Source organism: Diceros bicornis, chromosome 4 (genome assembly GCF_020826845.1).
Source record: "Diceros bicornis minor isolate mBicDic1 chromosome 4, mDicBic1.mat.cur, whole genome shotgun sequence".
Classification (NCBI taxonomy): domain Eukaryota; kingdom Metazoa; phylum Chordata; class Mammalia; order Perissodactyla; family Rhinocerotidae; genus Diceros; species Diceros bicornis.
The window spans coordinates 80,812,094-81,100,451 of NC_080743.1; the positions used below are offsets into that span (position 1 = coordinate 80,812,094).

At 37.0% G+C, this 288,358-nt stretch overlaps 1 protein-coding gene across 1 annotated transcript; it reads right to left on the reverse strand.

The window, feature by feature from the left end:
- Nucleotides 1-34,155: 34,155 nt before the first annotated feature.
- Nucleotides 34,156-181,606, reverse strand: PLA2G4A (phospholipase A2 group IVA). Its single transcript, XM_058539851.1, has 18 exons — nucleotides 181,530-181,606; nucleotides 154,971-155,073; nucleotides 141,907-141,988; nucleotides 115,417-115,565; nucleotides 114,369-114,482; nucleotides 103,248-103,285; nucleotides 99,164-99,305; nucleotides 85,662-85,798; nucleotides 78,457-78,679; nucleotides 77,346-77,460; nucleotides 71,094-71,231; nucleotides 70,913-71,005; nucleotides 67,288-67,359; nucleotides 62,484-62,726; nucleotides 54,223-54,407; nucleotides 45,348-45,543; nucleotides 43,737-43,894; nucleotides 34,156-36,227 (listed from the first exon to the last, which is right to left on the reverse strand). The coding sequence occupies exons 2-18, from the start codon at nucleotides 155,001-155,003 to the stop codon at nucleotides 36,096-36,098; spliced, it is 2,250 nt and encodes a 749-aa protein (XP_058395834.1). The 5' UTR covers nucleotides 155,004-155,073; nucleotides 181,530-181,606; the 3' UTR covers nucleotides 34,156-36,095.
- Between the last annotated feature and the right edge of the window lie 106,752 nt (nucleotides 181,607-288,358).

The window sequence follows — 288,358 nt, forward strand, 5'->3', positions numbered from 1 at the left end:
GTCCCAAGGGACATAGTCAAAGAAAGAGGATCATGGGTACTAAATTCTTTGTAACCTCCACTAAACTTAGTAGACTGCCTGGTACCCAAAAGATGCAAATTATTCTGCTGGGTGTATCGGAAACCGATTTTGCTCAAAGCTGTCCATTCTATCAGTGGGTGAATTAAGTGGGGAATCAAGACAACTTATTTATAGTTTTTCAAGTACCCTATGGGGAACTATAGTTTTATAGATTTATGCCACGCTGTTATATTTTCTTTAAAGACTTTCATTTATCTTCAAATTTCTGGCTTAGTTGGTGTCCCTAGTATGAGACCTCTAGCAAAGAGTAAATAAAGCAGTCTACTCACATAAGATTAATGGCTCAAAACGCCTCTTTAAAGCAGAAATTGAGAAGTACCACGTCATTGAGAAAGGTGATAATGAACAGCTCTCTTAACAGCTCTCACATTTTCAGAAATATCTGTCCTCAGTCATAGCAAAAGTTGGAAGACAAACCTGGATTCCAGAAATAAAGAAATTATCGTGTCAGATCAAATCTGACAAGAATTATTTTCGTACTTGTCATGTGCCAAGCACAGTTTTAGAGCTTTCAAATGCATTACTTTAATTTTCACAAAAATATTTTGAGTGTTGTTCTCAGTTCATAAATGAGGAAGCAGGTTATAAAAATATTCTTTGGGGGAACAAAAGCACCACAAAGCTAGAATAGTGTCTTCTAATTTTACAGATGTGGGTACCAAAATACAGAGTTTGTTACTTCAAGTCACATATCAAATCCAAATATGAAGCTGATTTTCCACTCCATTTCTATTCTTATTTCACTACACTATGTCTATTATTTTATGACTTTAAAAACATTATTTTGAGAAGTTTCACCAGGCTGTCAGAGTGGTCCATAGCACAAAAAAAAGATGAATAACCCCTAATTAGATGCTAAGAACATTATGATAAACAAGACATTGGAGCTTCCATTTGAAATGATACAGACAAAAGCAACTTTTTAAAACTTCGACAATTATGAAAATAAGTAAAAAAGGTATTAAGACAAAGATTTGGGAAGAGACATTAGATTGGGTATAGTGGCCAAAGAAGATCTATCTGGGCAAATGATCTACAGTCTAAGGATGGGAAGGAGCTGATCAAAGGCACTGTGGCGGAAGAGTGCCTGAAACAGGAGGAGGAGTAAATACAAAGGCATGGAAGAGATCAGCTCCAAGAAACTGAAGGAGACTCCCCCGGCTGGAGTGCAGTGTGCATGAGATGGAGTTGGAAGCATAGACAAGTTCTGGATCAGACGGAGACCTGTAGGACAGAAGCCCACCTCTAAATGTCACTCTAATTAGAAAAGGAAGTCACAAAAGAGTTTTAAGCAAGAGAGTACTATGATCTCAATTATAATGATTGGAAACAATATCTTCCTTTTTGATTCCCCCACAGTACATTGCGCCCTCCAGAAATTTGCGGCACTCAACACATGCCATGTTAGTCTTTCTGCTAAAATAACTTTCTACCGCTTCCACTAAATAATTTCTTTAAGATTCAGGTCAAATGACTCATCCTCTCGCAAGCCTTCTTTTCTTCCTTTTTTTTTTTTTCATTGAGGTCACATTGGTTTTAACATTATATAAATTTCAGGTGTACATCATTATAGTTCAACTTCCGTATAGGCTACATCGTGTTCACCACCAAAAATCTGGTTGCCATCCATCACCGTACACATGTGCCCATTTACCCTTTTTGCCCTCCCCTCACCCTATCTTCCACTCTGATAACCACCAATCTGTTCTCTGTATCTATGCATTTGTTTATCTTCCACATATGGGTAAAATCATACAGTATTTTTCTTTCCCCATCTGACTTATTTTCTTAGCATAATACCTTCAAGTTTCATCCATGTTGTTGCAAATGGCAAGATTTTGTCTTTTTGTGGCTTAGTAGTATTCCATTGTGTATATATACCACATCTTCTTTATCCATTCACCCCTTGATGTGCACTTACGTTGATTCCAAGTCTTGGCTATTGTGAACAATGCAGCAATGAACACAGGGGTGCATATATTTTTCAAATTAGTTTTCATGTTCTTTGGATGAATACACAGAAGTGGAATAGCTGGATCATATGGTAATTCTATTTTTAATTTTTTGAGGTATCTCCATACTGTTTTCCATAGTAGCTACACCAATTTACATTCCCACCAGCAGTGAACAAGAGTTGCCTTTTCTCCACATCCTCTCCGACACTTATTTCTTGTTTTTTTAATAATAGCCATTCTGATGGGCATGAGGTGATGTCTCATTGTGGTTTTGATTTGCATTTCTGTAATAATTAGCCATGATGAACATCTTTTCAAATGCCTGTTGGCCATCTGTATGTCTTCTTTAGAAAAATGTTTGTTCAGATCCTCTGCCCCTTTTTTGAATGGGTTGTTTGCTTTTTGTTGTTGAATTGTATGAGTTCTATACATATTTTGGATATTAACTCCTCATAGGATATATGATTTGCAAATATCTTCTCCCAATTGTTAGGTTGTCTTTTCATTTTGTTGATCATTTCCTTTGCTGTGCAGAAGCTTTTCAGTTTGATGTAATTCCACTTGTTTATTTTGTTTGTTTGTTTCCCTTGTCTGAGGAGTCATGCTCAAAAAGATACTGCTAAGACTGATGTCAAAGAGTATAATGCCTATGTTTTCTTCTAAGAGTTTTATGGTTTCAGGTCTTATGTTCAAGTCTTTAGTCCATTTTGAGTTAATTTTTGTTTATGGTGTAAGATAATAGTCTACTTTCATTCTTTTGCATGAGGCTGTCCAGTTTTCCCACCACCATTTATTGAAGAGATTTTCCTTTCTCCGTTGTATGTTCTTGGCTCCTTTGTCAAAAATTAGCTATCCATAAACGTGTGGATTTATTTCCGGGCTCTCAATTCTGTTTCATTGATCTTTGTGTCTATTTTTCTGCCAGTACCATGCTGTTTTAATTACTGTAGCTTTGTACTATATTTTGAAATCAGGGAGTGTGATACCTCCAAGCTTTGTTCTTTTTTCTCAGGATTCCTTTGTCTATTTGGGGTCTTTTGTTGTTCCATATAAATTTTAGGAGTCTTTGTTCTATTTCTGTGAAAAATGTCCTTGGGATTCTGATAGGGATTGCATTGAATCTGTAGATTGCTTTAGGTAATATGGACATTTTAACTATGTTAATTCTTCCAATCCATAAGCACAGATTGTCTTTCCATTTCTTTGTGTCTTCTTTGATTTCTTTCTATAATGTCATGGTTTTTACTGTACAAGTCTTTCACCTCCTTGGTTAAATTTATTCCTTGGTATTTTATTCTTCATGTTGTGATTGTAAATAGGATTGTATTCTTGATTTCTCTTTCTGCTATTTCATTGTTAGTGTAGAAATGCAACTGCTTTTTTTTTTTTTTTACTTATGAAATATTCTGTCATCTTTGTTTTATTTCACTAATCATTTCATGTGTCTATGAATTACAGAAATAAAGAACAACAATAATATTATGATTAAATATCATCCTAAATTTTGGGCAGATGGAAGTTATCAATGTGCAACTGCTTTTTGTATGTTAATTTTGTACCCTGCAACTTTAGCGTATTTGTTAATTATTTCTAGTAGTTTTTTGGTGGATTCTTTAGGATGTTCTATATACAAAATAATGTCATCCACAAATAGTGACAATTTTACTTCTTTCTTTCCAATTTGGATCCCTTTAATTTCTTTTTCTTGCCTGATTGTTCTGACTAGGACTCCCAATACTATGTTGAATAAAGTTGGTGAGAGTGGGCATCCTTATCTTGTTCCTTTTCTTAGAAGGATAGCTTTCAATTTTTCATCATTGAGTATGATGTTAGCTGTAGGTTTGTCATAGATGGCCTTGATTATGTTGAGGTACTTTCCTTTTTTTTTTTTTTTTGTGAGGAAGATCAGCCAATCCTCTTCTTTTTGCTGAGGAAGACCGGCCCTGAACTAACATCTATTGCCAATCCTCCTTCTTTTTTCCCTTTTTCTCCCCAAAGCCCCAATAGATAGTTGTATGTCATAGTTGCACATCCTTCTAGTTGTTGTATGTAGAATGCCGCCTCAGCATGGCCGGACAAGTGGTGCGTTGGTGCGCGCCCGGGATCCGAACCTGGGCTGCCAGTAGCAGAGCATGCGCACTTAACTGCTAAGCCACGGGGTCAGCCCAGGTACTTTCCTTCTATATCAATTTTATTCAGAGTTTTTATCATAAATGGATGCTGAATCTTGTCAAATGCTTTCGCTGCATCGACTGAGATAATCAAGTGCTTTTTATTCTTTATTTTGTTAATATAGTATATCACATTGATTGATTTGTGGATATTGAACCATCCTTGCATTCCTAGAATAAATCCCACTTGATCGTGGTGTGTGATCCTTTTAATGTATTGTTGTATTCAATTTGATAGTATATTGTTGAGGATTTTTGCACTATATTCATCAGTAATATTGGTCTGTAATTTTCCTTTTTTATGTTGTCCTTGTATGGTTTTGGTATCAGGGTAATGTTGACCCCATAAAATGAGTTCAGAAGTGTTCTTTCCTCTTCAGGTTTTGGAAAAATTTGAGAAGGATATTTATTAAATCTTCTTTGAATGTTCAGTAGAATTTACCAGAGAAACCATCTGGTCCTGGACTTTTGTTTTTTGGGAGGTTTTTTATTACTCTTTCAATCTCTTTACTAGTGATTGGTCTATTCAGAGTCTCTATTTCTTCTTGATTCAGTTTTGGGAGGTTGTATGATTCTAAGAATTTATCTGTTTCTTCTAGGTTATCCAATTTGTTGGCAGATAGCTTTTCATAGTATTCTCCTACAATCCTTAGTATTTCTATGGTATCCATTGTAATTTCTCCTCTTTCATTTCTGATTTTATTTATTTGAGCCTTATCTCTTTTTTTCTTAGTGAGTCTAGCTAAAGGTTTGTCCCAAGCCTTCTTTTATACTCTTGGGAATTTAATTACTTCTCCCTCTATGCTCTTATTAATAGTATATATTTTTTTATCTTTCATTTTTTAATTAATTTTTTTATTATTGTATTTTTATTTTAATTATTAGTTTACTTTTTGTTATCTCCCAGTAACTTATCAACTCCTCAAGGCCAGGAATACATATATTATTTTATATTCCTAGTAGATTACATAATGCCTAACTCACATTAGGTCCTTAATAAATATATAGACCAAAAAAAAAAAAACAAACCAAGTAGGAGGAGACATGAGTTTCATACAAGTAATGTGTAACTACTGACTCTGAAACACTGTAAAAGAAAAGGACCTATGGTCATAGAGGACCCCTTTCTGGATAAATCATTCATATACTGCAATACTATTTTAAAAGTTAGATAAATGATGGAGTTAAGAGGAGTCAATCAGCTAATAGCATCCCATATTGCCAGTTCATTTGCATGCAAAATCTCACCTATTTTTCTGTGATTGGATTATCTCACATTTTTTTTAAAAACTGTATATTGAGAGGTTTTTCCAGAATAACATTTGTCCTGACCTATACTTGAAAAATAAGATTTTCTTAAATAAAGCAGAAAAAGCAGGTTATGTGCTTTTCTTTCCACTGAGCAAACTTTTTAAAAATTATTTAAATTTTAGTTTAAGACATAAAGACTACCCTCGTAATGAGTTGTTTTGTTCCATCTACTGAAACTGGCAATTACAGAAGAAACTCTGAAGGCTTTTTCAAAGTTAAATATTAATGCCTCTGATCTAAAGAGATAAAATAGAGATTTGCTGAGAACTTCATAACCTCCGTAATAGATGGTTATGGGCTCCTTACTCCAAGTCAAAATTAAAATATTAAGAAATGAGTCCTGTGCTCTTAACAATGCCTTATGGTTCTACACTAGATTCTTGTTCTTTGAGGGTAGTTGTCACATCGTTTCATTTTTGTACCCAGTGCCTGAAGGTAGGAAGTCCTCAAAAAATGTTTTCAAATTTGAATTATATTCAGCTGTTACTTTATGTTTTTTTTAAATTAACAATGGCTTATTGTATGCTTGACACCTTGCCAAGTCCTATGGGTAAATATTTTTAAAATATTAACGCTGGTGTCTGATTCCACAGAATTTGAAATCTGGTTGAAAAGAGAACAGTAACAATATACAATACTGATTAAATGAGACAAAAAGAATGATCTTCAACTTACTAATGGTTGTTTTTAGAATGTGATTATTAGTTGACTATTTTGAGTTCTAAACGCGTTTCTCCTCAACCCCCTCCCCCGCCACCACCGCAGCAAAACACACAGAGACACTTTAACAAATGGAGAGTAGGTTTCACGATAATCTGTCAAAAATTATTTGATCCACAATATCAAACTAAGTGTTGATTGCCAATGGCAGTGGAGTATTTCGGATGGAGAGAGAGCAGAAGAATTGCATTTCTTTACCCTTTCCTGATTCAGAGATAAATATTTTAAGAGGTGAAGTTTTTGTCTGGCATTTTCTCATCTCTTCTCTAAACCTCCAAATGCGCATTGTTCTGGTTAACAGTGAAATCCTCTGGCCCAAATTCCTTTCATCGCCCATTCCTCTCCAAAATCCAAAATATTCTTGATATCTCCGCTCCCAGTCAAAACCCCCGTACAATTAATCTCCAAGATAGCCTGAAGGAAAGTAATCTGATTAAGCGTGCTAATAATGAGCAAAAACTCACAGTTCCTTAAGCCTTCTAAAAGGTTTGCATTTTTAGAAGTGATAAATCTTCTATTGCATTTTTGGGGAAGATTAAATTAGCTAGCACATGTGAAATACTTAGAACAGTGCTTGGCATAGGATAAGCACTCAGTAAATGTTATTAGCTGTTACTATTATTAATATTATTGCCAGAGTTTTAGCTCCTAACAAAATGAAAACATTTGGGGATGGAAGAAAAGATATTTGGGACAAGAGGTCAAACAAATGTTCAAGATAATAGAGTTTAGAATTTGACCCTGAGATGAGCCCTTAAGACAACTCTATTTTTCTATTCAATCAAACAGTATTTATTGAGCACCTACCTGAAGTACTGCACTGTGTCAGGCACTGTTGGGAAAGTAGAGATGAATGACACAGTCATTATAGAATAAGGCATAAAGAGACATGGACTTCAAGAATGTGAAAATAATTTATTACCACAGCAATAAAGAACAGATTGCTTCCAAATAAGGCTGTGAGCAAGAGGAGGCATCTGATGCAGATAATGAAAAAAGAAGGTATTCAAAGAAAATGGACCTCTTAAACATAGGGACAGTATGAGCAAAGGCATGGAATCAGAAAAGGACAGGATTCATTCATCAATCCATTCACTCATTCACCAAAATATAATCCAGACACTGAGGTGTGGGGGATACAGAGATGAATTAAAAAAAAAAAAATTCCCTGTACTTAAGGGCTATATCATCAATTGGGAGAATATGGGGTAATGTATAAATGTCATAAATTATTAGAGATACTATGAAAATAAGTACAGTAGGGACCATAAGTTACGAATATTTGATTAATTCTGAAACAAGCTTAGGGAGAAATTTCAAAGACAACTTCATATAAAAAGTGTCTGACTAGTAGGCAGTGGCATGTGGCAAAGAAAAGGAAACAATTGGTGAAAACAAATGAGAAATGATATGTCATAGAGATAAGAATTCTATTTATTTATCTAAAGAATATCTGATAATCTCTGGTAGACTAGAGCCTGGGATAACCACAAACACACAGGGGCATGGAAATTAAAATGAGACTGCTACATAAAGCTGGTATACCCAAAGATATTCTACACTCATTGGAAGATCCAGGTAAAACCCATCACCAAAGGTGACTTTCTGGTACCAGATTTGGCTCTGGGCATACTGAGAGTAAAAAAGAAAAAGTCTTCCTTAAGAGTCATAAACCATTAGGTGGCACTCACGTGGCACAGATTTTATGAATGTGGTCTAAAAAATGCAAATTAAAAGTTTAGTCTGAAGTGGATTCAATTTGATAATCCTCCCAGGTTGGTAGTAGATCTTAAAAATGCCAAGAAATAAATATAGAAGAAACATGAGCTCACAATTTGGAAATTCACTAAACCCTCTAGAAACAAGATACGATATGCAAGATTCAGCAGAAAAATCAAACTGCAAAGTCAGACAAACAAAAATCATAGGTATAAGAATTATCAGGTACAAAATATAAAGTAAATATATTTAGGAGAGAAAAAAATGGGATTTCAAGTATGATGAAGGTATAAAAGGATATCAAAATTAACCAAGCAAATATCAAAAAAGAGTACTTCTAATAATAAATTTGAAAATTTTAAAAATTCATTAAGTATATTAAGTTGAAGATTAGACAAAACCAAAGAGAAAATTAGTAAACTAGAGAATTAATCTGAAGATATTACACAGAATGAAGTATAGAGAGATAAAAATGAAACATATGAGAGAGAGATTGAGAGAAATGAAGGTTGAAGGAAAAAGAGACAGTATTCTGAACAGAAGAAAATAGAAAATGGGGAAAAGGCACTATATGAAGAAATAATGGCTGAGATTTTTCCAGAATTAAGAAAAGCATTGCTATTTAGATTCAGGAACCCAAATGAATTAGAGACTAAGAAAAAAGAAATCTATATGTAGGTTATCTGTAGTAAAAATGAGAACATGAAAGATGAAAAGAAAATATTAAAAGTAGCAAAGAAATAGAAAAGTAGAAAAGAAATTTTGAGGGCTGCTGTGTACCTTTATGCAAGCTATGCACTATACCAGCTGTTACTATTCACTTGTGGTCTATGTTAATGTGAATGGTGCCCTTGGGAACTGAGCAATGCTCATTCTGGTCAGGCTTGTGCAGTATACCAGTGCCTAAAAATAGTGATGAATAATCTCATAGCTGACTTCTTATTGGCAACAATGAAAGCCAGAAATATATTAAAATATATATTAAAATATATTATTCAAAATGCTAAGATAAAATAACTTTCCATGTAGAAATTTATATCCAAAGAAACTATCTTCCAATATCACGTCTGAAATAAAGAGGTTTCAAAATATCGGTAAATAAAAACTAAGATTACCTCAAATATGCCTTACTAAGAATCTTCAAAGGATGAAGAAGTGAAGGAGAATGATCCAAGAAGTAAGGGTAAATGTTTTATGAATAATATAAGCAAAAGAAAATGCTAACCTTGAGTAAATTAAACAGTAGACCATATAAAGCAATAATAAAAAATGTCTAGTGTGTGGGACACAAATTTCAGATAAGAGAATCATGAATTGAGAGAAGCATGATTTAGAGTACAGAATTCTGAGTTCTTTTTATTGATTGAAAGGATGATTAAAAATATTAGTTAACTTTAGAACATGTTAAAGACATTAGTAAAGACAAAAAGAATAGAAACAGAAAAATTATAACTTCCAAATAGTAGAAAAAATAGAATCGAGGAAAAAGAATTTTAAAAATATAGGAAGGGACAAATAGAAAGCACTAACTAAAATTGAAGAAATAAATCCAAATACATCAGTAATCATAATCAATATGAGTAGACTAAGTTCTCCAGAGAAAAGACAATTGTGAAACTAGACTTTTTAAAAAATCAAGACATGTTCTTTTTATAAGATATATGCCTGAAACATAAGGATATAGAAAAGTTTTCAGTAAGAAGATAAAAATATATACAATGCTAACCAAAGAAAGTTGGTGTGACTGTATTACTAAGAGACAATGGAGATTATAACTCAAAAAGCATTGTTAAAAGTTTATTTTATAAGTAACTATTTATTGAGAAAATGTTAAATTCCCTAGTTATATATATGAGATCTAAATTGAAATGCACCTAGTAACTTCAAAATATATAAAGGAAAAACTCCTGAACTACAATAAAAATTTGACAAATTTTTATATCACAGCAGGAGAAATAACACATCTCTCTCAGTAAGCGATAAATCAATCATCAAAAAGGATAGAGATCTAAACCCCTTATTTAAAAGTTTTCTCTAATAGGTATATGTAGAACTCTATCCCCAGAGAGAACACCCACTTTCCACAAACACGTTCATGAAAATTTACCTCATTTTAAGCTATAAAACAAATTTGAAAGTATATGTATTATAGACATGATATTTTTCTGACCAAATAAAAAGTAAATTATTATTAAATCACAAAAGAAAGTATTAAAAAACATTTATTTGGAAAACAAAAATGCATTAATAAGAACCTAATGGTCAGAAATGCATCACAACGGAATTTAGGAAACACTAAAATGATTTTTAAATTGTACATACACACACTTGTGCAATACAGGTAAAGTGGTAGATATTTATATACTTATATGCTTGTGTTAGAAAAGAAAAAATGCTGAAAATTAATGAGTTAAGCATCCAACTTAACAAGTTAGAACAATAAGTCCAAAAAAAGAAGAAGAAAAAAATAGTAAAGGCATTAGAAAGGATAAACGAAGCCCAAAATCGTTTCTTTGAAGACTAAAACCGTGGACACACTTGTGGAAAGACTAATCTAGAAAAAAAGAGAAAAGTCACAATATTAGGAATGAAAATTATGCATGCAACAAAGATTTATAAGATGGGAGATTATTAACCACTTTATGCCAACAAATTTGAAAATTTAAGTGAAGTACACAAATTCCTAGAAAAAGATTATAGAATGAACTAACAAAAAGATGAAAAAATCTGAATGGATCTATAGACATGAAATAAATTTAAACAATGTTTCATAAATATCCCCACTGGAAGAAGAGATATAAAACTCTAGAGGCTGAATCTTCGAGAGAAAGTAGGACTTGAAATGAATGGACAAACTGGATATAGATGGAAAGAAATAAGGAAGAATATCCTTTGAGAAAAGGAAAGAACTAGAAGAGGAAATGAGTACAATATACTTATTTTTATGACAGTAAGAAAATGGACTGACTAGCATAGAGAATATATTTTGGAAGGTAGACCTAAATAACGATGAAAAGATAGAATAGGGCCAGATCATGAAAGTACATAAAACTCCAAAAAAAGAATTTAGAAAAGATACCAGAAAAAAAGTGAACCATTTAATATTTTTAGTAGAAGCTGATCATGGAGGGGGAGAGGATGAGAGGAGACTTAATTTAGTCAGGCCAATGTGGTAGATGGATGGAGTAATATTAAATAATTAGGCATTAGGTATTGTAGAGGAAGAGGGAGAATCCCTCTCTGCCCTTTCCCTTAAGGTTCTTCTGGCTGGCCAAATAATCAACAAAACAAGTTAGCAGGAGAAAATAATACCAAGTTTAATAACATGTATACATGGGAGAAACTCAGAAATGAGCAGCTCGTCCCTCCGTCTAAGCTCCTTGCTTAAGTGTTGCAGCTAAAGGTGAGGAAGGTGTTGGGGGTGGGTAGTAGTCTGGGATTTCAGAGGGGAAGAAGATAATTCACATAGAGATAGAAATGCAAATGTTTATCTGACAACTCTTTTCAGGGCCATCTATAGAGAATGTGGCTGAGGAGAGACAGAGATTTGATAAGAGGGGCTTGGTGCCTTTCCTATTGTAACATCTATTTTACATTATCATTACAGCCATCATGATAATAACTCCTTCCTGAAACAGATCTTTTGTTTTAAATTCTTTAGGCAGTTTGGGAGGGGAAACTCAAATGTTCTTCCTGAGCTTTCTGAGTCTTTATTGTCTTCAGCTCGAAATAATCCACATACCAGAGTGGTGCTTCCTGGGGTAACTTTCCCTGAGCACCATCAGTATGAAATCTAGTCTCCTCCTTCCAACCCATTTGAAGTTGAAGATATCCATTTCTTAGTTATGGTAACATTTATTTAAATGTGTGTGTATGTGTGTTATTACATGCCAGAAACTACTCTAAGTATTCACATGGTTATTTTATTTAATTCTCACATGATACTGTGGTGGTAGGTCTTATTATCATCCTGATTTCACAAGTTAAGAAAGGTTAAGTAACTTGCCCAAGACTTCTTATCTAGTAAGAAGTAGAATCTGAATTTGCACCTACAGATTCTGACTCCAAAGGCTAAGTTCTTAATTGGTAACATGGCGACACTTTCCACTAGGACAGTCCACCATAACGACCCCTTTAGTTGTATCTTTTCTTCTCCCCCTTAGGTTATTTTAAACATATAAGAATGAAAGCTTGAGGATGAGACATACCTATAGTTTCTAGTATACATCACTTTTATTAAGAAATGTTTTATCAATAAGTTTACCAACATATATTCTTTCATGAGCCTAGTGTAAAAACAATAATGTATCTAATCATCTTTTATTCTATTATTCAAATGTATTTAGAAACGTTTTTTGAACTCCAATATTAATGAAAAGTCCTATGTTCAAATACTGTTACTGTGTAAGTCCAGCAGGAAAATGTTAGCAATGCCTCTATTTATTCTTTCCTCTGCCAGTATAGTTCATACGTCACCTCTTCACTCGGGCAAAATCTATGTGAAAAAGATGTACTTGTGTTGATTATATAAACACTTCTCTTTTGCCTGGTCATTACAGAGTTAGAACCATATACACTAGTAAAAGAAATCCCCCGTCAATTTACTGATCCATAAAAACTAATCCCTACTGACTATACCACCAACCTAGAGGTCTTCACCCAAGGGTGATTCTGCTCCCTAAAGGGCAACTGGCAATGTCTTGAGACATTTCAGTTGTCACAACTAGGGGGTGCTACTGGCATCTAGTGGATGGAGGCCAAGGATGCTGCTAACCTCCAACAATGCACAGGACAGTCCCTCACAAGAATGATTCAACCCGAAATGTCAACAGTGCCGAAGTTGAGAATCCCTGTACCAAGTTCTCATACTGTTCACTGAAAGTTGTTTTGCTCAGGAAGGAGTTAAACACAAATCCAGGGACAGAGTAGAAGTCGGGTGCAAAGGTAGTATTCTAAAATCTAGACGTAGAACCAAAAGCTAGGTCAGATGTTGTGGAATAATCACATCTTGCTTATAAACTGATTTGTGAATGCTAATTTTTTTGTATTTATGACATATTTATGCAAGAGTGCAGGCTCAAGAGCTGGACTCCCTCGGATTGACTCCAAGCTCTGCTCCTTACCAGCCTTGTAATTTTGAGCAACTTATTTTCTACGCATCTGTTTCCATATCTGCAAAATGGAAATAATAATATATCTACCTCTCCAGGTGGTTGTGAGGATAGGAGTTAATGCTTGCAAAGTAATTAAAACAGTATCAAGTATATACTTAAGTGTTAGGTACGTGATAGCTGATATCACTTGTATGAGTCATCTTTCTAGAAACTAGAACATGAAAGTCTACAAAGCAGGACCACCTTCCTGGTATCAGAGTTTGCAAGAAAAAACTAAATTCCTGGGTAAAAGTAAATTATATATAAGTAAGAAATATTCAGTCTGCAGTAGCCTGATAAGCTATCCTTTTACTTTCCGTATTTCATCATTTATAAGGCATACTTTTTCCAAATTTTAACATCTCTAAAATTGGCGTCTTATAATCACTGGTGTCTCACCATCACTGTCAACCATGTTGCAATCATGACATAGTTATCATTGACTGTGAATGCACAAATGTGGTTCTTCTGGTGATATGATTGAATAACTGCAACCCCTTGATGTTTCAATCAATAAACCAGTTGAGGACCTTTTGAGGAAGGAATACAAACCCTGATTAGCATCTAGAAGTCTTCCTTTGACACCTTCTGGTAAGATCAAGAAAGCTCCGCATCAATATTTGCAGCAGCTGCTTGGAAGAAAATCCTAGTGACAACAGTGGAATAACTATTTTGAGGGGCCGGCCCCGTGGCTTAGCGGTTAAGTGAGTGCACTCCGCTACTGGCGGCCCGGGTTCAGTCCCGGGTGAGCACCGACGCACCGCTTCTCCGGCCATGCTGAGGCCACGTCCCACATACAGCAACTAGAAGGATGTGCAACTATGACATACAACTATCTACTGGGGCTTTGGGGGGAAAAAAAAAAAGGAGGAGGATTGGCAATAGATGTTAGCTCAGAGCCGGTCTTCCTCAGCAAAAAGAGGAAGATTAGCATGGATGTTAGCTCAGGGCTGATCTTCCTCACAAAAAAAAAAAAAAAAACTATTTTGAGAAGTATGTATATCACCAAGTCTTCATGGGATGATCTTGTATGAAAAATACAGATCTCATTAATTTTGAGACAAAACATTGTAAAAACAGACTCAAAACATGGTAGAAATGGACTCTAAAAATAGTTTTAGGAATGCCTTAACCAATCATTTTACTTACATTTTTCTCCTTACATGTGTACAAGAGTGACACAATAAAAATCCACATTTAAATGTTTAAAAGACCTCTTTTCATGAGTAAAAAATAAAATTCTATTTGAAAAAGCATTTATTTGCAGTGCTTTCCTAGTGCAAAAAAATATCAGCATATCTTACAGATGATGACATCTTAGAGTTGATGAATTACTGTAATTAGAGCCACGAACCTCCTCAGTACCTGCAATAAGTGCGCCCACCAAATTCAATGGCCCGCTTAATGGTCAGTGTCAGATAATCAAAGAGAAAATTTACTCCTAACACCTTCTAAAAATGAGTTACCAGAAACATCAATTACATATTTAGTAGAATTGACACTATAATTAAGAATATTAATTCTAAAGAATATTCTGAGGATCTAATGTGCAACGCGGTCCCTATAGCTAATAATACTGTATTGAATATCTGAAATTTGCTGAGAGAGTAGATCTTAAGAGTTCTCAACAAAAAAAAATCTAACTATGCGAGGTGATGGATGTGTTAATTAATTTGATTGTGGTAATCATTTCAGATCGTGTGCATACATCAAATTTTCACATTGTACACTTTAAATATACTACAATTTTATTTGTTAATTATACCTCAATAAAGCTGTGGGGAAAAAAGTTCTAATTTAAACTGCGACTGCCTTCGTGATCTGATGTCTGATCCTAGGTCTGAGCTGCATCCCGTGTCCCTCTCTCCGGCCAATATGCACCTTATATTCTTTACCTCAAACGCCCTGAACACATTTCAGCCTCAGGCCGTGATACTGGTTGTTCACTCTGCTTAGAATTTTATCCCCACAACTTCCTGCAACTGGCTCCTCTACTCCTCAAGTTCTCACTTGAAATTATGTTTCCTCTGAGAACATATCCGTGAACAGATGATCCAAAATAACCCTCATCCCTCTTCTCTATATCAGATTGTCTTCATGTTTCTATGTCACTTGCTTCTGTTTGAATTTATTTGTAAAACGTCTGCTCCCTCCCCCCATATATGTACTCAAATTGGGTATAACTCCAAGGGGGTATGGTTCTTACCCAACTTTGCAGCTATAACTTAGTTTTAAACTTGTTCCCAGTATCCAACGGGGCCTTTTATTTGAATAAATGAATGCTCACAGCCACTTCATGAGGTGGGTGATGGCGTACCTGTTTTACAGTTGGAAATTCAGGCTTAGAACTCTCGGCTTAAACACTCAACTATTAAATAAACAGAATTTCAAATCCAAGTTTGTTGTCCATAAAAGTGAACTCTCCTCCTAGTTCGGGAAATGGATCTCTTTAAGCAACAGTAAATTGAGAGGACATACCACTCACGTGCATAGTGTCTGTTATGGCGTTTTCAACTCTAGACCCTTGGTTAGTAGTAAAAATAAATAATTGTTAAAAGATTCTATTTTTTCACGTGATTTCAGTTTGAAATTACTTGCCTATATACACGTGTGCAATATTCTCCCTCTCCTCTTTGCTCGGTTCACTTCTACTTGTCCTTCACATCTCAGCTTTGATGCCATCTCCTCTTGGCTTTGTATTCTGATTCCTTATACCTGGGCTAGGTGCCTGTCTGATGTTCACCTAGAGAACCTGCACAGTAATCACCTGTTTACTTGACTGAAGTCCTTGATCACTGCTGTTGGGCCAGCACGTCCTACTGTGTCTAGCATATACAGTAAGTGCTCAAAGCTTGTGTAACTGAATACACCGTGGTCCTTTAATGGAAATGTGAAAAAAACTGTCCACACTGTTAATAAAATAATCACAATCATTCCATCAACAAATATTTATTATTCTGGGCACTGAGGTTACAAAAGTGGCCTGGGCGAGCAAACTCTCTGCCATCTCAGAACGTCCCGATAATCAAAACAAATACACAGATGATACATAGTGCGTTGGGTTAGATGGTGATAAGTTTTTTGGAGAAAAATAAAGTAGTCTAAGAGGGGGCAGGCAGGAGCGTGTGGTTGTTACTTTCACAGGGTGGTCCCCTCACTGATGAGTGTCACCTGAACAGTGACCTGAAGAGAGAGGGGAGACTAGCCCTGCAAGTGTCTGAATGAGGAGCACACCAGGCAGAGAGAAAGGCATGATGTGGGAGAGGACTTGATAGATTTCCAGATTGTGTGGCTGGAGCAGAACATTCAAGGGGCAAAATGGTAGGAAACGAGATTAAAGAAGTAGCCTGGTCATGTGATGCCTTTAAGTCATTGGCTGTTATTCAGAATGGGATAGAAACCACTGGAAAAGCATATTTTTGGGTGAATAATTTCTGCTGAAGTTGGTCTCATCTATTGCATTGACTTCTTGCCTTCCTAAAGCTCTACTGGCTTTGTTATCTGACCCTGAAGACCATGTTTTGTGGACTCCATTGCTCTAGTCAAGCATAGAGACATTAACAACATACTATAGAATTGAAATACTTAGAGAATGAATGAATTATTGGGTGTGGCCCAACACATGAGGCCTGGGTCAGTCCTAGTCTATTCTTAATTACTACTAATGATCAGAAGAAAGTGTGGCCAACTGTATTGTTCATTGTGTATTACTCATATTGCTTCTTCTGTCTGGAATGTGCTTGCCCTATCTGTGTCCCTTTCTCCTACCACTGGAGTCAGAAGTAATCAGTTTATTCAATGATTCTTTTGTCCTTCGGGTTGTGAAGACATCACTGGAGTTGGAGTCAAAATGCCTGGAACTGTAGTTTCAAAGCATGAGTTTTGGAATCAGACAGACCTCAGTTTGCGACAGATCAATCCATCTTACTTTCTAACTTGTAAAAAAGGGATAAAAATATCTACCCTTCAGGAGTTTGTTAAGAATTAGGATTATTTGTATAAAGAATTTATCATGACACCTAGCATGTGGCAAATACTAAATAACATGATTTTAGAATTTATAATATGTGCTTAGGCATCTGATGAAATAAATTCACAATAAGCAGGTATTTGTTATGCTCTGTTAAGGAACTTTCCACAGTTGGGTTTACATTAAGATTATTTGTGCCTGTGTCTTTTCTCACACTAGTGTGTGTATTTCTTGAGATTAGAACTACAAGCACGTAATTTTTATGCCCAGTACCTGACATCCTGTGTCTGAAAAGGTAGATGCTCCATAAATGTGTGTTGAGAGCATGAGCGACTGGATCTTACAGATTTCTGCAGGTTGCTCCAGAGCCAGACAAATGCAGACGGTCCTCCACCACCCACAGGGGACCGCTTCACCTTCTCTACCCCACTGGGGTATCTCTAGGTTAGATTTCCCAGGAAAGCTGAGTCTTTCCACTGCTTCACCCTCTAGCAAGCCCGTATGTCTTCCTGTCCAGAATGTTTTAGGTATTCCCAGTACCACTGTCTAGGCTTCTTGCATGTAATTCATTGAAAGTCTCTGGTGGTAAAAAACTTGAACTATTTCTAAGCAACATCTCATCGATGGGGACTTGTGAGTCACATTTGGATTTAATAGATTCCAATAATTTGAATATAATAAGGTCCCCAATAAATATTATTTCTTGCTTGGATCCATCCCTTCTCAGTTGAGGCTATCATCTTGTCTCTGTTCCTGATAAGTCATACATTCAATATCTCGAGTTATAGCATATTAGGGCAATGCACCTCTGGGAAGAAGTCAGCTGGTTGATATTCTAGGTTTTGTGGGAAGTGTTACTTAAGGAGTTTGCTGGAGTCTTCGTGATTTTGCATTTTCATTACTAAGTTGCTTTGTGCACACATGTGCACACACTATCCTACATGATCAAAATCAAGAAGCGCACTGTTCTCTGAATTTGATGTTACAATGTTAAGATGATAATTTCTTTTCCTTTTCAATTGTTTGGGATTGCTATGTTAATCTTTATGAAACTTTGTAGTAAATGAATAAGATGCTAGGAATATGTAAGCAAACACAATGAATTCCCTAGGAATAATACGGTGTTACATTTTATAAAGGACAATTTACTGAGAAAATTGCAAATGAAAAGTCTTAAGTAAGTAAGGAGCGCCACAGTGTGGTGATAGTAGCTAATTTCACACAAACTTTTGTCCAAAGATTTTTTTTTAAAGCTAAAATAGGCTTAGTTTGTTACTATTAAAACATCTTCTATATACTACAAATTAAAATGTTTTTAAAATCTGTGAATTATTTAACTTAAAGGTTTCCTTAATATAGACACATATGGTAATTAATATTATTATTAATAGGCCAAAAGTCACACTACTGGTAAATGGCTAAGCAGTATTAATTTGGTTTTATCTGATTTCAGGTCCTATGCTTTTAACAATCTATAATCTAAGCTAAGGCCTCTACAACCTAAAAGAAAGTCCCCCTCTCCCAATAATTAATGATCCTGGCTTCACTACAGGATCAATTATATTGTACACATATATTTTCGAAAGATCACATTAATACCTCAAACAGGACTTATCAGTTTTGATGTACTTCACAGCAATCTTGTCTCATAGAAGAGACAGATATTAATATCCTCATTTTTCAAACAAGGAAATAAAACTCAAAATATTTAGGTGTAATGTTTATATGGCACTTAAGTGACAGAAATAAGACTAAACCCCTCAGCCTCTGGTTCCAGGTCAGGACATCTGAGATTACGAGAACGTGTGGGGTTGGAGTTCAGGAGACCAGGGCTGCATGAGCTCTCTTATATGATTAGTCGTAGAATGTTAAGCAAGTCACCTAACCCATGAGTTTCTAGTTCCTATTTGGTAAATAAAGAAATTATATTCACCTTGCCTGTCTTTGGAGACTGTTGTATCAGTCAAATGAAATATAGCACATAAAAGAGCTTTTACAGACTGTGCAGTACTGTAAATGTTAGTTGTTTTTATTATTTTTTGCTACCACAATATAAAAATGCTTCAATGCTTCAAAAGCTTAGCAAAGCTTAAATATTGTTTTAAAAATCCAATAAACACTGTAATTGTAAAGTAAACTAAAGTGTCTACTTAAATTGTTCATTCAAAATTAGGATTTTTATGCCAGTCTGAAAAATGTATAATCATCAAATCCTTATCAGTATCTTCTCACTTAGGGATGCAATATTCTTGGCCTAGTAAAAACTCTCCACTATATATGTGTTATAAGCAGTAAAACAGAATTGGTAGTTATAGGAGGTAAGTTTTAAGTATAATTTTATAGTAATTCTGATAATGGATAAACTTTCAAAAAACCAAATGCTGTATACAAATGAGATTAAGATAGCTCACTTCTCACAGGACCCACCGTTATAACAAATTTAGATGTTTGCTTTTTAAAACTGGCTAGAAGAGAAGAAGCCCATCTCCTTGAGAAGCAGGTGACATTAATTTCATAAAATGTTCTTAAAAGTATTGCGAAGGAGGGGCTGGCCCGGTGGTGTAGTGGTTAAGTTCACGCACTTCACTTCTGCGGCCCGGGATTCGCAGGTTCGGATCCAGGGCACAGACCCATGCACCGCTTGTCAAACCATACTGTGGCAGGTGTCCCACATAAAGTAGAGGAAGATGGGCACAGATGTTAGCCCAGGGCCAATCTTCCTCAGGAAAAAGTGGAAGGATTGGAAACGGATGTTAGCTCAGGGCTAATCTTCCTCACCAAAAAAAAGAAAAAAAAAAAAACAGGAAGGATTGCTAAGGAGAATATTTCCTATACATTGTTCAGATCTTCTTCAAGTTCCATGACTTGTAGTATCTGATTTTATTGATATCATTAGTTATTAAGCATAAAATGAGTTCAAGTTCTGAAATAAGATTATCTACATCTTCTTACATTACATTATTGCCAGAAAATTAACATAATGACTTCAAGGAAGTTTTTCACATTCACAAAAAATATAAGAAATTCTGGGAGTTTAAAACTCTGACATTAAGTTTTGCTTCAGCACTTGAATCTGTATGGGTGTGGCCAATATTGGAAATGTGTGCAGAGGGTAAAGAAGACAATTTGATTTGATGAATTTTGGCTAAATAACGTCTTGGTACAATAAATAGCAGAGTTTACGCCTAGTTAGGTAAGTTTAGGGTTCATTCAGCAATCATTGGTTCCCTGCATGTAACAGGCACCTCTGTCAGGCTAACGTCCTAGTCCCTACACTCAGAACTTCACAGCGAGGTGGAGAGGTGGATAAATAAATAAACCATTGCACAGTGGGGTGGTGCTATAATGGAATACACACAGGGAGTGTAGATGCAGGAAAGAAACACAGAGGGGAGACAGGCTTCTTTGCCCTTATGATGAAGAGGATGATGAAAGTGTGAGAGGAGGTAACAACCAAAAAAGCTAGGATTTTGAAGGAATTTCAAGCCCAAAGACAACATGCATAAAAGCATGGTTGAAAAAATGTTAGAAATCGGGAGGTGATTCTCTCTAGTGCGTTGGGTAGATCATTCGCTTCTAGGTTTTCATTATGTCTTGCTCATTACACCATCTTATTCCCATGTCTCTTTAAATTGTTTCGCCGCAGAAAACAAAATGAAGAATGGTTGAATCATTTTTTTAAAAGTATGTTACATTATTGTAATCTAATTACATAATATTATGTGTGTGTTCCTAATTGCAAGACATGTCCTGAAGCTCTCATTGGAGAAACACTGTATTTGCATTAAGACCAACTAAGTGCTGATGTAGAACAATTTTTGGAAGAATGCTTCCATCTAGTGGTCAAATTGAGAAATTCACTTACTTATGAATATATTCAGCATATTTCTGTAAAATCTGTTAATGAGTTTTATACACTGTAAATATTTTCTTATTCACTAATACTTGATAAATTCTTATTTACTTTCAGTTATGGGAGGCTCTAACAATTAAGTCTTACATCTGTCCTCTTGATTCTCAAGGAGGTAACTTCTATAAAGAAAAATAAAATCCCTCAAAGAAGGCCTTGTATTTGTTAAAGCTTTCATATACCCTATATCATTTGACATTCGTAGCCATCTTATGAGAAAATAAAAACATTTAACATTATCCTCTTTTTACAGGTGAAGAAAGAGAAGCATAACAGAGTAAGTAATTCACCCAAGGCCACCATGCAGAGAGTCAGGACAACTTCAGTTCGAGAGTTCTTTTCTCTTGATGCATTAGAGACTTGTTTTATCGTTAACTCTCGTGGTAAAGTTATGAATCCTTTATGTGATATGTATAACATCTACTTTGTAATTTTGGAATTTGGAACGTATAAGGTTTTCATAATGTAGATGTATTAGTCAGCGTAGCCTACTTAAAGCTGAGGTAACAAACAATTCCTAAATCCCAGAGATTTCACACAATAAAGTTGTATTTCTCATCTTGGCTCAGCAGTAACTCACATCACACCCACTTGCATTTCACTGGGCTAGCTGTTGGGGGATGGAAAATGAAGGGGAGCAAATTAAAGGTTTGGGGAAGATTACTCTCTGCTACGGAAGATATATTCTGTTTCTTCCATTTATTAATGGGTATACAAAGTAAGGCTTTTGGATCATATAAGTTTGCAAAGCATGACTGTGCTTTTATTTTTGTGTTTTTTTCTATAAAGAACCTCAAGACCACAAAATTGTATTAACTTAATCCTTAGTTCATGACACTCTTGTGGATAGTCCATGCATGGCCCTCTTCTATGCATGTATATGTCTGTATTGTGTATTTGATAATGTAATAGGCACCTGTGGACCTAACAGCCAACATGAAACCTCAGACTTGGACAGTAAGTTACATCTAGCTGTGTGGTCCCCACTCTATCCGTCTGCTGCCCCTTCTCAAGGTAACCATGTTCCTAAACACTGTGTGCATTTTCTCTCACTCTCCTTCTAATAGTTTTATCTGATTATATATATTGCTTAAAGATATATGCTTTTATTTTAGTTGTTTTTTATCTTAATATTATGTTAAGATTCATTCATATTACTGCATGTCATCCTAGTTCACTTGTTGACTATTGCGTAATAATCTTTTGTACAACTACAGCAGTTTATTCATCCACTCTCCCTGGGGATGTGCATTTGCAATTCTCCCCAATTTTTGCTGTTGTAAACAGTGCTAGACAAGCTCCCCATGTACGAACGGGGCTTTATCTCCCAACAATTCTTCTTTTCTGGTCAAGCTTACATCTTCACTGGTCTCTTAAAAATACCATTCTATTTCCTGACCCTGTGCCTCACACATCCTATTATCTCTGTCAGTATGCCTCTACACTTCTTTCTGGACTCCTAATTCTATATATTGTACAAGGCCAAAGTGAAGTTTCACCTTCTCTGGGAAATTTTCCATTACCACTATAATTATAGTATTATTTCTTGCCTCTGAACGTTTAAATTGTATTTTATCCCAAACAGTGTTTTGGTAAATATGATAACTATCATTCCTTAACCACTTACAAAATGCCAGGCATGGACCCAAGCTCTTTACATAGATTGTTTCAACTAATTCCCAATATAACATTATAATGTGGGGATTATTATCATTAATATTTTTCAGTGCATTAATTACACATTAATTATCTTAAGTTTGGGATCCCTGAAAAGACTCACAAGACTCAGTTTATCCTCCTGCAAAGGATACAAGGCAACAACAGCAGGAAAAAGTATGCATTCAAAGGGGTCCCAGAGTTTCAAGTACTGGCTGCCTTGTCGTCTCACCACTGAGTGGGGTCGCACAGGATGTGCTTTGTTTCCGGGTATCAAACCACCATCAGCATTTGTGCAAAGCACCTGCATACCAGGTAGCCCAAAGTCTGTTCTTGGGGAGGAATCTCTTACCATGAGCTGGTCACTAGGCACATCCCAGCTATGGGACCAGCCTCAACCGTTGAAACATCCCCCTCCCCCAAACTCCACAAAACCAGATGCAAATCGTAAATCCAGTTATTATACTAAACAGTGCAGACAGGCTGATACAGCCTGCTCTGAAACAACACACAGACCCATACAGAATAGCATTTATCCTTAGTTCATAAGTCACAGCATTGGCCAAGGGTGTGCAGTCAATCCAGCACAGCTGAGATTCACCCAGGCTGTGCACTGGTAAGGAAATCAGGCTTAGAGAATTAAAGTCTCTTCCCCCGGGTCACACAGCTACAGTGATGGAGCTGGTCTGATGGACTTCAAGCCCTGGGCTAGACTGCCTTCTTATGCAGTTATTCTGAGTCATGGCTTGCCCCATCCACAAGATAGTATGTGTTAAGAACAAAACCTGTTTGCATACATCTTTGTATTTCTCACACTATCTAGTATAGTGCTACATGTAAGGAATATGCATCAATAAACAGCCGGCCAGAATGATTAACACACACTCCCTTAGTCAGCGGTGACTTACCTCACAGCTTACAAATGAGCCAAGTTCAGTCTCATCTCCGCATCTGTGTTCATGCAGTTACTCCAACTTAGAGTGTTCTCCTAACTCTGCTCTCATAGCTCCATGAACCTCCCCTCTAAATTTTTAAGGCCATACTCATCTCCCCCTTTCCAAAACCTACATGATCGCTAGCACATAACTCAGAAATCCTGAAGGTATTTCATGCCTATTCCTTTTTTTCACTCCACAAAAATATTATAAATTCCTTAATGACAAGGATCTTCACTTCATATGTGCCTTCAAAAAATAAATTTATCCTTTTAACTGTCCATGCATTACCCCACACCAACAATATTGTGCCAATCTCTAACATGTGCTCCTGGGTACATGGTCACCAGAGAAAATATGTGGTATGATGACTCTTTAAAAAAAATGTAGCTTTTGAACACCTCTGATCATCAGGGAAATGCAAACCAAAACCACAGTGAGATCCCATCCCATACCTATTAGGATGACTACTGTCAAAAAAACCCAGAAAACAACAAGTATTGGGGAGAAAGTGGAGAAACTGGAACCGTGTGCACTATTGGCATGAATGTAAAATGATGCAGCTGCTATGGAAAACTGTATGGCAGTTCCCTAAAAAACTAAAAATAGAATTTCTATATGATGCAGCAATTACAGTTCTGAGCACATACCCAAAAGGATTAAAAGCAGGGTCAAAAAATACTTGTACACAACGTTCATAGCAGCGTTATTCACAATAGCTAAAAGGTGGAAGCAACCCAAGTGTTCATCAACAGATGAATGGATAAACAAAATGTGCTATCTACATACAATGCAATATTATTCAGCCTTGAAAAGGAAGGAAATTCTGTCACATGCTACAATATGGATGCATCTTGAAGACATGCTGAGTTTAATAAGCCAGTCACAAAAGAACAAATACTATATGATTCCTCTTAATTGAGCTTCCTAGAGTAGTCAAATTCAGAGAGACAGAAAGTAGAACGGTGGTTGCCAAGGGCTAAGAAGAGAGGAGAATGGTGTGTTGTTGTTTAACGGGTATAGAGTTTCAGTTTTGCAAGATGAAGAGTTCTGGAAATTGGTTGCACAACAATGTGAATGTACTTACAACTACTGAACTGCGTAGTTAAAAATGGTTAAAACGGTAAATTTTATGTTATGCATATTAAAATAAATTAAAAAAAATTTTTTATGTGACCTATTTCCCATTGACTACCAATGTCACGGAAAAAGAAATCCAGGGCAAGAGAGTTAAGTGCACTCCTACTGGTATTACTGGGGCTCCTATTCCTTGAGACCTAGGTGGTGACAAGATCTAGTTGGTGTTTATTCAGATATGTGTACCCAGCAAATGGAGAAATCCTCAGGTCTCCTTTCCTTCTCTGTGTGTGTCCAAGGAACCCACCCTGAATTGCTGCTGAGAAATTCCAACTTCTCTGGAAAAAGTTACAGTTCTTTATGCCCAAGGTCAAGGGGACTTTTCATCATAGTAATACAGGATTTTCAGCTGAATTTAGATGACTGAACACCTAGAGGATGTCCTTACTCATTTAAGCATACTGCTTCCTCTAGCTGTAACAGGACCAAGTTCTCCAGGGGCCAGGCATTAATGTGCTCTTCTTGTTGGTCCACAATGTTTGACCTCCTTTCCCTAGAAGAGAGGCTCGCTGGGGGTAGGCAGGGGGAGGGTGCTTCATGGCTGATGTAGTGAAATCTAATGGTTGTCTTCAGCAAGTGATGCTTGAGGGCAAATATTAAGACTGTGTCCCAGTGAGAATACTGAAATTGAGGTACAATCATATGTTCAAAGTCATATGCACTTGAAATGCATTTCAGGAGGCAGGGAATTAAGCCATCCCTAGGCCAGAGAAAAATAGTAGCCCTGTTACTGAGGACTAGTGAATTAGTGGTGTATGTCTGCAAATAATCTGAAGCTAGGAGGAAAATGCCCACAGGGAGACTTGGGTGAATCCAGTTCCAATGTTAACGTGCGTAGAAGAGCTATGGGACTGGTTTAGGCTGAACAATGAAGAAAGATATTTACTCTCAACACTCCTCTATGTTGAGGTAAATTTCTCATTTAATCCAGGTTATCTATGATTATAAACGATGGATTATTCACTTATTCATTAAATCATTCATTCAGAAAAAATATATTTACTCCTTCTACGCGTCAGGATCTATGCTAGGAATGAAGGATATGTCAGTAAACAAGATAAAGGAGATCCCTGTCCTCACTGAGTCTAGATTTTAATGGGGGAGACAGGCAGTAAACAAATCAAGTAGTTATTAGTGAAATAAGAAAATGGAAAGGAGGATAGAATTGTAAAGTGCTCTTTTAAATCAGGGATATCTCCTTCAGGAAGTAACGTGAGCAGGTGAGCTTCAGATCCACTTCTTTATAAAAGAGTTCAGTCACTCATTCAATCAACAAATATTTATTACACATCTGCTATGTGATAAGCCTTGGGGAGCTTAGAGACAAAAAAGTGAGACAAATATAAAAACAAAAGAATTATGTAAATAACTAAACAAATATAAAGTTTAATAAATTTTATGAAGGTAAGTTAAAAAGTGCATTCAATATTTAAATTAGGGAGTTAGAGGAGGAGGTAAAATGTTAACCGAAAAATTGTTTAAGCTGGTGTGAGAGGAAGAGAGGAGCAGAGAGAGCTCCAGGCAAAGGAAACAATGTGAATGAAGATTCTAAGATCAAAAATTGTTGATACTTTCAAGGATTTGAGAAACAGCTAGTGTGGCTAGAGGGTAAAAGTGGGAGAGAGAGACAAATTGAGACATGGGCAGGAACCAGATCATGCAAGACCTTATAAAGGAATGTTAGGTATTTTCTTCTCTAAGTACAGGAAGAAGCCATTGTTTTTGCCGGTGGATTCTAACTGAAAAGACAGCGGCTGAAGAGGGAGGTGAATAACCTTGACTTGAAGGCCAAAAGAGGAGTGTTTCAAAGCAAAAAGAAAAGGAACTGTTTAGCCATGTCAATTAAAACTTTTTAAATGAATCGCTTTAATTATGTATTTTTCTGATTACAAAAGTAGCACATGCAAATTCCACAGATATATGACTTAAAGAAATCCTCCTATGATTGTATCCCTTTCTCTTCATTCAAACATTACCAAGATGCTAATACTTGGTAATACTTACTAATACTTACTATAACTTCAGACAGATTTTTTTCCTAGTACAGATGATATACATACATTTTCATCATAAATACATGATTTTTAAGCAATTGGATCTTTTATAGATACTGTTATTATTACCAACATTTTTTTTTTGCTTAATAAGAAAAAAATCCTAACCAACTTCCCATTTCAAAACACATAAATGCTTATTCTTTTTAATGGTGGTAGAATATATCCAAGGGTCTTCATCTTTGTATCTTTAAGTTTATAGCAATCTAAATGATTTTGTCACCAATAGGAATCACAGATATTTTCATATCACATCAAGGTTGTTGAAGATATCTGGAAATAATGTGTATATTCATCACTACTTGGAAATTGCTATAGTTATTGGACCACTGCTAGATCTTTTTATTAAACGTGTTTGTAAGGAAACACATATTTGCTTCATAAATTTGTTTCCTTAACATTTTTTTTTTTTTTGTGAGGAGGGCTAGCCCTGAGCTAACATCCTATGCCAATCCTCCCCTTTTTTCTTGAGGAAGAGTGGCCCTGAGCTAACATCCATGCTCATCTTCCTCTACTCTATATGGGACACTGCCACAGCATGACTTACCAAGTGGTGCGTTGGTGCATGCCCAGGATCCAAACCTGCGAACCCCAGGCTGCCCAAGCATAGCGCGTGCACTTAATCGCTTGCGCCACCGTGCCGCCCCGTCCTTAACATTTTGATAACTTGTTTCAATATAATTGGTTCCTCTGTAATACTATGTATTTCTTTTTATCATTTAGAGTCATTATTCTGAAAACGCGTCCATAGGCATGATTAAACTGCCAAAGGGGTCCGTGAACATTTAAACCCCTGGAATGGAGATGTGGGGGTCTTTGGGCAATACACATGGAGGTGTTCAAAGTAGATAGGATGTGGCATCTGAGTTCCAGGTGCGTTCAACCAAAATGAACTCAGTTAGTAGCTGGAATAACCGATGGGTCCACTTAAGAAAAGGTTAAGCCGACTACGAGGTACTAGCTAAATGGGCCAAAATTTAGGAAAGTGCCCCAGCAGAGGCAGAGAGGTGGAATGCAGCCGGTTGACTAGCCAGAAGTCTAATTTTACTAACTGGGTAGTTTCGGCAGGAATTAGGGGGATGCCGAACTTGGAAGCATGCAGGTTTCCCAGGGCTAACTGGGGTAAAATAATAGTTCCAGAAACAACTTGTCATGGATGGTGACTCTCCTAAGAGTCGTCATTCAACAAATGTTTTCTGAGTAGCTATAAGATACAGACATGGGGAAGATGAACCCCTTGACCTTTCAGCATATTGAGTATGACAGATAAGAAAATCAAAGTTTATTTTATAAAGTTTATGGTTGAGGCTTTTCCAGGATGTTTTGTGAATACAGAAGAGGAGCATATAATAAACTTGATGGATTAAGGCGGAAGGAATGTCCTACAAGAGATATAATTTTTCCACTGTACAGAGCACTCTCTTCTCTTGGCTTTAATGACTACCGACTTCCTGCGGGAACCTGGCCTAACCACCTGCATAGCCTCCAGGGTGGCGGGAACCTACCCCCCAATATAGTTGAATACTGGGGCTACAAAGAAAATACCCACCCTAGAAAGCAGTCCAGTGACCTGGAGCTCTGCATTCAGTGGGAACATTGCTCCTTGGGTATTTTAGGGCTTGCGATTTGGCATAGGCCTTGTCCCCAAAGTTCTGTCCTGTGACCCAGCCTCTCCAGAGCCTTGCCCAGTTCCAGATTCTTAGCCCCCTCCACAGCTTGGCATGGGCGTGCGCAGTACATAACCCCTCAGCAGACCTGCGGAAGGTATCCTGCAGCTATCTGCAGGCCTGTGGAGTTGGTGCCAGGCCTTAACCACTTGCATAATCTCCAGTGAGGAGGGGCCCACTCCTTGAGTATCACAATGAAGGGGCATCTATAAATTGGTGATAGTCAGTCCCCATTTGGACTTGATGCCTGACCAGGTCCAGGCTTCTCCAGCAACCGGGGGTCCCAGGTGTCTCTTATTAGATGAAACCCCAATCAGCCTGCCCACCCTGCCCTGCCCTGGCAAGGCAACTTCTATCCTCCAGCTCTACCTTCAGGGAGAATATGCACATTTGTGTAGTTTAGGGCTCGGAAATAGGCAGATGCCTTGTGTTTCTAAGACGGTGCTCCTGTGATCTGGCCTCTCCCGACCCATGCCCCGTCCCAGATCCCTGGCTATCCTGCGCTGTGTTGCTCTTGCATGCGCAGATAGCACTTCAGTAGGCTTTGGGTAGCCGGGGCCTCTAGGCCTGTGGAGCTGGGGCCTAGCCCCAACCACTTGCATACTCTGCAGTGTGGAGAAGTGCCACTTACAAAAATCACCCTGATGTGGCAGCTGCAAATTGGAGACAGTCTCATTTGACTTGCTGCCTCACAGGGGTCCCAGTAATCACCCTTAGACAGCAGTTGCAAATTGGTAACACACAGGGGCCGACCCAGTGGCATAGCGGTTAAATTTGCATGCTCTGCTTTGGCCCAGGGTTCACAGGTTCGGATCCCAGATGCGGACTGATGCACTGCTTGTCAAGCCATGCTGTGGCGGCATCCCATATAAAGTAGAGGAAGATGGCCACAGATGTTAGCCCAGGGCCAATCTTACTCAGCAAAAAGAGGAGGATTGGCAATGGATGTTAGCTCAGGGCTAATCTTCCTGACACACACAAAAGAAATTGGCAACATTCAGTCCCCATTTGGACTTGTTGCCTGATGGGGTCCTGGGCTTCTCCAGCAACCAGGCTCCTGGGTGTGGATGCAAATAATCATTAATCATTCTATTGCAAAAGAAGAGAGAGTTTTATTCAAGCCTTACTAAGGATTATAGCCCTGGAGTCACAGCCTTCACAAGGGAAGAAAGCATTCCAGAGAAGAGCGATTTCCAGCACAGTTTTATGCCATTTCAAAATAAAGATACATACGTCAAGTATGACAAGGGTACATTCCTTCTAGGGTTCAAGGAGGTATTTGTTACAGATTAGCAGGTACACAGCATTCCTTCAACACAATTCTGGTGTCGTAGGAAGGGAAGCATTGATCTCTATCTTCAAAGAGTACATTCTTTACCTTAGGTTAAAGCAGGCGTACAAGGTATGTTTGACAGGCCATAAGTCAAGCTTCTTTGGGTTAAATAAAGTTCAGGCCAAACCAGGTTCAAACCAGAATGGCTTCCCCATAGACTGGAAAACACAAAAAATTTTTCTTATATCTTGGGTGTCTCTTATTAGATGACACCCCACACAGCCTGCCCTGTCCCCCACTGGCGAGCAGGCCAGTATCTTCCAGCTGTGCCTTCAGGGGGAATATGTGCATTTGTGCAGTTTAGGGCTTGGAATGGGGCAGATGCCTTGTGTTAGGAAGAGTTGTGGACAGTAGCTTAGATGATGGGTTTCAGCACATGGTAATGGTTAGAACTCCACCTAAAATCTCTCCCTCCAACCAGTTCCTCCACCTATAATTTCAGCACCATAGATTTCTTTCCATAGATTAACAAGCATTCTCATTTAAAATGCAAACAGAACTCTAGAATTATATACTCTGAGTTGGAAAGCACTGTCAAGTCATCTAAACTGTCCCCCACTAGCAAATCAGTCTCCTGAATTCACTTTCTGTGAACATACGAATAACCCCAGTGAAAATGAATGTATTCACATCATAGATTTTATTCCCTTTTTTGAACAATATAATTGGTAGAAACTTCTTCTCTATTTGGAGCCACACACAATGTAATTTCTCTTCCACCAGAAACCTAGTAGTGGTTTTCAAGTCCTATGCCAATTCTAACCAATCGGTATGACTGACCTGGGGCACTGTGCCCAGCAGGAATCTGCATCTGCATCCAGATTCATCGTGAAGAAGGATGATTTAATGGCTACGTCTGTCACGTATTCTGGAAGGGAGAGTGGCAACATACAGGATATGTATTTTCTTTGCAAACAGACTATTTGCAATAGTCTGTACCACCTGTGTATTAAGTGATTCTCATATAAACACCTAATCCGTGGAAGAATCTTAATAAAAGTCTTTTGAGTGGATTCAAGACATTGTTTCTAGCCCCCCATGAGTCATTTTTCCTTGGATATTCTAGACAATGTCTACCTTAAAATCTTGAAGCTATAGTTCTCCTTTCCCACTGCACTATAGGTTTATTAGATTTCAGTGCAGGGTTCTCCATTTGTTCTCGTTAAATTTCATCTGATAAGATTTAGCTTGTTGCAACATATAAAAAAATTCACTTGTCAAAATCTGAGATTTTAGGGGTTTATAAACTCAATATGTCAGTGGATTCATGCCAAAACAAATCCTAAAGTAATATTAAAATGCATTGAAAGATATAGAATCCACAACAAGGAGGTAATAAGCTTACTCCAGGAGACAAATCACTTGTCTCCTAAATCCTATTTCAAATTCTACTTATCTTTTAAGGTTTAACCTAAGTCAAGTCTCCACAAAAATTTCCCTTATTACCCTACTTCTAATGAATCGCCCTCACGGCAATTTGTATGTACTGTAGTCGTTCAGTATCTGCAGGGCATTGGTTCCAGGACCCCACCCTCCTACCCTACCCTCCTCCCCACGGATACCAAAATCTGTGCAGGCTCAAGTCCCTTAGTTGGCCCTCCGTATCCATGGTTCCGCATCCAAGGATACAGAGGGCCGATTGTACATAATTTTTGGCGTTTGTCATTTCATGAGTTTTATTTTCTTTGTATCTTTAACTGGTTTGTAAACTCTTTGAAACAGGAATCTGGTCTCATGTACTTTGGTTTCTGTCTTAGGTCAAGTTATCTAGAAACAGAGACTGAGATGAAGGTTCTTTTGTAAGTAGTAAGATGGAGTATTCTTTGGTGAGCCAGTAGAGAAGAAAGGAGGATAACACAAGAAGAGAAGCTAGACAAAGAAGTGGGTTTAGTTGAAGACTTACCTCAGCCTGATCCCAGGGAGAACTTGGGAGCAGGAAAAACAGCAGAGAATCATCCCATCTTGAGAGCAGGCAGCCTTTTGTAGCCCCACATCAATCAGTCATTGGTTGCAGGTCTCCCCCAAGAGGAAGTTTTAACAGCCCAAGCATAGCGCCAGCTGAAGGCAGTTCTCAGGAGAAGGATGCAGCTATGGGCTTTCAGCAGCCAATACTCACAGCAACTGGGGGATGGGTGCTCCTACCAAGCAAAGAGGATCTGAGCAGAACCAACAGTTCCTGCTGCAGTTTCCCTCCAGAACCACGCATGGCATCTTACACACATTGGGATACAGCAAGTGTCTACTCATCTGCATTGTTCAAAGAGTTAACCGAAAAAGCAGCTTTTCTATTCACCAAAATTTTTATTATTGGCTGTTACTTATTTTGCTCTTACATTTATGCAGCCAATTGTTGCATTAATTGGATTCATAATTTTTGTATTAAAGTAATAGAAGGAATACAAAAATCACTAGGATGTCATAAAGCTCTATCCCTTAAAATATTCGGTGAAAGCAATTTTATAGGATTTTTAGCCTATGATTTATTTTTTGGCTTTTATTCAATATACAAAAGGTAGGATTTGCATTGATGAGATAGAAAAAAAATTAAAAGAAAACATGGATATGAAAAGGGGCCCACTCATGTAAATTTAATTTTTTGAGAATCCTCCGAGATTCTATTGCCAAAATTTTAAGTAATATTAACATTTCGAAACAGTGTCAAGCTTTCAGAAAAGTAGCAAGTAGAATTTGAAGAGATTTTTTTTCTTTTGTGAGCCATTTGAAAGTAGGTTGCCAACACGATGGCCTATCACCCCGAAAATTTTAATGTGTATTTACTGCAAATAAGGATAATCTTCTACAGAACCAGAATACAACAATTGAAATCAGAATATTAACATTGTTACAGTACTAGGATCAAATCCTCAGAACCCATTTACGTTTCAACAATTGTCCCAATGACGTCCTTTATAGCAATAAGAATTCAGGTCAGTCACATGTTACCTTCACTTCTCATGTCTCTTTAGTCTTCTTCAGTCCGGAACAGTTCTTTAGTCTTTCCTTGATTTCCCTGACCTTAACAATTTTGAGCATTATAAACAATTATGCTTGGAATTTCCCTCAATTTGGGCTCGTCTGATACTTATTCATGAATAGATTCAGGTAATGCATCTTTGACAGGACTATCAGAGAAGTGATGCTGTATTCTTCTCACTGCATTCCGTCGGGTGGGCATGATTTCAATTTGTCCTATTACTGATGATATTCATTTCGATTACTTAGTCTGCCAAGTTTTTCCACTGTAAAGTTACTTTTTCCCTTTGTAATTAGTAAGTATTTTGTAAAAGGGTGTACTTTGAGATGATACTGTAAATATCTGATTCATTATTAAATTATCAACTTATTTATCTATTCATCAAGATAGAGTCATGGGTTCCTATACTATTCAATGAATCACAGCCTATTATACTACCATTTTTTATTTTAATGCTCCATTTCCTCAAAAGAGCCAGTGGATGTCCCTTCAAGATGGATCCTGTGTCTTTTTGACATGTTCCTATCATTCTTTGAGCACTTCCTTGCTTTCTGGCAAAATAAAATGTCTAGGATCATTTTATACTTTTCTTGTCCCAGCCCTGGAATCAGCCACTTCTCCAAGGAGCCTAGGTTTCTTTTAGTATATAACAGGATTTAAAAGCCAAGATCTGGGCACCAGGTGTGCTCCTCACTCCTGGGGTGTTCTGCTCCTAGGCCCTCTCACTGACGGACCTAGGGAGTATATATACATATTATATACATCCATAAGTTCACATTGATGCTTTAAATTCCAATCTAACACCACAGAACACATTCTGGTTTTCTTCATTTCCATATTTGTAACTCCATTCTTAGTGAGAAACCTCGCTCCCATTATATTTAATATACTTAATTATTTGATCAATCTCCCTGTATGTAACCAATATACATTGTCAGTGTCACTTTCTTCCTCTGCCTGGATGTCCTCCTGACGCTGCTCAGGTTCTGACATCCTGTCTGATTCATTGTGGCTCCCTGACCACCACCATCCCTGCCTACCTGTCTCTGCCCCACCTAATAGTTTTATGATCAAATAGTTTAGGAAATAAAAGGAGAGGAGTATTTTATCTTGTAGAAGAAATGAAATACATATATATGTGTATATGTACACACATGCACACATACACACACACTAAACTTTTATCTGATTTCTTTATTACTTACCAAAAAAAGTAACCTGAAATTGGTCAGATTGTACAAGGATGAAGTAAAGTAGTGTCCCTGTCATGGGCATGAACAACAAGCAAATTGGAAAGGTGTCCTTATGGCAAAAGGCAAAGAGCTCAGCCCAAATTGCTGGGGCATGTAGACCTTTTGGGAGAAGACTAAGAGGACATCTCACTTATCGTTCATTCATTGAGACAGAGAAAGAATGAAAAAAGTAATTTATAGATTTAGTTTGCCATCCAAATGTGTGTTTTTATAAAATCAGAGCTCTAGCAAATACAGAAATGAACACATTGGCAATGCTGAGTTAGACAAGAAGCCTGTGCTATTGTAGTTAAGAAACTAAAAGCATGGGAACAAAGGGAAGGCTTTATAGGCTTTATCATTCCAGCTTTATAATCATTAGTCTTTAAAGTGTTCATCTAATTAGTTTCTAGGAAGCACTGTAGATTGTGATACAAACGCGACAAGATCAGGGGCATAGGACTCTGGCTGACATTACCTTTAGTAACCCTGGGCAAGTCTCTTAACTTCTCTGGTCTTGTTATTTTACAGAGGTATTTTGAAGGACAAATTAATTATAAACAGTATTGCCATGTTTAGAACAAATAAGTGAAAGGTAAGTTTTTGTACCTCCCACTCTGCTCTGGACACATTGGTCTCTTCTCTGTTCCTGGAATGTGCTTGGCGCTCCACCTCAGAGCTTTTGCATTTGCTGTTCCCTCTGTCAGGAATGCTCTTCCCTTGAACATCCACAGGTCCTGCCCCCTCAGCTCCTTCACATCTGTACTCTGAGGTCACTGTCTCATTACGATCTGCCTCAGGACCCCATTTAACATTATACACCCCCAACACTTCCATCTCCTCCCTTCCCTTCTTTAATTTTCTCCACAGCACTTATCACTAACATTCTAGAAACTTATTTATCTTGTTTATTGTTGGTCACCTCCACTAGAATGCAAGGTCCTTGAGGGCAGACACTTTCATCAGTTTTGTCCCCTGCTGTATTCCCAGGTCCTGCAACATGTCTGATGGCCTGGAGTGGGCAGCCATTTGTCATATGCATAAATCAACCAATGAAACAATAAACTTTCAAGCGTTCTCTTCTTCTTTAGTATTGTCTTTTTGTCTTTCTTCACAGGAAGAAATGTAAATGAAAGGTCACAGAAAAAAAGACAAATGAACAGAGAGCTTAAAGAAAAGTAATTCAAAAAATAAGAATGAGGAAGCCCTTATGTTTATAACACCAACTCGGAACTTAGCAGTTTAACAGTAACAGAAGCCACGGTTGTGTGATACAGACTGTCCCTAGGACAAGTCTTGCAGATACAGCCCTTGCCATTCTTCTGGCTTTTCACTGAGGTCACCTACTTCCTGGTGGATAAACAGTCCAGCATAATATCAGCAAAGTAAAATGTTAAACTAGAAGTAGTTACATCTTTTTTCTACTTGCTGAATAAATATATACCATTTGCTAAACAAATTATACATACTTTCTCTTTTAAGAAAAATAACCATGATTTAAAATGGTAAGTTTCACATTTGGGTTTAGGATTAAGAACTTTTGTGTTTGAAAGCCATGGATCTAAGAATCTTTCATGGTAACAGTGCAATCAATATCTCATTAAGAATAATAAACAAAAACCCAGTTGTTATCTCATGCTAATTTGCATATAGATTTATTTCATATATGTATGAAATGCATATATAAATAAAAAATAGTGTTGTCTCATGACATGAATAAATCCAGTCAGTGAAGAACAGTCACACACAATGCAAAATCTTACTTATTGAGACTGAACTATTAAATATTCTAAAAAGGAACCACATTTTTAAAAAGAGGACACATAAGACAGTTGGTGAGGAATGTCTAAAAATATAGTATATGTCCCCACATTTGCATCAGGAAACTCATACTGACAGAAAATGCAGCTAAGTATATTTTTGCATCATCATTATCATCTGTCAACCTAACAAACTTATAAGGGTATTATTCTCATGCAGCTAAATCACTGCACCTTGGAGTATCAGCCAGTCTGTTGTGATCAGTACTGTTATCTGTACTGTGCTCGTCAATCCAGTTGTCATGGAATTTCAAACTGTCTCAGCATCAGAAATTACTGCCCTTTCCAGTACCCAAACTATGCTGTGGGCTTGTTTAGAAACTCTTTGTTGAAGAATCTTCTTGCTTCAACATTACTGAGGGAAACAGAACAACGAGACGGATTCTGTCTTCTATATTCAATGCTTTCAACAATGGCATTCTGTATCACCTGCAAATAGAGGAAAAAGATGTATAATTATTGCTGCTCTCAACTCATTTAAACATTGGTTTGGTCAAAACAAAACTCTAGTTAGTATTTTTATTATAGAATTCCTTTTAAAATAGAGAGAGAAATCTCTAAGTCATGCATGTGTATATTTAATTCACCATCCCACCATTCTACTCTTGTTCAGCTCATATCTAGGTACTCTTCCTTCTCCCACCAGAGAAAGAACTATTCTGGGAGTGTTCCAGACTTTGTGCTGATAAAATTGGGAATAAAATAGTTGTAACACGGTAAATTTATCTTCATTCTGTCCCTCATGGAGAAGGTGATAAGAGGGAAGAAATAAGTAATTACTAAATCTAGAATTTGTGTTTTTCAGTTTGTGAACAAGTGAAAATGAGGGACCACAGAGAAGTAAAAGACTGTCTCTGAGCCCAGTGAGGAGAGAAGGCATTGCTGAAGAATTGCCCTGTTTCCTCAGCTAAACAGATCTGGGTATAAAACATGGATGTCCTCTATCTAGAAAACACCAGGCTTTGTGATTTTATTGATGGCTATATTTTATTCAGAATAATCTTTAATGGTGACTAAAACCTCTAAGAATTGCCATTGCAATTATCATATACTTTTTCTGGTGTGACGTTAACCTAGTTAGGAACTTTTAGAAAGAAGAGAAAATTTGGAATTTGGTTGAAGCACTTATTGCAGAGCAACGGGAATGCGCTTTGGAAGAGAGGCCTGGATGGTAATCTTGGCTCTGTTGCTGTTTTGAAACGCTGTCAAAATCAGGAAGACTCTATTCCTCAGGACAGGACTACAGGATTTCATCTAATGACCAATAAGATAGAAGTTTCAGGGCACAGAAGCAAGTCATAGGGATATTCCACAATTTCCTTTATTCTCTATCCCAGGGCTTATTAAGCAACATTAAGGTATTATCCACATGCTTTTCAGCCCTCTGCCATGGGTAGGAATACTTGGCAAGTCTGAACAGTTTAGGAACCCATTGGCCCTCTCCCACCCAGATCTGGTGTGGCCCACTTGGCCATGGAGATGCGTGCACAGAGGCTTTTTCCCATTCCCATGTCCAATCTCACTGGGCAAGCCGGGTTCAATGCCTGGAGGCGAGAGATGTGTGACCTCGGTGACCTGGGTGGTGCTAACATGCGATTAATATTCTGTGACTTTATGTCAGGCCCAAGAGGAAGGCCCCTCTATTCTCTAATACCAACTTCAAACAACAAGTGGTCATATTCTAGAAAGAGGGATTTATCACAGGAATGCAACACCTTTATGGCTTTATGATTTTTTTCTTTTATATATATATAAAATTGTCTTCTAGGAAAATGGGCTCAAATGTTACTGAGTCTTTTAAGTAAAGCAGGTATTTGCTGACCCCATTTTTCCCATGAGTAAGGGAAACATAATTCTATGGTGACAGAAGAAGCTTCGGGCCTATGACGGAGACCCTGATTGAGGGACTTGACGAAGGGCCTCCAGGCACAATCACTTCTTGGCTGTGTGAGATCAAGGGAAATTAGCTTAATCCTTGAGTCTGTTCCCTCCTTTTAAAAATGGGAATTATAATACTAATCTTGGCTTTTGTAGGGATTGGAGATGATTTATATAAGCGCTTTGCGCAATGCCTGGCACGTCGGAAACATTGCATAACTAGTATCTATTTATTGTTGTTATTTTTAAATTGACCATATGTGAGGAAATTTAGGAACTTTACATTAGATATGAGGCTATAAAGCTTACTAGAAATAAACACACCAGGTATAGCCAATAGCGGTCTTATTATATGGTAAACGTCAGCAAATCAATTCTGCTGTCAGACACGTCCTACTAGATCTTCTTTCGATAATCTCCCTGCCTTTCTAGAGATCACGTCAGCAAGTTTCTCAGTTGGTTTCTCCTTCGCCATAGCAGCATGAGACACATCAACCCTCATTGCAGAGAAGTACCCAAGTAAAATAAAAAATTAATTATTTACTTCCAAAACACCTAAAAATCTTTAAAATATAAAAAACCACAGGGTAAACTATACTGATGACTGCTGTCAATTCCTTTATAATAAATTCACAAGCACAAAAAAATCAGCAATGTCAGTATCATGAACTGGTGGATTTATCATAATTTGACCTTAGCAGGTGTTTCTAGTAAACAGGCTATTCTTACAAAGGAAAATGAATATTTATGTTTACAACTCTGAAAAATCCAAATCATATGCAATTAGGATGTGCAAGCAGAACCACTAGGTGGCATATTAACACTATGAAACTATTAACTAGGTTTTTCAGATTACTGCAGAGAATACCCAATTGCTGTGATTTATAATTCCATGATATAAACAGAAGAGACTAAACTCAGTACTATATCAGTTGCTAAATTCTAACCTTCCAGCATGATACATGGTACAACTAGATATATCCAAAAAGGCAATATGTGAATTCTGAGTCTCCCTGTTTTTTAAATTATATTAGGAGTAATCTTAAATAGTGTTTATATCCAATTTCCTCTTTCATTCCCCCCTGAAATTCACTGAGGTTCCAAATCCTTCCTGTCAGTGTTATCCTTGCCATAACCCGCATATCTCAACCTTCTCCATCCCCACTGCCCACCCCTAACTCTGACCCATGTCATCTTGCACTTGCGCCATTCAATAGCTTCCTAATTGTTGATCCAGATCCCTTCAATCTTTGGCAATAAAACAGAGAGTAAGGAAAGAAAACATGTAAAATGTGTTCTTCCCCTCAAAAGGAACAAATTTAGAGATGTGAGATTATGAGCAATCCACAAGCAAATACTGAGTTTCCACAACAGAAAATTTTAAATGAGTCCAAAGAGGAAGTTACAGTATATTTTGAGAGAGAAATAAAAATTACAAATGTAAAAGAACACAAGAGGACATTCTGGTCTAAATTACTGTGAATTTGTTGGCTAATGTCTGCCTTTCCAATGAAAACCGAAGTGTCATGAAAGCAGGGACCTTGTTAGTCATGATCTCAGCACTTAGAACATGGAAGGGTAACAATAAATATTTGTAAAATTAATGAATGCACAGAAAGTGTTCATTGGACGTTGAATGAAACAGGATAAAGTTCAAGTCATGGGGACAATGAGACTTGAGTTGAGTTGAAGGACAGGCAGGATTTTATAAGCGGAGTGGAAAGACTGGGCATTCTCAGTAGAGGGATAATCTTAGAAAAAGGTTGAAGATGGAAGGTCACGGCATGTAGAGGAACATCTGGGAGTTGGCCTGGCTGAAAAGGAAGCTGTGTTTGGAGAATACTAGGGAATAAAGCTGCTTGAGAGATAGATGGTTCAAAAGCGAGGAAAGAGTGAGAAAAAAACCTGTGGCCCTATCTCAGCTCCTCACCGAACTGTGACTTCCAGCAATCTGCTAAATAATCCTCGATTCAGTTTCCTCACATATAAAGAAAAATCCTACCTCATATGCTAGTTTTGAGCATTCAATATTTGAGAGAGAAATATTAGGCTTATATTAAGCACTTAAAACTTTTTCTTATTCTTTTTATTTTGTACATTATTTATCTTTAATTCCTAAAACAGTACCTGGCACAGTAGATAATAAATATGTGTTGAATTAATGAATAAATAAGATGAAAAGAGATTACAGGCAGCATTAAAAGTAGATGAATTTGGGCCTAATACATTAGGCAATAGTACATAATAAGCTTCTAAATTATTTTTAAAAAGATAAAAACCTTAACTCGTACCCAGACACTCTTATCATGATGATGAAATACCAATAAATTAAGAATTAAGTACCAATACTTCTGGATATGTGCTTTTCCTCAAATTAACATCTAATATTTAATGCTTTATAGAATTGTTTGAGAAAGTATTTTAAAAGCTCATTATTATGCATCATTGGCATATGCTGAATAAACTGACACCTAAAAGATTCTTTGAATATGCCTACTGAATTAATAAATCAGTGAGTGCGACTGCATAACAGTACATTTTCCTGTGATAGCTGAATCAATGAGGTCCTGGAGAAGATATCTCGGAAGGCATAGTCCTTCCAGATCAAAGCAGTGGGTTATGAGTAGAGCACGTGGCCACACTACCTGGCCAGGTATACATTGTGTAGAGATTTTCCACGGTCAGGAACTCTGACAGACCTTGTCTTCTGACACTTGCTACCCCTCTTCCTATGACATTAAACTCTTCAACAGTTTCAGCCAATAAGTCATTGACATTTTAAAAATCATTCAAGAAAATTTTATTGCTGATTTATTTTAGGTTCTATGTATTGTGATCAGTGTCTCTGGAGGATACAAGTAAATAAGACAAGTCATTGTTTTTAAAGGGTTTAAATTTATAATTAAAAGCAGGAGATAACATGAACACTGATGATAATTATTATCATTATCATATTAGCTGCTTTAATTTACCCAGTGATTCTTACTGCCAAGCCCTTAAATTATATTATTTTACTTAATCCTATAAGATATGTATCATTGTTCCCCTTTACAAATGAGGAAAGTAAAATTTGGAAAAGTTCACCAACATGCCGAAGGTCAGCCAGCCAAGAGGAAGCAAGGATTTGAAAACTCAGTTTGGCCTGACTCCAAAGTCTCTGCATTTCCCATATACCACATGTCTACTGGTACAAGTCACTATATGTTAGGTTTCTAACAAAAAAAAAAAAACCCAAAAAACCCCAAAACCAGGAAATACTGCCATTTGTAAAGGCACTGAGACAACGTTCAGTTAAAAGGAATTTGGGAGGATTGAGTAAGTGCAGAAATCTGACGCTAATGAGAAACCTAGGCTGTTGTCACAAAGTGAGCAGACACAGAGCAGAAGTGCTCCAAAGATGAACTGGAATTTAGCTTCAACAAAGCAGGCCAGCAAGGCTCTCTGGGGAAAATGAAGCAACAGAAACATACAACTGGCAGAGACAGGGTGGCCTTTCAGAGTAAAAATTTAAGTCAGAATGTGAATTGAAGGTGAAAATTTGCTTTAAGCCATAGTAGTCACGGCCACAAAGTCGAAAACTGCAGTTTTGTTGTTTTTTATTTACCATCATTTATCAAGAAGCTTTGACTCTGATAAAATACGTTTTCTTGGTTAAAAGCAGACAGTGGGGAGTCATTGAGAGAGAGAAAGTGTCAGTGAAAACTGGAAGTCTTACTTGGGTATGAGGTGTACACACACACACACACACAACCATGAGTCACTTGAACACAAGTGTTGATGGTCATACAATTGAAGAGGAAGCCTACATTCATTCATTTAAAAAATACTTATTTACTGTCTAAGCTATATTACCTGTACAGACTTGTCTATATTTTTAATTCTGGGCATTTGCAAAGGTCATGAGGCATATCCATCATGGTGTAGGATATAGACACACATAGGTAGGTTTCTATTTATTGAACAGCTTCTGTTTGCAGGGCACTGTTCATACATCACCTGATTAAAGAGTCACTACTGCCATTATAATAGGTGCCGTTACATCTGTTTTGGAGATGAGGAAACTGAGGCCCAAAAAGTTTAAGTAACTTATTCAAAATTACACAAGTGGCCCATCTGGGATCTAAAGATAATATAAAGCCCATGAGCTTGCTTCTAAATGTTGTGCCAGAAAAGTTCGTGGAAGCACTTAAAATGAGTTTAATTAAGTGGTTTGTGAAGAATCAACATTTGATGAGCTATAAATCAGGACAGTTATTTTCGGAATTCAGTCTATTTTTGTTCAGGCTTTAATTTTTTCATCTATGTGTCAAACAAACTACTTTGAAGAATGTTTATAAAATATATAAATAGAACTACATCATTCTTTATAGCGAATAGCTTAGCAGGTTTTATATAAACCAGAACTGAAAACAATGAGAGAAATGTAGTTAAGTTACATATGTGTGTGTGTATATATATATACACACACACATATATAATATATACAAAAATGTATATATACATAGTTATACATACATATGTGTGTGTATATCCTTTTATTTTCCTAAGTCCAATAGGATATTTATATATTCCTACAATTTATTTTTTTTCCGTTTGAGGACAACCAATCAAGTTTAACATATTTCATCCTAAGGAATATATAGTTTAGAGTTCATTGGCTTTATACTGAAAAAATAAGATTATTACCCCTTAGTTCTCCTCTAACAGAATGGGGTTTTATAAAACACAACTCTATTTTGAGAATATCTGTTGGCTCCTTGTAAATCATAGACTGAAATACTTATTTTCTCTTAATATTCTTTAAATTTTCACAATCACTACAGAAACAATGTAGCATATGGATTTCAGATGTCCATTGCTCATAAGATAAAAGAAAAAAGAAAAAGAATAAATATATTTAGAAAATGATATATGCCATAGATTTTGCTAAGCATGTTTTAAATGAACTATCACATATTATGCACAAATGAAGGCTGATAAGAAAACATTTTAGAGTTGCAGGAACTGAAGCTTATTGGGGAAAATTTCATATGTTTACAAAAATTAAAGACTGATTAATAAACATGTTAGGTGTAAGTGTTATAACTGCACACCATTGATCATTACTAGTCTCACGCCAAATTAGACAAGCAAGCAAACCAGATGTGCCAGAATTCTACTAGCTCACAAGATCTAATTAAATCTCATATAAACAGAACACTCATCCACATACGGTGTGTTCTTTTACACCACTCACATAGTCTTCAAAAAGACTGGCAAATCAGATATGATGCCTTTCCCTCTCCATTTAATTTCTTTCTTTCATCCTTTTTTTTCTAATGCCCAAAATCCAACTAGGCTAATGAACTTGGGCTTTCACAATTGATAATAATTTGTCAGGCACTGTGATTTGGAACCACAAGCCAACATGATTCCAGTTACACAAGAGTGGTCCTAAGTGGTGAGTTAGAGACTAAAGAATATTCACAGATACGTAGACTCTTAGCAGCAGATATACGAGTGATAGGAATGATTGATACTGAAGACAATGTCTTGTTTCTAAAGTTTCTAAAGCAAAGTATACTTGATATTTCAAGGGCTAAAATGAGGAGGCTGCTACTTTTGGCGCCATTCCCAAGATGCACAAAAATAAAGACACTAAAAAGCATGAGTGTTTCCCCTAAAACTCACAATATTTTTGCAGATTAACTACACTTCTGTTAACATTCACTTTCCTACTCTTATATTTCCTTTTTGCCACTTTTCTTCCTACTTATAATTTATTTTATCATATGATGAATACATTAGATACTTTGGGAAAGAAGCTGAGTATTAACCAATCCTTTAATCAATTAATAGTATAAAATGTGGGCTCTGCCAATTTGGAGGCATTAGTTTTCTTATTTGTGAATTTTATAGAGTTCTTCTAGAGATTAATAAGATAATTCGTGACAAATAAAATAGTATGATATGGGTGGTGTCATTCATAAATCTTATTTTTATTTTTAATTAATTAAAAAGAGGTATTGCTATGTTCATGTGATATGGAAGTATTTGACATTGACCATAGGAGATACTTACATCAATGTTGTTCAGGGTATTGAAGTGCATCAGATCATGCAGCCTTTTGAATGCTTGATTTGGATATTGAAAGTTGAAGGTTGAAAATGGTGATTCGGGGTCATCAAAAATATCAAAATCAGCCATTTCTTTCTCTTCCTTAGTTTCCCTTGGAACACCTAAATATCAGAAGTGTCTCAAGTAGCATTATTTTGAAACTACCAAATATCTCTAAAACCCAGAGAATCAAACATACATATAGCATAAACACAACACTGGGAGCCCCCACCGGGGTCATGTACTATACACTGTTAGGCACCCATCCATATTCCCTGGACTTGATCATTTCTGTGTGTTCTGACTGGGCAACCTCCAGTTGCCAGTATCTGCGTCTTTGTGCCTAAGGGCTTTCTACCTCTCCTTGCAACTTTGGAAGGCTGCTTTGCTCACTGGCAGGAGGCTGGAAATTCAGATAAATAACATTCCACTCCAGGCAGCAGTCAACCAAAGACTGTAGGGAGTTAGGATATAAATGCCCCAGCTCCCTTGCCTCTTGCCATGTGAGGCAGAAGGATGATTCTGGAGCATAGGTTCTATTCCATTTCCTAGAGTTTCCCAGTAGAATCAAGTTCTCCTCGTGGTAGAAGCATACAAACACATCTTTGTTGTCTGCTTTCCTTCCCTTTATCACTTCCCTGCTTTCTTTATTTCCTAGTTCACCTAAATACACTAATTGCACTTGAATCCTCTTCTCAGAATCTGCTTCTGGGGGAACCCAAACCTGATAGAAAATTCTCTAGGTTTCAAGTACTCCACTATTCAATAACTAAAAATGCTAGCCAATTCTTCCTTCTCTTATGTTGAAGTATGATTCATAATAACCTCCATCCCTACTGATCTTTTTTCTGTCTCCCTCCGCCATCTAGAAAATGGTCACTTTCTTCTCCATAGTCCCCTCTCAAATCTGCCATGACTATTTTTTGTGTCTTTCATATCAAAACAACATTTTCTGGTCCTAAAATAATATGATTTTTAGGATCACACAACCCTGCCTGTCAATGTCTAGATCTCCTGTTGTTAATCAATATCTTCCAGGATACAGAAGAGTCTACAGACTCCTCTGGATGTGGTAAAAAAGAATGACTGTGCCTTGAACTTGATTCTCTTTTTCTATGAAATATAACATGGCAATTTGAAATTACTAGCCATGTTGTACTACTAGATTACATTAATCTTGTGGTCACTTAAAAATCCCAGAATCTTTTGCATGATTTTTTCTGAAACAAAGACTCCCTTACAAGAGTGATATTTAAAATATTTAACAACCCCTATGACAAGGGCAGCAATCAATCAAAACAAGCATAATCAGGGGTTTTGGAGTAAAGCCCCAGAGATTTTTATTGAGCTAGCTGCTAACCCTTCCATTTCTGGATTGTGAAGAACTCAGAGGATCTTGGGATGAGAAAGAGGGAAAGGACCTGGGGTCTCCGGACAGTAGCTATTTATCAAGGTAAGGGAAGCATTCAATATTGTAATAGTTGGTACAGCAGTGCCAGTGTGAACCAGGTTAATATTAGTCTTGCTCTTTTACCAGATTTCTACATTACAAAGTATCACTCATTCCCAACGTACCTGGAGCCTTGTACTTTCTGAAGTTGATGTTGGCCAGAACAAAGTGGATGATAGTTGGGCAATCTTTCTCCACATCAGGATTCTTGGGTTTAAAGACATAGCACTCCTTCAGTCCTTCTCGATCAAACACATAAGGATCAATCTTTGGGAAGGGGAGCTTGTTCATTTTAGCCCACTTTTCTGCAAGTAGAAGTTCCTATGGGAGAGAGGGAAAGATGCATTTGGGAATTTTCAGTCTTCATTTGCTCAGCTTGTCTAGCCATCATTCAGTATTCATTAGGTGTCTACTATGTGATAGCAGGGCGCTCCTTGCTAGGATGGATAATGACCCTGTTCTCAAGAATCTCGTCAATCTCAAAAAAAGTATAAAAGTACTCCATAAACTAACTCACTACTGTTATGTCAATTCTTGGCACAAGGCTAGCTCCGTAGAAGGCATTTGAAATATTATTGATGGAACTGAACTGAATGAAATTCTATTGGAGTAATTGTTAGAGAAAAAAAATATATTATGGGTTCCGGGCATTTAAAAGCCATGTCAATGTTTTCTAACTCTTTGGAGTCAAACATTCCGATGAAGCAGAATGAGGAGCACTCTGTAACTAAATTTTTACCTGTAACTTCTCCACAAAACTAATTAAAAATTAATAAATTTTCTGTATGCAAAAATATCTGAGTTACTCTGAATCAGCTTTTTTTCTTCCGTTTATGAAAAGAAGTTGAGCTTCTGGCCTCAGCATATTGTTGTTATATACGTGTAGGGGCGAAGGGTGGGCCATACAGAGGAACCAAGAGTTTAGTTAATGGGCGTGGTAGATTTTATGACTGTTTCCACTTATTAGCTCCCTCCCTGGTAAGAGGATTCCACACCACCACTAGAATAAGAAGATACCTGGGACAGAACCACAGCAGCTGATTTGCAGCTGCTGACACGTAACGGGACCAAGAAAAACATCTGTGTTGTCGGCCACTGAGATTTTAGGTTTGTTTGTTTCTGCAGCAAGCCTGGCTAACACAGTGGGTAAGCAAACACACACACACAATTAAATTTAAACCAGAGAACATAAATCAATATGGAGAGGTGCAGGAAATAGAGCTTATTTCTATTTATATGTAGCCTAAAGGGGAGTGGGACAAATAAGCAGACTGTCATAAGAGCGCAGACTCTGGGGACCGGTTGCCTGAGTTAAAGTGTGAGCTCTTGGACTGTGGGCATGTTTCTTAATGTCTCTGCACCCACTATCCTCAAATACAAAATTAGGATGACAATGGGGCCGGCCCGGTGGCATAGCGGTTAAGTTCACACGCTCTGCTTTGGCAGCCCGGGGTTTGCAGGTTCGGGTCCCAGGCATGGACTGATGCATCGCTTGTCAATCCATGCTGTGGCGGCGTCCCATATAAAATAGAGGAATATAGGCATGGTTAGCCCAGGGCCAATCTTCCTCAACAAAAAGAGGAGGATTGGCAAGGAATGTTAGCTCAGGGCTAATCTTCCTCACACACAAAAAAAATTAGGATGACAATAATAACACATATCTCATAAGATTGCTATTAGAATTAAATTAATTAATATTTGTACAGTATTTAGAACAGTGCCTGTCACGTATCATGTGCTATACAAATGTTTGGTAAATGAATACCAGAAAAGAGAGGAAAAGAGATGAAAGGGAAAAGTGAGGAAAGAAGAGAGGAAAAAAGAAGTGAGTTAGGAATGGTATTAGGGAAATTCCCAGAGAGAGGAGGTTTTGGGGAAATGATCACTACAATCTTAAGTTTTTTTCACTACTCTTGTCATCACATTGACTCATTCAATGAATGAAAATCCATTGCAAATGAAATTGCAGATTTAAGCTCCATGCTAGGAGGTGGGGACTAAAAGTGAGTAAAACTCTTGTTCTCATGGGATTTATAGCCTAGTGGGTGAGAGATAATAATCAAATAACCCTTCAGGTTTAAAACTGTGGTAAATGCTATGAAAACAGTATTTATTCCCCATGAGAGTTGGCAGTATACGTGCACTATTTCCTCAGAGTGTGTATTAATTCATTCAACAATTACTGTTGAACACCAGCTATGTTCTAGGCATAACAAAGAAGCTGTCCATGAATCCTTGGAGATTATAAATCAATGGGAGAGATAAATAATAGATATTATAGTGCAGTATGACAGAGGATGGATGAATGTGATGGATGGCTTCATGCCCAGGTTGTGCAATCTGAAAGGCCCAGCTCAAACACAGACACCTTGACTTACTAGCTGAGTGATCTCAGATAAACTGCTTAGTCAGCACAGCTCGATGGGCAAGAAATTATTTTGAAGTCTGAGTATGTAGTGATCCTCCTTTAACGGTACCATGGGGACCATAAGTAACAACAACCAAACAAACAAACAGACAAGGAGAGACCAGGTTGTTCGTTATCCCTGAAATAGTAGGCTCCCAATCCCATTTCATCTACATTTTACCTGTTTCTTATTTCTCAGCAACTCATTTTCTACTACTGTTAAATAAAGTTAAAAATATTATCTTCTTCACAATTGCTGTGAGGATTAAATGAGAAAATGTATTTTTAAAAACTCAGTAAGTTATATTTAAGAAAATAAGTACTTTAAAATAGCACCTTAAATTTAGAGAAAAATATACTTTTCATTGAACTTTCACTATTCTTGATGCTTCTGGAATGTCATGAATTTTAAGTTGATCAACTCCCAATGCCATTTACAAAGAAATAACAATCTGAGAGAACAAAGGATTTAATGTATATTAAAGCATTTGTTTCATAAACTATTAAGCTGAATATGATTATGTCTCACTGAAAATCCCATATGTATGAATAATATCTTGTTTGAAATGTGAGAAACCACTTTTTACCACTAACTCCTTTTTTTCCCCCTGTTCAGTTGAATTATTCAGCTTTTTATTTCTTGTCTAGCACTGTTCACAATTGTTCATTAAAGATTATTCAACATCAAAATAAAACCAAGAGTTCACAACGTGGCTTAATTGCGTGAGAACAAAGAAAAGAAAGAGCTTTCTAGTGTTTACAAACATGACTCAAGAGTATGACCAACGATGTGTGGATCTGTGGGGAAAGAGGAAAAGGGAATTGCATGAGGCAAAAGACCAAGCTATTTTTAGACAGCTATTTCATGCTGGAATCAGGAAGCGAAGGAAACTTTCCCTTTCCTTATATGATGCTGATGTGGAAAAGATTAAAAACCCATGACTATAACGACAGTGATTACAGGATGAAAAAACCGTCTCCTCTCTGATGTCTCATTTCTCTGTTTGTAAAGACTGAGAAGCAATGACACAGACTATGAGTAGAGCAGACGAGTTTGAAAAGGGTATTTTAGAAGAATGCAGTGAGCGAAAAAACGCTGCTCCACAAAATATAGCAATATGCCAGAACTGTGTTCTATTATAACTGTCCATTTCAGTTGCTGTTTGACACCTCACATACTTCAGATTTCCATAGACTAATTCATGGTAAATTTACATACTACTAACTGAAATGATTTTCTGTGGAGATAAAAATTTGATAATATCCTTCAAAGTGATACTTTGTAAGATGTTTGTGCTCACCTTTGAGTGCTAAAACATCTTGAAGGATAGAAAAAACAATCTAAATAACATAGAAATATATTCAAACTATAGTGTGAATGACATATGTATGCCATTTTATTTATTTATATATAGATAAATATATATTTAAATATATAAACATGTATTTTAAATATTTAAATCTATTTGTTTATATATTTATGTGTAAATTACCTTTTCTCTAGAGGAAATGAGTTTTTTTCTCTGTACAAACCAAGGATATGTGCTTTCTAAGATGGTTCTCATTATTTAAGACCTATTTTGAGATTGGGGAGCGGTATGAGGTATAAGTATGTAAATAAATTTATAGACTCTTAAGAAAGTATTGAAGCAATATAAGATACAATGGACAGAAAGCACAACTTAGAATTCATTATTTTGTGATTATGGTCATTCTTGATTCCAATAAAAAGCATGCTGGTATTGGGTCCAAGTGTTTTATAATGCAATGGACATGAAAATAATTCTCTATATCTAATAGTGTGTAGAATTTTCATAGCACTTTGAAGTTCTCATTAGTTCTTCTTCACTAAGAGGTTACTATAAATTCACAAAAATACTTAAGGAGAAATTAAAGTTGGGTATAGCTACTCATCACAAGACATCTGATCCTCAATAACCGATACAGGTGTAGAGGGTTGAATGGCAGCCCTCCAAAAGATAAGTCCATGCCCTAACCCTCTAGGACCTGTGAATGTATGTAAACTTACTTACAAAAGGGGTTTTTGCAAATGTAATTATGTTAAGGGTCTGAAGATGAGATCATAGTGGATTATCTGGGTGGGCCACAAATTCAGTGACAAATGTTCTTATAAGAGACAAACACAGAGAAGAGACACACACAGAGAAGGCCATATCAAGATGGAGGCTAAGATTGGAGCTATGCAGCCACAAGCCAAGGATAGCCTGGAGCTACCAGAGGCTGGAAAAGGCAAGGAAGAATTCTCCCAAGGAGCCTTTGGAGGGAGTGTGGCCCTGAGGACACCTCGATTTCGATTTATGGCCTCCAGAACAGTGAAAGAACACATTTCTGTTGTTTTAAGCCCCCATGTTTGTGATAATTTGTTATGGCAGTCCCAGTAAACTAATACAAGAGGTAAATCTGTAAATGCTACATTTAATAACATGAAGTTCCCATCATCAGCCACGGTGGATTGATGCCCACAAAGCTAACACATGGACTGGTTTGGTCATGATAGCGTGACCCGACCTAAAAATCATAAGTAAATGGTATGCAGAGGTTCTAAAACAAGGATCATGGCCTGACGTCAACAAATAAATCAGGTTAGTTTGGAAAAATACAAATTCTTTTTCCATTATTTGTGGGTTTAAATGGAATTTTGACCTTAAGTGAAATATAGGGAGATAACGCTAATTTAGATACATTACTTTTATCATTTGTGAAGACTGCCTCATTTCAAATTTTCCTTCCTTCTCTCTTCCTTTTCTCCTTCCCTCATTGCCTCCTTCTCTCCTTTTCTCCTTCCTTCTTTCCTTTTATTTTTAAGATAATGAACCCTTTGTTCTGGCTTCTGGTCATTAAGCATTTAAAAGGGCACTGAAAAACTGAGCTAGATTTATGTCCAATTTATGGCAACATAATAAAAATAACATAATTTATGGCATAACTCTAATATATTACTCTTCATAAAATTTAGTAAGGTAAAGAAAAAAAAATCTCCAGTAGTAAATTCTGAATTCTCCTATATTCCTGGCTTGCTCCACAAAAGATCCAAAGTTTTTTTTTCCCCTAAATTCAGAGTCTTTTTATTTTGCAGACTTGAATATAAAGACCCTGACTTATTTTCATGACCAACATTAAAGACAAATCCTATTAGAATTCTTGGTTGGACCCTAACGGCAAACTAAACTTGCATGACATATATCTAAGTTTTTAACGATTTGTCAAAAGAAACTTGACATCATGAAACACAGAGCTGCTTTTCTTAAATCAACTAATAAGAATATTATTTGGAATCATAAGGTTTTTTATATCTGGAGTTAGGGCATGTGCCTACTAATCTAAAAAAAAAAATTCCAGTACCACTGACATTGACGTCATCAACTTTCAAGGCCAGTTACAATGTAGATATCATACAAACTGTGGTTGCCTTTATCAAAAGCCATGATATCCATCATTCTATATCTCTCCAACAAAATCTGAGATTTAACTATACTTATGAAATGCTTATATCAATAATTGTGAAATAAAGTTAATGGTTCTAATTTTTAGTCCAGCATTTATACTCTACTCTTCTATTACAAATGGCATCCATTTCTCAGTCTCAAAAATAGAAAATTATTCACTGTTCAATCACCTTAATAAAATCATACTGCATATATACAGTTATTACATTGCAGCTTCTTCCCTCCTGTCAAAAAAACTTGATGTAGATTCCTCATCAATTTTTAAACCTTACTATACTATTTCTAAAATAAGTATCCTAGTTCAATATTAATAGAATAATATTCTTATCAATTTAAAAATTATATTTGGGTAATCTTTTAGATCCACAGAGAAATGCATATTTTTATAATAACAATCATAACAACACTCATAAGTTTAAAAAGTCACTTTCAATATTCTAAGATAGCCTGGAAAGTTCATTTTGTTCTCTTTGAGTGTCCTGAAGTTCATTTTAGGAGAAAAAATGTATCATATATAATATACTGCAATTTCCTTTATATTAGGTCTTTAAAAACACAATTCACTATTTCCAGAGTGATAGGTTTCATGCTATACTAAACCAATAATAAAAAGATATTTATATATACGGAGGGAAGAGGTGGGATGGAAGGAATTGACAAGATAATTCTAAAGCACATCTATGAGAATACACAACTGGAAATGCCTACAGACATATATGTATGTATATGTGTGTGTGTGTATATATATATATATATATATATATATATAAGTAATGATTGCAGACTCTCTAAAATAGTAAACATATAATAAAGCTACAGTTATTAAAATTCGATGTGGTACTGAGATATAAATTATCAGATTGTCAGATGGACCAATGAAATACAACAGACATACACAAAACAGATCCTGGTGTTCTAGAATAATAACATAGTATATGATAAAAGATTTACAAAGCACAATGGTTCTTTTTAGATGGACAAAGTGATATTTTAAAACCTTCTTTAACATCAGCTCATTGAGGTAGTGGATCTCTGATTCATATGTAAGATGTTAGCTTTGACATTTTATACTTCCACTGGTAAAATGAATAATACAGTTTTTTTCACCTCCAGAACTAGCTTCTAAGCTATCTTCTTAGAGTCATTCATCGAAACTCACCTCCCCCTTGCTGCTCACAGGTCACCAATTCTGCTCTTGGTTAACAGTCACCCACTCTGGTGCAGTACTTCATTATCCTATGCTTGGGTTACAGTAAATCCCTCTTGATTTTAATCTTTTGCCCCCAGTATTTCAATTCATCCTACTTTCCACTGTCAGATTCATCATCCTAAAATTCCAGTTTCATGAAGTCATTTGTCTGCTGGAAACCTTTCATGGATTCTCTATTTCCTATCTTAAACTCTCCCCTAAAGCCCTCCTAATGGGAGCTTAAAATCTATCACTTCTAATTAGATCACTCCCATCCTCAAATGTGCTCATTGTCACCTCTGTGCCATTTCCACCCTGTTCCATTAATTTCCCTGCTCATCTACTCCAGGACACACCAATCTATTCTTGTACGCATCTCCTAGAACACACATACTTACATAAACCCAAAGAACTATTTAGCAATAAGTTTCTAGATTTCCTTCCAAATGGCTCTTGTGTATATAAGTCTTTCCCCCAAAAAAGCTAAAATGTTATGGAGATCAAGTACTTTGTTTTACCATTAACTGCTGCACACAGCGCAGAAAAAGGTACATGTCCATTGTGTACAAAGGAGGCACCTAGCGAAGGGGAAAGAGCATTAGATTCTCATTCTGGAGCCGTGGCATGAGGTCCAGCTGGCCGGCTTCTTAACTAGCACCTCCTCAGCCAGGTCCTGGGCTATGCTCTTTTCGCCCATTATCTTATTTAATTGTTGATGTGATGAGATCGCTTATCTCACCAATCCTTGTTTTCTTGTCTGAATACCACTAACAGTATTTAAGTTGTGTCTAAAGAAAGCTTAAATTGCTCCAGGTGGAGGTAATAATAACATTAATAGTCTCACTTGGGTGAGGCCACAGTGCTGCCCAGCAATCTTTCTATTTTGCCTGCTCAGAACTTTTCTTTACTTATTCACGGAGACAGACTTTTATTCTCTGCACATCCCTGGTTCCACTACCTCCATCCTCTCACTCTTAAAAGATGACACTGACTCCTAATTCCTATAACAGTTAGAAGTCATCGTGAGAACTTTCTTAACTTCCCTTTTTCATGCCTAACAATGAGTCTCCCTCCACAGCCATTATTTCCTCCCTTCCCTCCTGCCCCAATATGGACATTTCTATACTACTCTCCATCTGTACTTTTGCATTTCCTTTCCATTCCTCACCTCGTAACTTTCCCAAGGATATGACTCTGCAACCTATGTCATCTCTCCATTCTCCAATAACATCTTCATTAATGACTCCTAGCCATCAGCATTTAAACACAGTCAAGTCTCTTTTATTAACAACTCACCCCTTCGTGTACACACAATTTTGATGTTCCCCACATCCTCTTGTGGAGGGAGTCCATCTCCTTCTTCTCTGGACAGTCTATAGCATTGTCTCCATTTTCTTAACTTCCACTCATCTATCAGATCACTGCAGTATGATTTCTGCCCTCACAACCCTAATGAAACTGCTTTCATCCAGTTCACCAAAGACTTCCTTGTTGTTAAATATCTTCAACTGGTTTTCATAACACTGTGCACTTCCTTGGTTTTCATCCTTTTCCCCTGATATAGTCGTTGCATCTTTGAGATACTATTTTATGCTCCCTGTTCCTCTCCCAGTATACATTCTCCGTGCATGGTTTTAATTATCTTTTACCTGCTAACTCCCAAATCTCAGCTGAATTTCTTTTCTGAACTTCAGATACGTTGTACTATTCCTGTCCTGCTCAGGACTATAAACTTCAATGCAGGTCATGGGGAATCATTTAAAAGTTTCTTTAAGCAGGGGAGTAACTGAATCACATCTGTGTTTTAGATATATTACTCTCAATAATGTAGAAAATAGGCTAAAGGAATAAGAAATTGGGGTCAAGAGGACTAAGGCATATACAAGGCATGGAAAAGAATGTGATAGATAATTGAATGCCATATAAATTCTCCTTACCTTGAATGGAGGACTAGAGTCACTTGGCCTTGCAGAAAAGTCAAAGGAGATGATGAGATCAACTCCTCTCTGAGGTCTCAGGATCAAGGGGTATGGCAAGTTAAATGTGAGGCCACTGTCCACTACATGAATCTTTTTACTTTTGACATCCAGAGGCTCATATATTCGCTCAAACTCGTCAGGATCTTTTAAAAGGAAAGAAAAAAAAGGATGAATTGAATGATTTAACATTATTTAGAATATAAAAATATTTGTTATATAAATTTGTGAGACAGACTTCTGTATGGTGAGGCCCTCAAGCTTTGGAGACAAACAGGGCTAGGCATGAGTCTAGCTTTAACAATTATAAATTAATTATTGTCTTTAACTCTTAGTTACTTCATCTGTAATATCAGGGTAAAAGAATCTATCAAATAAAGTTGCTGTGAGGATTAAATGGGACAATGCATGGAAAGTACTTAGCTCAGGCCCTCGTGTAACCATCATAGACCAATTCCTGCTGGCCCTATTATATCCTATTGTATCAATAACAAAATAGCAAAGTTATCTTGCAGGGGCAACAAGCAAAAACTGCAAGTCATGTAGCTGGAGCATGCCCAGAAGATGGAAACCTTGTCCTCAGATGACCTCGAGCTGCCTAGAAACCGAAAGTTCCCTAACTATGGAACTTAATGTAAAGAGAAAGCAGCATGGGGAATCTAATAAAAAGCGAGTGGTCCCTTGAATTGTAGCATAATAGATTTATAAGACCGCTATACTCCCACCCACCGATCAGGTTACACCAAGCTAGTATTTTGCATAACCACTCCCACTCCCAACTCCTTAAAAGTCTGTCCCCACTTCAGCTCAGGGAGACAGATTTGAGCCCTGCCTCCTGTCTCCTTGCTGGTTGACCTTGCAATAAAGTTCTTTCTTCTCTCAAAAGCCAGTGCCCTAGTATTGGCTTCTACGTGCATCAGGCAGCAAGACCTTGCTCGGTAACACTGATATTAACTAAGATGTGCATTACGATCTCTTTAATAGCATCATTTCACAATGCATAGATCTTTACTGCTTTAAAAACATTTCCTCACACATTATCTTGTTTAAGTCTTATAACAGACATGTGAGGTAGATGATATCTATAAATGGAGAGTGAAATAAACTAAATTCATCCCTGAAGTGACATAACTGGGGTATGGCAGAGTCTGAATGGATCCCACACTGCATCTCTCTAGGTGATGGGAGTCCAAGAAAATAATCCAGCCAACGTATTCAGCAAACATGTATTGTCTGCTACTATTCAGGTACTACTCTAGGTGTTGAACAAGGTAGGTGCAAACTCTGCTGTAAGAGAGCACACTGCTGATAAACCAGTAAACAAAAAAAAGATAGTTCAGGCAGTGATAAATGCAATGAAGTAAATAATAGAAGATAATATAATAAGCAGTAACTTCAGTTGGGTAGTCAGCAGAGACCTCTCCTCTCCTGAGAAGGAAATCTTGAGCTGATACCAGATTAATAGTATAGAACCGACCATCTAAAGATTTGAGGGGCAGGTATTTTTTCCAGCGAGAGAGAAGAGTGAGAGCCAAGGCCTTAAGGCAGAATAAGCCTGTGTAGTTATGTTTGAGGAACAGCAAGGAGCCTAGTGTGGCTATAGCATAGGAGGAGCACGGAATGAGATGACAAGGGATCTGAAAGAAATCAGGACCTAGAAATCATTAGTTTTATGAAAAGACAATATTGATAACATGCTGCTCTTCACATTTATGTGTGGTGCTCCTAGTTCACTTGCCAGGAAAAAGAAATGTGATCAGAATTGAATTGATTTGAGCTGAATGAAATGACATGCAATTGTTTTGTTCTGCCCCCTTGTCCTCAAACTTTTGTTCCCATTTGTTCTATTAGGAAGAAGCCTGGCAAAGCTCAAGGGGGAGTAGAATAGAGGGAAGGTGTTTATACTAGACATGCATTATGATCTCTGAGTAAGCTTTTAAATTCCATGCAGCAAGCATTTTCACAGAGGAAACAACAAAAACTTGACAGTCAGACCAACCCCTGTTTGTACAATCACCTATAAAATGTAGTTAATACCTATTATCCAGGAAAACGTTCAGCACGTGGTAGGAACCCATTGCATATTAGTTTCCTCCCTGTATTTCTAAATAAGAATAATACCGACTGTAATTCTCTCATGGTCAATTTTATCATTACATTTTAAAAGCAAGAGATCAAAAAAGAAGGCAAATCTTTAAATTCTTACTGTCCAATTAAATCCACAAGGCTCATCATCAATAAAAGCTGAAATTAAAACACCAGTGAGACAATTAGCAAGTGAGACAAGTTTATTCAATGTGAATTGAAACAGGTCTAAATTAGAATTTGGTTTAGTTACTTAAGAAAATATCAATATCCTTCTAAGTTTCTACAGTTAACAGACAGTCATGTGTTTTCTTTTCTCATATTATTAAAATGTCTCATCTCTAACATAGTGAATAACAAATGAATGTTACAAATATTTACTAGTGACGTATATGAATGAAGAGAAAAAGAGTTGACAGCTGAGGCAATTTTTACCACCCAGAACAGCTGAAGGAAAGACGGAAGGTCTGAATAAATGGTCTTAAACAAAAAACCAATATGCTTAAAAAACAAGCTATAAGAGGAGTGGATTTAGATGAGAATAAGGTCATATGCTGAACGAAAAGGCAGGCCAAGTTAAAAAAGAAAAAAAAAAAAAAAGTCTTGCTATGTCCAAGATGAATGCCTAGGCCAACAAGAGAGAAGAGAAATCATTCTTTAATTATCTTCAGGTTAATTCTTTTCTCATCAAATATCTACGAATTATAGTGACAATGAACTCTGCCATCAGCCAATATTCTAAATTTCTGTCATAGAACCTGGAACCTGAGAACTGTAAAATTGAAAAATATATATATTATCAAACCCAATTTTAACATTTATTTCTGTGAAATTTTTATTGTTTAAAAACTGCATATGTGAACTTTTTAAAGGTAAAAATTGTAAGACTTCGTCTTATATTAGTTTTAAAATATTTTACAAAGAAGATGGAAATTCATGATTTGGGTACTTTTATTTCTCCTAAAAGCAGCTTTATTTATTTTGAGTGTCTATAATGTATTAAAAATTTTATGTATAAGATTTATCATCCTTATAAGACTCTTACAAAGGAAATATCATTAATGCCATTTTAAAGATAAGGAAACTGAGGCCCAAAGAGGTCCAGGTTGGCACAGATGTGAGAGTTAAGATTCCAATTCAGGTCCATGAAGTCTAAGCCCTATGCACCGTGTCACATTGTTACTTCAGAAAGTAGCATGGCCATAAAACCAAAAGAGGTTAAAATGAATAACTTAACAAGCAATAACTACAGCGTATAGAGGGTATCTACAGTAACCTCTTTTACCAACCATTAAAAGCACATTAATATGTGTATTTTATCACAATTAAACATAAAAAGTTAAAACACATTAATGGGATTTTTTTTTTCTTTTTGGTGAGGAAGATTGGCCCTGAGCTAACATCTGTGCCAATCATCTTCTATTTTGTATGTGGGATGCCTCTGTAGCATGGCTTGATGAACAGTGTGTATATTCAAGCCCGGGATCCAAACCCACAAACTCCGGGCCACCAAAGCAGTGCGTGCAAACTTAACCACTACGCCACCAGGCAGGCCCCAATGGAAATATTTTTAATAATGCAATGATTTTCCCTAATATAATAAAATATAATGATAATTCACAAATATTTTTCTTTGGCTTCATAAGCTTAGTGCTTTTTGAATTTTAGGTAAAAGATTAACCAAAACCAAACCATTTCCCTCATATTCTGTTTGATTTGCCCCTTCTCATCATGAAACTGGTAGTCTCCTTTTTTCTCTTTTAGATCCAAGGTTACATTTGACAGGAAATTCATTTTGTGAACCAACTCCCAGCATTGGCCTGTAGCTAAACACCATGGTTTCAACCTTCCAGGTAAACTGACATGAAGTAGCGTTCCTTAATTGTGTTGTAGAGAACATAATTTTGCAAGATATTAACAGATTTTCTACACACAAAATAAGAGTTCCATGATCAAATAGGATTGAAAAATAAAACTCAACAGCTTAAAGTCATAGCCAGTGATATTGTGTGTTCCTTATTCTCCTTACTATGCCTTGGACTAACAGCACTTTTTAATGAAGATACTACGTAATCCCTACAATAACTCTATGAGATAGGTAACTATTATTTCTATTTTATAAGTAAACTTGGAGTAAATAGTGAGGATTGTTGCATCCTCACTAACCTACAGTTTCATCAGGATCAGGGTTGCTGGTTTTCAGTTTTACTCTCCTTTTCTATCATTGTTAACTGAGGCTCATGCTTAAGTAACTGTTAAAACTGTACAGCTAATAAACGGCCCAGCTGGGATTTGAATAAAGCCAGTTTACTTTTAAAGTACTATACTGAGGCACCTTTAAGTAAGACTTCTTAACTTGTTGGAGTACCCTGCATTGTGAAGACAGGGGTGGAGTTGTTAGATTTTCCAAGTTTATTTGAACTTGAACCCAATTTATTGTATAACATATACTAAAATGTCATAGGGAGTTTGATAAATGCCACTATGGAAGAACATCCTCCCATAATTTAAAACATACATGGTTCTCAAACCTGTGAATGAGTTAATCAGTTTCTTTGATAGGAATGGAAACACCCTATGTTTTATAATTTTGTACTATTTCCGTAGAGCAGTTCAGTTGTGGATATTTGCGATGGTCATTTTATAAACACATCACACAGATTCAATTTGCAATGTACAAATATTTGGATTTTTGTGTTTTGAACTCTGGCTTAAATTAACTCATATCTTCATTTGTTATTCCAGACGGCGTGTGTCACAGTAAATAACATAAACACAAAAGTAAACAGGAAAGAAGTCACGTAACTAATGGACGGCTTCTCCAAAATTAGTTTCTACAGGAATACAGCTATTTTGAAGTAAACAAAGGAGGGGAATCTCATCATCTTGTAGTTTCTCTTATTTTCAAAAGATTGTCCGCAGGGTGAAGTAATAGGCACAAAAATAGTGCACTAATTTTCTCTCATTTTAGGTTGAGAGATTGTTTTAATTCTAAGATGCTCAAATTTTAACCTGCATAAACAAAATCATCATACGGTAAAGTAAAATGTAGGATTTTTTCCAACATAATAACCACAGCAGTTAAAAATCTCGATTTTTTTGGATGGAAGGGGTGCAAAAATAAAAGAGAAATAAACTTAATTAATATTTAATTAAATTATGGTATTTTAGCTGTATAAATGTGTTTAATGAAGACTTTATGAACCAAGATGATCACAGTTCATGGCAAAAGTTTAAAATTTTCATTTCACATACATGGTTATTCTAAAACTTGGAAATAACCAGAGGGAGATAAACAGTGTTTATCTTAGTAAGGAACTGGTCTGAAAAAGCACTAATTGATTCACTAAATTCGGTCTAAAATGCAGTTCATTTTTAGCAATCTTTGTCTGTAAGTAATAAATTTGAATAAACTCGTCACTGACTTAACTGAATTTTTGACTAAAATCAATATGCCATATACATTTTTTCAACTGGATAAATACAAAGTGAATGAAATAGAATTTTAATGAGATCCACACTAAGAAATAAAATGTAAAGTTCTTTCCAAAGATCATTAATTTAAAACAATTTTAGGCTAAAACATTTCAAAATATCTCAACAAAAGCAATGTTTAGTCTATGTAATATCGTATTTAGGGATAATTAAATTTTCTACTTCCTCATTTTATTTTATGAAAACTGTCCATGACTCTTCTTTCAAAAGGCATCGAATAAAGAAAGGAGTCAAATAAGGTGACATAAAACTATTATTCTCCAGGCAGTACAGAGAGGACAAATGAAGCTTGTGTTTCCTCACTGACCCACAGCGTCATCACGATCAGAGTTGCTGGTTTTTAGTTTTACTCTACATTTCTACTATTGTTAACTAAAGTATATAAATCCCTCTATTAATCAAAACTTCGAGGAAGGGTCAAGAAACGGTTTTAATCTTTATGAGGGCAAGGATTACTCTGACTTGTTGACTGTGGGGTCCCTAGTACCAAACCCACTGCGAGTGCTCAGCAAATACTGGGTGAATGCAAGAACAAACAAAGGAAGGAAGGAAGATGAAAATGAAGAACAATTTGAAAGATGAGAGTAATGAAAGAGGCACATTTCCTAAGGTTATCAAATTTATCTAATAAAAATACAGGATGCCTAGTGAAATTTGAATTTCAGATAAATAACAAATAATTTTTTAGGACAGGTATGTCCCAAATGTTGCAAGGGCCACACTTATACTATGTATATATTATTTGAAATTCAAATTTAACTGAGCATGCTGTATTTTATCTAGCAAGCTACCTATCAAGATTCACTTCTGAATCTACATAAAATATTGCAAAACTACCAGGAAGTTGTTAAAATGTGGAGTGCAGAACACACAGAAGGAGGTCTGCTGGGTGATGCGACCAAAGTAATAACGTAAAACAGATACAATAAATTAAACACAAAGGAAACTTCCATTTTTACATCAGCAATGACTAATGAAACCAAGGGCTCTGAGGAAGGGAGTGTAACAGAAAGGAAAGTCTTCTCAGCAACGTCAAAAGGCCTGTGTCCCAGTTCTAGCTCAGCTGAGCAATTTTAGCCAAAGATGATAACGATCTTCTTTGATCTTCCTTTTCTATAGAGTAAAATAGCCAAAGATTCTTTCTAGCTCTAAATGTTCTATGAGGCTAAGCCTTTTTTTTTTAAAGCCCATCATCATTCATCCATAAAGCCTGCATTTCTAAGGAAGACACATTTAATTGGTACTGTAATGGCAATAAGTATAATCATGTGCCACAACACGTGAAAAATAATGTTACTGATTGTAGGGTCAAGTGTTTGTGTTTTTTTAAATTTTGGATGACTTTAAAAATAGACATTAACTTTATCACAAATAGACTTTTATAATAGTTAATATGAAAGGGTTTGGATTGCAGGTATCTAATCAGCCATACCTTATATCCTAGACTTTGATACCATAAATGTGATGCAAAGCAGAGTGAGTTTCTACTCCCCTTGTTTAAACAACAGAGGTAACTTTTGCTTTTTCAAATTCCCTTAGGTTCAAGCAACAAATAGAAACAGCATTACCAAAACAATGACAAAATCTAAAGCCATGTCTTAATTTTCACAAATATTTTATAGATCTGATGCTTAAACAAAGAGTGGTAGAAAGTTTTCCAGAAAAATCCCATTCAAGTTTTTATAGCATCCTGTCAATGTCCTTAGGCAGAAATGACTGAGAAATGACATTTGGGCAGTTAAGGGGAGAATGACGATATGACAAAGTAGAAAAATTTAAGATGACGGGATCATTATAAGAAAGATTACTACGTATTGATAAGTCACCAAGGAAGATTTAACTTTTAGTTTGAAACATGCATGGAACTGTAGAATCAAGGGAATTATTCTTTGGAATTTGGCTAAGTGACAAACCTCAAAGTGAGTGGGTTCTTACCAGGTGACCTTAAGAAAGTTACCTAACCTCACTGAGAACTGGAGGGACAGATTCAACAGCCTGATGGGACACTGCATGTGAACTCAACTCCACTCCAACCCCTAGACTGCATGCATTACTGCACTGCCCTAGAGAGCCAGGCTCAAGACATAGACCAGACTCTCTTACAGCTCTGGTTCTGCTGAGACCTTTGCCAAGGAGAAACACCCACATAAGACTTGAAGGAGGAAATGAGACACAGGCTATGTTTCTGCTATTTCCACTGCCAAGCACAGGTGTGGGGGCGTTGGTGAGGGTGATTCGGAAGTGTTTTTGGAATCATTCCTGGATGCTCAGCCCGGAGCTTGCTCCTCCAAGCCTCAGAACAATTTTGTGAACATCTACTTCCCTACTTCAAACTCCTTTCAATTAAACAAGGGAGGGGGTTTCCTGTTTTCTGTAAGTGAACCCTGACCAATACAGGGAAGATCTAAGGTATTTCTCAGTATTTCAATGAAAGTTTTCTATGCTGACGTGGCGATGCTATTTCCTATTCAATATATATTTTTTCTTCCAAAAAACAGTAATTCGAAACCCTTCACACATTAAATGCATGTTGCTGATTGAGTATAAAGGAATAAGTATTAATAATAATTAAAATGCTTCTCCCAGAGAAGGAATAAAGATTTCCTGAATAAGCTTCCATGGATTATATTTTGTGTACTCACCTGTTACAGCTGCATCCAGTTCATCATCATCCACGGATTCCTGTGTGGTAAAGTCTCTCAAAGGAGACAGTGGGTAGGATGTATTGAGATTCAAGCCCAACATGAAGTTGTGCACCTTCCCAGCCCGTCCTTCTCTGGTGTTGAATAAAGCTGAGTCACTCACCAAGGCCATTAGCATACGATGGACCCAACTTGCTTGATTATCATTTTGATAGTCCCTTGCAACATCCTCATTTTCAGTGCCTAAAGAAAAAGAAAAGATCGTTACACAGATTCCAAGATCCACAAAAAAAAAAAAAAAAAAAGGTTCTTCTTCGGGCAATTGAATGTTAAAATTAACAACGAATCTCTTTGGCTTTTGATTTAACAAATGTTTATTTGTATGTTTGAATATAGTAAATATCTCAGTTAACCATTTTTGTTCTTACTTTACCCTTTACCTATAGCCAATCTAAAGGTTGTGTCCTTGACAGTGTTACTTGGTCTAGTCTTAGATTTCCACATAAACTTCTATTTTCCCCTTTCTCTCCTTCCTCAGTCCTTTGCTTCCTTTCCCTTGGCTACACACACACACACAAACACAAACACATACAGACACAGGAAAAATCCATAGTAGCTAATCCTATCCTCTTCATTTCTTAAGTTTCCTTCCCTGTTCTGTTTAATAAACATCCCGAAATTATGCAAACTGGGAACAGACAACTGAAGGATTCACATATTTGCTGCTCAATAAACACCCTATGAAGAGTCATTTCATCCTTATTTATAAAGTTTGGGTTTTAAAACCCTGTAATGTAAACACATGCTTTAAAATGTTTTAAAATTCAGCAATCTTCCAAAAGAAGCAGTTTTAAATGACTTTTTCCTTAAAACCTATGCACACATTACTACTACTGGAAAGCTGTATTGTGTAGTTATTTAGACCATTGGCTCCAGAATCAGACTGCCTGGATTCCAATCCTCTCTCCATTGTTTACTAGCTAGTTAACCCTTCTCAGCCTTCACTTCCTCATCAGTAAACCTCAGAGGGCTGTGGTGAAGATTAACTGAGTTAGTGCATTCAGGTGAAGTTCTTAGAAATGTGCCTGGCCCATATTAAATTCTTAATAAACAGTAGTTAATAGTAGAAATAGTTGTAGTAGTAGCAGCAGCATCATAATCATAAATACTACTCAATCATAATCCAAATCTAAGAACAATATAGGTAATCCCATCCACCTGAATCCCTTCTCTTCAGATTTCTGGGAACTCTGTATATAAATATACACGCATATATAAAACTACATGTGTATGTGTGTTGAGAGAGAGAAAAGAGAGTTTATGTTCAAACTTCATAATTTCCGATAAATGTTAACTAAACATACATGAAACCATAATAAATTTTTATCTACACAAAGATTAGTTTAACTGACCTGAGTAAATGAAGATTGGTTTTTAGCACCGAATCTTAGTAAATGAAGATTGGCTCTGTCAGTAACCAATCCAGATGGCTCAATATTCACAAAAAACAAATATGCTCTTTTCTACACTCACACTTTTCGAATGCCAAACATGACAAAGAAAATCTTTCACTAGAACAAATTAGGCTTTAAACTGATTTATATCTCCAGTTACAGAGGATATGAATAAGACACTCATTTTCCAAAGATTTGGAGCTGCTTCTTCTTCATCATCATTATCATTATTACTATTATTATTATTATTAAATAAACCCCACTTCTGTACCAGCAGAGGATCTACTTTCCTTGTGATATATTTGGAAATGGCACGTCTTACGGGACAAACCCAGCAGTCAACAGATAAATGATATCTATGGGTTCTTAGCTATAATACTAATAGTAAATTTCTATTTGCATAGCTCTTTACAACTTAAAGCCCTTTGTATGCATTTGTTAATTTGATGATTACAAAAATTCTGTGAGAGCAGGTAAAATGATGCCAGTATAGATTTGAAGAAACTAAAGTTGAAAATGCCTAAAGATCTTTCTCAAAATTATATGACTAAAAATGAAGGAGCCTTAGGAGAATGAAAAGACAAGCCACAAACTGGGAGAAATTATTTGCAAAAGACATATCTGACAAAGGACTGTTATTTTTTCAAAACATACAAAGAACTCTTAAAACTCAACAATAACAAAACAAACATCTCAATTAAAAAATGAGCAAAAGACCTTAACAGGAACCTCACCAAAGAAGACACACAGATGGCAAGTACATATATGAAAAGATGCCCCACATCATATGTCATCAGGGAAATGCAAATTAAAACCACCATGAGATACCGCTACACACCTAATAGAAATGCCAAAATCCAAACCCGACAACACCAAATGCTGGCAACAGGATGTGGAGCAACGGGAACACTCACACTTGGCTGGTGGGGATGTAAAATGGTGCTGCTAATTTGGAAGACAGTTTGGAAGTTTCTCACAAAACTAAATTATACTCTTATCATATGATCTAGCAATCATGCTTCTTGGTTTTCACACAAAGGAGTTAAAAACTTATATCCACACAAAAATCTGAACATGGGCGTTTATAGCAGCTTTATTCAATTATGAATACAAAACTTGGAAGCAACCAAGATATTCTTCATTAGGCGACTGGAGAAATGAACTGTGGTACATCCAGACAATGGTATATTATCCGGTGCTAAAAAGAAATGAGCTATCAAGCCATGAAGAGACATAGAGGAGACTTAAATGCATATTACTAAGTGAAAGAAGCCAATCTGAAAAGGCTATCTACTATGTGACTCCAATTATATGACATTCTGGAAAAGGAAAAACTATAGAGACAGTAAAAAGATCAGTGGTTGTCAGGGGTTGGGGGTGGGTGGCAGAGGAATGAATAGACAGAGCACAGAGGACTTTTAGGGCAGGGAAACTACTCTGTATGATACTATAATGGTGGATACATGTCATTATACATTTGTGAAAACTTATGGAATATACAATACCAAGAGTGAACCCTAAAGTTTGGACTTTGAGTGATAACGTTGTGTCAGTGTAGGTTCATGGATTGTTAACAAATGTCCCACTTTGGGACAGGGTGTTGATAGTGGGGGAGGCTATACGTGTATAGGTGCAGGGAATATATGAGAATTCTCTGTACTTTTTGCTCAATTTTGCTGTGATTCTCAAACTACTCTAGAAAATAAAGGCTGTTTAAAAAGAAAAGAATGAATACTGAGAGCTAATAAGAAATCCTCAAAAACATCCTAATTATCATTCTCCAATCTAGGCTGGTACTAAAACCAAAGCAGCCATATTCAAAGGGTCCTTGAACTTCTCAGCCTTAAGACAATCATCTAGTACTACAAAAGTGATCAAATGTACTGATCATCTACAGTAATGTACTGAATAATTGACAAATCATTATTACCTCTGCTTGATAGTCCCTAAATCAATACATAATTAATTCTAGAAACGCTAGGCATATGCTGTCTATCCCCTTTGTAGGCTAGCTCCCTTCATTAAAAAGAAATTCAAAATTTGAAAAAAGACCTGAAAAAGTAAAAAATAAAATAAAATTGAAATTAAAAATACAAAGGTGCCAGAATTAAGACTTAGTTCCTTCCAGGGCAGGGTTCTTTCAGGGTTCCTGCTTAATGATGACCTGGGCTGCTACATCTAATTAGGCAAATCATCGACTGCATATGGCAGCCGGACAGCAGGCAAATAGAGGCTGAAGTCCACATTGTGTACAACTGGCCAAGCCTTGTGCCTGATTGGGAGCTTTGTCTGCCCAGGAGAGGATTCCCTTTTTTAATAGTCACAAGAAACTGCACGCTAGCCAAGCTATGGGCCTCTAGCTGCATTTTTGACAGAAGGCATCTTTTCTCTAATTTGCACAAACTTATCTTAGGAGGAAGTAATAGTCTAGCTATGAAAAGAGAATTTTAATTTTAGTGTTAATGCAGCAAGGATAAAACAGACTTTTCCAACATCTATACCATAGCTGGTGGAATTTGTTAAGTTTTGGACAAGAAAGCATTTAACATCTAAAATATAGATGACCGTATTCAAACTGTAGTAGGACATATGCACCCAGTTATTATAAAATCTTCTCTTTGTTTGTTTAATCGTTTTGTTTGTTTTTGGGTTTGGACTACTGGGAGCATCTGTACAAATGGCGGTGTCAAAACACTGCATCAAAATGTAAAATCACTCCTTTTTACCACAAATATCCCTGATCCTCGCCTTAACCCTTCTCCAACTCCATCACTATCCGGTCCACACCAGGCTGAAAGCTGCCTTGCCAAAATGTAAAAGAACTCATTTGTACTACAAAGTAATATATGCAACAAAAAGTTCTTGATAATTCTACCCTACTTCATTGCTGATCCTCTCCTAGGAGGTGGAGTGTTGGCAATAAGATAAGGCTCAGGAATGAAATGAGAATGCAATTTTCCATGTTACTTAATAATAAAATTTTAAAAGACGAAATTTTAATTTTTAAAGCTATGTAAAAATGTTCCCAAATCAGTCTCCATGCTGAGCAGCCCGGTGCTCTAATCAGATTTAAAACAGAATTTGATATTTCTACCATCTCAGTTTGTTCTCTAATTGTTCAATTGATACTGTTTTTGAGGTCTTAAAAGGAAAAGAAATAAGGGATACTTATGTTTTGCATATGTTGTTACATACACAGCATTACTTCTCTCTTTGAACTGAAAGCTACAATTCTATCACTCAGTGCCTTAAGCAGAGACAGCCATTCGCATCTTGAGTGAGAGAATCAGACAAAACACTCGTAGTCTTTCCTAATGGACTTCTGCCAGACAAGGCTCCAGCTCACTTACCTTTGGGTTCTTGTAATTCATCATCGCTATCTGAGCTATCATTACTCACAATATGCTTTGCTGTAATATTTTCTGTGGAAAGAAAACAAAACAATTGAAGGCTCTCAGGTGTCAAGACTGACAGTTAAATTTACAATGAGGAAGTAATCTCAGCAAAACCCCAGAGTGAGGTCTACTAGATTTACTAGTGCAAATTTAGATCAATTTAGTAAATCTAAATTTATTGCATTTATTATTTTCAAATTTCTCATTGGAAAACAAAATTTCCCAAGACATGAAAAATTAGTTTCAAATTTATTCTTTCATGATTTAAAGTGGAGAATTTTTACTTATCTTAATTCTGACAAGAAGAATAACTTGATTATAAGACGCTCCTTGTTATATCAAAAGAGTATATTTTTCTTCAATTAAATATAAGTAGTGTTTATGAAGGTATGTGCAGGGTAATACCAAAACCTACGGGGGCGGGGGCTACAGAACAGTTTCATCAAAATGAATGAAAGCTACTAATAGAAGTTATTTTTTGATTTTCAATAATACTGAAAATCGTCTGTTGAAATGTGCCATTTGGTGTCGAGAATTTGTGCTTCCTCAGGCCATATTAAGGGGGTAGTTATAAAAACTAAAATAAAACCCATAAATCCTTAAAAGAAAAAGACAGGGGTAAGATCTAGCATAATAACTAGTTGTCTTTTTTCAAGTAAAAAGTACCTAAACTATGAAGTACTCAGACCATTCTTATAATCATCATTTGTAGAAAAATCAAACTTTCTTTGGATGCTTACATGAAACTGCTTTCTGTCTAGTGATTTTTTTCCTTATATTAGTGAATAGAATTTTTTTTTTTAATTTAAAAAAACTGACTCTAAATTTATAATTTTCGGTGATAGAATCATTTTGGGGGTCTAAACTCAGAGAGATATAGGTGTTACATTTTGTTTCCCCATATTACTTTGCATACATTTATTATACCTACATAAATGTCATGTCCATGAATAATCAAGAGTACATAATGGAAGGGTTAATAAATGCTTGAGTCAGTAGATTGACTTTTTAAAAATTTTTAGATTTATTTAATTTTACTGGTATGATTACACATGTAAAATTCAATAAAAGAAAGTGTTCACTGGCTAATATTATTATTCATTCCATTTCATGACTATTACAGAAAGTAATTTTGTTGTATAGAGGAGAGGGGATGCTAAGAAATGATCCACTCCAGGGGTCATATACATTAGGTGTGTTTCTGGTCCTACGTGTATTTTGGCAGGACAAAATTTTCTTTCCTTATGTATTTTTTTTTTTTTTTGGTCACATTTGATACTCTCATTTAAGAAGAGAGTTCACCAAAATATTGTCTTCTTTATAAGGAAGTTTTCATGATACGAATAGCTAAATATTCTGAATTTATTTTCCATCACTAGAGTATAATGTATAGCTTCATCTGTTCAGAAGCATAGATTGTTCACATTCAAAACTCCTAGAGAACATAGAGAATTTCATTTAGAGTTAACTGATTGTGATCCTATTTACCTAAAAGTCTTTCTTTAGAAGGAAGAAAAAGAAACAACAACTACGTTTGAACACTCCTTTAAGAGGTAAACTTTAGTCAGCCAGTGGATGAAAGAGTCACCAGGAGTCCTCAGATTTCCCTCAGTCCCCTCCCTGGTCTCATTTCTGGAAACCCTTCCCCAATCTGAAGTAACACGCATCCTGCTGACTGGCGGTTCTCAGGTACACAATATTCCCCTTAAGTCTGACACGTAGAACAAGTGAATAAGCTACCAAACCACTGGTCTCAACGGGGACGTCTCCACAACAAAGAATATTCTCAACACTATTTAGTATAAACATTCTCCTTTTCCTTGGCCTTCAGCCATTGTCTCACCCACCTTCAGATGTGTTGTTTCAGTCCTATTCTCTTCCTGCCTTAGGAGGAAAAAATAACAAACCCTAGGTTTATCTGGATTATTCAACAGAGGAGCACAGGGAAGTGAGCCTCATAATATGTGGTACTTATGTTCTTCTTCTCTCTCTTTTTTTTTTTTTCTGAAGTCTTCACATAATTTAGAGAAGAGCTAATTATTTCCACAAAATTAAAGTTGAGAACAGGATATTCATCAGGGATGTGACGTTCATTAAAATAAATCAAGGCAGAGAATTTCAGCATTCTACACTTTGCCTTGCAGTTGCCCTGAAGAGAATGTGGCTCTGTAATTAAGGCCAGAGCAGGCTCACGAGTTCCACCAACCTTGGCTGCTTGTTGACTAAGTGAGGCTCAGAGGACAGGAGCAAGTTCATGTACAAAATGCCTTTTTTTGTTTTTATTTATATTTTAAAATCTTTGGCTCTAGTGCAATCATAAGATCACTTCTCTTTTACTTATTAAGAACAACCCAAAAATGCAAATAATACTGTTGAAGAAAATATTAAGGACTGAGGAAAGTTACTAGAATTACTATAAATATCAAATAACAAAAATCAATTCTTGCAAAAGGAGTGATAATACTACTTTTAAGCCAACTTGTAGAGTATTAATTAATGTTACAATTGTATTCTTTTTTGCATCTAAAGCTTAATTAAATCAACTGCCATCATCTGGAATAGTTAAAGGCAGCTTGTCAAAAAAATTCTATAGTAAGTTTTTTACATGCAAGTAATCTTCAAATGAATTGATTGTTGAAAAAGTCATTTATGATACTCAGTCAACTCTGTCCTCAAATAGATGTGTTATACTTCACGGACAGAGAAGAGGTAGTAGGTAGTTAGTGTGCTGATAATCTACAGGACCTTCCTCTCCAGCCCCTGCTGGGCTGGCCCTAAATTCAGATTTAACATCCCACTGCTCTTTCCCACCACGAGTCAATGGCCATAATGAAATTTCGTGTTGATTACAATATAGACGGCAAGGTATTTAGGAGATACTGAACGTCTGTTTTGTTTGCTTTAAGTTTGAAGTAAAAATATTCATCCAAGAAAACATATGTTCCTATGGCATTATTCTTATAATGAATGAAAACCACTGGTCCCCAATTGAGTTTAAGTCTACTTTTTCAAGTTTTGTAAATATTATTTTTAATTTATTATGGACTAGAGTTAGATTTAAAGAAAATCATTAGTGTTAGTTTGCTACAGGTAATTCAAAATATTTTTTCCTTCTTTTTGCTATGAATTAGCTATAAGAAGCTAACAGAATTCTAGTGAGTTAGTATTTAAGGGATAAATAAGCTGAAAAGTATGAATTCATCTTTAATCATCATACTGTGTTCAACTGTTGATGAATCTAATCTTTAAAAAGCTACTTTATTTGATAAAAGAAGTATTCTCAAACACACGTAGTGTGTTTAGATGTATAATGACTAAAAAGGAATGGGGATGCCCTAGTAAAAATTATTCTTAAGAATCAATGGTTTTTATGAATTTCCCAACCTCCATGTCAGAATAGTCCTTAAGAAGTAATATACATATGATTTCTGGGAAATATTTAGGTTGATTCAACCAAATTATTGATAACTTTAGAACAATTATAATCTTTATTATGATTTAATTTTCTCTATATGTACATGTTAATGAAATGTATCAATGTAGCACAATTATTCTTAATGTAAGCATGTTTTTACAATACCTAATTCTTCCTCCATTGTGGAACCTTTATTTTGTGAGCCAGAAACTCCTAAGACTCTGTTGAACAATATAGAAAAGGCACTGCCCCAGACACCTAAAGTAAAGCAAAAAAAAAAAAAGAATAACTTAGAATGCACCAAGATTTAAAATGGTCAAACTAGTGGTAGATTTTGATCACTTACCCATTAAGAAATGCAAAGGGTTTTCTTCATATTTCTTCACAACTGTTCCCATAAAAAATTTGCTTCCAAATAAGTCAGGAGCCATGAAAGTCCCATATTTAGCCATGCCAATCTCATATGGACTAAATTCAACCCAATCTGAAAGCATTTAAAAAAAAATGCAATCCATTAATAGGAAAATACTACAGAGATGTGCACAGCTAAAGATCACTTCAACAATGCCATGATTATTCTCCTTTATTTAAAATACGTTTAAAGAATTAACCAAATGCCTATTACGTATATGGCATTGTATAGAGGTTGGGGGGAGAAAAGCTTGTAGATGAATAAGATGAGAACACAAAATGATCCCTTCTAATTTGCACAGATTGAATACCCTTTCGCATTTAAAAACTCAGACGTCCTTTATAAAGTCCATTTTAATTCTAAAGAATGGAAAATTGAAAACTGCTGACTTAGAAGTAAAATTCAGGAAGGAGATAGAGAAATTAAATTCTTTCTGATAATGCAAGCACACTATGAAAATGGAACAAAGTGTTTTCTAACATTTGCCTTTTCTTCCTCTTTCCTTAATTTTGCTTATTAACCATTATTCCATCTCACAAGATTACCATGCAAAATTTTATGCTGAATGTCTTAGGAAATACAGGGTAATAGAGTCAACAGAATAAACTTTCTAAGAGCAGAGGCTCTGGAGCCAGAGCACTGGGTTCAAATCCCATTCTGCTGCTTACTAACTGCGCAACCTTGGGTAGATTACTTGTGTTCTCTGTCTCTGACTTCCCTAATCTAAGGGAACTAAGGAAAGTGAAAAATTTACAGGGAATTGTAAAATGTGAATAAAATCAGTGGATAGTTTGTAGAACAGTTGTGAAGATCTAATGAGTTATGAAATGTAAAGAGCTTAGAAGAGGGCTTAGCACATTTTAATTGCTCAATAAATGGTAGGCACTATTATATTTCACGTATTCCTATGGCTATAACCATGTCTAATAATTTGAGTTTTAATGTATCCAAAAAGAATTCCTGGTTTTTGGCTCCCATTTCCTACACTTGCCATTCTCTCAGTCTTCTCTTCTTGGTAAATTGTACTACTTTTTATATATTCATGCCATTACTCATACTTTAGGATTGTTCTTGATTGTTCCCTTTCCCTTATATCTCACATACAAAGAATCAAGTTCTGTAGGCTGCATCGTCAGATACGGTTAGAAACTGGCTACTTATCCATTTGTCCACCATAACCATACTGGTACAAACTGACATACTCTCTCCCCTGGATCTCCACAATACTCTCCTAAAATGTCTCTTCTCTATTCTCCTACTATCTTTTTGATAGTAGTAGCCAGAATGGATTTTTCAAAATATAAATCAAAGTACACTAATGCCAGCTAAAAACTTTCCAATGGCTTACCATTACATTGAAAATAAAAACATGGCCAACGAGGCTTCATGATGGTCTGGCTCACGCTGCCTGTTCCGACCACATGTCCTAACCAATCTCCTACCGCATCTTGTCTTGCTTATTCTACCTCAGCCACACAAGCCTTCTTAATGTTCCTCAAAGAGGGCAAGCTCATTTCCACCTCAGCACCTCTTCTGCAATTATAAGGCTTGCTCTTTCTTAACTTTAGTTCAATGTCTTTGTTGACCATCCTCTATGAAGTCTCACCGCCATCCAACCCTGCCTGACTCATAACCCTCTGGCCTCCTTTTTATTTTTTCAGTTTTTCCTTTTCTGAAATTATAACGTGTCTAACTGCTTATCCAACAAATTCGAAATCCAAATAACTCCAAAATCCGCAAGGCTTTTTGCTATTCATTTGAGGGTAAAACCTGACCTGAACTCATTTAGCAGAAAAACCAGTCTTGAAATGCTATGAGGCTTAATCTTTATTGTTCTCACTTAATGTGAACATTGATACATTCTATCGGAGAAATCACTATTTGATTATAAGAACCCAATGGGGTATTACATATTATACAGTATAAGTATTTTTTTAACTTTAAAATCTAAAATATTCTGAATTCCAAAAAAGCTGACCCCAAAATTTTGGAAAAGGAATTGTGAATGTATATTTGTTTACTCAATGGTAGATCAGGACATTCTACTTTCATGAAGGAAGTTATGAAACCACAATTGTGATGAGAACACATTATAATTCATTTCAAGTCAAAGGCAAATGGTACATATACTCTTCCTCAGGAAGTGGAATATAATGATTTACATGGAGTTACTGAGACATGACTAGCAATGAATCAGAGGCTGTTAGGAAAATTTCTATATCACTACAAGTAATTTCCTATCTCTGAATTTACACACCTATCTTGGGTAATTAAGCGTGATAATTTCCTGGTTCCTACTTTTGTGGTAATCTTGTCTTTATTAATGCTGTGGCTTGTGCACCCAGTAATTACACACATTCTCAAGAGGTAAGATTTGCTCTCTAATCCTTACTGAAGAACTCACCATGGTAGTATTTGACTATTGTTCCTTTGCTGTTGACTCGTGCATTTCAGACTCAAACCTCTGTCCTGCGCCCTTATCTACTTAATTCCAACTTCCTGTTGCACGTTTATGCTTGGATATGCTGTCATCACACCCCACTATACTTGCCTGGAAAGGAACTCATAACATTTCCTCCCCATCTGGCTTACCTGTTTCTGTAAATCATGCTATCACAGCCCAGGAACAAAAAAAAATTTCTTTTTAACTGAAACCACTCTTCTACGCAATCCAGCCATCGCCAATCTCACCAGTAACCTTTAGGCTTCTCACAACCATCTTCTCCTCTCTTTCCTTATCAGTATCTCCCTAGTTCCAGTACCTTACTACAAAATACAGTGATATGTCTGCCTCCAGTTTCTTTCCTTGTCAATCTACCCACATGAATCACCAAAACACGTTTTTCAAAAACACTACTTAAATAATTTTCTTGCCCTACCCAAAAGCATTAAACATTTCCCATTATCATCACAACTGAGTAAAAACAGTTCTGCCTGGAATTCAAATCTTTCTATGACTTGGCACTAATGGTTTTCCCAAATATACCACCTACTCTTCACCAGTTCATATCAAGGCTAGTTTTTTTTCACTGCTCCTCAAAACATACCTTTGGCTTCCTTTCTGAGCATTTTCTTATACTGTTTCACATAGAGATGACTTTTACCTCTGCTTGATAGATCTTTCCTAGCTCAACTCAAATTTGAGTTCCATCACCCTCACGAAGTCTCTTATGACAATATACTAAACCTCTATGATATCTTGTACTTATGTCAGTTCTACACACTTTAATAGATAATAATATTCTATGTGTATGGCTCATTAATTTTTCATGTTTTATTTTTGTGTTGTTAAGGGGATTCTAACTTTCTTGAGGAAGAGTACTATATTTTCACTCCTATAGTGTCTGTCAAAGAACTTAACATGATATAGAGTCTATAAGTTGTGCTCAGTAAATGCAATTTACTGACCAATGGAAATTTTAAAATGAAAGTTTTAAATCCTCTTAGCAATGCAGCGAACTGGACGAGTCAAAAATATTTAACAGTTTAAACAACTAATGTTTATTTGTTTAAAATCTTCAAAAGGGAATATTCTATTCTAAGAGAGAAGAAAAACATTCTCTGATATTGTTGAAGTAAAGTTGATAAAAATTCTGTAAGCTAAGATAATTTGGTTCTTTGACTTTTTAAAATATAATTTAGATACTATTTCAACTTTTTTCCTCTGGTATCCATTTTTATCTAAGAAAACTTTAAAGGAATAAAGTAGATACACATCTCCATTCTTTTTTTTTCCTCAATAACTGAAGCTACTTGAGGCTTCACAACATGCACCTTTGAATGTCTTATCTGGATACAAGATCCACGTAACTAATGTTTGATGGCTTTGTCCAACTCTGTTGGAAGAAACAGCTTGAAACTCCTTAACATAGAAGTTAAACAATGAAGGTTAATGGTGCATCTCTCATCTCAGTAACAATATTGTAGTTAGGCAGATGGCCCAAATCAGACATATCCCCGTAGAAAGACTACTAACTGAACATAAAACAGATTTTTCTCACTCTAGATGGGTCTAAAATATTCAGTCGCTGAAATATTATTTATTCTTTAATTATTTTAGTCAGATTTTCTCTTGAGAATGGCGACTGACTAAAAGTTCAGAATAAAAAGAGGCGACTGTGAAAATGCCATAACAATTGTAACAATGGTCATAAAACTATTATATTTTTGTCTCTTTATCATATTCAGTCTTATGCAAATCTCAAGTGATTGTCTTAATAGCTACAGAAGATAAACTCGAAGTTTATTAATGTCCTTTTTTTTTTTATAAAGAGGAAAATAAGAATCAGAGAGATTAAATGATCCACCCAAGTTATTTCAGCTTAGAAGTAAGACAAGGCTTTCCAATTAGTCTAGTGCTTGTTTGACCATATCATGATGCTTCTGGGGTAAAAGATGGCTTATTTGGCTATGCACAGATTTGACTACCATGCTGGTGGTATTTATCAAACCATTTCCAAACATTTCAAGACCTCACAAGACAAGAGCTATGAGAAAGCAAACACAAAACAAAAACAAAAACCAATTTCATCACGGCACTTACTTCTCTTCAATGATAAAATCTCAACTGTCCCTATGAATTCCATTACAGCCAAGGCATGGTTCCTTATTGCTACTGGGCACACCGTGGTTATCTTAGTCCCCTACCTATTCCCCCATCCAATAGTTAAATTTGCCTCTCATATACAAACCCTATTCATCTTTAAGATTCAGACCTCTGACTTTTCTCACACAGCTTTCATAGAGCACTTTAAATTGTTAAGATTTACTGAAACTTAATTTGGGCCAGCCACTCTTTTAAGTACTTTACATACTTCATCTCATTCATTTAGCAAAACACTATGAGGAGAGTCTCATCCTCATTTAACAGATGAGGAAACTGAGGCTGAAAGATGTCATGTAATTTGGTCAAGGGAACAGTGCATAGCAACATTCTGTTCTTTTTTGTGCCTTAACTTCTTTAATAATTATTGTAGACTTCCCAACCAGATGATAAGATCTTATAGAACAGAGGCTATGCTGTGGGGAAGGAGGGGAGTTTGCACTTAGTGTCTGGCATACTACATTCTACATGGTCAGTAATCAGAGAAGTCGATAATTTTACATAAAGGACAAAGGATTTTTCAAGACCAATTCTCAGCTCTGCTACTTACTTTCTATGTGGCAATGTGCAAATCACTTAATCTTTCTCAGGTTTTGTTTTTTTTTCTGTGAAGCAGAGCTAAAAATACCTCCCTCCCTGGGTCATAGTAAAAATTGAATAAGATAACAAACATGATAAGTGCTTTCTGAACCATAAGCATGATAAACATTTTAGTCAATGTAATTGGAAAACACTTGTTGAATGAATGAATTTCAGGTACACTGCTTTTTATAAAGTATTCAAAATTCTTACCTGAGAGTAGTCAGTTGAGGAAAAAAGTGAGACTCGGTAAAATTGCAAAAAGATTCTGGATATAAATCTGTTAATTACATGCTACTCACAATGATTTTTTTAAGCTCATAATGTGACTGATGTCACTGAGACACTTTCCCTAAAAAATACAATGAACCCCACCAGCTACAGACAGAAATGCTACCACACTGCAGATTAGGATTGGTGGAGGCCCCCAGAAGTACGATGTCGCATAATTTTAGAGCACCTAATGAGAAGCGAAGCTACAGAAGAAACAAATGTTTATATCTGAGATTTAACAAAATGAGACATTTAGTTCACCAGCTGCCACAAGTATAGACTAGTACTTTTTAGGTACTGAATTATAAAAATTAGAATAGTGCTTTGAATGATAAATATATTATATTACCCAATGCAATGAAAATATAAGCAGCAAGCAAAAGTATATGCATTGCCTAAAAGCAGTAGGCATACTATTTTTGCTAAAAGTCTTTGAGAAATGAGTAATTAAAATTGTTATTGATTATATTCATGGTTTATTTTTTATAGTTGATTTTTTATTTCACTAATTTAAATGAAGATACATTAGTAACTAGTTTCATGGAATATTCTCTACAACCAGAACATCATCTAGGTTAATATTTTCTTATATTTTCAAATGTTTTTATGTTACAGAAAAAAAATTATTAAAATAAGCAACTGAAATTGCTTATGATCTTATTCCAAAGAAAATCATTAGAAACCACAGTTCAAAGGCTTCAGGAAATGTTCTGAAAGAGGAAATTACAAACCTGCAAACATCAGCTCTGAAACATCGGGTTTGACATGGAGACAGGTGAAAAGAGGTAATGGGCATTGTGCAGTATTGACTTTTTCCCTCAAACTACTCAAGGTAGCATTCATTCTCTGTTCACAGAAGAAAGAAAGAAATGATTTTAAATGCACAAACAGATACAGACAGAACACTATTAAAAATAGTACTTCCAATCAAGACACTTAAAATTTTTGTAATAAAAATAAGCCATTACTTCTAAAAATCTCTGGTTCCTGAATAAACAACAAAAAGTAAGCTTTATGGAAGGAATTATCTTCATTCTAAAAACAACCATCACTCTAGGGACTATGCCTACATTTGAACTGGAGAACGATTTGGCAGCTATGGAGCCCAGAAAGAATTTAGTCTCTGGATTCCGTGGCACAGACTCTACCTCCCCCGCTTTATCTTCAGATGAAATGTCACAATGTGGTCATGTGTCAAGTGGATTTGTTCCATGTGATTCACTCCCTTTTCTGACTTTTTCCAGACAACCTCCATTCTTCATCTACCATTCAAATATTACTTGTATTCAAATATTACTTGTATTCACCTCCTTATCTAAAAAGATCACCATTTGGGGAGAATGGGTGGTTAAGGGTTAAAACGTGCATTTTTCCAAAAAAAAAGGAATGCAAAAGTACTTCCCTACACATCAAAATTGATATACAGTTAGAATGAATTAGTAAGCACTAGGTTGAAACGTAGAAGAGTTACGTCTGGCAGGGAGTACGTGCTCAGTATACATTGCTGATAGGGTAAGTTGAGTCAAGTGATTTTTACAAAATATACCATATTTTGTTTCCTTTAAAATATTATGATAGGGCCGGCCCCGTGGCTTAGCCGTTAAGTGCACGCTCTCCACTACTGGCGGCCCGGGTTCGGATCCTGGGCGCACACTGACGCACTGCTTCTCTGGCCATGCTGAGGCCACGTCCCACATACAGCAACTAGAAGGATGTGCAACTATGACATACAACTATCTACTGGGGCTTTGGGGGAAAAATAAATAAATAAATAAAATTAAAATGTTATGATATACATGGTCTATGTGTATTAAAAGGATTGTAGATTGAGCCATAGCTTACATTGTGAATTAGTGTTTCTCCTATTAACATGCCAAAGATATCAGTAAAGGTGACAGGCTGTCCAGAGCTTTTCTTCTTCCATAAAGACTCAACATATCTTTTAATTTTCTGTGGTGTGAGAAGTAAAAGGGGGTTATAGCTAACATTTTTCATTAGCTCTTCATTAATCTCCTCTGGCCCTTTCTCTGGAAAATCAGGGTGGGAATATAAGGTTGACATGTACCTGGAAAGAAAACAAAAGATAATCAGTAAAAATAAAGGGCATTGCATAGTACTCTCTAAAGAAAGTAGGCCTCTGAAAGAATGGTTGGTTCACTTAATTATCTGATTAAAGATATTAACCCAATTAAGGCAAGAATTCATCAGTCAGAAAGGAGCTGGTCTACAATGGAAGCAAAGTGAAGGAGAAGTCTCAGAGGAAACACTGGACTTCCCATGCACAGTCCAGAGGAGAGGAAGAGGTCGCTGGGAATGGGAATCCCTATCAGACTATTAGAGACTGATAACACACACATTTGAGTCATGTAAATAAATTGACTTTCTGGATATAATACTAGCTAGCAATCTGATAATCTGACTTTTCATGCTGATTATCTACAGGTAGAAAATGTGCTGTCTGAACTATTGTGAACGCCTAATTCTCCTGATAAATGTGGTTTTTTTAATTGTCCATTGGCCAACTGGACAAAATCCCCAGCCTTACCAATTGTAGGTCTCAGAACTCCTGAGCATACAAATCTGATGGTGAAATCCTGGAGAGGAGTAGATCTTTAAGATACACACTTTCTTGTGAAGATTCTTGGCCACCAGCCATTTCACCACTTGTGGTGATGCTGGAAATCACCATGTGCCTTGGTATTTAATATTTAGACAAACATTCAGTTACCACCCTCCTTCCTGTGAACCAATATCTTTAGCATTGTAGCTCTCATACTTAATATTAATTATTAGTTTACTTATCTGTCTCCCTTAATAAGTTGTGACCTCCTGCAGGGAAAATTTTGCTTATTCATCTTTTTTAGCCTCAATGACTAGCAAATGCCTGGTATATGGCATGCAGTTTTTTGAACTGTTGAACTTAGAAAACAAAACAATGAAAATATAAATATTATACCACTCATCCAACCAAAGAAAAAGTACCACGTATTTTAATCTCCTGTTTCCTTGATATTCAAATCAAAATGCCTACCACAACGATTTATCTTCCCTTCAGGGAGAGGATAAAATTAACTCTTGCTGTGTCTCTGTTATGTTCCAGGCCTGTGCTGGTTAATTGCTCATAAACTGTTATCTTCAAGACTTACAATACTTTCAATTCTTTTTTAAAGACAAGAAAAGAGAGGATTGATGAATTTAAATAACATGTTCACAGTACCCCAATTAATAATAGAAGAACTAGAATTTAAAATTTGTCATCTCCCCTGACAGATTTTATTTTTTAAAATCTTTTAAAGAAGATTTCAGTTCTTAGAGACCAAACTATTCCCATGTCACATTAAATTAGAATTTCTTGTTGGATTCAGAGTTCTTTGAAGACAAACTGAGAATAATTATAAGTTAACAAATGGGGAGGAATAATAGACCTAAAATGGAACACATACTCTGCCAAAAAAAAAGAAAAATTCTTAAAAGATCTTTATTACACAAACTGAATTCCTAACATTTCCAACAAACATGCAATAAAGATAAATCAGGCTTACTCTGAACTCGAGCCTGATATAATCACCAAATATCTATAAAAAATACAACTTAGATTGCTTGAGAGACACAGAGGTCATCCATTCCTACAGTTATTCTGAGATCTACCCCATGATTCATCCAGATCAACAAAGATCTGATTTTCTGGACCTCACCATACTTTACAACAAATGCACAAACTGGTGTAATGATATTGGTTTATATTTAAGGACATAATAAAAGTAGGAAATAAAACATCATTTTGAGCTTTTAAGTGGTCAATTCTGGACCTATTCAGGATATGCTTCATTCTTTATGAGAACACTAAGAAGTTCTTTACTGGTCTTATTACCAAGAATAATTTCTACCTCCACAGACCATTGTCTTGCACTTAACTTATTAAAAATGTGTATTATGTAACTGTACATGGTTTGGATTTTGGCTTAAATTCTAGAAAGCTTAAACCCAGGCCTGTGTCTCATGCCTCCCAAAGCTATAGGTTACACTGTGAATTTTTAATCTAACTTCTAGTGATACAGTTTTTTACTTTTTTTTCACTTCTATTTTTTTTATATACAATCCAGTTTTACTTTATAATAGGATATATTAAATCCTTTCCTTAATGAAGCAGGATAAAAATAAGGAAAAGAACCAAACAAACACTTAATGTCAGTAGAAATCAATTTAGCCACAGAATGATTTTTTTAGAAAGGTAGGTGAAAAGGAAATGATATGATCATTCTGCTATTGGAAGTTGTCATTTCTAACTGTTTAGCAGAATGATGTAATTATTCAAATCTCATTTATGTTAAGACTTCCCTTCTCCACCTATATTTAGCTGGTCTTTAAATGAATCAATTTATGATTCTAACAAATACCTCCACCCCATGGATTGCCTCCAGCAAGATCTGAAGGCTTTTCTTCTCTTCCTTTCCTCTCAACGTTAGCCATTCGATCTAGATTAAGAAAATCCTTCCCCTAGGGTTGGGGGATTGGTCAAAAGCTAGGACCCTGTGCCACAGTTTCAGAGGTAGATCTTTTTAAGGGGTCAAAATGTATATAGATGTCAGCCCAATTCTCACTTTTTGTTCCATGTAGAATGTAGTCTATTGCAGTCCATTTCTGCTTTCTAAATATTGAAGTAAACTCATTCACTCAGGGAGTCTCTCTCTCCCCTTTCTCTTTCTCTTTTTTATCCTATCACAAAGCAGTTGGCTTAGGGATATAAGCCCTAGAGAGAGACAAAAAGACCTAGAATATCTGAACCATTGGGATTGGGCTAATATTCTCTGCTTGTCCATCGTTTATGAACCTCCGTTTCTTAAAATTCACAAGTGTGAGTTGGACAGATTTTTCCTGATGTCATTATGGTGACATCCAAGACTTAAGTTTCAGCTTTGGTGGTAGCTAAAGATGGAGTACTAGGCAATGGCCAGTTTTCCTTAAATAGCTTTCTTGGTTTCTGTGGTTGTACCAAGGCAGGATTCAGCTATTACTGGCTTCTGTGGACACACTACCACCTAAAGCACACAAACATCACCCCAGTTTTCAACTCTGTAGTTAAACCTTAATTTTCATTTCTTTACCAATAAATGGCTCCCAGTTATACCAATCAAGTTTCAAAAACTAAGTGTCTTAGACATAGAAGGGTCTCTATAAATAATTAGTTAATGAATGAAAGGGTCTTCAATGTATTTCTCTATAAACCTGAAAATATTTGCCTCTACTTTTTCCACATATTTATGATGGTATACCTCATTCTCTCCATATGAATGCATTTTAGGCTAAGTGTGAAATTTTAAAAGCTAAATCATGCCAAAGAACAAGGAATTTTCAGTTCAGTCCCTGCCTCCAAATCACATAGTCAATGTTTTAAAATATCATTATCTGGCCCCCAGGACTTGCCAAATCAGAATCTTCAGGGGTAAACATTTAGAATTTCTGTGCTTAAAAAAAGTGCCATAAGTGATTCTCATAAGCAACTAAAATTTGGAATGATTTGGGAAGACCCTCAACATTTGCGACGCAAATATCCTGAAACCCTAAAGAAATCCCTAGATTAATTTTCCCTCCAAATACAGTAACTTATGTGAGTCTTCATTTAGTCTTTAAACATATGGTAAGTGGGAGACATTCATTAGTGAACAAAACAAGCATAGTGTCCACCTCAAACAACGTATTTTCTCTAACAAACACCTTGATCTTTTAGCCTTTCACCTCTTATGTGACAACTTCTGTTAAAATTGTTTCAGTTTTCAATGTTCCAGGAATTCTTCAGACTGTTAAACTGAAAGTTCTCATTCTTGGATTCTATCTCAATCAGTTTAGTGAATTAGGCCCCATTGTCTATAGATGCAGAGCTGCTCTCGTTCCTCTTTTGATGGTAATGTCATACAAACATGGCAGTCAATATCCAGTAGCTCCTTGTAATACTACAAATGAACGGCTGTACCGAGGAAGGGAGTTGTGCTAACTGAGCAATTAGCAGGATTACTTGGGATGACTGTCATGATTCTCCTAGTTCACTCACGTCAGTTCTTCTAGATGGTTAATACTTATATTTAACGAATAATAGGTATCATCCAAAAATAATTTCAGAAATCATTACCATAACAGTAGTAGCAGTTACAAGGGAAGCTTTTGTCCTACATAACACTCTCTTTTGTGATCACAGAAAACTTTTTGGGAGGTCCAGGGCTTCTCCAGATATTTCTGTATTACCTCACTGGTGCCAAGTCATGGTCAAGTACGGGCGGAGTATAAAAACTTACACAACACAAGAGTGTAATTTGTTTTTCCAAGTCTTTCCGAATTCCTTCCTTTGAACTTTTTCCCTTCTCACCTATACTTTTCAAGAGAGAATTGTTAACTTGAATCATCCTGACCAACTTTTCTTCCGTCTCAGGAAGTGTCTCTTCTCTCCACGGTTAACAGCTTCACGTGTGCTTTTTACCTCGTCCTGTCCTGTCTCTGCTTGAATCTTTTTCTATCCATGATCCATCTATTTCTTTATCTTCCATCTATCCCTCTCCACTATTCCCTTCCCCTCAGACTTCTACAAAAATGTCCAAGTCTTAAATTCCGAAAACAAAACACAACAAAAACCCCTCCCTGGGTCCTATATTCCCCTCGTTGAAATAATAGACGGCTCCTACTAGGTTCGTTTTCTCGTCTTTCTTCTTTTCACCTACTATTCCCTTCTTATTTGCAATCTCATGATCAAAAGTGCCCTTTATTTACTTTATCTAGTGACTCTTGCTAAAACCACTAAAGATATCCAAACCTAGTTCTAAGCTAAGCTTCTCACAGATCTTTCACTCTATTCAAATACCGACGACTTCTTAAAGCACTCTCCACCCTTGACCTCCGGAACTCATCTTTTACTTGATTCTCTTCTCTGATGCCACTTTGCATTGTCCATTAGAGTGTTCTTTCCTTTTTGGGTCCATTAACTTTGAGGATGTCCTAGAGTTCCATGAATTTAATTATTGGTGGTAATAACTGACACGGTAGAAGTTAGTGAAATTACCAAGAGAGGATATGCAGATACAGTAGAACAAAAGAAAGGTCCTGGAGGAAAGGAGAAACGTAGTGAGTAGTAAAGACAATATGGAAAAGAGAGCAATCAGAGAGGATGAAATAAAAACAAAAAAGGCACGGTAGGAGGGATTTGAAAGAAGGACAAATCAATGTGTGAAATGTCTCCACCCCCAACCTCATCCTTTCTGACTCTCCCAAAAAGTCAAGGAGAATAAAAACTCCAAAAGACACCACTATATTTGGAAATTAGGTGGTCTCTGGGTGAAAACTGATTGTAAGGATTTTAGGAGTGAGTGGCCTTTAAGGAAATGGAATAAATAAGAGAAAGCTAGCCTTTGAGGAAATTAGACATTGAAGGATAGAGCAGAAGTTTATGTATATGCAAATGTGTGGCCTGTAATATTTAAATGATTGGCCCATAACATTTAAAATTCTCTTAATTACATTTTGCAGAACTTGTTTTCAGAACCCTATCAGGAGAATATAAGATGTTGCCCAAAATCTATAACCAAAGCAAGGACCGCAGCTCTAATTAAGCCCAAACACACACTATTATACCCCCGAATCAGTACTCAAGGCCTGGTCTTTCTCTATTAGATGAGTTTAAGAAGTAAGCTTCTTGCAGTGTAGTGGTCAGTGATAGACCACAGGGATCTAACAAACAGCGAGTACAGGGGGAAAAAACCACCTGAAGTGTAATAACAAAATGTTTGAGTAGGTGAATCAATCTTAGGGTCCAAGTCTTTCCATCACATTACTCATTAAACAGGCAGGTGCCTGCTCTTTCCTTCAAGGGAAAGAATAATGATGGGCTACACCCTTCTTTCATAAGAGATAAATCATTTTGAGGGTACATACAAAAAAAGTGGCAACCATGGTTCTAGGTTTTTGTTTTTTAGTTAAAGAATCTGGTTCAAAATATTTAAGAAACTACAGATTCTTTAACTGTGAATCTCTATGTAGAATAGCTGTCCAGGAGAAGGCTGTGGTTTCATTGAAATACTTCTAAAATGGAGAATCAAAAGTCTGAGTATATATGCCTGCTCTATTGGTGATCTTGGAAAATTCACTTGGTTCTGAGACAAATTGTTTTTAGTTGAAAAATGAAAAAACTCATATCCATCTCACAGGATGAGAAAGCACAGAAATTTTTAAATGCTAAACATATATAATACGATATTATGATAGATGAGCTTTACTGTGAGTAAGTGACTAAAGAGCCTTTTAAGTTAAAGTCAGACATTTTGTAATAAGATGGTACTCTTGTTTGAGACATATAAGCAAGAACTAATATTTAATTTTCAATGTGCTTATTTGAGATAGGCAAACCAAAAAATAGGTAGTATCTTCTATGAAAATGTTTTATAAATACTTTAGTGAAAAGGTAAATCTACAGTGTACAAGTATTATACATACAGATGTTTTACCTCTCTATCTAAATTTAGCTGAGCTTATATACATTTAAAAGATTAATTTCATAATAAGTTAGATACAGATCAGTGAAATTTATTGCATTTCTGCATTCAAAAATTGTTTTCCTTCTGTATACTCAGGTAGCTTGGATTTCATTTTCTTTGCCCTAAAGAAGCAAATGAATAGCTAGTGAATCACGCAGACTTAGACATGATTGCTGAAAGATTACAAATCAGCAAATTATAGGAAGATTAAATTAATTACGGGTGGAGTATGTTATTCCACTTCTGTGATATTTATATAGAATAATTTCAATTGACGTACTATTTTATTTTATGTTTAACTACATTTTAAGTGACATACAGGATTAAAGGGGGTAAATTTATGACAAGAGTCATCCTTAGGTACGAATTTGCCTTAAAAACATTTTTATAAAGTGAATTATTGCATCAAGTTGGAACATTTAAAAATTTGACATTAATGTTCAATTTTTTAAATCTCCTTTTCTAATGTTTCAGGTAGATAAATGCTAAGCATTTAGGATGATAAAACTAGGATTTAAAATGTATACTAACCATGTGGAACCAGAAAGACCAGCAACATAAGTAGCGCAATCTAAAATTCCTGATTCATACAGTGCCTTCATCACCCCGGAGAATCCCACCATGGCTCGGAACCCTCCACCAGAGCCCAATATGGCTACCACAGGCACCTGGAATGATGAAACACAGAGATCATTTGCAAAGTCAAGTCATAAAATATATTCCTTTTCAGTTTCAGTTTTTATACTATATGTTGCACATTTGGAAATAAGGAATTGTAAGTTCACTCATACCTTAAAAACACCTAATTTTTAAAAAGAAGAAAATATGTTTCATATAAGAAAATCAAGAATTAATGTCTATTAGAAAGCAGACATTATTAAAATGACCAACTACCTCTATTTAATAATGATATCAACAACAATAATGTTCTATCTTTGCTTGACCCTTTGCAGTTTTTGGCTTGCTTTCAAGTGCACTTTTAAAATTTGATCCTCTCAAAAATCCTGTAAGGTAAGTAAAAAAATATTTGCTCATTTTGCAGATGGACGTTCTGAAAGGATGATATTACTTGCATAAGATCTATTAGCTGGTAATCTGTAGTTAAGTAAGCACCTTGCCTTCTTGGTCCAGAATTCTTACTGCTCCTTGATGCTGACTCATTTCAAAATATATACTATTATTCAAGCCATAAAACTTAATCAACTTAATAAGAACTAAAAAATTTATTTATTTATTCTTTAATTCATTCAATAAATCTGATTAAGTGGTCTCCACATTTCAGGCATCGTGGGTGGATCTGGGGAATATAGTTTATTTAAGTGAGGCAGAAATGTAATAATAATTATGACAACGTTAAAAATAGGGATAGATGGCATTCACTGAGCTCTTATTATCTGGTAGGAACTGTTCTTAGTATTTGACAGACATGTCTCATATAACCTTCACAAAATCCCTATGAGCTTTCAATTTTATAGGTAAGGAAACCAAGGTACTTGGAACCAAGACCTTGAAAACTTGTTCAAGGTCATGCAACCAATAAGAAGCAGAGTCAGGAGTCAAACCCCAGGATCCTGTCTCCAGGCTCATGCTAGTATGCGTCACTAAAATAAAGTGCTACAGGCTAGGAGTACATGAGGTCCAGAAGGTGTGGTCAGTTCCAATCGGAGAAACTGGAGTGGTGGAGAAACCTTCACAGACAAAGAAGAAACCTGAGCTTAATTTTAAAGATGCACAGCTATTCATTACTTAGGGACGAGGGCAGGGAAGGAGGCTGTTCTGGAAATGGAAGCAACATGAAAGAATGAAGAGTTTTCACAGGCAAATAGAGAAGCATAGGCTGTCTGTAACATGACTAAAAGACAAGAGTGTTTGTTTGGACAGGGAGAGATTGTCATTTTCTTTGTGGTCCTGAATCATTCTTGCCTAGGGGAGCTGGTTGTTTCTCTGTGTCCTAGAGCAGCACTTCTCAAAGTGTGCATAGCTTCCAGTATGTCCACAAGATTGAAACTATTTTCATAATAACACTGAAGATGTTATTTGCCTTTTTTCCTTCTCATTCTCTAATGACTGTACAATGGAGCTTTCCAGAGACTACAGGATGTGTGATATAGCAACAGATGGAATTCAACAGCAGATATGAGAATCCAGCTGTCTTCTGTTAAGTCAAACTATAAAGATACTTGTAAAAATGTAAAACAATGCTACTCTTCTCAATTTTTTTTCTGTTTTGGAAATATAGTTATTTTCATAAAATATGTTATTTATATTAATGTGAAATGGACTCATTTAAAATAAACAAATACATATCTTAATAAATTTTCTCAGTTTTAGTTTTTAATATGGGTAACCTATATAAACAAGATCTCTTAGAAGTTTTCGATATTTTTTAAGAGTATAAAGTATTTCTGAGACTAAAAAGTTTAATAACCGCTGTCCTAGGATATCAGGGATATGATGAGTGCAATTCAATATCTTCCAGGAAAATTCTGAGCCTGGTGAGGACAAGGCAGTCGTGGGAGACAAGGAAGGGAATATGAAAGGGGGAGCGGGTGGATGGAAACATTTACTGGGCAGAGGCTGATGTGGAGGTCTAGTCAGATTGCTGGGGAGAAGAGGCGTATTTTGTTTGACATTGTTTTCCAATAATAACAATTATCAAGGAGGAAATTACAGATGGAAGACCGAGCAATTCATTGAAGCAAAAGATCATGAAGCAATCCAAAGCCTTATAAGAGATAAAACGAACCAAGAAATTCACATGAAGGGAAGAGCGGAACCTCAACTGGGTGGGGATGCTGTGACTGGAGTCGCAGACTAGAGTTATATTAGTCATGTTATTATCAGATTTTATTTTCTACATTAGTGACAAAATCTAATTTGCAGAATAAATGTACAAATCACAGAGTGCACGTGCACAGAACTCAAGTACTTTCAACAGTTCTCTCTTCTCTCTAATAGTCACAGTTTTTCTTTCTGCTGAGACGTGAATGGGATACCATGACTCCTCCTCCCTTCCACCCCTAAAGCTAAGCTTATGAGGAGAGAAATAGAATCAAGGTACATTTACAAGGAGAATTTTTAACATTCTGTGATGGATCCGATGTTAGGAGTAAAAGAGGAAGGAGTGTGGTCAGTGTTAGGGTTTCTGGCTTTGCTCATGGCAGGTGATGCTGTCATTACCCAGAAGGATCCCAGGGCACGGAGCCAGGCTGAGGGGGATATACTGCACTTCATCTCAGAAATACAGAGTATATGACATGAATGCACTGTATTCTAAGCACTTGGATCCTTCCCCCTGGGTGTCTACTCACCAATGTGATAAACACGTATATTCATGGAATCATTATTTTAGAACTACAAAGACCAAAAAGACTATAGAAGTTCTCTTATATATGGAAAGAGAAGTCTTTCCCTTTCCTAACCTAGAGGTTAGGTCTTATTGGTTAGGTCTTAGGACAATGAATAGCAGGACACCTAGAACTAATTTCCTAGTCCAAGGCTCTTCTCTAATACCAAGTGGCCTCAAGTTGAAAGACCTGAGGCATCAAATTAGATGCAAATTGGAGACCTCATTCATGAAAACACACACTACCTGTTCAGTGCAATGGAGCAATTTAAATGGCTTTGAACCTGGGTATATTTAGATGAACGGAATGCTCTCAAACACAGATTTTAAAGTTGTAAATAAAGTAAAATATGTAAGTTCTTAAAAACCTGTCTGGAGGGGGAAAAAGCTAAGACAGGACACTAAAGTGGGTTGTAAAGTGGGTGAGTGGAGTACGATGTAGTATTAGTTGCAACAGCAGCTGTAAGGAAGCCAGATAAGCAGTTAGAGGAGGGATTTGAATTAGGCCTTGAAAGAAGCGTTGAGTTTATATGCAATGTAATAATAATAATAGCAAACACTTATTGTTGCTATGTGCCAAGCACTGGGCCTAAGGTCAGGCCAAGAGAGGCAAAGCAGGAAAGGATATGTGATTTGGGGCAAGAAGAGCAGTCTTATTGTAGCAGGAATATACTAGGGAGTTGGGAAAAATAAGATTATGAAGGGCTTTGGGGAAAAAAAAATGTCAGCGTTGATAGTGTAGGAGGAGGAAGATTGTTGATATTCAAAAATCATTTAGGGGAATTAAGCCCTTTTATTTGGTTACTTGTAACAATGTATTATTAAAAATAACATTAAACCCAATATAAGTCAGGTAGTTGAGAGTAAAAAAATTCTTAGTAACAGATTACACTGTTCATTTCAACACGCAACACACAACCTACGCTGTTGTCCAGAGAGAGATTTACTAATAGAAGTTGGAAAATTACACATAAGGTCTTTTCAAATCCTCTACCAACTTCCAAGATGTCCTTCTTCATAGTCATCTGCCAGTAGCCCAACACATACTTAGAGATGCTTATTTTATGTAATTAGGAATTTTCTGGAAATAGACATTTATTAAACTAGAATTCATGTGTTATGTAACCCATTGTTTTCATTATTGCTTTGCAGTAATACTTAAAGGGGGTTTTCAGGTAAGATTTTTAAGTCAGATTTTTGGGTTGCTATCAGGTGAAAGAAAATGTCAGATATTTGTACATAAAAATTGAATAATCAAATGAATGAATGTGCAGATTATAATTACCACCTTCATTTATTGCATATGAATTTATCTGATTTTATGCACCATATGATTTAATTTTCATAACTCTGTGAGATATATTACTATTATATTATACATTATTACCTCCATTTTAAAGACAAAGTAATTGAAATACAAAGAAGATAATTTTCCATTTTCGCAAAACTAGAAAGTGGCGTCCTGTGGATTCAAAGCTGAGTCTGTCAGACTCCAAAACTCTTAATTCGCTACCCTCCACTCTGTCTCTGAGAGCTTTCCCTACAACTGACTTTGAGACCTGAGGCAAAGAAAATCCTCTTTGCACTCAGTTTACTTATGTGTAAAAATAGTGGGTAGAATTAATGGACTTGAAGATTTTGTTACTCGTAACATTCTAGATTCTATAACTCATACAGAATGTGAATTATAAAACTATAAAATGATAAATTTTTATTAACTATAAAAAGGAAATGGAAATTAGACTTATCAAGAAAATACTGTGTGCCTGGCGTTCCGTGGTCGCTTTCACGCAATTTATTTCATTTAATCTTCCCAGTCCTCTAAAGGAGATCACTAGTATTTCCATTTTACAAATGAGGAGGTATTCAGTGCACACATAATAATACTTTGTCCACATACAGATATCTAATACGTAGTAGAACGAGCATGGGAACTGAGGTGTAACTGACACTATAACTCACGCTCTTCCCTTTTTTCATTATTCAGAAAGAAAAGAGTAATCTTTACTGAGAGAAACCATTTGATATTTAGCTAACTTGTATTTCAGATTCACATATCACTATCGATGCTATCAGCACCATTTTGTGAAATAAATGAAGGCTAAATTTGGATGTTTTCATAGTCTTCATCATTCTGAAATAACTTTCAAAGAAATTACTCGGGAATTATAAGGTACAGTTGTTAGTCCTGGCTCTAAATATAAAAGAATCAAACAAATAAATGTTGTTGACAAGTTTTTAAGTTATATTTAGTTCTGATAGCCCCAGTATCTTTGTATAAATGATATCAATGAATATTTGTCCTACTTCTGTCATGTGATTACAGGAAATGAAATTTTCATTTACCAAAAACCATGTGGTTTTTATTAAATTATCTTGATGTATGGGCTTGCGGATATTATTAATTTCCTCCCTTGCAAAAGAAAATTCTGAAGTGCTCAAGGATCTTTTTACATTTTTATAGATTTTAAGGTCTAACAATTATATAAAGACTTTTGCCTTTCTGATTCTTTTATTAGCTAAGGTTCTCCAGAGAAACAGAACCAACAGGAGATATATATATATGTATATTCTACTGGGATATTAATATATAGGGAGAATATTATGGGATATTAATATATATAGAAAGAGATTTATTATAAAGAATTGGCACATATGATTATGAAGAATGGCAAGTCTAAATCTGCAGTATGGGCAGGCAGACAGAGCCCCAGGAGAGCCGATGGTGCAGATGAAGTCCAAAGGCAATTTGCTGGAGAATTCTCCCTTGCTTGGGGAAGTTGGTCTTTTTGTTCTGTTCAAATCTTCAACTGATTGGATGAGGCCCACTCACATTATGGACAGCAATCTGCTTACTCAAATTTCACTGATTTAAATATTAATCTCATCAAAAAACGTCCTCCAAGTTGATACATAAATTTAACCATCACAAGTCCACCCCTTCTCAACTTGGCACCCACATACATCTCCTTAAACCATACTTAATCTCCAACTAAAGACAATAACAAGGTCATACTTCTTGATACAACCATCCTGTGTACAACTGGAAATGCACTAATCTTTTTCTGAGAAGAGGATGCAAATTCCTTGGATAATGTTTATTCTTCTCTTAAGTATCTTGTAACTCAGATATGAATCTGTTTTTGTATTTATGTGCGTGTGTACACACACACACAAACATTCATTACAAACTAAGGAAGAAATACTCATGGGAATTACAGTTCTCATTTCTGCAACTGGTCACCTGGTCGCACCTGATTTTTATAACTACCTTCTTCCACTATTCATTCTGTGTTCCCTTTGCCTTCAACAAGCACTTCAGCTGGTCATGCTTCTTTACCTGGTGGGTGACCTGACATTCATTCCTGAACATTCTGGGCCATTAGTAGTCCTGCCTGGATGTGTTCTTGTGGATTTCCATTGACTTTGCTCACAGGGCATGGTAATAATAAGAGATGCCCTAAGGGATCTCTTGTATTCCAGACATTTCCTCCTTACCTCCATGGTGAAGTAGCAGTCTAACTTCCGTTTGACAGTCAAGATCAATCACCCCACCAGCACAGTAGCTCCCTTCTTTGCCTGTTGATTCAGAGGCATGAGAAGCCCAAAGTGGCCAGGCAGCAGTCTTAACTTCCAGTTCAACAGAATCATTGTTCCACTCTTGGGGGCAGCATTCCTCCCTTTGGAACTAAGACCTCTAAACCAGTAGAGTATAAGGTCATGCAGACAAGAAACAGACATTTTGCTAGTGGGTCACTGGAGGTGATAGTGAGTGGTGCCACTCCCACTTCTACTCCTTGATCCCGGGACCCACGAATCCTGGGGAGAAACAGCACCAATATTGGATGCTGGTTCAGAACATATACAGCCTCTCGGAGAAATTTCTCTCATTTCCCCACTATTCTAATTCCAGATTTTACTCCCTCAACCAGCTTGGTGCTGCTGTGGTCAGTTAAAAACTGTGCAGTAGCATTTCATTTCACATAAGAGACTGTAATCTGGAAACTTCATCTGACCAAAAGCTGTTTTGGAACAAGCAAATTTAAAAGAATGGCCTTTGAACAATCCAAATATGTCAAAAATCCCCATGCACAAAATCTTATAAATCTTACTCGTAGGAAAGATCTCAGCCTTGTATTCACAGAGAAATTACACTAATCAGAGACACTGTTCTAACAACAAGCTTGCTTATCAGATTTGAATTCCACAACAACAAAGTTGAAAGAGAAAGAGGTGGTCTGAAGAAATTACTTCAAGGGAACATACAGAGCATAGAGAAATGACAGTTAATTGGAAAGGAAGCAGACAGAACATTCAAAGCAGTTCAATCTGGGCAAGGAACGGCATATTTTAGAAAGACTTCCATCGAAATATTAAAATCAATAAAGTTTTAAAACTTTTCTTCTATTATTGAGAATAAAGTGTTTAAAAGTCTTAGTAGTTAAGAGAATAAACTCTGGGGTTATCAGAAACCCTAACTATTTGACTAATTCATTATCCAGACAGGAAAGCTATGTTTTCTTAAATTTGACAATTACTGCCCCCCAGGTATCATGCAACAGAACGGCAACACCGAACTATAGGTATAATAGCTTCTATGTTATTGAGTAACTACTAGGTGCCTTACACATCGTGCTGGATGCTTTACAAGCATTAGTACTCATCCTTTTACCCTAATTAGCAACATTGTCTCCACTCTTCGAGTTAAGCCTAGAAGTGATGCAAAGCACCTAAATTCATTCAATATTTTAATTTGACACTGAGGTCCTAAACTAGATGCCGTGTGTTTGTTGAAAACTGGGAACAAGACAGGCATAATCTCTGTATTGAGAATTGAGTAGGATTGTTCTTTCTTTTGACAAGCCACCACAACAGCCCCCTCCTCCACACTTTAAGCCAGTCCTGAACAGAAAGTGAAGATCTTGGCAGGGATCCAAGAAAGTGAGAGCTTAAGGGACCCTTGGCCAAAGAGCAACATAAAAATGGGAAAATGTTACGTGTGTGATGGGAATGGGTGGTGCTGAATATATCTAAAATGATTATTTTTGGCAGGAGAAAAAAGTCTAGACCAAAATCGAAACTTTAATTCTAGGAATGACTTCCAAAATCATGAATTTAATATTTTTGAAGAATATCCCAGTGAAAAACATAATTATCTCATTCTCCATCTGTTACAGAAAAGCCCATTTGTATGAACATTAGCCCAAATTTCATTTTCCCAAAGCAGGAGTGCCTAGGGGTTGCAGTAGAAACTTTCTTTTTGAAAAGGAAAACCTAGGAACACAGGCCAACTGGCCATCTGCACCAATATGCCCTACGTACATTTCTTCTTTTTTTTTTTGGTGAGGAAGATCAGCCCCGAGCTAATATCCATGCCAATCTTCTTTTTACTGAGGAAGACCGGCTCTGAGCTAACATCTAGTGCCAATCCTCCTCCTTTTTACTTTTTCCCCTTTTTCTCCCCAAAGCCCCAGTAGATAGTTGTATGTCATAGTTGCACATCCTTCTAGTTGCTGTATGTGGGACACGGCCTCAACATGGTCAGAGAACCCGTGCATCGGTGTGCGCCGGGGATTCGAACCCGGGCCACCAGCAGTGGAGCGCACACACTTAACCGCTATGCCACGGGCCGGCCCCGCGATGTACATTTCTAATTGAACAGGTCAAACTGTGATCTTTTCACCCAAACCTTTTCCTCAGCCTATTTCTCCTCCCTAACAACCTGATACTGGCGTTCCTCAGTTTTGAGCTCCTGATCTCTCTCTCCAGCTAATTCATCCCCTGGATGCAATACCAGGCCACTGCCTAAAGCTGTGCCCTGACTCCTGCAACAGAAGATTTACTGAGGATCCGCCATGTGCTAGGAGCTATGCCAGGTGCTGGGAGTATAAAGGTGAATAACACAGACACCGTCCTGGTCCTTGTGAAGCTTACATTCTAGTGGAGAAAATAGACTTTAAATGAATATTTGTACGAGTATTTTTAAAGCACAATTGTGGTAAATGCTGAGAAGATAATGAGCATATTTGTACCATAAGAGAATATAACTGAGAGACCTAACTTGGACTTGGGGGAGGGAGGGAGGAGTTAATGAGGGAGAGAGTCTCAGAAGAAGTGACACAGGTCCTGATTAAAGCATGGGAGGGTGTTAGTGAACTGAAAGGGGAGTGGGGTGTGACAGAGGTGGGACAGGAGAAGCATACTGCATAAGAAGAAACAGTGCACGCAGGAGCGCCAACTGGGAAAGGGTTCTGTGGAGACGTGGAACTAAGAGGCACCCAGTGTGTGTGTGGTGGGGACGGGGGGGAGGGAGTTGGCACATTTGGGATGAACTGGCAAAAAATGCAGCTGGAGAGAACCTATGGGTCCAAGATCCTAAGAGCAACCGAAGGATTGTAAGCTCGGGTTTGATAGAATCAGATGTATGTTTTTAAAAGATCACTCAATTCAGTGTGATCAGAAAGTGGGGAGAGGAAGGACAGACGTAAGTAGAACTATAGAGAAGAGAGACGATTTTGTGTCGAGGGTTAGACATTCTGTGGTTAAGACGTGAGGAATACAAGCGAAAAAATCAAGTAGGTGCATAGATATTCAGGTCTGAAGCTCAGAAGAGAGGTTCTAAGTTGTGGCTATACATGTGAAAGTTTTTAGCACACAGCGTTGGGTGACATTATGGAAGGGAGAGAAAATTCTAAGAGTGCAGAATGAGGAGAAAGAGGGCCTGGGGATGAGTTTTGAAGAACTATTATATTTAAATAATGCGCCGAGGAAGAAGATCTAGTAAAGGGAACCAAAGAGGCATGATGAAACCAAAAAGAAGGTAGTAAGTGAAGGGTAGAGAATGTTTCAAAAAGTAGGGAGACATTTGTCATTTGCAGCTGCAGGGTCAGGTAAGATAGGGCCAGACGACCCTTGGCATTTATTAGTACCGGTGACTAGCGGAGCAGCCGCAGTAGAATGATGAGGGCAGAAGCCTGAGGAAAGTGAGGAAGTAGCATGAGATTGTGTAGAAAACTTTGGAGAAGTTTGTCTGTGAAGATAAGGAGAGAAAGAGAGCAGAAGAGAGAAGAGAATGCACATTCCAGGGAGATGTTTTTTGTTCCTTTTTTTCTCTTTGTTTCGGAGTTTAGAGCATGTTTATATTTTTACAGGAAAAATTTACACAGAGGTAGAGGCAGACATTAAAGGTGGTGAGTGGCCCTGGGTGGACTGGACAATTGAGGTACTGGTGTTCCCCATTGGGGGTTGCAATCCATATCTGACGTGAAAGAAAAGGGCTGTTTCATCCACTGAACTCAGAGGGAAGTGGCGAAGGACAGGCATAGGTTATGGAGTATGTCAGTCCTATGGCAAGGAAAGGATTTTCATCCGATGAGTTATTTTCTCTTTGATTAGGAAGCAAGTCTATCAGTTGTGAGGGGAGCAGAAGATGGATTAGCAGTGGCGAGTGAAGGAAGTAATTGTTGCAAATAACTGGAGAGCTGCAAGTCAGGGAAACACTGCGATTGCAAGACAGGATCTCCCAAATGAAGTTGATGGCCACGAATTTACAGAGGTTTCTGTTTCCTCCTTTTTCTTCTAGCAAACTCATTCCTCAAGGCCTGGCCGATAGTTTTCCCCTCAAGGAGGACTTCCCATCATAGGGGAGGAAAAAGCTTTTGCCAACTCTCTTAAAGTCCCTGGCTGGGTCTAAAAAATAAAGTGTCGAAGAGAGATTAACAGGAGAACAGCATACAAATTTATTTAAGTTTTACATGACATGAAGCCTTCATAAGGAAATGAAGACCTGAGTATTTTTATGCTAGGTTTGATGAAGAGTGGGAAGTCGTGTAGAAATGTAGGTCAGAGAGTATGAGGTAAGATATTAGACTGGAGGAAATTTAGCAAGGCCTGTGTGTTCAGATTTGTTTTGGAGACAAGGATGCTCCTTTTCTCCAGGTATAGGGAGGGCATCTCGCACATGAGGGTCTTATGACCTCAGGGGAGAAGGGTGAGGGAAAGTCAGAGAGACCTTCCTGCTTCTGCTGTTTTCTCAAACACCTTCAGCTTAAAACATTCAATACACCAAGGTGCTATGTCTTGGGGTGGTGTGTCCTGAACTCCATCACCATCTCTCTAATACAGAGAGGAGAGAGAGAGTGGGGTAGGTGCTGCAAGCTCATGTGTGCTTCCATTCACATCTCTCTCTCTCTCTTTTTTTTTTTCTTTGAGGAAGATTAGCCGGGAGCTAACATTTTAAGTGAATATATTTTTTGCTGAGGAAGATTGGCCCTGGGCTAACATCCGTGCCCTCCTCTACTTTATATGTGACGCCACCACAGCATGGCTTGATAAGCAGTGCATAGGTCTGCACCTGGGATCCGAACCTGTGAAGCCTGGGCCTCCGAAGTGGAGCGCGTGAGCTCAATTGCTATGCCATCTGGCCGGCCCCCACACCTCTTTTATAAAGAACTTAATGCATCACTGTTTCATCTGCTTAAATGTCTTTCTCCCCACTAGGCTTTAACCTCACCAAAGAAAGTGACTGTTCAGTATTAACCATTTCAGCTTTATTCATCTCCAATTCCTAGCACAGTGTCTCAAGAAATGGCAAATGGCAGAAATGAAAAGAACTTGAAATATTATTTCTCTGCTCCAAGTGTATAACATACTAAACAAGGATGGGGACAAAAAGAAGATTGTAGAACTGCTGCTGAAAGGCTTACTATAGGTAAAAACAAAACCAAAAAAACTTCCCAGGAAGCTAGAAACAGAAACTAACACGTAGAGAAGGAAATGTCTTCAAGGACTAATTAACCTGAGCCCATAATCGACCTCAAGTGCTGCCAGGGATCTGTAGAGTGACAAGCAAGAGGCAAGATTGAAGAGAAGTCTCTGTCTTTATTTCAGTAGAAACTTCAATGGAGGTTCCTCTTCTCCTCTTTCCTTTTAGCAAAAATTCTCCATAAGCAACATTTTACCTTAGAGTCTGCTTCCATAATAACAAAAGCCACTCCAGCAGCAGCAGACTGGCTTTCCACACCACACCCACCTAAAAACACATTTGGAGGGGCCAGCCTGGTGGTGTACTGGTTAAGGTCACGCTCTCTGCTTCAGAAGCCTGGGATTTGTGGGTTTGGATCCCGGGAGAGGACATACACACTGCTCATCAAGCCATGTTGTGGTGGTGTCTCACATACAAAATAGAGGAAGACTGACACAGATGTTAGCTCATCGACAATCTTCTTCAAGCAAAAAGAGGAAGATTGGCAACAGATGTTAGCTCAGGGCCAATCTTCCTCACACACACAAAAAAACACATTTGGAAATCTGTAATCACATGTGGGGCACGGGTGCCCATCTGGCTCCCTTACTCAGAATTTATGTCTCATTTTCAACTATATTTTGCCCTTAATTTACAATGAGGAATCCTTGGTCTGTGTGTGCACGGATGGGAGCGTGTACATCTATATACATATTTACTTATGCATTTAATGAAAATATAATTTTTCTAAAAACAATGTTCACTTAAAATATTCAATTAACTGAAAAGCTCAAAGAAATAAGTAAAAAATTACCTGATATACCACTAGGAAGAAATTTCATCATTATCATTTGATGAGCATCATTGCAGCAATTTATTTTTAAAATTTTTTTATTAAGGTATAATTGACATATAACATTATATTAGTTTCAAGTGTACAACATAATGATTCAATATTTGTTTATATTGTGAAATGATCACCACAGTAAGTCTAGTTAACATCCATCCCTCCATAAATAGTTAAAAAAATTTTTTTTCTTGTGGTAAGGACTTTTAAGATCTACTCTCCTAGCAACTTTCAAATATGCAAATATGCAGTATTATTAACTATAGCAGCAATTTATTTTTATAGATTTCAGGTGGAAGGATAGACCAATAGATTATTGGATGGATGGGTGGATGGATGGATAGATGGATGGGCAGGTAGGAAGACAGATGATTGATTGATAGATAGAACGGTGAAGGGATAAATAAATGGATAAATAACCAACTAGATTATATAATACAAGTTATGACTAATAAATGTCATTTATTTTACTAGAATTTAAGTGATGAAAAAGAAGTTAAATCACAATTGAAGGGTTATATTCAATATTTATTCACAGAAGTATTTTAAGATCTCTCTATAATTAGGGTTATGAAAAACAACAAAATGTGGAGGTCATTATTTTTGACTATTTGGTAAACTTTGGATAATACTATGAAATATTAAATCTGCTATGAAATATTAAGAATTTGGAACATTTCCTTTTATCTCCCCTATGCATAGCTACCTATTTTTGATAATTGTGTTATCATTAACAAGATTTATAACATTTTCTTCTTGTTCAGTAATGATAATTCCTACAGTTGTTTAATCTTGGTCTATATTAAAATTAATTCAATGATCCTTTTATATTTGAGGCTAGAATTCTACTAATGAAATGAATTTTTGTGTGCCTATGCCTCTTTTAAAAACAATATCTGATAAATATTACCAAATATGGGAAGCATTTGTGATGATTTTCCTCAAAGAGTTTCCATTTATAAAACACTTACCTTATCTTAGAAAGCTAAGGAACTAATGCTCAATCTCAATATTTCCATATTTGGGTGAAATTTGGGAGAAATTACAGACAAAATTATTATTAAATTGCAATGACATTTGAAAAATGTCCAACTCACATCACGTGTCGAATACAAGCCTTCACTCTTCTTTGGACCCAGGAGTTTCTTCATGTTTTCCTTTATGTTTTCTTTTCTCTGTTGTCTGAAAGCTTTCTCCTGATCACACAGAGCCATACTAAATCGGAGGTCTGGGGCTGAACTGTATATAAAACAGACAGTCATGAGCCAACGTCCCAGGTAGCCTTGTTCTACATCATCCAGTCCCTGCCAGTCCCTGGTAGCTACACTCATACATGCTCATTGCTTCCCTCAAGCCATTTCCTAGGAGGAAATGGGAGTACAAAATGATGGCTATCTTAAAGCAACATGTCCCAAGGCGTGTTTTCAGAAAACAAGAAGTATGAGATGTTTTAGGAAAAACAAACAAACAACACCTGATCAATTGCATATTATGACAGTAAAGACTTTGGGAAGTGCTTCAGAAAAGAAACCTGTTTAGATCTGTTTGGCACAGTATTTCCCAAACTTAACTTGATCAAGAAGTCCTTCCCCTGACCCTCCATCCCCCACCACTCCAACAGCATAACACTAATATCCCAAAGAGTCTGTGTCCTGAGGAGCATACTTGCAGAAGTACTGTCTTAATAAATTGCCTTGTCTAATGGATGTCCCCCTGTGACAAAGAAAGGAACTTCTAATGGTAGAACTTTAGAAAACCACAAATCAGTTTATGAATGGACGATTTCAGAACCCTTAAATTATATACCCTTCCTTTCTAATAACGGTAGCAGCAATTCCTCAGATACATCTACCATGCCAGAAACCACAATAGATATTATATATGTATCGCTGCAACAAGAATACGAGTATATATTATACATGATTAAACAATATATTACTTTTACAACTCCATATTATAAATCAAAAAAACTGAAGCTCTGAGAGCTTAGGATCACAGAGCAAATATGTGACGTACTTTCCACAATGCAACAATGCCTCCCAAACAAGACAGGTCCTAATGCTGAATTCTAAAACCAGCTACTGAATTTAAAAATAGTAAAAAAATTAAAAAAAAACACAAAACCTAGCAATCTATGTTGTGATGTGAATAAATCCAAAATGTAGAAGGCAAGACTATCACTAATAAAATATTGTCTCTTTACCATTCATAAAAGTAAGTCCTTTCCTTCAGAGTGAATTAAATTTAAGTTTCATTTCTGTTAATTCAGTATATTTCTTCCTTGTAAAATACAGAACAAGAGAAGAGACTGCAAAGCCTCTGGACTATGTACCCTATAATGATTTTTGATCATTACAAATAATATTTTAATTACTACTTCCCAAAGGACAAATATAGATAACTCACAAAAGAGCAAATATGATTAATAATGGAAAATAAAAGAATAAACATTTAATTTCACTAGCAAAAGTCAAAAATACTATTATTATTAAATTAATATTTTAAAAAAATATTTTAAATATCTATTTTCCAGTACTAAAAAAGGTACAGTAACACTATTATAATACATTCATTTTGAGAATGTAAATTTGCAAAACACTTTTGAAAAGTGATTAGGCAATAAGCACCAAACATAATTAAAATGTATATTCCCTTTGACTGAGTAATTCTATTTCTGGATATACTTTAAGGAAAGTAACTAAATTTTGAAAAGATTATTTAACCATATTATCCAATAACAAGAAAATGGTCATTAAATTATAGTATATCAAAGCATTGATTACACAGATATTAAACTTTATTATGAAGATTATGTAACAAGATGGGAAAAGAGTAAGATAGTGAATTAGCATTTTTTTAAGTCAAGTGTTAGGGTAAGCTCTTTTTCAAATATTTATTACAATACCTTACATTGAGTATCTTCTAACCACTTTAAGAAATAAAAATCTCACCTGCACATTTGTCTCTGTGAATCCTACTCAATTTTATTTCCTGTTCTGCTCCTCAGAGGTAACCACTACCTTAAATTTGCTCTTTATTATTCCAATGTATTTGTTTATAATTTTACAATATATATTTATGTCTCTAATTAATATATAGAATCACTTTACAGGTTTTTAATTTTTTATGAATGCTATCCACTTTACCTATTCTGCAAAATTATTTTTTTACATTGAACACTTTGTTTTTCAGATTTATCTCTGTTTACATAAATAGAATGAATATAAACATTTTTACCAGCATGGAGTATTTTTATTATATGATGATAGCATAGTTTATTTATGCATGAACATTGAGGTTACTTCCAATTTTTTTTAGCTATTACAAACAGTACCTCTATGAACATTTGATGTACATGTGGAAAAGATTCTTATGATATATGCTCTTTAGAAAGAACATCTCACTAAGTCATCACAATAGATATGCTTATAAAGTACTCTTTTCTGTTTTACAAATGAGTAAAAAAGTAATTAGAAATCTTTCAAACATTAACATAATTAGCAAGTAGTAGATTTAAATCCAGGACTTCTCATTCTAGAACTCATGTTCCATGTAATACACTATGCTGATCACTATCTTACATTAACAGTGCACGAACATAGATGTTTAGAAGATATCAGTACAAAAGTATCTAAAATAAAATTCAAAAAATGTTGAGTAATTTTATAAAAATAGTAACAGAAGTATGGTTCATTTATTTGTTCTATGCATTAGCTTTAATTAATCTTCTTTCTTGATTTTATTTTATATTTAATAAAAGACATTCCATGGAAAATTGAATTTTTCTTTTAAGAACATTTCCATTTTAGAGTCAAGACAAATTAACATATAAAAATAGAGTTTGATTAAAATTCAGTATAAATATATAGTAAATTTATTCTGAGTATATGTACTCTTTTTTTTTTTTGCTGAGGAAGAGTCACCCTGAGCTAACATCTGTGCCAATCTTCCTCTATTTTGTATGTGGGTTGCCACCACAGCATGGCCGCCACCGAGTGGTATACGTCAGCGCCCAGGAACTGAACCTCAGCTGCTGAAGTGGAAAGCAGCAAACTTAACGACTATGCCACAGACCTGGCCCCTATGTACATTATTTAGCTGAGGTTTTTCCTACATTTTTTGATAACTGTGCTTCGTCAAAGCCAATTTTGTTTTACACAATATGGTCGTAACTACATCACTGAAGAACATTTCCCATTAAAACAAACAGCATTACTTTCAAAGTCAAATAACAAAAATATTTCTAATCTCATGCCAAAATATACCATTTTTAAGCAAGAATCAATGCAATGTAAAATAACACAAGTCAATAACTTGGACTGTCCTTTGATACTTCCTGATATACACTGAGGGACAGTGGCAATTTACACAATAATTTACTCAGTTGTATCAACATGTTCTGGGGATCAAAATAACAGAAAGAAATACCTAAACCCAATGTCAATGTATCCATCATCATTCATTTGGCAAATCACGAGATATGAGGATGTTACACTAATTTACGCGGTGTTTGCGTAAATAAAATGTGTGTACTAGTAACTTTGGTTGAACTCACTTTAACAGGGAAGTTGAAGGCGACACAAAAAGGTTGAGGGAGGTGGGATCCACCAGACTCAGCGTTAGGTCAGAGATCTGCTAATTCTCAAGAAAGGCCTCACTTCCCGAAGACTCATCATTTGAAAATAAATAAATGATTTTCCAACATTCACCTTTGGAGGCCACTTTGAAAGAGCAACATGGTTTGTGGAACTTTACCATTCGTAGTCCTGCTGATCACTATGAACAAAAAGTCTCAATTTTCAGTTTTTTCTCTTTACAGTTTCCTGTTTATGTACACTTTCGTGTTTTTGAATATCTATCTGAATCAACAGTGGAAAATAGGCTTAAATAACTGTATTCATTTCTATGGAAATAGATATATAAATTGAAGGAGGACTCTTTCTAAAAGCCCATATTCTGACATCTATATTTAACCACCAAACTACTGAAAAATTAAGCAAAGAATATTAGATTTTTTTTTAATGTTATAGCTATCAGAAGAGAGCTAACAAAAATGAAAGTACATTTAATGCAATTTTTAATATTCAAAGCTGTCAGAATTATTTCATATATTAAAAGTATACTCTTAAAATAAGTCAGTGGATCACTCACAATATTTTCCATCCAACAAAATACACTTACCAAACTTCAAGAGACATTTCCAGAATCATTTCAGTGACCTAAAACAGATACATTGTCAGATTAGGTCATAAAATGGATGTGTGTTATATATAATGCAAACAGAGTTAAAATAATTTTTGAGTGCCAGATTACTTTTAATCTAAAAAAAAACCCTAAAATTAAAAGTAACATAGCTCCATGAAGACCCTAAATTACAGGTGTATTTCAATAAATAATTTTTTTGCTATTTTTCATATGTCTACTTAATAAGTCATTTTAGCAAACATAAGAATTGCCTCTGCACTCTTGTTTTCCTCCTTCACTAAAAGGAGTTAGTTCAGTTCCACAATCATTATTCAGGAAACATAAAAATTGCCTGAAATCTAAAAACCTCAAAGATATTGTGTCTATTATTCAGGAGCTGCCTCTGAGCCTCAAAATCAGAGGCCGAAATGGCCGGGAAGTTAAAGAAAACCTGGCTGAATATTCACACGTGTGACAAGTGTGGGCTGCAGTAAACTGGAGACGGAACATCTACCCATGGTGGGCAGCAGGACCCTGGCAGAAACCAAGTGTGGTCAGCTCAAAAACATCTGCAAACGGGATGTGAGGCTCAGGTTTTTACTTTTTCAACACTACGTGGGTCAACCAAACTTAGAGCTGGACTCCATCATGTCAATGGGCCAATTTTGCTTTAATGGAAAAGAAAGTGATTAATATCTAGAAAGAAAAAAGGATATTAAAAGGTGTCTCTTCAGAGACTATAAATCTGTTGGATAGAAAGATCTTTTCAATACTATCCCTGCCATTAGTTATGAATAATGTATGTTTAGATTGTTATGAGACCCAAATGAGAAAATGTTTTGCACGCTGCTACATAGTTGTAAGATGGTGCTATTATTTTTATTATATCAGTTACCACAAGAATATAGTTAGAGTGAACTTGTTCAATATCTTCAAATACAATAGAACTAGGATATGGCCCTTAAAATGTGGAGAGGATATTTTTAGAACCAACATAAAATGCTATAGATTATTGGCTTTGATTTCTTTTCGTGTTCAGGGATGGAAAAAAACAAACTAGAAGGAGCTTTCCAAAAGGTTAAAATAAGTTCATGGATAATTCTCAGTACTGAATTTTATGAGTGAGAAAAAGGTATTGAAACCATCTGTACAAAAATTTGCCTCTCCCACTAAACTGCAAGCTCTGTCGTATATAGGTCTGTATTACTAGTTCATAGCACAGTATTTGGCATACAATAGACAATCAAAAAATATTTGTTGAATTACTGTGCATATGTGTGTGACAGGGAGCATATCAGACAATCTTTTCCTGTCAAGAAACACCTCACTGCTACTAGAGATAAAATCATGGGCTGGTCAGACCCAGATAGCAGTTCCCATAGAATTCCGTGAACCTGTATTCATCAAAGCAGCATATAAATGTTACTTTGAAGTTAATAAAATAATCAGGACTACCAATACAAATAGAATTGTACATGCCCAGATGAATCATAGTTCAATGTAAGTCAAAAAGGTGATTGGCTTCTAAACAATTAATTTAGAAATGCTGTCTATCCTATCAGTGAAAGCACTGCTCACATTATGTCTAGTCCACATTTGAAAATTTCAAATGGAGTCTTTCCCAAAGAGAGTTTGTAGAACATTTTATATTGAAAGAAGTTACATGAGATATTTAGTAAGAAAAAAAAGGCATGGGTAAAACATGGTCTGTTTTTTTTCAAAAAGAAAAAACAGGAAAGCTATTATTAAAATGAGACAAGATTTACTGTTTTTATCTCCAGAGGGCAGAAGCACCATGAGAGAATGGAAATTAAAAGAACAATATTACTACTCAATATGGAATTTTCTAACAAATGGAAGGATTTAAGGTTGGAACGGGCAGCAAGTGTTCAGGAAAAAGCTGGTTTCCCATCTGGCAGGTCCCTAACCAATTTATATATTAAAATATTCAATGCCTGAATATACTTACTGCCTACATTCTACATGTCCCTTCTACATCCATGTACAACATTTCTTGGCTAAGACATTCATGATCCTAGACAGATGGATAAGACTCTTTAAATAAAGGCACAATGAGAGAAGAGAAGACACAGGATTTTTCTACCATTTGGAATATTACAGAATGTTTTGCCCTGGTTCTTGTCACAAGTATTGGGATCCTCACTTCCACATGTTGCCCAAGTGGATCACCCACAACCAGGAGGAAATTTTAAACTCTCCCACATGCGCTGCGTTCACACACGCTATGAAGACTGACATTCACAATCTCTCTGCGCCTCTCACCTGGAACATGTCATTCAGATAAAACAGCCACAAAAATATGTACTTCCTGTGAGGCATTAAACAATTATTGTAACTCCTTCCCACACACTTTATAAAGCACTCTGCGTTACAGTCTTTCAGGTTGCTTGCATTATCAAGGCAATGAGAAGGAAAGGTAACCTCATCTCCCAGCTTTCCCCAGCCCTGTAATACTTAGCTAGGAACGAGAACAAGTGAGAACTCCACCTCTTCTAGGAATTATAAGTGGGAGAAGTGGACTGTACTCACTGTACATTCTTGTGGAAAACAACAATCTCCTCTCTGAATTCCACAATGGAAAGCAATTTTAGATGCTCACAATGGAAGATGTTCAGTTGGAGGAGGAGGAGGGAAACTAGAGGACAGAAACTATTTAAAAAAAAGCCATTTCAAACTTAAAAATAATTTAAAAAGTGGGGCTGGCCTGGTGGCATAGTGGTTCCACTTTGGCGGCCCGGAATTTGCTGGTTCAGATCCTGGGCATGGACCTGCTCACCACTCATCAACCCATGCTGAGGGGGCAACCCACATAGAAGAACTAGAAGGACCTACAACTAAGATATACAACTATGTACTGGGGCTTTGGGGAATAAAAAGAAAAAAGGGAGATTGACAACAGATGTTAGCTCAGGGCCAATCTTCCCCCCCCCAAAAAAAAAGAAAAAATGCATCAGCAAAAATAATATCAAAAGTATCTAACACACTAATCCTCTTGCAAACTTTCCAGGGTCATTATGAAATAATAAAGCTAAAACAATAAGCATAGTGCCTGGCATTAAGGAGGGCCTCTAAAATCATTATTACAAAAAAGATGCACACAGTCAAATAATTTTAAACTTAAGAATCTATCCTGTTAGTAAAGAGCTCTTCAAATATGCCATACCTTCTCTTATTAATACACTCCAGTATTTACAACTTTTACTTTCAATAAAACATTATTTTGAATTCTGATCCCTCTTGAGTCAATTTACTCTTTTTTTCTTTCTTGGTAGAAGTAAACAACAACTAATCACCATGTTGATTCAAAATCATTTACATCTTTCAAGAGAATTACATAATATTTTCTGCTTTATCTGTATGTATTTGACATATGCAAGATAAAAATAAAATTACATTAAAAAAATTAGGGTCACTTTTACTAAGAATCATGTTTCTGTACACTAAACTCCATCCTATGAAGAAGGAACCAGATGTGAGTCTAATAAGGAGACAATTCAAATGAAGAGAGGAAATTACAAATCCACTATTACAAAGTAGGTCACAGCTAAATAAATTCTGCATGCTTAAAATTGAATGAGACACTGCTAAAATCATTCTTTAAAATATACATGATTTTTTGATAACACTAAAAACTAACTTTTATTTATTTTTTATTGAGGTATAATTGACATATAATATTTTATTAGTTCTAGGTTTGTAACATGATTCGATATTGTATGTATTGCAAAATGATCATCACAGTAAGTCTAGTTAACATATGATTTCTTAATAAAATAAAATTAGCATTTACTGCCAGGAATCATCTAGTCCATCACCCAAGAATTCAAGATAATTGTGCCCCCCAAAATATTCCCAGAGAGTCTGAAAAGACTTAAAAGATAAAAACAATACAGTATTTCCCCTGTAGCCATGTTCTGCTCTATCAGAGTTTTCCTCCTTACATCTGATGATAATCTCTCTTTCCTTAATTTAAGGTCCCTTTTCCTTATGTGGACATCGGAAATTCTGAAAGAGCTGTGTAATCATTAGCTATCATACAACAAATCAGATTTCCTACAGCACTACTGCCAAACCAAAATACTATCTCTTTTTTTCCAAATGGGAATCTCTCAGCCTCTCCAGTTTTTCTCTTTTTAAATCTCATTTAGTTTCATTATGCCTGTCTGAGTAGTTCCCAGGTTTTCTGTATTTCCCGTAAGTGCACTCATTTATCCACTCATCCAAAAATGATTCAAGCACCTAATGTGTGTCAGGCTGGGTGTGCCAGGGTAAATAAGCTGAACATGTTCTACTCCCTGATGGAATTGAAGTCCAGTAGAGGACCCCAAGGATATAAGAGAATTCTAAAATGCCCTACAATTTACAACTTAGAAATTGTAGAAGTGCCAAAAATACTCACTTAAGTTTCCATTGTTAGTATCCCAAAATAAAAGTGGATTTTTTCTTAAAGCCAGGAATTCTTTGACCTATGTTTGAACTCCGCTCCACATCAATCTGATGGCATTCACATCTTAGCCAAAGACCTCCCAAATTTCTCACAAAATTATATAGTTCTCTTGTTTTCCCTCCAAACTCTGCTTCCTCTCATTCTCTGAGCTAAATTGTAGTCTTTGTCTTCACACATCAATACGTAGTTTTCCAATGAAATCATCCTGATACCAATCTGATTCTGAACTCACCATCAAAACTCCCGTTTAAGTTTTGCCCCTCTCTCTTCTATAGAACGACCTCATTGACCTCATTCATGTTCAAGTTGCAATCATGAATAAGTAATAATCAAAGAAAGCAATCGGCCAAAATTAGATACCACAGAAGCCATGAGACAATGGCTATTCTAAAATAATAACACTAACTTCTAAATAAAGATGGCAAATTAAAACACCGTACAATGTAAGCTTAGAGGCTACTTTCCTCAAAGTATTGGCCAAAACAAACTAATTTCATCTAGAGAATAAAGATGTGTAATCTTTCTCTGTTTCACTATGAAACCTTAGCATTTTCATGATGCTCTTGAAGTAGGCTACTTTGTTTACACAAAACACAAAATTCTGAAGATACTATATCTTTCCACTTTAAAATGGGATACTATAACTCAAAGTCACACTTGAAATATTCAGTAATGGGTGACCAGAACATTTTTGAACTGTGTTGAAACACATGATCACTAAATTTTTAGGCTCTCTCTCTATATAAATAAGTTCATTTCGGTCAGTAAGTTCAAATGAATAAGGAAGTTTAATAATCAATCAAGTCAGTTTCATGAAGCACATGACAAATAGTCACATCTGGCCAGTTACAATTATAATGAGAATATCTAATATTTATTTAGTGCTTACCAAGCCAGGCACTGTTCTAAAACTTTCTAAGCATTAACTCATTTAACCATAACCACAAATCTAAGAGGTAGGTACTATATACAGCTCTGTTTTACAGATGAGGATGCATGGCAAAGAGAAAAAAAAATAACTTGTCCAACATCACACAGTGAACAGGTAGCAGAATCGTGATTCCAACCCAGGCAGTGGCTGGCTGAGTTTGAGCCTGAGGTTGAAAGCAGCAGGTCCCACCACTTTCTCTCGAACGACAACTCTGATGCTCTCTGAACTTACAACTCTGAGAAACACAACCTAACCTAGATTGCATAAACGCTAGCTGAAAAACAAAAACTGTGGACCTAGCCCTAAGATTGGCTCCCCTTCTCCCCCCAAAAAAAGTTCTAAAATTGAGTTGAGTGATAAATCCCAGTCTCCGGAAGAGCTGGATCCACAGTTTTCCAACTTGAGCTGATTTTCACTACTACTAAGCAATCATTCCATTCAACTCAGTGACACACCAAAGCTCTTGCTACATTTATTTTCCTCAAGTCCCCCAGTACCCCTCATCCCTTCGTCACTTTCCACAGAAGTAGTCTGCTAAAGATGAATCAACATTTTTGTTTTCAAAATTAAACATTCTCTGTATCTTTACCTACTAACTTTTTGCTTACTAATATTTCTGAGGAAAAGCCAAATGCTGTTTGCTCTAAATTCCCCATTAACTGGTCAAAAACCTTCCACGTCTCACTGCTGTCTGTAAGATAGCATCCAAATTCCAATATCTTGAATTTGAGCTCTGTTATGGTCTGATCCCAATGTACCTGTTCTTCCTTCACGCACGAGCGCTCTGCTCCTGTCGCACTTGTCTAGACTCTGTTTCCTGAACACGCTTATCCTTTCTAGTCTCATGACTATGAGCAAAGGCTCAGGCTGTTCTCGCCACCAGAAGAGGCTTCCACCCTTTTAGAGATCCAACCACATCCTTCCTTTAAGGACAAGACTAAGCCATTGATATCTACTGTAACCCACAATGGTCCACTGTAATCCCATCCCCTTTTGCCTCTCAGTCCTCATCTCTTACCACTCTCCCTGCTACTCTTTCTTTGTGTCCAGCTATACTCTCCTCCTTACTGTTACTCAACATGCCAGGCAAACTTCTACTTCAGGAACTTTCTACTCAGAGAGTCTTCTGCCTTCAGACATCATCAGAGATGCTTTTCTTAGCCACATTTTGGAAATGCATTTGCAAACCCCTTCACACACATATGCACACTCCCCTCTCCTTCTTGCCTGGTTTATTTAGCACTTGTCACTATCACTATCTCACACAAGTACCTCTTACTTATTTATCTTGCCTCTTGTCTATCTTTCTAAGTAGAACATAAGTTCCACGAGGGTAGGGATTCTTGTTTGTTTTGTTCGCTGCTGCATACGTAGTACCTAGAGATTGTCTACCACACACTAGGTGCTCAATAGTTATTTGTGAAATGAATGAATGAACAATTCCTTCTTATAACTCTCATGGTACATACAGCCACACTTAATATTATAATAATGTAAGCACTAATCTCTAATGAGATTATGATTCAGCATAATGATATGCTGAAGTTTTTAGGGGTCAAGCACACTGTTGTCTGCAATTTTTTTTTAAATGCATTAAAAAATTATGATGGTTTGATGATGGATAGATGGAGAGATATGTGGCAAAGCAAGTACAGTAAAATGTTAATTGTAGAATCTAGCTGGCAGTTATATGGGTATTCAATGTACAAATCTTTCAACTTTTTATATGCTTGAAAATTTTGATAATAAAATTTTGGGAAAAGATATAATGATTTAGAAAGGCCTTCCCTAACTATATAAACCTTAGTTGCCCACCAGCTATTCTCTATCACATCCCTCTGTTTTCTTTGCTTCCTAGTATTTATCACGGGCTGATGTTGTGTTGATCACCCTTTTGCTCTCTGTTGACTATTTACCTTCCCCACTAGAGTGCAAGCTCCCTGGGAACCAGAACATCACCTAGCATGTCCTCTGCTGTTTGCCCGTCACCTAAAATATTGCCTGGAACATAAGTGGTTTAATAAATAACTCCTAGGTATGTAAATCAATGAGTAGATGTCTCAAGATACTGCTTATTGTATTCCTTATGAGTCTATATAGGAAGGTCTACTCTTTTCCAAACAGATTATCGGTCCCTTGAAAATGGAACTTTTTGTAGCTTTCTTAATATTTAGCAAAGTTTTAGGTGCACAAGAAAAGCTCAAATTCTCACATTAAAAAATTAATCTATTGACAGGTTATATAATTTTTAAAGTACATAATAAAGATTCTTATTATTGCATTATTCTTTTGTTTCCATATCTGTAAAATGGGAAGAATTGAAAACTTTTGGGTGAAAATGGTCAAAAATAAGATATTCTTTCTGCATCACAGAATTTATAAGTTAGAAGGGATCTCAGAAATAAGTTAATCAAAAGTTTCATTTTAGAGATGAAGAAAATCAGACTCAGAGAGAAAGAATGACAACTCAAACATTCTAGAGGGAGATCAGCGACAGACAAAATGAGAGTCCAGGTCTCCCAATTCCCAGTTCCCATCCTGAGTGGGTTGAACAGGCCCTTGGGAATCTGGCATTCTCCATTTGGAGGCTCCGGTTCTTTCTCCAGCTGGCTGCTGGCCACAGAAATCACTCTATGTTGACTCATTATTAACTTTTGGATGACAAAATTTTGAAGGAATTTTTGCTAATAAAGTCTTCGCTTGAAGTATGTGTTCTCCCTTTGCTAAATCCAAGTGCTTGCTTTACTGTACCAGATTGCCATAATCATCTTCAAGAATTGTTTAAAAACCTCTTCTCCCACGTAATTCCCTCGCAACCTGTTCCCTCTTACAAACTCTGAACATTGTAGAAAGAAGACCGTCCTCCTCTGAAAAATGGAAATTCAGAGACAAGGACAGGCTGAATGGCTGCATAGGGCACGCCACATGATCTGGGGGACAACACGGGGCTCTCCAACCAGCCATCACCCATCTACCTCTCTCCCCACTCCCATCACAGGTCACCAAATCAAAGAACACTTGTTCAAATGAAAACTGCAAAGGATTCTTGAGAACAGAGTAATAAAAAAAGCTGCTTGGCCAACTGTTTTCTCAGGCACACTTAAGAAAATAATTATGTAAGCTACTTTAAATTCAGGAATGTAGAAAATCTTTTTTAGAGCCCCAGAGGTTACACACCTACCCATAGGAAATGACAGGAGGAGAGGAAATGCATGGTTCCCTACAATATCTTCTCTTACAATCAGTCTTTGTGTCATAGACTGAAGAGCAGAAAAAAATATTAAACTTCGGAAAGGCCAATTCATGCTTACAAAACCCTCAACAAATGTTTATTGAGTACTGATCCTAGCAACATGCCTTTGACCACGTCTAAACAACCTACCCCGCTACTCACCAACATGTACCTGCCAAGCGTGTAACTTGCCATGCCCCAACTTGCTTTCCTTCTTTCAAGGCTCCGGGCCTTTGCAGTTTCTCTTGCCTAGAATGATCATAACTGCTTCTCTGCCTGCTGAAATTCTACTCTTTTCTCAAGGTACAACAACAGCAACAAAAACAAGATTCATATAGTGCTTAATGTGTACCAGACACTGTTGTAGGCACTTGTACGTATGCATACAACTATGTGTGTATAGTATTTATATATATTTCTATAATCAATTATCATTACATATTTAATATCAAATAAATTATATACCTAATAAACATACAACTAATATAGGATCTGTATTTTATATAATAAATATCAAATTATAATTCAATGATTATGTTTAAATATATTTATATGTAACCCACATATTATATATGTATTTATATATATAAATTATAATGACTCCCCTATGAGATATTTTCCCTACTTTACAGATGAGTAAATAGAGGCACAGAGGAGCTAAGTGATTTCCTCATGATGACAAGGGACAGAGCTGAGATTTCAACACCAAAGTGCTTAGTTTCAAATGCCAAGGTGTTAACCACTATGTTCACTGTTTAACCTGTTCAAAATCACCTACTGATACAGAGTCATCCCGGGCCTCCTCTCACAACACAGTCTTTCTTTATTCTGTCTTCCCACTGCACTCTGCACATACCTCATTGATACCGATCTCACTGTATGGAGGTGTCTTTTTGCCACATGTATGTATTTCCTTATGTCCACCTCCCTTTCCAACCGGTACCTCACCTCTACCAGCTGAAGATAACTGGGGGGAGAACGTCCTGTACCTTATTCTTCTTCATATTCCCTGCACAAAACACAATGGCTGATGCATAGTAGATTTCAATGCATGTTTGCAAAAGGAGTTAATGAAATAGCTTTATAAGAGGTCGACAGAAATGTGGGCAGTGTATCTCTTGGCGCTGGATAGAAGACATGTTTCCCGGAGCAGCTGAAGGGATCAGCAGGGAGTGTGTGACCGGAGTGTCCTCAAGGCACCTGGGTGTCTCTGATTGCATGAACTGGTCAGGTAGCCCTTTGGGCTTAAGTTGGTTTCTAAATAGGTATACATTCATTCAATAAATATAAACTATGTATTAACTCTGTAATTAGGCATGCATAACCAGTATTCTAGTTTCCCGACCTACAGGATTTTAGTTTATGGGGAGAGGGGGGAATGAAAAATTGAACGGCTTAAGTGATTCAGTCCCAATGAATACCACAGATAATTATCATGGGGGTTCAAAGGAGGAAGTGATCATTTTGGATGGTAACGGTTAGGAAAGGAGGTGAGAGTTAAGACACGGGCAGGTTTGGGTGAGGAAAGAGATTTCGCAAGTCATTCCAAGGATAAGCGAAAACACAGAGTCTCTTCCAACAAGAAGAGTTTAATACATTAACCAGCCTTCTGCATACTGGTCTATCAGTCGTTCACATTTCTCACTGTAAACTACTCAATTTCTTAAAAAATTCAAAATCCAATGTTTGCTCTGCATAAATAATTTTTCTAGGGTTCTATTATTCCTAAATAAATTATTGAAACTTCAGAAATGCAGCAAACCTAAAAATATAGTCACACCTCACCTGACGACAGGCATACATTCTGAGAAATGCATCATTAGGTATTTTCATCGTTGTGTGAACATCATAGAGTGTACCTACACAAACCTAAATGGTATAGTTTACTACACACCTGGGACCACAGTCATATATGCGGTCTGTTTTTGACCAAAACGTTATTATGCAGTGTGTATAAAGATAACCAGAACCTCAAGATCATTTCTGGTGAACTTTCACTGCTTCGGCCCTAATTATTTGAGGATTATTTGAGACAGAAATATCCCTCCATAGAGGCTTAAGTTATTACTACACATATAATTTTGGAATAACTTGGATGTCCCAACAGTTTTCTTTGACTTCACTCATTCGTTCTCTCTCTCTCTGCCATTCCTCTCAGATTTTACATCTCCCTGTATCTTTCCAAATGTTTGTGGCAGACCCGCCAGTGGGGTCCAAACCACTGCTTAATCCTAGTGTTACCATTCGGAGCAACAAAAGAGATTAATGTCTCTGTGGTATTTAGTGAAATACCTCAACCAAAGTTTAGAGATATCGGAATAATAAAAGATTAGGAGAAGAAGTACAAGGAAAATAACATTTTCCCTTTAAAAAACAAAACATTCTCATGAATAAAGAAATAAAATTCCCAAACATTAAACCCAACTCTCCAGAACAATAGATTTTATCTGACATAAGGTTGAAAAATAATTCTGTTGTGTTACTTACTCTGTTGAAAATAAAAGGAACTTCTTTCTTCTCTCCCACTTTCATAGACGATATTGGAAAGGTTGCTGTCCCCAGAGTTTCATCCATGACATAATTGGCATCCATTAACGTAATCTAGAGAGTAAAGGGCAGAGCACAAGTATAAAATTTCCCTTGGATCTTTGGAAAACTCAAGTCTCTACCACATTTAAAAAATAAAAAATCTCAAATGATGTTTAACAGTCATTTGAGATCTTCAATATTCAACCAGTAATGAGACTTTGTCTTTTCTTTCTGAACCCCATTCACTACTAAAATAACAATAAATTTTTTCATTATTGTGTTTTCGAAAATAGAACTTTATCCTCTCTTAGAGGAAATGCTATTTTGGAATATGAGAAAGAAATTAACATAGAAAATTCATGGAACTATTTTGGGAAAGATCTATTTAGGGGCTGGCCCCATGGCTTAGCAGTTAAGTGCACGCTCTCCACTACTGGCGGCCCAGGTTCGGATCCCGGGCGCGCACTGATGCACCGCTTGTCCAGCCATGCTGAGGCGGCGTCCCACATACAGCAACTAGAAGGATGTGCAACTATGACATACAGCTATCTACTGGGGCTTTGGGGAGCAAAAGGGGAAAAAAGGAGGAGGATTGGCATGGATGTTAGCTCAGGGCTGATCTTCCTCAAAAAAAAAAAAAAGATCTATTTAAAGTTATTTCAAAGTTAACTGTTTTAACTTTAAGTTAATAAAGTTGACTTATTTTAAAGTCATAATCAATTTACAATACTTTTATTCTATTGTACATGGCTCCTCCTCTTTATAACAGAAAATATGCTTTCTCCAAAGCACGTGGGGAGGATGCAGATTCTTCCCAGCCCTACCTAACTCTTGCATTTCCCATTGGACACTCACATAACTTGATGTGCACCATCTAGTCTACCATGTTGCCTACTGGACTCCAACTACGTCTAACTGAGGAGAAAGAAGGCAGTAAGGAGACAAACTCAAGTATCAACCTCAAACGAATGATGACCATCAAACAGTCTCCACATGATTCACTTACCTCCAAAACATTTTCCTGATTAGGATCCAAAATAAATTCAAAGGTCTCATTCCACACAGGGTTTATGTTATTATTGAAATGTCTTGTTCTCTTCCTGCTGTCAGGGGTTGAGGAGATGAAAAGTTCCACATAGGGATCTGGAGTGTCAACTATAAAAAGTAAACACACGTGAGAAGGAGGCAAAAATGTGATTCATAGTTCCTAATTTATTTTTATTAGTATGTGTTGTCAGGTTACTTTCAATGAATCTGCAGTAACGTAGTCAAAATGTCTGAGACAAGATAACGTACAATAGAAAAATATTATAAATTATATACTTTTTATATATTTTGTCCCTGCCCTTCATAATAGTCCTGTGCGAGAAAATCATTTATTAGGTGATTTATTCAGAATTCCTCTGTCCACCTACAGGGCACATTCACTGCAGTCAACATCTCAGTCTAACTACTAGACAATGATAGCAATCTCACCCAGCTAACTACAGCATAACCTTCACTCCAGGACTATGATGGTGACAAGATCATGGGTTCAGGATCATGATGCTTGTCTATATTAGAAAAATTATCCTAATTACTGTATTTGACAAACAAAATAATAAAAGTCAGTGTGAAATAAATATTGTTTGCAATTATTGGGTTGCCTTGTATGGTTGTACTGGTTGTATACTGAACAACCCAAAGGGGTGACATTTATATTAGTAGTCAACATATATTTCTGAATTTATTATGGCAGTATTCATTCAGATGGAAGTGAGTGTCTCAAGAAGGTGACAGCTTTTTATATTGCACATAAAGGCCTACTTGAATCAGGGCATATGTGTAAAATGTAGTCCCCTTATCAGTGGGAGATATGTTCCAAGATCCTTAGTGGATGCCTGAAACTGCAGATAGTACTGAACCCTACATATATTGTTTTTTCCTATACATATGTACCTATGATAAAGCGTAATTTATAAATTAGGCACAGTAAGAGATTGACAACAATAACTAATAATAAAATAGAACAATTACAACAATACTTATAATAAAAGTTTCCATAGATCTTAGGATCCTCAGCATACGATTTATTTTCTTTCCTTTTTAAGTCTAGAACTTCCACCTCTTCACATAAAGGAAGCACTTTACAGCTTCTATTTGGAGTATCTGAATTGCCAGCATCACTACTCTAGCTCTTTGAGGCCATTATTAAGTAAAATAAGGGTTACTTGAACACAAGCACTGCGATACCGGGACAGTTGATCTGATAACCAAGACAGCTTCTAAGTGACTAACGGCGAGTAGTGTACACAGCGCGGATATGCTGGGATGAGTCACGTCCCAGGGTGGGGCGGAGCAGAAAGGCACCGGGATTTTATCACGCTACTCAGCACAGCATGATATTTAAAACTTATGAATTATTTATTTCTGGAATTTTCCATTTAATGTTTTCAGAGCGTGGTTGATCATGGGTACCTGAAACTGCTAATAAGGGGGGACTACTGTAGAAAAAAACAACTGCAAATAAAGTATTTAAATTTCCTCCCACTATATATTCACTTAACTACAAGCAACTGACCCCGAGCAGTAGAAATATTGATCACTCTCTCTTTGGAGGTTCCACTGAATCCTTCATCTTCTTATAGCATTACACACACTATATTTTACGGATGAAATTTTACATCCATCTGTCTTTTCCTACAAGACTATCAACAACCTGAGGGCAGGAATCAAGTCTTACTCATCTTTATATCTTCAGAATTTAGCAACTCGCACAATATTTAAGGTCTCCTAACTTAAAGACTTGACTTTTCTCTTTAACACATCCTTTCCCATGTGGCCATTATAATTCATAACCGCAAAAACCAGTAACTGAGTAATGACTGTTAGGGTCTCTGTTAAGAACTATTATACACACTAGTCTCATTCAAATCTCACAACAGCACTGTATGGTAAGTACTTTATTTTAGTGTTGAGGCAACGGGAAATGAGAGATTTTAAATAATCTGCCCAATATCACACAGCTAGTATCAGAGCAAGATCTGACTGCAGCAATCATTCTCAATGACCTCGTGATTCTAAGCACTAAAGATGAGATCATAAGGTATGGATTGCTATGGAAAGAGGAGCTGGACTTAGACTTTTGGAGAAGAGGGAGAAGGGAGAGAGGGAGGGAGAGAGAGAGAGAGGAGTGCTGCAGAGGTCCACACAAAAAGATACAAAAATTGAAAACTAAGGAAAAACAAAAATAATAGTTCTGAAATGATTGGTTTTCAAAGAAAACTTTTTAAAAAATGTGCTTTGTCCTTCAACAAGAGTTATGATCATCAACTAAGTTAATATATATCCTTCACTTAATTTTTGAACACTGCTTATAGCTCTTCTATGTGGTCATCAGACTGTAAGTGTGCTTTTTTACTGTCAAGTGGGAAGATCTACAAATGAGGTATAAGCATTTGGGAATGTCTTTTATTTAATTTTCCCACTTGGAGTTTATGCATCATTGGTCAAGGGCAGCTGAGTCTCAAATGTGAGAGTGTAGTATGAATGCCTAGATTTCTGGTTAAAAACACACACCCCTGACCCTCATCCCCTAAGACCCAGAATCGGTAGATTTTTCATGGAACTAGAGATCTGCATTTTTAAACAAATATTCTAACTGATACTGAGGTATCATATTTTGTTCACACTTTTGATATCCTATTTTCGAGAAAATGAAATAGTTATTGCAATTACATTTATTTATTTTTATTGAGATATAATTGACATGTAACATTGTGTAAGTGTAAATGTACAATGTGTTGGTTTGATACATTTATATATTACAATTTCTAACTCAATGCTTATATCTCTCAATGGGACCATGGGGGACAAATCAGAAAACAAAAAGACTGAGCAGGAAGGGTGGCCAGGGGAAATGGGCCAAAGAAGAGAAGGACATGCTACAAGGGGACTCTACCCACCTCCTCAACCAGGGGATGATTGTTCCTTTTCCTTAACCATATTCCTGCTATCCTCGCAGTGCTCAGGGTTGCAAACCGGAAATAAAACTACATGTCTAGAACAGCAGCAGGTGGCCGAAGATTATAAAGAAAAATATTTTTCCTCTTTTGTGTAGAAATAAGTATGTGATTTTAAGGGGAATATTCAATTGGCACTTCACATTAAAATGTACAAAAATGTTGCCCTGCATCATTCCATAGGGTTAGTTCTTTCTCATGGGGCTACTGCTCTTTTTTATCTTTCTCCGAAATATTAGAAAACACAAAATCAAGCAAAAACCAATCTAGAAAACAAAAAGTGTGTGGGAAGAGGAGGCATGCAGATGCGAAACATCATTCTTTCATTCAACAAATATCTGCCGTGCCTACCACATGCCAGGGACTGCCCGTCAAGAAGCTGTTTGGCTTTGAAAGGGAGCCAAACACAAAACTGCGATTTGCACCATGGAAGTGAGTCAAATGCTATTAGCCTAATTTTAGAGGCAAGGGAAAATGGGAGACAAGCATATACACTACTCCTGTGACTAGTAACTCAGTCACCGAGATGATTACACACAAATAAAGTCAAATCGTAGGTGGAGAACTTGCCTTTGGAGGCTTGATCTTCATTTTAATCTTTGAAGAAGAGGAGGGAGAGGTTTTCTTGAGCCAAAGAAGAAAGAGAAAGCAGAAAGTGACATTCCTCGGGAGGAATTAGATAGGAAAAGATTGCAGCAAATTGAAGTGCCATAAGTTAATCAGGGGTATCACCATCTTCTCAGCCATTTTGGACTCGCAACGAGTGAAATGCTTTAACAAATTCTAACTTTGCCAAAACGACAAAGAAAATACCACACAACGAGATGCCAAGACTACATTTATATGTCAAATCATCAACAGACCTTTTTTAAAAATTGAAATCCAGTTCAAAGCTTTGTCACTTTGGATTCTTATTATTTTTACTTTTAAATAAAATCAATATTCTCAAATTTTTACCAAGAGTGATAGTTTTTCTAGTTTCTCCTCTTGCTTCACTAGCAATGAGACTTCAAAATTAAGATGTCAAATGGTGCCAGACAGGGGAAAACCACTGACAGCTGCAAACTTCGATATTGCCATCTGCATCATTGCTAATCTTTGCAAGCTAAGAAACATCGGCAGCAGTGATAGACACTGCAGGATGAAAAAACATTTAAAGAGGCTAGTTTAAAATTGAATCACGATAGTCACATATCTCAGCTCACTCTTTAAATAATCTATAACCTTCACTGGCATGGTGGTATGGGGAAGCCTTGAAAACGGAAAGCAGTCCATTTTGACAGCAAAACTTATCCAACGCTTTAGAGAAGTTCCTAGAAGTGCATTAGGGGGAAAAAAAGCCAAATGTAGGAAAAGAAATTTTTTTTCTCCTGTGTACTTATTTCATGGCTGTGTGAATTAATGCCTATAGGGTAACTGGGTGTTGACTCACTACTTCACCTTGATTAGTTCCAGCTAAACAGGTGGTAAAGCAAAGATGTAACGTGTGGGCAAAGACTTTCTTACATCTCCTTTTATCTGAATCTTGACCAACAAAAATGATGGGGGTGTGAGTTACAGATCTTTTTTGCTCCCATACAGATGGCATGAAACTACATGCACCAGAAATAGCTTCAGAATTCCAGGGTTATAAAACTTTACATATACTTCAGGAGTTTAAGGAGTGCCTGCCTAAATTAATAACAGGTCCATCTGTCATTTTGGCTTTGCCTGAGCAATATATCCTATGATTCATGATAGGAGCTGGTGGCAGCTTCTAAACTCCAAGTTCTATTTTAAAAATTCTCCATTTGCTTTCTCATATCCACTTTGCTCATTAGCAACTTAAACCTTTTGCTTTAAATAAAGATGGCCCATAACCTGTTACGATTTTTCTGATAAACAGCCAAAAATCACAAAGGAAAAAGTCCCCCCAAATTCACAGTCAAAATGTCACATTCTGAATAGCTATGATCCTTAGCTTTAAGTGAACTTAAAGCCGTGTTCCTCAAAATGTAGTCCACTAATTATCTTTACAGAATCCTCCGGAGTGTTAACAATGCAGACACTTTGCATCTTCAATCAGAGTCTTTTTTTTTTTTAATCCAGTTCTTTTTTTAAAAAAATTTTATTTATTTATTTATTTCCCTCCAAACCCCCAGTAGATAGTTGTATGTCATAGCTGCACATCCTTCTAGTTGCTGTATGTGGGACGCGGCCTCAGCATGGCCAGAGAAGCGGTGCATCAGTGCGAGCCCGGGATCCGAACCCGGGCCGCCAGCAGCAGAGCGCGTGGACTTAACTGCCAAGCCACGGGGCCGGCCCTTCAATCAGTCTTCAACGTGGACTTGGAGATCTGCATTTTTAACAATTTGTGCAGGTGATTCTTATGCACACAAGTTTGGAACCAAGCTTAAAGTACATCACTAGAATCGACTGAGGAACAATGGTACAATAACTTCCACAGAAACGTAGAAACATTTTGGCATTGAGAAATCAACAGGCTTACTGGCCTTCTGTCATGGAGTTATTCTGCATATAGACTATATTAAGCTCAATCCTGTAATTCACTTGTTTCTCTCCAGCCAGTAAATACATTTTCAAGTGGCCACATGAAAACAAATCCAAGAATAAAGTACGTGTGGGTGTATTAGATGGCAGTTTATTTAAGGCGATGAACTAATATTCAAGCATTCTGCTTCAGTCACCACCAAAGTAGGAATGCCATAGTAAGACCAAAAATTAAATAATTTGTTGAAAGAGATGCCTCTGAATACTATTGTCAAATGTGGTCACCCCTTTGAAACATTCATGATTTACTGATAATGGTAATTACATGGAGAACTTAAAACTTTTAAACTTAAAGGTTTAAAACTTAAAGGTTTTATGATTGCCAACTTTTTCACTATCCCTGTGCTAGGCTGGCTGAATTGCTGGCATAAACCCTAGGAAAGTGATGGTTAGCCCAACTATTAACATATGAATTTCAACAACAGTTTAGTTCTTTTTTAACGTGAAGTTTGATTTTGGGTTTTTTTTTGTGAGGAAGACTAGCCCTGAGCTAACATCCGATGCCAATCCTCTTTTTGCTGAGGAAGACTGGCCCTGGGCTAACATCCGTGCTCACCTTCCTCAACTTTATTTGGGACGGCGCCACAGTATGGCTTGACAAGCAGTGCGTCGGTGCGCACCTGGGATCTGAACTTGCGAACCCCAGGCCGCCGAAGCGGAGCGTGCTCACTTAACGGCTGCGCCACCAGGCCGGCGCCTAATATAAAGTTTTTACTGAAGGATAAGGTACATGCAGAAAAGTTAGAAGATTGTAACTGTACAGTTTGTGGAACTTTCATAAACTGAATTCACCCATGATACAACTACCCAGATCAAGATATAGAACATTACCAGCACTCCGGAAGACTCCCTCACCTCCCTCCAGAAGAGTGAACACTACCCTGCCTTCTATCACCATAGAATATTTCTACTTGTTTTTTATCTTTATATAAATAGAATCAATAACAGTATATACTCCTGAGTCTGGCTTCTTTTGCTCACCATTAAGTTTGTGAGATTCATCCATATTGACATGTGTAGAATAATATGTTCTCTACTATTGATATAAACTGTTCCATTGCATGAATATTCCATAAAATATTTATCCATTCCACTGTTAATGGCCATTTGAATTGTTTCCAGTTTGGGCTATTACCAATGGTGCTGCTATGAACATTCTTGTACATAACTTTTAGTGCACATATATGTATGTTTCTGTTGTGAAATTCCTAAGAATGGAATTACTTGGACATGGAATTGTTATGCCATTGTACACCCTCATGTTAATAGTCACGTGGCAGCACATCCTTCTCAACACTTAATATTGTCAGTCTTTAAACATCTGGTGGATGTATAAGGGTATCTCAGTGTGGACTAAATTAACACATCTTTGATGAGGATATGAGATTGAGTGCTTCTCCATATGTTTTTATTGGGAACTTGGATAGTCTCTTGAGTGGAGAGCATACTCAAGTCTTTTGTCTACTTTTTTCTATTGGGTTGCCTGTTTTTTATATTGATTTATAGATTACATATTCTAGATCTGAGTTGTTTCACAGACACACATATATTGCAAATATATTTTCCCAATCTGGGGTTTATCTTTTCGCTACTTAAATGATACGGTTTTTTTTTTTTTTTTTTGAGGTAGCATTGGTTTATAACATTATATAAATTTCAGGTGTACTTCATTATATTTCAGTTTCTTTGTAGACTACATCATGTTCACCACCCGAAGACTAATTAGCATCTATCACTGTACACATGTGCCCTATCACCCCGTCCTCCCTTCTCTCGCTCCCCTTCCCACCTAATAACCACCAATCTAATCTCCGTATCTGTGTGTTTGTTTGTTGTTGTTGTTTTTATCTTCTACTTATGAGTGAAATCATATGGTATTTGACTTTCTCCATCCAACTTATTTCACTTAGCATAATGCCTTCAAGGTCCACCCATGTTGTCACAATGGCAAGATTTCATCTCTGTTATGGCTGAGTAGTATCCCATTGTGTATATATACCATATCCTCCTTATCCCTTCATCCACTGATGGACACTTAGATTATTTCCAAGACTTAGCTATTGTGAATAATGCTTCAGTGAACATAGAGGTGCTAATATCTTTACACATTCGTGTTTTGTTCTTTGGATAAATACCCAGCAGTGGAATAGCTGGATCATATGGTAGTTCTATTCTTAATTTTTTGAGAAATCTCCATACTGTTTTCCATAGTGGCTGCACAGTTTACATTCACACCAGCAGTGTGTGAGAGTTCCCTTTTCTCCACATTCTCTCCAACACATGCTATTTCTTGTCTTGTTAATTATAGCCATTCTGACAGATGTGAGGTGATGTCTCATTGTAGTTTTGATTTGCATTTCCCTGGTAATTAGTGATGTTGAACATCTTTTCATGTGCCTGTTGGCCATCTGTATATCTTCTTTGGAAAAATGTCTGTTCAGATCCTTTGCCCATTTTTTAATTAGGTTGTTTGTTTTTTTCTTGTTGAGATGTATGAATTCTTTATATTTTTTGGATATTAACCCCTTATCGATATATGATTTGCAAACATCATCTCTCACTTGGGGAGTTGTCTTTTCCTTTTGTTGATGGTTTCCTTTGCTGTGCAGAAGCTTTTTAGTTTGATGTGGTCCCATTTGTTTATTTTTTCTTTTGTTTCCCTTGCCTGGTGAGACAGGTATTCAAAAAGACATTGATAAGACTGATGTCGAAGAGTGTACTGCCTATGTTTTCTTCTAGAAGTTCTATGTTTTCAGGTCTTACATTCAACTCTTTGATCCATTTTGAGTTAACTTTTGTGCATGGTGTAAGATAATGGTCTACTTTCCTTCTTTTGCATGTGGCTGTCCAGTTTTCTCAACACCATTTATCGAAGAGACTTTCCTTTCTCCATTGTATGTCCTTGACTCCCTTGTCGAAAATTAACTGTCCATAGAGATTTGGGTTTATTTCTAGGCTCTCAATTCTGTTCCATTGATCTCTGTATCTGTTTTTGACCCAGTGCCATGCTGTTTTGATTACTATAGCTTTGTAGTATATTTTGAAATCAGGGAATGTGATACCTACAGCTTTGTTCTTTTCCCCCAGGATTCCTTTGGCTTCTTGGGCTCTTTTGTTGTTCCATATAGATTTTAGGATTCTTTGTTCTATTTCTGTGGAAAAATGTCATCGGGACTTTGATAGGGATTGCGTTGAATCTATAGATTGCTTTAAGAAGTCTGGACATTTTAACTATGATTATTCTTCCAATCCATGAGCACGAGATATCTTTCCATTTCTTTTGTGTCTTCTTTGATTTCTTTCAACAATGTTTTTAGTTTTCAGTGTACAGGTCTTTCACCTCTTTGGTTAAATTTATTCCCAGGTATTTTATTCTTTTTGTTGTGATTGTAAATGAGATTATATCCATAATTTCTCTTTCTGCTATTTTGTTGTTAGTGTATAGAAATGCAACTGATTTTTGTATGTCGATTTTGTACCCTGCAACTTTATTGTATTTGTTTATTATTTCTAATAGTTTTTTGTTGGATTCTTTAAGGTTTTCTATTATAAAATCATGTCATTTGAAAATAGTGGCAGTTTTACTTCTTCATTTCCAATTTGGATGTCTTTTATTTCTTTTTCTTGCTCAATTGCTCTGGCTAGGACTTCCAATACCATGTAAATAAGAGTGGCATAAGTGGGCATCCTTGTCTTGTTCCTCATCTGAAAGGGATAGTTTTCAGTTTTTCACCATTGAGTTTGATGTTAACCATGGGTTTGTCATATACGGCCTTTATTATGTTGAGGTACTTTCCTTCTATACCCATTTTATTCCGAGTTTTTATCATAAATGAATGCTATATTTTGTCAAATGCTTTCTCTACATTTCTTGAGAGGATCATGTGATTTTTATTCTTCATTTTGTTAATGTGGTGTATCACATTGATTGATTTGCAGATGTTGAACCATCCCTGGAATAAATCGCACTTGATCATGGTGTACGATCTTCTTAATGAATATTATTGTTGTATTCGATTTGCTAGTTTTTTGTTGAGGATTTTTGCATCTGTGTTCATCAGCTATATTGGTCTGTAATTTCCTTTTATGTGTTGCCCTTGTCTGGTTTTGGAATCAGGGTAATGTTGGCCTCATAGAATGAGTTAGGAAGCTTCCTTCCTCTTCAATTTTTTGGAAGAGTTTGAGAAGGATAGGTGTTAAGTCTTCTTTGAATGTTTGGTAGAATTCACCAGGGAAGCTGTCTGGTCCTGGACTTCTGTTTTTTAGAAAGTTTTTGATTACTGGCTTGGTTTCCTTACTGGTGATCAGTCTATTCAGATTCTCTATTTCTTCTTGATTCAGTTTTGGAAGGTTGTATGATTCCAAGAATTTAACCATTTCTTCTAGATTATCCAGTTTGTTGGCGTATAGCTTTTCGTAGTATTCTCTTATATTCTGTGGTGTCCTAAATGATATCTTTTGATAAAAAGAAATGCCTAACTTTAATATAGTCCTATGTATTCGTTTCCTTATGATTTACACTTTTTGTCTTCTGTTTAAGAAAATTTTAGCTATTCCAGAGTCATAAAATAATTTGTGTTAATTTCTTCAAAAATCTCATTTGCTTTATCTTTTACCTTTAGATCTAACATCCAATTAGAATTAATTTCTGTATGGTGTGAGGTAGCTGTTAAATTTTTTTTTCTCTTATGTATAACCAATAGACTCAGCATCATTTATTGAAAATACTGCTTTTAACCCTTGCATTATAATATAAACTTTGCACTAATCAAGTGGTCATATCAGTCAAGTCTGTTTCTGGACTTCCGTTAGTCTACTGGTCCATTAGTCTATTCATTTCAGCTTGCATCAATACCATGCTGTCTTAATTATCACAGTTTTATAATAAACCTTGATATCAGGTAGTATAAGCCCTTTAACTTTGTTCAACTCCTTCAGGGTTATTTTGGCAGCTATTTTATTTCAGCATTTCAAAGATATCATTCTGTTATCTTATGGCTTCTCTCTTTTCTGTTGAGGAATCCACTCTCAGTCTTCTGCTTTTTTGAACGTGTCTTTTCTTCTCTCAATAATTTTAGAATTTTTTTGTGTCCAGTTTCCAGCAGTTTTACTACACTATGCATAAGATTGGTATTCTTTGTATTTATCCTTGGGTTCATTGATATATTTTATTAGTCACAGAAAATTCTCAGCTATTGTGTCTTCAAATATTACTTTTGCCCCATTCTCTTTCTCTTCCCCAATGTTTTTTTTATCATGGGTAATATTATTCCTTATGCTTTTATTCTATATTTTATTTCCTTTTTTGTTCTCTGTGTTTCAGTCTGGATATTTTCTACTGACCTATTCAGTTCACTAATTCCCTCCCTTCGACTGTGTCCAAACTAGGGTAAACCTGGCTACTGAGTTTTAAATTTCAGTTATTGTGTTTTCAGTTCTAAATTTTCCATTTGATTCTTTTCTATATATCTGCTTCCTTAGTAAAATTCTCCATCTTGCCATCTATTTTCTTGAACATATTCATCTCAGTTATTTTAAAGTCCATAGCCAATATTTGTGGATCTAGTTCTTTTTCTTGATCTTGTTTTTTGATATACCTGGCAATTCTTGACTGAATACCAGAACTTTTTATGAAAAATTGAGAGGGAGCTAGATCTACCTCCATAGAGGATCTTATTTTCTGGCAGGCAGTAAGAAGAGGATGGATCACCTGAATTTAATAAAAAATTAAATTGATTTAGATCTTTGTAAGAGTCAGTCTACCTCTTGTTCACGCCCACTCAAAGCTTCTCAGCTGAGAGAGCCTAGAGTGTTTCCTAGGCCCCTTTTAATTTGGCAGTTCTGATCTCCAATTTTTTTTTTCCTCTTAACGCTGTGAAACTGCCAATATCTGCTTTGTTTTTCAGGTAGTTTATGTTTGCTTCTTAGTATGTTGCCCTGCACAGATTAAGAATTTGGCTAGTGCACATGGTTAAGTCACTGACCTTCCAGCTTCTCTAAGCTTCCCTTCTCTCAGGGATTGTTCCCCTCAAATTCTAACTGACTTGGTTCCAAAATCCAGTTTTTATGTCCCCAAGTCCTTTGAGATTGCCAAAGCTCTGGTGGATTCTCTACCTCTTCACTGCTTGGCTACTTCTCACACCCCTATCACCCCTCAAACCTACCTAGATTCAGCAGTGGGTAGAAGGGGGAACGGGTTGCAGAATACTGGGCCTCATTCAATGACTTCTCTTCTCTCTGAGATCTTTGCCCCTCAAATCCTGGTTGACTCAGCAGCTTTTCAATCCTTCAGACATTTTTAAAAATTAATTTAATTTTTGTTTTCTAAATTACTCTTAGGGGAAGTGAATGCTCTGCTATTAGTTACTTCAGCATAGTCCAATGACCATTTAGTTATTAACTTAACCAAACATATACTAATCCCTATTCTTTTTTACTTCCATTCTTCACATGGCTGTTCAAACATTTACTACTCCTCATCTAAAGACGCAACTCAGACTCACACTTCACTGGGAAAACAAAGGAGAGGATTAAATGTACTCTTTCAATTTCCCTTCTCTATACCTCATAGCCCAAAAATATATTTATAGTTTAAAAACTTATTTATTCATAACTTAAGTTCTTCCCTCACGTCTCAGACGAAAAAATATCCATACACTCTTGTCTCAGTTCCGTACTATTCCACCTCCATTCAGATATTTCTCATTTATTTATTCCCAATCCAAAATAATCTGTAAATATTTGCTTTGTCCTGGCTACTTCCTCTCAACCTATAAATATAAACAAACATTGATCATCCTAAAAAATAAGTAAAACTTCATTAATTCTGCCAGTTTCTCAAGATCTTTCCTCTCCTCCAGAAAAGCTTTTGGAAAAATAAATGTTGTCTATACTTACTGCTTCTAAATCCCATCATCCCGTAAGTTTCCAACCTACTGTGCTCTGGCTTCTTCTATTACCACAATCAGTCTATTCTCTCTATTGTAACTTTTTTTGAAGCTTTATTGAGATATAATTGACATATAACATTATGTAAGTTTAAGGTGTACAACATGATAATTTCATACAGTTATATATTGTCAAATGATTACCTCAGTAGGGTTAGTTAACACCTCTATCACCTCACATGATTACCATTTCTTTTGTGTGGTGAGAACATTTAAGATCTACCCTCTCAGCACCTTTCATGTGTATAATAAAGTATTGTTAACTGCAGTCACCATGCTGTACGTTATATCCCCAGATCTTATTCATCTCACAACTGGTAGTTTGTACCTTTTGACCAACATCTCCCCATTTCCTCCACTGACCCCCGCCCCCAGCTCCTGGAAATCACCACGCCCCTATCATAACTTCAATGTAAAATTCAATGAGATTTTTCTCAATTTTCATTTTATTTGGCATATATGCAATACTCTTTGTGCAATTACCTGCTTTTATGCCCCAGATATCATTATGGTATTTTGTGATTCCCTACCTACCTCTCTAATGTTTCCTTATTATATCTTTCCCTAACTGTTTTCCCCTCAACTCACACTAAATTGTGGACTTTCCCTTCATATATCTTACAAATCTCTATTAGAACCCTTCAAAAAGAAGTGAACCCTTTAAAAAAATTAATGCTCATGTAGCCAAAACCAATTTGAAAAGGAATTATCATAGTTATTTATACAGTCCTAAGAACCTCAATATGTACCCCTCAGGTCACATGGCACACATCAATCCTGTAGTCTAATTAATCTCAGATCCTATAAAGTCCATCACCTTCAGGTTTAAATGACAGCCATCAGGCATTCCTGCATTTCCTCAAGGTTGCAAGGAGGACGTGATACCAACATGACAAATAAGAGACTCTTGATTACCTGTCCATACATAATCTATTGCTGAGTAATACATTTTGAAAGGGTTTCATCTTTTTTAACCATTCTGAATCAATTCTGAATTTTCTTTAACCCTCCCTTGGCTCTGGCTTACACATAAATATCATTGTGTCTCTAATCTACATCTGTCAGCCCCACCTCTACTCTCAAATCTGCAGTCTGCTCTTGAATGCCTTGAAAATACCTCATATACCTTGTAAATACCTTGAAAATACTTCAAACTCAATGTGTACAAAACAAATCCATTTTCTTTCCATCTTTCTTTCCCTAAATGCAAGACAAAAGAAAAACAAAGCAAAACAAACCAAATAACTAAAAGTAAAAACGTGTCCTTTTTCCTGACTTTCCTATTTTATTTAATGGTACCATCATTTCTAGCTGTCAGAGCTGGAAACGTGAGAGTCGTTCTCTTTTCCTCCTAGCTCCTATATCCAATCTGTCTCCAAGTTTTACCTATTTCACCATCTAACATGTCTCTCACATCTGGGTCCTCATTTCCTCTCAAAAAAATCTCTGTCCCAGTTCAACTAAGTACCACCTCTCACCTGGACTATCTCGTAGTTGCTTATTTTCCCACTTTGTAGCCACTCTCCATAATGTCAAAATTGTCTTTCTGAAACACACTTTTGACCTTCACTACCTATGAAGGCAGGCCTAAACACAGTGAGAAAGGCCTACAAGGGTCCCCACCACTGGACCTCAGGTTTCCTTCCAGTCAGTGACCCTCCTCCACCACACACTGAGACATCACTCTCCCAAATCAACATTTAGGCCATGAAGCATCTCTGGAATCCACACATTTCAAACATTCCACACAGTCATATTGATGGCAGAAGCATTTGTTCTGTCTAAGAGAACATTGCTTCTCTTTCATTCTTGCCTATCATGTTTTCTTTTGACGTTTTAGCTGATAACTAAACGTTATTCAAGTCCTTGTCCTTGTCCTAAGAATATCCAAGATAAGGCTCCAAAGACTGTACACTTAAAGAAAGAGTGGAATGAGATGTTCTCTCTATGCTTCCCTTATCTAGTTCATACAACCCTAGTCAACTACTTGCTCTGTTTTCCTATTGGGTAAAATTGGTCAGTGTAAATCATGTTCCCTAGTGGCCTCATCTCTATATATCTGCATAAAATAAAAATAATTCCACATAAAGCTTCAACTTGTTGATTTAGGTATTATTATTCCCATCAAGTAAATGAGGAAACTGAGACTCAGAGGCATTTGGTAAGTTGAGCAAGGTCATTTAGAGACAGGATTTTAACTTAGTCTCCGAAGCCAAAATTCCTTGCTCTTTCAACTATACCAACACTAATAACTCTTACCTACTTTTGCCTCTATTAAACTGTAAACTCCATAATGGCAGAACCCACATCCTTCTAATTCACTACTGTGTCCAAGAGTCTATCACAAAGTCTGAAACACTATAGGAACATCATAAATATTACTGAAGTAATGGATGATGGACTAGCTCTGAGCAATACTATAGAAGAGGTGACCTTTATCATAAACACAACAATCTCTCTTCTCAACTTCTTCTTACTCTTGAGCGATATGTCTCAACCTTCCTAGTGCTTTATCCCACCCTATTTATTTGCATTTTAATGTAAGTCAATGTCAGTCATTTCTTCCAAGTGCATTTGTATTTAACCTTTATATCTAAGTAGTAAATGCAAAAATAAATCAATCCTTGAATCCCAGCTTGCCTTCCTTAATAGCTCCAAGAAATAGGGTAGAGTGCCAAGGTACTTGTTTACATGTAGCAGCCCCTGCTCCCTCCAGAATGGGCTCAAAATTGGAATTGCTATGGCTATAGATGTTGACGAGCAGTCCTCACTGGAAATGCAGAAGCTGGAAACGTTGGTGAAGAATTCAATATGGTTTAGTAAAAGAACTTTGGCAGTGACTCTGTGTATATTGGATCAAGAAGAGCAAAGCCCTTACAACAAAGGCAGCATTTTCTAGGAACTCAAATGATCATAGAATTTCCTCATTTGAAATTACAAAGCAGTTTTATTAACACTCTTTTGGAATCTATCAGGCAGAGACTCCAATTTGAACTCCCCTATTTTTCACTTTCCTTTATGTCACAGCCTCAGATCTATAATAGTGCTTCTCAGGTCACGTTTCCTTTTGTAAAGGGACACAAAACTATCAGAATGTACCATCAGCCAAATGGATGTCAGGAAGAAAGCCCAGTGGCATCTACTCACAAATGACTGGTACATTTTGTACTGACAATTGACTTAGTATGTTAACAAAGTGGGCTACCATCGGGCATATAGTAAAAATGTCTTATGATAAAAAATGTTGATATTCATGAGGAAACATCCATTCATGAAAAACATCCATTCCACACATTAAAACTTTCTTTAAGTTATAAAACCCATCTCAACTTCCATTCAAGCTGTAAAGTCTTCTCAGAAGCTTATTGTCAACACTTCGCAAAATCAATAACACCATATAATCCAACACACAATTACTGAGTGTTATTTACACCCATTTCATCTTGCCAGCTAGATCACACATAGGTCAAAAGCCAACCTGCTGTGCAACAGACATTGGAATGAGACAGGTTTGAATTCCAGCCCCAAATCATAACAGCTACGTGGTTTTGGGTTATTTACTTATTGTCTTTAAATAAATTTTTACATCTGTAAAATTAAGCTAAAAACACCCCATATCTCATAGTGTTACTGAAACAAATAAATGAAGTATAATCTAAAGTCCTAAGAACTCAGCTTAGCATTTTTGTTCATTTAACAAACACTTGTATTGTGTACACTATACATCAAGCACTTTTCTAAGCATTTCATAATCTCATTTAATCTTCATAAAAAGACCTACAACGCAGACATAATTATTAACCCCATTAAGCTGAGGAAACTGAGATCTAGTCAAGTTAAGTAACTTGCCCAAATTGACGTGGTTAATAAATAGTGGATTTGAACCCAAGCAAGCCAGTTCCAGAGTCCTTGCTCTAACCAGTAAGCCATGCTGCCACTCCAGTGTGAAATAGGCACTCAGTAAAGTTACCCACCGTAAGTATTATGTTTGTTCCTTTTGTACTGCTTCAAGGCACTGAATGAGTACTAAGTACACAGCAGATGCTCAGCTTTTATTGATGAGGACGTTAATGGAGCCTTGCTGGAAAAAGCCCTGGGTTATATTTCTTTAACATTTCTTTGTCAAAGTCAAAATTTCAAAACTGTTATTTTATTTTGCATCTGGAGGTTTGGATTACCCTTGTACATCAACTTAAAATAATTTTGTCTAGAATTTTATGTAAAATATTTCATTAAAAATATATCGAGGGGGCCGGCCCGGTGGCGCAAGTGGTTAAGTGCGCGCGCTCCGCTGCGGCGGCCCGGGGTTCGCTGGTTCGGATCCCGGGTGCGCACCGACGCACTGCTTGGTAAGCCATGCTGTGGCGGCGTCCCATATAAAGTGGAGGAAGATAGGCACAGATGTTAGCCCAGGGCCGTCTTCCTCAGCAAAAAAAGAGGAGGATTGGCTGATGTTAGCTCAGGGCTGATCTCCTCACAAAAAAAAATATATATATATATATTGATACATCAAGTGAGGAGTGAGAATGGAAAAGTGCTTCTAAGGAGTCAGTAAAATTTACAAAAACCCTCAGACTATACCTCAGTTAAGTTTAACTAGTCATTTCTATCTCTACGTCACATAATTTTTATTTTTAAGAAAAATTTTAAAGTATTAAAATAACATATATGATAAATGTTTTAACGTAAATGCTTAAACTTTTAAAGTGGCAGAAGTATTCTTTGACATAAAAACTTTAAGAGCATTTTTTTTTCTTTTGGAAATTTAAGAAACATTTTAACCTGTTTTTTAATTTAATTCCATTACATATTAATCACATCTTTTCAATATAGAAGTGGTATATGATTTTTGGCAAAGAGAATTTACTTAGCATATCAGAAGAAGGCCGAATATGGCTCTGCTTTAAAAAGGTTTTTAAAATTAAGCTTTTTTCTTCACTTGGTAGAATACTAACATGCTAAAGTATATATGTGAAAAATGTAAAAAGTATTTTAAGATGAAGAACCTCAAGTATAAGACATATAATAAAGACATAAATGAGTAGGATCCATCACTGAGAGGTCTTGAAAAAAAGAGAACACGTGTATTGTGTCCCTATTAGTATTGGTAATGTACTCTTCATTTTGACAGGAATCTACTTTTATTATCTCACAAAAGCATTACTGGCAAATATATTACTGGAATATAGCCCTGTTTATCTTACTGAATAAATGTGGTGAAAATCCACCCAAGAATCAATTGATGTTATCAAAATATTATAAGATAGTCTTATTTATGTATTCATCAGCCCTAAAACACACAAATTCATACATATAAACCAAAAAAAAAAAAATCTAGTGAAATTTAAATAGAGAGGAAAATGACTAGCTGTACTCATAAAATCATTTGACAACTGAATAAACTACATGACATTCTAAATGAGTGAGGAACAGTGGTGCCTTCCTCACACATTCTGTTTTCCTAGTACATAGAAAATACAAGATAAGAGATGAGAGATAGACATGTGTTCTGGAATGCTTCACTCATCTTGAAATTATCTTTCATAAAAAGCCCTTTGGGAAATTATTTCATTATACTTAGAATTTTAAAAACCTTAGGTGGATACTCAAAAACATTTCAAAAATATTAGTAAGCCAAAACTCATGTTCAATTATAACTTAAAGGCTGATGCTAGGGAAATGTTTGATTCAAAAAAGATATACCTTAAGGATAGCAGCTGGCTATAGGCAAACAGCAGTGCCATTTATAAAAAATAATATTTGAAACTCCATAATTAATCCAAAAAAAGATTAGTAGATTAATCCAAAAGTGTTATAAAGTTTCTGTACATTGAAACCCAGGAAAATTCTAAATAGCTATGGATTGAAAAAACAGAGGTATTATAATCTACAAAAAAATGGAGTATAAAATTATTTTAAAATTCTCTCTCTAGTAAGGCAAAAAAAGGAAGTAATATCGAAGAAGAAAGGTTTAATTTACACAAATTTATGTATTCTATTCACTCATCCAAAATTCTCTGAGATCTCACTACTGTGCCAGACTCAAGGCTAAGCACCTATTTTCTACAAAGTGTGTAAGATACAGGCCTCAGTCTTACAAGTACATGATTAGACTCACACGTTACAGTGTTAAACGGAAGTCTGGACAGCTGTTATGGGAGCATAGAAGGGAACTGTGACCAAGAGTTCAGATAAGACAACGGAAGTACCATTCCACCATTCGCTTCTCTCAAGCTGAAAAAAGAACAACCCAATAATTTGCTCACCACAGAAATTCAGGGTGGAAATTTCCTGTCTCCAAGGTGAAAAACTGAAAATTATCCCAGTGCACAGGCAATGCAAAAAGAATATTCTTTGGCTCATATAAAGATTATATTTAAGAAATAAATGTCTTCTTATGTTGATATCTGAAATAATTTTAACAATAGTAGGTAACACTTGTTGAGCACTTACCACGCGTCAGACATGTAAGTGCTTCACATATGTCAACATTAAATTTTCACAATAGCTCTAAGATGAGAAATAGAAGAGAGAGGAAAGTTGCCCAGGAACACAGGACTAGTGAACAGTGCTTTGCCTCTGGAGACCATGCTCTTTCACAAATCTACTCTGCCTCTTCCCTGGAGATTCTGATCATTGTGGAATTCAAGAATGGCTACCAGAGAGGATAATATATTTTCATAGTAGTTTCTACTCTGCTATTGCTGCTGACAAAGATTCTCAAAAGATTAAACAGATGATGTTTCTCTACATACATACCCAACACTCTGTCTCTCACCCCAACATTTACAAATAGGAAGGTTGAGGTCTAAGCTCCTTTCCCAGGAAATTATTAACATTTTGTATTGAGAGTCATGTCCTTTAAAGAGGCTTAATCCTCTGGGTGGTCCTAGAAATGAGGGGATTGACGCTGCTGCTTTGGAGAGACAAGACTGGAGGAAAGAGGGCTACCTTTCCTAAAACTCATATGGATTTGGATTTTCTTAAGTTTCTACAAGTGTTAGAAAGCCATGCTCCTTGTTCGTTGTGCATGGTATAGTAACTACAAGATGGCCATAGAGTCTGGACTCTAAGCACCGCCACCTTGAGCACAGAGGTAGAGTCTCTCTGGTGTGGCATGTGATTGCTGGGAAGACTACTCCGAGAGGCATTTCAGTGCACACACAAATTGGAAAGCCAGGATCCATGAAAACAACATTTAGCAGAAGGTTTGATGTCAGTGACAGCAATCACCAAGGCTTACGGTAGGCCATACTGCTAATTTACAGGCAACTCTAAGTGCCTAGAATACCTATAGGATCTTGGAGAGGAGGAGACCATCCACACACCCCCATCTATTTAAGTGAGCGGGGCCTCAGAGTCAAAATTAATGCAATTTAGAAAAATCATGTAAAGAGAGATTTCATGGACCTGGGTAATGTGGAGAATATCCATTTCACTACACCATGATGTGTTAACCCTTAAAATAATTTCTCTATAGGACTGCAAAGACATAAAAATCAACAGAGGGTGATTCAAAAAGAGTTGAACGCTTGCAAATATTTAGTACTTCAGAGTTAGTTTATATATGAATATGTAGTAAAAATCAATCTGTAAAGGAACTTTCATGTTTATTTCAAATCATCTTACACACGCTCCATATGTATCCCTCATGTCACAAGTCCCACGTCAGTACTACCGCTGATCCATCCCAGACCACCCGGCTCCACGGAAGGTGGAAGTGAAGTCACTGAGTGTTTCTTCTTTCCTCAAGACCACAAAGTGGTGCAAACCCAAAGTTCTTCATGAATCCCCCCAAGAAGTCAGGTGGCCTGGAACATTTTTAAAATCTTCCATTCTGTTTGAATCACGCTGATTTTGTACAGTACTTATATTTTCTGACAATATATGAAAGGTGACAATTTAAACTTCCTTTTTGGAGAACAGCCATGTTTTCCATAACAATAAGCATTTATCTAAACTTCATGCAGTCCACACATTTCCATTACACCACAGGTGTGTCACATCTCTTTGCAGAGGAGAGGAAAATAATATTTCACAATGTTGCAGTGATTAAAAGCAGAGTACCTAGGGTTATCCTGCCTGGGTTCTTAGACATGTCCCAAATATCACAAGTTAGTAAGTTGAGGGAGCATTAAACCATGTTAAAATATTTGTGGAGGATATCTCTATGTATACGAGGGAAAGAGTATACTCGTGAATGTGTGTGCGTGTATAGTACATTTCACACATTTGATCATTTAACTTTAAGTATGCACTGTGACCCTTGAGACAATAACAATATATGCCCTACTTTTTTCATTGCTTGCAATCTGGTATGATCTTGATTACAGTATAAAAGAATTTCAGAATTTCATATTGTAATTGTGGTACAAGTTTAAGGCATTTGTGTTTATTTCTAACATTTGTCTCAATGATAGTGTATTGAGTCATGTAATTAATCCTTTATAGGAATTTAAAAAATAAAAAAGATTAAGGTGTTCATGGTTATTTCATTTAAAAGAAAGTAAAATCAACAAAACCCAAAAACCTTAGACAGTTTGCCCCATTTCGGAATATTTAATCTCTTTTCTGCTCATAGGCTCTGTAGACTCAGGGTAAGCAAACATAAAATAGAAGAAATTGCGTAGACCCTGCCTCTCAAGATGGGGTCCACGGATCAGCAATGTCTGCATTACTTGTATGTTAGAAATGCAGAATCTACTCCCCAGACCTACTGAATCAGAATCTGCAATTACAAGATTCCCCAGTGATTCATACAGACATTAAAGTTTGAGAAGCACTGTTTGGTGAGACTAGATCAGCCTCGGACCTGCAAATGGCACGGCCGTTTAAAAACTAGAAACTTGATCCAAATCTTGCTATGCGTTTATCTGAAATAAAACATTGTTTACCCACAGACAGACATTATGAAAAATGAAAGTTTGGCGTTCTTAAGAAAATCCTACAAGAGTATCTTAAAAGATATTAAGCAATACGATCTTATAAAAATTGGTTTAAATACAATGAGTTTACAATTCTCCCAAGTATATTTATTTTTTCTTAAAGTTTACATGTTGGCATTAAGCTCTGTTGTCTCCTGAATACTTAAGGAATGTAGATCCATCTGCAATCCTACAGCTGTCCTTAGAAGCCCTAATGTTTATGATGCTAATTCTGTAAAGAGAAAGAGTTCAGAGTCCAATGACACCAGACAAGAATCCTCAGTATATATTCATAATTAGGATAATAAAAATATCTAACATTGGTATAGTATTTATCGTTTCAAAAACACTACGGTATTCATTATCTGACTTCATCTTGAGAATGAAACATGACTCTATCTAGTCCTGAATTCTGAGACTAGCCTCCATTATCGTACATGATCTGTCATTTCCCCCATACTTGTTGAAAGGAGCAGAAATTCAGTGAGGTAGCTACCACATTTGTGCCAGCTATTTCATTTGATTATAAAATGAGGTTTGTGGTCAGGGATGTGTGTTTTGTTTCATATATGCACAAAGAAAACTATATTACCATCTGAAATTTTACTTTCACTTGTGGTCATTCTGCAAATACATATCTTCTGTTAGCAGAGGAAAGGAACAGTACAGAATATAGAGTTTAATATACATCCAACCCAACACTGAATACCTGATGATGTTGACATGCTCCCAGTTACATGTTACATCTTCTACAACTTCCTGTGGCTTTAAAAGTGAGAGTTATGTTAATATTGCCAAATTAATGCAAACTGCTTATTTTAGAAATAAGACTGGTGATTCAAGTGCAGATTTGAACTTCAAACTACCTCTTCATATGCCGTGAGCATAAGAACACAGGGAAGAGTTGGCACTGGGGCACTTGCGTATAAATGATATATTTGAGCATATTGAGATTAGCAACCATGTCTGGAAAGGAGCTATCCCGTTCTTGGCTGGCCCAGTGCCCTTAGATGAAGACAAGGAAATGAGTGAGATGTTATGATTAAAATGTCAGCTCTGACCCCTCAAAAGATAGTTCATGGGGTGCTGCTGACTTTATGATGATGTTTTAGCAATTCAGTATGGTCTTTCTAAATGAAGCTAGGTAGAATAGGATGATTTTTCAAGGGACAAAATAGAAAAACAGATATAATCTTCGTATTAGCTCAAAAAAAAAAGCAGCTATAGGTATTTTACCATGACTCAACTATTTGATTTGCGTGGCATCCTTGAGAAAGCTCCCACATACACACGCAAAGCCGAAAAACTCAATAGTAATCTGTCATTCTTCTTTACCAACATGTAAAACTTTATGGAAATTTGCCTTTTTAAATAAATGTAAACACTATCAACAACAGAAGAGGGTGTAGGTTTCTGCTATCCTGGTCTCCGCAGATCTTAGGACATTTTTTATATTTCTATCCTTGTCTATCTTTAAAGAACTCCTATACACGAACATCTCAAATTCAGCTTACTTGTATAGCAAATTTGTATAGATCAAACTCACCAAGCAATATCATCAAAACTCCTCTTAGAAAAGTGACAGCTAATGTCTATCCCTTTTCTCACTATAACCTCCTATAACTTCTCAAAAATAAGGTGTTTGGCACTGTATGTTATCCCTACTTTTTCATACTAAACTTATTGCTGAATTCATTTCTCTAAGACTCTCTTGTTCTTTCTTCTTGTTTCTTCCTGACCTCCTGCAAACTCCTTAAGGTGATATAAAGGGTCGGCAACAATTTCCTCCCCCCCACAAAAAAATTATGTGACAACTCAAACAATGTAAAATCAAATTACAAACGTTGAATAAAAGCTTTAACAGAATGTCATAACACTGTCCTTTCCCCTATAGTGATTAACCTCCAGTGGCTATTCCTTCCGTGGGTCCTTCACTTTAAAAAGGAAGCCTCTCTTCCGCACAGCAAAGGAAACCATCAACGAAACGAAAAGACAACCTAACAATTGGGAGAAGATATTTGCAAACCATATATCTGATAAGGGATTAATAGCCAAAATATATAAAGAACCCATACATCTCAACAACAAAAAAAACAAACAACTCAATTAAAAAGTGGGCAAAAGATCTAAACAGACATTTTTCCAAAGAAGATATACAGATGGCAATAGGCACATAAAAAGATGTTCAATGTCACTAACTATTAGGGAAATGCAAATCAAAACTACAATGAGATATTACCTCACACCGGTCAGAATGGCTAAAATTAACAAGACAAGAAATAACAAGCTTTAGATGTGGAGACAAGGGCACTCTCATACACTGCTGGTGGGAGTGCGAACTGGTGCAGCCACTATGGAAAGCAGTTTGAAGATTCCTCAAAAATTAAGAATAGAACTACTATATGATCCAGCTATTCCACTGTGGGGTATTTACCCAAAGAACATGATAACATGAATGTGTAAAAATATATGCACCCTATGTTCACTGAAGCATTATTCACAATAGCCAAGACTTGGAAGCAACCTAGATGCCCATCAAGGGGCGAATGGATAAAGAAGATGTGGTGTGTATATATATATATATATATATATATACACAATGGAATACTACTCAGCCATAAAAAAGATGAAATCTTGCCATGGCAACAACATGGCTGGACCTTGAAGGCATTACGCTAAGTAAAATAAGTTGGATGGAGAAAGTCAAACACCACATGATTTCACTCGTAAGTAGAAGATAAAAACAACAACAACAAACAAACACGTAGAGACAGAGATTGGATTGGTGGTTACCAGGGGGGAAGGGGGAAGGGAGGAGGGCAAAAGGGATGATTAAGCACATGGGAGTGGTGATAGACTGTAATTCGTCTTTGGGTGGTGAACATGATGTAATCTACACAGAAATAGAAGTATAATGATGTACAACTGAAATTTATACAATGTTATAAACTAATGTTACCGCAGTAAAAATTAATTAATTAATTAATCTAAAAAAAAGGAAGGCTCCAGAGATCAAGGGTCTGACCTGTATTGTGTACACTGTGGGGATCCAAAATGTATCTGGTCCCTGTTGCATGAAATGAATTAATATCTTATGTTCATTTTTAAGTAGTATTATCAATGTCAACTCAAATAAGTTTAAAAGGACACTTGTAGCATTACTCTCTTCCCTCTCCTAATTATAATAAATAACGACAGCCAAAGTGCCTGGGGCCTATGAGGAAAATAGCCAAGAAATCAGAACCACACCAGTTGAAGGAGACTCACAGAGTATAGAGTTTGAACTGCTGCTGGACTCATCTTAAGCATAGTAACACTCATTTTCTCCACATGACAGCCTGATAGAAAAGGGTTGCTGCTGCTTTGTATAAGAGATACCTCTATTTTTTAAAGTCAAATTAGGTCAGTAACTTGCATGCCTGACAAGTTACTGACATAGCTTTTAGTTGAATTAAGAATAGCTTTTCTAACTAACAGTACGACCTCTTGAGTTGTAAGGTTTGTGCCTTTTCTCAAGGTCACGGGGGATGCCAGTTTTTAAATACGGCTTCTGATGTGGCTTTTCTTTCACAGGAGACCTTCTTCCAGTGAACCCTCATTTACATAACAAAAATGCAAAGAATTATGAAAAGTGAAATAAGAATAACTTAAGAAAAACATTGGCACTGGAGTGATTCAAAGGGTTAGACTGAAGTATGAGATAAAATTTAGAATGTAAACCCCTGGTCCAGACTAGATTTGAAGAAATTGTCCTTGTTCTTCTCACCTCTCATGAAAAGAGTTTGCTTATCCCAAACTCTTGCCGTTAGATTCTACCTCCTCTTCCTCTCCCTACTTTTGACTTTTACCAAGTTCCTGGACACCCTTCTTCAGTCACTGAGGGCTTGAGCACAGAGCTCGTTTTCTTCTTTTCTTGGAATTTAAATTCTCTCTATCAGCCCATTTTTGTTGTGATTTCAACAAACTCATGTCCCTCCTATTCTTAAAAAGTATATTCCACATTCACTTCCAATATACTTAACACACTATGGCCAGAACAAACATTTTTTAAAATGAAGATCCAATCATGTGACTTGTGACTCAAATGCCATTGAATTGGACCCACTGCATTTCTGATAAAATCTCAATCTTAGTCTTTGTCATGCATTTGTCTTGTCTTTGCCTAGTGCTTGTCTTCCTTCACCTTTGTTGTCTGTTCTCTAACAATACGGGACCTGTTCCGGTTCCTTACAAGCACTCTGCTCTCCTCTTGCCTTTGAACATGCTGTTTTCTCTGTCTGGCACTTCTTCCTGCTCTCATCACCAAGATTCTCTTCCTTCAAGGACCAGTTTAAATGTCATTTCGGTGGGGAAGCCTTCCTTGTTTCCCAGACTGATAAATTGCAATCTCCATCCTTTTTCCAATACTTGTTCTGAGGGGTAAATTGCCCATTCCTGTATTTTAGCAATAATGTAAAACTTTACCAAATTTGTCATCATAATACTTATCCATCTTTCTTTGTATTCCTACCTCCTTGACCCCCAGCCATTTGAGTGGTAAGATTAACCAGGAAAACTGCTGTTTAAAGCATGTTGAAGGATACTGCCAACAAGTCAATTCAATATTAGCCTCAGACTGTGATTCATCTCAGTTCAAGCTGTCCCACATCAGTTCCCATAGCTATTTCCATGCGTAATAAACACACTCAAAGGCATAAGAACTAAAGAAACTGCATTTTAAAAAATTCTGTAGACATAATACCTCACAGAGGCAGCTTGTTTGAAGTCTTGACTCAGAACTCTTTCCAAAATAGAATTAAACAGAAGTTCTTTGAATTCCAAAGATCTGTATGTCATAAGACAGTCATTTTATCATACTCCAAGTACTCTCAATTAATGTAAAGTCAAGGGAAAATACTATTCTGACAGATAAAGGAATGTCAGAGAACTGTTCAAAATGTTATCATTCAAAGATCCAGACAGAGATAACCACACTTGAAGAAGGGACAGCCCCTGGCTTGTCAAGGAACTCAAGCAACTGAAGAGTGAACGGTAATTATGCATTTTCAACAGAAAAGCAAATAAGAACACTTACGCATGTCACCGAAGGCCCCCTTTGTCACTTTGGTGGCACGTAACACCACAACCGTGAACTTGTGGGAATACTGGTGCTCCACCTGGAAATAAAATGATAGTAAATTAAAAATAAGCTTCCAATATAGAATCCAAGTAAATTGTTCTCCTTGTTTCCTTGAGACTAATGAAAAATGTTCTAGTTGAAAGGAAGTAACATCATACCAGAAACATTCTTTGATCCTAAGGCTGTCACTTTTTTGATTTTCTCCTCTCTCCCACCACAGAATTATTGAGAAGCTTAGATCATGCTTTAAAATGTCACTACAGCTTGACTATTAGGGCTTCTTTGCTGTCAGGTTTACCAAGCGCTTGAGGAAAAATGTAAATCAGACTGCCAGCCTTCTAGGAGCACAATCAGGCTTTGTACTGGATGACTAGGAAGCCCTGGTTTAGAAAGGTGAAGTCAGAGAAAGATGTTTGCATTATTTAGTTCTGTTTGTTTTTATTGTTACTATTCAATGAAAGTCTTTTTGGCATGATATTTCCAGAACAGTTTTTAAAATCCTTTGGATCCGAGGAAATAACCAGCAAACTACTTACATCCATTTTAATGAATTTGTTATAAACCATACGCAACAATGTTTAAAGTTTCTATTAGTCTAATAGCTTTCATGCACATAATAAATATTAACTGGTGGAAGACTTTATTAAACACTTCACCTAACTGGAAATTAGTTGTCTAAAGACTCTATCCACCAAAACAGAATGGGGAAGCAGGAACTCACATAATTCTCCGAGCAGCTGAAAAAAAACTACAGTCTTTATCTAAAGCTCAAGCATATTTGTTTAATCTCAGGGGAGGCCCACCTTTATAAGCTACTCCTACGTTTCTTAATTTTAATATACCTGCTAACTGGTTAAAAAGTTCGTATTTGATTAAAGTTAAGATACTCACAATACTGAGAAGTGAGTAATGACAGTTTAAAAGCAAGGAGGCAGGATAAAAGGGTAAAAACATAGACTCATAAGGACCAGGAGTAGTGGGATATAGGATCAGAAGTTATACAGCATTCAACAGTTTCTGAAGATACCATTCTGTCAATAGAGTAACTTATGTTCAGATTTATAACACTGTCAAGAAGAGGTGAAGTCATGAACGATAAGCATACCTTGTTTAAAAAGGCACAGAAGCGTGTAAAATCTTTCAAGATGACAGTTATTCGAGCTTACAGTCAAAGAGAAATAACTTCTATATTCAGAAGAGCTCAGAGTAGCCAAAGTTTTATTCTACATAAATGAAATTATCAACCATGAAGAAAACGTGAATGCTTAAAAAAAAAATGTGTTGCCTTATACTACAACTGAAAATCACAGGCACTCCCTCCACTAAAAAAAAAGAGAGAATCTACTATCATAGTTGGAGATTTTAACAGTGCTCTATCAGAAATGGAAGATCCAGCAGGCAGAAAATCAGTAACTACATAGTTGAAATCAATAGCACCATCAATCTACTAGATATAATTGACCTCTATAGACTACTTCATCCAACAACAGCAGGATACATATTCTTTTTAAACTCACATGGAACAATCACATAATGTCTACTCTCAGACCACAGAGGAATTAAGCTAGAAATCACTAATAGAATTATAGCTGGAAAATCACAAAGTACTTGGAAATTAAGCAATACATTTCTAAATAACACATATGTCAAAGAAGAAGTCTCAGGAGAAATTTTAAAATATTTAGAACTAAATTAAAATGAAACTACAACATCAAAATTTAGGGGATGCAATGAAAGCAGTGCTTAGAGGGAAATTTATAGCATTGAATAATATATATATGTGATATATATGAAAAGAAGAAAGATCTAAAAATTGGTAATCTAAGCATCTACTTTAGGAAACTAGAAAAAGAAAAGCAAATTAAATCCAAAGTAAGCAGAAGAAAAATAGTAAAAATTAGAGCAGGAATGAATAAAATTTAAAATGGAAAATCAATAGAGAAAATCAATGAAACCAAAAGTTGGATCTTTGAAAAGACCAATAAAATCAATAAGCCTCTAGCAAGGCTAAATAAGAAAAAAAGAGAGAGAACACAAATTACAAATCTGAAAAATGAATGAGGGAAGTTCACTACATACCCTATGGACATTAAAAGAATAATAAAGGAATACTATGAACAAATCTAAGCCTACAAATTGATAACCTTGATGAAATGGGCCAATTCCTTGAAAGAAACAATCTGCCAAAACTCACACTAGTAGAAATAGACAATTTGAATAGACCCACATCTATAAAAAAATTGATCAATACTTAACCTTCCAAAACAGAAAGCACTAGGCCCAAATGGATTCACTGCTGAATTCTACCAAATGCTTAAGTACAAAATTACACCAATACTCTCCAATCTCATCCAAAAGATGAAGCAGAGGAAATAGTTCCTAACTCATTCTATGAAGCCAGCATTACCCTAATAACAAAACCAGATAGAGGCATTACAAGAAAAGAAAACTACAGATAAATATCTCTCATACATAGAGGTAAAAACTCTCAACAAATTATTACCAAATAAAATCCAACAGTGTATAAAAGAAATTATAATCACAACCAAGTGGAATTTAACCCAGGTACTCAAGGCTGGTTCAGCATTCAAAAACCAATTAATGTAATCTATCACATCAATAGGCTAAAGAATAAAAATCACATGATAATATTAAAACATGTAGAAAAAGTATCTGACAAACTTCAACACCTATTCATGATAAAAACTCTCGGCAATCTAGGAATAGATAGGAACGTCCTCAACTTGATAAAGAACATCTATAAAATGCCTACAGTCAATATCATACCTAATGATGTGAAACTAGAAGCTTTCCCAAAAATATCAGGAACAAGACAAGGATTTCCCCTCTCACCACTCCTTTTCAACATTGTACTAGATGTCCTAGATAATGCAATAAGACAAGAAAAGGAAATAAAAGATATACAGATGGTGAAGGAAGAAGCAAAATTGTCTTTGTTCGTAGATGACATGATTGTCTTTGTAGAAAACCCAATAGAACTGATTTTAAAAAGCTTCTAGAATTAATAAGTGATTATAACAAGGATGTGGGATACAAGGTTAATATGCAAGAGTCAATTGCTTTCCCATATACCAACAATGAATAAGTGGAATTTGAAATTAAAAACACAATACCATTTACATTAGCACCCCTCCCAAAAATGAAATATTTAGGTATAAATCTAAAGAAAATGTACAAAGTCTATATGAGGACAACTACAAAGCTCTGATGAATGAAAGCAGTGAAGAACTAAATAGAGAGATATTCCATGTTCATGGATAGAAGACTGAATATTGTCAAGATATCAGTTCTTCCCAACATGATCTATAGATTCAATGCAGCCCCAATCAAAATTCCAGCAAGTTTTTTTGTGGATATCAACAAACTGATTCTAAACTTTATATGGAAAGGCAAAAGACCCAGAGCAACCAACACAATATTGAAGGAGAACAAAGTTGGAGAACTGACAATATGTCACTTCAAGACTTATTATAAAGCTACAGTAATCAAAACAATGCAGTATTGGTGAAAGAATAGACAAATAGATCAATAGAACAGAATAGAGAGCCCAGAAGTAGATTGACACAAATATAGTCAACTGATATTTGACGAGGAAGAAAACAAAATACAATGGAGAAAAGATAGTTTTTCAACAAATAGTGCTGGAACAACTAGATATCCACATGCAAAAACACCCCATTATTCTAGACAAATAATACCTGAGCTTGAAAGAGAATAAGTAAATGCTCCTGAAAACCCAATTTAGGAATGAGCTTTCTCCACTAAATAGCAGTTCTCAATAATAATTATTACATATAATGGCACATCTTCCCAAAATCATCTATGCTCCTTTTCCATATCCTAGAATTTCTAATACCACATAGGTTTTCAAATGCCTAATAACTTCCTTGTAACATAAAAATCATTAGCAATACTCTTACCTATTATTTAACACAATTTTTGAAATATATTCATATGTCAATTGTTTATTAATAACATATAGAAAGATGATACTGTCATTATAAAGATTCATTGAGTATGAACTAGATGCAAAATTTCATTTAATCTTCCCAACAACCATATAAAATAGGTATTATTTATATTTATAGATGAGTAAAGTGAGATTCTGAGAGGTTAAGTAATTTTCCAGTATCTCCTAGATAGTAAAAATTAAACTTGAATTAGAATCCAGTCTTGCTATCCCCAATGTCTTTACTTTTTCTACATTTCTTACAGAGAAAATAATATTAATACCAATACCTTCAATGGTAAAAAAGGCTGTTTCTATTTATTAAAGTGGTATAGATAGTTACAATCTTGTCTGTCTATTACATCTGTAGTTGATCTAAAGTCCCACCAGTAATTGAATTATTTCCTCTGGCATTCAGCTCTCCATTTTAATCTGTTTTTATTTCCATCAGCCTCGGTTCTATCTTCTTAACAATAATAAATTAAATACTTGCATACTGTTCACAGGAAATAAGGAGCAAATTGACAACTTTCTTGATTTTCATAGGTTAATTTTGGAAACATCATAAATCTTCAGCTCACCTGTAAATTATTTTCAAAACAGGACTGTCAAAATCGTGCCCATCTCTTTCTAAGAGCTGTAAAGATTAATAAGAGAGTATCTATAAAGTGAGTACAAATTTTTGGAGAAAAATGCTCAGTTTCAATCAATGATTATCCAAATAGTCTTTTAATAATCCCTTGCCATGTTTCCTGGGGCCAATATCACATACAATTTCAAACTAGTATGTGCTGGACTAGCTTCCGACTTGGATAAGAGACTTGCTTATGTCTCAAGGGTGGTGCCAGAGGAAATGATATTATTGAATCCATAGCCAGTGTTCCCCGGAGGAAACTGACTCAGCACAATGCTAGTTGGTAGTTGGCAAAAATAGATGCCATATTTCAATTGAGATGTCAGATGTAAGGTCAATACACTGACTTAGTCACCAAGATTAAACCCTGCCTTCATCTTGCATTACCTTAATTTGAGTGCCTTTTTTCATCCATAATCCTTTCCATAGTGAAAATCCTGACCCTTTTTCTTTTCACATTAACAATTTCCCAGTCATTATGAAAACAGCTAATGTATTAAATTCATTCTGCAGAATTATATTGGCATCTGTAACTAAAATGATTGGGGGTTGGGAAAAGAACCAGTCAATTTGTACAAAATCAATTTGATGATTGTTGTAATCTGCTGAAAGTTCTACTGCTACAAAGAACTACAGAAATCATCATAAAACAAATCTGATGGAAGAGAAGGTAGATTCCGCATGCAAATATACTTTTCTCTATTCAACTGCCATTGCCTAATTTTAACCCAAACTAAAACTAAAGACTGTTAGTATGATAAAGACTACAGAATCTCATTATCAAACCCAGTAATTGTGATCATCACACGCAGCAACAGGCAATTTCAAACAGATCTCAGATGTGTTTTAAAAAGAATTGCTGCACTGATGTGATACAAGAGTCATGATACTTTTTTATAAGATGCTTATTTTCAATTTAACTCGCTAGTGTGGAGTTTCATTCTAATGCATTTAAGAGACACAGGCATTGTGTTAATATTCTCCCACAATTTTTAAAGAGCAATCAGTTTTTACAATCTACGATGCTATGTAAACTTGCTTTAAGAATTCTCAGTCATGGATTGGCTATAAGCACAAATTATCCTAATGTCCAAAACACCTAATTTGGCAACAGAATTAGTTAGCTCTAGCAGACATCATTAAAAGAAAATCATAATCAGAAATATGACTTGAGTTTCTTCACGTCATGAACAAGAAACTTTCCACTTGCACAATAAGTATATATATTAAATGTGGTAATAACATATTACATTATAATATATATGTATATATATCTTTAAAAATTAAACATAGAGGGGCCGGCCCGGTGGCGCAAGCGGTTAGGTGCGCGCGCTCTGCTGCGGCAGCCCGGGGTTCGCTCGTTCGGATCCGGGGCACGCACCGACGCACTGCTTGGTAAGCCATGCTGTGGCGGCGTCCCATATAAAGTGGAGGAAGATGGGCACCGATGTTAGCCCAGGGCTGTCTTCCTCAGCAAAAAAAAAAAGAGGAGGATTGGCGGATGTTAGCTCAGGGCTGATCTCCTCACAAAAAAAAAAAAAAAATTAAACATAGAGTTCATTTTCACTGAAGTAACAAGACTTTAAGTCCTATTTTAATCAGGATTGCTGAGACTGCTCTAGCAGTGAAACCAGTACAAAAAAATATTTGACCATGACAGTTTGGGTCTAAAATACTCATTTAATAACATATTCACCATGTATTTATAGTGACTATATCTTCAAGATACCTAGAATGAAACAATCATCCAAATTTTTGGCACCTAAATTTTAATTGAGATATAGATTCTAGTTCAATGGTAATTAAGTAGCCATAGTACCACAAAAAAAAAGTTTGAACATCAGCTTTTTTCCTACCTCAATACTCCTGAAGAAGTCTATACTCTCCTAGGAGTAATCACAGCTGAGTTAAGGACCGTGAGGTATAGGTACACCTTCACCCTCCTGGACGGGCTCATTAGAACACATTAAGTAGCATGCGCACTTGAAAAGTTTTCCCCACATATTCTTAAAGACAGTTTGGGTGGCCGAGATACTTGCTTGGTGTAGAATTACTGATGTAGGTGATATATCATGTTCATTCAAATCTAAGATACCTTTGCATCGATGATTTTCAGGCGTGAACATCAAGTCTAGTAGATATATAGATAAAGATATATTTACAGATGTCATTTTGGATAATTTACCCTTATTTTAAGGGACTTAAAAACCTTTATCTTACTTTTTCTTTTCATTAAGCACTAAGTGAAAGATTCATAGCTAAAAGACACGGACAGAAGTCAGAAGACTATTTACAATAAAGTGCCTTATATTTTCTATCTCCATTTCCCGCCTTGGTTTCTTCATCAGTAAAATGGCAATTATAATATCACTCACAACATGGGATTTCTCAAGTGTCCCCTGGTACAAATCCAGACTCCAACATTAGAATTCTACATAGGGCAATATTGAAAGTCAAGTTTGGGGGATAACTTTACCACCTGTGGCAATCTTTTAAGATGAGACGATTATCTATCCTCTTGGGATTATCTAGAGGCACTATTGATTTAGAGTAAAAGAAGTAGTTGGGGAATTCCACTTGTGATAATTGCAGATTAAATAATCTGGGTTAACACTTCCCACTGAAAATAACTAAAACTAGATAAGGTTTTACAAAATAAGTAAGCATTTTCCTAAAAGTAACTGTGATGCTTAATTTTACTTGTCAACTTAACTGGCCACGGAGTGCCCAGATTAAACATTATTTCTGGGTGTGTCTGTGAGGGTGTTTCCAGATGAGACTAGCATCTGAATCAGTGGACTCAGGAAAGTAAATTGCTCTCCCCAACGTGGGTTGGCATCATCCAATCTGTTGAGGCCTGAATAGAACAAAAAAAAGAATTACCCCCTTTTTTCCTGTCTCACTGCTTGAGTTGAGACTTCTCATTTCATCTTCTGACTTTAGATCGGTATTTAAACCATTAGCTCCCCAGGGTTCTTAAGTCTTTAGACTTGGACTGAATTACACTCCTGTCTTTCCTGAGTCTCCAGCTTGCAGTCGGCAGACTGTGGGACTTCTCAGCCCGCATAACTGCGTGAGACAATTCTTCGTAATAAATCTCCATACCTAGATCTAGCTATCTGCTACAGTCTGAATGCCTGTGTCCCCCCAAAATTCATGTGTTGAAATCCTAACCCCCCAAGATGATCATAGTAGGATATGTGACCTTTGGGAGGTGCAAGGAACTCTCATGAATGGATTAGTGCCTTTATAAAAGAGAATCCAGAGATATCCCTTGCCCCTGTCACCTTGTGAGGACACAGCAGCTATGAACCAGGAAGAAGGCCCTCAGCAAATGCAACCATGCTGATGCTTTGATCTTGGACTTTCCAGCCTCCAGAACAGGTGGCAAAAAATTTCTGTTATTTATGAGCTACCTAGTCTGTGGTATTTTGTTATAGGAGCCTGAACAAATTAAGACATTATCTATCTATCTATCTACCTATCTATCTATCTATCTATCTATCTATCTATCTATCTATCTATCTCCTATTGATTCTATTTCTCTCTGGAGAACCTTGGCTAATATAGTAACAAAGAACTAACAAGATAGGAAGGCTTTAGCTACCAGGACAGAGATCAAAGAGAGCACAGAAACCCAGAAAGATGAGCGCAGTTTTGCCACAGGGCCATTTGCAGATCCAGAAGGAAGGAGGCTGAGAGACTGAGCAGCCTTGAGGGATTATGAGCCTTCTAAGGATAAGAACCCCAGCAAACCACCCACCTATTTCAAGTTGAAAACTCCGTAGACTGCACCATACGAAGTCATAGCCCCTCCATGTACTGGCAGCCCATTTTAGTCTCATCCAGGGGGCCCAGAAAACAACTAACATGAAGCTGGGATTACATTTGTCCCAGACTGCTAGCTTCCCCAGGAGCCTGACAGAAGCAAATGAAATTCTCCCTGAAAAATTATTCCTGCAGATAATTTTTCGTTACGATGTTTAGCAAAATGAAACAAAATCAAAGATAATTAAGAACATAGGGAGGTATGACATCAGGACTACAAAGCAGCACGATGAATTAACAGGCACAAAAACAGACCCATCCCTAGAAACAGCCACACTACACTTACAATGTTCAAGGAAATGGAAGTCAAACCTAAGAATGACTACATGGAATTGGAACTCTGAAAAATGGCTCAGAAGATTTAAAAAAGAACCAGACAGAAATTCAGGAACTGAAAGGTAAACTTGGTGACCTTCTAGAGGTTTCTGATCTATGTTCTGCAGCAAAGAAATAGAAACATGAACATTACTTTAAATGTGTGCACATAGCCTCAGGTTAGAGGCTGTGGCAGAGAATGGCTGGTATCAGGGAAAGGTTAGAAGCTTATCCCTAAACGTCCTCTTCCTCGCTTTTCTAGAATTTGTTAGTGCTCACAAAACATACATTTGCCATAAAACTCATCGTTAGTTTGTGCACAGTGCTGTGCTTTTGTAACAGTAGTTTTGTCACCTTTATATTTTTGGTTTCCCAGTAGTAGCATCTCACCTTCTGATATCCCCTGGAAATACCTTACCTTATAAAGTTTCCAAAGAATACTTTTGTACACATAACTGTTCCTTAATAAAGCTCTATGAAGCAGACACAGGAGGTACTATTCATACCATGTTTTCCATATGAAGCAGCTAAAATTCAGAGCAAGTGCTCATGAGCACGTAGCTGAAGACTGGAGCTGCCACTAGAACACTAGCTCTTTGATTACCTACCCAGTGGGTTTTTTTTTCCCCTATGTTACTGTAATAATCTAGAATAATATCTTTATACTTTTTTGGTAAAATTTCCAGTCATCCTACAATGACATTTTTCAAAGGTCCCTGTATTTTAGCGGGCAGTCGTGCTAGCATACTAGTCATGCTAGCATGTGGTTGACTGTCTCTACTGTGAAGACAACCTTAGCTTCTGTGGATGTGGGGCAGTGGCCCCCCACTGCTAATAGGTGGTGGGAAGAGGTGTGGCTTTTTTTTTACTCCAAGGAAGTGATTCATATTTTCAGAGTAAAAAGATGGAAATTTTTATGAATATTTTATACTTGATCTATCCTTGTAAAATTGATGTCTCCCTGGTCCAAAAGAATTTTAACAAATGCTGGAGAAACAAATATCCTTCAGGTTGGAAAGCACCTCACAAAACTATAGGCATATGGGAACTGAATTCTGCCATATATTTATTACCCCATTTTCTCCACATTCTTTTTTTTTTTTTTCTTGAGGAAGAGTCGCCCTGAACTAACAACTGTTGCCAATCTTCTTGCTTTTTCTTATGTGAGCTGCCACTACAGCATGGCCACTGACAGACAAGTGGTATGGGTCCACGCCCAGGAACCGAACCTGGGCCGCTGAAGCAGAGCATGCCAAGCTTAACCACTAGGCCACTGGGGCTGGCCCTTTATAACATTCCTAAAAGCCAGCACCATTGGAAGCAAGACAACTTTGTTGGCTGTAAATTGCTGCATCAGCCCACGGGATTCTCCAACATGTCACTGCATCACAGGTGTGGTGAAAATGAATCCAATCTTCTGCGCCCCAAGGCAGCCACAACTGTGTTGGCCTGTCTGGCACCATTCATTACTAGTTAGCTGGCTTAGTTTTCTCCAACATTCCTTTTTACTAAAATTGTTCTGTGTTGAGTGTGCTCAAATACATTTGGAAAAACATCTTGCTGTGAAAACTAGAGCAGGGAATTTTGTCATTGAAACAATTTACATACATACACATGCACACAGTTTTTTTTTTCATACACACACGCAAGAACAAGAAGAATGAACAATACTATAAAGCTCTTAGAATCCTCTTCATTTAACAGGGCTATAAACTGGAATATTAATTGAGTGTCCAACTCTAATGCTGGGGAAGGTAAAGAAAAATGTGGTACAGATATGTGGTTTTGCAAGCTTTAGCATATTAAGATGTCACATAGGTAATTACTATGGCCTAAACATTTAGCTATAGTTAACAAGATTTGCAAAAAAAGGTGACAGTAATGAGTCTTAAACTATCCGTATGCAGTTTGATTTTTAAATATACTCTGCCATTTTAAAGGAGAAACTAAATGGCTAGTTTACAAGGTCATCTGACAGAGGTATACGGAGACTGCACGGCAGTCAGTACTAAGGCTGGTCAGATTAGGTAGAAGACTGAAGGTCATTTGATATAACAATGTTCTTTGAAATGTATTATGCTTCAACCATACCAAACTTCCTTCATTTCCTTAACTCATGAACTTTCTCACCTCTAGACTCCTTCACACATGCTCTTTTTCAATCCAGAAAAGTCATTTCTCCCTCATCACCTAACTTCTACTAAACCTTCAAGTCTATGCTTAGATGTCACTTTCTCTAGGAATTCCAGAAGGATTCTTGTTATTGGTTGTTCACATTGTATATTCCCAGCGTGATCTTCATTTTCTCTTATCAGAGCCCTTAGTAAACATTACGGTTATTGTAAATAAATTGTTCATTTTTCTGCTAGACATAAGCTCAATTTAGGGACTCTCTTTGATTCACCTTTGTATCCCCAGACCCTACTGACAGGAGGTGGGACACAATGGGAATTCAATAAACGATGATAAGTACTCAGAAAAAAAAACTGAAAATAGATTTAGAAGTTCAATATTGTTATCATGTCATCTCTCCCCTAATTGATCTACAGAACCAGGACAGTACCAATAAAAATCCTGGCAGTTTTGTGTGTGTATGTGTGTTTGTGGGTGTGTGTGTGTAAATTAATAAATTGATTCCAAAATTTATATGGAAATGCAGAAAATAGCCAAAACAACCTTGAAGAAGAAAAAGTTGGAGGATTTACACTACCATATATAAAGACATATTTCAAAGCTACAAAAATTAAGATAGATTGGTATTGGGGCAAACAAAGACTATAAACCAATAGAACAGAACAGAAATCAAGCCACACATATGTGGTTGCCTGATTTACAGCAAAGGCACCATTGCCATTCAGTGAGGACATGATGGTTATCAGTAGACTAGATAAATAGTTTGTGGTATATTCAAATAATGACATACTACATGGCAATGTAAGAGTGTGGAATTCTGACACTCATAACAACATGAATAAATCTCATAGATGTAACGTTGAATGCAGACATCTCTATGAAGGTGAAGAACAGGGGAAATTTGTCTATGGTAATAGAAGTCAAATATTGGTTACCTTTGTGGAGGTTATTGACTAGAAGGGACGTGAGCAACTCTTCTGGGGTATTTATAATGTTGTGTATTTTTATCTGGATGATGGTTTCACGGGTGGAATACGTATTTTAAAATCTATCAAGCTGAACAATTAAGATTTATGCATTTTATATATGTTTACCTCAATTTTAAGAAAAGAGTCAAACAGAAAGAGAAGCTTGCAAAGAAAACTGAGAAGGAACCAACAGCAAGAAAGCCAGAAACAGAACCAGAGAAATCTGAAACAGAACCAGAAAAAATTGAGAAGAGTTTTAAGAAGAGGGGAATGACCAGCAGAGGTGGGGGTGCAGGCGGGGGGGAAACTACGAGTCCATTGGATTCAACACCAAAGAGGCCCTTCATGTGACCTTTTCGTGAAGTGGAAGGGCTGAGTAAGTTTTCAATGATTCAAGCTGTGAATGGAGGGGAAGAAGGCACTACAAAGAATTGGAATACATTAATCCTTGCTCACCAGGCAGGGAAACACAGAAGATGATAGCTAGAGAGGGACACAGGGCGAGAGAACAGTGTTCCATTTTAAGTAAAAATGAAGCTGTGGTTTATTCCTTAATATCCATAAATACTATTTCTGGTCTATATAAACCTAACTGGATCTCAAGTTTTGAATTCAGCAAAGAAATCTCTCCTCTGTTTTTTTTCATCAGAAGAGAGAGTGTATACTTCCCCTGGAGTTTGGAAAATCACATACCAAAATTTGAGTTACTCAATTCTTTACTAAAAATTAACCACCCATGGAAGAATTTGTTTAAACATACCTACCTAAAGGAAAGTTTACAGAATTAATTACCCTGGAAATGCACACCAAAATATAGCCATCGACCCAACAGTTCTTTTATCTTCTCTCCACCAATTCTGAGAAGGGTATAACTTATGCAGGCTGATAATTGGTAAGTGATAACTACATTGTTTACTGTTCCATGAAAGTTGAGTACTGTTACAGATTTTTTAGTATTTTTTCCTCCAAGTACCTCTTTTGTGGAAACTTACAGTGATAAAAAAAAAAGAAATGGGTTAGTTTTATTATGTGTTATACTCTATTTCTACCACATTTAGTTCATACGAGTTTCATAAAAAATCCAGGATTTGTCATAGCAACATCAGCAATACTCATGCACAGTATATCTGCCTCCCTCCCAGAAAGAATATATAAACAGTAAATGACTTACTATAATGTGCTGATAAGGATCTATAAATGACATTTTGGTTTCAATTACAGGAAATCTCTTCACACTTCAAAGCTCTTCACTGGCACTCTTGCTTCTGTAAAACCTACAAAATAAACAATCATTATTGTTAAGTTTCTCCTTGGATGCAGTTCCAAGATTTAAATGACGATGAGCATAAACCTTAGGAAGTAAAAGTCTACTCGAGGGGATGAGATAGATTGAGTTCCCTAATTGTTTATATGAGTGGATATACACACGGAACTTAGGGAAAGGGTAAATGTATTTTTATGGTACTGTTTAATTTCCATGTTTATCTGTTCAAATTTATTCTGTAATTATTAGGAAACTCCAGGATTTTTTTTCTTGCATTTGCCAAGTATTTTATGAGAAATTCATTGATATTACGGAAAATTAAAATTATTTTTGTACTGTTTATAATTAAAAAGCCACATGCCACTGCTTGTTTTCTCGATTTGGTCAGCATCACACAAATTCCCAATAAGAAAGGAATATTTTTCATGTTAGATATTTGTTAAGAATTTTAAAAATATATTCATGTTCAATTTCAACTTTAGTGCTGACATTTTGAAAATGTTTGTTCATTCTAAGGTACTGGTTTAATTTGGAAACAGTTAAATAAAAAATATTTTAACAGAAAATTATTCTCTATACTTTGCTTTTTTCTTTTACATCTACTCCGTATTATTTAAAATCAAATAAACTATTCAATGAACATCTTTATTCTTCCATCATAGACTTTTTCTTTGAGACTTTATAAAGCAACATCTACTTATATTTTAGCATTCTATGTCACATCTAATTTGGAACATTTTTTCAAATATCTTCATTATTTATGATTAATATGTAAATTCTAAAATATTTTTATTTCAGAATAAATAAAACATTTAAAATTTTTAAACTGTTTTTTTTCTTTTTAAATATCCCACTTTAAAAATCATAAAAAATTATTTACACTCATTGTCATGAACATGAACTATGGAAGTGAATAAAGAATAAAGTGTAATCACTATTTTCATTTTGATGTGTATCCTTCTAGACTATTTCAATGCATATTCATATATTTAGAGTAAGAAGGAAAAGAGAGAATTAGAATTTTTTTTATGCAAATGGGATCTCATAATATGCCCTTGATTTTTAAAACTCATTTCCTTCATCATTTTTTTCCGAGCAAAAAGAAGAGTTTATTTATTTATTTGTTTATATTTAAGACTATTTTTTAGAGCAGTTTTAGGTTCACAACAAAATTGAGAGGAAAATACAGAGATTTCCCATATGCTCTCTGCCCCCATATTTACTTCGTCTCTCCCATTACCAACATCCCCCAGCACAGAGGGACATTTGTTATAATTGATGCACCTCCATTAACACATTATCATCACTCAAAGTCCAGAGTTTGCCTTAAAGTTCACTCTTGTTCTTCATTCTATGGATTTGGACAAATGTATAAGGACATGTATCCATCATTATAGTATCATAAGAGTATTTTCACTGCCCTAAAAATCCTCTGTGTTCTGCCTATTCATCCCTCCCTATCTCCCAACCCCTGGCAACCACCCATCTTTCTATTGTCTCCATAGTTTTGCCTTTCCAGAATGTCACTTAGTTGGAATCATACAATATGTAGCATTTTCAAATTGGCTTCTTTCACTTAGTAATATGCATTCAAGTTTTCTCTATGTGTTTTCATGGCTTGATAACTCATTTCTTTTTAGCAGTGAATAATATTCTGTTGTGTGGACATAGCAGTTGACTTATCTATTCACCTACTGTAGGACATCTTGGTTACTTCCAAATTTTGGCAATCGTGAAAAAAGCTGCTATAAACATCTGTGTGCAAGTTTTTGTTTGGACATAAGTTTTCAACTCCTTTGAGTAAATACCAAGGGGCGTGATTGTTGGATCATATGGTAAGAGTATGTTTAGTTTTATAAGAAACCACCAAACTGTCTTCCAAAGTGGCTGTACCATTTTGCACTCCTACCAGCAGTGCATAAAAATCTGTGGTTCCACATCCTCACCAGTATTGGATGTTGTCAGTGTTCTAGATTTTGGCCATTCTAATAGGTGCGTAGTGGTGTCTCATTGTTGTTTTAATTTGCATTTCCCTGATGACATACAATGTGAAGCTTCTTTTCATATGTTTATTTGCTATCTGTACATCTTCTTTGGTGAGGTATCTGTTAAGGTCTTGGGCCCATTTTTTAAATCAGCTGGTTTGTTCTCTTAGTGTTGAGTTTTCAAAGTTCTTTGTATATTTTGGATAATAGCCCTTTATTGGATGTCTCTTTTACAAATATTTTCTCCCAGTCTATCTTCATCATTTTTTAACGTGAAAAATACAAAGCAATATTATAAGAAAGATAAAAATCACCGAGTCTCCTATTTAAAAATTATATAAAGCGAGAATTCCCTTTCTTCTTCATTCTGGCTCATCAAGAATCATTTTTATTGGTGAAAAAAAACCTATTTTTAAATTAAAACATTTATTTACTTTAATCATTTATTAAGCTCCTTAAGCTTGATTATTTTTATCTTCTCATAGCACATTTTGGCAGCATTTTAAATCAGTTTTTTAAATCAAGATGAGGCCAAATCATCATTCTGATTTTATCTTAATAAATTACTATAATCTTTGTCTTGCATTTGCTTATTTTAAGCCTAATAAAAAAAATCTGCTGATAACATTAGCCAGTACTAATTGCCTTAGCTATCACATTTCTGTTAATTGGTTGAATCTAGCTGTTATCATCAATAACTTGCAGGTCCTTACTCCAATAGTCATCTTCCTAGTGAAGGTTTTCCTAACCATATTATTTAAAACGGCAGAAACCCTGCTTTCTTGCTTTATTGCCATCTAACATCTACTATATAGTTTGCGTTGTATTTTTTTGCCATCTCTCCTCCCCCTTAATTAGATTATAAGCTCCATGAAGGCAGATGTTTTTTGTATGTTTTATTCTTTGTAATATTCTCAGCCCCTATGTAGGTGCATATGGCCAGTTAATACATATTTGTTGAATGAATGAACAAATAAATAAATGGTTAAATACATTTTTACAAGTAAGAGAAACAATTTTCAAGACCAGTTATACTAAAAAGTTCATTTTCTATTCATCCATAAGTTGTCTTATCCTCATCTTTGTCTGTATCTTCTACATCATCTCACTCTGTTAATCAGTACTGGCATGGGTTTCTCTTTTCCCTCTTATTATTTTCCCCTAATTATATCCCCTCATATTACAAACATCACACAAACATGATTGTTCATTTACCACTATACTATACTGTGCCTTTGATTAAACTCTAAGTATTCTTGCAACTAACTACATTTCGTATTAAAGGAATGACAGTATAAGAAGATACAGGCAAAACTACAATAGGATAATTTGTGACGCTGGTATTTGTATTTGAATTTTTAACACAAGAAATATATATCTACATCAGATGATATGATCCTAACTATTTTTAGCACTTCCCATTATCAGGATTTTCTGAGCTATTTCTATTACATCTTGTTTAAAATTATCAGCAATGACTTAATCTACCAGTATAGCTGTTGTTTTTATGCTGATTAAATTCAATATATGTCTACATCAGTTCCCAAGGCAGAGTACAACTCACACTCAAGAGCTGCTAGTGGAATATATTCTTATGGATGAAATACTAGGAAAATTGCCAGCCTCATTCTTAGCCTAACATCCAAATTTCTTTTATATCATTATGCCTCAGACGAGTAGTAATTTCTTTTTTTGTGTGTGAGGAAGATCAGCCCTGTGCTAACATCTGTCAATCCTCCTCTTTTTTTTTTTTTTTTTTTTTTGCTGAGGAAGACTGGCCCTGGGCTAACATCTATGACCATCTTCCTCCATTTTATATGGGACGCCGCCACAGCATGGCTTGCCAAGTTGTGCGTTGGTGCATGCCTGGGATCCGAACCGGCAAACCCTGGGCCACCACAGCGGAGCGCGTGCACTTAACCACTTGCACGACCGGGCCAGCCCCTAACGTAATTCTTAATATGAATCTTTCTTTCAAGTACATGATAAAGCTCCTGGTCTCAAGAGCATGAGGTCTGTAGTCGCTGCAGTTGTAGTAATCCCTGAGAAGTACAGCCTCTCTTTCCAGAAGCTGAAAGGTTCATGCAGTCATAGGGCAACGCCAGGGCACTACTATCAGGGATTCAATGCCTAAGGGAAAATCATATTGTTTTCTTCATTGAAGCAGCATAATTTGGTGAAAACACCACTGGATATGGGATCAGAAAGACCTTGATTCAAACTCCAGTCTCGCATTCTAAGACCCAGTTTCCTCTGCTATAAATGTGAATAGCGCTACCTTAAGTGTTGTAGTAAGGTCTAATGAATTAATTACTGTGAAGGCCGTCTGTCCCATAATAGATGCTCAACGTATGTAAGTTTCCCTTTAATATGATTACATGGACTGATCAAGATTATATGAACTGACTACTAATAACTATACACTTGCTTTGAAAGATGTACTGTCTGCTGTAATTATTGTTGTGACTGGAAAATTAGAAAACTTTGATGGATACATCACTCAACAAACAAATACCTACGATATACTTTGCACTATGAAAGGTGCTAGGGAGAAAATGGTGAACCAGACAGATGTGCATTCTGAAATTTTGTGGTCCTATAGACTCTTTACTTGATACTATCCATAGAGGAACCTCAAAATGTAAACAGGACTACGGTAGTTATTTTCACCAAAATTGTCCATGTTAAAAACAGTACTAATGACAGTGGCATAGCAGAAGAGCATCTGCTGGGATCCACAAACTTTCAATTCACAAACAGTAGCTTTATACAAGAGATCTTCTCCCTAATCTACGGTAGGCCCTGAGAATGCAATGGCAAATAAGGCAAGCTTCTGCCTTCAATAAGCATAATAAGGTAAGCTAGGGGTGTCAATAAATTCAGCCTAGCCTTCTACTTCATGTTCACATGTTGCTAAAAGCAATAACACTTTCTATGATTAATGTCTACATTTGGAAGGGAATCTTGAAACCTACTCCTCTGTGAAAATATCTTCAGCGATTTCCTATTCCTTTAGTATAAAGTCAGAACTCTTCAATATGGTCTATAGCTATGGCTTTCATACCTATTTACTGCAAATCAAAGTGGAAACCTTTGCACATCACAATATAATACACAAATATATATACACACATATATAAACAAAATGTGGAAGTAAATTTGAGGTGACAGTTTTACTAAGAACAATGGACCCTGATTTTTATTCTATTTCATTTGTTTAAATCTGGTAGCAGCCTGCTCAACTGATTTCATGACCCACTAATAGAAGTTTGAAAATACTGGTCTAAAAGACTTCAAGATTGGATTTCTATCTACTTCCTCCACCTTATCCCACCACTTTCTCCTTTTCTTTCTGTGCTACAGCCATGCTGTTTCCTTTCCTTTCTTCAAATGTGTCATACTCTCCTCCACTCAGGGCTGTAACCTACCTCCTCTCTCCATCTATTTATTCAACAGATATTTAAGGGATAACCACTATGTGTCAAACATTGTTCCAGGGTCTGGAGAGGTAAAAGTGAATGAGTTAGATACATTCTCTTTCCTCTTGGAGTTTACATTTCTAGAGGGTGGTCAGAAAACAGGTAATCCAAGAAATGATGAAACTGTTAGAAATAGAGGTGTATAAAATGATGGAAACAAGCAAGAAGCAGAACTAGAGAATAACCTGAGGCCTGGGCTCTGGAAAGGAGCTGGCCACAGATGGTGAGGAGGGAATGGGTTTAGAATACAGTGTCCCAGGCAGGCCTTTTGAGAATTGAGTGGCTGGTGAATGATGAACAAAAGCGAAGGTGGCTTATGATGCACAGGTTGGAAATAAAGGAGGGATAGATCATTTGGGGGCTTGTAGACAGCTACTGTTCACCTAGATAAAGCTCACCCATGTTTCAGAACTCAGCTTAAATGTCACTTCCACAGAGAAGCCTTCCATGACCTTCAGAGTATGTTTGGTCTGCCTGTTACTGCTTCCATTTGCACCTTGTAATTCTCCTTCAAACCTTTCTTTCTCTTATACAATGTCTGCCTTTCTTGAGAGAACTGAAGATGCATAAAGTCAGTGACCATATTTATCTTGTTCATAGAGTTATCCCTAGTGTTTTGCACAGTGCCTAAAATATAGTAGGTTCAGCATAAATATGGATGGTTGGGTGGATAAATATTATTCAATGCCAGGTTTATATATGAAGGAAATTCACAGAAAAGTACTGGCACTCTATTTTGATGTCCCTCTTATTGACCCCTAACTATTCTTAATATCAAAAAATGTTAAATATCAGTCTCTAATTAAAAAAAAAAAAAGCAGAACAAGTGAAATTCCAGAAGGAGTGAAACTAGTACTCAAAATGTTTAGAGGAAATCTGTTGTTGGCACCCAAAGTTTGGTACCAGCAACTTTATTTCCTGTTCTCATTTCCAGCAACTCCATTCATAACCTTTGTGTTCACCACCTAACTATTAACCACTATTGTCACTATTGTATCCTGCATCAAGACCTGGATAGAGGTTCCCCAGATATTAAAGCCAAAAGCAGGAAATATGCTTAAGATAGCTAACTGTTCAGGTCTCTTAGGTTAGAAACCACAAGGTAAATAGATATTAAACAAACATGACTCATGGCATTGAATCCTAGAGCAACTCTCTTTTGTTTTTTAAACCCATTCAGTGCCAGCTCTTCTCTTAGCTTGATGAAACCTCAGTCAGCCTCAGAACTTTTAGGTTAACAATTGGACATATATATTTTTTCTTAGTGAATTTAAAAATTAAAATGCTAGGCCCATATATTCATCCAAAATTAAACTTGATTTAGAGTTGAAGTTTATCTCCTCCCCAAACTAGTGCCCATAGGGAAGAGCAAAGCCTGGAAAATTCTATGCCCAGTGGTGTTTTCCAAAACAATACAGATGCAGTAGCAAACAATTACAGAATTTAGTGCTAGCATGGAATCCATACTGGTTGGGGCAAAGAAAAAGACAGCAGACCAGCCAGAAATTTAATAGAAAGATCTGGAGAAGGAGACAAGAAAAGAGAGCGTTGCTAAGGCCCACTTATGCCTGGTGGTCTGGAAGACTGTGTGTATATTCAAGACTGCACCTGATAAGAAGAAAGCTGACAGGACCTTAGCAAGATACTCACTAAATGTGAAGCTTTGTGAATACAGAAAGTAAAAACTAGGGAGAACCTGTAAATTCCCTGTACTTTGAAAGCATTCCCTAGGCCACATGCAGATTAAACAGCAAAGGGTAGAAGATTTACTCGTTCAAGTGTTTAAGCAAACCTTTGGCCAATCACTGGCTGACACTTAAGCTATGCTGACCCAGGAGCAACACTTTGGAAACGAGGCTTAAAAATACAAACAAGATAAAAAGTAAAAACCGAGCTGACATATCAGAGGCTGAAAACTGTAGGGGAAGACTCAACAGAATGAGGCAAGGAAAGTCATTTAAACAAACAAACAGCAATGGTAACCTCCCCAGGGAGAGTATCAGAATCCAAAGTTGCTATAATATATAATCTAAAATTTCCAATTTCTAGCAACAAAAACAGGAAAATGTGAGCCATACACAGGGAAAAAAGCAGTCAATAATAACTATCTCTGAGGGACTCTAGATTATGAATTTAGCAGACAAATATTTCAAAGCATCTGTTACACATATGTTCACAGAACTAAAGGAAACAATGCTTAAAGAATTAAAGGAAAGTATGGCACAATAACATATCAAATAAAGAGATATAGACATTAGAAAAAATAACCAAATGGAAATTCTGGAGTTAAAACATAATTGAAGTGAAAAATTCACTAGAGAGGATCAATAGCAGATTTGAGCTGGCAAAAGAATCAGTGAATTTAAAGATGTATCAATAGAGATCATTCAATTTGAAGAAAAGTAAAAAGAATGAAGAAAAATGAATAGCCTCAAAGATGGGGGGGCAATATTGAGTAAACTAACATAGATGTAATGGGAATCCCAGAGAGGAGGAGAAAGAAAAAAGGAAATAAAAAATATTTGAAGAAATTATAGCTGGAAATTTTCCAAATTTGATTAAAAAGATGTTAAAAAAAACTCAACCAATTCCAAGTGGGATAAATACAAAGAGATCCAAACCTAGACACATCATAGTCAATCTGTTGAGAATCCAAGACAAAAAAACTTGGAAGTAGCAAGAAAAACAAAGGTTCTTCACATACAAGGTAACCAAAATAAGATTAATAGACGACTTCTTATCAGAACAATGGAGGCTTGAAGGCAGTGGGATGACATACTCAAAGTCCCAAAGGAATAAAACTGTCAACCAAGAACACTATGTCCAACAAAATTATCCTTCAAAAAAAGAAGGAGAAATAAAGACATTCCCACATCAATAAAAACTGAGAAAATTTTTTGCTAGGGGACAAGCATTACAATAAATAGTGAAGAAAATTCAGGCTGAAAGGAAGTGACATCAGACAGTAACTCAAATCCACACAAAGAAATAATACTGAAAAAGGTAAGTATATAAACAATTTAAAAAGATAGTATAAATGTATATTTTTTTCTCTTTTCTTCTCTTAACTAATTTAGAAGTTGATTGCATAAAATAATAATTATAAAATTATATTTTTGGCTTATTTAAAGATGTAATATATATGAAAATAATAGTACAAAAGAGGGAGGAGGGAATGAGCTATAATGAAGTGAAGAAATAACACCAGATGGTAATTGAATCCACAGAAAGAAATGAACAGTACAGGCATACCTCAGAGATATTGAGGGTTCGGTTCCAGGCCACCACAATAAAGTGAATATCACAATAAAGCAAGTCACACAAATTTTTTGGTTTCCCAGTTTATATAAAAGCTATGTTCACATGCTACTCTAGTCTATTAAATCTGCAACAGCATTTTGTCTAAAAAAACAATGTACATACCTTAATTAAAATGTACTTTATTGCTAAAAAATGCTAGCCATCACCTAAACCATTAGCTAATTATAATATTTTTACTGGTTGAGGGTCTTGTAAAAAATGCAATATTTATGAAGCACAATAAAGCAAAACACAGTGAAACAAGGTATGCTTGTACCAGAAACAGTAAATATGTAGGTCAATATAAAATATTCTATATAGTTTTTCTCTTTTCTTCTCTGAGCTTCTTTAAAAGACATAGAACATATAAAGCAATAAGGTACTATATTACTGGGTTTATAACACATATAGACATTATATATAACAATAATAGCACAAAAGAGTGTGAAGAGAGATTGGAACTACATTAGAGCAAAGTTTCTATATTATACTGGAATTGTTATTATTGATATAAAGTAGATTGTAATAAATTAAAGTGCATCTAAAAATAATTCCTAGAGCAACCACTAAGAAAATCACTCAAAAATATAGTTAAAACATCAACAAAGGAACTAAAACAGTCCACTAGAAAAGATCTACTTAACACAAGGAGTAGAGGAACAAAAAAGAAATGAGACATGTAGAAAACAGAAAGCAAAATGGCAGATGGAAATCCAACCATAACTATAATAACATTAAATATGAGTAGATTTAACAGGCCAACCAAAAGGCAGAGGTTGTCAGACTGGATAAAACCTAATACATACAAAAGACTAATGAAATCCAAATAAGATTTATAGTTTAGTTAATAGCATTATACCAATGTCAGTTTCCCATTTTCCATAATGTACGACAGTTATGTAAGATATTATATTGGGGAAATCTGGGTAAAGAGTATATGGGAACTTTCTGTAATATTTTTGCAATTACTTATCTTAAATTATTCCAAAATAAAAAAGTTATTTAGAGCCAGCCTTAGCCTTGATGGCCTAGTGGTTGAAGTTTGGTATGCTCTGCTTCAGTGGCCTGGGTTCGGTTCCTGGGTGCGGAACCACACCACTCGTCTGTCAGTAGTCATGCTGTGGCAGCAGCTCACACAAAAGAACCAGAAGAACTTAAAACCATGTACAACTATATATTGGGGCTTTGGGGGGGGCGGAGAAAAACGGAGGAAGATTAGCAACAGTGTTAGCTTAGGGTGAATCTTCCCCTGAAAGAAAAAAAAAAAAAAGCCGTATTGAAAAAAATAATTTATAACAATGACCTATGGCAAATTCACCTATTTAAAAAAAAAAGTTATCTAAAAAGTCCAATACAGGTTGACAGATCTAATTTAAATGTTTTCATTCCAAACATATGTTCAAAGAAGTAACAAAACAGTCAAATGGAAAATTATTGGATAAGCTTCACTTTCTTCAGAATAAAGTCATTAGTCATTGTTGTCAGACAATGATGGTGTTTTCAACTCCAGTTACAAATAGGCACCCATTCATTCTTTTCTCCCTAAACTGTCGATAGCAGCAATAGATAATTTAGGTTTCTTTGGAATTAAGGGATTTCTGTCCCACTAGCCACATTAAACACTAGAAAAATGTTTGTCTCCCCATAATTAGCTCAGTTCTGGAAACTTTACTGCAACTAGGTTGCATAACCACTATTATGAATGTTCATAAAACAGCAGTTTTTTGGGTTTTGTTTTTTATTACTAAGCTGAATAACCTAGTCTTGATGATTGTACATCGTCTTTTAAGTCTGAAGCAAGAGATATGAAGCTCATAGTTTCTTTTTTTCAACTTCTTTCTTTACTTTTTTTTGGCTGTCCTGTAATTAGAAACTTCCTGAACACTAATGAGAGGGTAACGTGGACACCATTTTCAACACACACTTTCCCATGCAATGAAACTGTTGACTTTCAACGAATGCTTAATAGCGTGTGGTATGTCCAACACTCTTTTAGTCACATTGTGAGGGCAAGATGGACTTTCCTGGGAAAAGTGAATAAGAACCAAAAAACACAGACTAGAGTGTTTGGTCAATTCTCTTTTCCTGCATAGAGTGATAGGGCAACAGGAAAAGATGGGGCTATTATTAGGTTTGTGGCATCTGGAGGAAAGAAGGATAGGAACACAAAGGGTCTTTTTCTCTTTCCCTCCATTTCATTGTGTAACAGAGCAGAGGAGGTGATAAGGTGCTCAGCACTGAAGGATTTGCAGGCTTCCCTACTGCAGCCAGACTGATCTAAGTTCCAGCCTGTCTCCTCCTTTCTCTCACTATGTGATCTTGATCCTCAACTTCCTTATCTGTAAAAGGGGAAGTGGTCCCCACACCTCACAGAGGCAGTGGGAGGATGAAATGAGAAAATGTACGTCAACCATTAAGCATAGTACCTATCAGGTCATAAATATACAAAATTATCATTTGTTATTATTATTGTTGATGAAACGGATGCTTTTCCCCAAACTACTTCAACTTCCTGAGACTTATTTGGCCCTTTGGAGATTTCTTAGAAATTCAAGTAGGCAAATTTGTTATCACCTTTTATAAAGACTGTGTACTTTTTCATACTCAACAATGAGTTTTAACAGAGATTAAGAAATACTGCCATTTCTGATCCATTGAAATAGTAAAAAAAAAAAATACTGCACCCCCGTCTTGTTTGCTTCCCAATTCAAAGCTTTCTCCATCATATTGGATATAGAAAGATGTTATAAAGCATAAAGAGCAGTGTATTATTGTTTCCATCATCATCATTCTTACATAGACATACAGTTATTAAGGCATTACTAAAGTTTTAGATTCTTAAATTATTTTGCTAGTGCTTTTTTAAAACCTAAGCTAAGCAAAAAAACCTCAGTTTCTAAAAACCAATAGACACAGAGGAATGAAAAAAACAATAGGAATTAAGATAGATAAATGAACCAACTGCTTTATATTAGAAATATTTCTTGGGCCGGCCCCGTGGCTTAGCGGTTAAGTGCGCGCAGTCCACTGCTGGCAGCCCGGGTTCGGATCCCGGGCGCGCACCGACGCACTGCTTCTCCGGCCATGCTGAGGCCACGTCCCACATACAGCAACTAGAAGGATGTGCAGCTATGACATACAACTATCTACTGGGGCTTTGAGGGAAAAAATAAATAAATAACATTAAAAAAAAAATAGAAATATTTCTCAAGCCGTACTCTAGGTTTAGTACAGAAAACCAAAGAGAAATTCCTGTCCCCAAGGAAATTGAAAAGCATGGCAGCAGATACAAAGGCACAGATCCATTAATAGACTAGGTCTCTCTCTCTCTTTTTATTTTTGGTGAAGAAGTTTGGCCCTGAGCTAACGTCTGTTGCCAGTCTTCCTCTTTTTGCTTGAGGAAGCTTGTCTCTGAGCTAACTTCCGTGGCAATCTTCCTCTATTTTGTATATGGGATGCCTCCACAGCACGGCTTGATGAGAGATGTGTAGGTCCACACCCAGGATCCAAACCCGAGAACCCTGGCCTGCCAAAGTAGAGTGCGGGAACTTAACTACTAGGCCACCAGCCCAGCCCCCCGGTCTATTTCTTAAGCTAGGAGCTCGACAGTACGAAACCTGCCCCTCATGTCCCACAGTGATACGCCTGCTCCCTGTGGCTGATGTCCATGCTATTCCTTTCGAATCGACTTTTTCCACTCTGTTTTTATTCTTGCGTCTCTGACATTGCTTCTTTATCTCTAAAATTCGTATTATTTGAAAGCTCATTGTTTAAACAGACAAGTATATCTGAAATATCTGCTAGAGTTTCAGAGAAAAGAAAGATTCAAGTGGTTTAAAAAATAGAAAGGGCTTGATGGAAAAGGTAAGTAATTTATCTGATATTTGAAACCATGAAAGGGCTTAGATGTATAGACAGGGGAAATGGAAACCTTTTCTCTAGGAAAAGGTCAAGAACTAAGCTGCAGCCACATTGGAGATGCCCCATCCCACCTCAAGCTCTCACTGGTGCTGCCCCCCTCACCCCCTTCTCTACAGGATAGTCTCTGCCTGTCCTTCAGGGTTCCATGTAAACTCACTCTCTGAGGTAAACCATCTCTTCATCTTACTCAGTTAGGACCCTTGTATTTCTCCTTGATATGTCTTACCACAATGTTATATACTATATTTACAGTGTATGCCACCCTTGGCTGTGAGCAACATGAGATAAATTCTGTCTCCTTTTCCCTGTATTCTTGTTGGGCCCCGAGTGACCACTCAGTTACTACTGACTAAAGGATGAATGAACAAACTTGGCAATTTGTGTGGAATACTGGGGAAAACTGGTCAGACCATAGATGAGGTCTTGTGTTGAGAAATAATCAAGGGGAATTAGAGTCTATTTACAGAACCTAGAATGACAAACTGGAAGATAACGTAGCAATTGTTAATTTGAATACTACTTAATTTTAAAAGTTCACATTTGTTAAACATTTCCAGATGCCAGATACTGTGCTAAGTGATGTACCTACACCATCTCATTTCATCTTCATAATAAGAGAGGGATTGTTTTCGTCATTTTAGAGATAAAAAACTGGTTTAGAAAGGTTAAGCGATGTGTCTAATCGACAACTCAAACTGAGGCAGATTATCTTCCCTACTCACGCTCTGCAAGAGAATACTATCTCCCAGAAAGATGAAGAAGCTTTCCCCAGATCATCTGGGTTACAAAAGGCTGAGCTGGCCCTAGAATCGTGACCCTCTGCCTCATACCAAATTCTCTTTCTTTCCACATCATTCTGCCACTTTGCAAAAGACTCTAAAGAACAGACCGAGAGGTGGCATGATGGAAGCGACACTTTGTATTAGTTTGCTAGGGCTACTGTAATAAAATACCACAGCCTGGGTGGCTTAAACAACAGAAATTTATTTTCTCACAGGTCTGGAGGCTGGAAGTCTAAGATCTAGGTGTTGGCAGATTTGGTTTCTTCTGAGGCCTCTCTCCCTGGCTTGCAGACGGCCAGCTTCTCACTGTGTCCTCACATGGCCTTTCCTCCATACCCACATTCCCCTGATGTCTCTTTGTGTGTCGGAATTTCCTCTTCTCATAAGGACACCAGTCAGATGGATTTAGAGCCCACCCTAAGGACCTCATTTTAACTCTATCACGTCTTTAAAGGCCCTATCTCCAAATACAGTCACATTCTGAGGTTCTGGGGGTTAGGGTTCCAACATATGAATTGGGGGGGGCACAATTCAGTCTATAACACACTTCAATAGTATAAACAGAGCAGTTAAACAAAGAAACACACAATTGTTAACTGACAAAGGCAGTGCTTGAGGCGGGAGGGACAACCAGCCAGAGAGGTCCAGATGTGATACGATACGCACCCAAACTAGGAATGTGGAGGTGATTAAGACAGAGCACAGCATCTTTTAGATGGGACAGACTCCTTCATCTGGTTATTTAAAAAGCACACATACACACACATTTCATATAAATGAAACTTACATAATGCATTTCTTTTACCACTTCACCATTGGGAAGTACTAATCCATGTGAACCTGTCTATTTAAGGGCTAGGAAGCTGGCTGGCCCAGTTTCACACTCTGCATTACCAACAAAGCAAGAATGTCTCCTCACTCCCGAGCCAGCCAGTTTTCTTTTCGTGATCATCTGGTTTGCTGTTATTTTCCATTGTTTCACTTTTTGGTAGCCAAAAACAAGTGGTCATTCTAGCTATATTTTTAGGTCATGAAATTTAGAAGTGGAAGAAATATTCGTCACCACCACCTAGACAGAACTCCATTGTGCAAATGTGTAAGCTGAGGCCTAAAGATGTGAACAAACCTAGCCAAGTTCACTCAGTTCGGGCAACAGTTGAACACATCTCTTTACTCTCAGTCAGGTACTCTTTCTTGACACCCTACCAGAACCTCTTCTCTCCTCTCCTCCTCTGCAGAAATTCAGGCTAAAAAGAAAAGATGGCCAAAATAAAAAGAACACATATGCAAATTTTTGTGGCCAAATTTGAAGTCGCCAAGTTATTATCTGGTGATGTAAAGTAAGCTCAAGTTATGAATTTTAGGGAAATGAATAACGGAATTTCTCTCTATGACTGGTCAAATAAAAAGCTTAATATTAGAGTCACTTTCATCTTTTATACTTTTCTGGGTTTGAATCATAGTTATAAGATGTTTACTGACAAATACTAGATGGATTATTTTAAAAATTCCTCTTCTCACACAGACCAATATGGAATAATATCACATTGACAAGTGCTGACTATCTTATATTCATTTGCAGAAAATGTAGAATAATGTTCTAGCTTCTACTTAAAAGAAACTGATAACGGTGATGCATTCAGTGTTAACACTTTTTAAATATACCTAACGATGTGGTACAAAATGCTAGGAAAAGCAGCATGTTTTGGACAGCACATTACTTCTACAGCTTTCTCCAGACCAGACGGTTTGCAAATATGCTCCCCTAGAGAGTATTTGTATTTTGTTGAGGGTTCCACTCCCTCCTTAACTGCTGCCTTTTCTCATGACGTACTAAAGATTGCCACAGTAGGGAAAGCCATATCTTTTTTCTAAAGTAAACAGCACAGGGAAAACCCCCAGGAAAACCGTCATACAGGCTTAACTGTTTCATGAGTGCCATTTTATTACTGGACAAAGTTATCATCACTTTGAGTTTGTTTTGCTTTTCGACTCACACGGTAACTATTTCACGCAGCTAGTGAGGCTGATCTTGTAGTTAAAACATGGATGTGGACTATGATCTTTAAGTGGGAAAAACTGACAGGAAAATACAGCAGGCGCTGTGGAAAATCTGAGGTGCTGTACGTTCACCCATTTCAGGCATTACTGGCAAACTAAGCACGAGAGGGGCATTCTACAAGTCCTGGATTGTGTAACGTGTAATAGGAATTCAAGCTCTCCATTCTTTCTTCAGGTCGTTAGAAGTTTTAGAAATGTGCTTTAGACACCAAATGGTAACCCCCTTTGGAAATGAACAGGAAACCTGGTCTTTTGAAGGATTAAGAGCTCTGTATATAGAAAGTGTGGATTTGAGAGGAGTGTCCTCAGGAGGTCTTAATCTTTTTTGTGCCGTGGGCCCCTTTGGCAGTCTGGCAGCATGACATTATAAAATTCATGAAATAAAAACATTGGATTACAAAGGAAACCAGTTATATTGAAATACGTGGAGTCCATGCAGTCTAGTAGACCCCTATTTATGTACACTTTGGAGCCTCAAAGCACGTTTTCTCCCTCTACTTCTGTGAAGTATGTCTACATAGTTCTAAAATTCGATGTAAAATTCTTGAGAACAGAAGAACTTACATCACGATAAAGGGTAAAATAATAGAAAACTAAGTTCTTTTTGTCCCATCTACCTCTGCTAGTACCATAATGAACGTGTAAGCGTAACCTGAATATTTAGCTGTTACACATAATAAACACAGGTTGAAATAAACTAGAAACATATGAATATGAATATGAATTTTACATTTCCTCAACCTTTGATCAACAAGCTAGAGAACAGTGCAAGGACATTCATAAAATCTATAAAAATGTTTCCGCTGAGCTTCTGTTGGTGAGATATAATGCCTCAATGGGTTTTGTGAAAATAGGAAATTAACAAAAACAACATGCCTCTCCCCTTCATTTTGCAGATGTCCCCTTCATTTTGGACAGGAAGAGGTTAGATAACTATATCTAAACCAGAGCCTAAGAATTATGGGCAGAAATAGGAATAAAGTACAGAATGACTTTGCACTTCACGACATGTCTCACTGAGGTAGAAGGAAACGAGGACAAAGAAGAAACTTCTGAGTGCCCAGGAGTGCATCTGGGAAAGGCCTGAGCCAGAAGCAAACTCTAGTGCATCTGACCACCAAGAGCTTCCTCATCACGTTGCCTGGCTTGCCCCACACAGACTCATTGCTTCAGTGAATAGAAGCTCCCGGCCATCATTAGTGTAAAACTAAAGCATTTTAGTGTTAAGAGGATTTATGAAAAATGACTAATGAGTTAAATTTTGAGGAAATATGTGAGTCAATATTTCAATAGGATTTTTTAGTTCTTGAAAAAAATGTCATTTTGAATATGGTAACCAGCTGTTCTCTAAAGCTCTAAGGATTGAAAAAGAAAAGAAAAGGAAATGACTTTTAGTTACTAAAGGAAGGACTTATGTCACATTGAAGAAAGAACAGTCTGATAGCAGAGCTCTAAAAGAAAGACCCTCTTTTTTGATGTTCGATTATTATTACTAAATTTTTTAACCATCTTTACATTTTAGAGTTGCAATCGTTCAAATTCTACAAAGCATTATCTTGAAAGAGTACTAAAGTGCCCTCAGGAAGCTGGAGAAGTAAGCATGAGTTGAGAAAAGCTGAGGGGTGCCACGTAAACCAAACACAAAAATTTAGCTAGGCATCCAATGAAGGCAGGCGAGGTAACCGGTAAACAATCAGCACTTAAAACAACAATTCTAGCAACTGAGACATGAAGAAAAGGGAGCCCTGCCTGAAGGCTCCTGGAACAGAGAAAGGCATTGAGATTCACTGAAGTGTAGAACCGGGCCTACCAGCTGGCTGGGTAAGGAATCCAACAAGAGTTTGAAAGGAACGAAGACTGAATTCCTGCCATCTAAATGCTGGGATTCAAGCCAATTTGTGCCTACTCCCTACTAGTTAATAATTACTTTGGATAAAAGGATCTGTATTCTACAAGCTCATGAATTTCTATGCATTTTTGTTTTAGGCGTTTTGTTTTTGTTTTTGTTTTGTTTTGTTTTGGTTAGTGTACTCATGGTTCATTTTTAAAATTTCCAAATTTTCCTTCTTTCTTTAAAAACTCCCAGTATAGAAGAACTCAGCCATTTTAGCTTCTCCGGGTTTGCTCCTAGCGTTTAAACATAGCTGGAGAAAAACCACATGACCTGGCAGACTGGTTTTACTCCAGGTTCACATTCTCAAAACTCAATACTACACAGCATCTTTCTAAGTTTTGCTGGTGAACTTGCATTCTCACTCTAGAAAATGACTTTCTTCTCTCCCTCAAGTCTCACCCCACCTCCACCCCACTCTTAGCTGGTGACCTCATCTCCTGTCTCTGAGAAAACAGAAAGCACCAGAGGGAAGTTGCTCATCTTCCCACGACATCTACAAACTCCTCTCCAAGTGCACTTGGGTTCTCCTTCTCCTTGTCTCAAAGGAGGCAGAGTTCTTCCTCCTGTTACAGACCTGGCCCCAAACGTGGCTCTCTGGACACGAAATCCCTCTCTCCTCCTCATACTTCACTCTGATGGCTACGCCTTTTTTTTCTGAGTCATTGAACTTGACTTTCTACTGGATAATCTGATTGGAAAATTGTTCCAGTCTCCCTCTACTCCATATTCCTTTTCCCTCCATGTCTCCATTTTTTGCCGTGTGTCACTGACAGATTTCTCTAAAGGGCCATTTGCTCACGCTGTATCCATATGCTCAGAATCCTCACCTCCCATCCACTTGCCGTCTCACTTCCACTTCCTTCTCACTCCGTCCCCATCACTCCACTGAACCTGTTCTTAATCAAGATCACTAACAACCTCCAAGTTTTCAAAGGTAGTCGTCACTTTTCTATCCTCTATTTTTCTTTCTTTTTTATTATTTTTATTATTTTATTATTTTTATCTTTCTTTCGCTCCTTTGCTCCCATCACATCTCCCTAATCCCCGGTTTTCCATCTAATTTCTTGGTTGTTTCTTTGCAGGCTCATTTGCAAATGCTGTGCTCTGCCTGGAGCCCCCATCTGGAGCCACATCATTCTCACTCCAGTCACCGCCTACGCATGGCTCCTCTTCCCTCACTTCTCAGCTTAAATTTTACCTCTCAGTAAGCCTTCCCATCCTTCACCTCCCCAGCTAATTCTCTACTATTGAAGTCTATTTGCTTCCTTTATTATCTGTTGTTTGCTTAATTATCGTCTCTCTCCTCCAAGAGAGAATTAACCATACCTGCTTTATTCACCCAGGTATGCCCTAAATGTTGCACAATGCCCAGCATAATATAGTCAGTATTAATTAAAACTTACTGAATTGGTGAAGGAATCAATGCACATAGCCCAGTGACCAACAATGCCTGGTTCGTATTAGTATTTGCATTTATTTGAGCCAACAGGTAAAATTCTTAAGTGAAAAAAGAGAGTACAGACTATCTAAATTGCCTCCTATAATACCTGTTCTTTTTCTTAGTATTAAAAAGATACGTTTTTCCTACTATTTTCCTAGGCATGCTATATGTCTTCATAAAATACTATCTAGAAATTATTTTCCTCACAGAAAATTGTAATTTATACAAGAGTGTTCTTTTCATTGTGACAATAGCTCATAAGGTATTAATCAACCAAGCCAATTTATCAATCTAAAACATAATTTAAACAGATAGTAAGAATTTCTGCAAACACTGAATGAGTCTCACAAAATTGATTCTTTTACGGCTTCTCATTGACAATAGAGGCATCATTAGTGAAAAGGATAAGAAAAAAATCCCATGTAAAGATTGTGAACTTTTGTATATTTTAAATGTAAATCCTTGGTTGTTGCCACCTCAAAAAATAAGTACCAAGTAGCTTCTCAATATTTTGCAATTAAATTTTTTTTTTATTTATTTTTTTTTGTGTGAGGAAGATCAGCCCTGAGCTAACATCTGCCAATCTTCCTCTTTTTGCTGAGGAAGACTGGCCCTGGGCTAACATCCGTGCCCATCTCCCTCCACTTTATGTGGGATGCCGCCTCAGCACGGCCTGACAAGTGGTGTGTCGGTGCGTGCCCGGGATCCGAACCCAGGCCGCCAGCAGTGGAGCGCGCACACTTAACCACTACTCCACGGGGCCGGCCCTGCAATTAAATTTTTAATTTACCAAGAAATTTCTTTAAATTAGAATTTTTGCTGTGAGAAATCTTCCTAAAATATGTTAGTAGCGTCTTCTAAGAATCAAGGATACAGCAGTACTTTGAAGTTATTATCTAAACATGAATTCCCATTGTACATTGAAGTAGCGATTTAGAAGACTGTGCGATGAACTACAGAAATGCCTAGTGTTATCTCTTTGAAATCTAGGTTTGTGACCTCAACCAATTTTAAATTCCTCTGGCCCTTCTGCATGACAGTTGAAGGGAAAGGAAGTTGGTACCTGTTTTATAGAAAATTGCTCTTCTATAAATTCTGACATAACTGCTCTAAATTACTTTTCTCAAAACTTTCATAATATTGCATAAAATACATGTAAAAAGTACACAAAATTACTTTTGTTTTGATAAATAAAAAATTAGAGCCTGAAGAAAACTGAAAAATACCATTTATCTGCCCCCAGACTGTCCCAAGCAGACATTGTCTTATCTACAATTACGGATCCAAGAATTCAGCAAGAATACCTCCTTCCAGAAGGAGGTCTAACACTACAGACTGTATTCAACTTGCTTTTCTTGTTAAAGCTGTGGGCATGAAAGTACAGGACAAATAGGAAGTATGTCAATTTACTGACTGAAATTCAAAGCCATTTGCTGACTACAGCTGCATCGAGTAGTCAAACTTGACCTACTACGTATTATGTATTATAAAGTTATACGTGTGTATACTAAGCCGTTTTTTAACTAAAGTTGGTGTTTACCCCTGAAAAGGAGTAACTGGTTTACCATAAGCTACTGGATTGTTGGAAGGTAAAATAATAATGATTTTTTTCCATAAATGATAAATCTAAGATCAGAGTAGCCATTTTGATAAAAATGCTTTCTGCCAACTACCAGGATTAATAAGAGCCATAGGTTCTATAGGTCATGTTTAGAAGATTCTAAGAGAATTTTCTATTTATCAAATGGAAGCAAAATCTTTGGTAAAATTAGTACTTCTTATGTAACTCATAATGTGTCTATTTTGTATTTTGGGATAAGACTTCATATACTTTATTTTCTTAAAGTGGCATATATCTATATAAAATGCTAAATAGTTCCAAAATAAGAAATTCTAAATCATACACTACTTTTTCAATCATTCTTAACTGTTTGTGCAAACTTCCTCTATTACGTCAAGCAGTAATTCAGTTTTAAGAGCAGAACAATTAAGTTAATACGAAAACATGCAATTGGGACGTGTACTTCCTGGGTTTTCTCCTATAATTTTTCTGATGTTAACACAAACAGGAAGAAGTTGACAGTCTTAAATTACACACATTAAAACTGAAAATATCGGGGCCGGCCCGGTGGTGCAAGCAGTTAAGTGTGCGCGCTCCGCTGCAGTGGCCTGGGGTTTGCGATTCGGATCCCGGGCGCACTCCGACCCACCACTTGTTAAGCCATGCTGTGGCGGCGTCCCATATAAAGTGGAGGAAGATGGGCACGGATGTTAGCCCAGGGCCAGTCTTCCTCAGCAAAAAGAGGAGGATTGGCAGATGTTAGCTCAGGGCCAATCCTCCTCACAAAAAGAAAACTGAAAATATAAACCCATCAAATCAATCAACTGAAGCATACAAAATGCATCAAAATGGAAACCATAAAAGACTTGGACATTAAACAAGCCATTTGACTTTTCAACATCTCTCTTTTCACATCCGTAAAATGTGAACACCTACTCTGCTAACGTACATGGAATGAAGTTCTTAAACAATCTCTTCATAAGCCACAAAATATTATGCAAATGAAAGATATTATTGGCCCTCTGATATTTTTTCAAGGTAGGTAATTAGAAAACAGATTGTAAATGAAATAATAACAGAATGAAAAACTAAGCAAATATAAGCTGAGTATTATAAATACATGAGTTTTCTGTACTATGGAATACTGAAATTACACGTATTATGGACATTTGTTTTCTAATTCAAAACATACTGTTACCTAAAATGTCGAAATTTCCCTGCAGACTCCAGATGTCAAGCAAATGAGGAGGAAGATTAAGGAAAAGGGAGCAACTGATTCACAACTGCATGTGCTAAGGAGGGAATGGGAAAAAAAACGAGCGCAACTTGGCCTATCAGCCTATCATCTTTAACCCAGCGGTTATTAAAACTTTGATAATAGTCACTTAGGGGTGTTTGCTCAGTTTCTCTAAAGTCATTTGAATTCATCAAATAAGTGATTGGATTGGTGGTGCAGCTTTACACACCTGCTTATGGTGAGTGCTTAATTATTTACACATTTTATATTTGTATAAAGGGGAAATAAACTGTATTTTCAAAGAATGTTGTAAGAGTGGATTAAGAATCAAAGAGAATCAAAAAACTAAGAATCACATAGCAAGAGTAGCAAAAATTTAGCGCATCTCTTTTTTCTCAGGCAGGCGATGGTATCAAAAGATCAGAACAACATCTGCTCTATTTGGTATCTTCTTTGGAAAGGACTCTAGAAACAACCTTTTGGTTCCCCCAACTGTCACTGCCCTAATTGTCAAGGAGTAGTGATGAAGAGTTGACTAAAACTGAAATTCATTTTCGCTAAGTTGGTTCTTGACAAACATGGACACTATTTTTCTTACAAAACCTTTATAAAGAATCACCATGTAACCCTTGGTCCCATCTCCATCTTCTCTACATTAAGCAAGTGGAGTTGTGGGAGACTCTACAAGGGCTCTGGCCCTCTTCTCTGAGCCCTCTTTGATTTCCCTGATTTTGTAGAATATGACAGTCTATGAGAATAAAAATGACTTGCTTCCATTTTTCTCTGCATCTCACCCATTTTTAAAGAAACGGTTTCAGAAAACAACAAGAACAACCCTCCAAAATTGAGAAAAGTGATGTCTATGTAAATTCTATTTCCAGTTCAAAATTTGGCCTTTAATGTTAAGACCTCTAACATTCTTTAAAATTATTGAGGGCCCAAAGGGCCTTTGATTATGTGACTTATATCTGTTGATATTTACTATATTAGAAATTAAAACTGAAAAAAAATTTTAAATCTCATTGAAAGAGGCAATTCACAAACATAGACATATAAGTGGCCACCATGAAAATTGTTCCACCTTATTTCTGAAAGAAACGCAAATTTAAACAAGATAACATTTTTATATAATAATTGTCTAAGTTTTGGAGTTTGTCATTGTTCTATTTGAATGATAACACAGTGTTGGCTTAAGGAAATTCTACTCTCTTATACCACTTATAAATGGATACAACCTTTCTCAAGAGCAAAATGACAAAAATAATAGCTAGTATTCCATGACATTTTGCTAAATATTTTTGGGAATCCTCAAAATACTCAATTATTATTATTATTCCTATTTTACCGTTGAGAAAAGAACGTTTTAATAAAGTAATTGGCTTATGATCTCACAACTTGTAAGCAGTGGAACTTTAGTCCGAACCTGGAAAACACACTTTTAAGAATCTATCCAAAGGAAGTAAACAAAGATGTGCACAGACATTTATATAAGAGGTCCTAGCTGAAACCGTATTTATAAAAGTGGAAAATTGTCATCCACCTAAATATCCAACAATTTATAATGAGCCAATACAACATATCCACGCACTAAAAATTACATCATGGTAAGAACCATGCTCTCGCTCATGGGTAGATTGATATCATTTACACACTGCCTGACACATAGCAGGCACTCGATAACATTTGTTTAAGAAATGAATGAATACAAAATAATGCACAAGTATTAAAAAACCATGTTTTAACAGCAAATATCGTGATCAAGGGAAACCATGTTATAAAACAGCATGAACAGTGTGTGAAATTAATAAAACAAGGAGGCCTCTCGACTGAGCTGGCTCTAATGCCATGGCGGCCTACAGAAGCAAACCAAAATCTAGGCCCATAAATGCCTCAAGGTTACAAAATTGAAACCAATCACAACCAATCACAAACAGCCAGCTAGACTTTAAGCTATAGCCAATCAATCATTTCCTTACTTTGCTTCTGCCTTTTCTCTCTGAAGGTCTTTCCCTGAGCTCCCGTCAGTCTGGTACTGCCCCATTCAAATTGATTTTTTGCTCGGATAAACTCTTAAAATTTTTAGGGGCCGGCCCGGTGGCGCAAGCGGTTAAGTGCGTGTGCTCCGCTGCGGCAGCCCGGGGTTCGCTGGTTCGGATCCCGGGCGCGCACCGACGCACTGCTTGGTAAGCCATGCTGTGGCGGCGTCCCATATAAAGTGGAGGAAGATAGGCACCGATGTTAGCCCAGGGCCGTCTTCCTCAGCAAAAAAGGAGGAGGACTGGCGGATGTTAGCTCAGGGCTGATCTCCTCACACACACACACAAAAAATAAATAAATAAATAAAATTTTTAAAATGTCTCAGTTAATCTTTTAACAAGTGTGCTCACAATTTTGTAAAATCTACAAGTGAGTCAACGTATAGAAAAATGTCTAGGAGTATAAAGAGGTGTACATACGTGAATTCCTTGTCTTTTTGTCTGTGTGCTGATGCATGTTATATATTCAATAAATATTTGTTGATTGAAAAAAATGAATGAATGACATTTTTAAAGTAGTTACTCCTTGGGGGAGATTATAGGTAATTTTTTCCATTTCTTCTTTGCAATTTTCTATATTTAACAAAATTTAAACGGTGAGCATAAATTATCTTCGTAATAAGCAAGAATATTATAAAACATAATTATGCTAGAAATATTGTTAGAAATTTTGGGTTAAAAACAGAAAATATAGACAGCCCACAATCCAATCAAAAATAACTTGCCTCTTATTTTCCTATTATGTTCTACTTATTGTATCCAGCAATAAAAAATGTCGGATGTTATAGAAAAACGGCAAGCTTAATATTGTACAGCTAATTATTATTGGGGTTGAGTCTAGAATCTAGGTCACTTGGTTTCCAGGCAGGTAGTTCTTTCAATTACACAAAATTGCTTGGAGTTCCAGAACACTAATGAATAAGTGACAGTATGGGCCTTGCAATATCCACTGTTAGGCAGTTCTTTACTTACAAGTAAAATGATTTGCTAATTAATTATTTAATATTATCAGAAAACTCCCAAGTTATAGACATACTTCATCTTCGTGTGACATGAATGATTTGGGGTGTTTGTGAACTTCCTGAAGGTATTTCCAAATGTGTGCCTGTTGGAGGAGCATATCATTCTGGGGAGGGGTTTACAGCTTTTATAAGATTTGTAAAAGGGTCTGAGATTAAAAACAAATGGCTGAAAGTAACTAAAGCTATAAAATCTGAAAGCAAAAGGAGAAAAAAAAACTGATGATAAATAAAAAGCATGGGAGGAGAAAAGGAACCACAACTAATTCTGTCTTCCTCTTTTTTATTCCTGGAACATACTTTTTAATATGTAAATAACTTGGTTTTATGACTTTGCTTTCTAAGCAGTGACACTAGGAATGATAGTGATAGGTTAAAAACACAGGCCACATTATCTCTACGGAATGAACTGTATCAGATACTAAGAAATATATTTAATAATTTTCCTTTTGCTAATTAAATATAAATGCAAAATACTTCAAAAGTGACTTGGTTAAAAAGAAGCAGTTTTTGGTCTTATAAAATGTGCTTCCTCTACAGGAAGTTTGTAAAGCCGCTTTGAGAAAATGCAGAGTGAACACTTCTCTATGCATTTCACAATTATTGCTTAATTTAAAATTTAACTCTTCCTCTACTCAACGAAAGAAGAAAATAACCTGTTTCTTACCCCAACATCAAATTTGATTGGCAAGGTCTAGGGACCTCTGGAATACAGTTTAAAAACTCTTAAGAGGGTTTGTTTCACTACTATACCCAGCAAATATCTCTTGGGCTACAATTCCAAATTTACAGAACAAATAGAAACAAAACAAAATCCGAATTCTCCTTGAAACCAAAGGGTGATCTATGCAAATACGGTAACTTAGAATGGACACTATCCAATGGTAGACCTCTAGTACTCTCCATCTGCCTTGGCGGAAGCAAGGCTTACATCATCAACCAGTGTGAGGAGCATTTCTTGTTCTAATTTTTGAGATGAAAAATCATTATTTTTAATTCTAAAAAGATTATAAGTTGTACGAGACTTAGACATGTTAAGCCACTATTATTTCAAATTTAAATGCCCTTTTTACCGCTTCTAAAACAAAATTACTAAAATAGTATTCACATTCAAAATTAACCTTTCTTATTTGATCAAATCTTTTCCAGTATCTAGTTCTGAGCTCTGTGCTCCTGGCATGTCAAACAACTTAGTGGAAGGGCAAATCACAATACCAGTCGGTTTACAATTAATTTTTTAACATTGTCTTTCTTTTCGCGTAACGCTGCAACATATTCAAGACGCAGGAATGCTTTGTATAAGTAACCGAAATGACTTTTTTTTTTTTAATTAAAACTTAAATGAGCGAACAAATTCCGCCGCTAAAGATCGTTAGGGGTGTCACACAGCACGCTGCTCAAGTACGGGGATCGGAACCGCTGGGTGGCATCACGCGGAGGACTAGTCCGTGCCACCTCGCCGCCGTTTCGGATGTTCGCTTTCGTTCGGGGGCTGTAAGTGAAGGAAACACCTTATCGTTGACTCCACAGTGCATTGAGACCTCGGAAAGCAAACTGGCGTTTGTTAGAAGGAAATTAAGTTCCCTGATCTGTGTCTCATTTCAAAGGACAGAGGACATGCAGACGTTTTAAAGCCATGAACTACTAGGTTTCCCTCCGTCCTTTCTTCCTTCCAAGTATGATACAAACTAAAAGCTAAGGAGGGTGGGAGAGAGAAGTGGAGGGAGGGAAGAGTAAATATATTGCTTACAGTTCCCAGAGTTACATGAGATTCTTCAGGCTCCTTTACGCCTCTAGCTTTCTGTCAGGATCCTTTTTCAGCCCGGCACTACAGAGAAGTTAATGCCTTATCCTTGGTAGGAGGGGCTAAAATGTGGGCTGGTTTCCTTTAGTCTTGGCAGATGTCTTAAGGTGGAATTAAAGAAGAAGAGCAGGAAAGCACTGTTTTCGGAGAAGCTGAAATGTAAATGTTTACTGATCAGGACCAGGATTTGAAGTCAGAAAACATGCTTAAATAGTATGTAAGTTAACAGGGCCTAAATTACGTGGATGCCTGTGTGTGTGTGTGTGTGTGTGTGTGTGTGTGTGTGTGTGTGTGTGTGTGTCTGGAAGTACTTCTTGTCCTTAAGTAGTTAATTGCTTCCTCTTTCTTTCCAAACAAGCAAGAACTAAATTGAAAAGATGAATAACCTAGGGCATTCCTTAGAAAGGCAAAATTTATACCAAACTCAAAATATAAAATGTGTACATTTTGAAGATGAACAATATAAGACTTTAAAAAGGAAATCCGTTCAAATATTTCTTCCCCAAACTCAAAACATCTGAGTTGATAACCATTTGTTTGTAAATTTAAGATTAAAGGCATACCAAAGAATGTAATACATATGTTGAGATTTATGGGGAAAAAACTCAAATCAGGTTGAATTATAAATTTGCAATGTAAATTCAAATGCCTGATAACACTGTAATAAACAAGGTATACTGTTTAAATTTATCCAGATTCAACAAGAATCAATTATTGTCGTTAAAGATTGACATATTTGTTTAGTATATCTTGTTTTAAACACAAGATCACCTATTTTTGCCTTTAATCAAATATTGAGCACACTCTCCTAGCTCTCTTATAACATTTTCAAAGAATATAATTTCAGCAGACTCCATCATTAAATCTTCTGGATTATCTGCTCTCTGCAGCCCAAGATTCAACTCTTTTTTGTTTTTATTTTCTCCCATAAATTCAACCTCATATATTATACATCTCTCCTTCCTAAAAAAGGCCTGTAGTGTCTCATGGGGGTCAAGATCTTTCTCTTTCCAAAGATCCTGAATTTCTTGAAAGGTGGAGTGTACTAAGGAGAGGAGCAGAGAGCACGCCGCTATTTTTCACCTTTCCCCCGGGTGCAATTGCTGAAAGAAAGAATACGTTTTTCAGGGCATGTTCATCCTGAGATTCTGACGAACAAAGGCTCCCTCAAAAGGCGGCTTCACAGTGCTCGGGTCAGTTTGATAATAGAAAGATGTAGCTCTCAATATTTGGAGAGGATGTCCGACACTGTGGTATATATTAAAGATATGAAAAAATTTTGGCTAAATGCTTTTAAAGAAAATTTTAGTGTATGTTATCCCTAGGGTTAAAACATATGGGGAGATGTTTGCCTCTTTCCAGCCTTACTAAATCGGGCTGACTTATCTCCATTCTTTCAGTGACTAAAAGCTGCTGCAGGTGTCTCTCCCTCTCTGGAATTGATGGAGACCACCTTCCATTGCCTCATCCTGTGGTTCTGTGGCCTCAATGTCCACATTCAGTTCAGTTTGGCTCCTTATCTGTGATCTCATTGTTCACGTAGACCCCTAGATAGATGGTACCAGTTCGGATTTACTGTCTTCACTTTGTTCTATTTCCTCCAAAAATATTTCCAACATTAGCCTACTAGTTCCAAGAACCACTGCCTTCACGTTAGAAGAGAGACTGCCTTCATAGCCTGCCTTAGTATGTAAGATCAATTCGGTCTGAAGACCCCTCTTTTCTGGGCCGGTGCATCAGTGATGATCAGTTAGGGGAAGAAATACGTGTGGGACCCATCTGAACTGAGCAATATTGTAGCAGCCTCTTTAAGTCCAATCCCACATTTTGCCTTATTGCCAGTTAATGAGTTTCATACGGTTTGCCATTAATTACCAACATCTTAAAAAATTTAGACTGAGAATAATAAGCTAATTTTAGCACTGGATAAGTAAGCAAAAGGAACAGACTCAAAACTGCCCGGAGTAGCAAACAAGGAAGTACCTCTGTGTCAAAACCCATGGCTCAAAAAGCAGAAAAGGAAAACCTGATGTTTTCATGATTAGTTATTCTTCCTTTATATGCTGTTGCTTTCTATTCCCTTTTTTACTTCTTCCTCTTCACCCATCCTGTACTCTAACTATACGAAAGTGACTTGTCTCCCATGAACTTGGACATGAGGAATGAGATATGATTTGATAGTTCAATTCATACATTCAATGAAAATAGTTAGCCAGCGTGAGATGCTAAGAGAGAGTTGAATAGAGAAATCTAATCCAGATTGCAGATAGAAACAGAGGAAATTTTCAATGGCCACAATTAACCAATTTTCCTACAATAGTATATCCCTCTTTGCTGCTATGCTTGAGTACTCTGGTGTATAATGCAACTATTTTTATAATAGAATAATACATTGATATTCTTACTATTTGTCTGTGAATATAATTAATATGAGTCATTCCTCTCTTTACGTATTAACAAAATCAAGTTAGTAAGACACCTGAATCAAAGAACATGGAAGTAATTCTCACCCGTGAAATTTTTTGGCATTCGGCTAATTGACCCTCATCTTTCATTCAAACGAATACCGAGACTATTCTCCTTGCACACCTTTCCCTTAAATTCCGCTAAATAATCCTACTGATCCTGCAAGGCTTAGCTCAGTTACCACTTTTTCTGGAATATTTCTCTACTCACTCTCCTTTCCAGCATAATTCATCTTTCTGTTTGAGTGAGAACACTCATTAGAGCGCTGATCAATTTGTATTATACTTGGCTATACATGAAAAAATAGTATATGCTCCATGACGGCAGGAGACAAGCCTTCTTCATTTTAGTAAACCCTCTTCCCACCCAAAGTCCATAACACATAAGGAGCTCAAAGGATGTTTGTTGAATTGTTCTCCATGATATTGGGTTCAAAGATATCTTAAACTCGACACCCAAATAGCACGCTACTTGCTACTGTCATTTCCATCATTACTAAGGAAAAAAAAATTTCTTTTTTTTATGCCCACACACACACTAATAAAATTCCTGGAAATATGAAGCTAATCAGAGACAAGAGTGAAATGAACCCTAATTAAAATATGTTTACAATTCATTTAAAAATTAGATGTAATGATGAAAGCACAGATCTAAAGAGAGAGTATTTATGAACAAGAACTATATTTCGGTTAGTAATCACCTGTACTTTTAATGTGCGTTCAGTGTACCCATATTTTTGCATCATTATTTTGACCTGAAAAATGGGAGCAATAATTTTCTCTTAATTATTCTTTTTTTAATTGAACATGTTAGGCAGATTATTACTACTTTATTAAACGTTTCCCGCATCAATGTCTTTTTTTTTTTAAATATATTAAAATGACTATAATGAATAAAACACTAGTAATGTCATTGTTACTCCTTATATAGAGCCTATAATGGGCCATGTACTTTGTATTATTACCACATTTGCAGTATTATTAACCACTATATTCACGAAATTAGGCATTATTATCTTTATTTAGAATCCTAATGTTATGTAAGCACACAAAATTAGTAGTGAAGCCTGGATTTCAATCCAAGTCTGTCTGACTCCAAAGTTCACAATTTTTCCCACATACTATACCATCTCTTACAGCAAGTTTTGTTTGACCATCTTTTCAGCTTTGTTCCAAGTCAGCCAAATCCCTGACTGTTGTACATTGGTAGTAGTGGACCCACTGGTAGAAGATGGAACCCCCTAAGCACTCAGGCTAGGAATCTTCCACTATTCTCTTTCTCCCCAGCAGTGGTCACTGTCTTACCCCTCCTCCTGATCCCAACACCTTTATTCATCTTCTGGTTTCTATATTCAAAGTTTTTATATCTATATTTTCCTTTTTATTTTACTGTCAAAATATTAATTTATACCCTTGCATTACTATTACTTACACATACTATCGATAATATGGGCTTCACTTCTGCATCTCCTTTCCCCTGTTAAAATCATCCTTAGCTTCATTCCCAGATAAACTGTCCTACAATACAAGTCACACCGTTCCACTGCCACACTCATACCATGCAGTTTTCTCCACTGCCTGTTGACTTATACTACTATACCTTAAAAATACTTCTTTTTCTTTTGCAGATAAAACAGATGTGGAAATTAAATCAGGATCCCTTTAGATTTTAAGCAAATTACAAATTTATATTGTACAGATGGAAAGAATCATACTGTCAACAATTAATATGGCTTAACAGACAGTAGCAAACTTTGACTACGGACAAACCATATTCAGGAACTTTTGACAAAGCCAAGTTGTTCTTATTCATTTTACCTACTCGTGGCAATATGTTAAAAGTTGTTTTCTGCTCTTTGAGATCTCTCTAAATTTGGTAAAACAAATGCATGTCTGGTTTCAGCAATTCTGTTGGAATGGACATGAGCCCAATTACGGCAGCTCAGAAACTGACTTGCAGGCACTTTATAGAGTTTTAAAAATTCTTGACGGGCTGGACCCATGGCTTGGTGGTTAAGTGTGCGCGCTCCGATGCTGGTGGCCCGGGTTCGGATCCCGGGCGCACACCGAGGCACCACTTCTCCGTCCATCCTGAGGCCGAGTCCCACATACAGCAACTAGAGGGATGTGCAGCTATGACATACAACTATCTACTGGGGCTTTGGGGGGAAAAAATAAATAAATAAAATCTTTTAAAAAATAAATAAATAAATAAAAATTCTTGTGCTCTTGGAATTTAAATGTACTGGCAACCATGAGAGAGGCTGAGCCCATGTCCTTTGCTTTGAAGGTAATCCTGAGTAGGAAGAACTACTGCTAAGTGAATGTCTACAGTTCCTTCCCCAGAGTAACTGGGTTCTCATAGATGTCAGCAAAGGGTTTTTATAAGGGGACTAAGATAATACTAGCATTCCATATTTAGGTTTATAAAACCAGTGACTAAGCATCTTCAAAAGCACTTTTGCTATTTGATTTTTCAAATACATTGTCAGGCTCAAAAATTTCTCTTTGGAAAATCTGTCTTCCTTCATTCCCTGTATATATGTCATCTTTTTCTGGTTGGAAACACAACAGAGAAAAACAAGTAGCTCTTAATCTTCACCTAAATAACAAAGATAGTCACATACCAGAATTTAATTTTATTACATTTATGATCTAGCCTTAAATCCCAATTTGTCCCAAATTTATTTTTTAAGGTGAAGTAAAATTTGGGGTAATTCTTAAGAGTTGCTATGAAAAAAAAGCAAACAAAAACCATTCACTCTAATAAAATTCATTCCAAATTACCAAAATGATCCAACTGTTTCACTCATATAGATAGGATCGTCAAGGAAAACATTGTTGACACAATGAATTTAAATATTTCTTAGTTAATATCCTACTAAGATATTTTTACTTTATTCAAAATAGCAAACTGGCCCAAGAACTGAATTAAAAATAAAATATAGGACTAATATCCTAAACAATTGTATGTCCATTCTTGCTTATAAGTTGCTACAGTTAAAGACTAAGTACCACAATATCAGATAATATTTTGATTTATCACTAAAATAGGAAGAGAGAAGAGGGTATAACTATTTTACTATAAATAATGGTTCTAGAAAAACAATCTCCCTTTCATTTGGCTCTCTAAATATTTCAATTTTCCTTAATAGCCATTCTGATATTTGTAATAAATGCATAGTTTAAGCTATATGTGGTCATTTATTTTGGAATGTTCCACCAACCCTTACACAGATTCTCTTTTTATCTAATATATATTTAATAAATAGTATCCATTCACCCAATCAATATGATTCATTCCTTTGATCACTTATTCACAATGATTTTTAAATATCTATGCTAGGAGATGCGCTAAAAAATTTGTAACACACTTGGGGAGGCAACAGTTAAACACAGTAAGCACAGGTTATTACTGATATGTCCATCGGCCAAGTCACTTCATCTCTTGAAAGAAGCTTTTCTGTTGCTTCTGTGCCCAAATTGGTTCCTGAGAACTCCTGAAAACACAACCCAACTTTACCGAGGGCTCCATACACCAATCTCCCAGAAGTCTTGCTTACTTATCATGTGCCTATCATATTGTTAGGCACTGGATAGACAGCAAACTGGATAGATAGGATCCATATTTTCATGGAGCTTACATCCTAGTAGACAAGGAAGGCAAGGAATAAGATAAACAAGATAATGACTTTTTTTTAAAAAAAAAACATGTTCGGGAAAGGCCTCTCTGAGGATGCAACATTTTAAATGAGGCTTAAAAGACCAAAATAAGCCAACCAGCCATGAAACTGAGTGTGGGAAGAATGTTCCAGACAGAAGAACCAGCAAGTACAAGTACAGAAAACTGTATTGACACAGGAAGTACAAAAAATGCTTATGACTGAATGTCGTTATAAGTGTCTTGAACAGGAACTGCTAGAGGGAGGAAAGAGAGACAAGGAAGCACTAAATTAAATCTGAAATCCAAACGAGGCCATAAAACCAGGACTGGAATTCGGTGGGTAGTTACCATAAATTTAAGCAGCAAAGGCAAAGGCAGGGATTAACAGTTGGAGAGGAAGTTCAAAGGCAATCCTAGGAGAAAAAGAGTTTGTGGGGAGAGCAGTAGGAGGTAACTTTAGAAATGTACAGTGGGGGCCAAACTTATTCTTGAATAACAGGAATTTTGACATTTTCCTGTGATGAATAAGAACTTTCCAGCTATCGAAGACGGTAATGGTTAGCTTCACTGTTTTGTTTTGATTTTCGCAGTTGCTTGTTTGTAGGAAATGAGTGTCAGCTTCTTGAATCTTAGCAGGGGAATGAATGACCTTATTAAAGCGGTAGTGAAGATAGCCAGATAGACTGAAGAATGGAGACAGCGATGTGGGGAGGGGGAAAATCAAAGTGATTACTGTGTCAAGAAGGTATAGTGCACTCCCTGTCGGGGAGGAGGTTTACCAAGAAGGAAAAGATGGAAATGGAGAGTTGAGACAATTTGACAATAGTCACCTACAGGAATAAAACCAGACCACATGGTATGAGAAGATAATCTGTATAAGATTGATGATTTAGAGACTCAATTTAGAGTAAGGGACTTAATGTCTTATACATAGTATGTATTTATTTTATTAAGGTTTAAGATTTAATCTTCAAATTGCTGCTGACCTCATGAATTTATGTCTGAACAAGTCAGTCAGTTTATTCTTGGAATAAGCCAGTTGGAATCAGTTTTGCCATCTCAAAGCTCAAATTGAAAACAATTTGGGGAAAAAAAGAGGAGATTTGAAATTACAAAATGTTTCCTCTGCTTTTAAGTCCCCAGAGAGGCAGACATGAGTGCTTAGGAAAGAAAGTCTTCCCAGCGTACGGGAGTGACCCGCTGGGGCTGCGTGTCACCTCTGGGGTGAACTCCGGGTCCTGACAGCATTGGCCCATCTTACACTATCATTCCGCTGAAAGGACTGAAAAACCATGGACTCTCGGAAAGTAGGTGATTTACCCAGATAGAACATCACAGTCGGAGTCCAAACCAAATCTTTGACCTCAAATTACGTATCTCTTTCTATAGCCATTTCCCATTGCCTATTCACAGATATGTTAATTGAGCCTTAGAAGTCAAAGAAAAACCTCCCAAATAGATCAGAAATGGGAAAGTTTAGAGTTTTTGTATACACATGCTTTGTTTTGTTTCCTGATAACTATTACTGTTTTCTTAAAAGTTCATATTAGAATGGTAACAAGCTCGTTGTTAAATATTTTGAAAATACATATGCAATCCTTTTGTGTTTAGTTCTCATGGCTATGTGTATTTTTCCCTTCTCTATTCCAAATCATGACTCTGTGTTCCATTGACAAAGAATCTTTTAAGTTTAACGACTACTAAAGCAGCCAGTACACAGCATGGAGAAGATTACTACCCTTGACCCCCACTTCCTTCCATCCCCCCAATTATATTTGCAAAGCTCAAATTCTTATAGGGAATTATGAAAGGGAGTAAACATGGAGACAAGGTAGAAAGGATCCAGGAGGTTTGTGTATTTACAGAGTATTGGCAACCCCCATCCCTCAGATCAAGAGCAGGCAGCAAGACTTTTGGGGAATGGCTACCTGGTCACATGGTAGAAGATGATAATTTGTATAAGACTGATTCAGAGACTCCATTTAAAATTAGATACTTGTGTACCTTATACACAGTAAGTAATACGTATTATTACATAGTAATATATAAGTAATACATAGTCACACATATTAAGTATGCATTTAATAATATTTATTAAGATTTAATCTTCAAATTGTCACTTACTTCACAAATTAATGCCTGAACAAGAAAGGCAGTTTATTCTTAGTGGGAAACAGTTTTGCCACATGAAAATTTGAAAAACAATTTGAGGAGGAATGAAGAGATTTGGGATTACAAAATGCACAGTGCCTATGGTAACACTGGGCTATATTTGCAGGAATTCGTGGGACTCAAGTTTGGTGCAGAGGCAAGAGAACAGTTCTTAAATTCCAAGGCATGATGTGGTTTGGGCATGGGCTTATCATCGGTAACTGGAATATACCAAAACCTGACGATTCTATTTAAATGTTTGGAACTTTACAAGATCCATAGGACACTTGCATAAACTTGGAGAATTTTTAAATGGGAAGAAGTTTCAATAATGCTTGAAATTAAATTTCCTAGCCAGGTGGGGACTAGGAGCAGTTTAACTTTAACTTAGGAAAATAAAAGAAATGTGACATTTCTTACATCTAGAAGTCATAGCCACTGTTCCTAGTTATATAGAAAAAAGAGAATAAAAATCACACATCCCACCACTCAGCGATAACAATGGGTAGTATTTGCTGTATATCATTCTAGTTTTTTATTCTATGCATATACATATGATTTTTAATATCATTTTACTGTATACATTGTTTGGTAATCTCTCTTTTTCCCGATTCACAGCATGTTGAATATATTTTTCCATGACAGTAAGATAGTTTTAATGGTTGTATAATATTACAGCATATGGGTACACTATGTTATTAAAGGATAACTTATTTTAAGATATTATGCTGTTTCCAACTTTTTCACTATTATAAACAAAACATTGATAAACATTTTTGTAACTAAATCTCAATTCGAATCCACAACTAATTGAAGAGGCAAGTTTTGATATGAGAAGTAGTGGGAAAGTTAACATTTGTATGTTTCCTGATGGAAAACAGTCTGGATCAGGCAGATGGATGGAGACCATCTTGGCATCCAAAGGGATGTAGGTTGAAAGGGAAGATTGGATACTAGAAGAGAATAATGAACAGGAGAGAAGAATAGCAACCATTTATTGAGGGTCCAGAAAACATATTTATACGATTTCATTTAATTTTCAACTGCACTGTGGCAGGTATTATCCACGTTTTATAAATGAGAAACTAAGGCACACATTGATTAAATTGCCCAAGGTAAGTTACTAAATGTTAGAGCAGAGATCCAAACTCAAGTCTTCCTGATTTCAAAGCCCATGGATTTTTTTTTTCAGGTTTTTTTTTTTTTAGATATATAGTTTAAAACAAGTTTAACCAATATCACCATTTTGCATAAGCAGGACTTTATCTAATCATAATAGTATTCATTCTGCTCTAAAATACGTAAGGAATTATAAAGGAAGCAAGAAGTTCCAGATTCTGGAAAAACTCATCTTGGTATGCTAGTGAGAGCTGTGCTAGTTTTACTCCTCTCCAGGTTAAGACTAAACTCACAAACCTCCTTAAGCCTGCTTTATGTAAAGATGAAAATCACATTTTCCTGTTACCGAAACTCTCTTTCACCAGATAAACTTTGTTAATTAAGAGTAAGTGAAAAAGAAGTCATTAGTCATCAACTTTTCTCATCGCCTATTACTTCTCTTCACCCTCTTATATGTAAAAACAAAAATATAATGTCGACTATATGAAACAAACCTTTTCAGAGATGCTCACTGGATCTTTATTTTCTAAATATTTTCAATCTAAATTAATATATGTGTAGCTATTTTATTTTGTGTGTATGTTCCTGAAAGAAATACCACAAGTCAGGGAAGTCTTAAAATAGGATGTTTTCAGTTTCTGTTCCTATTCCGAGGTTATTTTTCAGCATTTTCTTATGTGAAAGCATGATGACTCATCAGAATTGTGTTGTTTCTTCCAGGGGTTTATTTACAAACCTAGTAGCCATCAAGTGAGGGAATACTCTGAGAACATCTGCCCTTCTCCACTGAATAAGCAACTTATGCTGCTTTCTCAGTAAGAGAGGTTAAGCCTCCTTCTAGTTGATCCTAAAAGGCACAACTGTGGAGTTAAGGGGTGTTTCAAACTCTTCAGTGACCTTGGATATGTTTGATTCACAGGTATGGCAGGACTGGTGTTTATCCTGTCTCTGCGATGGGTACAGCTGAAGTTTACAAAACCCAGACTCTGGGTCATTGTGGATGTGACAAAATGTTATAGCTTTGTGGACAAACTAGGAAAATCATATGCATAAAAGCGTTATGAACTGTCCTTTCAGAGGAATTAGAAGTCTTACCATTCATTGTGAGATTACATCCCTAAATTTTGGTGTTAAAATGGTATTCCATATTTTTATTTGGGTTATTTTTGTGGGAGAGGGAAGGGAGAGAGAAGTGATTTCCTGATCCCTGAAATCCAAAAGTCTGGATACTGTGGTTTAGAACCCTTTCCAGAAAGGCTAGGGAACTTTGCTCTCTTAAAACGCTTCTAGCAGTACAAATGTTTGCAATCTCATAACGAGTGTTATCATCAAGAAGGAAGACTTCACCAGGGTGCGTAAAATGTGATCAATTATTATCCCAAACTTCCCCTTGCTCTTTCTTCAGTTAGCACAATCTACCTCTTGCCTGAATTCAGAGCAGGTAGACACATTTTCCAAAAGGCATGTATAGATATACATATATATCTTTCCCACTTTGACTCATTTCCCCTCCAATCCTTTCTTCAATAGCAGCCAACATGATCATGCTCACATCAGTACACAAATCTTTTGCCACTTCCCTTCAATGGCTCCCCACTTCCTTTGGGATGCTACCCATTCTCTTTGACACAGTCTCAAAATATCTTGACTCAAGTAAGTCTTATCTGTTTCTCTTTATTCCAGAGCTAAAAAGACTTCTTTCAATTCCAAGAATGTCTCATACTCTTGACTGTCTAATTACCTTTCCACATATCCCATTCCTTTCCCAACATCTCTGCTTGGCTAACACCTACTCTCCTTCAATTTTCAACTGAAAGATTACTTTCTCCTAAAAGATTTTACCAGGCCAGCATCCCCCCTTCCTCTGCCCCAACAAAATCAGGCTTCTCTCCTTTTCCTTCCTTTCACCTGCGAATCTGCATCTTAAAACTTCAAATCATTTACGCGGTGCCTATGTTCCCTACAGTTCATGCTCTAGACTGTAAGCTCTGGGAGGGCAGGGACTGTCTAGTGGGTATTCTGCTGTATAACCAACGTCTAAAATGATGCCTGCATATGCGAATAATTGGTATTCAATAAATATTTTCAAATGAATGCATCCCTCTGCTTAGCCTTCTAAGCCCTTTTCTTGTGTTACTTTTTTTTTAATTCTGGCTATTAGCTTCAACAACTCATCTCAATTAATTCAAAAAACAATGTGATGAATCAGTATCCCAATTCCCCAGGCTCAACTGCTCTGGATTTAATATGTGACAATAATGTGTCTCCTCTAATGGTCCTTCTTTGTGCTACCAAAGCATGCTTCCCAAATTCTCGTTGATTTCTTTTTTAATAAGGCACAATGAATTCTGGGGCATAATTAACACAAACTGATATGCTGCTATCTCCTATATTAAGGTTCTAGAGTGAACTTTTAAGACTGCAATATGCCTCAACTGGATGATTGATGATAATAGGGTTTCTCAGCCATTTCTGAGAGTGTGCTACAGTGAAATGATTGAAAGTCAGGCAAACAGAAGAAGAGTTTTATCAAATAATTACTATGGAGGAAACCACATAGAAAAGTTAGCCCCATCCTAACCAATTTAAAAAAAAAGAAAGAAAAGTAGGTGGTTGTATGGAGCAATGCTTACTGTAGCCAAGAAGCAGTCACAAATATTTCCAGGCCTTGCAAATCAAAAAAAAAAAATGCACTTTGTATATGCAAAACCTGGGAAAGATCTCTAATTCTATACTTATTTTTAAATATATTTGTTCATCCAGGCAACGGTCACTTTCTTGTTTTGAAATAAGAAGAGGGAAGGAAAAGGAGTGGCATATAAAGAAAGGAAACAACTACGTCACAAGAGTCTTATAAGTTTAGAGAGGACAATGGCCCCCAAAATCACCTAAGAAAACTCTCACCAATTCAAAGATGAGGAACTGAAACATGAATTGGCCTCTGATTTCCGTTCATCCATTCTGTGATTTTTAAGTAGACCATTAGGATATCTAAAAAAATGTAATAAATTTTAAGCAGCATTTAGCAGATTCTTCAAATTAGATAACATCTCAAATTCCCTAATGCTCTTAAGATCCATGGACTCATAATCCTAGAGTTATATTTGAATGAAATCTCCTTGTTATCCCACATCTATTGAGACTTTAAGTTCTGTCATTATTTCCTACTCTATATCGCCTAAATTATTTTTTCTTTCTTTTCTAGTTCTAGGGCCAGAAGTCTAATTCTCCATAATCCACAACTGGAAGACCGTGATAAACTCCTAACTAATCTCTCTAAATCACCCTGTACAGAGTAGCCAGAGTAGCAAGAATAATGCTCTCAAAGGTCATTTCCATCACACTGTATTATGTTTTATCCTATCACTCAAAAGCTTCAGTTGATCTCCATTGCCTAGTAAGTCAAAAAAGTTCATAGTAATTAGGAACTGTCTGCTCCCTGGCAGGAAATTTTCCTTCTTGCACAGATATCTGTAAGTACAACACCATCCATGCTGTGGTCCTGGGCAAACTGGATAGAATACGTGCAGTAGTGGCAGGAATCCAGCATTGCTTCCCAGCCTTGCCCATCACTAGATGTATGACCTTGCTGCTGCTCTTTGTCGATGCTGAGATGCAGTTTATTCATCTCTAAAGATAATTTCACTCTCCACCACGTTGACTTGCTGTGAGAATTAATAGACACAATGAAAGTAAAGCAACCAGTGTGTATTAGACATACCTGTACATTTTAACTACTATTATTTTATATATTTGCCCTTTCTAACTTCAGAAAGGATTTGAGTAAGCTGTCATCCACTCATTCTTTCATTCATTTATTCTATCAAAAACATTTATTGAGCACTTCTTTTTGCCAGACACTCTATTAGTTACTTTGGGTGTCAAGAAGAAGACATAATCCTTCACCCTGAAAAACCTCACATACTAGCAAAATATAGAAATACAAATATAAAGCAGTGTGACTATGGAGGAATAGTAATACTCTCTGTATTAGGGGATCCCTGAGTAAGGACTCCTAAACTCTACCGAGATTTGGGAGTTGAGTCAAGGAGGATGGGACACCTGATTTCAACCAACAGGCAAAGATGCATAAAAGTTATGAAGGCCAAGAGAGAAAACAGAAGGCTGTCACAGGTAGATGGTTAGATTACTATAACAATTATGGTTATTATTAATATAAAACCTACACCAGAAAGCACTGCCTCAGATTGAAGCTAACTTCTGGTTCCTTACTTACAGCAAACTGCACTGAATTCTAACTTTGCCCAGTTTATCCATGACTGAATCCCACACCTATGCCCACACCCAGCCCCTGGACCCCTTCTCTCTGAGCTAGTTCTAGGCTTCTATACACCTCAGAACTGTGGTTTAAGTTCCCAAGATCCTTCCTCACAGGATACTTACCCAGCCTGCTCGCTCAGCCATTTGTTTCTTGCCCACTGCTTCTTGACCACATTGGCCTCCCAGGGTTTTGGATTTAGTCTGTCCGCTGGGAATTGCTCCACCAGACTGTGCTCATCCCCGCCACACATCCCTCCGTGTATGTGTGTGGCTCATTCTTGACTTCAGGTCCTTGTTTTAATGTCACATCTTCAAAGAGCCCTCACTTATTCGTCTCCCTTCCCCACTGCCAAATTTTAAAGAACAACTCAGTCACTCTTCCATATTATTCATTTTAATTTCTGCATTGCAATTATTATCTGGTAATTTTCTCATCTGTTTATTTGTTTGTTATCTGTTTGTTTCTGATTCCTTCCACTAGGATGTAAGTTCCATAAGGTTTGAGGCCTCATCTGTTTTATTCCCTATGGCATCCACAGTGCCTAGAACATTTCTTGGAACACAGTAAATTACCAATAAACATAGATTAATGAAGGAGTAAATGAATGAATGAATATCTCTACTCTGCCAGCTGACCATTAATTTCTACTCCCCAGACTCTCAGAGGCACTAGATTCCTCTGTTTTCAACAGACTCCTAGTTCTAAACTCTTATGATCTGCCCCACTGGTTGCCACACAAGTCCCTAAATCCACATGAGCCTGTAATTTAAGGTCACCCATTATCTTCCTCATCTTAACCCTTGTCATATTTTATTAATTAGTAATTTGACTCCTGTACTTTAGCCAACAACATTTAATTGTCATCCTTCAACCAAACTTACTAATATTTGTCCTCGTTCCCTAAGACAAGTCATCACCTAGACTTAGCTATAGGATAAGAATTTACTTCCATTATCACCTTCAGGTTCTGCTTAAAAACTACTCTCAAAGTCTTCTCTAATCACCTTCAAATGAGAGTCCCCTGTAATCATAACCTGTATTAGTTTATTCAAGCTGAATGATAATGCAATATTTAGTGTTGATTTTAATTTTTTATATAAGTGAACATATGTATTTATTTTCCCTTGTTACAAGTGTTTTAAACTAGTTATTATCATTTATCTCTTTTTTTGACCCTTATATTTATCCTCCATCACAGTTTCATGATTTCTTCTCAGGAGATAAAAAGTAGAGACTTTCAGATAAAATTGTATCCCAATTATTCCTGACATTATACTGTTTTGTTTGTTGTTGAGACTATTCAGAGTGGCTGAATTTCACCAAATCCCAAATCTCTTCACCTCTTCACCTCAATCATTCTTTTAACGTATCACCACAACTCCTTCTTCTCTCCTCACCCACCAGGACAGTAAGCTCCTTGAGGGCGGAAACCCAGTCTCATTTGTCTATGAATCCCTAATAGCTAGCACATTGCTTGGCATATAGCAGATGTTCAAGAAAACTTCATTGAACACCAAAATAAGTTAATCATGTTCCCAAAGGTTGTTGTGGAGCACTGTTCAGATCTTTCACTCCACCAGCAGCTCAGAACGTGATCCTGATGTACCGGTACCACTGCTTAGGCTTCTGTGAGTTGTCACCAAGTTCCACCGCACTTGCTCAATGGGTCAAGTACAGATGGCTGTGCTTGTGGGCCCTCTGCTTCAGTACCAAAGTATGAAGGGTCTACCATTCTTCTTAACTTCCTTTTACTTGTTTTTAAAGAAAGTCCGTCCTTTCCTCAACAGGAAGAAAATTACAATTAATATATACACCTTATATACAGTATATTTAAGTGCTTTTTCCATGTATCTGGTTTATAGCTTTGTAATTTATTTTCCTATATTTTGTAGAAGGCAAAAAGAACCCCAGATTTGGAAGAATTGGTCGTACGTTTGTGGCAAAGATAAGGGGTGAAAAGTACTGTTACTGAACAGGAAGCCAAATCAGCCAGGGCTTAGGAACAGAGGGAATGAAGGAGGGACTCACTTGCACCATGTAAGAGACAGAAGATGAGAAGTAGGTAAGGCGCAAAGGCAGAGAGGGATTAGTAACATCTTTTACTTGAGGCTGAGCCCAGCAGACTGTTAACTTAGGGCTCATTTTGTTTGCCTGGATTTGGTTCTGGAGTCTGAAGCAGAGCCGAGCACTGCACACAGGATCAAGTAGGTCCAGGTATAAAGGTTGGAAAAAGGCGGTGAAAAGGAGACAGACAGGACATTATCCTCCTAGGTACACCCTCTGGTTTCATCATACTCATTTAATCCCTCTGTTTATGAGGCTCATTTGCTTTATTTCTCTCTTCCCACATACATACACGTGTATGCTGCCATACTCCTTATCTTACCGGCTATTCCAGTCTATTCCTAACCTTGAACATTCTCATAGGGTTGGGATTTAATTTTAGTTTTAGTATGTGGTAACTCAAGTCAGCATTTGGTTATTAAAAATTTAATAGCATTTCTTATATATTTGGAAGCACTGAAAATTTATTAATCTTACACTGGTTTCCTTAGAGTACCACAATCTTTCATATAAGCTGCCAATCCTTGAATTGGTTAAATATTAGGAACTTAACTATATAGATGACTTCAGCTTTAGTCTCTAATAAGTTCTTCTGTATAAGAGGTAAGCTACCTTCCCAGAATTTAGCTAAACTTATTTTGTATTATAGTTTTATTTTTCATGTTGATTCATGCTTAAGTCTCATGTTTTTTAATTCATTCCTTCCCTACAGAATTTTGACCTCATTCTCCCTTGAGAAGCTATAAGTTATTTATCTTGGAATCTTTTTAAAATTCTTGTGGCTCAAAAGATTTCAGTAGTAAGACTATTTTCGTCACTATGAGACAATCCCTCAACAAAAGCAGCATTAATCTTCATATTGCTAACCTCCCACCACATATTTTTTTTCTTAAGAAAACAAAAATTTACCTGTGGCTTACCGCAGCCATCCTAATTTCTCTCTTTGTGAAAATTCATTTTTACATTCAAATCTTTATTACACACTAGTTACCAAGGGGGAATTCAAAAGTAAAGAATGACTCAACACTTCCTTTCCAAAAGCTTATATCCTAATTGGGGGTATAAAAATAATACACACATGAAACAAAAGCAATAATAATGGTAATAATAAACATTTATGGAGCTTTTCCATTTTCAAGGGACAGTCTCTCATTTGGTCCTACAATGATCCTGTAAGATGGATGTTATTAGCATCTCAATTCGAGAAAACCAAATACAAAAAGTTGAAATCATTTGTCCAAATTCCCTTAACCATAACTGGAGTTTGAAATTAGTCTTCTAACTCCAAAGCCCATTGCTTATCACAATGCCTCTCAACAATGAAATAATAGTACACTATTCTCTGCCTCAAGTCACCCATATTACCTAGCATTAGGATTTGAGGCACAGAGGAAACACTTTAATCATATTACTCATTGATATTTTTATTTGCAAATGCTATAAGGGAAAAGTATTTCAAAGAAAAGTTGGAACTTGAACTTTGGACAAGGAGCGAGAATGGGACCTGTAACTAGAAAAAGGAGGGGACATTGCTGTGTGTAGGGTAACAAAAGTAAAGCTCTAGTTTCTATAACAGGCATGGCTTGTGCAGGACAGTGGGAAAACTTTCTTACCCGAAGTAGAGGGCTCATTATGAGCTGGAGAAAAAGATGTTCTGAATACACAGTCTGGCAACAAATAATAGTGTTGAATGCCCCTGAATGCTGGGCTGAGGAACTTTGTTTTACAGATAATGGCGAGCCTCTGGAGTGTTTTACGCTCAGAAATGACAAGATCAAATTGCTGCTTTTGTCAGATTTTGTAATGTGCCTAGAAGAAGAGAGATCAGCTAAGAAGCTGCTATAGAGATCCAGGCATTAGGCGATGACCACCCGGACTCAAGGAGAGGATAGAGATGGAGAAGAAAGGAACAAATGTGAAACAACTTTGAAAAGAAGAGACAGTACAACCAGGCAGCGGATTAGAAATAAAGTAGAAAAAAGAGTCCAAGACCACACTGAGATTTCAAGTCTGGGTAAAGGCACTAATTAGAACAAAGGACGACTGAAGTGAAGCTACTCTGGCTTGTAGAGTGGAGAAGGATATCTAAGAAATGGCCATTATGAAGCTAGCAGCCCATGGACGTGGTCTCAAGCACATTTAAAAAAAATTTTTGCACTTACTGAGCGCCCATTATCTCTCCATTGATATCTCCAAGTGGAAAGATAAGAAAATCATTTTGGGCACTTTTTAAGATTATAACTACCCTTATATTAATAAGAACAGTAAACAGCAGCTTGACAATTTTCTATTTGAAAACAGATCATAAATAAACTCTCAAAAACATTTTATTCATTAGTTAGTATATACCTTTAGTCACAACAAATTGTTCATTTTTCCTTATTTCAAAGTAAATAATTCCTAGAATCATGTCTGATTACCATGTAACCATGTGATGATCAGTAATAAGATTACAATCGTATTACTATATTCCAGTTCATTTTATGCACAGAATTATAGTCCCCATCCTATCTTCTAGTATCCTAGACTGAAGAGATTATATGGTATGAAGGAGCTACACAATAGACATTTATTCTACACCAGTGGTTTTAAAACTTTTTTTTAAAGTTTTAAAAAACTTTACGCTCTTTAAAAATTATTGAGGACTCGAGAGCTTTTGATTATATGATTTATAGCTATTGACATCTACTTCATTTGATATCAAAACAGAAATGTTTAAAACAATCATCTATATATTCATTTTAAAATAACAATAATAGATCCATTATATGTTAACATAAATATATATTTTAATGAAAAATTAAACATTTTCAAACCAAAGAATGTAGTGAGATGAGTGGCATTATTGGACATTGTTGCAAATTTCTTTAATGTCTCTGGCTGAAGAGACGATAGCTGAATTCTCAGACTGCTTCTGTGGTCAGTCTATTGAAACATATTGTTTCAGCTGCAGTATATGAAAAAAATCCAACCGTGCACAGATATGCCATTGGAAAAAGGAATATTTTAATAGTCTTTTAAAAAATTAAGTTTGATAACACACAAGTGGTAGTGGTAACAAGTGATACCTTCTTAAACGTGAGTTGAAATGTGGAATCTGAAACCAAATATCAATAAATTTTTTGTGCTCTTTTATATTCAAGTCCATGGGTCTATCTTACACTTGAACAGATCTTTTACCTACACATGATTTTGCAGCAAAATACGTTTGTCTTTTAGAAAATATTGGTTCATTGAGTTATGCAACTCTTTAAAATGTTGACACATTTCCTTACAGAAAATGAAACATCACACTTGTTAATATTACTACCAATCTCATCAGAAAAATCTTTAACTATTTGGAAGCTGTTAAGCTCATGGTCGTGGATATAAGTTTTCCAAAATTCTAATTTTCACGTGAAACTTCAAATGTTATGATTGGCAGCAAACACTGTTAGCTGTTTTCCTTGAAGTGACAGGATCACTTGGTTCATTTTTGAGAAAATGAACGTGAAATATTAAAGTCTAAGTAACCATAATTTGTCTGTCAGTTGGTCTTTCACTTAAAAACGATATTTCATGAAAAATGTGGGTAGTTTAGGGGCCGGCCCGGTGGCGCAAGCGGTTGGGTGCGCGCGCTCCGCTGCGGCGGCCCGGGGTTCGCTGGTTCGGATCCCGGGCGCGCACCGACGCACTGCTTGGTAAGCCATGCTGTGGCGGCGTCCCATATAAGGTGGAGGAAGATGGGCACCGATGTTGGCCCGGGGCCGTCTTCCTCAGCAAAAAAGGAGGAGGATTGGCGGATGTTAGCTCAGGGCTGATCTCCTCACAAAAAAAAAAAAAAAAAAAAAAAAAAAAAAAAAAATGTGGGTAGTTTAGCTCACGACTCAAACAATGGCACACCTGCTTTTTCTCAAGACACCATCATACTTTGGGCTGTAGCAGAAGTGTTTTATGTATTCTTCTCTTTTGCATCACATAGAATATTTAAAAAATACATGCTCAAGAGTTGAGATTTAATAAAATTACTAATTTTTACTACTTCATAAAGGGTATTCTTAAGCGACACTGACATTTTTTTTAACTGAGATTGCGTGGTGGTAAAAGATTCAGTGACTAAAATACTGGTACCAGTACTAATAGTGAAGAGTACAACGACTTCTAGTAGTGGTTAAATAAATAATAGGCAAATAATACCTTACTATTTTTTTTACGTTCACCAGTTTAATATAAAGAATACCATAAAGGATACATATGAACAGCTAGGCGAAGAGATACATAAAGCAAGGTCTGGGAGAGTCCCAAGAGCAGGAACTTCTGTCCCTGTGGAGCTGGGGTAAGTCACCTTCCCAGTACGTGGATATGTTCACCCATCTGGAAGCTCCCTAAACCCCATACTATTGGGATTTTTATGGAGGCTTCATCAGGTAAACATGATCAATTATTAACTCCATTTCTTGCCTCTCTCCTCTCTCTGGAGAATGGGGGATAAGGCTGAAAATTCCAAGCTTCTTTTCATGGCTTGGTCTTCCTGGTAACCAGCCACCATCCAGGAGCCCACCAAGAGTCGCTTCACTAGAAAAAAAAGATGTTCCTATCACCCAAGAAATTACTAGGGTTTTAGGAGCTCTGTGCTAAGAGCTGGGGTCAAAGACTAAATGTTAAAACAAAAGATGCTCCTAGCACCCCTATTTACAAGGATTTTAGGAGCCCTGTGTCAGGAACCAGGGGCAGATATATATCTCTAGCTCTATTTCTATCTATCAATCTATCATCTATCTTTCTTATTATTTCACAGAGTATTTGCCTCAGTTCAGGCTTGTTTATACTTTATCTGCTAGGGCGCCATCACAGTCTGGCTAACATGACTCAGTCCATGTCTGGGGCTCTGACCCAACTCACGCTGAGTCCTTAGAATAAATTGTTAGATCCCCAGTGAGGAAGGGTTGCTGTGAGCTTCCTCCAGCCACACTGAGTTCCACTGGGGAACTCACATCACTACGTGGACTGGTGCCTGGACAGATTCATGGGATCCAGCTTCAGCTCGGCCCAAAACACTCTTAGTGACATTTTCAGTTAGTTTGCTAACATTGCATGAGTCAACTTTAATTTTAAGGAAGTTAAACAAAAAGCTACATAATTCTCAGTCTCCACAATCTAAAAAAAGAATCACAGCTCAAGTGATGCCCTTTAGATATTGTCACTGGAAGGTCCAGATTGTGTTATTCTGATATTTAATATGTTTGATTTGGAAGGGCATCTTTGGGTTTAAAGGAGAAGAGAACATAAAAAAAAAAAAATAGTCTCCCTATATAACACATGTTTGAGCAAAGTGGCTGATGTCAACATTAGGGAATCTCTCCTCTTGGGAACCAAGAGTTCTTTTTTTTTTTTTTTCCTATTTTTTGGCGTTTTTGTTCCTTTTTTAAATTTTATTGACGTCACATTGGTTTGTAACATTGTGTAAATTTCAGGTGTACGTCATTATATTTTGGCTTCTGTATAGACTGCATCATGTTATCCACCAAAAGTCTTATTTCCATCCATCACCATATATATGTGCCCCTTTACCCTTTTCAGCTTCCTCCCCCTCCCTTCCCCTCTGGTAACTATCAGTCAGTTCTCTGTATCGATGTGTTTATCATTCACATATGAGTGAAACCATACGGTATTTGTCTTTCTCTGTCTGACTTATTTGGTTTAGCTTAATACCCTCAAGGTCCATCCATGTTGTCACAAATGGCATGATTTTGTCTTTTTTATGGCTGAGTAGTATTCCATTGTATATGTATACCACTTGTTTATCCATTCATCTGTTAATAGGCACTTTGGTTGTTTCCAAGTCTCGACTATTGTGAGCAATGCTACAATGAATACAGAGGTGCATACATCTTTTCAAATTAGTGTTCTCATAATCTTTGAATAAATACCCGGAACTGGACTAGCTGGACCATATGGCATTTCCATTTTTAATTTTTTGAGAAATATCCATACTATGGATATTTCCATGGTGGCTGTACCAGTTTGCATTCCTAACAGCAGTGTATGAGGTTTCCCTTTCCTCCACATCCTCTCCAACACATGTTATTTCCTGTCCTGTTGATAATAGCCATTCTGAAGGATATGAGGTGATATCTCATTGTAGTTTTTATTGGCATTTTCCCAATAATTAGTGATATTGAACATTTTCTCATGTGCCTGTTGGCCATCTGTATATTTTCTTTGGAAAATGTCTGTTCACATCCTCTGCCCGTTTTTTGATCCGGTTTTTTGCTTTTTGTTGTTGAGTTGTATGAGTCCTTTATATATTTTGGAAATTAACCCCTTATCAGACACATGATTTGCAGATATTTTCTCCCAGTTGGTGGATTGTCTTTTCATTTTGTTGATGGTTTCCTTTGCTGTGCAGAGCTTTTTCGTTTGATATAGTTCCACTTGTTTATTTTTTGTTGTTGTTTTCCTTGCCTAGAGAGACTTACTCAAAGGGATAACTGATAAGACTGATGTCAAAGAACACAATGCCTATGTTTTCTTCTAGAAGTTTTATGGTTTCAAGTCTTACATTCAAGTCCTTAATTCATTTTGAGTTAATTTTTGTATATTGTGTAAGATAATGGTCTACTTTCATTCTTTTGCATGTGACTGTCCAGTTTTCCCAATACGATTTATTGAAGAGACTTTCCTTTCTGCATTGTATGTTCTTGGCTTCCCTGTCCATAGATTAGCTGTTCATAGATGTGTGGTTTTATTTCAGGGCTCTCAATTCTGTTCCATTGATCTGTGTGTCTGTTTTTCTGCCAGTACCATGCTGTTTTGATTACGATAGCTTTGTAGTGCATTTTAAAATCAGAGAGTGTGATACCTCCCGCTTGGTTCTTTTTTCTCAGGATGGCTTTGGCTATTCAGTCTTTTGTTGTTCCATATAAATTTTAGGATTCTTTATTCTATTTCCATGAAAAATGCCATTGGGATTCTGATTGGGATTACATTGAATATGTAGATTGCTTTAGGTAATATGGGTATTTTAACTATATTTATTCTTCTAATCTGTGAGCATGGAATATTTTTCAATTTCTTCGTGTCTTCTTCAGTTTCTTTCAATAACGTCTTATAGTCTTCTGTGTATAGGTCTTTCACCTCCTTGGTTAAATTTATTCCTAGGCATTTTATTCCTTTTGTTGTGATCATAAATGGGATTGTTTTCTCAATTTTCTTTCTTCTGGCTCATTATTAGTGTATAGAAATGCAACTGATTTTTGTGTGTTGATTTTGTACCCTGCAACTTTACTGTATTCGTTAGTTATTTCTAATAGTTTTTTGGTGGGTTGTTTAGGATTTTCTATATTTAGAATCATGTCATCTGTGCATAGTGATAGTTTTACTCTTTCCTTTCCAATTTGGATCTCTTTTATTTCTTTTTCTTGCCTAATTGCTCTGGCTAGGACTGCCAATACTATGTTGAATAAGAGCTGCAAGAGTGAGCATCCTTGTCTTGCTCCCATTCTTAGAGGAATAGCTTTAAGTTTTTCTCCATTGAGTATGATGTTAGCTGTGGGTTTGTCATACATGGCCTGTATTACATTGAGGTACTTTCCTTATACACCCATTTTATTGAGAGTTTTTATCATAAATGGATGTTGCATCTTGTCAAATACTTTCTCTGTGTCTATTGAGATGATTATGTGATTTTTATTCTTCATTTTTTTAGTGTGGTGTATCACATTTATTGACTTGTGGATGTGGAACCATCTCTGCATCCCTGGAATAAATCTCACTTGATCGTGTGTATGATCCTTTTAATGTATTGGTGTATTCAATTTGCTAATATTTTGTTAAGGATTTTTGCATCTATGTTCATCAGCAATATTGAACTTTTCTTTTTTTGTGTTGTCCTTGTCTGGTTTTGGTATCAGGTTAATGTTGGACTTGTAAAATGAGTTAGGAAGCATTCCATCCTCTTCAATTTTTTCGAAGAGTTTGAGAAAGATAGGTATTAAATCTTCTTTGAATGTTTGGTAGAATTCACTAGAGAAGCCATCTGGTCCTCGACTTTTGTGTTTTGGGAGGTTTTGGTTACTCTTTCAATCTCTTTACTTGTGATTGGTCTATTCAGATTCTCTCTTTCTTCTTGATTCAGTTTGGGGAAATTAGATGATTCTAAGAATTTATCCAATTCTTCCAGGTTATCCATTTTGTTTGCATATAGCTTTTCATAGTATTATCTTATAATCCTTTGTAATTCTGTGCTATCTCTTATAATTTCTCCTCTTTTATTTCTGATTTTATTTATTTGAGCCTTCTATCTTTTTTTCTTAGTGAGTCTAGCTAAAGATTGCAATTTTCTCTTTTCAAAGAACGAGGTTTTAGTTTCATTAACTCTTTCTATTTTCTTTTTAGTCTCTATTTTATTTATTTCTACTCTGATTTTTATTATTTCCTTCCTTCTACTGACTTTGGGTTTTGTTTGTTCTTGTTTTTATAGTTCTTTTAGGTATAGTGTTAGATTGTTTATTTGAAATTTTTCTTATTTCTTCAGATAGGTCTGTATTGCAATATAGTTCCCTCTTAGTACTGCTTTTGCTGCATCTCATAAGTTTTAGTATGTTGTGTTTTCATTTTCATTTGTCTCCAGGTATTTTTCGATTTCTCCTTTGATTTCTTCATTGATCCAAAAGTTGTTCAGTAGCATATTGTTTATCTCCACATGTTTGTGACTTTTCCAGCTTTCTTCTTGTAGTTGATTTCTAGTTTTATACCATTGCGGTTGGAAAAGATACTTGATATGATTTCAACTTTCTTAAATTTTTTGAGGGTTGCTTTGTTTCCCAACATATAGTCTATCTTTGAGAATGTTCCATGTGCACTTGAGAAGAATGTGTATTCTTCTGCTTTTGGATGGAACATTCTATATATATGTATTAAGTCCATCTCATCTAGTGTTTCATTTAAGGCCACTGTTTCCTTGTTGACATTCTGTCTGTATGATCTAATCATTGATGTAAGTGGGGTGTTGAGGTCCCCTACCATTATTGTGCTGCTGTAAATTTCTCCCTTTAAGTCTGTGAGTATTAGCTTTATATATTTTGGTGTTCCTGTGTTAGGTGCATATATATTCATAAGTGTTATGTCCTCTTGGTGGAATGTCCTTTTTATCCTTGTATATGGCCCCTCGTTGTCTCTTCTTGTCTTATCTTGAGGTCTGCTTTGTCTGATATAAGTATGGCAACATCTCCTTTCTTTTGCTTGCCATTTTCTTGGAGTATCATCTTCCATCCCTTCACTCTGAGCCTATGTTTGTCTTTAGAACTGAGATGTGTCTCCTGAAGACAGTATATTATTGGGTCTTGTTTTTTAATCCATCCAGCCACTCTATGTCTTTTGAATTCAATCCATTTACATTTAGAGTGATTATTCATGTATGAGGGCTTAATATTACCATTTTATCTTTTGTTTTCTGGGTGTCCTGTATTTCCATTGTTTCTTTTTCCTTGTATTTCTTTCTGCCATTTCAGTTTGGTGGTTTTCTGTGATGTTTTTCTCAGTTTTCTCTTTTTTTTTTTTTTTTTTTTTTTTTTTTTTTGTGAGGAGATCAGCCCTGTGCTAACATCCGCCAATCCTCCTCTTTTTTTGCTGAGGAAGACGGCCCTGGGCTAACATTTGTGCCCATCTTCCTCCACTTTATATGGGACGCCGCCACAGCATGGCTTGCCAAGCAGTGCGTCGGTGCGCGCCCGGGATCCGAACCAGCGAACCCCGGGCCGCCGCAGCGGAGCGCGCGCACTTAACCGCTTGCGCCACCGGGCTGGCCCCTCTCAGTTTTCTCTTTATTTATGATTTGTGACTCTGCTCTGATTTTTGTTTTGTGGTTACCATGAGGTTTGTATAAAAGATATCACAGATGAGATAGTACTTTTTCTGCTGGTAGCATCTTACCTCTGTTAGCCTATGCATGTTCCATCCTTTTCCTCTTCTCCTTCTATGTTTTTGTTGTTACAAATTATTATTATTTTTTGTGTTGTGAGTTTGTGACCATATTGATATGGCTATAGTTATTTTTGATGTTTTCTTTCCCTTTAGCCTTTATGTTATATTTAAGTTTTTACTAACCTATTCTGATATACAGTTACAATTTTCTGATTCTGTCTATCTATCTATCACCTTGCTTAAAGCTTTGTAAACCTTTGCCTTTTTGTTTCAGGAAGGAGGGCTCCTTTTAACATTTCTTTTAAGGCAGATTTAGTGGCAATGAACTCCTTCAGCTTTTGTTTGTCTGGGAAAGCCTTTACTTCTCCTTCATACCTGAAGGATAACTTTGCTGGATAGTGTATTCTTGGCTAATAGTTTTTGTCTTTCAATATTTTGATTATATCATTGCACTCTCTCCTAGCCTGTAGAGTTTCTTCTGAGAAATCTGCTGATAGCCTGATGGAGGTTCCTTTGTAAGTTATTTTCTTCTCTCTGGCAGCCCTTAACATTCTTTCTTTGTCCTTGACTTTTTTTTTTCTTTTTTTGGTAAGGAAGATAGGCCCTAAACTAACATCTTTCAGCAATTTTCCTCTTTTTTTTTTTTTGCTTGAGAAAGATTAGCCCTTAGCTAACATCCACGCCAATTCTCCTCTGCTTTGTGTGTGGAATGCCTCCACAGCATGGGTGATGAGCGGAGTAGGTCTATGCCCAGAAGTCAAACCCATGAACCTGGGCCACCAAAGCAGAACATGCAGAACATTAAAAACTCGGCCATGGGGCCAGCCCCTGTCATTGACTTTTGACAATTGTAATATACTATACTTGAAGAAGGTCTTTTTGTGTTGAGATAATTAGGAGTTCTGTTAGTTTCATGTACTTGTATATCCAGTTCCTTCCTCAGGTTTGGGAAGTTCTCAGCTATTATTTCTTTGAATAAGTTCTCTGCTCCTTTCTCCCGCTCTTCTCCTTCTAAGATACCATTATCCTTACATTGCTTTTCCTAATTCAGTTGGATATTTCTCATCAGAATTTCTTTATTTTTTTTTAAATCATAGTTCTCTCTCCTCTTCCACCTGAATCATTTCTAGATTTCTATCTTCAAGCTTGCTAATTCTCTCCTCCATATGGCCTGCCCTATTTCCCAGGCTTTCTACTTTATTTTTCATCTCATTCTGTTCTTCATGTCCAGAATTCCTGGGGTTTTTTGTTTTTTAGAGTTTCTATCTCTTTGGTGAAGTACTCCTTCTGTTCATTAATTTTATTCCTGAGCTCATTGAACTGTCTCTCTGAGTTTTCTTGTAACTCATTGAATTTCTTCATGACAGCTATTTGAAATTCTCTGTCAGTTAGACGGTAATCTTCTATGACTTCAAGTTTGATTTCTGGAGAGCTATCATTTTCTTTCTATTCTGCTGTGTCACTGGAGTTCTTCACGGTGCTTGATGAGTTGATCCTCTGCTGGGTGCACTTGTGGTAGTAAACACCACTCTTATTTGGGTAAGGCTTTTGTTACTTTGATTCTGAGTTGCTTCTGGTTGTATTTGAGAGCCTGCACTTTTCACCCTTCACTGCTTCTGCCAGAGGCACTGTCAGTGCCTTCCTTGTGCTGTTGTGCCTCCGAGATTGCTGGTGCCTTGCTGCTTATGACGTCGCTGCAATCTCAGTTGTCACCACTGGGGTCACCAGGCTGTGAGCGCATCTGCTGCTTCTGGGGTCACCTGGGTCTTGTGTTCCCCCACTGGCTTTCCACGGGCTCTCCACAAGCTTGGGTGCTGCTGCCCCACGTACCACCTGCACTGCTGCCCCCAGGTTATCTGGGGGTGCTGGCAGCACTGCTGCCAGGGGTGCTGGGTTCATAGGTGTTGCTGTAGCTGCCAAGTGCATGGGGTCTTGTATGCAGCCCTCACTGCTGGTAGAACAGGTGTCAGGGGTGACACCACTGGGTGCTGGTTCATGGTTTCTGCTGTGGCTCCTGAAGCCTCAGGTCACAGGTGCCACCTGCCAGTGCTGGGAGAGCAACAAGGGCTAAACTGTGAGTGCCATCACTGCTCCTGCAGCCTCCGGTCGCTGGCCCATGCTGGTGTGTTTTCTGACACCTCAGATCAGGGCACTACCACCCCTGCTGGTGGTATCCATGTTTTAGATGCATCCCTTGCTGCTGGAAAGACTGGCGCCACTGCTGGGAGACGGGGTGGGGGCTGGGTTGCAAACACCACTCTGCACCCTGAAGTCTCAGGAAGTGTGTGCCACCCACCACCACTGGGCAGGGTAGTGGCTAAACCATGAGTGTCATTGCTGCTCCTGCAGTCTCTGATCACTGGCATGTGCCAGTGTGATTTTTGAAACCTCAGGTCAGGGTACCCTGCCTCTGACAGGAAAATCTGCACTTTGGGTGCTGTCCCCACTGCTGGAAAGACTAGCGCCACTGCTCAGGGAGGGAGCGGGGTGAGGGGGCTCAGTTGCCAGCACTGCTCCATGTCCTGAAGCCTCAGGATGTGTGTGCCACCCACCACTGCTGGGGGTCTCAGGGGCTAAACAGTGAATGCTATGTCTGCACCTGCAGTCTCTGGTTGCCAGCGCACGGGCTGGGGTGCTCTTTGAAACCTCAGGTCAGGGCACAACCACCCTACCAGAAGCATCCACATTTTGGATCACCACCACTGGGGGAAAGGGAGGGAAGTGCTCCTCTAGTTCCACTGTCCCTCGAAGGTCTAGTCCACCCACCTTTAGATGTATAGATGCATGGATCTCTCAGGTGTTCTGGTGTGCTGTTCAAGGAGTCCTTTGTTGGTTGATAGATGTCCCACTCGTTGTAACTTAGAAGGGAAAGACAAAAGGAACAATTCACTCTGCCATCATGCTGACATCACTCTCCAATACGTTAGTATTATTATGAAAATATTTTGCCTTGTGGATCTCCTGATAGGATTTTGGGGACCCCCAGATATCCATGTGTCATATTCTAAGTACTGTTGTTCTAGAGCATTTGGATAATAGCTAGTGTTTATGGGCTTTTCCTATGTGCCAGGTCCTGTTCTAAGCACTGAATTACTTTAAATCTGAATTTAACATCTTTTTTACCTCAATGAGAAGTGTAAATGTACCTGAGATCTAAAGTATATACTTTTAAATGGTATGCACTGGTAAACTACAATAAAGTCAACATTTTTGTGGAACTGCGAATAGACGAAATTTCCCCGATTCTTCACACTAATTCCTCCAATTGGCAAAATAATTAACCAAAGATTTTAGAGAAAGTTGGCAATTTTAGAAAGATCCATTTCCTATCTTCAGAAGTTTATATAAGATTAGAATTAAATTCTAGTTCCACCTTTGCTATTTTCTTTAAGTGTTGCGTAATGCAAATCACTAAATTTTGGGGGCTTTAGAGAATTAAAGAGAGAATTTTAAAGTGTCTAAAATGACCTCAGGTCTGTGTCCATCAAAAGAAAATCCAGAGCTGGTTCAAATTCTAAGCCAAGAGTTGTTCAGAAGGACGACTGGGTCAGATGTTCCCTTGTGGAAGTGGCTAGCAAGTGGACCTTTGGTATCCTCTTTTAGGCATTGGAAACCAGAAAAGATTTTTAGATCCTATGGAGACATCAGTGTATATCAATCACACTAATCTAGATGGTCTAACTAGCAAAATAAGCAAAAAATCAACAAATGAAAAACTAGTTTCTCTAGACCTAGCGCTATATCATTTTATCTATCTTATTTATTACACTTAGTTTCTGTATCTGTAATATTGGTCTAATAAAATTGACCTAAATAATTTAGCATTATCCAGAGCTGGCAATATAATATAATTCCAAGACAGCACAGTGATGGCTAGAACTAGTTAAATTACAGGACAGTTTTGGTGTCATAAAATCTAAGAGTAAAGGATAAAAATGTGCAAGGGTCTCAAACCAATTTCTAAGCTTTCTTCCAAATAGCAATTTTCATTTTAATCTGCAATAAGGAACCGTAACATGTCATCAATCATCATAATAACTGATAGAAAAAGGCCCGTCAGAGTACACCTTGAAGGGTAGTGACATAACATTCTCCCACAGGTCAGTAGGGGGTGTTACATCACCAGCTTTCTTGCTGTCATCCAATAAGCCCCTATAGTTGCAAAAGAGATCTTTAAAGGAACAAAATATTCAAGCGAAATTCATCCATGACAGCTGTGACTTTTCTTACTTCATTTCCATCCTTTCATTTAAAGTTTTGTTTTGATATTCAGAACTATCTTCCTAGGTATCTGTAAAAAATTAATATATTGCTATATAAATAAATTTGGTTCCTGAACCTAATTCCAACATGTGTGTATGGAGACTTCCCCACACCAACAAGCAATTTTTGGACACCCTGCTCAATTTTGACACTATCTACCCGGAGATAGAATCAGATTCCATCAGTAAAGGGCTCAGTCCCACAAGACTGCCCTCCACTTCAGGTGCCAATCCCAAACCCAGACTACTACTTGTGCTTCTGACCGATCGGCTACAAATTGAACGTTTCAAGGACCCCCTCTAACTCAGGATGCCAAGTGCAAGTCCAGTTTGTTACCTGTACTTCTGACTGACCGGCTATAAGTCAGAGGTTCCCACGACCCCCTTCCTTGGGTTCAACTAATTTGCTAGAATGGCTCACAGAACCCAGGAAAACCCATTTACTCACTAGATTATCAATTTATTACAAAGGATATTAAAGGATATAAATCAATAGCCAGATGGAGATACATCAGGCAAGGTCCCAAACAAAGGAGCTTCTGTTCTCATGAAGCTTGGGGCTGGCGTGGTAGCATGTGGAAGTGTTCTGGTTCCCCAATGTGGAAGCCCCCCCAACCCTTTCTTTTGGGGCTTTTATGGAGACTTCATTACATAGGCATGATTGATTAACTCATTGGTCATTGGTGATTGATTCAGCCTCTAGCCTTCTTTCCCTTCTCTGGAAATCCGGGGGTGGGAATGAAGGTTCCAACCCTTTATTCATGATTGGTTCCCCTGGCAACTAGCTCCCACCCTAGGGTACTTTGCAAAAGTCACCTCGTTAACATGAACCCAGTTACGGTGGAAATAGCTTGTTATGAATAACAAGACACCCATTCCACCTTTATGGCTCTGAAGCTTTTACAGGAACTGAGGACAAGAGATGAAATATTATAACAAAAGATGTTCCCATTGCTCACATTGCTTAGGAAATTCCAAGAGTTTTGGGAGCTGTGAGCCAGGAACTGTGGATGGAGACCAAATATATACGAGAAATATATTTCGATCATCTGAATGACCAAATATGTATATTTCTTATAGATCACAATGTCATAATAAATATATTTAAAATTCTTAGCTTAGACTTGACATGTCCTTTTTTATTTATACTGTCACAAAAATAAACCCATTTAAAAATATGATTGAGTCAAGTTTCTCATGCTTTTCAAAAGAAATAGAAAAAAAAAGTCAGCTCAGGAAAAACTATAGAGTTCCTCAAGTAATAAGGAGCATTACAGAGTGTAATGATGAAGGAACTTTAAGAAAAGTGGTTGGGGCTGGCCCCGTGGCCGAGTGGTTCAAGTTCCACGTGCTCTGCTTCGGCGGCAGAGGTTTGTGGGTGCGGATCCTGGGTGCAGACCTACATCACTCACTAGCCACGCTGTGGCAGCATCCCATGTATAAAATAGAGGAAGATTGGAACAGATGTTAGCTTAGGACTAACCTTCCTCAACCAAAAAAAAAAAGGAAAATTGGCAACAGATGTTAGCACAGGGCGAATCTTCCCCAAAAAAAGAAAAAGAAAGAAATGTGCTTATGTTACTAGCCAATAGGCAAGGTTTTTCTTTATGAAATTCAAATCAATTACTAAGAGATACAGTTTATACTACCGTCATGCATTGCTTAACGACGGAGATACGTTCTGAGAAATGCAGTGTTAGGCGATTTTGTAATTGTGTGAATACCATAGGGTGAACTTACACGCACCTAGATGGTATAGCCTACTACACACCTAGGCTATATGGGATAGCCTATTGTCCCTAGGCTGCAAACCTGTACAGTATGTTACTGCACTAAATACTGTAGTCAGTTATAACACAATGGCAAGTATTTGTGTATCTAAACACAAAAAAAGTACAGTAAAAATATGGTATAAAATATAAAAAATGGTAGACCTGTATAGGGCACTTACCATGGAGCTTGCAGGGCTGGAAGTTGCTCTGGGTGAGTCAGTGAGTGAGTGGTGAGCGAATGTCAAGGCCTAGGACACTACTGAACACGACTGTAGACTTCATAAACACTGTACACTTAGGCTACAACTAAATTTATTTTAAAATATTTTTCTTTCTTCAATAATAAATTCACCTTAGCTTACTGTAACTTTTCTACTTTATAAATTTTTAAATTTTTTTAAACTTTCTGACTCTTTTGTAACAACACTTAGCTTAAAACACAAATATGTTGTACAGTTGTACAAAAATATTTTCTTTCTTTATGTTCTTGTTCTATAAGCTTTTTTCTCCTTTAAACTATTTTTTTTTTTTTTTTTTTTTTTTTACTTTTTAAATCTTTTTTTGTTAAAAACTAAGACACAAACACACACATTAGCCTAGGCCTCCACAGGGTCAGGACCAATATCACTGTCTTCCATCTCTACATCTTAAACCACTGGAAGGTCTTCAGGGGCAATAACATGCTTGGAGCTGTCATCTCCTACGATAACTATACCTTCCTCTGGAATTCCTCCTGAGGAAAGACCTGCCTGAGGCTCTTTGTAAGGAGGTGTCAATCTTTTCAGAAATATGGCCGTGGTGGTTCGCTTGGTTTATTTCCTTTTTTCATCATAGATTTGCCTGTAAGCAGATAATGCACCATGAACATTCCTCTCTATTAATGAAAACCTTTCAGTGTTGGGGTCCATGTTTTCAAACTTTTTAAGGAGCTTCTTAAAGTCTGCCAAAACTTCTGCTAAATCCTTCACTATGAATTTTCTTGGGGGTTCTTCTTCTTCTCCTGCAGTTTCCTTTTATCTTGCCTCTTCTTCAGCTATGCATTTCTGTTCTAGTTCCAACAACTCCTCATTAGTCATTTCCTCAGGAACCACCTCTAGAAGTTCCTCAATGTCATCCTCATCCACACTCAGGTTAAAGTTATTTGCTGTCTCGACCACAGCCTAGATTTTTTCAACCTTCTCATCCTTGACAAAACTTTTGAAGCCATGGACTATCCTCTTGAGTGTCTTCTTCCATATACCATTCATGCACTCCTAGCTGACATCACCCCAAGCCCAAGCAAGGTTCTTTTTTTTTTTTTTTTTTGCTGAGTAAGATTCACCTTGAGTTAACATCTGTGTCAGTCTTCCTCTATTTTATATGAGTCGCTGCCACAGCATGGCCACTGATGAGTGGTGGAGGTCCGTGTCTGGGAACTGAACCTGGGCAAAGGCTGGTCCTCCTCAGGTAGTAGGCCTTAAAAGCTGATATGATCCCTTGATCCATTGGTGGGATCAAAGAGCTGGTGTTTGGAGGAACAAACACTGCTTTGACATTGGGATGAAAATCACCAATAAAAGGAAGATATCTGGGAACATCATCAACAATAAGCAAAATCTTGAAAGGTATGTTATTTTCCAAACACTACTTCTCCATTTTACTGGCATAGCAATTCAGGAGGGCATCTTAGAAGAGGAGCTAGGTCATCCACGACTTCTTATTGCCCCTGTAGTACAATGGCAGTGTGTACTTATTGATATGCTTGAAGGCCCTGGGGTTCTCACTGTGCCAGATCACAAGGAGTTTCATTTTGTAGCCTGCAACATTGCCCCCAAGCAAGACTATTATCCTGTTCTTAAAAGCCTTGAAACCTGGCATTTACTTGGCCTCCTTATGGATGAAAAGTCCTTTCAGGCATCCATTTCCAGAATAGGGAAGTTTCATCCACATTGAGTATTTGCTCTGGCAAGTAATTTTCCTCCACAATCAGCTTACGTAGAATTTCCAAATATTCTTATGGTGCCTTCACATCAACACTCACAGACTCACCACTCACTTTCATATTATGTAATGAATAATGATTCTTGAATTATTTAAACTACCCAGAGCTGGCAGTAAACTCAACATGGTAATCAGGCCCAGCCTTTTCTTTCAATATTGCAAACAAACTTTTTGGTTTGGTTTTGATCGTCATGGTGCTGAGAGGTGTACACGTCCATGTCTGATCTTCAATCCAGGTCTTTAGAAGTTTCTCCATATCTGATAAAGGCCCTTCTCAAATTTTTGTTAGTCCTGTTGCCTTCAATGAAGCGGATCCTTTAACAGCTTCCGCCACTTTGTTCTTTTTCTTCAAGATTATAGCTATGGTGAAGTGGGACATGCCTGACTGACGAGCAATAACCTTCACTGATTTTCCACCTTCATAGTCTTTAATCACTTTTAATTTCATTTCCAGGTCAATCACTCTATGTGGTCTCTTACTGGCAACATTAGCAGTGGATTTTGTACGTTTATGGGCCATGATGAAGAAAACAACATCAGAATAAATCAAGCAGAGGAGAAAGTGATGTAAACAAGAGATGCAGTAAACACAAGATGTATGAGGCTGCTGCCAATGTAACACAGCATAGAGTTTTACAGTAAACTTTTTTTGTAAGTAGAAGGAGTATACTCTAAAACAATGATAAAAAGTACGGTATAGTAAATACACGAATCAGTGACATAGTCATTTATTATTATTATCAAGCATTATGTACTATGCATAATTATTTATATATGCTATACTTTTGTACAATTGGCAGCACAGCAGGTTTGTTTACACCAGCATCACCATGAACACATGAGTAATGCATTGTGCTATAACATTATGATGCTACGACATCACTAGGTGACAGGAATTTTTCAGCTCCATTATAATCTTCTGAGACCACCGTCATATATGTGGTCCATCATCGACAAAAACATAACTATGTGGTACCTGACTGTACATATTTGCATCTTGGCCTGACATGTGGAAAGCTGGTAACGACTCACACAATCAGGGCAAGTATACCAAGATTCTCTGGGTGCACTGGGACAACAGAGGTGGTGGCAAGGTCAAGAGTGAGGAACATAAGGCTGCAGGGGATTTCTCCATTTTAGTAGTAAAAAGAAAAACCATTAAGAACAAATTGAAAATGCTTAGCTGGAGGCAAATATAAGAGGAAACAACTTGCAATTTGTTTTTTTTGTTTTTTTTTGTGAGGAAGATCAGCCCTGAGCTAACATCCATGCTAATGTTCCTCTTTTTGCTGAGGAAGACAAGCTCTGAGCTAACATCTATTGCCAATCCTCCTCCTTTTTCTCCCCCAAAGCCCCAGTAGATAGTTGTATGTCATAGCTGCACATCCTTCTAGTTGCTGTATGTGGGACGCGGCCTCAGCATGGCCGGAGAAGCGGTGCGTCGGTGCGCGCCCGGGATCCGAACCTGGGCCGCCAGTAGCGGAGCGCGTGCACTTAACCGCTAAGCCACAGGGCCAGCCCATCAATTTGTTTTTTTTAAACCTAAAAAAATTAGTGGAGGAAAGAACACTATGTGAAGGAGAATAGCGGGAGGAAAGCCTGCACTCTTCCCATTCTTTTCGTATACCAATGGAAACGAGGAAGCTGGGCTTATGCATTCTATGTTGTCATGCCTCAGATCTGGACACTTGTTCTCATCTACTGCCAGCTTTCCCAGATGGTTGCAACTCAATCAATTTTAGCAACTCATGTGTTTAAGAGGATGTAGAAATTAAGCTAATTACATAATGTCTTTGGCATTAATTGATAAACATAGCTTTGACCCATTCACGACCTACTTTGACTATGGAAGCAGTTTTCATCAACTTGGTTATTTTACTCTTCAAGTGAGCCAAGCAATCTGGATTCAGGAGACAGATTAGGACAATTCATGAACTTTTGGATAAAGGTTAATGTTTCCAAAGGAAAGGAATCTATAAATATGGAACAAAGTTGTTTTTTTTTTTAACAAACTTTGCATCCAATAATTCACCTATATACGTAGAATTATATAATATTATATATTATATAATAGCTATATAATATATAACATATAATTAGAATTTAAATTTATATTGGAATTATGAAGGTACATAGCCAACGTAAGTAACACAGATTTTCTAGCTATTCAACATAGATAACAAGACCTGAAAGACCATGGAAGTGTAAATATTAGGTGTTTGGTGATGTTTCAATGATGAATTCGATTCATTATATGTTGTCACAGAAGGCTCACATAGTGAGCAACTTATGTTCACATTGCTGGAAGTTATTTCAAAGCATTTATATTGCACTAAAAATCTCCACTGTTACGTGTGTTCAATGTGGATACTGGTTACAAAAACAACTGGGGGTTAAGGGGAGTAGGTAATCAAGAGGAAGCAGCGTGAAAAGTCTTATATGCCCTTCAGAAAATACGTAATAACCGTGCCCTGCTGTGACACAGCATAGTTCATTAGGTTTCTGAATACTCTATTCAGTCGTTTCAAAGCTTGTCCATGGTTAAAGAGTAACAACATAACTATTTCCCTTTCCCCAAGGGAATTACCAAATTGCAATATCCTGTTATGGGGACCCAGGCCACTGACACACATACTGAAGAGTAAAACCTTGCTCACTATTGAATAATTGTACGTGCAGCTCCATTGTTCTGAATGGGGTTTCCGGTGTGCTTTCATAAGTACTTCAATCTATGGACTATTTTGAAAAAAATGTGGATTGATATTTTTCAGTACATTTTATAATGCACCAAGATATCAGTGAGTTCTGATATTCGTAGTTCATACCATGGTTTAAGCAATACTGTCTCAGAAGAACTAGAGACAAATTGACTTTTTCTCCAGGAAATAATGGCAAACAGCAACAAGCAAAATTGTTGAATTTGAAGCTTATACGTTTGTTTTAAGGATCCCCAATCTCTCCTTCGTTATTATCCCCTCTCCTTCAATAGCATCCACTCTTCATTCTGATGCCCACTGGAACCTCATTTTCTAATCCCATCACTCAGTAAAGGCAAAGGAATAAGCCTGAAAATAAGTAAATGAAGACAAACACTCATTCACATCAGCCTTTTAACTTCTACGAGTGACCAATGTAATGTACAGACGGCTCCCTCTTTGGAAAGTAATTGTAGGCAGTAAAAACCAGAATGTAAAGGAATCGGGATGAAAGAAGTCAAAGGCTGCACAAAAGTTTTGTCTGGGCCAATGCCTTCCTCTTCCCTCTCTGCCCCTGCTATCTCTTCTGCCCCAAGGACTTCAGACTCCAGGAATCCAAAATCTGCTCTCATTTCAAAACACTCCCATCCCTGATCTGTGTGCCCTTGAATAATCCTAGTTTCTGATGTACAGAATATTACAGTATTCCACGTGAGAAGTAGTTAGGAGCTGGGCCAGGTGATAGCAGTAGGAATGAAGAAATGGCCAACACAGAGCACCTGCCTTTAACAGAATGATCCCACTCATCGTAAAAATGTTGCCCCTACCCAACCAGTGCATATTACACATTCAGAATAGCAGCTTCTCCCTCAGGGTGAGGAGCGTTAACACAGAAGAATAGAAATGTTACTTTCAAAACTTCCCTCAGTGAGCAGCTCAAGGCAATGTGAGGAGAGGCTGCAACCTAACAAAAGAGACATTCCCCAGAATTACTGATCAGGAATGTCTGGTCTCCACATTCCTGAATTGAGAGATATCCTGAAGACTCTTAGAAAATTCTATCTAGTAGGTCAATAGCAATGGTCTTGGCCATTTGCTTGTGACAATTCCTCTTTCACATGAAAGAAGAGGAACATTACAAATTGCCCCTGGTTTGCTCTAATATTTCTATTAGAGAAGAAAAGAAGCCTGCCTCTCAGAACCCCACATAAGAAAGAAAAGTTATAACTGGTTTGAAAAGAAAGAACCTTTCCAACAAAGAAAGCAACCTCACAGGTAGAGAGCTAAGGAACCAGTGGGGGTGATGTTTGATAATTATTCTTAATGTTATCTCGAGTAAAATATAACAGAGACAATGGTGAAAAATATTTTTGTTTGATACATTTTTCTTGGAGTTCTTAATATTTTATCTTAAAAAAAACAGCAAATAAATTGCCTTTGAGTTCAATAAAGACAAGGGAGTCTTTTCTGACCTTCGGCCAAATATTCCATTAAAAAGCAGATGTAGAATACATCACAGGTATCCTTTTGGTCTAGTAGGCCAAGTAGAGAATCAAAAGAAAATACATCATTAGTATCTTTTGGCATTTTGCAATCAAGGTCATGTAGGTAGTTTATTTAGGCATTTCTTGTGTGTATTTCCACGTTTTCCCTGTAATAAATTCCTCTCCAAGTTTTTTATTCTATTAATAGCACAATAAAAGGAAGAAGACAAGTTGATCGACTATGTGGATCCAACCTCATTGGTCACTGATCACTGATATGTTTTTAATTAACTTTAACTTTGGAGATTTAATTATTTTGTTGTTATTGCACCTGCCTTGTTTCATAACTTTTTCTCTTTTCTCTTTTATTTATATTCCTTTTTATTTTATGCCATTGTTCAACAGTGGGCTTGTGCAGACTCCAGAAAACAACCAAAGAACATGTTGCAATAAATAATTTAATGTTTTATAGTTTATTAGTTTTTATACTAAAGTAGAACATTTGATTTTTTTTTTTACCCCAAAATTTGCTTTGGTTATCTCAGATGCAAGTATCTAATATATGTTCATTACCTATATGTGTAATATATATAATATACATATTTATGTCTTTATACACCATAATATTTAAATATTTGTGATTTTAGTATAGTTTAATAAAATCACCTTATCTTATAAAAATAATATATTTTAAAATACTAATTTAATAAAATTGATTTGATAATCTTCAAGGTCTAGAGTATTCAGGCAACTACTTCAGAATCAAATACCTTTCAAATCTCTCAAAGACCCAAGTCAATGCAATAGGAACCCTCTAAGTTCATTCTTTCCTGACGGTTTCTAATCGTACTTTGAAACAGATAGTGTCTGCTTGAAGCCAGAGTTAAGGAGGAAAGAGATTTGCAAGGTAAAGGGAGGTAAGATATAACATCTTGTTGAAATTCTTACCACATTTAAGCTATGCACCTAGATATCTCCCATCAAAATGCCATCAGCTAAAAAGCACAAGTTAAGGGCTGGCCTGGTGGTATAGTGGTTAGGTTCGCCTTCTCTGCTTTGGCGGCCTGGGGTTCACGGGTTGGGATCCCGGGCACAGACCCAGGCACTGCTTAACAAGCCATACTGTGGTGGCGTCCCATATAAAGTAGAGGAAGATGGGCACGGATGTTGGCCCAGGGCCAATCTTCCTCAGCAAAAAGAGGAGGATTGGCAAGAGATGTTAGCTCAGGGCTAATCTCCCTCACCAAAAAAAAAAAAAAAGTACAAGTTAAAAGTCGTCAAGCAGATAAAATTTTGTCTGGCAGGGGCAAGAAAAACATGAGAGATTGTTTTAAAAAATATTTCTTAATTGAACACAATGAATGTGATAACATTTTCAGACGCATCAGCTTGGAGACAATGGTGTGAGGCATCCAGGAATGCGGATGTCTACAGTCCTAAAACCAATGTGGAGGAGGCCTGGAGGATATGAACAAGGATCAGGGGAACATGAGGGCATCTTAAATCATAGCCCAAATGTACAAACTCTCCTTAGCCTAAAAGACATTTCCATCATTATCAAATCAGTTATGGAAACAGAAACAAAGGGTAAGAACTCTGATTCTCTGACTGTGATTTCCCCTCATAATAAACAATCTGCTCAAAATGTCCCGTGATTTTTAAGTGGGAAACATGTTTCACCCCAAATTATCTACAAGGTCATGCTTGAGAGATGTTTGTACAGAGTGTATCTGCATTTGTTTTATCAATGGAGTTATCAGGGAGACTGATCTTAAACTGGAGGTCCTGGAATATTGAAATCCGTAAATGAAAAAATTATTAAAGGACTTGTGAGGAGTGTTCTATATAAGAGAGGTAAAACCCTGGTTTGAGGCAAGATTACCCGTGAAGCTTGTCTCCAGTCACCTGAGCCTCTCCTTACTTCTCCTCACCCATGTTCCTTTCTCTGATCTGGCTCCCTCACCACCCCCCGAGATCCTTTTTTACCATCGAGTGGTCAAACACTCCTATTAGGAAATTATCTGATTCCTATAGCCACACTAAAATGTATTTGAAGGATTAGGTTTTATTAATTACCATTCACAGAAGTCTTTGCATCAAGAAATATAAACTTTAATATAAAGAAAAGAAATACTAACGGTGACATTTCAAGTGTTGTTTATATGAAAGGGTTTGGGAACTGGTAAAGGCAGTGACAGAGTGGAAGAAATCCTAAGTGTTGGCCCCTGATGCATTGCACAGAGATGACTACTAACACAGTCCACATAGCCCCTGTTCTTTATATCACATTCTTCCTAATTATCAAAACCAGCTGCATGTTGCTATGGAAAGAGCTTTGGGTTAAGAGTGAAGAGACCTGACACAAAGTTTTAGTTCTGTCTCACCCTATTTGTATGATCCAGGGTAAATCATTCATTACTTCATCCCATAGCTGTTAAAAACATCTAGAAATTGCGATCGTGTAAGCAGTATAAAATAAGAGGATCCTTCCAAAATAGCAAATATTCTAGTTTAACAGAACACTACGTTAGTACCTCCTGCCTGAATTAAAATTTTGGTTTCTGAGCCTGACTTTGTAAAATTTCCTACTGTTGAACACCACCAAGATTTCCATTTGTAAATCCAAATGCCGTCATTTAAAATGACTTATGATTTCCTGCTCAAACTCTCACGGAGGCTCTGGGCTGATAAAGAATCGTTTGAAAGGGACTGTTCCTCTTTCCAAGGGATTTAGAACCTAACAAAGATGAATAAGGTAGGTAAATATTTACTGATGTTTTAGAAACCAGAAAACAAACTAAGCCTCGTGAGTGGGCAGACTCAGCATGAACATGATAGTAATATGACTATTAAGGTTTTTGAGATGCATGACCTATTGGATTTTCTGTTTGTTTGTTTTACTTTGTTTGAGCAATTCTAATTTTTTACTCAGGGATCTGTTGCCTATTTGTGATTATAAAAGTTCATTAGTAAACGACAACAAACCTTTGCTACTCTATAAAAAGTTTATGACATAAGGAAAAAGTATAGAAAAACACAAATACACAGAAACACACCTGACCCAAGCACAAACTCATAAATAACTAAAGCTCTGGAGTGCATCATAAAAACGCTTGATGAGCAGAAAAGGAAAGAATTAGCAGCTTGAGAATAGAAGCTGAAGGAAATTATCTGTTGCAGTGGCTGAGCAAAGAGAGCCAAGTTTGATCGGGTTTCATGAAAGAGTTGAGTATTAATCTGGGATAGTCTTATTTTATTCTTATATCCTCACAGGAAAGTCCAGGAAATTTGTTATAATTTTGTAAATGATTATAGTTAGTCTTGTATTTAATTTTAGTAAGATACTCATTGGAATAAGGGTTTTTTTTTCCTCTTTATAAGATTTCCTAGGCTAAAAGTCTCTCTCCTCATTAACTTTTCAAGCTATCTAGAATTCCAAGCTCCAGACCTCTGTATCCAACTCTCTACTTGACATCTCCACTTAACGTGTCTTAAAGTGCCACAAACTCAATATGACCAACACTTAAAATCATAACATTCATCTCATATCTCATCTCTCATGGTGTCACCTCTCTCAGTGAATGGCACATACATTCGATTGACATCTTATCCCTTGACACCTCCATTATCAGGTCCATTAATATTACCTTTAAAATATCCTTTAGGGGCTGGCCTGGTGGCGCAAGCGGTTAAGTGCGCGCGCTCCGCTGCAGCAGCTGTGGTTTGCCAGTTCGGATCCCCGGTGCTCACCGATGCACCACTTGGCAAGCCATGCTGTGGCGGCGTCCCATATAAAGTGGAGGAAGACTGACATGGATATTAGCCCAGGGCCAGTCTCCCTCAGCAAAAAGGGGAAGATTGGCAGATGTTAGCTCCGGGCGGATCTTCCTCACACACAAAAAAAATCCTTTAAATCTATATACATCTCCCAATTGTCACCAGTCTTAATTCAAATGACAAGGTCTCCTAGAGTAGCCTCCTGATGTGGTTTTCCCATACAACCCCTACTCCTTACAGATGACTCTCCCACACAGCAGTCTGTGTGAGCTGACTAAAATACAAATCTCATCACATTATCTTGCCGCTTAAAATCCTTCGGAGGTTTAATACATTTCTCTTAAGATTAAGAAGAGACTCCTGAAGTACAATGATGTACACCTGAAATTTTTGCAATGTTATAAACCAATGTTACTGCAATAAACAAAAGATTAAAAAAAAAAAAAAAAAAAAGAAGAGACTCCTGGGCCGCCCCGTGGCTTAGCGGTTGGGTGCACGCGCTCCGCTACTGGCGGTCTGGGTTTGGATCCCCGGAGCGCACTGACGCACTGCTTCTCCGGCCATGCTGAGGCCGCGTCCCACATACAGCAACTAGAAGGATGTGCAGCTATGACATACAACTATCTACTGGGGCTTTGGGGGAAAAAAAAAAATAAATAAAATTATTAAAACTCAAAAAAAAAAGAAGAGACTCCTTAACATGTCCTAAAAAAACTCTGACTGACCTGACACCAGGTCACTTCATCCCCAACCTCCTTGCCTTCTACTTTCTTCCTCACAGTCTTTATCCAAACTTACTAGCTTCTTTCTGATTCTGAATATGCCATAATCCTTATACCACAGGGCCATTCCACGTACTATTCTTTCTGCCTAGAACACCTCTTGCGTGCCCTTTTACCTAATAACTTTTATTTTTACTTCAAACTATCCAAATATCTCTTCCTCCGGAAATCCTACTCTGACTTGACAAACTGGATCAGATCTCTACATCTTTCATAGCCCTTACCACTATTTTTAGATTTAAACTTACATGTTCATTGTCTACCTCCCACACAATAAGCTTCATGAGGGCTGGGACAATGTCTCTTTTTTGCCGGCTCTTTGCTTGAGCACTCAGCCCAGTGATTAGCAAGTATTGGGTTCTCAAGTTATTGTGGAATGAAGGAATGAATGAATGGATGGATGGATGGTTGGATGGATGGATGGATGGATGGAGGAAAGCTCACTGTCTTCAGATGTCAAATATCTAAAGTCATTAAACCAATCTGTTACAGAGTTTTATCAGTTCCTAGGAAGAAAGAGATCCTGAGAGAATGACAGTTGGTACAATGGTATAGAGAAGACTAGGAAGTGAATAACACAGAGAACATTCACACTTACTTTTGCTATTCAGAATTTATTTCTCTTTCCTAAGAGTATCCTCTTAGCTGGAGAATTTATCTTTCCTCCACTGAGTCTGTTTTTGTGGGAATGTATATCCGGGAGACTGAGTGCCCATCTCTGATTGATCTTAGGAATGTTGTCTATCTTTACAATAAATTTCTCCTTGGTTAACTCAACCAGAATCTGTTTCTTTTTCTTGAAACCAAGAACTCTGATACTGACAGGAAGGGGCACAGCACCAGGATGCTCTGGAAGTCTGGGAAAGAACGTGAGGGTATCCAACAAACATCTGTTGTTGAGGATATGAAGATGAACTGAACATGATTCCTACTCTTGAGAGACAGTTTTTAAAGGGAGACAAGTACCTGTAGACATCTGCCATCCTAGGGACCACAGAGAACCAGGGTAAATGAATGATAACAGAGAAGGAACTATAAACTTGCCTGAGAGGCATGAAAGGTGTTATTCCAGAAGTAGTAATGTTTTGAAAAGTAGAAAGATATGAGCTCGCTGAAAGATAAGGTAACAATATATATTATTTACTTCAACTTTTGACTTGTGTCTAAAGTAACTCTCTCTTTTAGGAATTACACATATTTTTTTTAAACCTGTGCATTTTTTTTTTTTTTTTGTGAGGAAGATCAACCCTGAGCTAACATCCGTGCTAATCCTCCTCTTTTTGCTGAGGAAGACCGGCTCTGAGCTAACATCTATTGCCAATCCTCCTCCTTTTTTTTCTCCCTAGGGCCCCAGTAGATAGTTGTATGTCATAGTTGGACATCTTTCTAGTTGCTGTATGTGGGATGCGGCCTCAGCATGGCCGGAGAAGCGGTGCTTCGGTGCGCGCCCGGGATCCAAACCCGGGCCGCCAGTAGCGGAGCGCACCACTTAACCGCTAAGCCACAGGACCGGCCTGGAATTACACATATTTTATAACAGTTGTTTATTGTGTAAATATGGAGAATGTGGGGAAGCAGGAAATCAGTCCTATTTTCCAGGAGGCCATCATTGTGAGTGGAGATAATATTTTAAATGCAATATGTTTAATTGTAAATCATATATCTGATAAGGGACTTTTATCCAATAATAAAAAGTCAAATAACCCAATTTAAAAATGAACAGGGGCCGGCCCGGTGGCACAAGCGGTTAAGTGCGCGTGCTCTGCTGTGGTGGCTAGGGGTTCGCCAGTTCGGATCCTGGGCGCAGACCGATGCACTGCTTGTCAAGCCATGCTGTGGTGGCATCCCATATAAAGTGGAGGACGATGGGCATGGATGTTAGCCCAGGGCCAGTCTTCCTCAGCAAAAAAAAGAGGAGGATTGGCAGATGTTAGCACAGGGCTGATCTCCTCACAAAAAAAAAAAAAAAAAAATGGACAAAAGAGGGGCCGACCTGGTGGCGCAGTGGTTAAGTGCGTGCACTCCACATTGGCGGCCCAGGGTTCGCAGGTTCAGATCCCAGGCGTGCACCAACTCACCGCTTGTCAAGCCATGCTGTGGCGGCAACCCATATAAAGTAGAGGAAGATGGGCATGGATGTTAGCTCAGGGCCAGTCTTCCTCAGCAAGAAAAAAGAGGAGGATTGGCATCAGATATTAGCTCAGGGCTAGACTTCGTCACACACACACACAAAAAAAAATGGACAAAAGATTGAATAGACATTTCTCCAGAGAAGATATACATGTGACCAATAAGTTGATGAAAAGATGCTCAAAATCATTAACTATTAGGGAGATGCAAATCAAAATGACAGTGAGATACCACTTCACACACAACTGGATGACTCTAATCAAAATGACAGACAATAACGAGTGTTGCTAAGGATGTGCAGAAATTGGTACTCTCATACACTGCTGATGGAAATGTAAAATGATGTAGTCGCTTTGGAAAACAGTTTGGCAGTTCCTCAAAATGTTCAACATAGAGTTACCATATTACCCAGCAATTTCATTCCTAGATGTCTACCCAGGAGAAATGAAAACATATATTCACAAAAAGACCTGTACACCAATATTCATAGCAGTTTTATTCATTACAGCCAAAAAGTGGAAACAACCCAAATGCACATCAACTGATAAATGGACAAACAAAATGTGGTATATCAATACAATAGAATACTGTTTGACAATAGAAAGGAACGAAGTGCTATATGCTACAACATGGATGAGTCTCGAAAATATGTTAAGCGAAAGAAGCCAGTCACAAAAGACCATGTATGGTATGATTCCATTTATATGAAATGTCCAGAATAGGCAAATCCATAGAGACCAAAATTAGGTTAGTGGTTCCAGAGCCTAGGTGGAGGAGGAAAATGCAGAGTGACTACCAATGGCTACCATCTTTCTTTTGGGGGTGCTTAAAAATGTTCTAAAATTAGATAGTAGTAATTGTTACACATCTCTGGGACTGTATTAAAAATCACTGGTATGTTCACTTTAAAAGGGGTGAATTTTATGGCATACGAATTATATCTCAAAAAACTGTTAAAATAAATACAAGGTACTAATAAATGTAAATCTAATAACATGTACAAAATGCAGAGGGTGGCATGGACTGGAGGAAGGAGTGGAGCAGGAGAGACTTCATGGGAGAGATGATGTTAAATCGTGAATGACTTGTCTTTCACCCAACCTTACCTGTCTACACGCTGGGAGTGAGTTCCATCAGGCTTTGGCTGCCCAGATACATAAATATTAAACAACAACAACTGTATTTAGTTTTGAATGGAAAACATGTTCCAGAACTTGCAAGCATATAAATCCCAAGAGATGAAGCTTCAGGCAAATCCAGTCTCCACAGCCAGCTTGCTAATAGAGGTCATTACTGCAGGGCAGCTACACCTGAGTTTATCCAATGACTTTTTTATTTTTTTTCCTCTTCAAAGACTCATAAGTACGAGAATTCCTAGGAGACAAGAACCCCTCAAACGTTTTATTCTCACAGGATGTTGAATGAGTAGATGTGAGAGCCCACTTCACTTATCTCGTTGTTCAGTCAGTAACCAAAACAATTCGGGTCTCCAAATGTTTGCTCACATGCTGAGAACCTAAACAGTATTAAGCAGCACACTAAAGACAGGAAGTGCCTCCTGGAAACTGTTGTAATACTCGGCTCTTTGGTACTATACTCAAACTTCCCCAGTAAGAAAAAGTGTCTCTATCAATGCATATATTCAGAAATTACAGCAAGAAATTTTCAAATTTCTCTTCTCTCTATAGACTACATCCACATAGAACAAAACAAAACAATGTTTTAGACGGTACATCCCAGAGTCCATATACCATTAACTTAAGGCACAGTTTTTGCGGTACTGCTGGTTACTTATTAGCACTCTTTCGTCAATCTCATATAATGAGTAAATAATAACATGGAAAACAATTTAAAACACAATAGAATACTGAAGTAGAATTTTTATTGTAACCTAGAAAACTAAAAGCTTGCCAATCATTTCTCCCTGTACCACTGAATCAAAGAGAGTGACAAGAATGAATTGTTGTAACAAAAACCTGCTCTACAAATTATACATAAGTCTTATGACCTTAAAATTTCAGGCAGAAGAAATGTCACATCAAAGACCAGTGTGACCACAAAAGTATAGTAATCTACGGACCAGGAAGAAATGTATCTTAGCAGACTCAGTGACTGATCCCTGGATAATATTGGGAAATCCTGTTTTGTAACATAATAAGTGTATTGAGTCAGAGTTGAGGTTAGCCTATAATGATAGACCAGTAAAATCAGAAAGCAAGATGCACAAAGGAGGTAATCCCCACATTTCCACTGACTCACTAGGATACACTGTATCTCACCCTCCAGTATGTTGTCAGTCATTCTCTGCTCTGCATAGATCTCCTACTGGATGAGAATTGGGGAGAACTTAAGATGCTGAAGGCTTTGGGGTGGAAGGGGCAAGAGAAGGCCTTTACAACAGTCTGCCTGCCAGTAGACTATCCAAAGAAAAATTAAGTATCTTGCGTTGTGAATGCTAATTTCTTCTTAGTATTCACTTTGTGCCATTTAAAAAAATTTTTATTGAGGTCTGATAGACCTTAAGGGTACAGTATCATCAATTTTGACAAATGGATAAACTCACATAACCTATATCCTATCAAAATATAGAACATTTTCATGGCCCCAGAAAATTCCCTTATGCCTCTTTCTAGTCAATCTCTTACTGTCCAGGAATAGATTTGTTCTGATTTCCATCATCATTATAAATTAGTTTTTCTTATTCTATGACTTCATATACATATGTATTTCTTTATGCCAGGATTAGTTCACTTGGTACAATGCTGTTGTATGCATCTATGATTTATTCCTTTTTACAGCTCAGTGTTATTCCATTGTATATTTGCTGATTCCTTCTTCCATTAATGGATATCTACACTGTTTCCAAGCTTGGTCTATTATAAGTAAAGCTGCTATGAATATTCTTGTACAAGTGTTTTTAGACATATATTTTTATTTCTCTTGCATAAAACCCTCAAAATGGACTGGCTGGATCATAGAGTGGAAGTATGTTTAAATCTTTCCAAAACTACCAGTTTTCCAAAATAGTTGTACCATTTTACACTCTCACCAGCAACGCACGTAAGTTCTATTTGCTTTACATTTTCAACATTTGATTATAAGCCTTTCAAGTGGGTATGTAGTGATTTCATATGGTAGTTTTAACTTGCATTTTTCTAATGATTAAGGACGCTGAACACATTTTCATGTGCCTATTGGCCATTCATATATCTTTCTTTGCGAAGTTTCTGTTCGAGTCTTTTACCCATTTTTATATTGAGTTGGTTATCTTTTTATTATTGAAATGTAGAAATTCTGTATACATTCTGAATACTAGTCCTTTTCTCAAATATACGTATTGCAAGGATTTTTCTCCCTGTCTACGGCTTGTGTATTCATTTTCTCAGTAATGTCTCTTGATGAGCAGAAGTTTTAAATTTTTATTTTTTGGATTAGACTTTTTTTATTGTTAAATTTTTGTTGTACGTTATTGTTTGTCACTCACCATATAAGTGCATCCTTCTGCCCCTTGTGCCCACCCCACCACCTCCCTAGCCCCTGGTAACAAACAAACAGTTCTATCTGTCCGTGTGTTGATTTATCTTCCACATGTGTGTGAAATCATATGGTGTTTGTCTTTCTCTGTCTGGCTTATTTCGCTTAACATAATACCCTCCAGGTCCACCCATGTTGTTGCAAATGGGACGATTTTGTCTTTTTTTATGGCTGAGTAGTATTCCATGGTATATATATAGCACATCTTCTTTATCCAATCATCAGTTGAGGGACACTTGGGTTGCTTCCATGTCTTGGCTATAGTGAATAATGCTGCGATGAACATAGGGGTGCATAAGCCTCTTTGGATTGTTGATTTCAGGTTCGTTGGGTAGAGAAGTTTTAAATTTTAATGTTTTATCATTTTTTCCTTTTAAGTTTAGCTTTATTTCTGTTTCATTTCTAAGAAATATTTGCCCACCACAAACTTGCAAATATATTCTCCTGTTTTCTTCCAGAAGCTTCATAGTTTTGGCTTTTGCATTTAGGCCTATCATTCATCTCAAACTTATATTTGCATATGAGTTGAGGTAGAGGTCAAGGCTCTTTAATTTTTCCCATATAGATGTCCACTGGTTCCAGTATCATTTATTTAAAAAAAAAACAGGGGCCGGCCCCATGGCGTAGCAGTTAGGTGTGCACGCTCCGCTGCTGGCAGCCCAGGTTTGGATCCCGGGCGCACACTGATGCATCGCTTGTCAGGCCATGCTGTGGCGGCATCCCACGTAAAGTGGAGGAAGATTGGCATGGATGTTGGTTCAGGGTCAGTCTTCCTCAGCAAAAAAAAAAAAAAGAGGAGGATTGGCATTGATGTTAGCTTAGGGCTGATCTTCCTCACACACACAAAAAAAACTTTACTTAAACATGTTGTTTTGCTTTTTTTAGGTCCTTTAAATTTCTATATAAATTTTACAATTATCTTGTCAACTTCTACTCTTAAAAAATCTGCTCAGGGGCTGGCCCAGTGGTATAGCAGTTAAGTTCTCGTGCTTCACTTTGGTGGCCTGGGGTTCACAGGTTCGGATCCCAGGCATGGACATACACACTGCTTGTCAAGCCATGCTGTGGTGGCGTCCCATATAAAGTAGAGGAAGATGGGCACAGATGTTAGCCCAGGGCCAATCTTTCTCAGCCAAAAAGAGGAGGATTGGCAAGGAATGTTAGCTCAGGGCTGATCTTCCTCAAAAAAAAAAAAAATCCGCTAAGATTGTGATTGCAAATAATCACTAGACCAATTTGGGGACAATCAAACATTTAACAATGTTGTGTCTTATAATTCATGAACATGATATGTCTTTTCACATATTTAAGGTTTTATTTATCTCATAATATTTAACATTTTTTGATGTAGAGTTTTTTACACAAATCCTGTTAAATTTATTCCTAAGTATTTTATGTTTTGGGGTGTAATTATAAATTGTTTTTTTAAATCTTATTTTCAAATTTTGGGATACAAAAATACAATTTATTTTTGTAACTTGGCTTTGATACTAAAATATTGCTAAATTTGTCTATAAGTTCTAGAAGATTTTATATAGATTACTTAGAAATTTCTGCAAGTAAAATTATGTCATCTGCCAATAAAGCTAGCTTTATTATTTCCTTTTTTATCTGTATGTCTTTAATTCTTTGTCTTGCTATGTTGTGTTACATAGCACCTCTAGTACAATTTTAAATAGAAGTTGTAAAAGTGGATATCCTATAAAAGTATAAGACAAGTCATAGACTGAGAGAAAATATTTGCAAAAGACATATCTGATAAAAGTCTGTTATCCAAAATATACAAGGACTTTTAAAACTCAGCAATAAGACAATGAACAACCTGATTAAAAAATGGTCAAAAAACCTGAATAGATACCTCACCAAAGAAGATACAGATGGAAAATCAGCATATGAAAGGATGCTCAATATCATTAGGGAATTGCAAATTAAAACCATGAGATACCACTTTTAGATATCTACTAGAATGGGCAAAATTCAAGACACTGACAACTCCAAATGCTGACGAGGATATAGAGCAACAGGTATTCTCATGCATTGTTAGTGGGGTTGCAAAATGGTACAGCTCCTTTGGAAGACAGTTTGGCAGTTTCTTACAAGACTAATATGATTCAGCAATCACGCTCCTCGATATTTACCAAAATGAGTTGAAAACTTATGTCCATATGAACACCTGCAGAAGAATGTTTATAGCAGCTTTTTCATAATTGCCAAAACTTGGAAGCAACCAAGATGTCCTTCAGCAAGTGAATGGATAAACAAACTGTGGTACAATTAAATAGTATTCAGCACTAAAAAGAAGTGAGCTATCAAGCCATGAAAAGACGTGGAGAAACCTTAAAGGCATATTGTTAAGTGAAAGAAATGCCTTACCTCTGCTGGTATAATAAAGGTCACCATTCGTTTAGTTTTAACTATCTTCTTCCTGAAAAGTATTTTAATTATGTAAATCTTGAAGGCATATTAAAGTTACACAGAAAAACTTGCCACCCGTGAAAAGGAACGGAGCAATTACCGTTTACACACATGAGAAATTAACATTGCATTGAAACTTATTGTAATGTTGGCATTTCTGTTTTCTACAAAATTGAATCTCAATTGAAATTATTTTCTAAAGAACTAAAGGGACCACATAAACCAGAGACATTACCTGTATTTAAGTAGCAATTTCAAAGCACCCCATCTCAGAGAGGCACTGACTTACCCAAATGACACAGAAAGGACGTTGCAGACCTGGGATTAAAACTCAGGTGTCCTGACTCTAAATCCAGTTCTCTTTAATATGCAATATCTCCTTATTTTGAATTATGAATGAAATGTTTAAAGCATTTGATTAGTAGCAGACTTTGTCTATTAAACACTGTACTTTTATATATCCAACATCGTGTCTAAGCTTTGGCATATCATGCACTAATACTCTTAATCTGCTTTTCAAATGATGCATTATTTCTCACAACACCTTAAGAATCTATATAAAGAAATGAGTAATTAAAATTATATATAAAAAATATCAATGACAAATTGGAATATGTTTACAACATATAGTGTGAAAGGTTGCTATCATTAATATGTAGGGAACTCATGTTTAATAACAAAGAAATCACTCAATAGAAATATGGGTAAAGGGGAGACCCAGCCTTGACGGCCAAGCAGTTAAAGTTCAGTGCGCTCTGCTTTGGAGACCCAGATTTGGTTCCCAGGCGTGGAACCACACCACTCGTCTATCAGTAGCCATGCTGTGGTGGCGGCTCACATAGAACTACAAGGACTTACAACTAAAATATACAACTATGTACTGGGGCTTTGGGGGGGAAAAAAGAGAGAGAGAGGAAGATTAGCAACAGATGTTAGCTCAGAGCAAATCTTTCCCAGCTAAAAAAATAATAAAGAAATAAATAGGGCCGGCCCCGTGGCTTAGCAGTTAAGTGTGCGCGCTCCACTGCTGGCGGCCTGGGTTCAGATCCTGGGCGCGCACCGACGCACCACTTCTCTGGCCATGCTGAGGCCGTGTCCCACATACAGCAACTAGAAGGATGTGCAGCTATGACATACAACTATCTACTGGGGCTTTGGCGGGAAAATAAATAAATAAATAAAATCTTAAAAATAAATAAATAAATATGGGTAAATGCTATTAACAAGAATTTTTTTCGGAAGTTAGATTGACAAATGAACAATAATCTTATGATAAAAAACTTTATCCTCATTAATAATGCAAATTTAAAAGCTAGGTATCCTTTTTTTCCCTTTAGTTTGAAAAAATGTTAAAAGAATACTAGTGAATTGATGAGGGCATATTTATGAAATTGTTTTAAGTAAAAGTTGATAAAACCTTACTAGAAAGAAATTTATAATATATAGAAAATTTTGAAAGTTGCACAAAACTTTGACTCAGAAGTTCTACTTAAAAAACCTAATCTGGGGCCGGCCCAGTGGTGCAAGCGGTTAGGTGCACGCACTCCGCTTCAGCGGCCTGGGATACGCTGGTTCAGATCCCAGGCGCACACCAACACACTGCTTAGCAAGCCATGCTGTGGCAGCGTTCCATGTAAAGTGGAGGAAGATGGGCAGGGATGTTAGCCCAGGGCCAGTCTTCCTCAGCAAAAAAAAGAGGAGGATTGGCAGATGTTAGCACAGGGCTGATCTCCTCACAAAAAACAAAAAAGAACCTAATCTAAGGAAACAATCAGACATGTTTACTCACACACACAGGTACAGACACATGCACACAAATACATGGACAAGAATGAGGTATAGTCTAAATATTTAGCAATTATTGATTAAATGTATTATGGTATATGGTATTATGTATTATGGTATAACTATATGGCGCAATGGTATACTCACTTGGTCCTAATGTATTATTCCATTTATATAATGCTAGATTTGAAGTGATAATATTTGTTTAGAATATTTCCTTCTATACTTATAATTTAGGTTGGCCTAAAATTTCCCTTTCTGTTTTTGGATTTCAGTATCAAGGTCATGCTTGCTCCAAAAAGTGACTTGAGCCATTTTCCATATTGCTTTTGTTATCTGGAAAAGTCTTGGTAAAATTGTAATTACTTCTTCTTTGACAGTTTGGTGTAAATCTCCAGTGAAGCAAACTGAACCTAAAACTTTTGTTTTTAGAAGATTTTGATACTGATTCTGTTTTTGTTTTGGGTTTCTGTTCTTCATGAGTCAATTTTTATAAGATATGGTTTTTTAGGAATGTGTTCATTGCATCGAAATCTTTAAGTTGTTCACACATCTTATTTGTTTAAAATATCTGCAGCATCTTTTCATTTTTAGATTTATTTAACTCTTTTTTGTTGATCAATTTTCCAGAGATTTGTCAAATTTACTGGTACTTTCATAGAACCAATTTTGGCTACCTTGATCCTTTTTATTTATGTTTATTTTCCCTTTCATTAATTCCAAATATTATCTTTATTATTTCCTTTATTTTAGTTTCTTTTATTTTATTTTGCTAGTATTTTTCTAGCTTGTTGAGATGAGTATGAAAGATAAATTCCATTATCTTTTTTCCCTACTATTTGCATTTAAAGATATAAATTTCCCTCAAATATCGCTTTAGCTGTATTCCACAGGTTTTGATTTATAATATCTTCGTTATAATTCAGTTTAATATTTTCTCTAATTTCCATTGTCTTTTCTTCTTTGACTCATGGTTTACTTAGAAGTTAATTTCCAAATATATGGAGATCACAGAATAGTTATTATTAGCTATATCAATAGCTTAATACGAGGTCAGAGGGTATATTTTAGTATTTGAATTTTTTTGAGACCCCTTTTATGGCCTAGACTATAGAACATTTTGTAAATGTCTTGTGTGTACTTAAAAAGCATGTGTTATTCTGCACTTGCTGTGTGCAGTGTTCCATATTTGTTCATTAGGTAATTTTTGACTCTATATTCAAACTTCTATTTCCATACTGATTTCTTTGTGTGCCTGTTTGCTTTACCAATTACTGAGAGAAGTGTATTAAAATCTCCCACTATGGTTGCGGATTTTTCTATTTCTTCTTGTAGTTCTGACCATGTTTGGTTTATCTTTTTTAAGGTTATAATTTTACTTGCATGCAGATTAAAAATTGTTAATTTTTCTGGTGAATCAAACCAGGAAATTCATTTTAATCATTATAAAATGAACTTTAATCTCTAGTAATGTTTTTGCTTGAAATTGTATCTGGTGTAATATTAATATAGCTATATGTGCTTTATTTAGATTGTTGTTTGCATGACATACAATTGATTAGAAAAGATTTGTAAGATATATACCTAAGAGTTATTCAGTTAATTTACAAATAGCTTCTAAACAATTGACAAAAGGAGAATTATACCCTTGACAGGGAACAAAGTTTACAAGAGGTTATTGAACAAACACAATACCAAGTACAATAAATAGCATATTCTCATATGTGTGTGGGAGGGGTGTGTGTGTGTGTGTGTGCGCATAGTGAGCATATGCGTTAGGGTAAAGACACACACCCAGCTGTTTTGTATAATCTGTCCTGGGTAATGGAATGTTGATGATTTCTTTTCTTTTCTTTTTGCTTCCCTACACTTTCTAATTTTCTAAAATGAGATTCTAGTTTTTGTTTTAAAAAAGCTTTTTTAAAAAATTAAGGAAAAGGGAACACTGTCAAAAGCATAAAGAGAAACCAAGTTATATGGGGACTGGAGACAATGGGTGACTTCCGCAATAGTAATGTCTTCGATATCTTTAACAAGAATAGTTTCAATAGAGGGTTTGAGGCTGAGGTTAGATTATAATGGACTTCAGAGTAGGAGACAAATTCTTTTTTTTAATTGGCTGTGAAAGATGTGGAAAAAATAATATAAAAATGATGTGTGAATGAAAAGGCAGGGTCTGATTTTATTTTTGTTTAGATTGAGAGAAATGTTAGCATGTTTTTGGGTGAAGGAGAAGAAAAAAGATGGAAACAGAATGGCAGTTCATTAACAAGACAGAGGAGGGCCTCAAGGGCACGAGACTGTGGGCTGAGCTTGTAAGAAGCAGAAATTGGGCAGAAAAAGGTAAAGGTTGCATTCTGAAAGCTCCTTTCAAACCAAGAAATAATAAACCCGATACTCTATGTCTGTAGGTGAGAGGCAGGCAAAACTAGTTTCAACCTGTTGAACGTCTGCTTTTTTCCTGAGAACAGGAATAGGATTTCCAAAAGACAGGAGTTTGTTAAAGGAATTAGAAAAATCTAGGGCATATCTCATTTTCTTATCTGAATAATTGGACAACTCCAGTTGTCTTTTGTAACTATACTCAGGGTCACTAATATAATCTTGAGTAAAAGATAAAGCAGAAATGCTTTCTTTCAGCCTAGCCAAGGATGGAAATGGGCATTAATTATTAAGTGATTATTATAAGTAATTCCCCTTAGATTTACACCCAAGTCTAGTGATTTAAAATGATGTATTCAGGGGGCCGGCCAGGGGGCGCAAGCGGTTAAGTGCACATGCCCCACTGTGGTGGCCCGGGGTTCGCTGGTTCAGACCCCGGGCGTGCACTGACGCACCGCTTGTCAAGCCATGCTGTGGTGGCGTCCCATATAAAGTGGAGGAAGATGGGCACGGATGTTAGCCCAGGACTAGTCTTCCTCAGCAAAAAGAGGAGGATTGGCAGATGTTAGCTCAGGACTGATCTTCCTCACAAAAAATAAAATAAAATAAAAAAATAAAACGATGTATTCAGGGGCCAACCCAGTGGCTTAGTGGTTAAGTTCGTGTGCTCCACTTCAGCAGCCTGGGGTTCGGGGGCACAGATGCCAGGCCCAGACCTATACCACTCATCAAGCCATGCTGTGGCGGCGTCCCACATGCAAAATAGAGGAAGATGGGCACAGATGTTAGCTCAGGGCCACTCTTCCTCAAGCAAAAAAATTTTTAAAATGATGTATTCATAATATCTTGCTGATTTTGTTTCATTTTGTTTCAAGAAGCTGTGACTAAACACATGGCATTTTGTGGAGGGAAACAAGGGGAGGGAAGGAACCAAAAGATATTGAGTATTCAGTGCTGGCTGTAATATAGTAAATCTCTGATGTTTATATTTTATATATGATGAAACTTAATCTAAAGTGATACAGGTATTTACCAAAGCTCTTGTGGCTAGTAAGTAGCAGCACTGGAACTTTACCCTAGGATCCATACAGTTTCCACTACGCCAGTCTGGGTACAAATCTGAATTTCCAATGGATAAAGCAATAATTGCTGACCGTAGAGCTCAGTCTCTTAGAATTGTGAAGCCAGCTGAATGAATCCTTACAGAAGATGGGTGAAGAAAAATGGCAGACTGGAGGAAATACTAGCTTCTGGTGGCCACATACTTTCTATGTGGCCTTGGACAACTCATTGCCTTCTTTGGATCTCAGTTTCCTTATCTGAAAAATGGGGAACTTTTACTAAATAACTTCTAAGATTCCTTTCTAGCTCCAAAACGCAGGACTTCACTGCACCTGCTCTCTGCATCGAAGGCTCAACCTGTCTTCTAGCGTGTTATATAGCTCCTGAGATTCCTCAAGACAGAGGGCTTACTCAGTGCACAGAAAGCAAGGACAAGCTGCAGTCCATTAGATCAGAGTTCTGGCTGCAACCAGCCTTAAGCAATCAGCAAGAATATCTAGCAACCAACTTCTGTTAGGAATTGTGTTTGTTAGCATGGACTCCCTTTTTCTGTGTAAAGGGATTTTCATTGCATAGCCTCTATCTTAATTTTGGTTATGCATTTTGTGGCAATTCTCTCTTTTTTTTTGTGAGGAAGATCAGCCCTGAGCTAACATCCATGCTAATCCTCCTCTTTTTGCTGAGGAAGACTGGCTCTGAGCTAACATCTATTGCCAATCCTCCTCCTTTTTTTTTCCCCAAAGCCCCAGTAGATAGTTGTATGTCATAGTTGGACATCCTTCTAGTTGCTGTATGTGGGACACGGCCTCAGCATGGCCGGGGAAGCGGTGCATCGGTGGGCGCCCGGGATCCGAACCTGCGCCGCCAGGAGCGGAGCTTGCTCACTTAACCGCTAAGCCACGGGGCCGGCCCTGTGGCAATTCTCTTAAGAGATTGTAATGTAAATAACATATTTTTAATCATAAGGCAGTTATAAAATATATGTTAGAACAAATGTTGTGTTCTAAAACACAGTAAGACGCTTTAAAGAAAGGGCGTATTGTGGACTTATGATGAGCATATACACGCACATCGAATCAGAGATCGTTGTAACCAGGAATGGCAATAGATCATCTAGTCTACGCCTCTCACATGTCAAGTGAGGTCTTCAGTGCACTTCCAGCTGACTTGCAGTGCTAGAAGACTTCTCCTAGAACCTCTGCCTATGACTATTTGCAGGGGCAGATAAAGGAGGAAGAAATTACACAGAAGACCAAGGGCCGTGAGAACATCCTCTCTTTGGCTCAGTCAACAGTGGGTCTAAAGAGAATTTTAAAAGTGCCCAGGACGTGTGCGAGCAGAATCAACTCCCAATACAGAGACATTTTCATTACTTTCGTTCTCCAATGATGAAATATTTCCTTCCTATTTTCTAAATGTGCTGCCCAAAGTTCCTGGTTTCTCTTAGACATTTTTAGTTCAAATTTCCATATATTCCAATAATAATTTTGCAACTTCTATATTTTCTACTCAGATTGAATAATATAACAACGAGCTTTCAAATAAGAGAAATCTTGTGGGGGCCGGCCCTGTGGCTTAGCAGTTAAGTGATCGCGCTCCACTGCTGGAGGCCTGGGTTCGGGAACCCTGGGCGTGCACTGACGCATCGCTTCTCTGGACGTGCTGAGGGTGTGTCCCACATACAGCAACTAGAAGGATGTGCAGCTATGACATACAACTATCTAATGGGGCTTTGAGGGAAAAAATAAATAAATAAAATTTAAAAAAATAATAAATTACATTTGAAAAAAAAATCTTGTGGATGGAGGCTGTTTTACTCCCTGCATCACTCAAATCATGCCAGTGGTAGTTATGTTTTTGCTCATTGCTGAGCTTGGCTTAGCTGCTGTTAGACGCCTCTGTGTGTTACAACAAAGAAGTTCACGACATGCTTGGCTGCTTATTTTTACAAATCCACATGGCAAACACTGATAGAACAGAAAAATACTGCGAATTATCTAGTCTGTTCTGATCTCTTTTTTTAAACAGACATAACTCATATCTTGAAATGTAGCCAGGTATAGTACGGATAACTGTGGCGGGATGTAGCATTCTTTGAATGGTTGAGAAGTGTAGTTCTACCCACACACTAGAGTGAGGCAGGCAGCAGATAGGAAGTCCGCCTACATAGGCAGAAAATAATACCGAAATATATGGCAAGAGAAAATAGGAGGTAGTTGAAAGGTAAGCATTAGGAAGACAGAACACAGCATCAATTATGGGAGAAAAGGCTGTAATTTCAATGTTTGACAGAGCTGGATATCCACAGGATAAGGTGCAACTTGGAAGTTCATTGAGGGAGAATAATGCACTATATTTATCTCATCAGGTTCAGGAGAAAGGCACCAGTCCAGAGAGAACTGGAAAGACCAACGGAGTTTCTTGGCCACAAAGTGATTTCAATACTTGGAAAGTGATCAACATGGGTATACAATGGACCCAGCTCACAGAAAGTGTGTAAAAGCCCATTATGGAAAAGGGAAATAAGAGGTAAGAGGAACACCAGGAGAAAGGCTGACTTCCTGCAGAGTCTGAGATGACTAGGTCCTTTCTTCAGTGCCCCCTGCCTACAATGAGGATGAAGTTGAGGATTCACATGGTTTTGGCTTTGTGGAGAGGACGCCTGGAAAGCCAGAAAACACAGAAACTATAACTGAGGCACAGAAAGTTAGAGCAAGTTGCCAAGATATTAAGCGGCACAAGAAATACCTGTGCCCAGACTCCATCTCAAATGCTGTTTTTAAAACGCAACCAAAAAAAGTTCATAAAGCTTTCACTTGGTTTATAAATATAATTTTTTACTTTGGAAAGTCATGATCCACTATATTATTATAACTAAGAGTGTAATAAATTTGATGAAAGTTTTCTGTGTATCTACTTTTCAAAAAGGCAACAGAATCATAATAGATTTTAGCTTCAGCTGATCTGAAAAGAAACGACACTTCTTTCAGAATAGAAAAAAAAATAAGTGATACATATATTCTATTTTAGTACTTCACAAGAGAAGCATGGTGATTTCACACAATTCCTTTGTGAACGTCAAGACATACATTTGATCAACTTAGACCAACAGGATGCTGCCTGTTCTTGGCAAGCTCTATTCTACCCATTTACTCAACAGTATTTTGAGTAGTTACTATGTGCCAAGCACTGTTCTAGATGCTTGGGAGACAGCAGTGAACAAAATAGACAAAGATCCTTGCCCTTGTGGAGGTTTCGTTTGAGGAAAGATAGACAATAACCACAGGCACAATTTTTTTTAGTATGTTAGAAGACAATGCTATGGAAAAAAATTAAAACTGAGTGGAAGGGCCGGCCCGTGGCTTAGCGGTTAAGTGCGCTGGCTCCGCTGCTGGCGGCCCAGGTTCGGATCCTGGGCGTGCACTGACGCACCACTTCTCCGGCCGTGCTGAGGCCGTGTCCCACATACAGCAACTAGAAGGATGTGCAACTATGACATACAACTATCTACTGGGGCTTTGGGGAAAAAAAGGAGGAGGATTGGCAATAGATGTTAGCTCAGAGCCGGTCTTCCTCAGCAAAAAGAGGAGGATAAGCACGGATGTTAGCTCAAGGCTGATCTTCCTCACAAAACAAACAAACAAACAAAACAAAACTGAGTGGGAAAAGGGCGATCTAGAGTGTGACGTGGGGGGGGTTGCAATGTAAAAAAGGATCCTGTGACAACATGGGTGGACCTTGAGGGTATTATGCTAAGCAAAGTGAGTCACACAGAGAAAGACAAATACTCTATGATTTCACTCCTCTGTGGAAGATAAACAAACAAACAAACACATAGATATGGAGAACAGATTGGCGGTTACCAGAGGGCAAGGGGATGAGGGGAGGGCGAAAAGGGTAAAGGGGCACATGTGTATGGCGACGGATGAAAACTAGACTTTTTGTGGTGAACACAACGCAGTCTAAACAGAAGCTGAAATATACTACTGTACTCTTGAAATTTACACAGTTATAAACCGATGTGACCTCAGTAAAATTATTTTCAAAAAATTAAATTAAATTAAAAAAATAATAAAAAAGGATCCTCAAGGTAATCTCAAGTAAACTTAATCATAAAGATTTGAGTGAAAGTTTAAAAGAGGTGAGGGAGTTAGCCAAGCACGTCTGGTGTGTTCCAGGAATAGGAAGGGGGCCAGTGTGACTGGAGTAGAGGGAGAGGGAGGGAGGGAGGGAAAGAGAGAAGGAAAGAGAGAGAGAATAATAAAAGAGAAGAATTTGTTTCAAAAGTAATTTACATAACTTAAAATGTAATTTACATTGACCTAAATCTCTGGAAGGATCACTTCCCAAAAAGCAGCAGTGGTACATAAATAGACATGTACTACCATATTCCAGTACTCAGATAAATGTTACATTGGCTAAAATAAAAATTTTAAATTTATATTTTAGATTAGAAAGCTATTAGCTGGGAAAAGGGGAAGGGGCAGTGCATTTAACTGTCATAAATAGCTTAGCTCAGTAACAGCTGAAAATCTATCTTTCTTTCTATCTATCTATCTATCTATCTATCTACCTACCTACCTACCTACCTACCTACATTTAATTCCTCAAGGAACAGATACCTGTTTACTTTCCTGGCACACTGCAGGAGATTGTAACAAAACAGAAGCATCAGATCTGAAGCAGTTTGAATGAAACTGGGATGAAGCAACCTGCATCAGTCTGACGCCCCACAGACCAAAATATCAATTCCAAGAAGAAAATAGGAAAATGTCAGTTGCTAGAAGCAAAGACTTACGTCCTAGTGAGTGGGCAAGTAGCTATCCATACAATGCTAGTTTAGTCATTAGGTGGCTTCCTTCTGCTGCTTCTCTTTGCTTAGAGTAAGCTTAACAACTTTACCTGGAATTTAATAAATGTCAACAATAAAAATGATAAATTTATTTAGAAACATTGGGGTTTATTTGAATACACACATATCCGCTTGCCAATTGTGAAGAAAACAGCAACAACAAAATCAATCTTAACTATACTGACTATTCAACACTGGAAAAAATCGTGAGGGTCTCCCTTAACAGAAGGCAATTTTCAATTAACAACTTTTCTGAGCATTTTGCAGGCATTAGCTCATTTATTCTGCACCACACTTCTATGAGGTGGGAACTATCATGGTCCCAATTTTCATGGATGAGGAAACTGAAGCACAGAGAATTTGAGTGATTTTCCCAAGGTCACATAGAGGTAAAATGTAGGACTGGGATTTGAACTCTAGTGTCAGGGAATCAGAGTTGGGCTCTATACCAATACCCTATACAGCCTTTCCAATGGGCATTGTGTGCTTACCATGTCCTTACACACTGTACCAAATACTTTTCATCCATTATCTAGTCTAATCCTCTTAACAAACTTTGAAACTCTGAAGCAGATACTATTATTATATCCATTTTTATGGGTAAATTAACTTGCCTAAGGTACCACAGCTAAAAAGTTAAGAGGCTTAGACTTGGTCGTAGGCAGTCTGGTTTCAGAGCTCACACTGTTACCACCACCCTATGCTGCCTCCTAACCATGTTCCAGCTTTTCTTGATGACTTTTGTTTTTGCTTTCAAGAGAACTATTCCACTAAATGCTTTGTAAGACTGTGGTATGATGGGTATGATGTGGGATTTGATAACAAAATCAGTTATCAGATTTGAGCTTTAAGAAAACACCAGTGGAAAAAAATGCTTTGGGGAAAATACTAGTTCCATCCTTATCTACTTGTGAGATTGTCGTAAGACAAAAAATACGCATTGATACATGTAAAATAGTTTCTAAAACACTATACAATTATCTACTAAGTTAAATTTTATTAATAATATCTGATTTTTTACAAGACAATTTTGAGAGTCAGAGTAATTAATGTATACAAAAACATTTTGCAGGCTCTAAGTCAACAGAGATCTACAAAATAAAAAATACACAAAGCTTTCCTAAGGGATCAAACACAGGACATGATGTAGGCAATTTATGAAGCCACAGCCAGGTAAGGCAAGTCATGGAGCATGAAGTCAAGAAAATAAAGGGTCAGTTGTCCCTCTGTTTAGAGACTTAGACATCATGAGATACTTTCTTGAAGGATGAAGGACACAATAAGCTGAATCAGTACAAGAACTCAAGAACTCTCTTAGATCAGAGGTGGTTAACAATACGCTCACAGTGGAATATAACGGCATAATGTTGGCTATTCACTGATTTGAATATCTATTGAGTACTCACTCTGCCTGGATCGTATAAAATATCGGGTCAGGATCTTTGGGAGATAAAAAGAAGTAGATCATTTAGTATGATCCTTGCCCTTGTAGATAGCGGAGAAATATAGAAAATACTTACATGCCAAAATTATATGGGAATGCTTTCATATTGGAGGAAAAGCAACTGAGTACTATTGCAACATTAAGATAGGAAACAACACCATGGATTGGGAGAAAAAAATGTTCTCTTGAAGAGAGGTCAAATAGGATAAAGGTCAGCTGTGGATACCTGACAATCGGCTGCAGCCCTGATACTCTTTCAGTCTCTTTTACCAGGACTTTCCTAGACTAGCATCATTATTGCTTCTGGAGTTCATAAGAAGATAGATAGTCCTGCATAATAATTTCCCAATTTTTCCTAAGTTAGCTAGAGCTAGAATTACTTACAACCAAAAGATTCTAACAGTGGTAGGGAGAAACAGGTGGTAGGAAGACAAGTCAGGAGGCTACTGCAGCATTCCAACTGAAAGATAACAACAGCCGAAATAAGCTTGAAGACATTGGGAAGGAGAAGAAGATGGATTCGTTAATGATATCTAAGGCAGAATCAATAACTCTTGCTAATCTATTTGACAGGACAATGTGGCAAAGATAATTGCTACATGTTCACAAAACTGTTACATTCTTCTGAGTACACGGATAAACCATGTTACTCAACCCCATGTATCGAGGTGGTAACATTTGACTAATTCTCACCAATGGAATGTGAGTAAAAGCTGTGTGTCAGTCCGGTCCAAGGCAATTAAGGGCAGGTATACCCTCTCCATTCTCACTCCTGTCCACGCAATTAGAAGAAAGAATTCCAAGATGGCAGTGTGGCGAGACAGATGAAGCTTGCATGGCTGAGTCATCGATTGGTGGCTTATTACTTTTATTGTGAAATCATCTTCAGTAGGGATTGTTTTCTAAGGAGTCTAAGGTACACCAAGTTTTTGAAGTGTTGTAATATTTTCCTTATTCGATTGTTCCAGAACCAATTTTTACTTACTTTTTTGGCTAAGGTATTACCACACCATTTGGGTTCCATAACTAAGTAAGCACAAACTACAAGTTTTGATTTTGATGTGTCTATTTTTTTCCCCATCCAGTGCTCTATTCCCTTTCTTACTTAGAAGGTAGCCTTTCCAGTGTTCTACTTGTATTCAGGCATCTTGATTTCAACTGTTTGCCTCCTGCAGGCTCAAGGCCATATCTGCTTTCTTCATATAGACATCAAAACCACAAGTGCTTAGACGTTAAAGTAAATATGCAGGTTCGAGATCCTGTAAGGCATAGTGGAAAAGGTAAGAGCCTGTTACCACTGACTGTACGTGCCCTCTTTATTTCTGGCACTTGAGATTTTCTTTTTATTTGTTTTGAGCACAGTCATATATGTATGTGCATGCATGTATTATGTGTGAATGCATTTTTATATTCTACACCACACTTTTTCTTTTTGTAATTGGGAGGATTCCCCACTAACTCAGTCTCCTATGACATCAGAAACAAAAGTATAGGAAGTCTCTTGACCACCTTTAATTGAGGGTTCTATCAGACATACAGGTGGATATGTTCAGTAATTAGTGGGCTGTATGGACCTGAAGTTTGGAAGACAGGCTTGGGATGGATCCACAGATTCAGAACAAAAAGAGTGGGATCACCTGGATTGACCATACAAAGTAAGGAAAGAAGAGGATAAAAACAATGGGGTTTTGAGAAAAACACCAACATTTAAGGTGCAGAAAAATAAGGATTACTTAGGGAAAGTTGGAAAGAATAAATAAAAGTATGTAAGAGTACCAGGAGAAATAATTTGCAATCATGAAAATCAGTTTCAAATGCAAAGCCAAGCCCTCCAATTTACAACAAATACTTAAATGAGAAATCAAAAATGATGCGAGTTTGAATAAGTCATGAGATGCTTGAACAGGAGTTCCTTGGCAGTGGGAGCAAGTTTACTCAAGAAGATAATTCAGATGCCTTTGGCCATAGGTAGTATGAGTTGTCAATGATTTCCATGATTTTATAGTAGCTACTGTAGGGGCTTCTGTCATTGTCCAGGGGCATTCAATTGGAGCATGAACATACTCAGGGCTCAAGGTCAGTCTTTTAAATATAACAGAGAAGGGCCTCACAAATCACACATAGGTGCTCAATTTTCTCAATTCCTTTGCCTCTACCAGGTTCTCCTTCTTTCCTGTTTCTCAGCTCTCTCCTTTGGGAACTTGAGATCAATTAGAGAATGAGAGAATGGCTGGAGCCGCTGCTGCTGCACTGAGGACAGACTGCCCTGCAGCCCTTGGTCACCTGAGTGTGCTGTTTTGCCATCAACTGTTTATCCTACCATTCCTAGATGGGCCTGAACCCAGATGCATTGGCTTGATTTCACTGTTTCAAAAACGAAAGAGTCAAGAAGAAGAGATGTTATCAAGAGATATTATCAGTAGAATCAAGTGCTGTTGAGAGCACAAGAAGGACTGAGATAAATTCCCCAGATATAGTGATGAAAATTTATCAGTTGCATTACTGAACATAGTTTCGGCAGAAAGATAAGTGGAAGGCAGACTGTAATGTGAGGAAGAATAGAGAAAAGTTGAGGAAATACAGAAGACCAGGAAATGTTGCCATTTAACTAAGTTTGGCTGATGAATGTTTGTTTGTTGTTGTTGTTGTTGTCACTTGATGACTGGGTTATTTGAATACATTAGGAATTAAAGAGAAAGAGTCCAAAAAGAGGGAAATATAGTGGACAGGGGGATAGGTGGATGGAAAAGGATGCTAAAGGGAGATGGACAACAAGAATACTACTTTGGGAGAACCTCAAAATGTCATCTGGTCAATCCCCTCTTCTTTCAAGGATAACAAACCAAATTCTTAGTATAATAATAGGTTTCAAAGCTATGTTGTTAAGTAGTCAGCTGGTTTTAATTTCTTACCTAAAAAATTTTCCTAAATTTCCCTTTGACATTATTTGTGTAATGAGCAGGTCAATTAATGACAGAATTAGACTTTTATTAGCAGAAAACTCCCCAATATTCTGTTTTGAAGAATTTACTTTACAATCCTAAATTCTTATAACTACTTTTGTCACATCTGATATGTTCCTTTCATGTAAAAGTTTGTTTAAAAATAAGTGGTGGGCTGGCCCTGTGGCTTAGCGGTTAAGCGCACGCGCTCCGCTGCTGGCGGCCCGGGTTCAGATCCCAGGTGCACACCGACGCACCGCTTCTCTGGCCATGCTGAGTCTGCGTCCCACGTATAGCAACTACGAAGGATGTGCAGCTATGACATACAACTATCTACTGGGGCTTTGGGGGGAAAAATAAATAAATAAATAAAATTAAAAAAAAAAGAAAAAATAAGTGGTAACTCAAAATCAGATAAATTAGCTTAAAAGAAGAACAGGAATTAATTTATGTTTATATATATATAATTTTATATATATTTATATATATTATATATAAATAAATTTATATATTATATATATAATTTTTTATATATTTATATATAATATATAAATAAATTTATATATTATATATAATTTTATATATATTTATATATAATATATAAATAAATTTATATATTATATATAATTTTATATATATTTATATATTATATATAAATAAATTTATATATTATATATATATTTATATATTATATATAAATAAATTTATATCATATATATATAATTTTATATATATTATATATAAATATATATATATAAAATCAGTCCCAAAGATGAAACAGGATATTAAATGTTAAATAAACTAAGTTTAACTTTAAAAAGCACTTTGGAATTAGTGAAACTATTGTTACTTCCAAGAATAGAGATGTTAAAATGTCAAGTTAATTCTCAATTATTCAGACAATTTGAAACAGATTTGAGTCAAGAATCCAAGAGGGTAAACTAATCATGCAATTAAGAGACATTTGGCTTTGGAAGATAGTGTGGAACTTACATTTGTGTATGGAGATTCTGATGCTTGCGGGCATTAAATATTTCCCAAAAAGTGAATCCACAATGTATGTGTCTACCATTTAGTTAGATTTACTCTGGTGTTGCTGCCAAAACCCAGGCATACCCAGAGCTACATCCTCCTTATTTCAGGAAAGCAATTATCTTGCTAGTTTATACCGGTACCTAAAGTAGGCAATTATGTTAGCTAAAAGGGGAATTGGTTTACTATATAAAAAGTATTTGTTTTATTATGTCAAGGAAGAAACTACCCAATGAAGTATAGGAAAGGACAACATTGTAAGAATTTTTACTTTCTATTGAGAGTTAATTTTATATTAGTATTGGATTTTTATAAGCTCTCTGCAGATTTTTTTATGTTCCCACTGGATCTTAGGCATTTATCTATTATTGTATTATCAATGTGTGTGGAAAGTTCCTCAGGAGCATATTTTTGTAGAAACTATGAAAGCGGAGTTATAAGCTGCTTTTTGGAGCACATAGGAAAAAATCTGACCGGGACGTGAAGGGTAAATGAAGGCGTCTAGAGTAAGTGATCTCTAAACGGGGATGTGAATGATTAGCTTGCAGGAGTTTTGGTAATAGTCACGATGGCTGTAGAAAGGGATAGTGGAGGTCATGGCGTTGATGTGGCACTCTGTAATTGAGAGCATCTGGTATATTACCCAGAGCTTTTAAGCTAATGTGCCCTAGTTATGTTGCTGTGTTGTGAAAGAGTTACAGATATGTTTACATCTTGATTCCCTCACCCTTGGCCGGGGCCACGTGACATCTCAGGCCAATTGCCCCTAGACACAAGCAAACTTATTGGTTTACCCCAGTGTGCCAGGCATGTCATCATTTTCTGGATGTTGTGAAGTAAAAAGTTTCTTGGAAAGCACTGCCTTAAAGTAAACAAAGTAGTTGGTGTGGCTATCACACTGAGTGAAAATTGGTGAGTGTAGAGAAATGAGGATACAAAAGTAAGCATGGGGAGATCATGAAAGGCCTTGTCAACCATTAGAAAGACTTTGGGGAGCCATTTAATGGATTCAGGCAGAGAACTGACATGAAGAGACTTGCACTTTTGGAAAACTACCCTGCATGGGATGAGAGAATAGATTGGAAGGAGGTCAGCCAAGGGGCGAGGGAGACTAGTTAATATGTTATTGTAGCAATCCAGAAAAGAGTAGTGTTTACTGGGAAAAAGGTAAGAGGTTGGAGAGTGTGAATCAGTTCCAGAATGTTAAGGAGATAGAAACTATAGAACTTGGAAAGTAAGTAAATACCAGAAGGGAGGAAGAGATAAGGGTCAAGAATGACTTGCAGGCATTTGGTTTAACCCATTCAGTGGATGGTAATAGTAATAATGATGTTTACTGAGCACTGTTTTGCTAATCTTATCTATGTGCCTGGCATTGTTTCAAGGATTATATCAATGCATTTAATCCTAACATTCCTGTGAGAGAGATACTGTATACTAAACCCATTTACAGATGAAAAAGCCTGAGGCTCAAGGGCAAATTGTTAGTAAAAGAGAAGAGCCTAGATTTGAGCCCAAGAAGACTGGCTGTAGCATCTATTTTCTTTACTATTACATTATACCATTTATTAAAACTGGAAACATGGAAAATGGAGGTGACTTTACTATGAAGCCAATGAGTTCAATCTTAGACATTGCTTTGGACCGAATTATGTCCTCCCAAAATTCATACTCTAATATGACAGTATCCGAAGATAGGGTCTTTGTGGAGATATTTAAGGTTAAATGAAATCATAAGGGTAGGAAGCCAATCCAATGAGACTGTGGCCTTATAAGAAGAGGAAGAAAAAGATCTAGATCTCAATATCTCTCTCTCTCTCTCCCCTTATCCCTATTACATGAGGACACAGTGACCTTCTGCAAGTCAGCTAAAGGGTCTCACCAGAAGCCAACCATGCTGTCAACCTGATCTCAGACTTCTAGCCTCCACAACTATGAGAAAATAAATTTCTATTGTTTAAGCCCCTCAGCCTACAGTATTTTGTTATGGTAGCCCAGGCAGACTAAGGTGGACATATACCTAGTGGAAATCCAAGAAGAGCTGCATGTGTGAATCTGTTACTCAGAAGAGCCACTGGAGTGGAGATATAATGGGAGTCATCAGCATATGGGTGGAAAATTGATCCATGGAACTTAATAAGATTGGCAAGAATATCTGAAATAAAGAGAAGAGGGCTGACAATAAAGCCCATAGAGACATCAACATTTAAGAAATGAGCAAAATACATAAAGAACATACATAACTTAAGATCAAAAAAACAAACATCCCAATTAAAAAAGGAGTAGAGAACTTGAATAGATATTTTTCCAAAGAAGACATACAGATGGCCAACAGACATGTGAAAAGATGCTCAACATCACTAGTAATCAGGGGAATGCAAATCAAAATCACAATGAGATATCTCACACCTGCCAGAATGGCTGTTATCAAAAAGACAAAAAATAACAAGTGTTGCCGAAGATATGGAGAAAAGGGAACCCTTGTGCACTGTTGGTGGGAATGTAAACTAGTACAGCCACTATGGAAAACAGCATGGAGTTTCCTCAAAAAATTAAAAAATAGAACTTTTATATGATCCAACAATTCCAATTCTGGGTATTTATCCAAAGAAAACAAAAACATGAATTCAAACAGATGTGTGCACCCTTACGTTCATTGCAGCATATTTACAACAGCCAAGATATGAAAGCTACCTAAGTATCCATTGACAGATGAATGGATGAAGAAAATGTGGTATGCATATATAAACAATGAAATATTACTCAGCCATAAAAAAGAATGAAATCTTGCCATTTGTGACAACATGGATAGACCTAGAGGGTGTTATGCTAAGTGAAATAAGTCAGACAGAAAAAGACAGATACTGTATAATTTCACTTATATATGGAATCTAAAAAACAAAACAAAACAAAAAAGCAAATCAGAAACAGATTTATAGGGCCGGCCCCGTGGCTTGGTGGTTAAGTACGTGCGCCCCGCTGCTGGCAGCCCGGGTTCGGATCCCAGGCGCGCACTGAAGTACCGCTTCTCCGGCCATGCTGAGGCCGAGTCCCACATACAGCAACTAGAAGGATGTGCAGCTATGACATACAACTATCTACTATGGCTTTGGGGGGAAAATAAATAAATAAATAAAATCTTTAAAAAAAAAAGAAAGAAAGAAACAGATTTATAGATATAGGAAACAAAATGGTAGATACCAGAGGTGGGAGGGGCTTGGGGCGCAAGTAAAATGGATGAAGGAGATTAAGAAGTACAAACTTCCAGTTATAAAATAAATAACTCATATGAATGTAATGTGTAGCATAAGGAATATAGTCATTAATATTGTAATAACTTTGTATGGTGACAGGCTAGACTTATCATCCTCATCATTTTGTAATGTATATAAATATTGAATCACTATGTCATACACCTAAAACTAATAGCATATTGTATGCCAATTATACCTCAATTTAAAAAAGAAAGAAGTGGGCAAAGGAAAACAAGCCAGCAAAAAAGAGAGACTAAGAAGAGTTATCAAGGAAAAATAGAGAAAGGGCCGGCCCCTGGCGTAGTGGTTAAGTGCTGGCGCTCCACTACCGGCGGCCCGGGTTTGGATCCCGGGCACCCACCACCGCACCCACGCACCGCTTCTCCAGCCATGCTGAGGCCGCGTCCCACATACAGCAGCTAGAAGGATGTGGAACTATGATGTACAACTATCTACTGGGGCTTTGGGGGAAAAAAAAAAGGAAAAATAGAGAGAAAATCAAAACAGAAGAGTGTGGTGTCACAGACACCAAGGAAAGAAAGATTCTGAGAGAAAGGAACTGAAGAACAGTGTTAAAGGCTACAAAATTTACAAGGGATAATAATTATCCACTGGATTTAACTATAAGAAATTATTGTAATCCTTAATGTGAGCAAGTCTATTGTAATAGACCTATAAAGGCAAAAACCATATAGAAAAGTATGAAAAATAAGGCGTTGTTGGGAAGTAGAGAAGTAAGAGTAGACAACTCGTTCAAAGAGGTGTCCTTATTGGGAATGAAAGATGAGAGTAGATGTAGGCCAATAGGGGGTGGAGGAAAGTTTTTGTTGTTCTCAAGACATGAGAGATTTAAGCGAGCTTAATGCTAATGGGAAGGAACAAATAAAGAACGTGAATTTGGGGGCTGGCGCTGTGGCATAGCAGTTAAGTGTGGGCGCTCTGCTGCCAGCGGTCTGGGTTCCGATCCCGGGTGTGCACCTACGTACTGCTTGTCAGGCCATGCTATGGTGATGTCCCACATAAAGTGGAGGAAGTTGGGCACAGATGTTAGCCCAGGCCCAGTCTTCCTCAGCAAAAAAGAGAAGGATTGGCATAGACGTTAGCTTAGGGCTGATCTTCCTCACACACACACAAAAAAAGAATGTGAATTTGAGGATATAGGAGACAGATGGGATCAGTAATAGGCAAAGTTCTTGAGAGGGTAGGTGGGATAAATGCAGAGACCTCAGGTAGAGAGATTAATTTTAGGAGGAAGAATATCAGAGAAGAGAGAAGAAAAAGTGTGGATGCAGGTGAATCTTTAGATTTAGAGACAGATGTTGAGAGGGCTCTTATTTGATGACCTACATTTCCTATAAAAATTAAGTATTAAGATGTTCTAAGAATAAGGGGAAAGGTGGGGAGGCATTGAGTAGAAGTTTGTTGATCTAATGCTGGAAACACTGGATTCATCCATGTTTGAGGTGGTACAAGGCAGTGGTGACGGTAGATTGGAATCTAGATTATTGGTGAGAGGAGAGGTTTGAATGTGAACCATGGAATCCTAGCTGGAGAGGAAGGCTAAATTGTTGAAAAAACTGATGAAGACAAAGGAAAAGTGTCCTGGAGTTACAAATTCTGATGAGGTCACAGAACAGATGGTGAGGGTGTAACTGACTAAGAGGTTGTGGCCAGAGAGAGGAGTAGCTGAGTTGAAGATTTCAAGTCTAGCAGTTTTAGATGCTGACAAGCACCAGAGCATCGTCACTGAGAATGGAAATGAGATGTTTTTACAAAAGAAATAAGGAAGAGAAAGAGTTTATGAATAGATAGAAGTCCTTTTAAACAAATTGTAAAAATGTAATCTGAAGCTCTCATATCCACCTCATTCTGTTCCAGTTCAAGCGTGAGAATAAACAGAGCAAGCAATCATCTTCTTCTAACACAGTAGGAGGTAGCCTCAAAAGGAAATTTCAAAATCAGGACACCTGGACCCATACCCTTGAGAAACCTCTGGCATAATTTCCATGTCCTTAGCTTTACCTTAGCAGTGACAAAAACTTTGCACCTGTAATTAAGAAGTACAGTGGAGAAGAAAACAATGAAATTTCTGCAGCCATTTTTCTACCACCTCAACTAAGAGCCTAACCTATTGATAACTCCAGTGACAACATCTCAATCTATGAGAGCACCAATGCCTTTGCACTTTTTCTTGTTAAAAAACTTTATCTCCTGACAATATTGTAACCTGTAATTACAAGATAACAATGTTTCCAAAGCTTCTTTTAATATATGTGTCGAATATCATTAACATTAATGGAATGATTCCAATCCAAATAGAAAAGGCAGAACCAAAGTTAGGAAATTATATGAAGGGGAAACTGATTTTATGAAATTTTATTAAATTAGAATTGTGAACACAGCCTAATGAACCATTCTGTCACTACTTTCAAAGGATGGAAAAGATAACTTTTACATATCTTTTGCATTTCTAAAACCACCACGCTACTCTCACTTTTCCCTGTGCTCTTTCCAAGATATGTCATCACTCCTGCCTGGGAAATCTAAATATCTCCTGGGGTCAGATTTGAAGGATATGGTCTTTAGAACTTCTATAAGGATCATTATTCTTCCCCATATTTGAAATTTAGCTTTTGTGGGCTGCTCATCCTCATGAGCAGGTCTCTTAAACATCATTCTCTATTCTTTTATGGCAACCATTATTCAAGATCCACTTAAATCCTATCTCCTTCATGAAGTCTTCTCTGGCCATCCTAAGTTGCAGAGAATTCTCCTTCCTGTTATGTGATACATAGTTCAACACCTATTTATTGGCTACACAATAAGAGAAAGGCACTATACCAGGTGCTAGTAATACACTGTTGAGTAAGATGGCTTATAGAAGCAAGGGGCAAAATGCATGGTATAAAAATAAGTACTTAGTAAATAAACTGTTTTGCAGAATGTTCGAGGTGGAATAAAAGAAACTGAACATTTACTAAGCCTCCTCTTCTATAGATCAGGACTTTAATCTTCCTAATATCTCTTAAGGTTTGATATGACAAAATGGGCCAGAACGGGTTACAGGTAAGTAACTCATGTAAGGGTCACATGATAAAGCAGAAATCAGAAACCATCAGTGTGATTCCAAAGCCAAGCTTTACCACCTCACTGAAGCTGCCTCTGTAGAGTAGAAAGGACAAGGCGGATTACATTAGCAGACGTTTATTGAGTGCTTATTATAAGCCAGGCACTACATTAAGTACTTTACACAGGTATTAATTTAATTCTTATAACCATACTGTGAGGAGGACACTATTATTATCCCTATTTTAAAGATAAAGAAACTGAGTAATGAAGATATTAAATAACTTGTCCAGTGCCCTCTAGCAAGTAACTGACACCAGTCTTTTAACCCATTTTCTTCTGACTGCAGAACTCAAGATCTTAACCATTTTATTTTATTAATGCCTAAAGGTTGAAAGTCTAGATTGTAGGCATAGCTCCACCACTATGAGTTGTTTGAACATGCAAACTTGATGAGCTTCAATTTCTTGGTTTTGTTGAACGAGAAAAATTATTTCCATTCTGACTTTTTGTGGGGCAGTATGAGGCTCAAATGAGATTTATTTATTAGGTGCTTTATTAATAGTAGATAACAAAGAGAAAGTTACATTTTAGACTAGGATACTGCCTAGGACCTTCTGAAGAGCTGTCTATTACCAAATCTATTACTTAAAGAGTCACTTTACTCTTGAATTTAGAAGGATGACTTTTTTTTAATGAATGACATCTCACAAATTTAAGAAAAAACAACTTTATTTTTAATCTGCACTAATTTGAAAATCCAATGGTCGATAATATAGAAAATAGTCTAAATGGGAAAGTTAATTTCTAATATCTTTACCCTGAGATTTATCCTTATGTGTGGCGTTCTACTGATTTTAAGAGAGATTTGAAAAATTAGAACAGCAATGCACACCACACTCTGATGTTTGAAAGTACAGTGAGGATCTCTGATTAAAAGTAATATATTGAAAAATCCAGAAGACAGCAGCAGCCCAGGATGTGGCCCAGGGGCAGCTCTGGTCAGATACAAGGCAGAGGTGGGCCTGAGGGGTTCTTCCCTCCCTAGAGGGAGAGCTCCCTGCCCCTTTTCACAGATTCCCACGCAGTGGGGCGCCTTCCATACTGAGCCCAGGCAGGGCGGGGGCAGGAGGCCAAACATTGCCAGAAGCAGAGCCTTGTGCAACCCGTCGCCTGAATGCTTGTGACCTCTGAGCCAGGGAAATAGGGGCACAGACTTGTATCCAGGCATCCTGGGTTATCCACTGGGCAATTCCAGGTTCCAAGACTATTCTTAGAGTGGTCTGGAGTTCAGGGTCTTGCTTGCAGTACCTGAGGTGTGGGCAATGATTAATTGGGAGATTTCTAACTCTGGGGAAGTCAGGTAATCATCATGGGTAAGGGTACAGCTGTGGAGGCTGACAGACCCATTTTACAGATGGCTAGCCAAGGAACAGTGAGACTAAGATAAGGTGCTTGTAGAAAGTCACCCGTATTAGGTTTGGGACCCACCCCGTGTAGAAGTTACCAGACATTGCTGATCCAGGGTGGTCAGGTCTGGGATGGGTATGCTTTTAACGTGAGCCAATCTCATGGGGGGAATTAGGCCAGGTGCTGATGACTTCTGATCCATTACCTCCTCAACTAAACTGAGTTTGCAGAGCATAGCAGGCAGTTCGGGTAGCTACCTTTAGACATTCGGGGAATTGGTGGAATGACAGCAAGCTGCTGTGAACCCATCCACTGGGATGTCAATGCCATGAGAGGAGTGTGGATTGGGAGGGAAGGATGAAGCTGACTGTGTGTGACCTAGGGCAGGTCCTTTCCCTCTGTGGGGCTTCATTTCTTCAGTGGCAAATGGAGGGGTTGGACAGGAAAGCCACCATGTGCTGGCCCACAAAGATGGCCCCAGCCTTGTCCTTGCCTTCAGTGGAGCAAGAGAGGAGACTGAGGTGTAAATAGACTTACAAAATCCTAGATGACTAGGGTGGTGACAAAAGTCTGTGCCGGGGACTGAGGGAGCCCAGAGGAGGGGCAAATAATGTCACCTGGGGAGGACACCAGGATGAAATTGGTGTAATAGAGCCCAACATACCTGGTCCGAATCTTTTCAGCACCCCAACCCGGGCCTGGCCTCAGGCAGCTCAGGGAATATTTTGTTGAGTGAGTGCTAGAAGGGAGACTCAGTCCCTGTCATCAGGGACTTCCCAGTCTCGCTGAAAGGAGGTCTTTCCTCTCTGAATTGCTGTTGATTATTGGGTGAGGGGTGGTCAGAGAGACTAGAGGTCAGGCTGTCCTATTGCCCTGAGCTTCCAGACACACCCAGATCTTCTCTTGTCTTATCTCTGCTTAAAATCTTTCAAGCCTTATCTATTTGCATTTAAGAAAAAGCACAAATACTTTTAGCAGATCAAGGCCTTGCATGATCTAACTCTTCTTCATTCTAGACTAGGATTTCTCAACCTTGGCACTATTGGCATTTGGCGTTGGATAATTCTTAGTTGCGGGGGCTGTCCTGCACATTGTAGGATGAGCGGCAGCATCCCTGGCGTCTACATACTAGATGCCAGCAGCACACACTTCTCCTCAGTTGTGACAAGGAAAAATGTCTCCAGACAATGCCAAATGTCCCCTGGGGGGCAAAATCCCCCTGCTTGAGAACTTGGACTAGAGGAGGATGAGCCACTCTGAACCTCTTTTATTTCCAGGAGTGTACCTTACTATCTCTTTCCTCGTATAGCTTTTCACATTTCTCCCCTCTTTACCTGGTTGATCCTTACTACTCCTGCAGATCTCAGATGTTCTATCCCCTAGAAAGCCCTCTCTGACACTCTCAGACTGGGTCAGGTGCCTCCTCTGGACGTCCACAGCCCTCCAGGCTCCCCTGACGCAACCCTGCCCCTCAGGATTGTCACCATCTGGAAACTAGTTTGTCTGTCCTCCCCACTGGACTGGGAGCCCCAGGAGAGCAGAGTCTTCATCACTACTGTAATGAAGCACCACCCAGCTCAAGGCCAGGCACAGAGAAATAGCTCAGTATTCATGGAATAAATGGATCATGAAACAGAGGCTGGGCCGTGGCAGAATTCCCTGGTGCCCATGGTGGGTCCTGTAAGCAATGAGGACGTGCTGGAAAGTCTGGCTTCCTCCCGGCCCCTGCCCAGCCCTCAGGGACTCAGCTGCTTCTCAGCTGCCTCTCGGCTGCCTCTCAGATGCTTCTCAGCCCTCATGGGCCCCTTATCAGATGTTCCTGGAGATTGTGGGTGAGAGGGGACATGCAGGTCCAAAAGCAAGTGCAGTGTCTTAGTCACTGCTGGGTCCATAGCCACCACCGCCCTCCCCACATCCACGGGGCCTGGCATGGAGCAGGCTGACCCTCCACCCAGCCTCAGGCCCCAGCCCGCCTACTCCTCCTTTAACCAGGGATTCAAATGCACGGCCCACAGTTCTGCCATTCATTCCCTCAACTGTTGTGTGCTGAGGCCCTGCTACATGCTAGACCCTGTGCTCATGCTGGGAAGACAGCTGTGAGAAAAGAGAGGTCCTGTCCTCTTGGAGGTCAGTTCTAATTGAAAGCAGAGGTGGGGCAGGGGGAGAGGACAGACAGAGACAAACAATGAACAAGGTAAATAAGGAAAATTTATAGCAGGTCAGATGGCAATAAGTGCCATGGAAAGAAAGAAAGGTGGGGAGGGGGATTGGAAGTAAGGAGGAATAGGTAGGAGGGTTGTAATTTTAAATAGAGAAGTCTGGGAACTTTTCCCTGAGGAAGTGACATCTGAATAAGGACCTAAAGAATGTGGGAGAAGGAGTCGCACGAATATATGGGAGAAGAGTGTTCCAGGTAAAGGGAATAGCCAGTGCAAAGGCCCTGAGGTGGGAGGTGCCCAGTATGATGAAGGAATAGCAAGGAGGCCAGTGTGGCTGGAGCTGGTGAGTGAGGGAAGAGGAGTAGGGGGGGTCAGATCATGCCAGGCATTGGAGGCCATGTGAAGACGTTGCCTTTACTCCGAGGTAAATGAGAGTCACAGGAGAATTACCTCTTGAAGTATAATTAGATACCGTTGTTAGCATAGAGTTCAATGGCTTTCAGTATATTTATGCAGTTTTGCAGTGCAAACATCATCACAATCCTGTCTGAGAACACTTCCATCTGCTCAGAAATTTCTCTCCTTCCTTTTTGCAGTCACTTCTGCTCCCATTCCCAGCCCCAGGCAACCACTAAAGTGCTTTCTGTCTCCACAGTTTTGCCTTTTCTAAAGATTTCATATAAATGGAATTAGACAACAAATCCATATCTTATTTAATATGGCTTTTTAATATTTAGCCTCCAGTAGTGACTCTCAAAACTAAACACAGACACAATTCAAAATCACAGCAGTATCATCTTACAAGTCTGGTTTGTAAATGGAGGCATGAAGAGACCAAACGAGTCACAAAATAAGTCAATCCCAGTAAGAAAAGAAAAACAGAGGACGTGATATTAAGACTTCAAACTCTTATTCTGCATGACTTCCTACTGTTTAAACTTTTCACCCTGTTAAAGCTCTCTCCAACGAAAACAGCCTTAGGTAGGAAATCCCAATGTTTGTAGATTTGCTTTGGAAAAGAACGCCCTGTATGTTTGTATTTGATAACATTGTTATAGTTACTAAAATATCAGCTCATGTTTCTGGAATTTCGTAGGGTTCCCCACTGTGGAGGCAAGGTTATTCGTGTGCAAGAGCAGCTCAGTTCAATATTTTCTTTTTTTAATTTTTTTTTTTTGTTTATTGCAGTAACATTGGTTTATAACATTGTATAAATTTCAGGTGCACATCATTATACCCCCACCTCTGCATAGACCACATCATGTTCACCACCCAGACACCAACCACAACCCATCACCACACACATGTGCCGAACTATCCCCCCTCCCTCCCCTCTCCCCCACTCCCCCCTGGCAACCACCAATCCAATCTCTGTCTCTATGTGTTTGTTTATTGTTGTTATTATCTACTGCTTAATGAAGGATATCATACGGTATTTGACCTTCTCCCTCTGACTTATTTCACTTTGCATTATACCCTCAATGTCCATCCATGTTGTCACAAATGGCTGGATTTCATCGTTTCTTATGGCTGAGTAGTATTCCATTGTGTATATATACCACATCTTCTTTATCCATTCGTCCCTTGATGGGCAGTTAGGTTGCTTCCAAGTCTTGGCTATCGTGAATAACGCTGCAATGAACACAGGGGTGCATGTATCTTTACTTATTGGTGTTTTCAAGTTCTTTGGATAAATACCCAGCAGTGGAATAGCTGGATCGTATGGTAGTTCTATCCTTGATTTTTTGAGGAATGTCCATACTGTTTTCCATAGTGGCTGCACCAGTTTGCACTCCCACCAGCAGTGTATGAGAGTTCCCTTCTCTCTACAGCCTCTCCAACACATGTTGTTTCCTGTCTTGTTAATTATAGCCATTATGATGGGCGTGAGGTGACATCTCATTGTAGTTTTGATTTGCATTTCCCTGATAGTTAATGATTTTGAACATCTTTTCATATGTCTGTTGGCCATCCGTATATCTTCTTTGGAGAAATGTCTGTTCAGCTCTTTTGCCCATTTTTTAATTGGGTTGTTAGGTTTTTTTGTTGTTGAGATCAATATTTTCTTTAATGTTGGGTTGCTATGGAATAATATAAATCAGTGAATTTTCCTGATAGCCAAGCTAGTCTACATTGGTTTTAATATGATTAAATGTGACTGAATAATATTCTGCAGCAATTTTTCTACTTGTAAGCTGTTTTACAAAAGAAGAGTACACACATATGATTGCACAAGCCCTTATCAGAGAGAGGAACAGAATATAAATAGTATAGTATAAATGAAAAAAGTGGTCACTGGCAAAATTGTGTGGTGAAAAGTTATCTATTTTCACCCTAGTTGTTTCCTTTCTCATCCTTTCTGCTAGCCTTGCTAGACTGGTTGAATAAATAGCCTTTGTTTCCAAAAATAACTAGAGAAATTCTATATTTGAATCTATAACAAGGAAGAAATAAAGCAGAAGTCTCAATCAGTTGCGTAGCTAACTGACTTCTCAACCTTCCTCCTTCCACTTATATCTTTTGGTATATCATACAGTTGTACAGGGTATTACAAGACAAAAGTCAAATCCTGGTATATGGGACTATTTTTAAGCATTCATAGAATGGTCAAGATATATTAATTGCACAGCAAGAGGGAGACAACACACTGATCACACTGTCAAGTCCAAACAGAGTAAAATTCCATAAGAGTTCTGTAAAAACAGCAGTGGAACAAATATTAGTCATATTTAAAGAGAACATTGATGGACCATACTCTCCATTAAATTTCAGAATATTGAAGTAATGAAATTCGTTTATGCAGAATTATCTGATACCGACTTTGATACTTGGTCCAGCAAGAACAACCCAAGACAGAATCAGGACAGAAGACAGAGTTACTATTAGGGGTATAAGAATTTCCGTATTTGAGTAAAATGAGATGATAAAGACCAGAGCAAGAACAAATTTATGTACACGTTGTGTGTTTCATTCATATTGGTCCTAGTATTTTGTGGTCCTGATAGAATTAATCATTTACTGAAAGATACTGAAGGCCAGATCAGTGATTTATTCCTAACGGAGAGAAGTGCACACAGCACCCCTGCGACAGGTGATTTTGCACATAATGTCAGATATAGGGAGCACACAGAGTAAAATTGAGACCACCTGTGGGACATATCTTACACAAAATGAAGAGTAATGTCTAGTATTTTGTAGGCAGACGTTTAAGCATCTTATTACTAACAATATAAATTGTACCGGCAATGGATGCATAATACTGGGTTTTTAATTTTCTTTTTTTCCACCTGAAAAGGTAGAGACTACACTACAAAAACCATTAAGACTCACACATGATATATAAATCGGAAGGTAAATTTATTTGTTTATATTGAATATATAACTTTCCACTATTCTAGAGCTCCCCCATTCCAATAGCAGTATCTATTTCCCAGAAGAGGCAGGATAGTGTACTAGCTGAGATCAAGGGATTTGGCATCAGATAAATCTACATTCAAATCCAACTCTGAGACTTGCCAGCTGAGTTTCCAGTAGCCTGTTGTACAAGTCATTTCATCAGTATGACTCAGTTTCTTTAACAGTGAAATGGAGGGGCCCATGGCTTAGCGGTTAAGTGCACGCGCTCCGCTACTGGCGGCCTGGGTTCGGATTCTGGGCGCGCACCGACGCACCGCTTGTCCCGCCATGCTGAGGCCGCGTCCCACATACAGCAACTAGAAGGATGTGCAACTACGACATACAACTATCTACCAGGGCTTTGGGGAGAAAAAGGGGAAAAAAAGGAGGAGGATTGGCAATAGATGTTAGCTCAGGGCTGATCTTCCTCAGCCTGAAAAAAAAAATAACAGTGAAATGGAAAACTGAGAGTTTTTGGAAAAATAAATTAACTTGTTCAAAGAGCATAGAATAGTGACTGGCTCATGATAAATATTCAATAAGTCATGGTCCAAATAGCTATTAACATTAATCATCAGAATGCTAGTGAGACTACAGTTATAGTAAAGTAGAACTGAAGAACATTGTCCCTGGGTTGTGATAAAGTACAGAGAATCATCCTTTTTAACTGCAGGAAACATGTTCTTCTAAATGATTGGACCATTTGTATCCACCAGAAATAGTTGATTTCTCACTGTCTTCTTTTAGTACTATATAAACACTGACACAATTTTATTCTTTAATCTCCTTTTTTAAACAGTCATCAAACCATAAGGTGTACTACAATACAATTAAGGTTACATTTTCTTTTGCGTAATCTATATTACATTCTTATCTTCCTGATGATACACCATTTCACCTTGAATTTGGAAATTCATGCCCAACACTTTTGCAAATCATCCCTGCAGGAGGCCAAGCGCGTTTATTTTCATTTTCACTCTCACTGACTTTTAGAAGGTGACATTTTCCTGACTTTGCTCTAGCTCCTGCAAGACCCAACACAGCTCCATTTAACTATGTTTTAGGTGGAACATCACTAAATATTAAGTGTCTAATTTACTACCAGACCATTAGATTATTTGGCAGAGACTGGCTAAACTCTTATCTACAGCTAGACTTATTTTTTTAGACAACTTGGAAGGTTTAAGTGGCCATATGACTCTGTTTCTGGCAGTGAAATGTGTGCAGAAGTGTTGCATGCCATTCTTCCCCCATCATTTAGCAGAATGCCAACGCCCAGGAGACTTTAGATGCCCCATGCCCTGAAGACAGCAAAGCACAATAGACTTGGGACAAGAATGACTGTGTGGAGCAGAATCCCTACCCCTGCCACAGATCAGCCTCAACATGAGCAAGAAACAAACTACTTATGAAGTCTATGAGATTTCAGGGTTTACCTTTTATAGCCTCCAGCACACTTAAATACTACAGAAATTGTTATTAGACGTGAGGTACTGCCACAAGAAAACCTCAACTATGTGGCATGAGTTAGAGGTTAGGCATCTAAACATTTGGTAAAGCCGTTGTTTGTGATAAGTTCTAAGGCGGAATTTTAGCTATAGTGGAGGAGGTTGGATAATAGAGGAAATATTAAGTGTGTTGGTCATGAATGGCCATGTGTCGTCTGTTACTAAAAGAAAAATAAACCCAGGCAAGACGTGGCTGTGTAGCAAATCAGTCATGAAGAGGAATTGAGTCCCGTTACATGGGTCTCAAAGTTTTGGAAAACTGGGTGCTTTTAGAACCCAAGCAGTGGAAAAGTTTTGTCCTACAAAAGTACTGTAAGACTCAGCCTTGCTTAAAAACCAAAACACCAAACAGAAAAAGAAAATCTAAGGGTTTGGCTTTCCCCCCAAGTTTGATGTCCTGTTGATTGCTGCCATTAAGTTGAGAGAGAGAGGTATAGGGCCGGGAAGCAAAGAAATAAGCTTGACAATTCTGACTAGGAATGTTACTGGCGCGTGATACCGAGTAGAAGCAAATGAGTAAGAAGCCTCTGTTCTTAAGAGAGTTGCACAGCCAAGAACCATGAGCCCAGTCTACAAATGCCTTTAATTGCTCAATGCTTATAACAATCTTCAGTTATTCAAAGTTGCACCACCATTAAGTGAACTATGAATGCTGTGGGGAGGGTGTAATTTCCAACACCCCTTTCAGAGGTGGCCAGGGAGCAGAATGGACAAGGAATAACTTCCAAAAGGGCAGAGCCGGGGAACAATGGACAAAGTCTTTGCTCCGTATGAGTAAAATCAGCTTCTAATCAAGGAACTTCCCTATCTTCAGGGAAGGGGACCTCACAATGTTCACACAGCAGGATTTCATAATTTTTATGGACTATGTTACTTTCATTCCTTCTTTTACTGAGTGGAAATTTTTGTTTCTGGTTACACTCTCTCTGATCCACCATTGTGTGTTTGACAGAGGGAAGGGGGCAGATACTTTGCCCTTTCTGGTTTATAGATGACCAGGACATAAGGATACACAACCAGACCAGATAGAGAGGAATTAATATTATCCAGAGATAATGAATTTAGATCTGGAGGCAATGTCTGAGTGATATGTCTTTTTAAATTTTGAAACAACCTTATCAAAGTACAATCTATGTTCAATAAAATGTACCCATTTAAAGTATAGAATTCAATGAATTTTGATAGCCACAATTAAGATGTATAACATTTCCATGAGAAAAATTCTCTTGTGCCCCTTTGAAGTTTATATCTCTCTCTACCCTTTGCCCTAGGCAACCACTTATCTGCTCTCTGTCACTGTAAAATAGTTTGCATTTTCTAGAATTTTATCTAAACTGAATCAGATAGTATGAACTCTTCTGTGTCTGAATTCTTTCCCTCAGCATAACTATTTTGAAGTTCATCCATGTTGTTGAATGCATCAGTGGTTCATTGATTTTTGTTGCTGAGTACTATTCCATTATACGTATATCTCACATTTAGTTTATGTTGATGGATATTTAGGTCATTTCAAGTTTTGGATGTTATGAATAATGCTGCTATGACCGTTCATATACAGGATCCTGTGTGGGCATATATTTTCCTTCCTGTTTAGTAAATATGTAGGAGTGGAATGGCTAGGTCGTACAGCAGGTGGTTAGAATTTTTAAGAAACTGCAAAATAATTGTCCAAAGAGTCTGTACCATCAGTAGCATATGAGAGAGCTTCAGTTGATCCACCGTCTTGCCAATATTTAGTATTATCTGTCAGTCTTTTTAAATTTAGCTATTATAATGTGTGTATAGCGGTATCTCATTATGGTTTTCATTTGAAATTCCCCTATGATTGATGAGCATCTTTTCATGTACTTGATGACTATTCATGTATCTTTTTTTGGTGAGGTGTCTATTTAATCTCTAGCTAATTTCTTTTATTTATTTATTCATTTTTTTTGTGAGGAAGATCAGCCCTGAGCTAACATCCATGCTAATCCTCCTCTTTTTGCTGAGGAAGACCGGCTCTGAGCTAACATCTATTACCAATCCTCTTCCTTTTTTTTTTTTTCCCCCAAAGCCCCAGTAGATAGTTGTATGTCATAGTTGCACATACTTCTAGTTGCTGTATGTGGGACGCGGCCTCAGCATGGCCGGAGAAGCAGTGCGTGGGTGCGCCCCCGGGATCCGAACCCAGGCCGCCAGTAGCGGAATGTGCACTTAACCGCTAAGCCACGGGGCCGGCCCTGCTAATTTCTTGATTGAGATGTTTTATTTTTCAGCTGCAAACGTTTTTTATATATTTGGCATACATGTTCTTTGTCAGATACATGTTTTTCATCCCAACCTGTGGTTTTTCTCTTTATTTTTAATAGTGACTTTTGAAGAGCCAATATTTTCACTTTTGATAAATTCCAATTTATCTTCTTTCTTCTTTTATGATTTTTTGTTCTTTTTGTCCTAAGAAATCTCAGCCTGCTTCAAGGTCATTCAGAATTTTTTTTTTTTTTTAAGTTTCATAGCTTTTACATTTAGGTCTAGAATTTATTTTGAGTTAATTTTTGTGTAAGGGATAGGGTAAAGGTCAATGATTTTTTTTCCATACAGATATGCAGTTGGTCCAGTGCCATTTGTTAAAAGGTTTTTCTTTCCTATTGAATATATGTTACAGTTTTACTGAAAGAGAAATGACCATATATGTATAGGTGCACCTCTGGAACCTATTCTGTTCCATTGATCTAGATGTCTATCCTTTCACTCCACACCACATTGTCTTAATTACTATAGTTTTATTGTAAGCCTTGAAATCAAATGGTATAATTTCTCTAACTTCATTCTTCTTTTTAAATATTGCTTTGGCTATACTAAGTTGTTTCTATTTTCATATTAATTTTAGAATAAACACGTCAATTTCTATTTTAAAAGCCTGCCAAAATTTTATTGGAATTGCGTTAAATTTCTAGATCCTTTGGGGTGGAATTGACATCTTCACAATATTGAGTCTTCTAATTTTTAAACATAGTGAATCTCTCCATTTATTCATGTGGGTCTCCTTAAATTTAATTCATCAAGGATTTGTAGTTTTCAGTATAAAGTCTGGCACATATTTTATTAAATTTATTTCTAAGCAGTTCATGTTTTCTCATACTATTGTAAATGAAATTGTTTGCTACTAGTATACAGAAATACTATTGGCTTTTGTAAACAATTTTGAATCTTGTGTCCATGCTAAATTAACCTAATTTTACTAGGGTTTTTTTTATTCCTTAAGATCTTCTATGTACACCATCATGACACCTGCAAATAAAAGCAATTTTACTTCTTTCTTTCCAGTCTGTATGCTTTTTATTTCTCTTTCTTACCTTATTGCACAAGATGAGGCCTCCAATATAGTGCTGAACAGAAATGGTGACAGTGGCCATCCTTGGCTCGGTCTAATCTTAGAGGAGAAGCGTTCAATCTTTTTTCTTTGTGAGGAAGATCAGCCCTGAGCTAACATCCATGCCAATCCTCCGCTTTTTGCTGAGGAAGACTGGCCCTGGACTAACATCTGTGCCCATCTTCCTCCACTTTATATGGGACGCCGCCACAGCATGGTCTGACAAGTGGTGCATCGGTGCGTGCCAGGGATCCAAACCCCGGCCACCAGGAGCGGAGCACACGTACTTAACCACTATGCCACGGGGCCGGCCCCTCAATCTTTTACCATTAAGTATGATGTTAGCTGTAGGTTTTTCCTAGGCGCCGTTTATCAAGTTGAGGACTTTCCTTTCTACTACTATTTTGCTGAAAGTCTTTTTTTTTCCTATCATTAATGAATGATGAATTTTATCAGATGTCTTTTATACATCTATTGAGATGATCATATAATTTTTAAAAATCTGTTAATCTAGCAAATTATATTTATTGTATTTCAAATGTTGAATCAACTTTGCATCCACCTGATCATGATAAAATATCATTTTTATATATTCTTGGATTTGACTTGCTTATATATTTGCATCTAAAATGACGAGGATTATGGTCTGTAGTTTTCTTTTCTTACAATAACTTTGTCTGGTTTTGGCATCAGAGTAATACTGGTCTCACTACATAAGCAGGGAAACATTCCCTTTTCTTCCAGTTCCTGAAAAAAACTGTTTAGTGTTAGTATTATTGCTTCCTAAAATATTTGGTAATATTAATCAATGAAACCATTTGAGCATGGAGTTTTCTTTGTGGGAGGGTTTATGACAAGAAATTCAATTTCTTTAACAGATATAGGCCAGTCCAGGTTATCTGTTTATGTTTTGGTTAATTTTCAAAATTTGTGTCTTTTAAGGAATTTGTCCATTTCATCTAAGTTGTCAAATATATTGGGGTAAAGTTGTCCATAATCTTCCATTATTATCTTTTTAATGTTCATAGATCTGTAGTGACAGCCCATGTTTTATTACTGATATTGTTATTTTGTGTATCTACTCTTTCTTCATCAGATTAGGTAAGGCTTTATCCATTTTATTGATTTGTTCAAAGAAACAGCTTTGTGTTTCCTTGACTGATCTCTATAATTAATCTGTTTTTTATTTTATTTATTTCATCTCTTAGTTTATCATTTCCTTATTTCTACTTACTTTGGGTTCAATTTGCACTTATTTTTCTAGTTTCCTAAATTGAGTTTTTAGGAAATTTATTTTAGACTTTTCTTCTTCTCCAATATAAATGTCTACAAAATATAAATTTCCCTCTAAGCACTGCTTTAGCTGCTTTATATTGTGTTTTCATTATTCACTTCAAGATATTTGGTAATTGCTTTGTGATTTCTTCTTTACCATGTCATGAGTTTAGGAGTGAGATATTTAGTTTTCATACATTTGGAATTTTTCTAAATGATTTACTGCTATTGTCTTTTAATTTAATACCATTGTGGTTAGAGAATATACTCTGTAAGATTTCAGTCTTTTGAAGTCTATTGAGATTTGTTTTATGGCCCATAAGATGGTCTATTTTGATGAAAATTTCATGTGCACTAGAAATGAATTCAGCCAGCCCCAGTGGTCTAGTGGCTGAGATTCAGCAGTCTCACCTCCATGGCCCAGGTTCGTTTCCCAGTCGGGGAACCACACTGTCTGTCTGTCAGTTGTCATACTGTGGCTGCTGCATGTTGCTGTGATGCTGACAGCTATAACACTGGTATTTCAAATACTAGCAGTGTCACCCATGGTGGACAGTTTTCAGCAGAGTTTCCAGACTAAGACAGACTAGGAAGAAGGACCTGGCCACCCACTTCCGAAAAAATTGGCCATGAAAACCCTATGAATAGCAGTGGAACATTGTCTGATAGAGTGGCCAGAAGGTGAGAAGATGGTGCAAAAAGACCGGACAGGGTTTCACTCTGCAGTACACGGCATCTCTAGGAGCTGGAATCAACTCTACAGCATTAAAAACAAAGAAATACATTTATTTTATGGTAAATCCAGAATTCCAAACCAGGACTCCTAAATCTAAAGCCTGTGTTTGTTTCACTAAATTTTGTTTCAATCGTGACCCCAAGATATTGGTCTTTCTCTGAAACTGTATGCTGTACTGATCTTTATTTGCTCCTTTGGCTTACTGACATTTTATTTTTATCTCTCATCTTAATGAAAGTGCACAAGGTGCAGTGTGTGTGTGTGCTTCTTTCTCACAAAGGAAGAATCGGTATAAATGTGGTACTTTGTATCAGAACTAAATCTCAAGTAAGTGGATTGAAACCCTCAGGATAAACCCTTCCCCCTTACCTATCCTTCTCTGTGCCCTGGGATCCTGAATCGTGTGAGATGCATCAGTAGAATCCCCTGCCCACCCCCTTCCAGATGGTTTAGCTGATGGGAAACACCAGCAGGAAATCTGGAAAACAGGAGGAGAGTAAAGTTGGGAAATTTATTTGCCAAGCCACTATCAGACTAGCTAACTAGATAGAGACTTTAAAACAACAAATTTGGAAGCTTGTGATGAGAAGGTCAGAAAATAGGATTTGAGAATAGACATCTCAGGTAAGCCCAAGACTATGAGAATGTTTGTGCCCAATGTACATACTCACCAGAAGAATGGTTCTTACCATGATGTCAGTAAGCCTCTTCCAACAACAAAACCAGTTACACTCAAAGTATTCACATACAAAGTGGCCAGGGGGCAGGGATGGAAACTATGAATAGGGTCAACAACATGGACTTCCACTCACAAAGGCCAATCTAGCTAATCATTGCTGAGTCCCAACTTGCCAATAGCAAAGGCAAATGTCAGGGTTTCTATGTGGCACCATTCACCAGAGTGGTCATCTGGTTACATGATGACATGATGACAGATTGTTCTATATTGAAACCACTCCCCACCCCCTGTCATGGAGAAGTAGATGAATATTCCTGGTGTATTGCTTTCCTTTCCTGAGGTATTTCTGCTAGTATCAACGTTTGTGGATTTAGAGAATATCATCTATCATCTTATCGATTGTCATGGGGGAACATTACCTCCAACCAGGCAACACATCTTAATAGCAAACAAAGTGCACAGTGAGCTTATGCTCAAGAATATACTAGCCTTACCTCATGCACCATCACTCAGAAAACATCTCAGAGAGTTTGTCAGTCATAATACATAGGGAAAGACAGCTTTTACCAGAAACACAATGGAAACTGTGGCACTCAATAAAGATAGGACCACCAAGAACTCAGATCCTACTGGAAAGAAGGCTTGGGTACCCAATCAAGTGAAGTACCTGACCAACTGAGATCCTGGCAGCAGGAATAAGTGGCGGAAGAAGGAAACGGTAATTAATCAACTTACGACTTGTGCCAGCTACAGAGGAAGCAATAGCACCTATGTTTATGTTACTTTTTCTTCACACTCTTCCCTTTTTTTCTACTACTTTATTTGAACAGCACTGGTGTGACTAATATTTAGGTTTGAGGTGAGACTATGACAAAATCGATATCATCCCACAATGATATGGTAATAAATAGATTTTGTCTATCCTATGTGTTGATGATGAAAATTTCTCACCCAGACAGGAACTGTTGATGAGCAACAAATGTGTCCCTACAGATACAATCTACACCCTACTTTTTGCCCAAGGAATCTGACCCATAAGGACTGGCTGGGTTGAGCCCACGGGAGGCACTGGCAGAGATCTGAAGGGCACGAGAAAAGTAAATTTAGAGTAGTTTTCTCTCAGGTTTCCTCTTTGCCAAGTGGCCTTAAGGTGGCTGCATTCCCTTAACAAGGGCCAAGCTTCTCTTGAGTGGCCTTCTCTACATGACTCTCTTAGGGTTCTGATAATTCCTTCCATCCCCTACCCCTCCCCTCAGGCCTAAAGATGATAAAGGCTTTCCAGAGTATTGCACTAACCTTGTTTACTTTTCTGAAACATTGCCCACATGTTTGTAAATAGTGCCTTTATTAGACTCTCTTTAAATCACTTGCTTTGTGTAATCTGTTTCTTACTGGAACCCAGCTGATATGCAAATTATAGTTTTGTGTCCTTAATGACAATTCCTACACACAGTTCAGCTCACAGGTGTCAGGGTGTGTGTATTTATGTGTGTATATATAGCCCTGGGTCTGGAACCAACATTCAGCTGCTTCATTTCCTGAAAGGGCAGGAAATTCTGAGCCCAGGAGGTAAGAGCTAGCAGGTCAGCTGTTCTTGGTTAGACTCTGTCTCTGCAGAGGGGTTTTTGATCCCAGGTTGTTCTCGCAGGCAGGCCCACTGCTGCCAGTTGCCAGAAGGTCCCAAAGGAATAAAACTTTGTAGTCAAGGCTCATCCAGGAATTGTAGTCAATATCCAGGGATTTCAGTGCATTGGTTGCTTGGGTCAGTTTTGCCACTGATACAAATATAATAGTTTCCATAATCTTTACAGTTAAGAATTTATTGGGCCGGCCCCGTGGCTTAGCAGTTAAGCGCTCACGCGGCCTGGGTTCGGATCCTGGGCGAGCACTGACGCACCGCTTCTCCAGCCATGCTGAAGCCGCGTCCCACATACAGCAACTAGAAGGATGTGCATCTATGACATACAACTATCTACTGGGGCTTTGGGGGAAAAAAAAAAATAAATAAATAAAATTATTTAAAAAAAAAGAATTTATTGAATAAAAATTTAATTATTTTTCTAATAAATGAGTTAATAAAGATATATAAGTAATCAGAAAATAACCAAAACCAAATAAATAAAAAAGCAAAAATAGGACTGAGACTTGAATTTCTGTTACTTAACTGATGTATAAACACCAACAAGACCAGAGTGGGAAAGTATTGGAAATCTGGAGATAAGTCAGTCTACGCCTGCCAATGCCTGTCCAAGTTCCTGCAACGGCAAATAAGTGTAGCTAGCATTTATTGAGCAGTTATTACATGCCAGCCACTGTCCTAATCATTTTATTTGTGCTAACTCATTTAATTCTCACAAGAAAGTAGATAGTGTATATCTCCCTGCTCTACTATTGAAGAAACTGGGACACGGAAGAGGCAAGTACTTAATAAGTGGTAGAACTCAAATTTGAACCCAGGTAGTCTGACCCCAGGGCCTATGTTCTTAACCACTGCACCTTTCACCTGAACTTTGCTTGTTTCACCTGAACAATGAGATGATCAGTGTAACGATCTCCAGGGTCTCTTTCAGTTCTAATTCTCTGCGCCTCTGAGTCTGTTTCATTCCCTATACAGAAGGTTAATAATTTCCCTTTAACATGTAGAATGCCCTAATTTCTCACATCATTGTTACACAATACTGAGCCAATGAGTCCACCGGGCCCCTAATCTTCCCCTGCCTCTGTTGGGGTCATTGATCATACTGCATGGTGACTTTTACTTGAAATCACTCCCGTAAACTGTGAATCTCTTGTGGTCATGGACTGTTTTCATCTTCTCTAAAGCGACTTCAGAAAATTCCCCTAGACACTTACTCCAACTCTGCCTCAAAACCTTGCCGCTCTGAGAGCTAGAACTGATGTGATACCAAGTTTCCACTGGAACCTAAAGGTCCACTAATTCCATGATGACACACATGCCTAGCACACTTAGTCGGTGCCCAAGTGTAGTTCTTTGGGAACATCCAACTCTTTCCTATTTTCTTCATCTCTTCCTCTTTTATTGCCTTTCCACCTGGTCCCTTCTTCCGTTATTTCCTCCTCCAAACTTTTCCACAGCAACCTATAAGACTCAACTCAGGTGAACAAATTCTCCTTCCTCCTCAATCTCAGTTTAGTAACTACTTGTTTGAGGAGATTATATCTGACCCAAAGCTAACCATACACTGTAGAAAACAGTAGCATAATTTCTGGAGAGGTGTAACTAGCATCATTGACATTAGGATTCGTGATGGACGGTTTTATAATGAATGCAATTGCTCTTTAGGGATTAGATTAAAAATAACTAGCTCATAGGTTAAAAATAACTCAAATACTCCTCTTTCTTTAATAGAACCATGCTTTACACAAGTGCCCCAGCTGAAATTGCACTTTTGGAACTCAGCGCTTCCTGGAAAATATTAATGAGCAGCCAGATCTCCAGTCTGATCATATTTGAGATAAAGGAAGTATATTTTAAATGTGAACAGATGGATCTGTTTAAAAGTTTATAAACAAAAGTTATCATAGATTTTTAGAATGATTAGTTTACATTCTTCAAGTTTCTTTAGATGTGTGGCCAATGCTGGTTTCCAACTCTGGCAGAAAAACAATTGCAGCATATGCTGTAACATCTAAAATCTTATTCAAGATAAAATTTCAAGAAATGATGGTTTTTTGCTGAGGCCTTTCTATTTTGGAACCATCAATTATGACTGTTAAAGAAAAAAAATTCTTCGAGGTCTATCAAGAACTATAGTTTTAATTAACAGTCTTCATCTATTTGTGTCTTAGCTTACATGAAGTGTGAATTCTTCGAGAAGTAGTTTAACTTCATTTCATTAAAACAAGGTTGTTATCCAGAACTTTAATTCATTTACTGGACATTTCTCCAAAGCATAGTCTAAATTTGTGGATTATTACATTTAATAGTATATTAATCTACTACATTAATTGGCAAATATTTGGGGGCACATATTATACCTTAGGAATTATTCTAGAGCCTAATAAACCAGGAGGCAGAAGATCGTGTTGGAAGAGACTGACCCACACTTAATTAATGGCAATGCATGGTAAGTGTGCAGTACCAATGGATGAACAAAATGCTGATGCATTGATAAATCACAGTGATTATTTTAGGCGGGCAGTAGGGGAGGATAGAGAAAGTTGCACACAAAACTTGAATGTTTTACTAAGTTTTGAAGGATAAGTAGTTCTCCAGTCGGACAAAAGGGGTAACAGTATTCCAGACAGAGGGAAACCATGTGTCCTATGAAAGTATAGGACTCTTTGAAACCACATTTTTTGATCCATTCCATCAACTCTCTCCAGCATGGAACTAGGTATTCAAATAAGATAAAAGACTCGGCCCTTGTATTCTAGTTCTGCAAAATTAAGATGGAAACAATTCAAGGGAGTATGAAAGCAAATCATAGATCTAATAGAAATTAAAATTAGTTAAGACTGACTTCTCTTTTAACCCAGGGCTGCATTGTGACTTCGGTTGGGCCTAAGCACTTTTGCCTCTGTGGACCCCTTCCGCCATAAAAATAAAAAAGATACTAAAAATTATATTCTACAACTCTGCCGGTAAAAAGACCAGTGTGTCATTTTCTTTGACCTAAAAGTTTATTTTTTTCTTCTGACTTTAAAGGAAATTAAAACACTTGCTTGGGACCCTAAGCACTGTGGCTGCTGTGCCTAACGATAAATTGCCTTTGGGAATCCTTTCCTGTATGCCACTCTGCATTTTGTTGCCAGAGAATACTTCTAAAAATTTCCCTTTCATAAGATCACAGAGAACTTTCAAGGATACCAGTCATTCAGTGTAGTGAGTCCCAGATCCTCTGCCTTGAATTCAAGGCTTCACTAAGTCTTGTTTTGCCTGGCAATTCACCTGACTCCCAAATGCACCTTTTGCTTCTGTCACACCCATTCCTCTGGTCCAGTGCCGTATGTAGAAATAACCTAGAAAGGTATTTTGTTTTGTTTTGTTTTTGTTTTAAATTCTGATTCCAAAACCAATCAAATCAGAATCTCTGGGTGTGGGACCCAGAAAGCAACACTTTCTAAAGCTCCTCGGTTGATTCCAATTTGCATGCAAGTTTGAGAACCAGTGCTCTAAGTAACAAAAGAAGATAATCATTCTCCTGTAACGTGCTGTAAAGCACAGATATACATATGCAAGTATCACATAGCATTGTAATAACTTGTTTATACATGAATCTCTTTACTAGATGGAAAACTCCAAGCATTATTTCTCAATCATTTTAATTTTACCCACCACCTAGTTCAATGACTAGCATCGAGCAGACATTCAATAAATGTTTTTATTGAATGAGTAAATGGGTGAATGAATTGGCACATGTTCTTAAACTTTTACTTTCCCTCTTCCTTTTTTCTTCTTCATTGTCTTGCTCCAAGGTTCTCAACCCTGCCTGCACATTAAAATCACCTGAGAGCTTTGTGAAACTCTCCTGGGCTCCACCCCAGGCCAATTAAATCAGAATTTCTGAGGGTGGGGCACAGGTAGTTTTTAAAAGATCCTGGGGTGATTCAAATGCACAGCCAGGGTTGACTAATTTTTACTCATTCTCTAAGACCCTCTTTAAGGTCCAATTTTTCAGGAAACTTTTCTGACACTCTCCCACATCTATCTTTCAATTTCTTCAATTCTGGTTGCTCTTAAGAGAAAAATATGTAATTTCAGTCTTAATTATTTTCTTGTTGCATCCATATGCATGTTTTTTCTCTGAAGCTAGCATTTGAGGGCAGGATTCATGCTTTATATAGCTTTGCTTTCCTGGGAGAGACGAGAACAGTGCTGGGCCTAAATTCTAATACTTCATGACTAAAGGCAGTATATGGGTTTTATGCTGGAATGTCATATTTCTCGAGCCAGGCTTGCCACGTACTATTCAGTAGATCTTAAACAATCCATAAATTGCTTGAAAGTTTCAATGTGTTGTAGTAACCAATTAACTTTTTCAACTAGTTCCTAGTTTAAAAAGCTTTGATTTAAACCAGAGCTTGAGTTTGATACCACACTGATGGCCAGCTCCCTGAAAGAGGTAATTCAACTTACTCAGCAAATGAGGATCAGCAAGTTGACTTCAGCTGTTGAAGGCACAAGGCATGGCGAGTCAAAGCTCAGATGATACTGCTGTCCTCTATATTTCTGAGCCTTAACTCATATTTCCCAGGGGAAGTCAAGGTGGTGCAAGAATTTGGGAGGTACCTATTAGCATCACCTTGGGCATGTGAACACCTGATTATTTTCATGACCAAATCACAGAATACCATAACGCTTATTAAAAATGCTGATTTTTTTATTAGTCAGCATTACTGTGCTGCTGAGTGGTATGAATTTGGTGACTTAGCAGTTAATGGATATACATTTATTAGTGATGGTGAACCATTTTAGTGCAGTACTTTATATACCTATTTCAGCTATATATTTTGTAGGATTCTGATGTTTTGAAATTTCTGTTCTCTATTTTTAAATTTAGAAACAAATATCTAACAAATAGGTGGTTTCCCAACAAGGAAAAATGCACATACCTCATCTGTATTGGACAAGCCAAACATGGACAAAACGAATATAGGGATTTGGTCAGTCTGTGACTGATGGATGGTCAGTATTCAACACCTGAGGGAAAAACGTCACACATTTAGAATTGCATAAGGCAGGTTTAAATCTGAGTTAATTAGCATCGAAAACTTTTGCTTACCTGAAACTCTTGCTAAATAAAGTCACCAGAAATGATGACTTTCATAAACCTCTACAGAGTCTGTAAGTTCTCACCAGGACTAAAGAAATTGTAATATTTCAAGAGGAATTTAGTGAGACATTTCTTTTTATGGTAAAAATACCTGTTTTCCATCCATAAATATTGTTCTTAAAGTTAGTTTAATCATGATGAGTACAAATTCTTGGAAGTGGTTGATGAACATCCGCTTGGAAAAAAAAATCTGCTAAGTACCAAATATTTGTAAAACACTGAAACCCACGCAGACATATGAAGACACGCACAAACACACCCCAAAGCAGGATTTTGGTTTATTTTCTGAGATCCAAATGGAGCAATGACTACGTAATAAAAAGTTTAATTTGGCAATAATTGTGTAAAAGTATTTAAATGGAAATACGAATGCAAATGTCTTGTATTAAATTAAATATTTAGAATCTGGTGTCTTTGCAGACCCACGATTTTTTTTATTGATGTCATAATAGTTTATAAAATTGTGAAATTTTAGTTGTACATTATTGTTTGTCAGTCACCATATAAATGCATCCTTTCACACCTTGTGCCCAACCTTCAACCCCCTTCCCCCTGGTAACCACCAAACTGTTCTCTCTGTCTGTGTGTTAGTTTATCTTCCACACATGAGTGAAAGCATACAGTGTTTGTCTTTCTCTTTCTGGCTTATTTCTCTTAACATAATACTCTCCAGGTCCATCCATGTTGCAAATAGGAAGATTTTGTCTTTTTTATGGCTGAGTAGTATTCCATTGTATATAAATACCACATCTTCTTTATTCATTCATCAATTGGTGGACACTTGGGTTGCTTCCATGTCTTGGCTATAGTGACTAATGCTGCAATGAACATAGGGGTGCATAAACCTCTTTGGATTGTTGATTTCAGGTTCTTTGGATAAAAACCCAGTAGTGGGATAGCTGGATCATAAGGTATTTCTATTTTTAATTTTTTGAGGAATCTCCATACTGTTTTCCACAGAGGCTGCACCAGTTTGCACTCCCACCAGCAGTAAATGAGGGTTCCCTTTTCTCCACATCCTCTCCAACATTTGTTATTTTTTCAGACCCACAGTTTTTATATACCAAAGCAAATAATGAAAACGTAGAGGTTTCTGCTGAGTCATTTGTCTCAGTTTTCTTGAAAGAGACTAACAATGGATGGTTTTGTGCATGACTAAAATAAGTTGGCAATCTTTTTTATTGGTATTGTACTCATATGGGTTAGGTGGTAAGAGCAGTCAAAAAAGAAGAGGAAAAGTCAATTTCCTCATCTTCTCCTGTATCTACCAGACAAATATATCAGGAAGAACGCCCAACATGTACTTTACATTTTTAAAGTATTTTAACATACATTGTTTTTTTATTTTCCTTACAGTGACCCATGAGATTTGTATTGTTTTCCCCACTTACTAGAGATAAGGTAAATGAGACTCAGAAAATTTTAATGACTTTCCCAAATTTCCACGATCTTTAAATTCAATGGCAATCAATTTTATATCTTTTACGTACACAGCTGCTTTATAACAGACAGATGAAGGTAACACATTTTAATTTCTCTGTCATAAGAAACACAACACCATTTGCTTTCAGATCAAAGCCTGGCCACTTTATGGTATTGCCATACCTCTCACTTCTGAAATACCTTGCGATGAGCGTAGCCTTTCATCAAGATTCTCAAACGCTCCTGAAATGTTTAGAAAATGCTGCCTGCCTTAGTTCCCTGATGAACTAGTCCTTGCTGTAGTCACTTCTAAATCAAAGTCTAGGTAACTCTAGTAGCTGAGAACAAAGCCCATTCATGCTTAGTGCCAATGAGCCCCCTCAGTCTCAAGAGTTGGCATGAAGTTGGCAGTATTTCTACATGAAGTGGTCTTTAATAAATGTTTGTTTCTAACATCATGGTGGTTGTAAATGCTAATAAACTTCCTACAAGGGAAGTAGAAGGAAAAGTCTTATTTGTTAAACATTTTATCACTGTACTTGGTTAGCATGGACTGTTACCCCAGTTCCCTGAGGCGCATATTCCTTGAGTGTTAGCAGTTAATGAATATAAATAGTAGCAAGCCAGCAATTTTCAAAATCATAAATAATTGTCCCTCGGAAAGCTCTTGCTAATGGAAAAAATATAAATATAAAAGAACTAATGTAGCAAAAAAATTACATATTAACTAAGGCTAGAATTGAGGTTCAAAACCTTACTAACTTGTACCATCCTAGGACACTATAAATCTATTCAATTAATTCACAGACGGAGCTTTAAGTTTTAAAGTTTAAAGTTTTTAAGCAAGTTTTAAGCAATTGTTTCTTTTCTGTCTACAACATTTATTCCTTATATAATTCTCTAAAAAACATTCTATAGTTAATGTCCATTAATAAGATAGTGTCCATTGATGATCAGTAAATTTTGTCTGGATTGATATTTCTATAATCATTCTTTACTACTTTTTAGAATTAAAAATATTTCATTAGAATACAAGTTCCTGTAGCAAATAGAACAGAGAAGTGAATAAAGAAAAGCTAATAATTTCCCCCTTCTTCTCTCTCCATCAATAAATGTTGTCATTGATTTAACACTCTACATTAGGGATTAACATACCAAAGTATCAAAAAGATATTAAAATAGCATGTTAATTCAGGATTTTGTCCTAATATCGCCTAGAGAAAGGGCAGAAATCAGCTAAATATACAAAACCTGGGATGGTAAACATGATGATCCTTGTAGAATTTTTAATTTGCTGATTATTAAAGGACATTTGCTAATGTATGTGTACCAGATTCTTATACTAGTTATTATAGCACCAAAAAACGGACTTTTAAATTACAATTACCATAGAAACAGAGTTATAAAAGGTTGTAATATTTTGACAAATATCTCTGCCAAGTTGGAGACATGAAGCTAGAATTCAGTAGTTTTTACTTAATCGTTTTTAAAATTTTGGAATAGTTTTAGGTTTACATAAAAGTTGCAAAGATAGTACAGAGAATGTCCATATATCACACATCCACCTTCCCCTATTATTAACATCGCACATAACCACAGTACATTTGTCTCAACAAACCAATATTGACTATTAACTAAACTCCAGACTTTGTTCACATTTCACTAGTTTTTTCCTAAAGTTCTTTTTCATTTCAGGATCTCATCCAGGGTACCACATTACATTTGGTCATCATGTCTTCTTATTTTCTCTAGTCTGTGACAACTTCTTGTCTTTTCTTGTTTTTGATGACTTTGACAATTTCGAGAAGTACTCTTCAGGTATTTTGTAGAATGTCCCTCATTCTGGATTTGTCTAAAGGTTTTTCCTTGTTAGGCTGGGGCTATGGATTTTGGGGAAGAATAACACAGAGGTGAAGTGCCCTTCTCATCAGATCATAACAAGAGTACGTACTATCAACATTATGTCTACCGAGGATGTTAACCTTAAGATAACGTTGGACCATTTTTCCACTCTAAAGTTACTTTTCCCCCTTCTCATACTCTATTCTTTGGAAGCAAATCACTAACCACAGCCCACATTCAAGGAGAAAGGGCAGGAGGATTCAGCACCTTTCTGAAAAACTTATCCAGATATATCTGTACAATTTTTCTGTAGCAAGCATAGGCAATAGATCAAGTTATTAATCTTTGGCTCTGATTAGGAAGTTGGAATCCATTTCCTCTAATTTGATGAAACATTTGTTTATTTGCTGCCTGCTATAGAAGAGAGATGGGTTGATTCAAGAGGAGGTAGGAATAGAAGGAAGGGAATGAGGAAAGAGAAAGTGGGGAAGAAAATTAAGATATCGGTCTAATTTCACAGCTCTATAATATAAACTCAGTATGTTGAGGATGCTCTTATTAGAGAGTGTGTTTAAAATGGAATTGGGGCAGTATTTGGAATGGAAGTAGGGAAAAGTAAGCATTAGCTGATGTAAAAAAAAAAAAAATTCTTGTGGTTACTATGTAAATGATTAGAAAATTTTGTTGCTCTCTAGTATTATTTCAGAAGCCAACAGCATTTGGAAAGAAGCAATAATGTATGTAGCATTTTATTTTGTATATCACCTGAGTATTTATTCATTTATTTCCTCATCCATTCAACTCATATTTACTGAATGCTTAGTGTATATTAAGCATTATTCTGTGCATAGAGGAGAGAAAAGTGAACAAGAAGTCATATCCTCATAAAAGATTTTTGCTTTTATGAAGCAACAAGCCTCAGGAAAAAGAAAAGTAGGAAGATCACAGAGATAGACAATAAACAAGCAAGCAAATAAATGAGATAATTTTGATGGAGAAAAGTCTGAAAAAAACTTTATAGACAAAAAAACAGGGATGGGTGTAGGGAAAGGCCACTTTACATTGGGTGGTTTCAACTCTGATAATAAGGTCATAGTTTGTGTTGTTGTTGCAGGTGTTTTGGTTTGTCTGTTTGTGTTTTAGTTTGTGGATGTTGTCGTTCTGGTCTCTTCCACCTCACTGTGCTGTGGTACAAGTCCTAGTAAAGAGGCAAGGGGAGCAGGGAAAAGTAATATAAGCAGTATAGATCCTAAAGTGAATTCTACCCATCAAGTTTCCCAATCTTGTGCAAATAGATCAAAGATTATATTCGCAAGCTGGGACCCTACAGAGATATTTAAAGATGTCTACATCACTATAAAGAGGTAAAAGGATTTTTTACACTAGTACCAGTGCTTTGAAATGAGTATTTTCTGGTACGTTAATCCCCTTAGTATAATAAACATTTACTAAAATGATACTGCACTACTCAGAATTCCCAAAGAGGTCATAAAATGTTGAACAAACAGTGGGTGAACTACGTAGCCACCAAAGTTACTTCTTTGAAGGGACCAATATTTATTCAGATGAATAATTTCTGGTAATTTGTTTTTTAAAAATGAATCATCTTACTTTGTAGTCACTTTTCATATTCTTCTACAAACCATTCCCAAGAAGTTTTAGAGATCTTTTGCTTTCATATTTTATTATTTCACACTATGGTTATGCTCAACCTAGCAAGAGCTTTATAACTTTGGTTTTAATTTATATATATATAAAATCTCCATCCAGTATTTCCCCTTTGCTCCAGTCTCTCCACTCTGCTCCAGCTATAGTGGTGTCTGTGCTGCTTCTGGAATTTTTTGACAAGACCTAATATATATACATATATATTAGGATATATATTACATATATAAATTTCTGTATATAATGATTATATATATTAGGTCTTGCTATATATATCTCTCTCATATCTATGTATAAAAGATATTGGTGAGAGCTATTGGTGTAAGTGTACAGATATGTAGTGTAAACCTTAATATGTTAAAGATGCTTTTCTAAGGGAGTAAATTAGTAACCTAATAAGTTGTAGCCTATTAAAAATTAACTTATTCTATAAAAGCTCAAAATCACAGGTCTGCTCTTGTCTATAGAAATAAATTTAACTTAACCAGCCTTCCATAAGTCCTATTAACAAAACCTATAGTGTTAGGATAGTTTTCATTATTAGTATATGCCATTTACTTTACTTTCCTTAAAATTAAAATGACCTACTACAATTACTACTTAATCTTGTAATTATCAATAACATTATTATATAATTGCTAATTTAATTACTATTATAATAGTCCTACAGCCTATTTTTAGGAATATTTTCACCATAAAAGGAAATGTGAAAAATATTATATAAATCTTTAGAAATGATAAGGAAACCAATTCATAATTCTTGATTCCAACAATAACATTTGGTTTCAATGAAGCCTTGGACAACTTTTCAGTTAGCAGATGTGTGGAAATGAACTATGCACATCTCTTTCCCTTTGTTAACAGCTCTTCCGTGAAAACTTGAGGAAAATGACAAGCTATCCATTGATAAAGTATTGTTGAGGTGGGCATGGCTGACTAATGACAGGTGCTCACTAATTTGCTTAGCTGGCTTTGGGCTGTTCTCCTGCCCCCAGGTAACCGGCACACCTAAATATTCCATTAGAATCTCATTTTGGATTGTCCTAACAAGCTTCTCTGAAGTAAACTAAATGAGGTAAAAACTTTAGCCTTTGTCATCCAAGGATGTGTCACTGATACTTGCTAGATCTGGCTACTTCCTGTTATCCACCCTGTTTTTTTTCTTCACCTAGCAGGGATGGCCTTCTGGCACAAATGATAGGCAATTTAATTCAATTTAATTTGGCAAATATTGTCCCTACTATGCAAAGTACAAGAGTGATCACACTCAAGTCTTTGTCCTTGAGGTATATATAGTTTAGAGGAGAAGACATAAGCAAAAGGGCAATTTCAAAACCTTAGGATGAGTGTAAAATGACAGGTGTGACATGGCGCACATAAAGCGTTCTTAATCCAGGTTTGTAGGGTCATAGAAGACTTCCCAAAGGAAGTAAAGTCTAAGCCAAAACCTTAAAGTAAGTAGAATTTAACTAGAAAAGGTCACCAATGTCCTCTATGGTGCTAAACCTAATGTCAATTCTCAATCTTCATCTTACTTGACCTATCAGCAGCCTTGACATAGTTGCTTGCTTCCACATCTTTGTAAAGCTTTCTTCACTTGGCTTCTAGAACATCACATTCTCCTGGCTTTCCTTCTATCTAATCTTAGTCAGTTTCTTTTGCTCTTCAGATGCTCTCAGGAATATTGGTGTACTCTTGGGCTCAGTCTTGAGACTATTTCTCTTTCCTCTCTACACTCATTCCCTTGATTATGCATCCAGTTTCATGGTCTTATATTTCATCTGTGTGTTAATGATTTCCAAATTTATATTTCCAGCACTGAATCTCGAATTGTCTACTGAACGGCCTACTCAAACTCCACTTAGATTATTAACAGACATCTCGAAATTAACATATTCAAAAATAAACGTCTAATGGCTCCCTCCCAAAATCTGTTCTTTATACAATCTTTCCCAATTTCAGTCAATGATAACTCCATACTTCCAGTTACTTAGGACCCAAACTGTGAGGTTGTCTTTGATCTCTTTCTTTCTCTTTCATCTCACATAAATCTGTTATCAAATCATGCTGGCTCTTCCTTAAAAATATATCCAAAATGGAATCAGTTGTTACCAACTTCTTACAGCTCTGGTCTAAGCTACCTACATTGCTCATTGGCATTATTTTAATAGCTTCTTAATTTGTCTGCTTGCTTTGTCCTCACCCACCTTCAGTCTATTATCAAAAGAGAAGATAGATCATAATATGTATTTGTTTAAGACCCACTCCCTTCCTATGTCTTCCTATTTCATCAAGAGAAAAGCCAAAGGCCCAGAAGGCCTTTGTAATATGGCCCTACCCTCTCTGACTTAATCTCCAACCAATCTCTCCCCTTTGCTTACTCTGCTCCAGCTACCGTAGTCTCTATAGTGCTCCTGGAATTTTTTGATGAGACCTAATGGTTGATTTGGGTATGGATGGATGAAGGAGAGAAGGAATTAAGGATAATACCTGAATTCATGGCTTAGGCCACTAGAGGTGTGGTGATTCATTCACTAAGGAAGGGAGCATGGAAGGAAGACTGGCTTTGGAGTTGAAGAGAAGAGAGATAATGAACACAGTTTTGAAAATGTTGAATTTGAGTTGCCTCTGAGACATCTATGGAGATGCGATAATCATTTTATCATTTTTTATATGAGTTTAAAGCTCAGAAGAGAGATCTGTATTATACATTTATATTTGAAAGTCATTATTGTATAGTAATTGGAACCATGAAGCTTGACGGGGTGATTGGGGAGTGGGCCTAGCAATGGAACAGTTATGAATCCCTTATCAGCCAAGGGGTAGACAATGCTTGAGGCACCTTCAAATATGACAAAGAAGGAGAAACCAAATATATAAAAAAGAAAAGTAGGAGAGTAAGAGGTACCAATTAGGATGCTTTTAGTGGAAAACAGAATGTCCTGCTGAATATAGCTTTAAAAGTAAGGATTTAGGGGCTGGCCCGGTGGCATGGTGATTAAGTTCGCACACTCCACCTTGGCAGCCCCGGGTTCGCAGGTTCGGATCCCGGGCACGCACTGACGCACCGCTTGTCGAGCCATGCTGTGGCAGCGTCCCATATAAGGTGGAGGAAGATGGGCACGAATGTTAGCCCAGGGCCAGTCTTCCTCAGCAAAAAGAGGAGGATTGGCAAAGATGTTAGCTCAGGGCTGATCTTCCTCACACACACACATAAAAAAAGTAGCGATTTATTATGTACAAGACAAATTATCTGGAAGTAGGCAGTTCAGTGGCTCAGTGAGGCCTCCAGAACCCAGACTCTTTCCTCTGTCTACTCCTCACTCTACTGAGTTTTGTTCTCAGGTGTATTTAACAAATACCCTGTACCAGTCCCACAGTTTCAGACAAGTTAACTTATTTAAGCCTCACTACAAGCCTCTTAGGTAGTTAGAATTATTATCATCATTCCCAGTTTACAGATGGGAAAAGATCTGCACAGAGAGATTAAGTAATTTACCCGAGTCATAAGATGGCGTACTGGGGAGCCGGAATTTGAACATCAGACTCCCGAGTTCATGCCCTCAACCCCTATGTTGTACTGCCTCTCCTTTTTACTTATAAGAGGACTATTACAGTTTTAGACATCGCTTCCTCACACAACTCATGGGCTGAGAGGGCTTGCCAATAGCTCTCTTCCAGAGTTCTCCTTAAGCCTTATTAGCCAGAACTATGTCACATATCCTCTCCTAAATCAATCACTGGTAGTAGAAAATGGGATAACTTTCCTTGAATATAGTGTCACCAGCTATTCGGGAAAAAATCAGAGTTCTGTTAAAAAAAGAAGAAGTATATGTTGGGGAGGAGATGCTATTATTATGGAAACCTAGGGAAGACCGTATTTCAAAAAGAAGGGAATAATTAAAATTTGAAATGTTATGATGAGGTTAAGTAAGATAAGTCTTAAAAAGGATTAATTGGATTAAGTGACAAGGACATCACTGGTGACCTTTTTTGACAATAGTTTCTGAAGAGTTTGGGGGTAGACCAGATTGGAGTGCTTTGATGAGGGATGAAGATATAATGAAAATAAAACCATTCTTTGAAGTGGAGTAGAAAGGTAAAGAAGGCAGTAGATAAATGGGGCCATGAAATTGAGAGGAATTTTCTTATTTTAGATGAGAATTTTTTTTTTTTTTTTTGTGAGGAAGATCAGCCCTGAGCTAACATCCATGCTAATCCTCCTCATTTTGCTGAGGAAGACGGGCTCTGAGCTAACATCTATTGCCATTTCTCCCCCTTTTCTGCTCTTTTTTTTTTTTTTCTCCACAAAGCCCCAGTAGATAGTCGTATGTCATAGTTGCACATCCTTGTAGTTGCTTATGTGGGACGCTGCCTCAGCATGGCCAGACAAGCGGTGCGTCGGTGCTCACCCAGGATCCGAACCCGGGCTGCCAGTAACAGAGCACACGCACTTAACCGCTAAGCCACGGGGCTGGCCCCATAGATGAGAAATTGACTTGAGTATATCTAAATGTTGATGGGAAGAAACTAGGAGAAGGAAGCTGGAGAAGTGAGCTTCCTGTGAAGGGAGAGACTGGGAGGAAGTAAACGTCAGGTGGTTATCTCTTCCAGTGATATGAACGGAAAAAAGGAAAAATATGCAGATTTAAGAAAATTTGTAAATATAACATTAGGAATTTGAGGTGGCCCGTATCTAACGACTACTCGCATCCAAGTGGCAGTATTCAAGGTGGCAGGACTTTTCTTAGACTTGGTCCAGAAGTAAGTAAGTATTGTGACAGCCTATTAAGACTGCTCATAAAAATGTCCACAGCCCTTATAAGCTTGATCCTGGTTGAATTTAGCACCTCAGGTCTCAATGACTGCCTTATCATAGAAAATTCTTTAGACGTATTCATCTAGAACTTAATATGAAGATAAATGTATTGCTATTTTCTCTTTTTTATACTGTATGTCACATGTTCCTGAAAAGATTTTAATCCCCTCAAAAGTAGGATTTCTTTTTGTCAGTTCCTAACACAAGACCGTGTAAATAGTGGATGGCCAATAAGTGTCAACTAAGTGACAGCGATAATGATGATTTTAGAGTAAAAGTATGACAGACTTCATAACATTTCTTTATCATTTATGAAGGAATGGAGAAGAAATGCCCATTACTGACCCTTATATTTTTTTAACAACAATTCTGGGTTTTCCATATAAAGGTTGGAATTTCATAAGTTAATTTTACATGTGCAATAAATAAGTTCTGCTGGCTAGTAGCCAAAAAATCTGTGACTTAATGAGATTCACATTCTTGACAAAACTGGGCAGTGTCAGTACTGGAAAAGGTATTCAGAAAATGATAGGTCACCTAGGTGCAGCACGTGTCTCTGAATCTACCTAAGGATGCCCATCTGAACCATCATTGACCAAAAGTTAAATTATGCCCAAGTAGAAACAACAGTCTCTAAACAACTAGGATAGGTGGGAGTGAAAAATGGATGAGGCATAAAAGTAAAATTTCTCCCTATTTAAAGCTCATCAAACTTCATAAAATGTCACTGGACAATTAATTGAAGCAGGCCCTATCATATTCTGAATTTAATTTTAGTCTGATAATTGGAGATGAAGCTCATTGTTTTGTTCCACTAACAGGTATGTCAGTCAAGTCTAGAGCTGGCAGGAAGCATAAGGTTCATTCATTCACCTACTCATTCACTCATGCACTGTTGATTCAGCAGACATTTTTCGAATACAATTTTTACACTAGGAACCATGAATTCAGGCAAAGACAGACATGAACTTCATCTTCAAGCACTTCACGATCTAATCTAGATCCTCACAATCCAGTTGTGAATGATTTTAACTGGACAGTGGCCATTTAATCAGTAATTTCTATTTAAAAGCCTCATTGCTCTGAGCTTGAATCTTATAATTAATAAAATTCTCCAAATTTTCTGTTCTTTTAATAATTACATAAAAGGCTGTTAAAAAACAAAAAAGTAAATGTAGAATGTGGGTTTAAAAAAAAAAAGTGTTGCTCTTTCAATGATTGTATAATTAACCAGAAGACATTTACATTCCTTTTCTAAAAAGAAACGCATAAACCACTGGGAATTGTGCACATGAATTATTTCAGTTATGGGGCAAATCTCTTCTATATAAGATGTCTAATAAACAGTTAAAACACACAAAGAAAGCTGTAGACAAATAGTCGTGGCCCATCCAGAGATAAAAAGCAACTGCATGTGGCCTTAATACTCTAGCCTCTTCCTGGAAGATTTTTCTAAAATCTTTTAAATATAATGAAGAGTATTTCAATGAATTAATTCATCTAAACCAAATACTTTTATTTTGATGTCTTGTTTTCTAAGTTAATTAATTAATGTGAGTATTTTTTGTACTTCTGAAATTCAAATGACTGTGTTTTCTATGGAGACAAGCAACCATAGCCAATCAGCTTTGAATTAACAATCAGTTGGGCAGGGGGATGATGTTCCACTTCTCTGTGTTTTTATTTATTTACCTAAAAGTGCAACTACCTTACAACCTTTTTGGCTTATAATTATCATTTGTTTAAACACTATTACTGAGCATAAAATATATGTAAGGCAGTATACCTTATATACTTAAAGAGTAAGAGATAATTTGTTTTCAACAAGCTCATAATTTAATAGAGACATGCAACCACACTGCCACAAAACCCACATAGTATATGTGAGAAGTCCTGAGACAGATTTAATGCATGACTTGAGTTGAGAGGAGGGGAGCTCTCTACTGACAGTGAATCAGGGAACACAGAAGACTTTCAAGAAGCTGATATTGAGTTTGATATTGACAGAGGTAGATGAAAAGATATCCCAAGCTCAGGAAAGGGCATTTGGGGGAAAGATGAAATGCTCCAGGTTGACAGGAGTATAAGATAAGATAGAAGATTTGGAAGACAGGCTTGGGCCAAAGAATTGATTGACTAAATACTAAGTAATAGAATTTTGAGTTTAGACAATAGAAAGTGAATAAAAATTGAAGAAGAGAGAAAATTCTTCCAAATTCAATCAAGGAAAACAAGTAGGGTTTAATGCCAAAAATGTTTATTTTTCCACTTTGCGAATAGATGTCTTGGCATTGAAGATACACACCTTCTCTTATTGGCCGATTATAAATCCACTATCCTCTCCCTCCTTTTCACCCTACAAAGCAGTAGACAACTGTACAGGGACTGTCACTAATCACCCAAGTGATGTGGCTGAAGGTGTGGTTGGGAGGGGCTATCATGTCTCCTATTTCTTGCCAGAAATACATTCATACTAAAATTATTCTAAATCATTGCAATAACTATATGACAGGACTAGTCTCAGTGATTCAGTTTATGAGTCATAGCAACTCATTTCATGATCAGTGTGTTTTTCATTGCAAATTTGAGTATTTTCATCAATAGAGGATGTTTTATACGATATACCCATACAATGATCTGTTATGCAGGCAATGAAAATAATGATTTAGAGCTGTACAAATTGATTTAGAGGGATTTCTTAAAGGTGAGATAGGTAACAAATACTAATAACAACTAATTATTGAGTTCTTAGTATATATCAGCATTTTCCATATATCATCTTATTTAAAATCCTCAACTAAATCGTATTGCTATTATCTCACTTTGAATTAAGAAATTGAGGCACAGAAAGATTAAGAAATTTGCCCAGGGTCATGCACATAGTAAGCGGCAGAACCAGATGTGAACACAGACAATCTGCCTCTAGATTCCAACCTTTTAATCACTATTCACTTAACTACATTGTTCTTCCAGTCTAGGGCTGAGTTCGCTAAAATTTCTATGTGGCTGGTCATCACGTTTTGTTTATTTAGTACCAAATGCCACAATAACAACGTTAAATACCAGGCAATCAAATGGCTATTTCCAAAGTGCTGCTAATTGTTAGTGTTAGGAATATAAAATATCTGGTTTACTTTTTTTTCCATTTAGTGTATTTTTTGGTAAAACTCGAGAGAGCCGTAGCGTAGCTGTTACTTTGGACAAGTGGTTTTCAAATAGTGCAATGTTGAGAAATAGCGTTTTGTCTTTCCCTACTTATGTCATTTTTGCTTCATATTCTGTTTTCCCCTTTTGCTCTACCCCATTGTTTGAAATCTAGCAGGTGCTATAATTTTTCTCCGAACTTTTAAAACAAGGGTCATTTTTACTAGCTAGAATAGTTTCATTTTAGGAATTAACATGTCCAGAACTGAATA

Bases quoted from the DNA above. Each gene is read 5' to 3' on its own strand.
- PLA2G4A (XM_058539851.1), bottom strand. From the start codon at position 155,003: ATGTCATTTATAGATCCTTATCAGCACATTATA. The intron at 103,286-114,368 runs GTAAGTAACACA...TATCTGTTTTAG, and splicing joins TTCCTTTTATTTTCAACAGA to GTCACTGAAATGATTCTGGA. The intron at 99,306-103,247 runs GTAAGTGTATTT...TTTTATATACAG, and splicing joins GAAATGTCTCTTGAAGTTTG to TTCAGCCCCAGACCTCCGAT.